At 37.4% G+C, this 281,543-nt stretch overlaps 26 protein-coding genes, 1 long non-coding RNA gene, 1 other non-coding gene and 5 pseudogenes across 54 annotated transcripts; 16 read left to right on the top strand and 17 right to left on the bottom strand.

Moving 5' to 3' along the window:
* The first annotated feature begins 5,250 nt into the window (after positions 1-5,250).
* LOC137719732 (putative F-box/FBD/LRR-repeat protein At4g03220) lies at positions 5,251-7,595 on the top strand. The gene is made up of 3 exons (XM_068458765.2): positions 5,251-6,413; positions 6,871-7,059; positions 7,211-7,595. Exons 1-3 carry the CDS (start codon positions 5,349-5,351, stop codon positions 7,559-7,561), a joined length of 1,605 nt encoding a protein of 534 aa, XP_068314866.2. The 5' UTR covers positions 5,251-5,348; the 3' UTR covers positions 7,562-7,595.
* Positions 7,596-10,638: 3,043 nt separating this feature from the next.
* On the bottom strand, positions 10,639-10,771 carry LOC137721626 (small nucleolar RNA snoR138). The gene has a single exon (XR_011066696.1). It is a non-coding gene; the product is annotated as a small nucleolar RNA snoR138 (small nucleolar RNA).
* Positions 10,772-12,307: 1,536 nt separating this feature from the next.
* On the top strand, positions 12,308-14,808 carry LOC137719731 (putative F-box/FBD/LRR-repeat protein At4g03220). The gene is made up of 3 exons (XM_068458764.2): positions 12,308-13,339; positions 14,173-14,361; positions 14,452-14,808. Exons 1-3 carry the CDS (start codon positions 12,308-12,310, stop codon positions 14,806-14,808), a joined length of 1,578 nt encoding a protein of 525 aa, XP_068314865.2.
* A 134-nt stretch (positions 14,809-14,942) lies between these two features.
* On the bottom strand, positions 14,943-17,607 carry LOC137720901 (protein RETARDED ROOT GROWTH-LIKE). Its single transcript, XM_068460023.2, has 7 exons — positions 17,096-17,607; positions 16,796-16,907; positions 16,433-16,592; positions 15,937-16,085; positions 15,697-15,848; positions 15,350-15,464; positions 14,943-15,247 (listed from the first exon to the last, which is right to left on the bottom strand). The coding sequence occupies exons 1-7, from the start codon at positions 17,479-17,481 to the stop codon at positions 15,107-15,109; spliced, it is 1,215 nt and encodes a 404-aa protein (XP_068316124.1). The 5' UTR covers positions 17,482-17,607; the 3' UTR covers positions 14,943-15,106.
* A 5,121-nt stretch (positions 17,608-22,728) lies between these two features.
* Positions 22,729-27,127, bottom strand: LOC137721278 (ethylene-responsive transcription factor RAP2-7). The gene is made up of 9 exons (XM_068460383.2): positions 26,255-27,127; positions 26,122-26,147; positions 25,985-26,015; positions 25,782-25,869; positions 25,498-25,655; positions 25,290-25,396; positions 24,924-25,033; positions 24,602-24,709; positions 22,729-23,261 (listed from the first exon to the last, which is right to left on the bottom strand). Exons 1-9 carry the CDS (start codon positions 26,773-26,775, stop codon positions 23,004-23,006), a joined length of 1,407 nt encoding a protein of 468 aa, XP_068316484.2. The 5' UTR covers positions 26,776-27,127; the 3' UTR covers positions 22,729-23,003.
* Positions 27,128-48,138: 21,011 nt separating this feature from the next.
* On the bottom strand, positions 48,139-59,647 carry LOC137720221 (regulator of nonsense transcripts UPF2). 4 transcript variants are annotated; one of them, XM_068459261.2, is made up of 18 exons: positions 59,490-59,647; positions 58,648-58,738; positions 58,036-58,123; positions 56,941-57,143; positions 55,739-56,083; positions 55,448-55,552; positions 55,216-55,343; positions 54,220-54,396; positions 53,982-54,063; positions 53,406-53,684; positions 53,032-53,229; positions 52,815-52,916; positions 51,915-52,166; positions 51,600-51,818; positions 50,738-50,908; positions 50,121-50,306; positions 49,438-49,893; positions 48,139-49,187 (listed from the first exon to the last, which is right to left on the bottom strand). In XM_068459261.2, the coding sequence occupies exons 2-18, from the start codon at positions 58,708-58,710 to the stop codon at positions 48,681-48,683; spliced, it is 3,561 nt and encodes a 1,186-aa protein (XP_068315362.2). In that variant the 5' UTR covers positions 58,711-58,738; positions 59,490-59,647; the 3' UTR covers positions 48,139-48,680. The 4 variants fall into 4 exon arrangements, with proteins under 4 accessions (XP_068315362.2, XP_068315363.2, XP_068315364.2 ...); XM_068459262.2 differs by having other exon boundaries at positions 59,364-59,628; XM_068459263.2 differs by having other exon boundaries at positions 59,312-59,627.
* A 30,223-nt stretch (positions 59,648-89,870) lies between these two features.
* LOC148699065 (uncharacterized) lies at positions 89,871-90,904 on the bottom strand (annotated as a pseudogene). The gene is made up of 4 exons (XR_015963298.1): positions 90,700-90,904; positions 90,418-90,558; positions 90,201-90,285; positions 89,871-90,111 (listed from the first exon to the last, which is right to left on the bottom strand). The product of XR_015963298.1 is annotated as an uncharacterized LOC148699065 (transcript).
* A 16,614-nt stretch (positions 90,905-107,518) lies between these two features.
* LOC137720364 (zinc finger CCCH domain-containing protein 21) lies at positions 107,519-112,269 on the bottom strand. Of its 2 annotated transcripts, none has more exons than XM_068459424.2 (8): positions 111,842-112,269; positions 111,610-111,694; positions 111,338-111,481; positions 111,170-111,258; positions 110,156-110,344; positions 109,850-109,980; positions 109,666-109,765; positions 107,519-108,016 (listed from the first exon to the last, which is right to left on the bottom strand). In XM_068459424.2, the coding sequence occupies exons 1-8, from the start codon at positions 112,001-112,003 to the stop codon at positions 107,816-107,818; spliced, it is 1,101 nt and encodes a 366-aa protein (XP_068315525.2). In that variant the 5' UTR covers positions 112,004-112,269; the 3' UTR covers positions 107,519-107,815. The 2 variants fall into 2 exon arrangements, with proteins under 2 accessions (XP_068315525.2, XP_088551401.1); XM_088695275.1 differs by having other exon boundaries at positions 111,597-111,694; positions 111,842-112,165.
* Positions 112,270-114,387: 2,118 nt separating this feature from the next.
* On the top strand, positions 114,388-116,546 carry LOC137719527 (putative disease resistance protein At1g50180; annotated as a pseudogene).
* A 1,278-nt stretch (positions 116,547-117,824) lies between these two features.
* Positions 117,825-119,850, top strand: LOC137720340 (serine/threonine-protein kinase ATG1t). 2 transcript variants are annotated; one of them, XM_068459396.2, is made up of 8 exons: positions 117,825-118,118; positions 118,247-118,364; positions 118,463-118,521; positions 118,735-118,799; positions 118,933-119,026; positions 119,104-119,184; positions 119,262-119,373; positions 119,481-119,850. In XM_068459396.2, exons 1-8 carry the CDS (start codon positions 117,870-117,872, stop codon positions 119,579-119,581), a joined length of 879 nt encoding a protein of 292 aa, XP_068315497.2. In that variant the 5' UTR covers positions 117,825-117,869; the 3' UTR covers positions 119,582-119,850. The 2 variants fall into 2 exon arrangements, 1 of the variants encoding a protein (XP_068315497.2); XR_015963293.1 differs by having other exon boundaries at positions 117,839-118,118; positions 119,104-119,167; positions 119,481-119,497.
* Positions 119,851-119,972: 122 nt separating this feature from the next.
* LOC137720339 (leucine aminopeptidase) lies at positions 119,973-122,696 on the bottom strand. Of its 2 annotated transcripts, XR_015963286.1 has the most exons (5): positions 121,569-122,696; positions 120,932-121,165; positions 120,520-120,846; positions 120,077-120,433; positions 119,973-120,031 (listed from the first exon to the last, which is right to left on the bottom strand). XR_015963286.1 is itself a non-coding variant. In XM_088695245.1 (4 exons), the coding sequence occupies exons 1-4, from the start codon at positions 122,676-122,678 to the stop codon at positions 120,137-120,139; spliced, it is 1,968 nt and encodes a 655-aa protein (XP_088551371.1). In that variant the 5' UTR covers positions 122,679-122,695; the 3' UTR covers positions 119,973-120,136. The 2 variants fall into 2 exon arrangements, 1 of the variants encoding a protein (XP_088551371.1); XM_088695245.1 differs by having other exon boundaries at positions 119,973-120,433; positions 121,569-122,695.
* Positions 122,697-123,814: 1,118 nt separating this feature from the next.
* Positions 123,815-126,662, bottom strand: LOC148699064 (leucine aminopeptidase-like; annotated as a pseudogene). Its single transcript, XR_015963288.1, has 4 exons — positions 125,493-126,662; positions 124,708-124,941; positions 124,296-124,622; positions 123,815-124,209 (listed from the first exon to the last, which is right to left on the bottom strand). The product of XR_015963288.1 is annotated as a leucine aminopeptidase-like (transcript).
* Positions 126,663-126,692: 30 nt separating this feature from the next.
* On the top strand, positions 126,693-135,413 carry LOC137719729 (putative disease resistance protein At1g50180; annotated as a pseudogene). Its single transcript, XR_015960193.1, has 3 exons — positions 126,693-128,085; positions 128,337-129,073; positions 134,263-135,413. The product of XR_015960193.1 is annotated as a putative disease resistance protein At1g50180 (transcript).
* A 1,293-nt stretch (positions 135,414-136,706) lies between these two features.
* On the top strand, positions 136,707-138,657 carry LOC137720664 (serine/threonine-protein kinase ATG1t). Its single transcript, XM_068459755.2, has 8 exons — positions 136,707-136,985; positions 137,114-137,231; positions 137,330-137,388; positions 137,601-137,665; positions 137,799-137,892; positions 137,970-138,050; positions 138,128-138,239; positions 138,347-138,657. The coding sequence occupies exons 1-8, from the start codon at positions 136,737-136,739 to the stop codon at positions 138,445-138,447; spliced, it is 879 nt and encodes a 292-aa protein (XP_068315856.2). The 5' UTR covers positions 136,707-136,736; the 3' UTR covers positions 138,448-138,657.
* Positions 138,658-138,830: 173 nt separating this feature from the next.
* On the bottom strand, positions 138,831-141,651 carry LOC137720663 (leucine aminopeptidase). Its single transcript, XM_068459754.2, has 4 exons — positions 140,427-141,651; positions 139,790-140,023; positions 139,378-139,704; positions 138,831-139,291 (listed from the first exon to the last, which is right to left on the bottom strand). Exons 1-4 carry the CDS (start codon positions 141,534-141,536, stop codon positions 138,995-138,997), a joined length of 1,968 nt encoding a protein of 655 aa, XP_068315855.2. The 5' UTR covers positions 141,537-141,651; the 3' UTR covers positions 138,831-138,994.
* Positions 141,652-142,372: 721 nt separating this feature from the next.
* On the top strand, positions 142,373-145,232 carry LOC137720648 (protein TONNEAU 1a). Its single transcript, XM_068459737.2, has 8 exons — positions 142,373-142,647; positions 142,987-143,119; positions 143,212-143,300; positions 143,414-143,536; positions 144,028-144,161; positions 144,269-144,294; positions 144,379-144,535; positions 144,942-145,232. The coding sequence occupies exons 1-8, from the start codon at positions 142,561-142,563 to the stop codon at positions 144,991-144,993; spliced, it is 801 nt and encodes a 266-aa protein (XP_068315838.2). The 5' UTR covers positions 142,373-142,560; the 3' UTR covers positions 144,994-145,232.
* A 677-nt stretch (positions 145,233-145,909) lies between these two features.
* Positions 145,910-148,534, top strand: LOC137721185 (putative adenylate kinase 6, chloroplastic). The gene is made up of 4 exons (XM_068460291.2): positions 145,910-146,418; positions 146,505-146,645; positions 147,515-147,787; positions 148,029-148,534. Exons 1-4 carry the CDS (start codon positions 146,110-146,112, stop codon positions 148,170-148,172), a joined length of 867 nt encoding a protein of 288 aa, XP_068316392.2. The 5' UTR covers positions 145,910-146,109; the 3' UTR covers positions 148,173-148,534.
* A 1,098-nt stretch (positions 148,535-149,632) lies between these two features.
* On the top strand, positions 149,633-154,716 carry LOC137720948 (two-component response regulator-like PRR37). Of its 2 annotated transcripts, none has more exons than XM_068460074.2 (9): positions 149,633-150,073; positions 150,498-150,903; positions 151,517-151,678; positions 151,788-151,921; positions 152,087-152,257; positions 152,683-152,779; positions 152,859-153,312; positions 153,404-154,187; positions 154,287-154,716. In XM_068460074.2, the coding sequence occupies exons 2-9, from the start codon at positions 150,612-150,614 to the stop codon at positions 154,392-154,394; spliced, it is 2,202 nt and encodes a 733-aa protein (XP_068316175.2). In that variant the 5' UTR covers positions 149,633-150,073; positions 150,498-150,611; the 3' UTR covers positions 154,395-154,716. The 2 variants fall into 2 exon arrangements, with proteins under 2 accessions (XP_068316175.2, XP_068316177.2); XM_068460076.2 differs by having other exon boundaries at positions 149,832-150,006.
* Positions 154,717-160,549: 5,833 nt separating this feature from the next.
* Positions 160,550-162,800, bottom strand: LOC137721325 (elongator complex protein 6). The gene is made up of 5 exons (XM_068460423.2): positions 162,492-162,800; positions 162,227-162,296; positions 161,633-161,829; positions 161,391-161,537; positions 160,550-160,950 (listed from the first exon to the last, which is right to left on the bottom strand). The coding sequence occupies exons 1-5, from the start codon at positions 162,705-162,707 to the stop codon at positions 160,828-160,830; spliced, it is 753 nt and encodes a 250-aa protein (XP_068316524.2). The 5' UTR covers positions 162,708-162,800; the 3' UTR covers positions 160,550-160,827.
* A 1,537-nt stretch (positions 162,801-164,337) lies between these two features.
* On the top strand, positions 164,338-167,635 carry LOC137720886 (putative serine/threonine-protein kinase PBL7). Its single transcript, XM_068460007.2, has 5 exons — positions 164,338-164,678; positions 165,340-165,530; positions 166,000-166,189; positions 166,412-166,803; positions 167,030-167,635. Exons 1-5 carry the CDS (start codon positions 164,579-164,581, stop codon positions 167,300-167,302), a joined length of 1,146 nt encoding a protein of 381 aa, XP_068316108.2. The 5' UTR covers positions 164,338-164,578; the 3' UTR covers positions 167,303-167,635.
* LOC148699063 (uncharacterized) lies at positions 167,530-168,283 on the bottom strand. Its single transcript, XR_015963299.1, has 2 exons — positions 168,162-168,283; positions 167,530-167,608 (listed from the first exon to the last, which is right to left on the bottom strand). It is a non-coding gene; the product is annotated as an uncharacterized LOC148699063 (long non-coding RNA).
* Positions 168,284-168,477: 194 nt separating this feature from the next.
* LOC137720706 (uncharacterized) lies at positions 168,478-176,052 on the bottom strand. The gene is made up of 18 exons (XM_068459809.2): positions 175,513-176,052; positions 174,890-174,959; positions 174,012-174,629; positions 173,739-173,924; positions 173,514-173,627; positions 172,908-172,966; positions 172,603-172,669; positions 172,462-172,513; positions 172,277-172,369; positions 172,093-172,176; positions 171,528-171,952; positions 171,281-171,342; positions 170,328-170,397; positions 169,904-169,984; positions 169,708-169,809; positions 169,380-169,501; positions 169,086-169,200; positions 168,478-168,947 (listed from the first exon to the last, which is right to left on the bottom strand). The coding sequence occupies exons 1-18, from the start codon at positions 175,566-175,568 to the stop codon at positions 168,828-168,830; spliced, it is 2,496 nt and encodes an 831-aa protein (XP_068315910.2). The 5' UTR covers positions 175,569-176,052; the 3' UTR covers positions 168,478-168,827.
* Positions 176,053-180,861: 4,809 nt separating this feature from the next.
* LOC137720739 (CDP-diacylglycerol--glycerol-3-phosphate 3-phosphatidyltransferase 2) lies at positions 180,862-184,261 on the top strand. The gene is made up of 7 exons (XM_068459855.2): positions 180,862-181,671; positions 182,047-182,144; positions 182,246-182,296; positions 182,443-182,556; positions 183,213-183,269; positions 183,392-183,477; positions 183,596-184,261. The coding sequence occupies exons 1-7, from the start codon at positions 181,116-181,118 to the stop codon at positions 183,714-183,716; spliced, it is 1,083 nt and encodes a 360-aa protein (XP_068315956.2). The 5' UTR covers positions 180,862-181,115; the 3' UTR covers positions 183,717-184,261.
* A 586-nt stretch (positions 184,262-184,847) lies between these two features.
* LOC137720557 (glutathione S-transferase L3) lies at positions 184,848-187,615 on the bottom strand. Its single transcript, XM_068459640.2, has 10 exons — positions 187,374-187,615; positions 187,124-187,195; positions 186,974-187,034; positions 186,515-186,601; positions 186,139-186,237; positions 185,959-186,061; positions 185,797-185,873; positions 185,538-185,645; positions 185,301-185,381; positions 184,848-185,219 (listed from the first exon to the last, which is right to left on the bottom strand). The coding sequence occupies exons 1-10, from the start codon at positions 187,583-187,585 to the stop codon at positions 185,208-185,210; spliced, it is 912 nt and encodes a 303-aa protein (XP_068315741.2). The 5' UTR covers positions 187,586-187,615; the 3' UTR covers positions 184,848-185,207.
* Positions 187,616-188,344: 729 nt separating this feature from the next.
* On the bottom strand, positions 188,345-192,365 carry LOC137720634 (putative protein phosphatase 2C 38). Of its 4 annotated transcripts, none has more exons than XM_068459722.2 (5): positions 191,796-192,365; positions 190,940-191,357; positions 189,949-190,331; positions 189,091-189,327; positions 188,345-188,904 (listed from the first exon to the last, which is right to left on the bottom strand). In XM_068459722.2, the coding sequence occupies exons 2-5, from the start codon at positions 191,259-191,261 to the stop codon at positions 188,677-188,679; spliced, it is 1,170 nt and encodes a 389-aa protein (XP_068315823.2). In that variant the 5' UTR covers positions 191,262-191,357; positions 191,796-192,365; the 3' UTR covers positions 188,345-188,676. The 4 variants fall into 4 exon arrangements, with proteins under 4 accessions (XP_068315823.2, XP_088551349.1, XP_068315825.2 ...); XM_088695223.1 differs by having other exon boundaries at positions 189,949-190,316; XM_068459724.2 differs by having other exon boundaries at positions 189,949-190,316; positions 190,940-191,416; positions 191,796-192,279.
* A 5,496-nt stretch (positions 192,366-197,861) lies between these two features.
* LOC148699062 (uncharacterized) lies at positions 197,862-200,313 on the bottom strand (annotated as a pseudogene).
* Positions 200,314-200,669: 356 nt separating this feature from the next.
* On the top strand, positions 200,670-204,785 carry LOC137720665 (protein MAEA homolog). 2 transcript variants are annotated; one of them, XM_068459756.2, is made up of 7 exons: positions 200,670-201,125; positions 201,467-201,661; positions 202,244-202,366; positions 202,957-203,142; positions 203,731-203,864; positions 204,353-204,539; positions 204,632-204,785. In XM_068459756.2, exons 1-7 carry the CDS (start codon positions 200,805-200,807, stop codon positions 204,731-204,733), a joined length of 1,248 nt encoding a protein of 415 aa, XP_068315857.2. In that variant the 5' UTR covers positions 200,670-200,804; the 3' UTR covers positions 204,734-204,785. The 2 variants fall into 2 exon arrangements, with proteins under 2 accessions (XP_068315857.2, XP_088551343.1); XM_088695217.1 differs by having other exon boundaries at positions 200,704-201,125; positions 204,628-204,785.
* A 3,823-nt stretch (positions 204,786-208,608) lies between these two features.
* Positions 208,609-226,764, top strand: LOC137720951 (uncharacterized). The gene is made up of 12 exons (XM_088695196.1): positions 208,609-209,476; positions 209,700-209,927; positions 210,114-210,412; positions 210,737-210,848; positions 212,318-212,596; positions 213,306-213,629; positions 214,095-214,376; positions 215,231-215,554; positions 216,000-216,281; positions 217,137-217,460; positions 217,927-218,208; positions 225,379-226,764. The coding sequence occupies exons 1-12, from the start codon at positions 209,036-209,038 to the stop codon at positions 226,663-226,665; spliced, it is 4,464 nt and encodes a 1,487-aa protein (XP_088551322.1). The 5' UTR covers positions 208,609-209,035; the 3' UTR covers positions 226,666-226,764.
* LOC148699061 (uncharacterized) lies at positions 218,962-224,429 on the top strand. Its single transcript, XM_088695212.1, has 6 exons — positions 218,962-219,360; positions 219,526-219,861; positions 220,303-220,584; positions 221,438-221,761; positions 222,227-223,686; positions 224,152-224,429. Exons 2-5 carry the CDS (start codon positions 219,532-219,534, stop codon positions 222,581-222,583), a joined length of 1,293 nt encoding a protein of 430 aa, XP_088551338.1. The 5' UTR covers positions 218,962-219,360; positions 219,526-219,531; the 3' UTR covers positions 222,584-223,686; positions 224,152-224,429.
* A 1,400-nt stretch (positions 226,765-228,164) lies between the features above and the next one.
* On the bottom strand, positions 228,165-234,305 carry LOC137721122 (SET domain-containing protein). Of its 8 annotated transcripts, none has more exons than XR_015963282.1 (16): positions 234,042-234,305; positions 233,793-233,951; positions 233,590-233,700; positions 233,453-233,512; positions 233,124-233,231; positions 232,691-232,760; positions 232,351-232,391; positions 232,160-232,240; positions 231,819-231,854; positions 231,295-231,378; positions 230,739-230,872; positions 230,425-230,513; positions 230,163-230,311; positions 229,011-229,116; positions 228,899-228,939; positions 228,165-228,399 (listed from the first exon to the last, which is right to left on the bottom strand). XR_015963282.1 is itself a non-coding variant. In XM_088695204.1 (15 exons), the coding sequence occupies exons 1-14, from the start codon at positions 234,147-234,149 to the stop codon at positions 229,054-229,056; spliced, it is 1,293 nt and encodes a 430-aa protein (XP_088551330.1). In that variant the 5' UTR covers positions 234,150-234,305; the 3' UTR covers positions 228,754-228,939; positions 229,011-229,053. The 8 variants fall into 8 exon arrangements, 5 of the variants coding, with proteins under 5 accessions (XP_088551330.1, XP_088551326.1, XP_088551328.1 ...); XR_015963283.1 differs by lacking the exon at positions 228,165-228,399 and adding exons at positions 228,614-228,809; positions 229,591-229,791 and having other exon boundaries at positions 228,936-229,116; positions 230,735-230,872; XR_015963281.1 differs by lacking the exon at positions 228,165-228,399 and adding exons at positions 228,614-228,809; positions 229,591-229,791 and having other exon boundaries at positions 228,936-229,116.
* A 10,258-nt stretch (positions 234,306-244,563) lies between these two features.
* On the top strand, positions 244,564-250,388 carry LOC137720700 (uncharacterized). 2 transcript variants are annotated; one of them, XM_068459802.2, is made up of 4 exons: positions 244,564-244,813; positions 245,760-246,002; positions 246,101-248,643; positions 248,746-250,388. In XM_068459802.2, the coding sequence occupies exons 2-4, from the start codon at positions 245,979-245,981 to the stop codon at positions 250,061-250,063; spliced, it is 3,885 nt and encodes a 1,294-aa protein (XP_068315903.2). In that variant the 5' UTR covers positions 244,564-244,813; positions 245,760-245,978; the 3' UTR covers positions 250,064-250,388. The 2 variants fall into 2 exon arrangements, with proteins under 2 accessions (XP_068315903.2, XP_088551318.1); XM_088695192.1 differs by having other exon boundaries at positions 244,614-244,912.
* A 4,720-nt stretch (positions 250,389-255,108) lies between these two features.
* LOC137720699 (SAC3 family protein A) lies at positions 255,109-264,229 on the top strand. Of its 5 annotated transcripts, none has more exons than XM_068459798.2 (14): positions 255,109-255,559; positions 255,699-255,770; positions 256,237-257,079; positions 257,525-258,148; positions 259,250-259,351; positions 260,134-260,249; positions 260,646-260,823; positions 261,022-261,516; positions 261,638-261,778; positions 262,130-262,189; positions 262,505-262,635; positions 263,204-263,337; positions 263,431-263,666; positions 263,819-264,229. In XM_068459798.2, exons 2-14 carry the CDS (start codon positions 255,711-255,713, stop codon positions 263,915-263,917), a joined length of 3,219 nt encoding a protein of 1,072 aa, XP_068315899.2. In that variant the 5' UTR covers positions 255,109-255,559; positions 255,699-255,710; the 3' UTR covers positions 263,918-264,229. The 5 variants fall into 5 exon arrangements, with proteins under 5 accessions (XP_068315899.2, XP_068315901.2, XP_068315900.2 ...); XM_068459800.2 differs by having other exon boundaries at positions 255,130-255,559; positions 260,649-260,823; XM_068459799.2 differs by having other exon boundaries at positions 255,130-255,559; positions 255,696-255,770.
* An 11,880-nt stretch (positions 264,230-276,109) lies between these two features.
* Positions 276,110-278,908, bottom strand: LOC137720748 (ABC transporter G family member 6-like). The gene has a single exon (XM_068459863.2). It carries the CDS (start codon positions 278,628-278,630, stop codon positions 276,375-276,377), a length of 2,256 nt encoding a protein of 751 aa, XP_068315964.1. The 5' UTR covers positions 278,631-278,908; the 3' UTR covers positions 276,110-276,374.
* Between the last annotated feature and the right edge of the window lie 2,635 nt (positions 278,909-281,543).

Genomic DNA, 281,543 nt, shown 5'->3' with positions numbered 1-281,543 from the left:
AGTGACCGTAATGGCGTTTCGCACACGCAAGAGCACGTGTAAAAAGGCTAGATGCTTTTGGTTCTTTTTTAGTAACATATTCCTTGGTTCCAGAGTTAGTGCTTACTACTTCTAATCAAAAGGGGAAAAAAAAACGCATGTTGAAGGTATCTATTAAAAAGATAGGAGGAATGATGGGTGTTAGCATCTCACAAGTTCGTTGGAAAAATGAGTTAGTCATCCAAAATCCAAAACTTTGGATAAGCAAATAAGAAAACAACTAAAGCAACCTATTTTAGGGGCGCGTAGCGCCCGTAATGAAAAAATACCTCTTGCATATGCTCACGCACTTGCGGAGAGGCTAGTGACTTTATATATGTGAGCAAACTACATATCTTCTTTTAGTGACTAGGTAATGCCCTAAGTGATCATGTTTCTCTCGTACTGCTTATTTTTATGCAAAAGTAAAGAACACGGTGATAATAAAAATCTATAAACTAAACGCATATTATTTATAGGGAGACTTTGGATGCGGTCCTTAGCTATGAATATTCTTTAACTGAAACCTTGTTGGTTTTCAATTTTTGATCCAAGTCCCTGAAATTAATGTGATAATTTATTTCTATGTACGTTACTATATTTTTTAAATTAAAAATTGAAATTAATAGTTGTTTATATTAATGAGATTTTAAATAAAAAAATCATAATTTGTGGGATTAAAAATATAAATATACTATTGTGTGTGTGTGTGTGTGTGTGTGTGTATAAACATGGGTACATTAATCAAAATTAACCAAAAAATTATTGTATCAAAACATGGGTACATTCTTCAAAATAAATAAAAAATAAAAAAATAAAAAAAGATATTAGGCTTAATAAAATTAGTAAATTTCTTCGATTAAACTTAACATGGATACATTCTCAAATCAAAGAAAAAAGAATGTACCCATATAAGTTTAAAAATGGATTAGGAAAAAAATTGAATAAATTTTATATAAAAAAAGGGGTACATTTTACATATAACAAATTGGAATATTTAAGAATGAGTACATTTTAAGATTAAAAATTAAAAAAAAAAAATTACATGAATGGTACATATAATTAGCATGGGTACATTTAGCAAAATTAAAAATGGGTACAAATACAAATAAAACTTTATAAAATATGGGCACAAAAAGTAAAACTAAAAAGAATATGGGTACAAATTAAAACTAAAAAGAAAATTGGTACAAATTAAAAAAGGGTTGCAAATTAAAAATGGGTACAAACTAAAAATAAAAATATATGATAAAAACTTTAGCCATAAATATAAATATACTAATTGTAACAGTTTTAACATTAAATGAATATATTTAGAAATAAAAAATATTTTATTATAGAAATAATTAATGATGTTATTAATACCAAGGACCTTGATCAAAAATTGAAAAGGAATAAGGTTTGAATCAATGGAGTAGCAAAAGGAAGGATGAGAACCTAATTTCTCCTTATTTATATATATGGGTATAAGTATTTTGTCATTTTTTTAACAACGATATTATCTACACTAAGGGGGATGAAGAGTGGGTAAAGCTACTTGGATGATTGGAGTTTTATAATTTTATTATAGGCCAACAGAACCATGCGCATTTTTAAGGGTGTTTTTCTCCACATTTGAAGTCATGGTTTCGATCTTGTATCTTTGAAAATCGCTTCCGGAGCTGGGGTTGAGGTTTAGCTGTGGTATCAAACCATTGAAAGTGCGTTCAAACCATTGAAAGTGCTTTCAAACTATTGAAGGTGCGCACATTACCCGCAAGAGTTGGGAGCACTTTATTCTGTCACCAACAATGCCCAACTCTTCCCACTCTTTAATCGAACAACGGAATTCGAACAATGTGTCGTTTCAAACTTTCAACAGCTGTCCCGAAACCCTTTTTATTATCTTTTGATATAATTAAGAATACTCTTTCAGTTGTCCCTTTTATACTATTTGGCTTCATTGTTATATGGTTGTCAACTTTAGATTTTGCAATTTAATTGATGTGGAACCATGCTTCAAGGTTATATACATATGAAGAAGCGTTCATGTGTGGAACGTTTTGGTTTAATTAATTTAATGAGCCCACCCAATCCGATTTTATTGGAGAAACTTTTGGTCAGGAAAATTATTTCACTCTTTTCACAACGACAATATACATTTCTTCTTATTACATAATTTGCGTACGTACAAAAATGGTGCGTACGTGAATTTTTTTCTTCTGAAACCTAATGAGAGAAGGGTAATTTGGATATTAAGAACTCTTCACCCTTTTGCCTTCTCGGTAGTGAATAATGAAAGAGAAGAAGTATTTATACTTCTCATTACATTGCTTGGAATTGAAGCTACCCTTCTAACATGTAACTAACTGCTGATGTGGCACTGCTGACGTGACAGTCCTATACATGAAATATCCAAGGATGGGATTTGGATCTCATCCGGATCCAAATTGTGAAGATTTTAGGGATTCTCACATCTTAGCCGTTCATCGTATATCATGCGATCAGAAATTATTTGACTTTTTATTTATTTAAAATTAAACACAAATAATACCTGATAAAAACCGATCGTACGATGTACGATGAACGGTTAGGATGTGGAGATCCTAGATCCGGAGAGGATCCTCTTCCCCAAGGATGTACCAAGTTCACCATGGGCTGATGCACCAACTAAAGTTTAATTGGTTTCAGCTTCAAAAAAGTTCCGTTTTAGAATAATATGTATTCTTTCTTCGTCCTAGGAGGCCGTCAGAAATATTTTTATCCTTCTTTAGGTCTGGTGCGCGAAGGAAAAACTAATATGAAGTGAAGTTTACGGAGAGTTTGTACCGACAATTATTCTTAATTAATGAATAAAGATTTGTACCCCTCAATTATTAGAATTTTGAGATATTTTCCATTTTAATTTTTGAGTTCAACGTTTTGGTTTTGATACTTAAAAAACTGGGCACAAATCAGAAAGTACACAAAATTCACCACTACAATCACTGTCAACATAAAAAATACATTATCCAGCCGCCCTCGATGTATATCGTTAAGTAACCACCCCTATTACTTTTCAGTGATTCCCGTAATGGCGATTCCAATCAGCAACGAAACCATAGCTGTTGAAGTACTTTCCAGTGATTCCGGAGCTGGGGTTGAGGTTGAGCTGTGGATTCAAACTACTGCGCACACATCACATGCAAGATTCTGGAGCACTTCATTCTCTCACCAACAGTGCCAAACTCTTCCCAATCTTTAATCAAACAAAGCAGTTCGAACAATGTATCGTTTCAACTGTCCCAAAACCATCATTACCGATTCCGGACCATCTGGACCATCAACCCCCTCCTCTTTTACGGAGGATTCGTTTTTCCCTTTTTCTTTTTACATAATTAATAAAACTCTTTCAATTGTCCCTTTTCAAAGGTGCGGTGCAACTTTTACAATCTTTGGCTTGTTATATGGCTGTCAACATTTGATTTCTCAGTTTGGCTGATGTGGATTGAGTCATATCTTGAAAGAAACATGATGGTTGATGGTTAGGTGAAGCTCAGTTTTATGTGGACGTTGAGTGTATTGTGTTCTATGAACCTACTCTGTTCATTATCAATTACTTCTGGATAATCCTGTTAGAGTCGCGGTGTAAACCGTTAAGGTTGATGTTTTTCTTTGTTTAACTTTTTTCCTACCCTCTAAGCTCCCCTTGTAACAAAAAAATTAAAAGAATTTCCACTCCTTTTTTTCACTACTCTATTTTTGTAGTCTTTGAATTGAATAAAGGAAAAATTAGTATCTGGTCCCTAGTTACTAATGTTCATTGACTGATACCTTATTAGTTTTCAAATTTTGATTGAAGTTCCTAGCATTAATGTGATAATGAATTTACATGTTTATTACATTTTTTTTTTAAATAAAAATTAATAATTGATTTAGGATTTTAATACTCACACTTCTATTAACTCCTAATTAATTTTCAATTCAAACATTTAAAAAAATAATAATAAATTAGAATAAGTTTGTACCCATTGGTTTTTTTATAAAAAGATTCTAAATTTTTGAATCTTAAATGTACCCATTCATATAATTTTCAATTTTTTTAATCTTAAATGTACCCATTCTTAAATATACCAATTTGTTATATGTAAAATGTACCATTTTTAAAATATAAAATGTACAAAATTTTTATATAAAATTTACCCAATTTTTTAATATAAAATCCATTCAAAATATTTTCCATTTTTTAACTTATATGGGTACATTCTCTTTTCGATGATTTGAGAATGTATCTATGTCAAGTTTAATCGAAGAAATTTACTAATGTTATTAAGCCTAATATCTTCATCTTCTTTTTTTTTCCCTTTTTGTGTGTGTTTTGAAGAATGTATCCATGTTTTGGTACAATAATTTTTTTTTTTTGTTAACTTTGATGAATGTACCCAAATACACACACACACACACAATTAATAGAGAGTATCATTTATATTTTATTATTTTTAATCCCACAAATTTTGGGTTATATTTAAAATCTTATTAATATAAACAAATACAAATTTTAATTTTTAATTTTTAATTTAAAAAATATAGTAACTTATATTATTACATTAATGTCAGGGACTTCGATAAAAAACTAAAAACAAACAAGGTTTCAGTCAAAGAATATTGATAGTCAGGGACCGCATCCAAAGTGTCTCTTGAATAAATAACAAAAAAGAAAAGATATGAGAACATTGACACAAGGAAACAAAAGAGAAACGGAGTCCAACATATATAGTTTGCCACATTATTGCAATGAGAATATTGACCAACTTGACACAAGGAAAAATACCAATCTTATGTCCACGCTCATCAGATTATGAGAAGCTCAAATCATAATTACATAAAGTGAAACTGTATGAGAAGTGTAACTGTGTTTCCTCTGAAGGCAAATAAGGATATTGCAAGTCTGAACACAACAAGAGACAAATTGACAGGGGCAGTCCGGTAGCGTCCGAAATAACAATAATCTTCGAAACTATCGTCTAAGAAACCGTCCAGGGCAACTTCTTCATATGAATGGATGTCGAACGTAACGCTTGGTCTGGGTGGATATCGACCGTCTAGTAATTAATTAGGGCATGTCAAGCCGGACATATGACATATGGGACCGAACTCACCAATTTGCGGCACGCGAGTCTTTTAGACTTCTGGGCCTTTGACTTGTATTTTTTAATATTGGCCTAATAAAAGAGAAGAAAACGTGAAGGAAGTTGATGTACAACGCGAGGCAAAGTCTCAAACCCTAATCTAACCCTTCTCGTTTCCTTCTCAAAGAATTTTATTCCTCTGTTGGTTAATCTTCAAAGAAGACAATTTGGTTATCCAAAACCATGGAAACAAGAGCTCAAGGAAGGAAAAGGCTTACCAAGGAAGGAGAGTTACACACTGAGGGAAGCAGTAGCGACCGAATCAGTAATCTTCCGGAAGATGTATTGCATCACATGATCTCTTTTCTACCCATCCAATCCATCGCACAAACAAGTATTTTATCAAAAAGGTGGAGTCATCTATGGGCATCCCTTCCTATCCTAGACTTCTCAGATTTAAAACAACGAGAAGTGGAATTCGTAAACACAGTACTGAGGCACCGTGATGAAAACTCCAATATAAAGGTTTTTAGGGTTAAAGGTGATCTGAGTTCTTCTTGTTTGTATAATTGTATTGATCAGGCGGTGAAGTATAGAGTTGAAAAACTTAAACTTGATGTCTCTTTAACTGACAAGTATTTTTTCGGTGACAAATGTGGTTTGCTAAGTTTGTTTAACTGTGATTCATTGAGGAGTCTCAAATTGGCAGCCAGATATAGTTCATATGCTTGGCAAAAACCACTTTCAAGCCAACAGTTCCCGATTTCATTATCTTATTATGTTGTGGCTACCAGTGGTGTGCACACACTTCGCACATTGTGTCTAACTAGTATGAAGTTTCTGGACAGTACTTCGGAGCTGGATTTATTCTCTGCTTCTTCTTTCCCTTCTCTTGAGAAATTACGTTTAGAAAATTGTATTGGCATCACTCATCTCAAAATTACTTGTCCAAAGATCAAAGATGTACACATTGTCAGAATGTTTCTCAACTGCCTGGACATTTCGGGAATGAGACTAGAGAGTTTGGAAATCACACATGCTTTCGAAGGATACCTTCAAGGAAGTCGGGTCAACATTTTAGCCCCAAATCTGCAAAGTTTCTATTGGGGGTCAATCTCTAGTACTGAGGAAAGCTCAATCACCAGCTTTCCCACCCTAAAAACATGTCACCTAGTTTGTTCGCAGGCAATAATGGATATGAGCATGGCACAGACAGCAATCGTTATGAGCATGGCGAAAACAATAGTCAATCTTCTTTGCAGTTCTTCGCAGGTCCAAAACCTTTGCATTGTTGATGGCTATCTCCGGGTTAGTTTTCCTTCATGTTTCTTCTTTACTAGTTTGGAGAGACCTGTGCATTGTTAAAAAAGAAAAACCTTTACTTTACTAACAATGGTATAGATGTCAGTTCATTATTTGAGAGTCTCATATACTATGTAATTATTGTTTAGAAATGTCATATTGTTGCACATTATCTACATTCTGTAAGCAAGCAACCAGTGTTTTGCGTTTTCAAGGTTTGCTACCTACCCATTGAGGCTAGGGTATGCCATACTAACCCATGGGCTTAGGGCGTGCTTAATTTGACCTCAATAAGTGGTGATAATGATCTCTTATCCACTCGACTTATCTACCATACAACCAATGATTTTAATCCCCTGCTTAGTTATAAACCTACTTTACCAAGCTTGGCAGCAAGCAACTAGTCATATATGTGGCAATGTTTTTAGGTTGTGTATTAATGCGGGTTATTTTATTTTTACAGATTTTATCCAGAATTTATTTTGAAGGCGGTTTACCATACTCATTTATGGAACTCAAGACGTTGCAAATTTTCGTTGATTGTTTGAACAAAGCAGTCATCCCAGGTTTAGCATGCCTATTCAAGACTTCTCGTATACTTCATACTCTCAGTATTTACATATGGCACAGAGTTCTGGTAAATGATTCAACTGTAAGTTTTGGCAACACTTCTCTTTCAACGCTCGTTCTCTTCTTTTTATCCTTTGGTTCTCCTTTGCTTATTCACTTTTAAAGGGAACGTTAAAAATCAATCCTGTTACAGTTTATATATCACTAACATGCCCTTTAAAATTAAATTTCAGAACTGGCAAAAAATTTTGTTGGACGATGCGGATTGCACCGAAGAGCGATACTGGGAAAATGAAGCTCAGAATATGAGTCACTTCCTACGTCACTTAAAGGTGGTGAACATTCATCATTACCCCTATGTGATCGATGAAAATGTGATTACGTTTGCAAAGTTTTTGCTTCAACATGGAGAGGGCTTGCAAGAAATGCTTTTTAATGTACGAGACTCGAAAGTTTGGGAGGATAAAATCAGTTTGCTGAAGGAGTTGCCCTGGGCAAATGGTGATGTCAAAATCTCATTTTCTGTAAGTGGTGCTAATTTTCCAGATACTTATGACAGAGTAAGGGTCAATTACTACGAGTAAGGTTCAATTAGTTTTGCTTTTCCATGACTTAAGGTTCGGATTGAATGTAAAATTATTCAGTATCAACTTTTTAGTTTTGAGTTGGACTATATTTCAATCCACATTGTGAAACTTCTTTGGTTAATTTATGGATACCATTATTTACAAACTTGACGCTAGGAAAATACCAATATTAGGTTCACATCTCCAATGCACAGAAAAAATCGGGGTTAAAAGATATATTTAACTCCAGTTTAATTGTTAAATTGTACATAACATCTACACCAAGATCTGTGGAGAAAGTAGGAGAACTAAGAGAAGTTGATGAGTGAAAAATGAAGAGAGAACCTGTGATAGTCCTGCCTCCTTGTTTAGGATGATCCTCATCATTACACGTTTTAACTTCTTTTTCTTCTTCGACAAAGCTTCCCTTCAAACTATGGAAAAGCGTCTGTAAAATCGGTTGTATATATTTTATCATCACTCATACATCAGTCTGTCATCATTTGTGCACCACAAGTGCTCGCTGTACGCTATGTCATGGAGTTGTAGAGGAGAAATTCTTATTTTCACCAGATTGGGAGGTTATTGGGTACCACATAGGTCAGCTCTCTCACAGTGGGGCGCGCGTATGCATTCGGATTCACCTCACAGCGATAGCGTGAGGGAGCTGTTATGTACATGGCAGTTCTAGCCAAGAATTTTTCGATCGTGATCACCAGGCATGGATAGGGTTGCCACATACGTCTTCTCTCACAGTGGAGTGCAGCCTGCATTAGGGTTCCCCCACAGTGTGAGGGAGCTGTCCGACATTGCAACCTCTGCCCAAGATTTCTCTCGTGTTGTGTGAAGTAATCAAGGTGACACATGGCACCAACAGAAAAGGAAAAATACTCTAAACAGGAATTGAACTGTGGACTTATACCCAATTGAAAGTTCGCACAGCCACAGGTCTCCTTAATTACCGTACTATCCGGTGCTTGTACTGCAGTAGTTGGAAGCACTTTATATTGTCACTGACGATGTGTCGTTTTCAAAGCATTACTGAATGCACAAAACGGTTTATTTTCTTACATAATTCAAAAAAAATTTCTCGTAACTATTGATATAGGAATTACACATATCAGATTATAAGATAACTCTAATCATATAAAACAATATTGGTATGAGAAGAGTAAGAAGCAACAAATTAAATTGGAAAAGAAGAAGAAATTTGTGGGGGGGGGGGGGGGGGGAGGGGGGGGTGGTTTGGTTTGGTCAGTAAAAACATACAAAGTGTTTGGGTTAATATTTAACTTTGGGCTTAAAGGGAATGAAGCCCAAAAGAGCTCAATAGAGAAGATTTTACTCGAGGCCCAGAGTCAAGCCCATATACCTTTCATCCCTCTTTCAGTACCTAACCCTTTAGAATTACAACAAAGAAATTGCAAGACATTCAACCTTGCCCGACAAGGTGAAATCTTGCCCGCATCTCTTTGTTTTGTCTTTCAATCAATAGATCTATTGGTATAATGTATTCCCCAATACATATTCAAGTCATTTCTAGTGTTTTGGTAATCCAAAGTTCCATCAGTTCCCAGATCTGGTTCATGTAGTGGTTCTATGGTCATAAGAAGATTAAAAGTGATTAAAACTAATGACTTGATCTTGATCTCCGCCCTTTAAGCATACATGATAAAGAACTAAAAGTCATTGATCTCGAGGCACATAAAAGAACTTAATGTAGACTTAACCCATCTACGACAATTCTTTGATAACAAGAAGTCAAAATAACTTGTGGCGCAAGTAATTGGCTTAAATACACTTGTTCTACATCTGCCATACAGAGATGGCAGTGGCACGCCTTAGCACGTAGTTAGTTTTGATTGCGAGCCTCAAAGCCTACACCTAAGGCCCCACAAAGGCACTTTTCAGAACTAACTTTGTCCTTCTCTTGCAGCATCTTAGCAAGCCGGAGCCCGACAATCAACCAAAGTGCCAACTCCTCGGGAAGCTGTGTGCTCGAGCCAATGACCCCTCTCCGCAAGATTTCCTGCCCAAACACAAAGGTTATGACGTTTCATGACGGCAAAGCCTTTCTAGACTTCATGCGACACAATTTTGAGGAGGAGGAGTGGGGTATGGTTTGGTCAATAAAAATATACAAAGGTTACGACGTTTCATGACGGCAAAGCCTTTCCAGACTTCATGCAGCACAGTTTTTTGTTTTGTTTTGTTAAACAGAGGCTAATAGCCCGAAAGAAGGGGAATTACAAAATAATGTCACGAGGTCGAGATGCCCAAGTGGTATAAGCCAAAAGAATTTGTTTACAAGAAAGAGCTTGCTCAAAATAGACCGGAAGTAAAAGAGAGATGGGTTGGCCAATTCACCAACGACAAAATTCATCCGAAGATAGATATATCGAATACTACAATATTCCTAGTCACGTTTTAACATCTCACTTAATTTGAAATAATCTTTGACATTGTGAGCTAAGAAACCTCGATTGTTACTATCATCAGGATGGTTATCGTTGATTCCTAGTGTTTGGTATGGGTGGATGTCGAGTTACGACTTGTCAAGCTCAATATATGTGATATCCTTGTTCCAGTAGTTTGAGGAAAGTGCTGGAAAGTAATTTGTAGTTGCGCAAATTAGGTGGTCATGTTTTATTTTCACGGTTATATTTTTAGAGACATGCTCGACCCACTCCGTTGTCTTATTTCCCCACCCACGTTATATATACACCCACTATTAAAAGTAAAAAAAAATTAAAATGTTATTTTCCCACCCACTATTATTCCTAAAATAACCCTATATATAATTAGAGATAAATTTATCTTAAAAAAAGAATATAAATGAATAATATTACTCTCTTCTAAAAGCCAGGAAAAAAATAAAAACCGTTTCCTTTCCAAATTCCAACTTGAGTGGGAATGAAGAATTTTGGGTTTTCATTCGTTGCTTTTCCCCTTTTGTTTTCTTTTTCATATGCATTTCCCCTTTCTAAATTCTAAGGGCTCATCCAAGGAAAAGTTCAGAAATGAAGATACAGGAATATATATATTTGTTTTCAAAGTTCACTTCGGTTTCAAAATTAAAATAATTAACTGAAACCAAATGTTCAAAAACGAACCAAGGATGAAGCAATGGAGTTCATCACCATCAAAAGGCTTTGAAACAATGTGTGCCCAGTATGAAGCAAATGGTGTGAGATTTGTGTTTCACCTTCTGGTTATTCGATGGGTAATTAATTATATTCAACAATACTGTAGAAAGGAAAAGAGGGAAACGATTATTCAAGAAAAACTCATTAAAAAATAAATCTACCCTTGCCTAATGAAACAAATTGCACCCTAACCTAATGCAAATTCGAATAAAAAGTCACGCGATGCTTCAATTGTACGATGCCGACAAATCATGATGACCCACATAAAATTATCTTTTACCTTTTCGACGGAAACATAATCATCTACTTCTTCCATAGAAACATCATCTTCTAAATTCATTCTTTTTGCTCTCTCCGAATGATTTTGCTTTCTTTGAATGAAAGGAGATGGGAATGATGAGTTAGGGTTTAAGGGAGACAAATTTTCTAAACATAGTGTGAGAGTTATCATGCCCAAACTTTTCTTTTTTCTTTTCTCTAAAAAAAAGTAATGCAAAAGAGGGTAACGAAGGGAGTATTTATCAAATATAGCCAAAAATTAACCCTTAATTTCAAAAATGTCACTTTTTATAAAAACTTTCAAATATATCCAAAATTCCACCTAAAGACAAAAACACCCTCAAATTTAACAATAAAATAAATTAAAGGCTTTTAGCCAAAATGGTTCGTGACATTGACATAACTCCTTAATTGGTCCTTAACAATTAATGATAAATCAATAGTAGTGTTCTTGAATTTGTCTATCGTAAATCATTTTAGTCTTTCTTTGAATTTGTCCATCGTGATCGTTTTAGTTTTTTTCATGAAAAATCTGTCAATTACTCTGTTAGTGTGTTGATATGACGCCACGTGGGTCTCACAAATACAATTATATAACGACATGTGGATTAACTTTAAAAACTATTTTTATATTTAAAACTAAAAATGATATTAGTAAGAAAAAAGGCATTGAAGGCATGATTGAAATTATGCTTCTCCCACTTGTAGTAACCACGACAACGCTTAATGTCGGTGATGAGGGGGTCGAAGGGTATAGGGTTATGGTGGTGGAGTGTAGAAGCGAAGATGAGTTGGATCGAAGCTTGAGGCGATGATAGTTAAAAAGCCTTTAATTTATTTAATTTTTAAATTTGAGGGTATTTTTGTCTATTTAAGTGAAATTTTGGATATATTTGAATTTTTTTTATAAAAAGTAACATTTTTGAAATTAAGGATTAATTTCCTTATTAGTCATTTTACAAATGAACAAATTTGTAATTAAAAAATTCATAAAAAAGTGGATGGGAAGATAAGACATTGGGGTGGGAATAACACCTCTCTATTTTTATTATAGTCTTTCGGAGGAACATAGTGGTAAAGATATAGGTTTTCTTATCCTTCGTTATTTTTTATTTTAGGGCAAATATCCTTGTGAATTTGGATTGGGAGCTTTCGTTGTTCAACTAGGATTGACTTGTTTACTGTTATTCAAATATTAATAACATAAATAAGAAAACGTGGAGAGTAAACGGCAAAGTAGGTCTAAAACCCTAACCTAACGTTCTTCGTTTCCTCCTCAAAGAAAAATTTTTCCCCAATCGGTTAATCTTCAAAGAAGACAATTTCGTTATCCAAAACCATGGAAGCAAGAGCTAAAGGGGGAAGGCTTCCCGAGGAAGAAGAGTTACACACTGAAGGAAGCAGTAGCAACCGAATCAGTAGTCTTCCGGATGATATATTGCATCACATACTCTCCCTTCTACCCGTCGGATCCACTGCACAAACCAGTGTTTTGTCTAGACAATGGAATCATTTATGGGCTTCCCTTCCTATCCTAGACTTCTCCGATGTTAAAGGTGGAGCAGTGGAATTCATAAGCAAAGTACTGAGACACCGCCACGAAAACTCCAATTTAAAGGTTTTTAGGGCTAAAGGATATCTGAGTTCTTCTTGTTTGTATTCTTGTATTGATCGGGTGGTGAAGTATAGGGTTGAAGAACTTGCACTCGACGTCTCCTTAACTGACAAGTATTTTTCCGGTGACGCATTCGGTTTGCCTAGTTTGTTCAAGTGTGATTCGTTGAGGAGCCTCACATTAGCCACCTATAAAAATCCATATTATTCGCCATCAATTCCAAAACCATACTTTGGTCTTTTATTATCTTCTAATGCTGTGGCTAAAAGTGGTCTGCACCAACTTCACACATTGTCTCTAACTCGTGTGGAGTTTTTGGATAGTGCTTTGGAGCTGGATTTATTTTCTGCTTCTTCATTACCTTCTCTTGAGAAATTAAGTATTACAAATTGTGAAGGCATCGCTCATCTCAAAATTACTTGTCCAAACATCAAAGATGTACACATTGTCAAGATGTTTCTTAGCAGCCTGCACATCTCCGGAATGAGACTAGAGAATTTGGAAATCAAACACTCTTTTGAAGTAATGGTTAATGGAAATCGGGTCAAAATTTTTGCCCCGAATCTGAAAACTTTCTGGTGGCAACATGACTACGGTACGGAGGAAAGTTTTGCTCCGAGCTTTCCCATCCTGAGAGCATGTCACCTGGCTTGTTTCGGTAAAGTAGTCGATGTGACCATGGCGAAGCCAACAGTCAATCTTCTTTGTGGATCTTCGCAGGTTCAGAAGCTTTGCATTTATGATAGCTATCTCCGGGTTAGTTTTCCAAAATTTATGCATGTTTTCTTGTTTACTTAGAGGTGCTGTGCAGTTCATCTACAAGTAGTGAACTGATCTCATGACATCAAACATGCATTGTTTTGTTTGTTTTCAGAAAACAAAATGCATTACTACTCGGTAGATTTCCTCCTCCAATCCATAAACGTTTTGAGAGAGACTTGCAATATATTGTTTGGAAATTTCAGAGATTATAGCGTTCGGAATTCTTACTATCCTATAAGATATTTGGAAAATTTTGAAGTAACTTTTCTAATTATACACTATTACACTTACTCGTATTTAGAGAGAAGCAAATATGGGGGACCGCGTTCATTAAGTCGGACACCCATAATTATATATGAAAGCTAAATAATTTAACACACATTTTCTCACCTCGTACACACACTTTAGTTTTGTACCCGTTTAGATTAAACAGTTAAAGGAAAATCAACACAGTCAAAACTAAAAGGGTGTGCTTAAAGTAAAAAATGGTGTGTTGAATTGAAATCACTGCCTATATGAAACATCCATGTATGGTTAAACAACTTTTCATCTGTTTTTATCTTATGTCTACATTTGACTTCTATGGATTCAGGATCTGTCTCTTTGTAATGCTTTTTAACTCAAAACCTACATTCAAAATGGAAAATTTATAGTCTCTTTGCAAAGTAAGAGTAAGATTGCTTACGATAAACGCTCTCCCGTCTTCGACCATCGCAAAGCGGAGAGCCTTATTGGTTTGAGGTCGCTCACGATGATGTATTATATAAGTTATTTAGTGTTTTTGTTTTGGTCATTAAGTACAGTCGATCAATTGTTCATTTATGCAGATTCTATCGGATATTTATTTTGAAGGCGGTCTACCGTACTCATTCATGAACCTTAAGACATTGCAAATTTTTATTAGGGTTTTCAACAAAGATGTCATCCCAGGTATAACATGCCTCTTCAAGAGCTCTCCCAAACTACATACTCTGAGTATTTACACAATGAACACATATCTCGAAACTTATTTACCGGTAAGTTTCCGCACTCTGGTTTTGTTCGTCGATCGATTTATAGTTCAGTTTATATCTTTACTATCAATTTCGCTCAAATTTTGAATTCAGACATGGCACAACATTTTGCTGGACGATGCCGGTTGCACTGAAGAGCAATTCTGGGAAAGTCAAGCTCAAATTTTGAGTCACTTCCTAGGTCACTTGAAGGTAGTGAATATTCATGATTACTCACATAGAATCAATGAGAATGTGATTAAGTTTGCAAGGTTTTTGCTTGAACACGGAAGGAGCTTGCAAGAAATCATTCTTCATTCCCGACACCCGAGCAGGAAGGAGAAAATCGGTTCAGTGCTCGAGGGGTTCCCTCGAGCATCTGCTGGTGTCAAAATCTCGGTTGCTTTGGCTACTCTTGCTAAATTTTCCGATGCGTGCGACAGAGCGAAATCGAATTTTTTTCCTTTTTGATAAATAGTGAAACGACGATACGCTTTGCAGTTTTGAATTATTTTGTTTTCCCATGACTTAAGGTTTCGATAAATTCATCATTGTATAGAACTTTCTTGGATTGTGGATGCCAACTGACATGAGGAAAACAGCAATACAAAATCTATGATTTATTTATCAGATCATAAGATCAATTCAAGTCGTAATTACACAATTCAACTAAGCAGAAAACAACAAATTTGAGGGGGGCTGTAAGATATACAGTGACCAGGACATTGTATAGGGGCACATTCGACTTCGTGCATCATCGATCCTGGGGCTAAAGCGAAGCAAGTGCCGACCTGTGGACAATGTCGTAAAGGGAGAGAAGAATTTCAGCACCTATTAACGCAATGATGAGCCATTCCAAGAAATCTGACTTCCTGTTTTGAAGAATTTCCTGAAGAAAACGAATATTGTGCTGCAACGAAGAAAACAAGATGTCAGCACAACATCCACAGCAGTTGAAAAGTAGTTCACCAGATTTAGTAAACCAGTATTGAGAATAATTTGTTTCGTGTACCTCCACAAACTTCAACTTAAAATCAAGACTTGCAAATCTCTGAGTCAACTCAAATTCATCCCTGAGATATTCCCATATCTGTGCATATTTGGCATCCTTCCAGGCAATATCCGATCTGTAAAGTCAATCAATTTTTCATTAGTTGGATTAAACATGTCAAGAAACTAAAACCTTCTAAGATGGGTGAAAAAGAATAGCAGAAAGGGTTTTTTGTCTTCTGATTCATTACTTTTCCTGTCAATCATAACCATACATGCAGATAACATTATGCCCGTCTTACGGAGGATCACTGTTATCCAAAACCAAATTTCAGATTGGTAACTGCAGTATGGATTTAAAATTATTACCTCTCAAAAAGTCCGAGCTTAAGAATCACATCAGCAAGATTAGAATTTGCCTTTCCCACTAACTGAAACAGTTTCTTCCTCTTCATTTTAAACTTCCCAGTAGTTTCCATTTCACGATTAATGTCCGTAAACTCGGCAACCATTCCATCAACCTAAAAGAAGAAACAGAGTTCTGAGATAAATCATCAAGTTACGTTTTCACAAAGTTGAAGTTCCCAAGATTATGCACAGCAGATATACCTGGCGCACATAGTAATCAAGCGCAATACTTTGACCTAGAACACTACCAATAGTACGGATTCCATCAACATTCAAGTACTGCAACATTATGTAATCTAATCCACCTTCCATCCATGTGTGCAGAGTGGGGTTCTCTCTCACCTCATACTCTGATTTCATAACAAAATAAAAGTTCAGATGTGAAAACTATCCCAAAAATTGTAATCCACAACCACTGGAGCAGCAATAATGAAGCAGAAAACAGAAAATTTTACTTTGCAACGTTAAAAATTAATGAAGGTCGCAGTCCAACAATATTGATTGACCGAGAAATAAAAAATAAAAAAAAAAACAATTGAGCCCAGCATGAATACTCAGTCAATAAAACACTTTCTTAGCTATAACACAACATGGAATGTCTGTGCACAGAACAGAAAGATTAACGAAATGAATCAGATAGTGCAGAATTCATAAACTTCTTATCTGAAAGGATATAATTTTGTTTATACAGTCTCACCATCCTTTCTCATTTCAGGCAGCGATCCTGATGCGTGTTTTTCCACGATTTTCAAATACCCATCAATATCTTTTTCACGGACATTGAACAAGACAATGGAGCCATACTGAAAGACTACCATGTAGCAACAGTCACTCCCACTTAAACTAAGGCCCAAACCCTGAAACATAGAAACTGCATTCAACTTATAGCATCATTTTTTTGGGGCAAATACAGAAAGTGTAGGTAAAATGCAGGAAGCGGTAAAAGGTACAAGATTATCCCATCTGTAGAAAGGGTCTTATTATCCCTTTCTTTGTTAAGAAAAGAAACCAAATCAGAGCCGAAATCACTGGAAATCAAAGAAAAATGCAGCAAACTTACATCGTTAGAATCGGAAAGCTCCCCGAACTTAAAAACAACATAATTAGTCATTCGCGATGTAGGTGGGATGAAATTCAGCCTGTTCTGCTCTACCAAGCTTCTTAAATCGACACTACATTTGACAAAGATACTTGCAAATTATAAAAACCAAGTAGAATCACAGAATTCACACTCTGATCCTAAACAATATGAACACTAAACTAGTGAAATCCTCTGCCTTTTCATTCCCAAACATTTCTGGGACAATTTCGAAACAAAAAGTTACTAAATTCAAAAAAATGAAAGATCCGAAAACAGAACCTGGTGGAGAAGAAGTATGCTCGGACAGGAATCGAGGGCTTGGAGTCTTCGTCCACAGGGGCTTTGTGGCCATCGCCGACCTCCGAGCACGAAACCGGCTCGTTCCACTCCAATGTATCGGCATGCGGGACCGACGAAACGCAGCGCACGACGGCGAGGCCAAAATTGGAGGCGACGCCGTGGTTTCTGAGAATCGAAGAGCATGAGGAAATTGTTATCGAGTGGAGGTTCAGCGTTTTGGAAATGGAAGGAGCGTGGGGATGAGCTAGGGTTAGGATTGCACTGACGGTGACGCGAGGCGTAGACGGTGAGTAGGAAGAAGAGAAGTATGATAAGGAGGGAAAGAGACGCGCCGCCTTGAGGTGGGCGTCTATGGCGCGCCGCATTTTGGTTTCGGGGTTTTGGGGGTTTTGGAGAAGAAGACTGAGTTGCGAGTTGCTCCTGAGTTACTGCTGGCTACTCGTGGGGTTTATCCATGGACAATTTTTAAGTACGATTTTCCCACATGGGAAAAACGATATGTTTATAATTTATCTATTATAATTAATACATATATTCATATAATTTATACTAATTATTTGAGACGGTGATTGTACTAATTGTAAATATAAGAGCTAAACCTCTAATATATAACGTTTTTGGTTTACTCACATAATTTGTATACTATTGAGATGATGGTTGTAATAAATAATTGTAAATATAAAAGCTAAATCTCTAATATATAACGTTTTTGGTTTACTCACATAATTTGTATACTATTGAGACGATGGTTGTAATAAATAATTGTAAATATAAAAGCTAAATCTCTAATATATAACGTTTTTGGTTTACAAAAAAAATTATAAAAAAAAAAGAGGATAAAATATTACTAAAGCAAATTAGGGTTATAATCAGCTTGAAACAGTTCGAAATCACATTGAAAGAAAAAGAGTTGAACTTGGAACCTATATTGCAAAATGTGAATGCTCTGAACTAACTAAATTACAAGTCTTTTACTAATAAGTTTATGTTCAATTTATTTATTATTCCATGTTTTATTTTTCTGACCAATTAAGAAATTTTATTAAGATTTTATTGGTATATTCTAAAATGTTTTTTGTTATATTTATTTAATGAAAAACGCTAAAGACACTCTCTTAAAGTGGAACTTTTTATAGACTATTTACCATCTCACAGTTTATGTGACATCCCACATCGCCTAGGGGGAGTGATCCTTAAATATATATTCTCATCTCTACCTAGCACGAGGCCTTTTGGGAGCTCACTGGCTTCGGGTTCCGTAGGAACTCCGAAGTTAAGCGAGAAGGGGGCTTAAGCAATCCCATGATGGGTGACCCAATGGGAAGTTGCTCGTGAGTTCCCAAAAACAAAACCGTGAGGGAATGGTAAACCCAAAGCGGACAATATCGTGCTACGGTGGTGGAACAGGCCCGGGAAGTGATTCGCCCCGGGCCGGGATGTGACAATTTGGTATCAGAGCCTAACCCTGGTCGCGAATGTGCCGACGAGGACGTTGGGCCCCTAAGGGGGGTGGATTGTGACATCTCACATCGCCCAGGGGAGTGATCCTTAAATATATATTCTCATCCCTACCTAGCACGAGGCCTTTTGAGAGCTCACTGGCTTCGGGTTCCGTAGGAACTCCTAAGTTAAGCGAGAAGGGGGCTTGAGCAATCCCATGATGGGTGACCCACTGGGAAGTTGCTCGTGAGTTTCCAAAAACAAAACCGTGAGGGAATGGTAAACCCAAAGCAGACAATATCGTGCTACGGTGGTGGAGCGGGCCCGGGAAGTGATCCGCCCTGGGCCGGGATGTGACAGTTTAACATTAATTTTCATGTCAACATTGTGCAAAAAATATAATAGAAAGTTCATGAAGAATTCCACTTTTAAAAAAGTATGTTTAGTATTTCTTTTTATATACTACAAGTTATTTATTAACATTAAAATACGTGACAAGCTGTGTTAATTTCTTACAACACAAATAAATTCGATACAACTTGAGTTTAGTATCATGCTTGGAATTATTTAACTTGTACAAAAAGCAGCCCGAGCTCAAAAAGAAATTACACAAGTTAAGTTTGAGCATGATATTCAATTTGGTCTATTTATGACCGTAGATCAAATAGTCGTCTGTGACATCCCATCTTTATATGTATATTTCCATCCCTACCTAGCATGAGGCCTTTTGGGAGCTCACTGATTTCGGGTTCCATTGGAACTCTGAAGTTAAGCGAATAGCGCGCGAGAGCATTCCCAGGATTGGTGACCCATCGGGAAGTTCTCATGTGAGTTCCCAGAAACAAAATCGTGAGGTGTGTTAGGGGCCCAAGGCGGATAATATCGTGCTACGGTTTTGGAGCGGCCCGGGAAGTGATCCGCCCCGGGTCAAGATGTGACAATTTGGTATCAAAGCCTGACCCTGGTCGTGGTGTGCCGACGAGGACGTCGGGCCCCTAAGAGGGGTGGATTATGACATCCCACATCGCCCATGGATGTGATCCTTATATGTATATTCTCATCCCTACCTAGCACGAGGCATTTTGGGAGCTCACTGGCTTCGAGTTCCATCGGAACTCCGAAGTTAAGCAAGTAGCGCGCAAAAGCATTCCCAGGATGAGTGACCCATCGGGAAGTTCTTATGTGAGTTCCCAGAAACAAAACCGTGAGGATGTGCTTGTTGGAACTTGAGTTTTATGTGGGACTCCAAGTCCCACATCGCCCAAACAGCTTTATAACTTCTTCTTTATAAGTGAGTTCACTCACTTATAGTTTGAAATAAATTGGGCCAAAGCCATGGACCTTGGGCCTCTTGGGCTCGGATGGACGAAAAACCCAAGTATCATTTTTACGTTTTTGATTTTTGCATTCAGTTTTTTCTGAAAGGATAAAACTGATTACATGAACGGTTTCAACTGCTCATTTACGCCATTATATATATGGTTGTCGAATCAGAAACAAGAAGAACAATTTTTTCCATCAAATCCTTCACACTTCACAGAGAAACACCACAACCAATTTGCCAAGAATCCGAGTTCGAGTGCAAGAACTTGGATTAGATAGTTGTATCTTGCAAGATAGACGTCCATTGAACTGCTGCACTGGTGTAGGGACGAATTTCTGTCTTAGGAGATTGCTTTTGCAAGCCTCTATCTTCAAGGAACAAGTTAGTGATTTGTGATTTTATATATAATTTCATTAAGTGTTTATGTTTTAATATATTGTATTTGTCGTTGAGTTTTTCCATTTGAAATAAAACTGTGCAAATTGTTATATATTATATACTTGACATTTGATTGGTTCTAACAATGCTGGGGGCCCAAAGCGGACAATATCGTACTACGATGGTGGAGCGAGCCCGAGAAGTGATCCGTCTCGGACCTGGATGTGACACATCTCTCATTTATCGACCAAATTGCATTTATTTCGTTTATCGTATATAGGAATGTGACTTGGGTTTTAATCGATTTCAAGAACAAATATGAATTTTAAAATATATATGTTGGAAATTTTTTTCAGTGGAGGGCTTGGTTGGACTACGATTAGGCCTAACCATATCGTGGTGTATCGTACTCAATGTCTCGTGATATAACTAGAACACATTGTTCGATTTAGTTAGTTTTCCCTTGTAATGAAAAACTGAAATGCCAAGTATAATACATTTCGTCAGTGCTGTTTAATGACCTCTTTCTAGCCATTATGTTTCTGCGTTAATAAACACGCCCTAAGTGGTTATATTCTTATGTTGTGAAACATAATACGCTTCAACAAGCCAAAATATACAACTTCTTTTAAGCAAGCTGAGTTAAAAATTAGTGTATACATTACCTAATTAAGGTTTGAATTAAGGATATTAATGCTTGTGTCTCATAGGGGACTTACTTGTCCTCTTATTTGTGATTAATGAACGTTTACCGTCCAAACATTATAATCGGAACCATTCATTTTCTTTATCATCATTGAAAGATCATACACGCAAACGATAACGTTAGTAAGTTAAATAGTTAGTAGTTAGGATGGAGGGAAATCGGTAGAGATGAACCAACACCATGGTGCATAAGCATGATTACTATCTGTCATTGCAGTAAAACTGCCATCTACCTAAAGTAAGTAAACACTAAATTACGGGGAGGGAGATTCGAACACAAGACATCAGATTTAAAAGCGAAGATTTTTAACCAATTGAGTTACAAGCCATTTATATTTACTAATTACCATATTAGAGCTATATTCATAGGTGCTTAAAGATTTAAATAAATGTTACGTTGATTCTAGTTCAGGGTTCAAGGTCAAGGTTGATGAGCATCAGGATCCACACTACCACCCTTCTTTCTAGCATGCAACTTGGATGCCTTGATACTTATTGAAGCTGACCCAACGCACAGAACATAACTAACAAATTGAATTCAAGCTTCTTGCATGTCAGAAGGTTGGCTGAGACTTTAAATACGCGTTATAATATGAATAAAAGACATAATTGATATGTCAAATATAGTATTAAAGAGTCTTTGAAAAATTGGCTAAGCAGCAACCTAACTATCCGCCTTAATTAAGCCCAAGACACTAGCGTTGTATAATATATTTTATTAAATATATAAAAAAAAACCGCCCAGGCTTCCGCCTAAGTATCAAGGCACTACGCCCCTTTCCATCGCCCGCTTACTATGTAATGATTTTTAAAATTGTGGTATTAACAAATAATTATGTGTTAATATGAGCCAATTGATGTATACTTTCTCATGCCGATGTGACAATCATACATGAGAAACTTCTGGTAACATACAAGTTTCTTTTCCTCATGCATTCCACCTTCGCAACTGGAAAGATATAACCGTTTACTTAAAACTGAAGCTCATATACAACAGTAGGGTGGTCTGGAGATTTTTGAGGTCCGGAGCGACGCTAAAAAATGTGCCCTCACTTTATATAAGAAAATTATTTGTTTTCACATGTAAGACATCGATAAAATTATACTTATAAAAGCACTTCAAACTTAACAACCTAGAAATACAGAAAAAACTAATTTATTTTGTATTGTGAGAAGGAAACAAAAAAACTCCGGGTTTACAAGTAGTTAAATATGAGTTTTGTTTTCCATCTGAACTTTTAAAGTGTTTTTGTATAAATCGTGAGGTGTTTTTTCTTATTTACTAACCATGTCAATATGAGACTAAAAAAATAATGATGTTTTTTAGTATTGTCAATATGTCTAAGTAATAAATGGGTATTATATTAAATTTTTTGATGACACATCATATGATTTGGAAATTTGATCTAAAAATTTAGTCAACACATTACTCTTTGTTGAAGATTAGACTTGAATTGGAACAAATGTTTAAAAATAAGAATCCGCATAGCTATTAGCTACTAATTAAATATAAATTAACAATCAAACAAAAATTCGTAAAAATTGAAAAGAATAAATATGCACTTAGCATTTCGAATTAAGAACCTCTCGTTAATTTTAAACAACAAAAACCATTGATTCTAATTAAATTTCTTGATCATTTAGTCAAATTTTATATATTTATACTCTTATGAAAAGAAATTTGTAAAAATTAAATAGTGAATAAGCACACATGATGTTTTGAACCCAAGACCTCCTCATTAATTTCAAACAAGAAGGCCATCAGTTCTAGTTAAATTTATTTGTCATTGAACCATAATTTTATAAATTTATGCTCTTATGAAAACATATATTAATTTTTTGATGCCCCAAACTATTTTGAGCTCCGAACGACCACCCTGCCAGGGCCTGGGCCGGCCCAACAATTACAAGGACAATGTTAGGTGATATTACAAACCACTCTGTTTGATAATGTGAAACACATTCGAAACGAAAAATTAACATCTCTGCACATTACAAACTAATACATTTGCTCACGACCTAGCCAGCCTTTCAAAAGCACTAGTACATGCTGGATGCGGCTGGGAAAGGAAGGCGGCGGACGTTGTAGGCGGAAGCACTACCGTCTTGGAGGTTCGGAGGAAGGTAAGTTGCTGATGGAGGTGTAGTAGCTGTGGAAGATGGGAATCCTGATGATGCTGCAATGGAATACACTTGCATTGGGCTGACATTGTTGCTGTTTCCATGCACTTGCCAAGCCCAGTTTGTGTATCTCGGCGAAGAAATTGGTTGCAATCTGTTATGACCTGAAGCCATTTCCTGCAAGAAAAGGTTTAGGTTAATTAGCATAGACTAATTTGAAACGTATTTTGCGAATAAAATGTCTGATCTGGATCGTTTCACCTGCATAGCAATCTTTACGAATTGATGCAAAGGAAATGACATAATTATCTATTATTTTTCTTCACTCACCTTCAATCTGGTGAGGGGGCTCAAAAAGGACCTGGATTGTCTACCTTCCCCATCCCATCCCATACCCTTCCCATCCCCTTCTATTTCTGTGGTCACGGTTAAACCACGTTAACATTTTATATTCCCACTGCCTTTTGTCTTATTATTTCTATAAAAAAAAAATCAATATAAAATGTTGACGTGACTTAACCGTGATCACAGAAATAGGAAGGAATAGGAAGGGTATGAGATGGAGAGGACAAACAATCCAGGTCTGGCTCAAAAAACATGCGAGTCAAAAAAGGGACCAGGGTCCTCTTCCATGTTTGGTGGTCTTAATAAAAAAGGGGGCCATACACATTAAATTTGATAATAATCTCACATGTTAAATATGTTAGGAGTCTCATCTCTACGAGGACTTACATGGCATGGCCGCACAAGTACACCGTCGTAGTGGTAATTCATGTCAAAGAAATAAAGACATATATAAGTTTTTTGTCTAAATGTCTTGTTCTCCATGACAATGTACCCGTGCCATGTAAATTATTTTTCATCTCTAGAATGAGATTCTATAGGACGAGACAGGAGACATGATGCGATTCCAATCTTGCCCTACCCACTAATCAATTAGATGATGCCTAAGTAGGAGACAAACTTAGGTGTGAGGATCAAGATGGAGCAAGAAGTGATTAACGCTATTCATACCATATTTTTGTACCATATTTTCATATCATCTTAGGTGGCATTTGATGTGGATAGCCATATCATTTGAATTAATCAAATTTTTAAATTTGGTTCATTATTTAATAAGCTAATAATTAAAAAAAAAACTAGTTAATTAAATGATGACTGTGGTATACGAGGAGTCTTTCTCCTTTCTTTCCTTGGATTTTGCAAATTTTTCAAATGATGTGGCTGTCCACATTAGATGCCACCTAAGATAGTATAGAAACGTGATACAAAAACATAGTATGAATAACATTATTCTTTACTCATCACATAAGATGTATGCATTTTAAGTAGCTCAAACCCATCAGTTAATTTTTTTTTTTTTAATCATTCAACGCACATCTAATCATTATATTCAGCAATTTCATTCATTACTCTATAATTTTATGCATTCGTATATATAAACTTCTAAAAACTAGAATAAAAAGTCCATCTATCCTCAAAATAAATCAATATATGATAGAGATGAGAAGTATTACCTCATGTTTTTGTACGAAACCTGGATATAGGGCAGGATGCTTGGCTACCATTGTTAAAACATGAGGGGGTTGTCCCACTCCCACAGCTGCAGAACAAAACCCATTAACCTGCACAAGTTGGCACTTATCATCATCAAACAGCCACCAACAAAGGGACTCACTGACGAATGCCACATGCATTCAGAAAATATCTCAAAAAATACAATAAAAATGAAAACAACATAAATATAAGAAGAAGAAGAAAAAAGAGGACAAAAACATGAAAATTACTAAAATTAGGTTTTTTTTTTTTTTTTTTTTTTTAAGGAAATTAAGGACATACCATTGGCTTCTCTTTAGGAAATTGAAAATCCCCAAATTTTCCTTTCCCCATTTTACCAGTAGAACGAGGTTGAGAAATCCCTAGGCTCAGATCAAGGTTGTGACCACTGCCTGCATTTACATCAATACCAAATTCATTGTATCAATTCATGAGTAGCCATGGATTTTTTTGTTTATGTTGTCATTTAGTACTAAAGACAACCAAAATCGAAAAAATTGACGTTAGTTTAACGAGAGAAAAAGATTCACACACACACGCGCGCGAGTGAATTTTGGTCGGCCCTGTTAGTAGGTCAGGACTCATAATCAATTCACACGCTGGTTTGTGCACCACTAATACCAACATTTTTTTAGTTTCGCCGCATACCTTCAATGCTAGCTTGTAAAACTATCTCCCCTTCGTAGACATTAGGGTCAAAGTTTGCAACTGCTTCTCTTCCGGTCCTGCATTTGCCGGCCTTCTTTTCAAAGACACTGAAATCCAGCAACACAAAATACACATTAGATTAGATATATGTTTATGTGTGTGTGTGTGTATATATATAAGCTTCAGTTAAAGGGAGGATCGTTCTCACTTATTCCCAGGAACTTGTCCCATTAGATCTTCCCATCTGGCACCACATTTAGGCAGAGCAGCTGCTGCTACGCCTCTGTATTTTGAGTTCCCACGTGAGGCTCCTGTGCTATGGCGACGAAGCGCGTGCACAAAATCTTCTTTATTCAGATCCCCCAACTACAAAAATTAATCGATCATAACTATAATTAGAAAGATTCGACCAAAAAAAGTTGGGCAATTAGTAAGTAAATCTGAAGTCAATCCAAACTCTTTAATCATTAAAAACTGAGTCGCATTCTGTACCAGTTTCATATCTTCCTCATAATCTCCTAGGTTAAAATTGATATCGGCATCAACTCCGCGAAACTTGATTGCAGCTCGATCATATGCTCTAAAATCATTAAACCCGAGTGAGCTGAGTTTAGATTAGTTTAAAATATAATATCGCTAAATATTAGAAAACTGTAAACAAATTATGTTCGTTACAAAAATGGAAAACCGACTACCTAGCTGCAGAATGAGCAGTGTCAAATCCACCTACCAAAAAAGAAAAACAAAACAAAACCCAATGCAATTTAGATCCAATCCTGCAAAACCCATGAATCCAATCTTCTTAAAAATAATTATATGATCATCTGCTCACCTAAATAAACCTGCTTCCCACAATCCCTGCAAACCAAAAAAGAAAATAAATAAATTAAAATGATTAGATAAGATAATTAACTGCTTAATGAAACAGCTTAATGATGATTAATGATGATGATGATGATGATCACCATATATGCGACTCCCACCGCCCTGTCCTGCGGTAAAACGTGACGCCGCGGTACTCAGAGCTCCGGGATCTTGGCCCACGGCGGCTCTTCCTGGGCGGCTGTTTTTTCTGCTGTACAACTCTCAGTTCGACCTGAGTCTGCTCTCCCGACTCGGCAACCGACAATTTCAGACCCTGAGGCCTTGCCGTTGGCGAGGACGATGACGACAATCCCAACCCATACCCCTCCCCCTCCTTGCCTCCTCCACCGTCTCCGGTCACCGGAAAAAGCGACCTCGTCACGAACTGCATAGATTGCGCTTGGTCTCCAGCCCCATAATTGCGGAGACCACCTTTCTCTCTCTTCAGGATATCAAACATGAAAGAGGAAGTGGTGTTGTTGGTGGAGTCTTCGTCTCCGGCATTGCTCGGAGTCAGAACTTCTTCGGCATTGACGACGGAGGAGTTGGAGGTCCCGGAATCTTCAACCTCCACAGAATTTGTCTCAGTTATGGTGATGAAATTAACGTTAAGATCCAACATGTTTGTGTGTAATTTTTTTCTGTGTTTAAATCTTTGAAACAAAAAAACCCAATTACAGAAATCAAATTTGGAACAAGAAAATCAAACCACCATGAAAGTTATGTAAAAATATATAGAGAGAGAAGTTTCAGATGGGAGAGAAGGCAAGGAGAGGAAGAAAGATAAACTGGTTGTGAGGTTTTGAGGGAGGTCTCAAAGACTAAAAAGAAAGAAATGGGAACGCGTTGGCTGTAAAAGAAAGTGAGTTACACTCGGAAATTTGGAATGGGGTGTTGAATTTTTTTGTGTATTTGTTTGGTTTTATTTTTTTTAGAGAGCTTCTTGTTTTTTTTCTGTTGTTTTTTTTGGAAAGAGCCAAGGAGAGATTTTAAGGAAGTTAAAAGCAAACTTACCAAATTGATTTCCACTTAATATGAATCTGAATTGAAGGAAGTACAAAACAGGTAATTTGATTGGAACTAAACAGTGAAGTGACTTGACCCAACCTAAAAAGCATCACAAGAGGAAAAGCATAAAGGAGCTGGATTTATGGGTTACTATATTTTACATCATCTATGTTAGTTACTAGTGATTTTTTAAAAGATATTATGAAATTTCAATTTTCTCATGTTGTATTTTAAAGTTTTAAAATTGTATAAATATATATTTATGGGTTGGTTTTTTTGATAAATTAATCACATGATTCTTGTCGAACATGTTTATGGGTTGACGTGCGTAAGGCACACTAGCACCATATGGACAAAAACGAACTTATTATGAAGCTTTATATTCTCCTAAATCGATGATCAGTTGCAAAGTTTTAGTTAAAATTGTAAAATTGTGGCTTATATACCAACTTATAATGAGTCCCTCATATGGCATGTTACCACTTTGAGAAGGATTCAATGTTCAAACAGACGAAAGATATAAATTGATACAATGTGAAAATCCCATGGTCTAATGTAAAAATAATGAAGATCATGATCCATTTTGAAAACAACCTCTTAACTCTAAAAGGTGTAAAATGTAGTATATGTATATGTGTGAATATGATAACCATTTTTTTCCTTGAGTTGTGTGGCAGTATTATAAGATGTTTATATTACTATACTACAAGTCTGAATTATCGATCAAGCTGATTTTCTCATGAATGTACAATTTAAATTCACAATTTGACAATATAAACATCTATCTAACTTTACAAATTTTGCAAGACAACAATTCGCTATATAATCCCAAAATTCACATTGTGCATATGAGAACATGAGATATATTTTTTATTATTATTTAAAAAGAAATAAATGGACTGACGAAAATCCCAAATGAGGTCTAATACAGTCAAATTGTACTATGTACATGATAATGCAAAACGGTTTCACATCAGAAAAATTTACAAAAATTAATTACTACATATAAGAAATGATTTTACTAATTTTACAAGATATTTTGTAACAAAATCGTACATCTCCTTTACTATGTATTTGTTAATACATATAAGTAAAATAAAAAGCCGATAAGATTAGCAGTGAGCCGCCTCTCTAAAATCTTGAGAGAGACAAAACATACAATTATTGAGGCAAAGTAGTAAACGCAATGGACAATATCATTGAAGAAAACTATTGAGAGTGAAAATGTGACAGAGAATAAAAGCGTGTTGCCGCACGATTCATGTGCAAGACAGCCAACCGGGGGTTACAAGGATTGTTGTTGTTTCTTCTTTCCCAAACGGGGCATTTCACAAGAAAATCCCAATCTTATTACTGCTTAAAATGGACCCCCCTTAGAAATCCATCCATCTCACTGGCTCGTATAAAATTTGGATATGACATCCTCTTTGGATCTCATAGTCCGAAGCCACTAATTAATCCATGGCGTTCAAGAAATAGATATATTTAGGTGTTGGAGGTAAAATTGTAGGTGAACTGAACCAGTAAGATAGGCTAATAGAGACTGCAAAATTTAACTTAAACAATCTATATTGTTCAATTCGCATGTTTTCGAATGTGAAATCTAAAGAGGACCTCAACCCAAAATTTGGAACCACATTAATTTTTCGTATTGCAAATGGTCATGTCATGTCGCTCTCACTCACCACCTTCATCGTCACGCACCAAAAAGTTTGTTGCCATTATGGGATTTTTGTGTCCGATAAAAACAGAGTATAAGATGAAATAACAGATGTCTAGTATTAACCTTAATTTATTTTAATTAAACTATAATATTTTATTCCAAAACAAACGAAAAACATAATTTTTTCGTCGTATGTAGCGCACTTTGCCCAATCCACTACAATTATTATTTAAGAAAATTAAAGAAACGTTTGAACTTAGAACATTGTGTAATTAAGCAGTTAAACAAAACATAATTCTATATTAGCAGGCTAAAAAAATCTATGATGTGCAAAATACCGAAAGCCGTCCGAGATTAGAAAGAATTTCAACGTGAATATTTTTGTACTTACTGTTTGGATTACGTTGTAAGAAAGGAGGAAAAGTCGTAGGTTTGGCATTCAACAATTTTGGACGGTCAGGAAGTCGGCTGGCAAATGTGAATTCTTACACAAAGATATAAATACCTTATTCTAAAAAACACTGGGACGGAGCTGTTGCACCAATATTTTTACACAAATTTTGACACGTATTTTTGTCGGTATCATTTCGTAATGTATTTTAATGATTCGAATCATTAAAATATACTACAGAGTAGACTCTATAAAAATTATGTGTAAAAAATCGTGTAAAAAAAGTGGTGCAATGGAACCTCTCCAAAATAATAATTAGCCTCAGTTTTATATCTGAATGGGACCATGAAATACGTGGGATTATCTGGTTCGTCGAATACCCCAAAGATGGACGGAGGTATCGGAGTTTGATGCCAAAAATAATGAAATATCAACGGTCTACGGGTGTATCCTTTATTTGATGGACCACCTTCTTATATTATTTCGTTTTTAGTTTTATTTGTATCTCTGGTCAATCGATAGCCTCTCAATATGTGGTGTATATGATGGTTTCGTATAAGGTTCAATAAATCCAACGGTTGGGCTTGGTAATCACCAACAAAACGTGCCAAAAACTATAACTTGAATCATATATAGCAAATGTTTTTGGCCTTTGTTATATATCTTAAAACAATGTTGGTTTATGTCTCTAGTCATGTTTTATATACAGCATAATTCAGGGACAAATACGCATTTTGTATTTGCGGCAAATGGATCGTAAATATCATATTTTTTACCGACGCATGAATGTCGGCTATAGATATCCTTGTCACTTTCAATAAGGTTTGTCAAGAAAGGTTCACGATATCTTTAAGGTTATGGTTTACTAAAATAAGTTTATGGTTTTGAATTTTTCAAGTTTAACAACAAAAAAATAAAGAAGGTTCACACATCATGACGCAGACATAACTTGTTAAGACTTTTTAAGGTAGTGGGGGCAAAAAAAGTCTGTTGAATAAGTCGGTCAAGAAACGAAATAGAAGTAAAATGATTTTCATAAAAGAAAAAAAAAAGAATTTCAATTGCAGTAGTAGCAGGTGCATGATTATGATATGTCTATATATATTTATTTATATGTTTTTTTTTTTTTTGAAATGTAAGTACGATATTCATTCATAACAAGAACAACGTACAATCAAAGATAAGGATTATAACAGTAGGCCTCGATAAAAACCTTCTCGAGAAGTAACACAAATGAAGGGAAAAGGAGTGTCCCACACCAAACAAAATAACAATTAAGACTAACCTCCCAAATAATCAAAACATTAACAATGAAAACCATCCTCCAACAGAAGGTTAGAAATTAAATCAGGGGGTTCCTCGAACAAAGAAACTGGGTGCTTTAGACTAAGGTATGGTTTGGGATTGAGGTGATTTTAAAAAAAGCTGGTATCAAAAAAAGATGGGGGTCATTTTTGTGTTTGGTAAACTTCCAGCTTCATCTTTTTCTTTATTTTTCACAGTTTTGGGTGAAAAAAACCAAAAAACAGAAGTAGCAAAATGCAGCTTTGAAAAGATGGCTTTTCAGCTTCTGCGCAAACCTCTAAAACACGGGTGAATAGTGACCCTTTAATAAAGGTTTCTGGCAATCCTACCCTGAGCTCTCTTTTTTGCCTCCACACTCCTCCGTCAAACCCACCACTCTCCCACACCTCTCTGCACCCTATCCGCCTCTCCTGCTCCTTCAAACCCATAAAACCCCCTAAACCACCTTTTTTATCCACCTCAACACCACCACCTGCCAGAGACAGAGTCATTGACTTTGGAAAATACAAGGGCAAGATGCTGGGCACCCTCCCTTCAGCCTACCTCAAGTGGGTCTCCAAAAATCTCCGCGCTTGCGACTTCGAGGACTAGGCAAAGCTCGGCGACTAGGTCCTTGACGATGCCGTTTACCGAGACCGGATCGAGTGGGAGCTGACGGAGAACGTCCTGAACGAAAATCGAAGGAAAACAGAACCAGCCTCTGACGTCGTTTCGTCCAACGAGCTATGACGGCTCCAAACCCATCAAGAACTCTAATTTCCCAAAACCCATTTCTCCATTTCACCGATACATTCACTCAGCTCAAGCTCAGACGGTTGATTCCGAGGATTCCAAGCAGGAGGAAGAGAGACTGCAGAGAGAGAGAGAGAGAGCTGAGGTGAGATGGTCTAAGATTGAAGGTTTGTGTATGGGGTTGTCTCGGGGGAGGAGAGAGTGCAAAGAGAGAGCTGAGAGTTTCAAGAGAGTTCAAGAGTGTATAGGGAAAAGAAGACACAAGGAAAAAGGAAATGGGGTGTGGGCCCCACGGCCACACAAAATCCTCACATAAAAATAATAATATTAAATAAAATATCATAATAATAATTTAGTATTATACATTTTTTGATCATTTCACACAGTTACAGCTGTTTTACATAAAAGTTTACCAAACACTATCATACTGCTTTTTTTTCCAAAAGCACTTTTACAAAAAAATTTACAAAACACTCTGCTGCTTTATTACACAGCTGTTTATTCTCACAGCATAGTAAAAGCAGTTTTTTTTCAAAGCACAGCAATACCAAACGGCCCTGAATCTGGCTAGCCGATGAGCCACTAAATTAGCATCTCTTCGCACAAAGCTTGCTTTCCACTTTTTGAATGATTGCAAGATCCTTCGAGTATCCTCCAATAAAAGCCCAAATGGCCCGTGATTAACCACCGCATTATTTTGAATTGCGGCAATGACCAACAACGCATCACCCTCCAATATGATCTGCTCAGTCCTCCATTGTAGCGCAAAGACGGCTGCTTCACGGGCAGCTGCGATCTCAGCCTGCATAGGAGATGCAATACCAGTCATCTTCATAGCCAAAGCTGCTATAAAATCACCAGCTGCATTCTTGATGATGATGCCAACACCACCCACTGCCGCATGTTCATCCCATGCACCATCAAAATTACACTTGAACCAACCTTCATCCGGCCTCCTCCATGTTTGCGCATCATTCGGTTTGACAGGCTTTTGTACCACACTCCACTTTTTTAAACTCCAATAGCCGTGTATGAGCTTGTAATTGGATTTCTTGTGGTTGTAAAACCGATCCCTGCCAAAGCATGGCATTACGAGTATTCCATATCTTCCAAATCAACACCAGTGCCAAATCAAAGCTCTCCCTAAAGAGAGAGTGAGCCAACCGAGCCAGCCATTCTTGAAACCTAACCTCTCTGTGCCGCAACGTTTGCAACCCCAAGGGACTAGAGAACCATATCGTTGATGCACAGGAGCAATGCAATATACCATGTTCAATTGTTTTTGGCACGTTGGCACAAAAAGGACAACAATCATCTACAATGACCCTCCTCTTCTTCAAATTGACTCTGGTTGGCAGAGCGTTCAAACAACTCCTCCAGATACATATTTTAAATTTACCTGGTACCTTAGCCCGCCATAAAGCCTTCCAGAGAGTCATCGCCGAACCATTTAGTATATCTACACAAATTTCACTACATGATCGAGCAACGAAGTATGTACTCTTAGTCGTAAAATTTCCTTTGGGTTCTTTAATCCAAATCAACTCATCAGGTGGACTAAACAAACGCAAAGGAATACTCATAATAAGATAGGCTTCCTCTTCAAAGAACATCTTAAGAATCAAGTGCGTATTCCATTGAACACGATCAGAATCCACCAAGAGAGATCTCATGGTAAGGTTTGGGTGAACTCCTACTGGTATAGGACTGAGCACTTTAACATAATTGTCTCTCGGGACCTAACTATCACCCCATATTTTTATATTCAATCAATCACCCATGCTGAATCAACACTCTAGCTGCCGCCACACTTTTCCAACAATAAGACGAATTTGTCTTCACCGTAGCTTGAAGAAAATCCGTATCAGGGAAATAACGAGCTTTAAATATTTGAGCAACAAGAGAATGTGGGTGGTGGATAATGCGCCAACCTTGCTTTGCCAGCAAGGCAAGGGTAAAAGCATACAAATCTTTAAAGCCCAACCCTCCTTCACTTTTAGGCCTACACATCCTCTGCCAACTTACCCAATGTATGCTCCTCTTTCCCGCTTCTTTCCCCCACCAAAACTGAGCCACCATATATTATGAGAATACACAAATTTTATTGATTAAATGCAATAATATGTCAAACATGTGTATAAAATTGTAGAAAAATAAAAGTAGTATGCAAAGATAAAACTAACACGATTAAAAGTCATACTAACAAATTAAAAGTCTAACAAAAACTAACCTGTGATTCTTAATCATTTCAAAAGTTATACGTGACTTTTGTTCTTTAATTATTATGTTTGTTGAATAGTAATTGAAGGGAGCTAATTATTTCAATCTTTTTTCAGCATCTTGCACTACTCTTAGTATTTCAAGACATCTAATTGAATAGGTTAAATAAAAATATTAAATATAATAAAATAAGAGTGTGTAAAAGAACAATAGTGTGAGTATTATTTCCCTAATTTTAAGAAGAATTACGATATTCATTTATTTGGAATAAATCATACAGAATAGAGGATACGGTGCTAACAATGGACCTCAATAAAAATCTTGCCAGGGTTTTCAAACTGATCGAATGAAAAAAGAGTGTCCCGCACCATATTAAGTATTAATACTATCTTCAAGAAGAATATCAGAAATTACATTAAGTGGTTCTTCAAACAAAGAAAGTTGACTACTCAAAGTTAAGCCCAATTGTGCCAATCTGTGTGCTGCCTTGTTCGTCTGTCGTCGACCAAGCGTAACTTTCCATTGTGAAAATGAAGCCAACATATGTTTAGCATCCTGAATGACATGCCCAAATTCACCATTCAAATTTGTTATCTTGGCTTGTAATGCATTAATCACTACTGCTGCATCACCTTGTAGCTTGAAGAAAATCCGTATCAGGGAAATGAGTTTCGTTCCTTCCAGATGCTCCAAATCAACACCAAAGCAAGATCAAAACTGTGCTTCGAAAGTTCACCTGCCATTTGAATCATCCAACTTTGGAATCCTCCACTTTCCATGCCTCCCGTTCTCAAGCTCAACGGACTCGAAAACCAAATAGAGACCGACCTTGGGCAGTCAAGTTCACTCGAGTCGGTAAAGCATTTATACAACACCACCAAACACAAATCTTTATTAATAACCCATTGACCGTAGTGGTAGGCGCAACACCCGTCGGAATTGGGCTTAAAACTTTAAAGAATTGTGCATGGGGTAACCAGCTGTCCCCCTATATTCTAACCTTCTCTCGGTCGCCGACTCTCCATCTCGAACCTCGGCAAATAATGGCCCTGGCTACCGCAATACCACGCCAACAATAAGATGCATTCGTTTTCACAGGTGCTTGCATGAACTCAGATGAGGGAAAATAGCGGGCCTTGAACACCTTTGCCACAAGGGAATCTTTGAAGGTTAGTTTTCTACTAATTAATTAGCCTTGAGAGATATATATATATATATATATATATTTTTTTTTTTTTGAACAAATGATATTGTTTACATTAAGGGAGAGATGATAGACTTAGTCTCACAATGAGTTAGCAATAATGTGGTTCAAACTCGTATTTGACAAGAATCAAATATAAGATATTTCACTTACAAATAAAAAAGAATTCTACTCGAGATAATTTTTAAAAACTACGTACGGACCATGGAGACGTGGTCTTTCTTTTCTCGTGTTGAAGACTTTTTTATGGCTTTAATGGGTGGAGAAAATCTTTAAAAGGACAATTGCCTTCGTTGCTCCTCTAGCTGGTTGTTTGCCTCATTGTAGGCTCTCTTGTTTCCTTTTGGCCTCTGTGCCCTGGAGTGCTATTCCTTGTTCTCATAAAAATAAAAAAATAAAAAATCTTAAAAAGGAAAAAGAAACGGACGATGAATGGGCTTCGATAAGGATTTGTCCTTTTCTTAAATGCATAACTGACGGTTTGCAAAAGAAATGTTTATCTTTTCTTCTCTTCTTTCAACAAAAACCAAAGGATTTTTTTTCTGTGTACTTCCACTCATACTGGCGTGCGCAGTGCCAATTCTTCCATTGGTTTAGTGGCTGAGGATATTCGAACTGATTTAGGGACTTTGCTCCTTCTCGAATTTGCCATATTCGCCATTTTACGAAGATGCCGCACATTGAATCACTAAGTTAGCTTAGTTTATATCTTGTTGATTTGAGAAGTCTTCAAATTTAATCGAAAATGTTCTCTTAACGTTTCAAATAAAATATTACCATTTCCAAAAAAGTCATCGTATATAGGTATGAGTTCCTCTTATATATATAGTTAGAGAAAAATTACAAACTGTAATGACTACTCACTCAATTTGACTGAGATTTGAGACTAAAACAAGAGACAAGGAATCGTGAACTAGAAGTTGAGACCAGCAAAACAAAAGAAGAAATAGATGAAAGAAGAGAGTTTTAATTAGTAGAAATGTTGTCAAATGAACTAATACGTATATCCATATTTAAAAAAAAAAAAAAAAAATTTGACAGAAGGAATCGTGTCTCCGCTGCTGTCATCACAAAGCAAAAGCATGGAGGTAAATGAAACAAACGAAACTCAGATCTAACATAGAGTTATTTCCATTGGAATAGCAGTGGGAATTTTATCTCTAGAGGGTACGTGAGAAATAAATGTGTGCATGTAAAATTTAAAAACATGACGATATAAGAAACGACGTCACTAAATTTTACGATTTAACAGTATCTTTCTTCATTTGTAAGTGAAAAATCTTAAGTTCGTAAATAACAAGTTTGGCAACAATTTATTTCACCCACACACTTTAATGTAAATATATCGTTGTATTATAAACAATGATGATAACTTTATTTACATATATAATTTACTGCATGATAATAAGTGTATAAAGAGAACTTGCATTTCAGCTATTAGATAAATATATAAAGGAACAAGATGTATAAATCTGTAATGAGATATGAATCAACTTTTCACATTTCAACTCTTTCAAAAACTTTTCATATTTCATATATATATATATATATATCTTTTTTAATTTATAAAAGGAAAGAATTTGAAACTATTACAACAAATTAGGAGTGTCACATTCCGGCCCGGGTGGGACCACTTCCCAGGCCCGACTCCACCGTAGCACGATATTGTCCGATTTGGGCCCCCAGCACACCCTCACGGTTTTGTTTCTGGGAAGTTGCTCGTGAGTTCCCAAAAACAAAACCGTCAGGGAATGGTAAGCCCAAAACGGACAATATCGTGCTACAGTGGTGGAGCGGGCTCGGAAGTGATTAGCCCCGAGCCGGGAAGTGACAAGGAGAATTAGGGGGATGGAAGTTTCGAATTCGGGACACATACGTATATAGTAATAACCTTCATATTGTAATAATTTATAATTTTTCTAGGACTCGTATTAGGAAACTTGTCACCATACATAGTAATAATATAAGTTTTTCAAGATGAACTTTTACCAATCTTCCTAACCATTTTTTTGGTTGAAAACAGGCTAAAAGCAAGAGCCCAAACAAACCTACTCAATAATAAATTTAGACTGGGACATCCCAAGTCAATCCTCACGAATAAAACTAACCGAACAAGAAAAAAGAGTATCAAAATAAAAATGATCTAAATCTAAATCAATCTTCCTAACCTTTATTTACATGCACTAGCTTTCTAAAACCAGGCATCTATTTTTGCAATGTTTACATCATAAAAATTGACACACTCGACTGTTAATGCACTATATTGTATCCATACAACGGTCACTAAAGATAACTAAATAAATAAATAAAATAATTAGAGTACCTTTATTCAATAATAACCTCATTATATAATAAAGTTGAGTTGGTCCGAGCATTATTACTAAAGAGAAGTTTTATTATACATGATTTCACGAAAGGCCTCACAAATAGCTCAAATAGTGCAACAGGTTGCTTGTGAAATGGGATAATGACCCACAATGGAAACGATATCATAAAGAATCAAGAATAATCTTCCCCTTTTAACTAACCGCAGAAGAATTTGCAAATTGATAAGAGCACGCAGGGGCGGATCCACTAAGGTAGGGGTCAGTTGACCCTCCCAACTTTGGCAAACCTCCATGGAAGACCTATGTGCTGCCCCCTAGATGTTTAGAGTAGTCCTTGAGATATGCCCTCCAGCTGCTCGATGAAATGCCTCAATGAATAGGCAAGGCTGGGAAGGGCAGGCATTGTGTACGGTATGGGTGAAGGCTGCATCGTGCCCTTGGCTCCAGTGATACTACTACTACAACAGAGTTTGGTGTTGCAGCCTCTATTTTTCCACCTCTGGATTTCTTGAACTTGCCTCAACCCGCCAAGGAATTTCCTGAAGAGAAGTGGAAACAAAGAGATACACGTTTGATGCCTCGAGCTGGAATATTGCTGCTCTGAAGTCCAAAGCTGCCACTTCCTACCAAACCCTATTCGCTTTGATGCAGTGCTGTACCTCATTTGGAAGTGTGCTTTTGAAGCAAAACCAAGTAATTTTATATATTTTTTAGAAATAAGATCTAGCCATTTAAAAAAACTTAAGCTTCTAATTAATCTAGACATATATAAACCCAAATCTGTAAAATCTTAATTTCTATCTATTCACAACCCAAATCACGATTTATAAAATTATAATATTCATTGCATTAAAAATGAAACTATTGTAAGAATTTTGAATCTCTTTCCCTTCCATTAATAGTAGTAAAGTTAAATAATAATAATAATTATGAAAATAATAATGTGGAGCAAAAAATAATCAAGAAAGTTATGGAGGTCACGTGGACTTTTGGGTGAAAATGACAAAATTACCCTCGAGGCATATCAGGATTCCCATGCGCATACAAGTTTGCAATGGACAATAACAGCTCAATCAAGAAAGAGTCAAATGTCATCAAAATGATATTTTTGCAAATCCCTCTCATCACTCCTCATCAAATTCTTATTCAAAATGTAACTCCCAAATTTCCTATTTAATTCAAGATTAATTGCCAAGTTAATTGCAAGTTATTATTTCACATAATATCTTGCAATTATTCACCCAATTACACCATTATGGCCGGCCACTATTCTCCAAATAGGGCCGGCCACTATTCTCCAAATAGGGCCGGCTACTCCCCTACAAATAGCCCAATTATTCTACTAAAAAGCTAAGTCATTTGCTACACACAAACTCCTAAACACATTATTTTCAGAATTCTAACTTTGGCATCGGAGATTATTAGGCCAAAGCCCCCCAATTTATTGTGGGCACGCGAGGTTTTTGGCCATAATCTTAAGTGTTATAATTTTACAAGTGCATTTTCATCAAAGGAAAAGATAACGGAAATTTGCATCCATAAATATGATATTTTCAAAATATGAAACCCGTGTTATAAACAATTGTTGCTTATAATGAACATGGACCACGCAAGTGGATTTTCAATCTCCAAGACTTCTAAAGCAACAAAATTTTAGAGAAACTCCTCTTTTTTTTTCTCTCTTATTGATAAGATTTATAATGTAAATGAATTGACAATGCTATATGTCACATCTCGGCCCGGGCCTCATCATATTCCGGGCTCGACTCCATCGTAGCACGATATTATCCTCTTTAGACCCCAACCACACCCTCACAGTTTTGTTTCTAGGAACTCATACGAGAACTTCTCAGTGGGTCACCCATCATGAGATTGCTCTTGAGCGCTACTCGCTTAACTTCGGAGTTCTGATGGAACCCGAAGCCACTAAGTTCCCAAAAGACCTTGTGCTAGGTAGAGATAGGAATATACATATAAGGCTTACAGGATCCACTCTCCTTGACGATGTGGGATGTTACACCATAAGATTTTAGAATAGTCCTAAGAAACACCTACTTGTGAAAGAAGAAGAAAACAATAAACTATAAAAACTTCGGGATAATGTATATTTCACCCACCATACATTTTATACATACTAGCCTTCATGCACATGCAAATGGCCTTTTTTGAATCATAGCGTGCCATGTGAGACTTACATGCTTTAAATGTACTTATATATGTAAATTGACAAAAGGAAAATTAAATATTTGAAGTAAATGAATAATTTTTTATCATACTAGAACAAACCCCTCATAAACCAATTAAAGTCGCTGAATTAACATAATAAAATCGGTTTGTATAAAATTTGCATTAGGAATAGAGAAAATGATATTTAATAAACAATTGATCGAATTACATTATTGTTAACTCATTGTGAGGCTAAGCGCACTCCCTCCCCCTTAGTATAGATAATATTATTTGTTAAAAAAATCATTTGACAATTAATTTAATTACATTATTATCCGCGTGCGAAAGACTTTTTTTATAAAGAAAAAAAATGATCATTTGACAACTAATTAAATCACATTATTATATGCGTGCAAAAAACATTTTTTATAACTGACACTATGCACCTCTTAATTAAAAATTGAGAAATAATATTTAATAAACAATCGCGTGTAAAATGTATTTTTTGAATCACAGCGCGCTACCCGTGATTTATACATTTTAAATGTTTTTGTCATTTGTTTATTCTTTTATTTCTTCCCTTTCATTTTTTTATTCTTTTATCTCTTCCCACTTATATTTATATTATATTTTATGATAGCCAAATTACCAAATTACCCTGACTGCATTCAATTTTGCTGTTGTATTTTTTGTGGCTGAGGGGCATTTTGGTCCAACCATGCGTGACCCCAAAATTTTGGCTGCATGTGCACTGTTGATCCCAGTTATGACTAAATTATTTAAAAGTAAATTCACCAAACTACCCTTGGATTATTTTATGCATTCATATTTCATGCTTTGAAATTTTTTTGGCCGAGGGGTATTTTCGTCCAATAATTTTGTCGGTGACACCAAAGTTTTGTCCGCATGCTGAGACCCAAAACCACTGTTTTGCACTGTTTACTTTTCCTCCGGCTTTCAATATATATATATAAGATATGTGGTATGATCCTAACTTGACATCCAAATCATTAAGTTAGTTGTGCATGTTGGTCAACTGCAATTTACAATATAAAACATGTGACGCACAATTTTATAATGGGAGGTACTTGCTGCACTTTTATACAGTAATCTTATCTAGATAATTAAATAATAATAATAAAAATAAAGGAGCCAACTGTTCCCTGCTTTTTTTGCAGCGAAACCAGCCACAGACGTACACTGATAATCTTTCCACGAAGAAGGAGATAGCAATGCACGAGAGGGGCTCCTCCTATCAGTTGCCAGTTGTTCATTCGTCAGTGTCTTTTTATGTAAATTAATAAACCCAACCGCCAATCAACTCCACCTAGAAAAGCAAAAAAAAAAAATATATATATATATATATATATAATAGTTGTAATATGGTAATACCATATACGTGTATTGGACGATGATTGACAGACGACCAAATCTGGCCGTACGTTTCTCGATATGGGAACAAAATGGTTGACAGCGGGAAGCACGAGGGACTCAATCGTTCATACCCGCGACGCCACGCGTAGGAACATTTCTGCTTATAGTAACCCTAGCAAGCTTCCTTCTACTTTAAATCTTATAAATTAACTTTCTTTTCTTTTGTCTATGTATGTATTTTGACCTAAAACTGACATGCTGGACTACTACTTCTGGTAAATATCTTAACATAGTATCTTCCAGCTCACTTCTGGTAAATATCTTACATAGTATCTACTCTTTTCAAATTTCGTCCCCACCAATCTTCTCCTTTTTCATTTTTGTCTTTTCTTTACCTTTCTGTAAAGAAGTTAACACTTTATATTTAATTGTGATTATTCAAATAAAAAGAACCGAAGAAAAAAGAAGGAAATTTTGAGAGAAGAAAAACCTACTCTCAAATTTAGAGGGAAGATGATCATTTTCTCTATGTAATGTATACAAGATACCATTCATCGAATAACGTTTGCCTCCACCAATTCATTACATTTCCTTCTTATTTTGTTGGCTTTTGGCTTTTGCTTTTCCCTTCTCTTTTTTTTGGGTTTTCCATTTCTTGGCCATATATGATTCATCGTGATGAAGATGTAGAGCAACTTTCAAGTTTTCCACGACGAGTGTTCGTTTACTCTCTTAAGCATATGGCACAAGAACAACTTCGTATCTACATTTTCTTTTCTTTTAATTTACGTAATTGATTACGCAATAAGAGAAATGATTAGAGAGGTATATCAAGTCAGTTCTTCGCTCTAGCATTCTTAAGTAACGTTCTCATAGATGTGTGCGCAACTCCTTGAGAAGATATATGTATTAGGGTTTTATCGAAGAAACGGATTTTGCAAATCATTTTACTTTGTTAATTTAGTACGAGTCCAAACCAGTATATTCTACCAAAAATCATATTATTTATGTATTTGACAATAACTTAATGTGTTTTTTATTCATGTCGATCAGTCAATTACAAGTTGGTAGTCCTTGCTAAGGAGCTATATTTCACAGCTTTTGTGTTGAGAATTTCTAATTATATATGTTCATTATAAAAATCGTCAATCTGAAAATTAGTACAAGTTTGTGTGGTCAAGAGCGCATGAACCTTAATCAACTGTTGAAGTACGTCATTGCTTATATCATTGAGGATTATTAAAATATTATCTTCTGTAAACTAATAAAATTAAAAAATTGATCCCTAAAAAAAAGGGGGTCAGATATTCTAAACTTCTTTGGACAACCAAAGAAGAAATATTCTTGAGTTGTCTCACCTGAAATACAAGGTCAATGTAATAATTATCGCCTAATTTCTAATTAGGGCTCCCCAAAGTTTCCCTAATTGAAAACAATAATTTCCAAATTTCCTAACCAATAACACTAAACATTCGTGTTTTTTTAATTAAAAAAATCAAGTTGTAGTTTTATCATGACAATTCATCTTTCAGAAAATTATGAGAAAACTAACAAAAACAAATATTCATGTTTATTGGAGGGGCTATAAAAGTGGATGATATCATTTTTAATAATTAATTTATTTCGAATGAAGGACCAACACGTGTCGGATTAAATAATGCTGAACAAGATAAAGCTCTTTTGTGTGAATTAAATATTCAATATAATTTTTTTTTTTTCTGTCAAATTAAATCTAAGTTGTTGGTGTGGCAAGTTGAGACGATATGTGCTTTAAATCTCCTTTTTGGAAAGGAACTATTTTCGAATCTCTTTCATTAAATCCATCTAACAAAGTAATTTAGATTTTTAAAATTTGATTTAATGACTACAAATAGAGACAATTTAAAAGTTATAATAACTTTAGCAATTAGATTAAATTTCAAGAGTCCGAATCCCTTAATTTGGTGGATTTGGAGAAAGGGATCCAGATCCGTTCTTTTTTTATTATTTCTGTTGGAATATGATTATTTTAAATGAAAGATAACCAATTGGTTGGAAGAGATAAGAAATAATTGCTTCTGCTGTATTTGTCGGCAAGTTTACGAGGTTTCTAAGGTTCTGACTGACGTGGCTGCTTCCCCTCCTTCCGTACTAAAGTTTTCAATCTTACAGCTTTACTCAGAGATTTGCATCTATTTACAGTTTTACCATTTATTTTCTCGCGCGTGTTATTAAACGTGGACTCGAACTTAAGCATTTTTTTGGGAGGTGATTGATCGGATTGGATCGGAAATATGCATTGTTTCGGAACTAAATATTAGTTCGAAGTTTAAAATTATGAATTATCAAAGGAGGCAGATTGTCTGCCCTCCTGTTTGGTGCTCTTCCTATCTTCTTCTATTTTATGCAGTCACGGTTAAATCACGTCAACATTTTATATTGATTTTTTTATAAAGATAATAAAACAAAAAGCAATATGAATATAAACGGTTAACGTGACTTAACCGCAACCGCACAAATAGGAGGAGATGAGAAGGGTATTCAAATAGGAGGGCAGACAATCTGCCTCCATTATCAAAAACTTAGAAATCAATTTATTTTGAAATTTTAGGAATATGAATTTGAAAATTTCAAACTTTTACGTATTCACTATTTAGATCATCTCCAATGGAAGGCTGGCCAAATGGCTCATTTTAGACATCTGATCCTCCAAGAAATTAATATTTTAATAAACAATGCAGTGCTATATTTCTTACCATCTCCAACCGAGAGCCAAAGAGCTATAGTATGAAATGTAAAGAATTGAAATAAAATGAGGTAAGATAGTATGAAATTGTGAAAAATATGGCGTAGGAAAAAAATTAGAAATTAAGTTTAAAAAAATAAAATGTCCAAAAAAAGAAAAGAAAAGTTGGCTGGGCATAAAAAATAAATGTTGGGACAAAAAAAAAAAAAAAAAAAACCTAAGCCCTAAACCCTAAAGTGAGCTGGGCAAATGGAAAAGAACCAAAAAAATTTAAAAAAAATTAAAAAAAAAAACCAAATATGAAATTGGGCTAGCCAGCGGACTGGTTGAAGATGGCCAGCCGGTTGATCCTTTGGCCTTTTTATCCAATGGGGCTCACGAGCTCTTTAACCTGGCCTTCAGTTGGAGATGGTTTTGGGACTATTTTTGGCCATCTTTACCCTTCAATTGGAGATGGCCTTAGTATTTTTTTTTTCTTTTGAATTTTTGTAGTGTTTGTATGTAACATCCCACATCGCCCAGGGGTGTGATCTTTAAATGTATATTCTCATCCCTATCTAGCACGAGGCCTTTTGGGAGCTCACTGGCTTCAGGTTCCGTAGGAACTCCGAAGTTAAGCGAGAAGGGGGCTAGAGCAATCCCATGATGGATGACCCACTGGGAAGTTGTTCGTGAGTTCCCAAAAACAAAACCGTGAGGGAATGGTAAGCCCAAAGCGGACAATATCGTGCTACGGTGGTGGAGCGGGCCCGGGAAGTGGTCCGCCCAGGGCCGGGATGTGACAATTGGTATCAGAGCTTAACCCTGGCCGCGTGTGTGCCGACGAGGACGTCGGGCCCCTAAGGGGGGTGAATTGTAACATCCCACATTGCTCAGGGGAGTGATCCTTAAATGTATATTCTCATCCCTACCTAGCACGAGGCCTTTTGGGAGCTCACTGGCTTCGGGTTCAATAGGAACTCCGAAGTTAAGCGAGAAGGGGGCTAGAGCAATCCCATGATGGGTGACCCACCGGGAAGTTGCTCGTGAGTTCCCAAAAACAAAACCGTGAGGGAATGGTAAGCCCAAAACCGATAATATCGTGCTACGGTGGTGGAGCGGGCCTGGGAAGTGATCCGCCCAGGGCCGGAATGTGACATCGTAGCCAGTACGTGTGTATGAGATAAAATTATATTAAACAAGACAAAATAGTACGTATTATTCTACTTTTTAGTATTAATATATAATAATATGATTAAAGAAACAAAATTTCAAATAAAACATATCTATATACACCATAAATAAACATGACAAAATATGTTTGAGAAATTTTGAATTAAAATTTCAGAATTTTGACTCGGATATGTAAATTCCAATTACCACCCAAATCTTCAGAAATTTCGAAATAAAAAATGTTCGGATTCAAGACGGAACTTTTCGGTTGAATTGGAATTTCCAATCGAACTTTTACCTCGATGGAGGTCCAATAATTCCAAACATGAAATAATGCGAGTACTGTTTGAGTGTTTGGTCGGCCATTTTCCATATTATTTTAATACATTGTGACAATGTAGCATCTTACTTATATATAAGTAGGGGAATTATTTTTCCAAACAAACTTCACTATTAGTTTAGTTGGTGATTTAGTAACCCAATTAAAATTTATCACAAATGACACAAGTTTTATCATTTTTTATCTTTTTGGGGAAATAATTATAAGCTCTCAATGTGTCTTCATTGTTTTTAGAAAGATTATTTTATATCTTAACTTTGTGCAAGTGATACAAATAATTCTTATATGAACATTGGGTTTTTGGTTCATGATCATTGTTATAAAAGCTTCAATTTTTTTTTTTTTTTTTTAACTATTTGCATTTCCCATTTTATGTGATAATGTGTATGGATGGTCACTCCTTTATGAACGTTTCTCATCCATTCTCATTCAATATGATAATTTCAAACATAACTTGTTAACTTGACATGAAGCGACATGAAAATAACAGGTTTTGTTTCCTACTCTTATTACAATGAAAACCTCATAATTCGTCTCGTGTCCTACAAAATCGTAAAGAGTAATTCTTTGCGTAAGTTCAAATCTTACCCAAATAATCTTGATTATATACTAGTATATAGTATGATATATGAATTCAAAAAAAAAAAAAAAAAAAAATTATATTTCAAACTAAATCTTTGACTTGAATCCTTTTACTTGATTTCATACAATTAGAAGAACATTATAGAAGACAGTAAAATCGGAATTTCTTCTTTCTATGGCCAATGAACAAGAACAAGCAAGCACCCTTGCAATAATCGTGGATCGCATGAAGCAAAATAATATATGTGTATACATACATACATACATACATACATACATATATTAATCCTTCTAGTTAGATAAGTGGGTTCTTAGGGTTGATATGCCACATTTTGCAGCAAAAGGTGAAAGTGGGGAAATGTGGGAACCACATGTTCCATTTATAATAATGTGCTTCTATAGCTTTGTTTAGATTAGTCTTTGGAAATAAGATAGGGCATAAAACTTTTGGGAACCAAAAATTCCTTTTTGTGTAAGAATGTACGTAGTTAGCTATTAGAGTTACAAACCAAAAAACAGATTAAGTTACATGTGACTTTTTTTTAATACAAATATATGTTTACACTAAAGAATGTGAGAATAAATTAGTATTGAACTCGACATTTTATCTCTAACTTACAAGTATTTTACATTTGTTAAAGCTTTGTACGAATGCATAAATTGTAGAAAGGTTGTACAACCTACCAACCTCTAGAAACCCATCGAAAAAGGCTAATCATAGTGTTTTGATATAATATAATGCACACCTTTTAAATTTGGTTCAACAATCTTTGTCATTAGGAGTCAAATTCCACTTATTAAGGCAAAGAAGTACAAGGCTTTTTCACTCATATTTGGGGCCGAGGTTTCCTTTTGTTTTTGACATGCTTCCTTGCAGGGTTCTTCCAAAGCCAACTTAATAAGAAATTATAATTAAAGGGTTCGGGGAATTGCAAAGTAAAGAGTTAAGCTCCAGCAGAAGAAGCAAAGAATAAATTATTAATAATCATAAAAGTATTGGAGTGGACCATCAGCATAATGATGAGATGCGACTAAAGCTAATGTGAGGAATCAACTTTGCCTCACTTAGATGATGAGTTTTATATTTATTATTATAGATGATTTACTGTATAACTTTGCACAAATCTCTAACCACTTCTTCTTTTCCTTGCTGAAACTTGGATTAGGATCTTCTTCGGATTCTCTTTGTAGGGATCCAGCGAATCAATCAATCATATTCGTTCATCGTATATAGTGCAGTTAGAAATCATTTTAAATTTTAAATTGAATTTAAATAGTACCTAACGAAAATTGACAACACGATATACATGAACGGACATTATTGATTGATCCCCCGGATCCCCACAAAGAGGATCTGGAGAGGATCCTTGTCCCTGAAACTTGAGGTATGTCATGTTGAAATACCTCATATCAATCGTATCTCTGAGAAAAGAAGAGTTTAAATATCAAAACCTCACTCCAACTAATATTGAGGCCTTTTGTGATAAAACTCCACACCTGATGGATTGTGTAGGTTGTAATTTCTACATCTCGCACCCTGAAAGGTAGGACTAATACCCTGTAAGGTCCAAAAAGTCAAAGACATTTCAGCCTACAGTCAAATAACACACGTCCTCTAAAAACTTTCAACCAAAAAATCATTAGATTTTTTACTAACTTTGTGTCTCGAACCAAATTAAAGATCAAACTTGACTTAAAATTTTACCACATTTTTGCTGAACCACTTGCCGTGGTTAATCTCTCAGCACTTCTTAGAGTAGCATATCATTGTGAAAAATGAAACTAAAAAAGAACTAATCTGCAACCAATTTTAACAGTGAATTGGAGTGGACCATTAGAACAATGACAAAGAGTGCAAACACATGCAATCAATTTGTTAAACCATATCTGATTATGCAGGTGGAAAGTGTCCAAATTGACATGGCAGAAAGTGATCAAGCTAAATTGTGATGATCTCTTACCGTTCATCGTATATTGTACGATTAAAAATTATTTAAAATTAAATATAATACCTAATGAAAGCTGACTATATAATATACGATAAACGATTAGTATGTGAGAATCTCAAAAATTCCCACAAAGAGAATCCTAAGAAAATCTTCATCCAACATGACATATGGCTCAAACGCTTGGGACTAGATTCCCCGCATATCCGCACGACCCTTCAGGCAAACATGTGGCCACTTTGCTCATATTTTACTTTACCTCTTTAAAAGAAAATGTTTTTCGGTTGGGCACAGCGCTAAGAATTACTTAATTAAGAGCGGGTACGGTACGGTTTTTATTTTAAAATTATGGGCCGAGCTGAAAACATATACTTTGTTTGGATCGGTTTCAAAACCGATGATTTTGAGTGGAAACCAAAACATTACAATTTGGGACGGTTTCAGTTCGATTTTGGTTGGGCTGTTCAGTTTTGGGATGCATGGTGGTGACGTCAGGGTTTAGATCTTTGGAAAATCAAAAGAACAACATAGACTTGTAAGTAGGATATCTGATGATAGCATGCAACTTTATTGTTAGTGATAACACATTATTATTTTTATACAACGATATTCTACAAGAACGGAGGATTTGACTAAATTTTACGCGATATCAAATAATCTAACATCAAACTCGTCATCTAAATAAGCCGCACTTAAAACTCAATTGCAAGTGAAGAGAGACCAGATTTATAGTGCTAGTGAAATATGAGCATAAGACCAATTTTAATCACCATTAACGTATCAATGATGGTAGTACTAGAAGTTTAAAGTAGTTTAAAATAGAACATCGTTCGAATATTAAAAATAAAAATTAAAATGACATATCCGGGTAAAATTCCATTTAATCATTTCTGTCTAGGCAGTTCTTAATCCACATGGGCACATATAAGGTACACAAAAAAGCGTAAGCAAGTTTGCATCAGATCTTTTACTTCATATCGACAAATTTACACGCAGGGAGACCCATACTTCAGGTTCTAAACTAAATGTAAGATCGATCTAACTAACGACGGAACAACCCGTGTTCGCAGAACAGTGACACAGTACCACACGAACACCTTTCTTGTGCACTGCTGTCTCGGTTCCTGGTTAGCTATCCCGATTTCCTTCTATTGGTTATTTCTTCACACCTGCAACTATCTTCTAACAAGACCACAAAACATATAACCCTTGCAGTAAGGAGGAATGGTCCGAGTTGAGTGTCCCAAAAAGGCATGGCTTCTCTGTCAGATAGGAACGTCAGTTGCGATTATTGTTGGAAAAGCACGAGTTTGCGCAGAATGAACCGCATCTGCAAAATGAGGGAAATCCGAAGAGAGTTTCTGGCGTTCCATCGTTGCAAAATCACACTTTTTACTTTTTCCTGCTGTAGTGAACTCCGCTACCGGAATAACTACTGTGATATCTATGACGTGCTCCACCACCTCTACTGCTAGTTCCTTCCCAAGTGCTGCCACGACTGGCAAGTCTATTACCGCCACTCTGCATATAGTTCAGAGTTTGGTTCCCCAATCCATTAAGCTCCTCTTCTTCTCTGTCATTGTATTCCAAAACCAACCTCTTGATGTCTTGTTTCTCTTCAAACTCTGCCGCTTCTTTTTGTTTCGTGCTCTGGATAAGTGAGCAATCCCGAGGGATGTACATCTGCTTTGTTTGTTGCTTGTTACCACGCTTGACAAGAACTTTCACCTGGACCTCCTTGCTTCCTCCAGACTCTTCATCCAACGCCTCATCTCCACTTTCCCCTCCAACCCCTCTTCCATGATGGTCCTTGGTGGACCCCTCAAACACATTCATCGGTATCGTCATGTTTAATGTTGGTCGGCTTCTCAGCTCTAGCCTACGTTGCTCCATGCTTTCCTGCATTCAGAAATTGTTTAATGGGTTAAAAACTGCACTCGAATAATATAACACCCTTCAGCATCAATACATCATGTACAAAATCATTTCCAGACCACGGACATTAGGACCGCACGATTTTCAATTTTTTAGTGACCGTGATTGCATTCGTTCAGAATGTGCTAACAAATACATGCGATACCATAATAAATGAATCTGTTGTGCAAATCATGCAACAGCAAGAGCACATACAACAGTAATATGATCTTACCTGCATAACAGCTTTGAGATCCAGCTCAAACTTTTCTGCTTCTTGAGGGTCCACTTCTGCAACCTTCTGTCTGACATGGACTTCATCGTCCTCATCGGATACCGGTCCACCACCACCATCATCATCATCATCCTCATTACTGTCAGATCCACCATCATGATTCTCTTCACCCAATCCTTCTTCATCATGTCTATCTCGATTAATGGTGCCACTTCCTGAATCACTGTCACTATCACCAAGGTCTCCATGATCAACACCATTTTCCTCGGTTCCATTCACTGACATTTTGTTGGAGGTGTTCCTCCTTGAAGGTTTTTCAGTGTCGGAGTGCTTCTCATTATTGTTCTTGTCAATGGAGACAGTACGATCACGCTCCTCAAGTTCTACAAGAGCTGCATTAACTTCTTCAATGGAAGAGTATCGAGTCATGTTGGGGCGTAGATCGGCAAACAAGTCCTGCAAGTGCTTTACTACATAAGCTTTCCCATGTAGAATTATAGATAAGATAGATTATTGGAATAGCGTATTTCACATAAAGGTACAGTAGTAGTTAAGAGAAGAAAAATAGATAAAGGTCAGTTTACTTCAGAATTTATATATGATTCTAGTTTTTCATTAGCAAGAAAAACAGAAAAATATGTAGGGTGGGGTACAGAATACAATATATGAGCAGCATGACTGACCTGTAAGTCAAATTCAACATCAAGCGGTAGTACACCCTTACTTAGTATATATCTCTGAAAGTGCATCAAGAATCGATCAAGTTTCCTCTTGGAAGAGCCTCGATCAAAGTAGTGACCACAGGTTTCAAGAAGAGTAATGACCATCCTCATGCGGAAACAATCTTCTGGTGGATCCAGTACATCTTGCTGGTGAGACAGAAAAGAAAGTATGGCCAATGTAAGAAGATCATCATGTACACAATTTAAGTAACTTATGATTCATAATTAAAAAAAATGGAAATGATTAAATCATCCATATCTTTTTGCTTTCTTATAAAAATAAGAGACACTAAGTCTTTAAAAAAAAAACATAAACACTAGAATCGTGAGTAAACTTGGGTGACAATCAATTGTGGAATATACATTCTTGGAGATTTCAATTTTACTCCCCAAAGTTTCCTAAACATAAAAAATATTAAGATTGGAAAGATGTCCAATAGTACTATATATTCTAAATATGCATTTAAGACACCTAATTTAGTATATTGTTACCGAGATAAGTGTGACTAGCACTGACTATGGCAATAGTCCTCAAGTACTATATGGTGATGTATGGAAATGCACGGAAAATTACATACCTCTGGTGTGCCGTGGCCAAAGGCAAGAGTCAAATACAGAGTCTCAAAAATAACAGAAGAATCTACATGCTCATAGTTGTATAGCTCTCCTAAGAATCGCATATGGGCAATCCGTCTTTGCTGCATCCCATACTCATTTAATTCTAGGCCAACCCGTATCTCCTCTAGAACCTGAAAGTGAAGATATAACTTTGAGAAATCTCCAGTGGGTCAGACAGAATCAGAAATGTCCGAACTTGCACACATATGCACACTTCACATCTCAGAGATGTCAATGTATATTTAATTTCTCCCCTTTCCCCTACTGGTTCCAAATATATTTTTTAAGTTGAAAAACAATTATGACCATAAAATGGAGGCAAACTGTTAAGACTGCTAAAAATGACCTGTCCCCTCCCTCATCTTTCCTTTATCCTTTCCCTAGAATGATTATTGTACTAGCACCAAGACTACTGTTTGACTAAAGTATGAGACAGGCAAATCATAAGAAAGTATATTGAGCCTCAAGGCGCTAGTGACTTCAGAATTACAACCTACCAAGTCTGTTGCAGCATATAATTTATTGCTACATTAAATTTGTCACAGCGGGCAGCTTACCTCTCAATAAATACAGAAAATAAGCAAACGAGTAAGTTAAAATGTCCTCGATGTTAAATGAATGAACAATTAGTACACGTTTTTCTTCTGTATTCTAGTTCATAGCAAGAGACGATAGCCTTCCCCTTCCCCTAAATTACCCCACACTTTGTGCATCTGGAGTTAGACAAATCTAAAAGAGATACTACTGCACAGCAAAGGGCCAGTCATATTTAACATGGAAACTAAACTGCTACAAAAAGTTTTTTGGAATGAAAGAGATCACCTCGTCAACAACAGATACAGCAAATTCATCATGATAGCGGCTCAAACCAGCGGTGAGAGAAGCAATCAAGTGGATCTGACCATACTTCCCCTTGTGAACCTTCAGAAAGCATTTTAAAAGATACGGCTCACATTCACCCCATGGTAGTTTACGCAGTTGCCTGAGCACATGCTCTATGGTAGACTTGTCAAGATCTGAGAAGAGCAACTTTCTTATATACTGCAAAAGAAATAAATGAATGAAAGGTTAATTCAGACTTTGGATATTACCAAAATAAATTATGAAGAAGAGTTGAACCAATAAAATGATTTACACCTGATGCAATGGAGGACGGACTTTAGTGACCCGTGCGGATCTCTCAGGTGGTTTGCATAGGTAGTAGGCATTTTCAACAAGGGTGCTGTGCCGAGGGTCTAAATTTTTTACATTCTTCAAGCGCATTAATATTTCCAACATGTTCGCCATCCGCACAGTAGTTTCAGGAGATCGATACAGAAAGCGCCCACAAGTCTCAAGAAGATTGCAAGCAACATCAATGTTATGATGACTGAAATCATCCAAACAAGCCTGGCAACAAAGTAACATCAACTGCTAAGTAAACAGCTCACAAACTAAATGCCACTATGATATCAAACTTAAATCTCACTGATAGCACTGACTGTGCTTCAAGTCTTCAACCCATCTTCTAAATTATGATTTACCACACAGATGTTGCAGTTAATAGACAAGTAAAATAAAATGAGAGCGAAAAAGGTTGACTGCAAAGACGTGCATTTCATGGATTCTCCTGCAACCAAAAGGGGCAAAAAAATTTGATACAAGTTTACAAAACACACATTGAAATCTGTAGGCAAAAAATCTAATAATATTTTCAGCAACTCCTACAAAGAAGTATGATAGAGGTAAAAGAAAGGAAAAGGTAAGAAGAACCCTTCTCCAAGCATGAGTGCACTCAAAGACCTTTCTGAGAGATATATTATGGCTGATATACAAGGTACTGAAGATATTATCAATCGGGCGATGCTAGATAAACCATATTTTGAAAACTACAAGTAAACTCTCTCTCTAATAGAGGAAGGGCCCACCAATACAAGTAGGTCCCAACTCTATTAGAGGTGGTACACATACAAAATGTGGTCTCCCTAGCATTATCCTTATCAATAATGCACAACTGTACCAGAAACCTATGCATCAATTCTGTTATGTGCGTATTACCTTCAAACAACTAAAGACAAGACCAGCTGGTGCAATCTTAAACTTGCAGAGTTCTCCAATAAATCTAATGTTCCTAATCTTTGTTTCAATGTTCATTTGATCCTGCATAAAATTAAAATTATATATGAAAATCATGAACTTCTCAAATGAAAGCGACACAAGTGAACTTTGTTAAAGAACTCCTATTCGACAAAATAAATGACATGTAAAACCCAACCTTTTTATTAATTAAGAAGTTGAACTCTTCTTCCAACATCGCTAGGAGCATGGATGAGACGTCCTTCATACAAGTTGAGAGTGTGGCAACCAAACGTGAATAGTAAGCTAGTAGCTCCAATGAGGTTCTAGGGACATTAAATACTGCCCTCACAAGCTTTTTCCGATTTGCTTTTGAATTTAAATAACAAAACTCTACCTGAATATATATAATAAATTTCAACGTCAATCATAAGGTTAGATAGCCAAATGTGTGTGTATTGTGTGTGTGAGAGAGAGAAAGGAGTGGGAGTGGGGATGGGGATGGGGATGGGGGTGGGGGTGGGGGTGGGGGTGGGAAAGCACAGTACTAAAGCTCAGACGGAGGTAAATTACAGTCAACTGATCAATAAGATCACGGCTCACGCAACCAGGAAGCCTCTGCAGTAAAGCATCCAAATTTGTCCCTTCAATACTTTTGAGCTTCTCTTTCTCATGCTCTCCTTTTCTATCACCTTTCTCTTTGTCTGGATCTTTGATCTTGTCTTTTTCTTTTTCTTCCTTGTCCTTTCCTTTCTCTGTGGTTTTGCCCTCTTGTAAAGCACCAACATCTGCAGAAGACTCTCCAGTATCTTCTGTAGTTTGTTGACTTTGGTCTGATTCAAGCGTGGGTTCCTTAATAAAGAAAATTAAAAAAATGTTCATCTGAGTATATAACTACAAGTATAAACTTTTGCTAGAGTAATCGGGAACCTTATTCTTCCAAAGAAGGCAAAGTATTTATTTAGTCCGCAAATTAAGCCACACAATGTTATGAAACCCAAGTGAAAACAGAAGATAAATGAGGAGAAAGATCACAGAAAAATGATCTAGCTCCGGAAGACTGAGATTAGTGAATACAGAACCAATTGGATTACAGAATAGCAATAACTGATGATAAATGATGATAAATGCTGAGATTTTATTCCTTACAGTTGATTGTTCCTGGGTCTTTGCAGATTGATCACTGCTTTTAGACTCTGCTTCTCCCAATAATACTGCCGGAACAAATGCTCTGGAAATAACAAAAAGATACATTTCAGGTCAATCTCTGCTGTATAAGAAACACCATCTAAGAGAATTATAAAGACTGACACAAATGAAATATATAAGACTTATTCTTTTCCCCATTTGACAAGTGACAGAAAAATATCATTGGACTGAAACAAACCTAAGATCTGGTAAGCATTCATAGAAAGCCCTTGTATCTTCATCATCCCATATGGCTTCAAGTGCTGAAGAATCCTTTCCAGCAGCAGCAGATGAAGCATCCTCCCCACTAGTAACCCTTGTTGTGTGACCATCATCTGGCATTACTGGGGGCTGCATATCAAGTGCTTCTGCTAAACTGTGAGAAAAACAGTTTCTAACATAAGTTATCCAGAAACTAATAAAGAAAAATAATCAAAAAAGAGTTTTAGTAAACTAATGGCTAGTGTGACTTCAAATTAAAGAAAGCAGGAGCATCTGGCACCACAGTAGAGATGTTGAAATGAGGTGCTTTCATTTGCATCTATGGGTATAGTCCCCATGCTGCTGTTAAATTTCCAAGGCATTCTCTCAGGTCACAGTTTGCTCCTACTACTTCTCTGATTTTTTTCTTTTCTTTTCTTTTGTTACATATAAGGGATTATCAAGTATTATGCACCTAGCCAATGCTTACTTTAGAGTGGTTTAACAAATTTAATTACTTATCCAATAGGTGAAAGTAAAGTTACATCATCTTCCTCATACTTGCAATCTCCAGCTAGAATCTTCAGGCCATGCTAAGATTTCATGACATATACCACTATCTAAAATTCAGGAGGGATTATAAAATTCCCATGTCAGAACCACAAGACTAGTATGCCAAGCTAGTTCATTAAGAATTGGGTAACATCTGGTTCATTTCATCCTATGTTATTGTATTATTTATGTTGGAGAACTATGCAGGGTTTTTGCTAAATGACAATCCATGAAAATTGGGGATGACAATGATCATTACATGTTCAATAGAGTAATTGGAACAATTAAGGTGTGCAAGGTTTGAAAGAAGGATCCTGGATCCAATGTCACATAGAAGACTAGAAAGTGAAAGAAGACTCAGACCACAACATTGCCAGACCAGGTCACTAGCATGATAACAGATACAGACAAATAATTGCAGTGAAATAGTACAGCAACTTACGATGAGATATTGCGGTACAAATGTTCATATGATTTCCGCAGCTTCTCATATGATGAGACACTTTCATCACTGAGCTCTCCTTTAGCATTAAGGATTTTAGCATTTTCATGCTCCATTTGGCGAAGTGACTGAAAGTATCAAGAAAATTCATTATTTACAAGTTGCAACCAGTATTCCACTATGTGAGAGAGAGAGAGAGAGAGATATCTTAGATCAGGCAGAAAACTCTCACAGTATGCTCGGATTGCAACAGTTCTGCAGCAGCAACATAATATGTTTGAAATGCCTTCCTGAAAAATTTCTTTTGATCTGTCGTGATATTAAGGCCCTTAAAAAACTGTACCAAAAATTCAGGATAAATATAAGTGACATACATGGTAATTACGTAATTACAGAGAGTCACTTCTTGTGCCTATATGATACTATAAAATAACTTCAATGGAAAGTCAGATAAGGCAAATAGAACAACACTGAAATACGAGGAATGGACTAAATAACGAACAAAGCCACAGAGAGTTCATACCTCTTCATGAATTTCCGGCCCAGAGAGTGGAAGGCCAAGAAACATTCTTCCCTGACGAGCAAAACTAGCAAGAAGAGTCAAATTTGTCTGAGTAGTATCCCGATCCTTTAAGTGTTCTCCGCTGGTAAGATCCTTAATGATATTCACGAAAACACCACCGTCTTCTATAACTCCAACAAAGAAAAGTTCCACAAGGAGTTTCAAAGTGCTTCGCTTCTTCATGGCCCTCAAGTTCTTGTCTGCTTCTAAGTCATCCCCAGACTTTCCCGGAAAAAATACTTTCAAAAGACCTTGAAGCAGAGTTGGGGAGAAGTCTTTGTACCTTTGATGAAGCAGAGAGCAGATCTTTGAAAAATAGAGGCGTGTTAGAAGTATTGCATTCAAAAATGTATTTTATGCTATACAAAATGAACAGGTAAATCTTGCAGGTGTGCATGCCCACTCAACATACTGCCCGTTTAAAAGTAACTTCCTTTTTCTCTATGAAAATTCAATTACTGCCAAACCTATCAACCTTACATACTAGCTGAAAAGTGTTACCGACTTTTTTCCCTGTAAAGACCTATGTGATACACCCTGCTAGTTTTCTCTTTTAGGCTAAAAACATCCAACTAGCTAGCACAGCAATATTCAGAATTTTTTCCCAAATTCAAATAGGGAAAACACCAAATACCCAAAGACGTCTAACTGGATGCATGTGAAACAACAGAATGAGAAGTAAGAACCTTGAAAACCGATACAAATAACGAGTGGTGAGGCAACTTATCACTTATCCAAAGACTCAAAAGCTAGACAACATCAGCATCAATTTCAGCAGGAAAAGTACTAAGCATTTGACAATTATACACCTCGTCATTCAGCAAGTGCTGTCGTCTTTTCTTAAATAAAATCAGAAAAGATCAGCATTTGGAACCTGCGGGTACAACACTACATGACTAAAAGTTCGTGTCATTCTAGAAATGTTAAGATCTGAAAATAACCGTAGTGTTTTCTTAAGCAAACGCACTATGCAAACAGCATTAGCCAAGCACTTTCTACGTCATTCGCCGGATGAAATCCAGACTAATAAAGTTGAATGTAAAATCATGGGTAGATGACCCAAAGAACTTGATTAACTAAAACTTCAAAGGAAATATAAAACGAGTAAAAAGGAAAACATATATAAATGCTTTTGAAATATTAATTAAAATAAAAAAATTAACCTGGACTGCTGCTTGTATGTCTGACGATCTAAGCTTGGCATCACAAATAGCAGTAACAGCTTCACTGACAAATTTGCTTAGGTTGACACCTCTCAAGTCATCCATCAAACCTTCCCGCTGCTCTTCATTTATCTGCTTCAGTTTTTTAATAACTGCTGTGTTGCGCTTAATGCTAGAATCCAGTGTCCTCAGAAATCCTGTGTCTGGAAGTCAGAATAAATTGGTTTATTCTCCAGTATCATGCAGCAATCATACATGTCCACCATGCTATCAATATTGTGTTTTTGGTTAGCCAGGTGATTATGTTGAAAAAAGTATAAAATAAACATGTCAACAAGAATATCTGAAAAAAAAAGAAAGACATATAACCCTGAAGTACAAAATATCTTCGCAATGAAGTTATGAACTTATTTAATATTTATATATAACAATTATATAGTAAAAACCTTCATTAAGATGTAAAACAGGAGTCATGACTCATAATACATCACAATTAAATCTAAATGTAACTGTCAAAAGTAAACCTACCCAAAACAGGGAAAAAAACTTGAAAGGGCTAAATGGTCCTCAATCCTCATCGGTTTAATGATCAGTAGCCTTTTTAACGAAAACACTGATAACCTCAAATGAAGTAAGAAGCTTCCCCAATATCCCAAAATGTAACGTGGAAGCGTCAACAAAGTGTAGGAGGGTAGAGGAAAGTTTATCAGCGTTATAATATTACACTAACACACTAGTTTTGAAAAATTACCTGTAATTCATAGATTATTAGACATCTAATTTAGGGTATGACTTCAGATTGAAAGCAGCTAAAGGTAACTTATGTGGAGGACCTCAAGTCGTTTGAAAAAAGATAATGTTGTCAGCCCAATTATTTAGGATTAAATCAAAGTATAACTAGTAGAAACAAAGAACAACCTTACAAAAATTGCCAGCCATCATCCCTTTATTAGCAATTTATGTCATTAGGAATGGCAACCGTGCAAGATTTACATGAACCTTCTTTCCACATACATTTTCACTCATTCTAAGTACTTAATAATTAGTTCATCATTCATTGGCATGATCAATACAAGAATACCACTATGGTCTTACCAGGCCGCTCAGGGTTCAGATTGCTTTGACGAAGAGCCATCTTTGCCTCAATAGATTTCTTGACTTCCTCAAGCCGAGCAGCAGCTTCCTGCAGAAAAGAACCAATAACTGCCTTACCAAAATCACTTCTGAAAGACATTCCAATTTCCAAGAATGCGCGCAAGTAACCAAACTATTAATTTAAGTTTCAAATTTTCCTCTACAATATTATTTTAAAAAAGGGACGTGATTTTTACACACCCTTTTTAGCTTACACACCCCTCTTTATTTTTTGCCATCAGATTGAATAAATCAAACGAAATCAACGCACAAGATTAAAAGAGGTGTGGGAAAGGCTTAAAAGGGTGCATGTTAATCATTTCACTTAAAAAATTGTCCAGCCTTAGCTCAACTGAGGAATAAATATAACGTAAGTAAAATGGTCCCAAACTTATATCCAAAGTCTAAGAAACTTCTTCTTTTCAAATTACTAAATAGTTCCCAGAAAGTTCCATCTGACTACATGTTCCACGACTCAGGAATAAAAGAAGGAATGTTAAAAGGAGCAATGAAAAAAGCAATACAGATAAGAAGTTATAAGGATCTCTAAAAGTGCCAGATGCAGTGACTTACCTCATCACCTTGCTTCCCATGAGGTTCACTGCCAGCACCGCCTTCCTCCTCATGGTGCTCCATCTCCGTACTTGTCTCCACTCACAGAAACCTATATAAAAAGAGTTACAAGACATTGCAGGCTTAATTAACACCCAATCCACAAAAACAAAAGACGACGTAAAACTGAAAAAAAAAAAAAAAAAAATAAATAAATAAAAAAACTAACAGAATCAAACAAAGTCACATCACAAAATTGATATATTAAACTTCCAAGCATATTAACCCCATACACGCAAAATTTCACTTGAGTTTCATCGAATAACCAAGGAATCTTCAAAAGAATCAATAACTTAACTTCTTTTCTGATTATGCAACTTGAAATTACACTATCTAGACTCATCAAATGCACCCACAACACAAGCCCCCTTTCCCTTAAAAAAAAAAAAAACCCTAAAAACAAAACAAATGGGGTGTTTCCTCTAAAGTCCTCTTAGAAACTTAGTAACAATATACCACTATTGACAAAAAAGAACCCAATTGGCATGCAAAAGAAGAATAATCATCAAATAATAACTCACTATTTGATTTAGGGCAAAACATTATCATCTAATATAAGCTCCAATTAAATTCAAACGAACTTTTAGCTTTGATTCCAATAATTCTAACCCAAATGAGCACGAACCCTATCACAACAACACGAATTTGATTCACAAACGAAGATTACTGAAGCTTACGACGTCGATTACGGCGACTGCACTCCCTGCCGAGATCTCACTCGCGAAAAAACCGCAATATGCACACACGTATATCTCTGTGTGCGCGACTCTCTGTGTGTGGGAGAGGGAGAGGAATTGGGTTACCTGATCGATTAGGCCGCGACGTGATGAGGATTGCAGGGAAAGAAAGGAACACAGCGAGTTCAGAGGAGGGAGGAAGGGGGAGGGAGGGAGAGAGAGGGAGAGCGGGCCGAGCCCAATGGTTAGAGAGCAATGGGGCTTGAGTTGCGAAGAGGCGAGACGATGATCCAAATGGAAAGAACCAACTGTTATCAGTGAGTTTCTAGGGTCGGACTCGGAGCACGGGTTTTTTGTTAGAAAGGTAGCCCACTTAAATAGCCCATCTCAAGTGCTGTCTTTGGGCCATTGGTTTCTCTTCCTTTTTCAGTCCAATAATTCTTTTTTTTTCTTTTTCCTTTCCAATTAAGGGCAAAAACATGAGTTAGGGACTCGTTCGATAACCATTTGATTTTATTTACTTTGTTTTTATTGATTGGCGGAGCAATAATGGTAGGAGATGTGTTGAAAACATGTATAAGGAAAAGGAATACATGATGAAAACTGAAAACCAAAAATTATTTTAAGTTATTTTCACTTTTAAGACTTTATTTTCATTCATTTATGTTTGTTTTTCCCCTCCCTCCCACAACTCTTCTCCATCCGACCATCCCACTCTTTCTCTCCATATACTTTTTGCACAACTTCAGCACAAAATGTAAAAAGTGAAACCATATACTTATCGAATGAGTCATAAATTATTGGTCCAATATTAATTAAAAAATAATTTTAGGAAAATCAAATTTTTAGATCGTATTTGTAAATTATGTGATGTGACATCAATTAAAAATAAGCACGTTAATCAACATTTAAGTAAAATTTAATCATCAACAACCAAGTCATATAGTTTACAAAGTTTTTTCTAAATAGTTGGTCTTCCTAACATTATCCTTAGGTTAATCTGATAATTATTAGTTATATTCTTTTAACACATGATACCATTCTAATAGAGAGGTGAGGTTACATACATGGTTAAACTAGTTAGTTAAACTAGTTAGTTAGGACAGTGTGTTCACCTTTTTTAAAAATAGGGTACTAACTAAAGGGGGTGTATTCAATTGAGATTTTGAGGGATTTTAATTCTTTTAATGAATCTAGGGGTTCAATGTGTATTCAATCCTAAAGGGGGTGTATTCAATTGAGATTTTGAGGGATTTTAATTCTTTTAATGAATCTAGGGGTTCAATGTGTATTCAATCAAGATTTTAAGATAGTTTATTAAAATCCTATCCTGATGTATTCAATTAGAATTTTAAAGAAGTTTATAACATTTCAGGTGTATTCAATTAGAATTTGAAATTAAAGAATTTGGAAAAGTTGAGGAATTAGAGGGAATTGGAGAGATTTTGTAGTGTATTTTAAGCATCCACAAATCTTATCTCTCCCCATGAGATTTCGAGGGAATTGAATCAAAATTTTACATGAAATCTCTACAAATCAATTAAACTCCATAAAAATCCATAGATTTATAAATCCATTAAAAATCTCTCAAATTCTTAATTGAATACATCCCCCTAAATTTAGAATCTAGATATATACTAGATATAGCCTCAAAACAAATTTGGTTTCATCACTAACTAGTGACCATGGAAATAAATAAATCCAACCAATTTCTAACTGTGATAGATTCTTCTAATTAACCAACTCCAGGCGTGGGCTAGAGGGCAACCCACCATTTTTAAGAACTATGTCTTCCAGCAGAAAAATAACCCCAAATTACCAAACTACTACGATTTTTACCTTCCATTTAAACCAGTTGACCGTTATTAGGACCTAATCACAAACTATATAAATTAATAACCATCCAATTGCAAGTCAAATTTAGGAGTTCAAGACAATATCCTTCTGAAAATTAAGTTAAAAAACAATTTCTTCAACATCATGAACATGTCTACCAAGGTCCTAGCAGTGCTGCTAGCGATTCTCGTCGTATGTTCACCAGCGTTGACACAGGCACGACATAAACATTTGCATGTCACCCAGCACGACAAGGTTTTCATTGTCAAATCGCCGCCTCAATACGAAGCGAGAACTTTTGCTGATTTTAAAGTTGGGGAGACACTCTACAGGGTCAAGGAAAGTGGTGATGAGGTCTTAGTGCCTGCAACCCAAGTTGCAAGCATGTACCGGATTAGAGAATGATCGCACCCTAATTAAATTATCTTAGTATGAGAGCTGTAATAGTAATACGATTAGTTTAAAAAAATACTACAATTACCACAATATAGTTAGCGGAATTGTTATTGTTCAGGATGTTGATGTGTTTATAATTTATCACTCGTATCTTATTTTATGTGTAATTTTGTGCCATAAAACATCAGATCATAGAATGAATTATGTGTGTAATATTTAATCACAAGTTGAAGAGATCAAATAAACATAAGCCTCTGTCCTCGAAAGAAGGTTAGGGTTAGGGTTAGGATTGATCTCGAAAGGAGGGGTTTGTGTGTACTAATTAAGATCTGTGTGGCTAGTGTTAGGGTTGGTTGTGACGGTGTTACAATAAATGTGCTCATTTATATTGGTGACATATTATTTAGTTTACAAATTTAGTCTATAAATTAGTTTTCCTAGCGATGCTATGCCGTTATTATTTTGTTATTGCATGAAAAGGTTTTATTGCATTGTTTGTAATTTTCAAGCCGCTTCTCCCTATAGAATCATATCATTGAAATTATTGTGCGGTGGTTTCTTTCATTTATTCTACCATACAAAAGATAAGTATTTTATCTTAATTTATTTATTTTAGGAGCTTTTAAATCCAGGTCCAAAAACATAGATGGTTTTTAGGAGTGAGTTCAATTACCTAATTATATGTTATTTTTTTAATGCTCATTTTATATTTTCTAAAAATATTAAAAATCAATTAAAATCTTCTAATATTATGAATTTTCAACCCCAAAAAATATAATTAATATCTTATAACAAAATATATATATATATATATATATATATATATATATATATAGACATAAATCTATCTGCAAATCATTCTATCCTAACTCAAGTAACAAATATATGAATGTATATCGTACCTATAAGTAAGATATGAAACTTAACTAAAAGGTAGAAAAAAACATAATATATCTACAAGCAAGACACATGAATCTTACTTGATTATAAAAAAGAATTTATCATATAGGTAGATAAATATAATTAACTTGTGATATAGGTTGATTATAAAAATAAAAAATAAAATCTATAAATGGGGTTTAAAACGGGATAAAGAACAAGAAAGAACAAAAATAAATAAATAATCAAAGAGATAATTAGGAAGAAATTTGATTTTTATAATAAATCTTATCATTTAAGAGATCATTATTGATAATAAAATAATTAGACTTAAGGAATTAGACTTATTTTAATAAATTGGACTATTCCTACTATTTGCTAAAAAAATTGGACCTATATCAAGTTTTCCCTTTATTTTATTTAATAAATTGTGGTAATAAAAATTGTCATTTACTAATATTAGTTTTATGTGATTTATTGTACGTAGGAAAAGGAACATCGACATTGCCAAATATTTCCAACGCTACCTTCACTTGTGGCATATGGTTATTCTTCTCCGGTGGGTCGACTGATCAACGCTGCAGAGGGCTGGGTGGAAGGAAGGCTATTCAAGCCTGCAGTTCTAGTTTTGTTGATTTGGGAAGGCATCGTGGCTGCCATGAGGATCATCTGTTGGAATTGTCAGGGTATGGGGGACAGTTCAGGATTTGGAGGATCAAAACAGGCTTCGTTCCCCTGAATTGGTGATTTTGCTGAAAACAAAAAACCATAGTAGAAATTACATGTATCTAAAGAGGCGACTGGGCATGCAGTTTTTACACTCGGCGGAGCCGAGGGGTATTGGTGGTGGGTTTGTGTGTATTTTGGAAGGAAATACAGCAGGTTGTTTTAGTTAATTAGATATGATAATTTCTTTATTTTAGTTGTGGTGGAGGGATGAGTCAACTAAAGAGAGGTGGAGATTATTTGTTGAATTATAAGTGTTGAGCTGAAAAGTTTAGAATAAGATTTCTTATATTGGTGTATCCACTTGTGCAAAATAATGCCAAGTGTAAAGTTCTGTTTTGTAAAAGGCCATGAGTGTCATGTGTTGGTTGATCCATGAATTTAGATTGATGAGTGACTAAGATGAAATGTAGTGTATGTGTGGTCCCAAGTTAAGGCCAACAATTATGTAAAAGGAGAGTTAGTGCTCTCTTTCGATATAGAGAAAAAATATTCCTCTGCAACTTTTGCAACAGAGAAGAAAAAACCATTCGTTTTCCAGTTTTGTTCATCTTTGTTTTCTGTCCAGCTCTCTCTAGTTCAAAACCCAGTGAATTCATTTACACTAACATGGCCTCAGAGCCTGGTTGGATTTAACAATCTGGGCGTAAATCTGTGAAGTTATCGAGCTCAATCGAAGCTCTCTTGAAGCTCCGTGAAGGTTGTCGATTCAGATCAAAAACATGTCTGAATCTGGAGGTTCGGAAGTGAGGACTCCAATTTTCTCCGGTGAGACCTACGAGTTCTGGAGGATTAAAATGGCAACAATATTCAAATCTCTTGGGTTATGGAATCTGGTAGAGAAGGGGATTACAACCTCCAATCCGAAGAAGAAGGAAGCTGGAGAAGCATTAGAGGATGATGAAGAAATGGTAGCTGTTTTGATGAAAGACGCAAAGGCTTTGGGAATCATTCAGAATGCAGTCTCGGATCAAATCTTCCCACGAATCGCCAATGTCGAGTCAGCTAAGATGGCATAAGATTTGTTGTACGGAGAATATCATGGTGGTGATCAGGTACGATCTGTGAAATTGCAGAATCTTAGAAGAGAATTTGAATATGCTAGGATGCGAGTTGATGAGTCTTTATCTAGCTATCTTACATGGTTGAATGAACTAATTAATCAGATGAGAACATTTGGTGAATCTCTGTCGAATGAGAGACTTGCGCAGAAGGTTCTGATTAGTCTTAGTACCTTATGATTCTATCTGTTTGGTTATAGAAAATACAAAGTGTCTAGAGACTGTAGAATTGCAAGAAGTAGTTGCAATCTTAAAGAGTCAAGAACAACGGTTTGATCTGCATACTGTTGATACTACTGGGAAAACATTCTCATCTTTCTCAGTGAGTCCAAATGAGCAAAATAGGGGTGAAGGTCAATCTGGTTCATCTAAGTTCCAGAAGAATTGGAATAATAAGGGCAAGAAATGGGGTTCAAAACCCAAGTTTCAGCAGAAATTTCTTGCTAATTCTGCACATAATGCACAGTCAATGAGTCAGATAGTTACAAAACCACAGTGCAGGGTATGCTCTAAGTTTCACTTTGGAGAATGTAGGTATAAAGGGAAACCTAAATGCTATAACTGTGAAAAGTTTGGACACTGGGCTAGAGAGTGCACAGTAGGCAAATCAGTGCAAAAGGCAAACAGTGCTAATCAAGTAGAGGTGATAGGGAACCTGTTTTATGCAAATAGCACAATCACTGAATCAAAAGTGAATGAAGAATGGTATGTTGACAGTGGTTGTAGCAACCATATGATAGGGGATTCAAAGTTGTTGATAGACATGAAGACAAATGTGGTTGGCAAAGTTCAAATGCCCACAGGAGAACTCATGAATGTGGCAGGTTTTGGTACACTTGTGATAGACATAAGCAAAGGCAGAAAATATGTCAAAGAAGTAATGTACTTACCTGGTTTGAAGGAAAACTTGTTGAGTGTGGGTCAGATGGATGAACACGGTTATTACCTGGTATTTGGGGGAAAGATGTGTAGTATCTTTGATGGTCCTTCATTGGATTATCTGGTACTCAAAGTTGAAATGAAAAAGAACAGGTGTTATCCTTTCACACTGATAGCAAATGATCAGGTTGTATTAAGAGCAAGTATTACTAAGTCTACTTGGATATGGCACAAGAGACTAGGCCATCTGCATTTTAGAGGTCTTCAACAGCTTAAGAACAAAGAAATGGTGCATGATCTTCCAGTTTTAGAAGAAGTGGATGAAGTTTGTGAAGGTTGCCAGTTTGGGAAACAACATAGAGAGTGGTTTCCAAAGAATCAGGCATGGAGAGCAAGCAAACCTCTAGAGTTGGTGCATGTAGATCTTTGTGGTCCTATGCAAAATGACTCTCTTGCGGGTAACAAATATTTTATGCTTCTTATAGATGACTGTACAAGAATGATGTGGGTTTATTTTCTAAAATACAAGTCAGATGCATTGATCTGTTTTAGAAAATTCAAATCCATGGTGGAGTTGCAAAGTGGTTTTAAAGTAAAATGTCTGAGAAGTGACAGAAGGGGTGAATTCACATCTTGTGAATTCAACAAAATGTGTGAAGATGCAGGGATTCAAAGACAGTTTTCTATGGCTTATACTCCACAACAGAATGGAGTGGTAGAGAGGAAAAATAGAGTTGTAGTTGAAATGGCAAAAGATATGCTTCATGACAAAGGATTACCTTACTATTTATGGGCAGAATCTGTACTCACAGCTGTCTACATACTGAATAGGTGTCCTACAAGAGCTCTTGGAGAAGTAACTCCATTTGAAGCATTCAGTGGTCGAAAACCTGGAATTGCACATCTTAGAATCTTTGGTTGTTTGTGTTATGTACACACACCAAGTGAGTTGAGACAGAAACTAGATGCAAAGAGTGTCAAGGGCATATTTGTAGGTTATGCAACCTGTGAAAAGGGGTACAGAGTGTATGACCCCTTTAGTAAAAAACTTATACTCTCAAGGGATGTAGTGTTTGATGAAAATGCAGCCTGGGAATGGAGAAAGCTTCTGAGAATTATGTAACTGTATTGAATCATAATGAGTTATCTGAGATGCCTAAATGTACTTCATCAGGGACAACTCCAGAAGGTAATGACTATGTTTTGTCACCAAGTCTGGTATGTTCTCATGAATCTGTAAGTGATGTGAACAGCAGCATGAGAAAGACTCAAGTCTTTGATCACACTCAATTGAGATGGAGGAATCTAGATGATGTTCTAGCACATTGCAATCTTTGCATTATGGAACCTGAAAAGTTTGAAGAGGCAGCTAAAGATGAATCATGGATGAAGGCTATGAAAGATGAATTGTCAATGATTAAGAAGAATGCAACATGGGATCTAGTGAACAAACCAAGTGATAAACCTATAACTGGGGTTAGGTGGGTGTTCAAGACCAAGCTTAATCTTGATGGGACAGTGCAAAAGCATAAGGCAAGGTTGGTAGCCAAGGGATATGCTCAGAAACCATGTGTTGATTACAATGAAACGTTTGCACCTGTAGCTAGACTTGATACAATTCGGACTCTAATTGCTTTGGCAGCTCAGAAAAGTTGGAAATTATACCAACTAGATGTGAAATCTGCTTTTCTGAATGGAGTACTCGAAGAAGAGGTTTATGTAGAACAACCAGATGGGTTTGTGATCAAGGGGAGTGAAGACAAGGTGTACAAGCTTCATAAAGCTTTGTATGGTCTAAAACAGGCACCAAGGGCCTGGTATAGTGAAATTGATACTTACTTTGCTCATTGTGGGTTTGTGAAAAGTCAAAGTGAAGCTACTCTTTACATCAAAGCAAGGGGAGGAGAAATTCTAATTGTTTCAATTTATGTGGATGATATAGAGTATAGTGGAAATAGCAATGAGATGTTGAAGGAGTTCAAGGAAGATATGATGATAAAATATGAGATGACAGATTTGGGACTTCTTCACCATTTTCTTGGTATGGGAGTCATTCAAACTCACACAAGCATATTTATCCATCAAAGAAAGTATGCAGCTTCCTTGTTGGATAAGTTTGGTTTGAATGAGTGTAAATCTGTGTTCACACCTTTTGTTTCATTAGAGAAGCTATGCAAAGATGATGGCAGTGGTTCAGCAAGTGAGGAACAATATCGAAGAATTGTGGGAAGTTTGTTGTATCTCATAGCTACTCGACCAGATATAATGTATGCTGCAAGTCTTCTAGCCCGATTCATGCACTGTCCTACAAACAAATACTTTGGAACAGCCAAAAGAGAGCTTAGATACATTAAGGGAACATTAGATTATGGTCTGGAGTATGTAAAAGGAAAGAATGCAATGTTAATCGGATTCTGTGATAGTGATTGGGGAGGATCTGTTGATGACAGCAAAAGTACTTCTGGTTATGCATTTTCTTTTGGCAGTGGAGTGTTCTCATGGGCCTCTGTGAAGCATAATTGTGTAGCACTCTCTACTGCAGAAGCAGAGTACATCAGTGCCTCTGAAGCAACTACTCAAGCCATTTGGCTTAGATTTGTACTTGAAGATTTTGGTGAGATGCAAACTGAAGCAACTCCAGTGCACTATGACAATACAGCTGCAATTGCAATCACTAAAAATCCAGTTTTTCATCAGAAAACCAAGCACATTGACAGAAGGTATCATTTCATCAAGAGTGCACTCCAGGAAGGGATAATTGATTTAGTGTACTGTCCAACAAATGAGCAGGTGGCAGACATATTCACTAAGGCTTTAACAAAGGATCGGTTCAACTATCTCAGGGATATGCTTGGTGTGAAATCAGCTCAAAACTTAAAGGGAAGTGTTGAATTATAAGTGTTGAGCTGAAAAGTTTAGAATAAGATTTCTTATATTGGTGTATCCACTTGTGCAAAATAATGCCAAGTGTAAAGTTCTGTTTTGTAAAAGGCCATGAGTGCCATGTGTTGGTTGATCCATGAATTTAGATAGATGAGTGACTAAGATGAAATGTAGTGTATGTGTGGTCCCAAGTTAAGGCCAACAGTTATGTAAAAGGAGAGTTAGTGCTCTTTTTCGATATAGAGAAAAAAATATTCCTCTGCAACTTTTGCAACAGAGAAGAAAAAATCATTCGGTTTCCAGTTTTGTTCATCTTTGTTTTCTGTCCAGCTCTCTCTAGTTCAAAACCCAGTGAATTCATTTACACTAACATTATTTGCTATGCATACAGATTATAAAACTAGGGAGCAACATTGGCGAACATTGCAGGGGCGTACTTAATAATCAAGTGGCGATTATTGCTTGGTGATTGGAGATTTTAATGATTTATTAGATGGATCAGAGAAGACAGGCGGCAATCCAAGAACAGTAGTGCTCGGAGTATGCGTCGTTTTGGAATTTTGTGACTGACAACAAGCTCTTGGATTTAGGGTTTATTGGCTGCCCATATACATGGCGTAATAGAAGCGAGGGCGGCTTTCAGGAGAGATTGGATAGAGCTTTGGCATCGGAGGGCTGGGTGCAATTATATCCGAAAGCTTGTTTTGAGCGTGTTAGAGGGCTCGGAGCCTCGGACCATGCCTTACTGGCGTTGAAAACGAGCCAGCTGCGGCAAAGTGGAAGAAGCAGTTTATATTTGATCCGAGATGGGGAGAGGAACAAAGATGTAAGGGTGTGGTGAGTACGAAGTGGCACTATATAATGGAGAAGGATAGAGAGCAAACCAGTTCGAAGAGGAGAATTGAGGAAAAAGAGTGTGCCAAACTCGAAGAGGAGAATTGATGATTTGAAAAGATTGTTGCTTGAAGAGTATCAAAAACCTGTGTTTAAGGAGGAAGAAGTGTATTGGAAGCTTAAAAGCAGAGTCCAATGGTTGAATGAAGGTGACAGAGTACGAAATACTTTCATGCTAAGACGATGAAACGCAGACGCCATAACCAACTAATAGGTTCGGAGGATGATGGTGGTGTGTGGATACGATGGAAAGGATTATGGTGGGATATTTTGTTAAGTTAGTTCAATCCAACAACCCAAGACGGATTGATGAAGTGGTAAGTTGTTTGGGACTCGTATTGGGGATGTGGAGAATAATTTGCTTTCTGCCATGCCTAGTAACGAAGAAATAAGTGAGGCTATTTTTCAGACGAATTTTGCCGCTGGATTGTGGACTGTGTTTCCACGGTGTCTTATAGTGTGATGCTACATGGAGAACCTAATATATTCATCCTAGTCATGGACTGCCACAAGAGGACCCAGTCCCCCCATATTTGTTCTTGCTTTGTGACGATCGAAGAAGTGACGTAAAAATAAAAAAAATTAAGCCTCTAATGATAAAGCATTTGAAAAAAAAAAAAAAAAAAAAAAAAAAAACACATCTGCAGTGTCTAGTAATGATCAACTTTGCCCAACTTTTTATTGCATTGTTTTAGGTTTTTAGTGGGGAGAGCGTAAATATGCGCATGACAATTAATAGAAATGGACAAATAAATCCCTTCAACGCCTAAGCAAACTTCCAAGCTGCCCACGTGTAGATGAGGATAGTCTGTCAAGAGAAACCTTCCATAGTCAAATATTGACCTTATGGGGGCGTTTGTTTGCCCTCACTAAGTCGGACTGGACTGGATTGGACTAGCTATTAATCCAATACCGTGTTTGTTCCATGCTGAGACTAACATTAATGAGACTAAAGGGAACTAGCATGGACAAAACCCTTCACTAAGAGGTCTTAGCGAGACCCCCCAATAACCATGGGACTAGCTAAGACTATCCTCTCTTTCTCGTCCTCGTCATGCTCAACGACCACTCCCGACAGACTCCTCGTCATCTCCGGTCACCTAGATCAATCATTAATTTTCCAACTCTCTTTCAGATCCATTTCACAACCAACTTTCATATAAAATATACAAAATTGAAGCTGGGAGTAACAAGATTACGATTCTACCTGAATCGAGGCCAAAATGTGGTCGAATGTGGCCGGAAAATGGCCTGGAAGTCTCGGCCTGTTTGGGCTTCTTCAAATCCATGATAGATTCGAGCATACAAAGCTAAGATCTCGGTCCAGGGATGGTGATGAATTTTTTGGCGGTGTAACTTCATCCAATTTAACGAGGGTTGGCCGGAAAACACATCGGGAAACCTGCAACTTGTCAGGAAAATTAGAGCCGTGAGGTTCCGTTCGAACAACGCATAGCTAGAGAGGGAGGGAGGACAGAGAAATTGAGACTGAAATTGATAAGGAGTTTGACCAGGAATGAGAAAGAGACATGAATTGAGAGGTTTGAGAGGAAAAAAAGAGGGAGAGGGTGGGACGAAGAACTGAGAGAAGAGGAAGAGATTGAGACGGAAATGGTAGGAAAAGATGGAGAAAAAGATAAAATCATAATAAAATATTAATAATTTATATATTAAATAATATAATATTAGAATTTGTTATTATCCAGCTTTTTAGTCCAATACTGCATCAAACGCTTCACTAAGTTAGTCCAGTTTAGTCTAGTCTAAGCAAGTCCAGCTTAATCCTTGAAGCTAATCCAGTCCGAGATAGTCCGGCGCAACAAACGCCCCCTACAAGTTTCAATGGAAGATAAAACTCTCAAACTTTTGTTTATGGGGAAATATAGACGTGAGTAGTACATGAGTTTGTATTTAAGAGGTTTATTTTGTAAACCGGGTGTAGATAAATTTTCTTGTTTGATTGATTTATACGAATTTTTAGAATAACGATTTTCATAGAGAGCGATTCCTTTTATATGTATTGAATGTGGAAAAATAAAAGAATGCGGGAATCACTTCTTTTTATTTATTTATTTTTTTTATTGCAACTCAAAATCCCAAAATCGATTGGCTTAAGAATAAAGGCCTATAAATCTCATTAACATAAGCGCACTAATTGTCATAGAAATTTCATTGAAGCGACGTTGTGCTTCGTACTAAACAGAGAAATGAGGGTAGGTTGGAAATTTTGAAAGAAATTAATCTGCACTGTTCATCTGCCTTTTGGAATTGAAAAAAAAAGTTTTTGAAAGCTCCATATTGCTGCTTTGGGTTTTTAGCTTTTTTCACCTAAATTGTGAAAAAAGCTGCTTGAGGATGTTAACCAAACACCAAATCTTCACGGCTTTTTCGAGTCGCTGCTTTTGAAAAAAACAAAAAATTCAGCTGTACCAAACTGTTACTAAATCCAACCCCCCTCAGAAGAGTCAAATGCAACCTCCCTCGGAAGAGTAAAATGCAACCTCCCTCAGAAGAGTCAAATGCCATCCGTTGCCAACATTTGTCTATCTGAGGACCAAATACCTTTCATACTTTTTTCACTAATCAAATAGAAAGCTTTCGTATCGTGTGGAGGAGGGGGTGTTGGTGATGGAGTGGTTGGCCTTATGACATGGCAAATAATTCAGTTTGTACTATGCATAAGGATGACTTGTAAGCATTGTTCTAAAAATCACCGTTTAGCGTTGTTTAGGCATTTGCATCGATCGTGACTCTTACTAAGATAGAAAATAAATAACTTTTATTTGCATTTTTTTTTTTAATAAATATATGAAACTTGTTGAATACTTGGACTCATGATATGCTTGTTCTCAATGTCTTAAATATGTTCTAATATTTTATAATTTATATATCCCTATACAATTATATATATATATATATATATATTTATTTATTTATTTAAGTACAATTAGATATTTGTTTATATGTTATATAATAAATTTAATTAAAATCAAAAGAACTGCCTAGGTCAAGCCTAGACACCTAAACGCTAGGCTCTTATCTGTTGCCCAACTAGTGTCTAGAACTTTTTAAAACCTTGCTTTTAAGTCTTTGATTCATCTCCTTTGGCTCTAAACACGGACAAGTAGACCTTATCTTCTACAGAGACTTGAATTAACAACCTTTTTTTATGATATTTAGTAACTTAAAAAACTTTAATTCTTCAAAAAAGGGTTATCAAGATCTTAATTAAACATTAACTCCTTTCACTGAAGAGATGGTGTGTCTTCATAATTATGGGTAGGGTGTTTTATATTTTGGTCCTTACAATTCATTATTTTTAGATAAAAACATATCTATCTTTAAAGATCCAGTTGAAGCCCAAATTTAAAATTTGCAAACATATAGGAACACTCTTGACCTATTAATGCAATTTATTTACATTCATGCCACTCATGCTTTATGGTCCCTTTTTCAAATTCCTAAATTTATGCCAAATTAAAAGTAGTAGAAAAAGTGAAATAAAATGAAAAAAGTGTTTGCATTAACCGTATCTATGTCAAACTAGAAAAGTAGTTTTTTTTTTCGTGATATATTTTGTAGCAGTTTTATCCATATTAATTGGTAGGTAAATTAGTTTGTTCCAATTATTTAAAAAAAAAAAAAAATACTACACCTATGTTATATATTTTGAATCAAATAACATTCCTCTAACTTGTAGGTAAATTATTTTCTATGTATTGTTATATATGTTAGACACGTTTTGTTGTTGTATAAACATGAGTGGAACATAATATTGTTGATTTTATACATCAAACTGCATTTCTTTTGTTATAGGTAAATTATTTTCTATGTACAAGTACTTATGTTAGGCAAGTTTTGTTGTTGGTACACCGTACATACAATATCATTGTAAAGAAAGATATTACATTACACCCATCGTATAATTGTTGTAGGTAAATTAATTTGTTCTAATTATATAAAAAAAATTACACTGCACCTAGTTATATTTAATTTTTCCAATTATTAAAAAAATTTATACTACACCCAACCAAATAACATTTCTCTAACTTGTAGGTAAATTATTTTCCATGTATTGTTAGATATGTTAGGCACGTTTTATTGTTGTATAAACATGGGTGTAACATAGTATTTTTAATACTATGCATCGAACTACATTTCTTCTTAATATAGGTAAATTATTTTCCATGTAATTAGTTCATATGTTAGGCATGTTTTGTTGTTGGTATAAAAATTATTTTGCATCATTGTAAAAAAGAGATATTATATTACACCCATGGTATAATTGTTGTAGGTAAATTAATGTGCATGTAGATAATGAAATACAATGTTCTAATATATTAATAAAAAAGGATAAATTCAAAAGTATTCAAGAGTAGGGGGAAAAAACTGAATCGAATAGTTTTATGAAAATTCAAAACCTTTCTAAAAAATTAATATGCAATAAATTTTTAACATTAATGTCTTTTTTTTTTCTTGTTGCAAAATCATTTACTATTTCCTTACAATTAATTGTCTACATCAAGTATGTAATAGGGTATTTTAGGCATGTGAAAAATGTAAAATGTGTGAATTAATATGAAGTTAATGAATTTGCTTATGTGGATCTTAGTCATTGGGTTTTCTTTGAGTAAAAAAGTTATGTAGGGTTTTATATGAAGAAAATTGAGTTTAAAGGACTAAAGTCATATTTTCACTTATGGGTATGATATATAAATGAAGTTTGGATGAGTTCCATTTTATTGTAGGTAAATTACAATTTGATAGATGTACAAAAATTATATCAAAAATAATTTATATAGAGTGAAAAATAATCTCAAAAATTCAGAAGACGACACGTAAACCTTTTTCCAAAGAAAACAAGATTCAAGTCACACAAATATTCTCACGCGCAACTAATCAACATCTTTGTAGGCCTAGCAGCTACCTGCTTGTGGCATGGAAAAGTAAAGACATAAAAAATAGGATCAATCACCAAATCCTATCTTTAATACATTCCTGATTGAAGATCAACTCAAATAAGTAAGGGATCCTCATCATCATCAATCAAGCATACTTACCTCATCATTTTAAGATATCATCTTGTAATTAATATTTCAGTATAATTCTTTATTTATTCATCCTACATATAACATACCCTGACCAATTCATTGTAACATCCCGTCCCAAATTTCATTTTAACGTACTTGGAGAATTACGATTATACCCCTAGTTCGTTTTTATCCCATTAGTGTGTTGTGTGGTGTGGTAGGACCACACACACTCATACACTCTCTTTTCTCCCGGGATTCCCTCCCTCATTCCCTCACTTTCTGTCACTTTGTCTCTCTCTCTCTCTCTCTCTCCCCGAGTCCATTTCCTATCTTCTTCTTCTTCCTTCTGCAAACACACAGACACACATACAAACCAACTCAAACCTTCACCAATCGAGAAACCAAGACCACCATCGTGTTCGTGGAGTTGAGAGGAGTTCAGAGGTGCCATTTTCAGGTAAGGATATAGTTGTTTTCACGTTGATATCACCATGGCCGAATTTGAACACTGTTCATGCAAACCTAATCTAGCTTGTTTTAGGAGATTCTAAGCTTGTAGTTGTGTTTGTGAGGTTCCCAGGAGCTTGGGAGTGTTTCGTTGGACGAGTTTGGACGTCGGGAAGGCTAGGTTCGAAGTTGACCGAACTTGGATTGTTGTTGCAGGTGAGATTCCTTGGTTTTTAGGCCTTAAAACTAGTCTAACGTTGTTCTACTAGTCCTAAGCTTCATTTTGGTATAAAGATTGTGAAAAATGGTTGAAAAACGAAGGAGAAAACAAAGTTTGAAAAATTCCCAGTTTTCCGGCGACGGCGCCGGCGACGGCGACTGGCCGGAGAAGAAAGGAGAATATTCCGTTAAGTTTAACGGAATATTCCTAACGGCAGTGACGGCGTCAGTTAACGGCGTCAGTTAAGGTTAACGGAATATTCCTGACGGCGTCTGTTGACACCGTCAGTGTGCAGTGCACGTGGCTGCGCGTGGGGGCGCGTGAGTCCGTGCCTGTTCAGGCGCGTGGGGGCGCGTGCGTGGTCCAAAAATTATTTTAAAAATATGGGTGTGATCATGAGGTTGTGTAGATCACATTGGTATATTCAATTGTCCATTTTGAGCAATGTATGAGAAGTTATTACGAGAAGTTGCTTAGGTGCTTTTAAATTAACGTTTTCGTAACTTTGTCGCGTATAGGTGATTCGTTTTCCGAAGACGAGCGTTCATACTCGAGGCAGGGGGGCTACGACCCTTCTAATTATCAGTGAGTGGGCTTTTGTTTTCCGTATATACCTATATACATTTAAATTCCCAGAAATAGATTAAAAAGAGTAATTGATTTATGCCATGCACTTTATTATTATTACTTATGCATCATCACATGCATTAGTAGCGGCATACATATATATAAATGTGTATTTGGTGCTGTGGACGCACAGGTAAGTGCCAGGTAAGCGGTATTCATGTTGTTATGCAATAGTAATTTGAGATGTTTAGAGAGCTCATAATCTGCACCCCCGGTGTTAGTGCTCCCGTCCAGAGAGGGGCAGAGTCCTTCACGTGATGTTCACCCGCACCACACGCTCGCCTTGGATCCAAGTTAGGTGCAAGCCTTGTCGGACAGACTACATTAGGTGGTTCCGACTCGTAGGTGACCCGCGATTATTCGCACAGTCTTCACGTGATCGTAGCACTAGAGCGTATATATTACACCCAGTCCTGTCGTATAGACCACGTTAGGTGGTTCCGACTCGTGTGCAGATTCAGATGTTGAGTTGAGATTGGAGCTCTATATGCAGCGGTACATGTCACGTTAGGTGACTCCCGGCTGCCAGATTATATGTTATTGTTGTGATTACGCTTGAGCATTTACATTTATTATGAGATTCTGTTGTGACATATTCTCAAGCATGAATGGCATATTGTGAGCATGAATGGCATATCATGGAGCATGATTGACATATCTATACATACGTATATATGTTCATTTTCTGGGAAGTATACAGGTTTTACGGCGAGGGGTTAGAATGTATTTTGTTAAAGAGTTTTCAAAGAGCTTTGTTTTTGCCCACTCACGCTTTTGTTTTTGCGCCCCTTCAGGTTCTAGTGGTCTAGCAAGTTCGGTGGTTTATCCCAGAGGGCGTCTCGGCATTTCTGACAGACACTCACCATTGTAGGGTCACCTTCGGGTGTATTTATGTCGTATCTTTTCCTTTTGAACTGTTATAGATTTGCTCTGAATTGTGTCTCACATACACTAGTACTTTGTATGCTTTTAGGTTTTTAATTATTCGTACTTTTATATTACTATATCTTAATAGCTTCCGCACGCGCACATGGCTACGTCACCTTCGCGTGACGGCCAGCATGCCCTGATCTCGGTCGGGGTGTGTCATTCATGGCTTAGACACTGCGTGAAGAACATTAAAACAGTTGGAATTGCATTATTAGTCTGGGGTGCTCGGCCGAGTATTGGGGTGTAAGCAAGTTCTTCTCTTCCATAGGGGGGATTAGATTTAGCCAGCCACATTTCAAGTTTGGAATAATTTTGAATTTTTGTAGTTTTTGATTGGTTTTTCTCCCCTCATGTATACAAATAGAGAGTTGTAACTAAAAAGACCAATAGGGTCACGCCAGTAGGGAGCATATGGCATTTAGTTGAAGTGGGAAGTTGGGTAGTTTAGGGAATTACTGTATTTATGTACCAGTTTCAGGTTATTTGGAAATTTGAGCTATGAATTTCTGGGTTTGTGTTTTTTTCTTTTCATGTTTTGTTTTTTGGGGCTTGAGGAGAACATAGTTTATCTATTATGCAATTTTAGCAGGAAAATAAATAAAAAACTAAATAAATGAAAAGCAGCGGCAGCATAATCAGTTATCAAGTAAGATATGTGGTAGCAAGAATCTGCCCGCCATCTTCAGCCTTGACGAATTTATAAAGAGGTGGCCAGCCTTGGGATAGGGTTTTGCCCTACACATGGCGGCTTCCCAAACCCTACACCTAGGTCGGCTTCCCATTGGCCAAGGTTGTGTCATCCTTAGGAAATAATATTCCCAAGATGATGGAAGCATCATTGATTGAATGTGATAACGATTCCTTACTTTTTGAGTTGATCTTTAATTGATAATGTATTAAAGATAGGAGAGATGCTGAATGCGACTACTCAGCATCTCTCGAGGTCGAAGCAACTGAATGCGACTGCTCAAAGCTTAACTGAATGTGATAACGATTCCTTATTTTGAGCAGTCGCATTCAGTTGCTTCGACCTCGAGAGATGCTGAGTTGTTGGTATGAATATTTGTGTGCCCTGACCATTTAATGAGATAATCTCGTTTTCTTCAGGAAAAAAATTACATGTCGTTTCCAAGATTTTTAAAATTTTGTTTTTGGCTCCAATGATCAATGATTAAAATACTTGTGTGTAGAAGAACTTGGTTCTCTTCCAAACTCAGAACTCTATTTTTTTAGGGCATGCATGTCACATCCCAATCTTGATTCTGCCGTAGCACGATATTGTCCGCTTTGGGCTTACCATTCCCTCACGGTTTTGTTTCTGAGAACTCACACAAGAACTTCCCAGTGAGTCACCCATCCTAGAATTGCTCTCGCCTGAACTCGCTTAACTTTGGAGTTCTGATGGAACCCGAAGCCAATGAATTCACAAAAGACATCATGCTATGTGGAGGTGGGCATGTACATTTAAGGCACATCACCCCCTCTCTGTTGGTCGATGTGGGATGTTACAATGCATGTCTGCATGTACTAATTTAAAAGGGAGAGGATAATGCTCCCAACACATATGATTAAGTAAATGGGTAATGCTAGGAAGACTAAATTTGTAGATAAAATTTTGAAAACTGAAAACATGAAAGTTGATGATTGGTTTATCACTTAAATATTGATAAACATGTTTATTTCTATTGATGACACATTATTTAATTTGTAAATTTAGTCTCTCTATTATTATCCTAAGTAAATACATGCTCTCTTTGTTTTATAGAGGTATTAGCATAGTCCTAGGTATGCATGGGACTTTATATGTATATTTTATTTCATTATACATATAAATGTCAGACGGTTGCCTTCAGGTGTCTGGTTTGGTTAAAACCTTAAAACAGCCTGTCAACAGTGGAAATCCATCCACTTGTATAATTTAATGATTTTTCTCTTTGGTTGAACAGTTGAACTTGAAACCTGAGTTCAGTGTTCACACGACGTGGAATTCATGTGTTTGGGAGTAATGTTATTTATACCACGTTTTTGTACCGCATTTTCATGCCACCTTAGATGGCATTTGATATGGACAATCACATCATTTGAATTAATCAAAAATTTAGTTCATTATTTAATAAACTACTAATTAAGAAAAACTAGTTAATTAAATGATGATTGTGGTATACGAGAAGTTTTTCTCCTCTATTTCCTTAGGTTTTGTAAATTTTTTAAATGATTTGGTTGTTCATATCAGATGACATCTAAGGTGATATAGAAATATGATATAAAAACATGATATGAATAGAATTACTCATAAGTTTAGTGTTCACACTTCGTCAAAATATGGATTTGGATTCGGTACTGACCTTAGTGTCAGAGCATAGAGATTCTTATTTCTAAGCCACACAGATTAAGTTTGACGATTTAAATTAACCCATTCTGCTGATTTAGTGTAAAAATATGATTTTTCGTTAAAGTGAACAATACTGTGGATTTTTCGTTAAAACTATTTTTTTTTTTTTTTTCATACAAATATATGGCCCAAATTTATAGATCTTTAAACTCTAGACACTAAGGTCTATAATGGATCTAGTTCCTCAAAATATTTCGCGCTCACACAATCGGCTTAATTAATATAGAAACAATTTCCACACATAAATTTTTTTTCTCTTTTTTTTACGAAAATATTTTTCTTTTACCGCTTTCATTTTCTTTTGTTTAATCTTTAAAAAGTAAAAATAAATAAGAGCGCAGAAAAAAAAAAATTTAATGGAAATCTCCCCTTAATATGTAGCTGCCTTTCTTTGATCTATAAAAATCCACCAACTATTCTTCTTCTTCTTCTCTTCCTCCTCCTCCTCCTCCTTCTTCTTCATCTCGTCAATTCTTCTCCTTCTCATTCTCGTCAATTCTTCTTCTTCTTGTAAATTCTTTTTCTACACCCTTCAATCTCATATCCATACCCCTACAAACTCAAAGATGGATGACAAAATTACTAATAAGTCATCAGTTCATAAAGTAGCAGCCACCCTTCCACCCAAGAGAGGTAAAATCAAATCCAAAATCTTTGAGGACATAAAAGAGACTGTCATCAATCTGATAGGAATGGGAAATGCAAGCTCCAGCAAATCAGCAGCCAAATGAAAAGAAAAAGGCTTGAAGAGCAGATTCTTTCTGTTGGTGAATCTTTCAAGTTTTTTACTGTGACAAGTTTCCTGTTTTAACTTTATGCACATTGTTATGTTGTAATTTTTACAATCGATTTGTTCTTGCTTGAAGTCAAATTATTCCCCTTTTACTAACTAATTCACATGTTTGAGAAATTTGAAAATGTCCCATTTTATGAAGATTAGGAAATGAAGGTGTTAAATTGCTATAAATAATAAACAGAAATTAAATATTATGAATATGCACGCAATAGAATGGAATTAGAAAAATCTCAATTGAGTTTAGGCAAGCTTTCGACGCTTTGACCTTAAGACGATTGCCGCCCCATATTTGTTCTTGTGGTTTACTATGGTGTTCGTCTCACATACGACGACTCCCTCCTTGTGAAAGACGTACTGCAATTCGAACTCGAATATGCAGGAACTTTCTTGAACATGGGTGTAGAAGTAGTGAGTGAAATTGAATGAATAATTTGCAGGAGCTTTCTTGAACGAATTATTCTATAATTCGAATATGCAGGAACTTTCTTGAACGAATTATTCTATAATACATGCCTAAATGGTCTCTAGTATGTAGAAGTAGTGAGTGAAATTGAATGAATAATTTGCAGGAGTATTCCTATATTTATAGAGAGTCGCTTTGTGTAATTTAACATGGGAAAGGTTTCTATATGAGTTTAATTTATGGGAAGGTGGCGGCTAAGGATTCGAAGAACTTAGGAGATGGAATAAGTCTCCCTTTTAGTGTGCAAGAGTTGCCTGATGATAAACACGAGTCCCCCAATGATGAACTAGAGAGTCATTGTTGTGAAGAAGAAATCAACTTTATCCGGAGCCTGGAGTTGTATGAGGTTCTTAACTTTGATCCCTGTTGTATAAATTTCAGCCAGCTATCTTTTTTACAATATATGATCTAACTTACACGTTATAATTCTGATATTAGGATCGCCTCTGGAATGCCTGTTCAGGTGAGCAGTTGGTACTTTAGGTTAATAGTTTTAATTCGTGGATAGCCACAAGTAAGTGTGCTGTGACTCCGTATGAGGACCTCCTTCCCTTCTGCCCACTCTCCGTTCTCTATGGAGTGGAAGAGGGAGATTCATTGCATGAAATAAAGCCACAACTGAGAAGCTCTAGCCATCTCATTGACTAGCAGTCCCGCAACTTGTTCACACATTTCATGTTAAACAAGGTGGAACCAGTTGTGAGCTATATTGCTTCATCATAAGCCCTGACTGAACGCAAAAATTGCTTGACGGAGAAGATACCAAATTTTTTAGACGTTCTTGTATTATGAATCTATGCTTCAAAAAATGTGATACGTTTTGTGTAATATTCTGATTTCACATTTTTATAAATACATTGAAGAAATTAAAAGATAAACAGTTTGATTAATATATATGTGTAGATCAGAATTACGCATGTTTTAGAATTTCAATCATTGCATGGTCTCGTCTATTTCCACAACAGTCTGAATGCTATGTAAGGATTATCTCCGTTCCTTGAACAATCTCCGTGTGTTGTTTGTTTATCTATATCCTTCCCCTTTTCTGGATAAGAAGTTTGTGTTTCTTAGGTACATAGAACTTGAGTCTTGACAGAGATAGTAGTGCTATCCTGGTGATGGGAAGGACACAACCAAGTGCGACGTTCTGCATTCCATCTTCCGTAAGAAAACTGCTTGAGCATCAAATGATGTGAGTGACTGCCAATTCTTTAATTCTATGTTGGTGCTTGTTTATGGAATGACCCGTGCTTGTTCATGTCATGTTGCGAGGCTGTTAGTTTTTACATATTTCATTTATGCTTAATTGTACATACGCACTTGCCTAACTTGCTTATATGGATTGGAATTTCTATTGAGCATATTAGAGACACTAGTAGTTGATCTTGGATATTGGATGTTTGCTTTGAAGAGAGCTAAGAACTATCATAGTTCTATCTAGCGTTGTAGTACTTATGTAAAGTTGTACATAGGCAAATCAGACATTATTGCACTTGTAAATGCTTTTTACATTCGTGTAGAACAATTGATACATTGTTTTTATCATTCAATAAAATGCATATTTCTGAATGTTGCTTGGTTTAATATACTGTTAATTACTCTAAAGCATTAGAAAAATGTAGACGAATTTACAAACATCTTGACCATTGCAATAGCACAAAAAGAGATATTCGTACTTTTCAAATGCTAAAAAATTTTTATAATATCACTTTAGAAGCCCCTATAATTCTCATCTATAATAGAATTTCTGAAACTCTATCAAAACCATATTTTGTGTTCTAAGATGTTATGTGGTGGAGATTGTGTTCAGAGTTGAAAATTAATAATAATTTATTTACAGGTGCGGAGATTGTGTTAAGGTGTATTACATAGAATGATTCTAGATCATGCTGGCAGCATGTGTGCCGTCGCTATGTAGAGAAAGAAGATAGTGCAATGTTGTTGCAGATTGTGTAAGTGTACAACAAGTTTGCATTTAACAGGGCAATGTCACAACCCTGGGGAAGTAGTGCAGCTACGGCTACACCATGTGAATGAATTTAGCGCTGAAAAGAACACGAGCAAGTTGCAAAGTCCTTCAACTACTCGTAGTATGCAGATGGGTGTTGTCTGAGGTGCCTTCGTGCAAACGGCCTGCGGTGGGGTATGTTAAAATAAATTGTGATGGGTCATGGTGCTCGCAGACAGGTTTTGGTGGATACGGGTGGGTTGTGCGGTCGTCGGCTGGTATATTTAAAGAGGCTGGTGGCTTTCTGTGCAGCTCTAGTGCGACAGTGGAGCCATATATCATTAGAGCAGGACTAACCGCTTGTCCAGAATGGGGTTTTAGGTAAGCTGAGTTGGAATCAGACGCAAAAAGAGATATTAGATATGGTGACAACAGGGAAGACTACGGAAGGGATCATCCACGACATTCACATCCTAGCTTCTCAGTTCGAGTCAGCTATGTTGAAATTTTCCGCTCTATCTTTTGTGGCTGCCTATGCTGTTAAGGAAAATGGTGTTGTTGAGTGGGATGGTTTTGAGCTGTCATCTCCAAACGAGATGTCAAATACGCCAAAGAGAACTAAAAAATATTGAGGTGTTCTCCAATTTTTTTTTCTTTTTAAAAGGGGAGCAACTGGTGGCAAGTCACGGTTATCCACCTCTTTTGGGAGTCGAGAAGACTCACAATGACATTTCAGCCTCCCCCTGGCCACAAGTCTGACTTCCACACCAGCAGCGGGTTTCAAACCCAAGACTTCAAGTTTTTAATTTGAATGAAGCCTCGCAGTTCATCCTTTAGCTCGTGGTTAAGGTGTACTCCAATTGACATATATGATGTGGTCTTCTAGCTTGTCTTTTTTATTACAACAAAGCAAAGAAGAAGTCAAATATATTTAACATAATTTTTTTAATGCATAGGTCCTATTGACAAATAGATCGTAAAAGCTAAAATCGATTTTAATTAATTTTTATTAGTTAATCTAACTATGGAACTCAATATAATAAAAAAATAAATACATATCCATTAGGAAAAAAAAAAAAAAATTTAACATTTATATTCAAATGGTCACATCAGCTAGCAAATAACATTTGGACATATTATATTTGTCATTATTTCCTTTGAAGGTCTAATATCCTGGCTGTTGATATTCATGTTTCTATCCGTATATGATTACTAATGAAATCTAACAATTGTTTGTGGAAAAAAAAAGGTTGAAATAAACATAAGCCTAGAATAATGAAGCATTTAAAAGTTTTTTGCGTCCGAAAAGCATTTAAAAGTTCACCAATGCAAATTGATTATTTTCAGTTATCTGCAATGTCTAGTAATGATCAATTTTACCCAACTTTTGATTGCATGGTTTTTAGTGGGGAGACTGTAATAGGAAATGGACAAATAAATCCCTTCAACAACTAAGCAACAACTAAGCAAACTTCCGAACTGCCTACGTTTAGATCAGGTTAGTCCTTGTCAAGAGAAACCTTCCATAGTCACATATTGACCTTTTTCAATGGAAGATAGCTTTCAAACTTTTGGTTCTGGGAAATGAAAACATGAGTACTTCATGAATGTATATGTGAGATTTATTTTATAAGCCGGTTGTAGATAGTTCTCATTGATTGATACACTTTTTCAGAGCGACTTTCGAATTATAATTTCTTTTATATGTATTGTGTGCAAAAAAAAAAAAACAGGAGAGTGTGAAAATCAGTTTCATTTTTTTTTTTTTTTTTGCAAACTCAAAATCCCAAAATTGATTAGCTTAAAAATAAAGGCCTTGAAATCTCATCAACATTGGTAAATTCAATCAAAGTTTGACCTGAGACTTATAGCTTCCTTTGTTATTAATCTCCCCTCATCACTATCACTTGATCAGAAGACTCAAATGCCATCTCATGCCACCTGTTGCCTCTCTGAGGACCAAATACCTTTCATAGTCTTTTCACCAATTAAATAGAAAGCTTTCACAACTTGTGGGGTTGGAGATGGAGTCGTTGACCGTAGATATGAATAATTCAGCTTGTACTACGCATAAAGGATGGCTTTTAATTCTTTGATTCATCTCCTTTGGCTCTTAAACATGAACAAGAAGACCTTATCTTCTACATAGACTTAATACTGACGTCCCTTTTTATAATCTTTAGTAACTTTGAAGAACATTAATTCTTCTAGATAAGGGTTATCAAGATGTTAACTAAACATTAACTATAATTACCCTTCAACTGCTGACATAGTGTGTCTTCATAATTATGGTTACGATGTGTAAACAATGTTAGGTAAGTTTCATTTCATTGTGGTTAAATTACAGTTTGATGCATGTGCATAAAATTTTATTTTACTTTTTTTTTGAAAAATTATATCACATATTCAAAAGGATTTTCACACATTATTTTCTCTTTCTGCGCACCCTTATTTATTCAATCCAAATACCACAAATAAACGTGTATGAGAGAAAAAAAACAAAGAATATATAACTTCATAAATATGAAGAACGCAGTGTTGCTTCTCCAAGTCAAGTGAATTCTTGGAGACTTTTTGATTGGCCTTTGTTTGCTTGTTAGAAGATTCTACTACGTTCAAAGTTCAAACCATCATCCCACGCATGTTAACATCTAATACCACATAGACTTTACATTAAAAATTAAAATAAAAACCAGCTGTCTCTCCTTGGACACACACACTCAAACCCCACATCACATATTTTCCACTCTTTTTTGTTTTTGTTTTTTTTTGCATTTCCTTTTCACACTATTGTGAACCCTTCTATGATTCCCCCCACCCAAAAATTCCCAATGTGTATAAATATATGTATCCCACCAAGTTTTATTCTCCCACAAAATCTTCCCTCTTCTGAAAACTTGAAATTTCTTATCCTCCTCCGTCTTTTTGCTCTGTATTTTTTTATGGCTTCGGTTACTCCAGTAAAATTCAAGTCCATGGAAACTGAGCTCCGCTCAAAGAGGCCACTGATAAGGCTGCCTCCACCAAGAGGTCAGATTAAAGCCAAGATTTTCAGAATGTTGGGGTCAAAAGTAAGAACTGCAGCATCATCAGTGATGAAAAAACTGGGAACAAAGAAAGGAGGATGCTGTGGAAGCTGAGCCTCCACTTTCATAGGAAGAGAGGCTTCCATGCACGCCCTGTACGCCGCTATGTCATTCCAGGCCAATAGTACAATGACGTCACGTGGGGAACATTGAAACAGTTGGAATTGCTGGGATGCTCGGCGGCGTATTGGGGGTGTAAGCAAGTTCTTCTCTTCCATAGGGGGATTAGAGTTAGCCACATTTCAAGTTTGAAATAGTTTTGAACTGTTGTCGTTTTTATGGGTTTTTTTTCTGCCTATACCTACGCAGATAGAGAGTTGTAATATAAAAAGACCAATAGGGTCATGCCAGTAGGGATCTATGGCATTTAGTTGAAGTGGGGAGTTGGGTGATTTAGGGAATAACTGTATTAATGTTCAAGTTTCAGGTTATTTGGAAACTTGAGCTACGAATTTTGTAAGTTCTGTTTCTGGATTTGCGTTTTTTTGTTGTCATGTTTTGTTTTTGGGACTTCAGAGGAGAAAATAGTTTATCTATTCTGCAATTTTTAACAGAAAAATAAATAAATAAATGAAAAAACAGCAGCAGCAGCAGCAGCACTACCAGTTATCAAGTAAGATCGATCAATGATTAAAATACTGATGTGCGGAAGAACTTGGTTCTCTTCCAAACTCAAAACTCTATTTTTTAAGGCATGCATGTCAGGCATGTCCTAATTTAAAAAGAGAGGTTTACCAACTCTCTCTGTCTGATGGAGGTATTAGCATAGTCTATAGGTGTGTATGGGACTTTCTTGCATCACGAGGCTCAAAAAATATGTATACTGTCTTTCATTGCATGATCACGTAATGAGAGAAGGAAGTTTCAACTAGGCTATCCAGGCTAGGCCTGAGTGCCGACCCCGTCCACAAGCAACGACGGCAACGGCTAGGACTAGTATTGACATCGGCCACAAAAAATATTTCAAAGTACAAATAAATAAAAAGTAAGCGACATTCGCATAAGTGACAATTAATATGATGGCATAGATGAAAAAGTAAGAACTACATGATTTGTGTTTGATTTTAATTTTTCTTCTATAATTTTAGACTATTAAGTAATTCAAAAAATTGAATAGTGAAAATTGTTCCTTAAAAAAAATTGAATAGTAAAAATTGTTTGAAAAGCAAGACTACCAAGTAAGTTGAACGATGAAAGACAAACGTGTTTGATTTATTTGAAGCCCTACTGTTCTTTTTTCCGTTTTTTTGTTTTCATCAAGAGAGGGAATAATCATATTAAGATTTGGTAATAAGAAAAAACACAATCTGATGTGATCCATATATTATTTGTCAGATGCCAAATGGTGTCTGGTTTGGTTAAAAAATCAAAAGCAGCCTCATTGGCAAAAAGCAACAGCAGAAAGACATCCCCTGATTTTTCTCTTTGGTTGAACTTGAACTTGTCTACTTGTCTCTTGACTCTCTTAAGGAATTCCTCACGTGTTCAATGTTCACATTGTATTAAATTATGTCACGCTCGCACAACTGGCTTAACTAATATAGAAAAATAATTCTCCCTCATAAATTTTTTCTTTTTGAGGACGTCATTGAATTTCGCTTTATTTTTTTAAGAAAACTAATAAAAAAAATATAAAAATTTTGAGTTTTAATGATAAGAAAAAATTAAAGAATAAAGTGAATAGTACTATGATTGATTTTTTTAGTGTAACAATGTGGGTTTTCATTAAAGTGAACAGTACTAGGAGCTTTTCGTTAAAGTTCTTTTTTTTATTTTTTTATATAGGTTTTTTTAGTTAAAATGGTTTATGAGATTTACATAACTCCTTATTTTGGTCTCTGAGATTTGAAATCAATATAAGTGATTCATCAGAGACTAACATAAGAAGTTATGCAAATCTCAAAAACCATTTTAATTAAAAAGCTTTTTTGTATTAACAGTTTGCATGAAGCAAAAAAGAGATTAATGGAGATCTCCTCTTAATCTATAGCTGTCTTTCCACTGTCCATGATCTTATAAAAATCCACCAACTATTCTTCTGGTAGTCAATTCTTTTTCTACACCCTTCTGTCTCATATCCATACGGACCATACCCCTACAAACTCAAAGATGGATGATAAAATTACTATAAGCCATCAGTTCATAAAGAAGCAGATACCCTTCCACCCAAGAAAGCTAAAATCAAAGCCAAAATCTTTGAGGACAAAAAAGAGATTGTAATCAATCTGATGGGAATGGGAAAGATCCTAGTGACAGCTCATTAGCACCTTCAGCAAATCAGCAGCCAGATGAAAAGAAGAATGCTTGAAAAGCAGATTCTTTCACGTTTTTAACTGTTGACAAATTTCCCGTTTTTACTGTCTGCCCATTTTTATTTTGGGGTTCGGGAATAGAATCATCTCCTCATCCTCTTTGTAAAGATTTAGAAGATCAATTAATCGTGTTCGTTTATCGTATATCATACAATTAAAAATTATTTTAAAATTTAATATAAATAGTACCTAACAAAAATTGAATGCACGATATACGATGAACATACATGATTGATTAATCTTCGAATCCCCATAAAGAGAATCCAAAAAGGATCCTTGTCCGTTATATCATTGTTCTTTTTCAGTCGATTTGTTCTTGCTTGAAGTCAATTTATGTCCTTTTTACTAATTAATTCACATGTTAGAGAAATTTGAAAATGTCCCGTTTTGTAAAAGATTATGTAGGAAACAAAGGTGATGAATTGCTATAAATAATGAACAGAAGTTAAATATATAAATACGATAATAGAACGGATTAAAAAATCTTCGGTTGAGTCGAGGCAAGCGTTGGACGTTCTAATTTTAAAATGATTTCCACCACACTGGTGCTTATAGTTTGCTATGGCTTCCGTCTCACAGCAACGACTCCCTCCTTGTGATAAAGAACATTGCAATTCACAAGGCTCCTTTAGACCCAAATATGCAAGAACTCTCAAAAACGAAATATTATATAATAAAGTAATACTAATAAATCAACTTTTTAAATTAAATTTATTAATTATATGATGCATCACCCTAACATTTCCCTTCTATAGTACATGCCTAAAATGATCTCTAGTATGTAGAATGCAGTGAGTTTGCACTGGTTCTGGATTTTCCTGTACTATTAAAAAGAGAGAGGAATTTCGCCGGATTCTCTTTATGAGGATTATAAGGATCTTCCAATTACATCTATTCATTATATATTGTGCTGCTAGTTTTTGTCAAGTACTGTTTATATTCAACTTTAAATAAAAAAATTAAAATAATTTCTAATCACACGATGTACGATGAACATATGTGATTTGAAGATTTCCGGAATCCTCACAAAAAGAATCCAGTGAAAATCCTCAATCCTATTAAAATAGCCTTATAAGATTAATTCCATACAAGATCAAATCGGCCTTATCTCATTACCCAATGGACTGTTAAGAAATTTAATATTAAATTAGGCCCCTGTTAAATTAATATCAAATTTCCATCAGATTCATATTTCATCCTTATTTCTGGTTGGTAATGTGACAGCCCGTCCCAAAAACGTTTTAACGCACGTGTGAAAAGACTATTTTGCCCCTAGTTCGCTTCTTTTACGTCTATTGGTTGTTTTGTGTTGTGTTGGCATGTGTTGGGCCACACACTCACACTCACACTCTCACTCTCACTCTCCCTAACCCTCTGTCCCTTTCCCTGTGATTGTCCCGAGCCCCATTCCTTCCCTTTTCCTTCGAAAACGTACGGACACACACACACAAGCACACTAAATCTCCACAGATCGAAGGAACTGAGTACACATTCGAGCTCGTGAGGCTCATGGGAGTCCAGTCGTACCATTTTCAGGTGAGAACTCCATCGTTTTCACGTCGATTCGACGATGTCCGATTTGGGTACTATTCATGCAAACGTGATTTCTCACGTTTTAAGGAAAATGAAGCTTGTAGGTAGCTTGGTGGAGTCCCAAGGAGACTCGGAGTAGTTCGTTTGAAGGAATTGGACGTCGGGATCGTTGGGTTCAAAGTTGGCCGGAGTTGGATCGATTTTTGCAGGTGAGATTCCATGGTTTTTAACCCTTAAAAGTTGTATGGTTGTATTCCCCTAGTCCTAGGCTTCATTTTGGTGCCAAAATTATGGAATTTGGTTGAAAAACGGGCGAGATATCGAAGTTTAAAGTTTTCGCGATTTTCCGGCGCCGGCGACGGTGCCGGAGGCTCGCCGGAGAAGGAGACGGAATATTCCGTCAAGTCTGACGGAATATTCCTGACGCCGTTGACGGAATCTGTCAAAACTGACGGAATATTCCCTACGGCGTCAGTTGACGCCGTCAGCGTGCCAGGCACGTGCCTGCGAGTGACCGGCGCGTGTGGCCGTGCCTTGGCTGGCGCGTGCGGCGGTGAAAAATTTTTCTAAAAATTTGGGTGTGTTCCTGAGGTTGTGTAGAGCACGTTGGTATATTCATTTGTCCAATTTGAGCAATGTATGAGAAGTTATTACGAGAAGTTGGTTATGTGCTTTAAAATTAACGTTTTTATAGTTGTTTCGCATATAGGTGATACGTATCCCGAGGACGAGCGTGGTCACTCGAGGCAGGGGGGCTACGACCCTTCCACTTACCAGTGAGTGGGCTTTTGGTTTTCCGTATATACCTATATACTTATATTTTCCCAGAAATTGATTTGAATCATTATTTGCCATATGCCATGCATTATATTATCGTTGATTGTGCATCGTTAGTTACATTATTAGTTGCATACATATACATATTAGGGGTGGTTCGGTATGGGATCCCATACCGAAACCATTGTCCCGATTCCCAAACCGAAATTTTTGGGAATCCCAAATTCAATCCCAATCCCAAACCAAATTTTCGGGAATCCCAATTTTCGGGAATCCCGAAATAATTTCGGGATTTCGGGACAAATCGGGAATCCCGAAATATTTATGTGTTATCCAGATAAAAAACCTACTTCAACTGTTTAGAGTGTCAAACTGCCTATGGCATATATTGCCTTGCACAAGAATTTGAATTCATTAGGTTCATCCTCGAAAGCCAAATATTCATCAAACCTGTCTTACTACTCAGTCCATTCTACATAGCAAGAGAATTTGCTGCACGAAGAGTAACTCCAAACACGACCAACTTTATCAAACATTTCACTGAAAACAATAATAAGCATGCAATAGAAAACCTTGACTTACAGTTTTTCCATCATGGGGAGTAAGATTGTCCCACAGCGATCGGTTAGCCTGTCATTCACAAACCTACCATCAACACACTACGACACAAAATACGTGCGCAACAACTATATCCTATCAAGCATTCATGACATCATTACCCTCTCCAATTTAAACAGGCGGCCCTTCCTGGAAATCACCCTAGCTGCATTATCAAAAGCTTTCCATGACCGGAATTGCACTACCCTAACAACCAAAATGCATACCCAAATCATCAACCAAACATTTTTGGAGCACCTAAACAAATTTATCTATTGCATGGCTTAACAAATTATCAATCTACTGGCAAATAAACAAAATAGATAATACGCAATTTACATTCCCATCGGCGTGAAGGCCCGATTGTAATCAACTTTGACATCCTCCAGGCTCAAATTGCAGCCCTCCAGTCCAGCATATTCACGACATCCGTCTTCAGCGTATACCTCGAGATTCCAAGCAGCTTCCCATACACCAAACCTTAAAAATATCATATGCAACACATTGCCATTGACACATTTCATCATTGAAATTAAATCCCCAAAACCCTGAACCCTAAATTGAAAATGGAAATGAAATCACAGCCATGCCCACGGCAGCCGATAGGTCAGTTTATAATACCTGTGGTTGGGGTTTGGAGAAATGGTTCGATCGGTGAAGCATCCTGCGGCTGATCAGACGGCGGGGAGTTCTGAGGCGGGTTTTCGGCTTCCGTCGAGAACCGTCTCGCCGGTTCGCCGAGGAGCATAGGGAGGCCGCGGTTCTGCCGCACGGTGGTGATTCTGGTGAAGGAAGGCTGGTGGCACAGCACTGGCAGTGGCACAGCGGCTGCGCTCTTGATGGAATCATGGAAGTATGGAAACGGAAGTGAAAACTGAAATGGGGGAAGGGGATCTAACCTAAAAACAAATAATATATATATATAAAATATTTATTTCGATTCGGTATGGGAATACCGAAAAAATGGAGATGCAATACCGAATCCCATACCGAAAATTTCGGTTTGGTTCGGGATGAAGTACCGAAAATTTTGGGAATTTTGGTTTGGGATTTTTTTGGTTTGGGATCGGGATTTTTTCGGTTTGGTTTGGGATTTTTGGGATTTTTTTCCAGCCCTAATACATATGCATATTGGGTGCTGTGGACACACAGGTAAGTGCCAGGTAAGTGTTATTCATGTTTATATTCAGTAGTGGTTTGAGATGCTTAGAGAGCTCATAACCTGCACCCCCGGTGTTAGTGCTCCCGCCCAGAGTAGGGCACAGTCCTTCACGTGATGTTCACCTCCCGCACCACACGCTCAGCTTGGATCCAAGTTAGGTGCACAGTCCTGTTGTACAGACCACTTTAGGTGGTTCCGACTCGTAGGTGACCCGCGATTATTCGCCCAGCCTTCACGTGATCGTAGCACTAGAGCGTATATATGTATTACACCCAGGCCTGTCGTACAGACCACTTTAGGTGGTTCCGACTCGTGTGCAGGTTCAGCTAGTGAGATTGAGATTTGAGCTCTAGATGCAGCCGTACAGGTCACGTTAGGTGACTCCGGCTGCCAGATTATATATTATTGATATGAGTTACACCTGAGCACTTGCATTTCATTATGAGACTTTGGCATGGCATATTCTTGAGCATGATTGGCATATATACTATACGTATATCTATTTTCTGGGAAGTATACAGGTTTTACGGCGAGGGGTTAGAAAGTATTTATAAATGGTTTTCGAAAGCTTTGTTTTTGCCCACTCACGCTTTTGTTTTGCGCCCCTCCAGGTTCTAGTTGAGTAGCAGGTTCGGTGGTTTCCCAGAGGGCTTCCCGACATTTCTGACAGACCCTCACCAGCGTAGGGCCACCTTCGGGTGTACTGTTGCCGTATTATTTCCATTTGGACTGCTTTAGGCTTGCTCTGAACTAGGTGTCGCACTTATTATTATTACTTACTGTAAAACCAGATTTTATTTATTCGTATTACTATTTTCTCTATTATTTCATTAGCTTCTGCACTGTGCACATGGCTACGTCACTTCCACGTGACGGCCAGCACGTCCTGGTCTCGACCGGGGTGTGTCAGGTAAGGTCTATAACCAGTTCTCCAACATCAATCACAATCTGATCCTACCACACCAGACTCTGGTTCTTCAGATTAGAATTATATCTTTTGCCATGTACTTAATTGAGCCTTGATCTATCTCACATAGTGTCATTTAGGACTATGATATTCCATTTCATTTATACTTAAAATGTTTTAAGTTCGAATTTTGTAATGACGAGTTTGTAACTAATTTATTAGTTGTATATAAAAAAAGGAATAGTGTCAATTTAGTCTTTAAATTATTACTCGAGTGAAAATTAAGTTCCAAACTATTTTTTTAGAAAAATCGGTCATTAAACTATTTAAAATCTACCAATACAATGCTAATATTATATTTAAAGCTATTCTATTTAGTTTTCCGTTAATTTAAATCACATGACTTGCATGTGATAAACTTTGAAGGGTAGATTAGTAATTTTCATGAGTTTAAGGACTTATTCTTTTCGAAAAAATAGTATATGAAGTTAACTTTAGAAGGTAAGTTAGAAGTTAAAGTAGCCACCTATATGCAACGTTGAGGGCTTATAGGTAAGAAAATGACGATATTACCCTCTAAAATGTGTCACGTGCAAGTAACATGACTTAATTTGACAAACATTTGATATAATAACTTTAAATATTATAGAAAGATGAAATTAGCAGTTTTTAATGAATTTAGAAACATATTATACAAAAAACTAGAATAATTTAGGAACATACTTTTCACTTGGGTAATAATTCAAGAACTAAATCCACAGTTAACCCTTAAAAAAATAAGTAAAGTGTATAATTCATTGACCATTCAGCTTTGTTTTTTATTTTTTGGGGATTTTCCTAACCAACATGCAACATGTAAGCGATATTCTTAGCTGTTGTCGTTTCTAATTTCTTTTGTGTCCATCTATATTATTAAGAAATATAAACACAGAGTACTATATAACTAGTTATAATTTTGATTCTATCCGATGCATCCACGTGCGTTTCTTGTTTTCCTCGATAATATATCCATCCATGCATGCATTGTTGTGTACCAAACATGACTTTTTTACACTAAAATTGCGAGGAGGATGGAATCTATGTATGGGGGATCCCAAACACCCCCCAATAGTTTATACAGTGTTCACACAGCATGCCATGAGTGATATGATACCACTTCTCAGTCTTTTTGACAAAGTTACCCTCATTAATAATAATGGCCTCCCCCACCGCCAAGACATATAAAGCCCTACGCTTTCACTTCCGCTCACTTCACCACGACTCTCCTGCAGCTTCCTCCTTCTTCCTTAATTTCTCTCCTTTTGCTCACAAAACAGCTGAGAAATGGAAAGCAAAAGCAATAAGCCAGTGAAGAGTGGGAAAGGATCAAAAGCCGCGACCAATACTATCCCACCAAAAAGAGGTCAAATCAAAGCTAGAATCTTTGAGGAAATAGTGGAGACTGTGACCAACATAGCAGCTGCAGGAGCGGTTGGAGGAAGGTGTGGTGGCAGTTCTGTGGAAAAACCAGGCTCATCATCAACTGTTTACTCATACACTTCCGAATGAGAAATACACTAGCACTATTTGGGGAAAAAAGGGCAGAGAGAGAGAGAGGAAAGGTATTTTCTTTCTTTTTCAAATTTCTACTTTTAAATGTCTGAGGGTTTGAAGTAAGCATACAAGTTGTTTAAGTGTGCACTAGGAGTTAGGATTAGTACAGATCAAGTGTTCGATCGATTTCATTGACTGTAACAAAAAAGTAATGTCGTCCATGTTGTTTTTGCTATGAATTAATTCTTCATCTTTCTTAACAATATGGATTATCTTTTAGATGACAGTTTATGTGCACAAATAACTACAACTTCTATTTGGGTTGCACTAGTTGAACCTTAGCAAGAGCTTTTGTAATGTTTTTAAACCAATTCTTAGTAAAAATGCAAGTGAATCCTTAACAAAAAAAAAAAAAACACTTGAAGTGCTTTTGGAACTCAAAAATATTTTCTCTAAAAACACTTTTAGTTATTTTAAAAACACTTCTAAACGAGCTCTACATTTATCCTATTTGGTTTGCATGCAAGAATCTCCGAAAGATAGTGAGAGAGAGGTTTGCTAATTATATAGAACAACACTTTCTAATGTGGTCCAAATTAGGCCCGTTCTTTGTTTGTTTCTAGGAATAAATTGAGTCTTTGTTTGGTTTGTAAGTATGTGTTTGTTTTAATAAAAGTTTCTTGTTGGCGATCCTTTTGGATCCCACTCACCAAAAAAAAATATTATAGTATTTCTAATTGGTTGAACTTGTCCAAAACTTTGCTCAAACAAGCAAACACCACCCCCCCCCCCCAACCACCCCCAAAAAAAAAAAAAAATCCTCTACATTAGTATTTCTAATTGGTTGAGAGTTTTCAATCTAATAGGATGGGAAATCTATAAATATATATAGAGCTATGCTAGTTATGAATAAATTAAACAATATTAAATCCATCAGTTTAAATTTTGACATTTTTGTCGCATTAAAATCTGATTTTTGAGCCACTTAACATCACGAATGATCACATAAGCCTGATCTCGAATGTAAAATCAACCCAAATTATTAACTATTTGAGCTATAAGTATCATTTGTTTATATTTTTTGTTTAAAAGTAATTGTCTGAAAAAAAAAGGAAAAAAAAAAGAAAAAAAGAAAAGAGGTTGTTTAGAGTTAGCAAAATAAAAATGGGACAAATGTAATCACGTGGCTCAGCCAAGTCTGTTTGTGAGGGAGGGCCGGCCCTCCTAAATCTCTGATTGACAACTTACGTTATCTGGTATGAGAATAACATCAAGCTGTTCTGATATGAGATCAACATCTCGTAATAATTTACTAGCCGATGAGCACACATTCTGTGTGTGTGTGAACAATTTCATTTTATCTTTTGTTTTTTTTTATCAAAGAGTGTGATTAGTTTTTAAAATTTTAAAAAGGGTATGAAAAAATGTTGGTGAGACAATTTTTCTTAATAAGTGCATATTTTATCTTAATATTACATAATTACTGTTTCATCCTCTTTATGTAAATATTGTGTATCAAAAGTGAGAGTAAAATAAAAAAAAAATAGGGATATGATTGTCATTTTATCAAAAGATACAAAATTACTATTTTGCCCTCATTGTCAAAATAGTAAGAGAACCCTCCTTGTCTCTTAGTAATAGGAAATATATAGATATGATTGTCATATTATCTTAATAATCTATACTATTATTACTATTATTAAGAGAACCCTCCTTGTCAACTTTTTGCCACTTTTTTTTTCCTATTTTGCCCTCACTTTTTATACACAACGTTTACATAAGATAAAAAAATATGCACTTATTAAGAGAAATTGTCTCACCATCATTTTTTTTCATACAGGTAAGTGAAATCATGATGTTTTTTTTTATAGTTTGAATGAAATGAAGCGGTTACACTTGATGAGAATGTGGGCGGAGGTGGGCGGTTGAAGCCTTTTGACAAAATAAACCAATCATATCCCTATTTTTCCTATTTTACACTCATTTTTTGAGAAAATAACAATCATATACCTATTTTTCCTATGACAAAATAGTACTTATGTAATATTAAGAAAAAATATGCACTTATTAAGAGAAATTGTCTCATCATCATTATTCCATACTGTTTTTAAAATTTTAAAAACTAATCACACTCCTTAATCAATAATAAAAACTAAAATGAAATTGTGCATACACATAGAATGTGTGCTGATCTGCTAGATAGTATATATTATGTGTTAATGTTGGAAAAAAAAAATATATACTATGTGTTAACGAACGCATAATATACAATTAAAAAAAAATATATATATATAATTTGATTTCTGTCATTCTTCATAAATAAAGATACCAAGTATATAACACATCACTTGACAGTTGACGCTAAGCCAATCATGGACCCAAAAGATCTCTCCATTTACTACAGTTGAGACATCTTCTGAATCTCACTTCAATACATCATCTGGCCTGCAACTTCCCTCTTCTCAGTTTCTTTTCTTCCGCCCCAAAAGTAACTGACTGAGCCCAAAAAAATGGAAAACAAAGGCGGCAGCAGCAACCCAGTGACGAGGAAAGGAAAGGGAAGAGACTTGACCAATTGCCCACCAAAAAGAGGTCTTATCAAAGCCAAAATCTTTGGATTTGGTGGCAGATCAAATCAAGAATATTCATCAGCAGAAGGAGGAGGAGCAGCAGCAGCAGCAACCTGTGACACCAATTCTGGAGCAAGCCCTGGTTCTGCAAATGGCCACTCTTCCAATGAGTAAAAGTAAACCGAGCAGCTGCTGGGAAAGGGGAAGAGAAGAGAGGCTATAATATATATGTGTGTGTATGCAAAGGAGACTATATGACGAGAGGAATTAAGGGTAGTTTTTCATTTTTTGTGTTTGCATATTTAACTTTCAAGTTTGAGGGTTTCAAGCAAGCGTGTTAATTATGTTATCCAAGTTGTTTCGCAAGACGTATATAACCCTTCCTCTTTCTTGGCAGTAATAAGAAATAAATCAGTGATTAAGTTCCATTTTCCCTACTTCTCTAGTTTTCTGGATCTTCCTTTCTGCAATGTAATTACAATCTTGAATTTTACGGCAGATTTTGTATCGGTGAACATCTGTTTTGAAAGAGCTCCATGTTGAATTTTAGAGTTGTATATTTCATAAATGAAACCTTTACAGGAACTAAACATATAAAGGAGAGAGGAGAGAAAAGAGTGAAGAAACAGACTTCAATCAATCCCCTTAATCACTCTTTGAAACACTCCTAATCTATTTACAATAACAAGAAAAGCAAAGTCCCTTAATTGAAGGGAAACTACAACGTGAATAAGTATCTAGGATAAAACCCTTAACCCTTGCCGAGAGCTATACACTGGATAAACAACCAACCCTAATTGACAATGATTACTGCAATGAGACTTCCAATAACTTCCAACTTCCAACACTCTCCCTCAACTTGGATCAAGGGGATTCCTTGAGCCAAGCTTGCACAAAATTCGCGAAAACTGAGCAGTGGGAAGGGACTTGGTAAAAATATCAGCCAATTGATTATGATTGTGTGTATAGTGAGTGTCGATGACCTTGGATTGCACTTGTGCCCGAACATAGTGACAGTCTACTTCAATATGCTTTGTTATCTCGTGAAAGACAAGATTAGAGGCAATATGCATGACAACTTGATTGTCCCAGAACAAGGACATTGGTTGGTTATTGGAGAACCCTAAATCAGAGAGACGGCTTTTCAGCCAAATAAGCTCACAATCAATGGAAGCCATGGCTTGATACTCAGCCTCAACACTAGATCGAGCTATGACACTTTGTTTTTTGCTTCTCCATGTGACCAAATTTCCACCCACAAAGGTACATAATCCGATAGTGGACTTGCGATCAAGGGAGTTCCTAGCCCAATCTGCATCATTGTATGCCATGACTTCAGTGTTGTCATTTTTCTTCATTAAGATACCTTGACCAACAGACCTTTTGAGATAACGAAGAGTTCTCTTAACAATTTGCATATGAATCACAGTGGGGGCATGCATAAACTGACTCACTATGCTCACAGAGTATGAAATATATAAGCTTGCCTACCAACCTTTGATACTCAGTAACATTGGTTTGAGTTTCACTATGTGCATTGAGCTGAAGCTTGCTGTTAAGAGGGGTATGTGCAGGTTTGCAATCCACCAAGTTAGCATCCTTCAAGAAATCGAGAACATATTGTCTTTGGTTGAGAAAAAGTCCCCTTTGGGATGTAGCTAGCTCAATACCAAGAACGTACTTGAGATTTCCCCAAGTCTTTAAGAGCAAATTTTGGTTGAAGGCTCTGCTTAAGGGAATGGATTTCTTCAACATTGTCACATGTCGTGGTGGATTAGGTACATGAGATGTAGGCTCAGAGGTCATAACTAGGGTATCATGCACTACCTGATTGTCTTGGCAGAGAGGAATGCTAGGCAAAGGGAACAAGTCATGTAAGAACTCCCCCTGACCTTCATCACCCACTTTTCTTGAGAAATAGGGAGTTGTTTCATCAAATTTAATATCCCTTGAGACAACAAGTTTTCTAGTGACTAGATTGTAGCATTTGTATCCTTTTTGGGTAGAGAAATAACCCATAAAAACACACTTAGTTGCTCTAGGATCAAGCTTGTCATGGTGAAGTGATTGAATGGGAACAAAACATGTGGAACCAAATACCCTCATGTGAGAAAAGTCAACCTTTCTATCCTTCAATACTTCATAGGGAGATTTGAAACTTAGCACCTTACTAGGAAGTCTATTAATAAGGTAGGTGGCTGTAAGCACTCATTCTGACCATAATTTTTTTGGTACATGCATATGAAGCATAAGAGCCCTTGTCTTCTTAAGAAGGTCTTGATTTTTTCTCCCGGCAACCTCATTTTGTTGGGGTGTGCCAACACAAGATGTTTGATGTAAGATGCCATGAGTGCTTAGGTATTGAGACATGTTATGGGACATATATTCAGTGCCATTGTCGGACCTTAATATGTAAATTTTAGATGAAAATTGAGTACCAACAAGTTTATGAAAATCTTGGAAAACATTTACAAGCTCGCTTTCGAATTTCAAAAGATACAACCAAGTGATCCTTGTAAAATCATCAACAAAGGTTACAAAATACCTATTTCCATCAAAGGACTCAAGGATTGGACTCCAAATATCTGAGTGTATGATTTCAAAAGGATTACTAGCCCTAGACATAGAGGGATCAAAAGGTAACCTAGCAAACTTAGACAAGTGACATACATCACACTGTAACTTGTCTTTACAAAGCTTTGGGAACAAAAAAGACATCACTTTCTCATAAGGATGTGCCAATCGTTGATGCCAAAGTTGTTGGTCTTGAAAAACACAGGAACTAACTTGAAAAGCCTTGGGTTTCTTGAAGTCTTTAGCTAGATAAATATAGTCCATTCAAAAAGAAACCTTCATCAATCTTCCTCATGGTGGTAATGTCTTGAAAAACAACATTATGAAGAGAGAAAATGGCTAGGCAATTTAGAGAGTTTGTGATGGTTCCAACTGATAACAACTGAAAAGGAAAAGAAGGAACATAAAGAGCTACTAACTCAATAAAGTCTTAAAACAGTTTGATTTTTTCCTTTCCTTACAACTGGAGCACTTTTTCCATTGGTTAATGACACTTGAGATGAATTAGACAATTTTTTAAAATCATGCAGGTTAGTGAGCTCGTTGGTCATGTGATCCATGGCATCTGAATCTACAATATAATAATCATGCTCACTACTAACATTAAGGACAATTAAGAATGCATTCATTGTACTTGGAACACATCTATGTGGAACACGATCACTTTTAGCTAGAAAGTTGGCAAACTTTCCAAGCAAGGCAGTGTGGTTTTTTACTTTAGACACAAGAGTTCTTCACACTCAGTGTGCAATTGCTTTTTATTAAGATAAGTAGTAGATTGATTGATCAGCTCGCAAGATTAGCTGTGAAGTTTGACATTCCCTCAGTTGCAAAGGTAGTTGCATGATTGGCCTTGTAAGAAGAGTGACTTGGACCCTTTTGGGGACCCTTATTCTTCTTTAAGAACTTAGGTTCTAGCTCAGGATGAAGGATCCAACACCTGTCTCTAGTATGCCCCGTGGTATCATAATAATTGCACTTTAAATCAAGTTTTTTTTTCCTATGTAAACCTTTGCTTCAACTCGATTATTGCTAGATATATAAGCTCTAGTTTCAGGTATACTAGTCTTAGTCTCTTGACTCATCACTTTCTTCCTCACTTCTTCATTTTGAATGATAGCACAAACTCCAATGAAGGAATGAAGCTCAAAGTTCATCAGAATATGACTTTTAAGATCTTCGAACTATGGACCCAAACTTGCTAAGAGTTGAAAGATCTTGTCTTCCTCAGCTCTCTTGATTAAAATAGTAGCATTAGTCATATGAGGACGATAAACATCGAGCTCATTCCACATGCTTGTCAGGTTACCAAGGTGTTGAACAAAGGGCTTCCTTGCTTGTTGCAAACTTGAGATGTCTTTCTTGAGCTGGAAGACATGTACAACATTATTTTGGTTGCCATACATTTCTTGAACTTGCTTTCATAGGTGCATAGATGATTTCGAATAGTTGAATATTTCAACAATTCTATGCTCCATGGAATTAAGTAACCAAGACATGACCAACTAGTCCTTACACAACCCCGACTCATATGTAGGAGAGGTGGTTTCAGGTGCCTCAGTAACACCATTGACATAACCTAGCTTGGATCTTCCTCTCAATGCGAGAAAGATAGTGACACACCCGACCCTGATATCCTCCAAATACCAAGGTAGGCATGTGCTAGCCGACACCCGAAGATGACGAAGCCATATTAGAATGCATGAGAACTAGAAAGAAATAACTAACATAAATAACTTGTAAAATTAACTACAATGAATATGCAATTATGGAACGTGTTCAGAGCATACAAATAATCTGAGACACTAAAAAGGAATAATATAAAATTGAATGAACAAAAGGATGGGTCCTACACCGAGAGAACTAGAAGATGTCGATGCGAGAGTGCCTTAACGTCGGGATTGTACGCCTCGATTCTAAGTCCTGAAGGGGCGCAAAACAAAACATGAGTGAACCAAGTTGATATATATAAGTAGTACTAACATAGTTATTCAACAACGTACTGACCCCCAAAGTTTATGAAAACTCATGTAGCATAATCAAAAATAGGTTTTTCGAAAACCCTAGCATGCCATAAAACTTCATAAAACATATATTATATATAGTGTGCTAAATAGTGGTATCAGTATCGCTTGAATTCATATAAAACTCTTCATTTGCTAGAAGGCATATAGAACACTTCATTCGCCCGAAGGCATATAGAACACTTTATTCGCCCAAAGATATATAGAACACTTTATTCGCCTGAAGGCCTTCATTCGCCCATAGGCTCCTACAACACCCGACCAAAGCCATATATAAATATCAATATCAATCGCCCGTAGGCTCCTACAGCACTCGACCGAAGCCAATATAAAAGTATTATTCGCCCGTATGCAGATCGTATAAGTAACCACTAAATAAACACATAAGAATATTAACATAATATTTCTAACACACACACACACACACACACATATATATCTCAAATCAGAGCTCAGTAACTAAAACGTCATATCGTGAAACCACGTTCATAAGTATGTATATAGTCATTAATCATATATACATCAAAGAACGTAAATCCGATAAAGCATAATATATCATAAAGTGTGAATCGAATTTACTCATAAATGTTTCATAAAACGTAACCAATAAATCATGTTTTTCATACATGCATTTTGGAAGGGGTCCGCTCATAGATATTTCGCCGTTGAAGAGCCGTGCAAACTAGAGAAAATGGAAACACCATAAACAATTACACCTAAGCACATGAAGGTACCAATTAATAAAACTAGACTATAACGATTGAATTTCAGGAAACAGACGTCGTAAATGGGGACTTAGGGTACCCCCACGCGCCACCACATGGAGGCGGCCTGGACGGCCACGCGCCGCCGCACACTCTAATTTAGGTCGTCGAAAAGTTGGCTAGAAAATTAACCGGTGCCGCCGTCACAGTATTTCTAATGGAGGTGTGTGTGCTCCATACGTAGACCCATACGCCAATTGGGTTCTGGGTTTGGGGCCAGTTCAGTTTGGGGTTTGGGTTTGGGCTCAATGGGTTTAAGTTTGGGCAATTGGGCTAGGTAATAGGGTTTAGGCTTGGTAGCTCGGCCCAAAGGTTTGGGCCGGTTTCTAGGATGGGTTTTGGATTCGGGTTAAGGATTTAGGTCGGGTCGACCCGGTTTCAGGCTAAAGGTTGGCCGGTTTCTGGGCAAGTTTTCAAACGCTCATAACTTCTTCGATACTCAACCAAATCGAGCGATTCAAAAACCAAAGTTAGTACTCAACAAGATGAAGAGAATGATACCTTGCACAATGGCTAACTTGCCGTGGTTTGGCCAGAAAACACCTCAAAAGTGGCAGTGTTTGTAGGAAAACTAGGAAAAGCTACTCTGAGCTATTTTCGATGATTAACACGTATATACAACTTAAAACAAGTTTTGATCTAACCCTAAAACATATCCCAAGGGTTTCTAGAAGCTTACCAACATTGGAAAATCACAAAACACATGGGGAAAAATGATGAATAGTGACAACGTCACTGTGGAGTTCTTCGGTATTTGATACGGGGTTTCGAGGCTTCTTCGTCCAAGTGGTGGTGGTTTAAGGTGGTTGTGGTTGCTCTGTGTGTGTGGTTCAGAGAGAAGAATGAGAGTTTGCAGAGAGAGGGCTCGGGGAGAGGGGAGAGATAGAAAGAATGAGCGAAAGTGAGCGAGAGAGATGAAAGAGTTGTGAAAGAGAGTTCGCGGGTTCAAAATGAAGAAAGGAAAAAGAACCAAGGGATAAAATCAAGGGTGGGCCCCCTTGGGCACACCAATTAAGATCAAAAGCATAATTTCAAAATAAATATCCCAAACTTAGTGAAATTACAAAAATACCCTTTTGTTCCATAAATTCCGGGACGGGTTGTCACATATAACATAAGCCCAGGCAAGGTAATTGAATTCATTCAATAAAACGAAACTAAGACGTTGGTTGGGATTAACTTCAATGTCAGATTGAGCTGAAGTAGCCAATGAGCTTTCTGCTTTAAATGAATTTTCTTCAGCCATCTTGGCATGAAGGAAAAGAAAGAAAACACAGCGAAAACAACATAGTTAGGAATTTAGGGTTCCTGCTCTAATACCATGTTGAATTTTAGAGTTGTATATTTCATAAATGAAACCTTTACAGTAACTAAACATATATAGAAGAGAGGAGAGTGAAGAAATAGACTTCAATCAATCTCATTAATCACTCCTTCAAACAGTCCTAATCTATTTACAATAACAAGAAAAGCAAAGTCCCTTAATTGAAGGGAAAGTACAACATGAATAAGTATCCATGATAAAACCCTTAACCCTTACCGAGAGTAATACACTGGATTAACAACCAACCCTAATTGACAATGATTGTTGCAATAAGACTCCCAATAGCCTCCAACTTCCAACACTCCAAGATCACAAATTTCTCACCTATGGTGGAATTTTTTATATTTGATTGTTGATTATTCTCGTATAATAGTTGATCTCAACTCTATTGTTGATTATCTTAAATATATATATATATATATATATATATATATATAATTTTAGATCCCATGAGGCTTTGCCTCACGCCTCAAGGCTTTTGCCTAGGTAGTAGGCAGGGCTATTCATAAGACGCCTTGGTTTTGTTTTCGCCTTTTAAAACATGCTGGTTGTAAGGCTTTAAAAAAAGTAAAAACTATTTTGTGTTCAATTTACCATATTACCATAACTTTTATTTTAGTTATTTTTATTTAATTTTGTTTGACACAGTTAATTTAGTCTTTTCTCATTTTGATTGATAAAGAAGGTTTTGTTAATGAGTAGTTTACATTGTTTATGTATATCTATGAATTATGAATGTAATTTCGATAAAAAATAATCAGAAAAAATTTATAAGAATTAAAGTTGCAAAAAAGTACATTCAAAGTGTGACAATTTTTTAAGCAGTTCATGAACCAAATCATATCCATCCAATATTCTTATTAATTAAATTAGCTTTTTTAATGGATTTTTTTTTTTTTGGATATTTGGGAATCTTTCTTATCCTATCATTGGAAGTGATAACTGAATACTCAATGTTTACTTGAGCAAATTGTATTCATTCTTTGACTTCAATTGTCATCTTATGTCACAAAAGCTAGTGTCATCAACATGTCACTCAATATCATCACAACTTTATAAATTAATTTAATTGTTGGGGGTTTGTTTAAATGTTTAATTAATTAGGATATCAATACGGCAAATAATATTAAATGAGACAGCTTGCTGCACGAGTTGTCCAAAAACAAATTGAATATTTGGCTAATAAAAAAAGATATTTTTCAAGTGATAAAGTCTACCTATTTTGTCTGAGAGTGAAAAGCTTATGTGCTGAACTTAAAAGTTCGCTGGTACCCACTCACCCATAGTCTCCGATTCCCTTTTTGTAAAAGTTGCAATCATTAACCCTAGCCCTGGAGAGTGGCCACCACAGCTGTACATACGAGAGAGAGAGAGAGAGAGAGAGAGAGAGAGAGGAGGAGGAGGAGGAGGAGGAGGAGGAGGAGGAGGATACTGTATCCTTCTATTCATATCCTCTTTCATCATTTCTTCTGACATTATTTTTTGTCTTATTATATCTATAATAAAAATCAATATAAGATGTTGACATAGTTTAACCGTGACCGTTTAAATAAGAGAGTATAGAATAATATAAAGATTAGGAGGATATAGAATCTTCCTATGAGGTTTAAGTGTGTTCAAACTTTGAAAGACTATTTCTTTAGGATGATGATGATGAGGACTTGAAATCAAGAAAGCAATCTTTCCGAAATATTAGATTTCACATTTCACATCAATTGCATGCATAATACTAACAAGTGGTGTCAGTTTGGAAAGAAAGGTACCTAAAAGATGGTTTGGTCTTATGTTTTACTAAGACTAGATTAAAGCATGCATCTTGTAAACTAGTCTTTGATCTTATCCTATTTGGACTGCAATGTTATTGATAGTCAATTGATCAAAGAAATTGAATGAGAATTCCTGAACAGAAACAAAGGAAAAAAAAAAAGCTAAAAGAGAAAACAAAAGTGAGACCATATCCCCCATAAACATGCATTCACAATGATGATGGTGACTTCTTACAAACATCTGTTGCTGTTTGCATTTTTTACATTTTTTTTTCCCTCTGTTTCTGTTCCTATGATCAATTTCTTTCATCAATTGACTAGCTAAAAAAACCAAGAGGACTGCAGGGAGAAAAATAGAATACTCTCCAATTTGGATTCGCCTCCTAACCCAATTTTCTTGCTTTCTTAGAGATCAACGTAAAAGTGGATGACAGCTTCGCTTGGAGCCCAAGTCACAGATGTCAGTAAGAAGTCACCATCACCGTCGTGAATGCATATGGTGCATTGGGGACATGCTCTTTGATAATTATAAAACTAATAGTGCACCAAATGGCCTGCAGCCCTAAATTAATTACCCCCAAGATTATCAATGGCTTAAATATAAAAGGATAATTAACTCGTCAAATCGTGCCTAAACGCATCATTCATTTTCCCGTCGAAAAGATTTGTCAAGGGACAACATATCTGTCATGTTCTTTATTTGACAGAAACATATACAGAGGTTCCCACATGGAAATTCAGGAAGATTATGTTTTGAAATATAAGGTAATATTAAACAAGGACATGTGAACTTTTGACTATCCTTTTGCACTTATCTCTACAAATAGAAAAGAGTTCCCACCACTCAATTCACGTTTCTTTGTAATTACGAATGTTGCCCGTCTTATTGGTTGACTGAGGCCGAACAATATTAAAATTGGATCCAAAATAGTTCTATAGAATCTTGATATTAAAAGACCAGATATTCTTCTAATTTAATTGAAATAGGTCTTTGGACCGAGCCAGCAGAGCAAGTGAATATGTTGAAGCTTTTTGACTGGAAGTTTGGATCCCAGTTGTTTGTTGCCCCTAGTGAAGTTACTTTGAAGGTTGATCAAGCAAGTCAAAAAAAGCCATCAACTTTTGGGGTTGCCAAATTGCAACTGGTTACTAGATACAGCTGTGTCAATACATAACTCTAATTTGAGTTAAATTTAGAATTAATCTGTGAACTATAACTCTAATATAGATTTCATCTGTTAATTTTGATCCTTAAATTTAACAGAAGCGATGAGACCAGTGCCATCATCACTGGTAAACGTTTATTTGGAACTTCATGTTATGATTTAGTTGTCGAAAAAAGGTTTACTGATCAACAAGAGTTACCATATGGAATTTTCTAATGTCAAGGGCAGATCAAAAATTTTCAACTTCAATCTTGAAATTTGAAAAATGATTTCAACATAAATGATCTTTTGATCCAAGCGATTTTCGACGACAAAATACAAGATGTTCAATCAAGCTCCAAGCTTCAAATAACCTGACATTTACTAATGTATTAATCGCTCTTCTGTTTATATGGATTTAAGGGAAACTGAAATTACCGAAGAAATAGATGAACAAAACACTTCGGACACTGAAGATTTTCCCATCAAATCTCTCAAGAACAAAGTGTCTGCAAACAAATCTGAAATAGTGTTTACTACCAAAACCCAGTACGTTACATCTATTTGTTATTAATACACGTAATTTCATAACTCAAATTTTATCATATTTCTTATGCAAAGAATTTAATTTCAATCTACAGCAAGAACAAGTGCAAAGATGACTGAAGTTCTATGTAACAATATATAACAAAATATCTTTTTATGAGCCCAAGGACATAGTCGTTCAAATATGCCTTTTTTGGTTGTACATAGAACTTTTAACATAGAGTTGGTAAAATACAGGTACAAAATGAATGACTAATCAATGTGGGAGACTTTTGGAAGTGTATAATTGTAACTTGGAAATTTCCCATTTGGATTGTAAATATGCTTTTGATGTAAAGTAAATAGAATGTCATATAATTGTGATAGATTTTATTGCACCACCTCCTTTTCTACTTATGCTACAAGGAATCATGACTTGATTTTGAGTCTCTCATTTTAGCCACATCACTGCCAACTACTACTGCACCTTAGATACCAATTAAGCAGCCATCACTCTCAAATTCATATGGAAAACTCATCATATGAATGGTATATTGCTGGTACTTAGAAATCTGATATTGAGGAATTATTTAGAAATAAATGTGTTAAATTGTGATTACTGATTCATAACCTGCAGCGGAGCGTGGACAATTTTACTAGTTAGTTCTATAGAGTCTAGTCATTTATAAGAGGATTTATAAGACACAATATGTTGTACTGTTTTTCATTTTAAACGTCCAGCCATAATATTTGTAAGTTCACCAAACAAAGGACAAAATATTCTTCTAATTTAATTGAAATAGGTCTTTGGACCGAGCCAGCAGAGCAAGTGAATCCGTTGAAGCTTTTTTCCCGGAAGTTTGGATCCCACTTGTTTATTGCCTCTAGTGAATTTACTTTAAAGGCTGATCAAGCAAGTCAAAAAAGCCATCAACTTTTGGGGTTGCCAAATTGCAACTGGTTACTCGATACAGCCTAATTTGAGTTAAATTTAGAATTAATCTTTGAGCTATAACTCTAACCTAGATTTCATCTGTTAATTTTGATCCGTAAATTTAACAAAACATGGAGCAATGATCCATTCCGTTAACTTCTGTGAAAAAAATGCTGAGCCCACGTGTCCGGTTTATGATGCCACGTAGATAATTATGAAAAATAAAATTGAAATAACAAAGTTGAAGTTAACAAGTCAGCACTGTTTGAAAATGCAATTATAAAAATACAGAAGACTACCAAAGTAGATGGTACGAACAGCAATCTTAATCAAAATTTGGATTTTTTTTTTCTTGCATAAAACACCAAGTCAAATCCAGAACACCAAGAATTTAGCATAAAGACAGCATCTCAGGATGAATAATACATTATTTCCTCTCTCATTTCTCGATATCTCGTCTCTTTCGGCCCCCAACAAGCAAACTGTCAACAGTACTCTCCCCCCCCTCTTCAAGATGTCTCTATACCGGGCTCCCGTATCTGAATGGATGTTTTTGACAAACTTGCTTCAAGTTCATTTAACTCATCCAAGTCCAACTCGTCGTCATCATCATCATCATCGTCTTCATTATCATTATCGACGGGGACTTCAGAACCAGCAGCACTAGTAGAGGCGCTTGGTCCTCCTCCTGCTGCTGAGTTGTCTTTGGCCTGAAATGGAACACAGTCAAACTCGGATAACAAAATAAAATGGAAATTGTCAAGGCAATATAAATTGTCCATGTAAATGGGAACCATGCGGCATTATTTGAACCAGGTAATCTAAGAGTTTAGGAAAGCACTGTATACAAAAGCACATCCATGATACAAATGCTCCTTGTTTCAGAATATTTGTTCCTCGGGTAATGAGCGAAACATAGTCCTTCAAAGTTATGATAATACTTGTCCGCCAAAACTGGAATTACCAAAGCGGAGATTTTGGTTCATGAGTTACTGATTAATAGTCTTTTTTATACGAAACAAACTTTTATTAATGAAAAAAATAGGACAACAAAGGTGAACCAAGTCGTCCACTACTAAGAAAGTATGAAATTTTCTCTCCATAGTGTTTTCACATCAACATTAAACTTCAATCTCAAAATGTCTTCATTTTCTTTGGCATAAGCGAAAAGCGTGTATTAAGGTTAAAATCATGTTTTGAAGAAAATGGTTTTTATCACCATATGTCCCGTAGATTCCCCCCATAGACTATCTATAAGTCAAAAGGGCACCACTCCTTTGAAACAGGAGGAACCTAAACTTTTGAAACAAATTAAAATGACCAGTTTTATAAGGTTTGACCTCCTTGATCACAGGAAAGACGGGGAGAACAAACAATAATTCATGGCCAAACAAATGAAGTAACAAGTAGCGAAATGAATATGATCACATAAGTGAACTACGGAAGTTCAAAGCACCAGCCAATTAATAGAATTTTTGTGGCCTAAAATAACATGGCAACAATTAACATGAAGACAGTGCACATACATGTAGGTATGTTAATGGTAAGAACACAAGTTTACGAGTCACAGATGCTCGCTTTACACGGTTCATGGTTAGAACAGAAGTCAGTCAGAGAGTATGCTTATAATGCATGGAACAAGGCAACAGACAGAACCAGAAAGGGCTACGAAAAACATAGTATAAACCCTTAAAAGGATCTTGATGCATGCATCTGTAATCAAAATTTTATGATCTCACCAGAAAAAAAACTTCACACCATGATCTACTATAAACGAAACCAACAAAGAGATACAATGTGAAAAACAAAATGAGATAAGAACAAGGATTTGAAAGGAAAGAAAAATCACATCATGACATTAGCAACAGAGAATCTTATTGCATAGCTTCAATCACATTTTGGTATTACCTTGGCGAACTTATAAGAATGTTCAAAGATCCCTTCAACCCATCTTTCACAGCGTTATTACTACAATAACTGTCAATTCTGCAAACACACCCCACCCCCCACCCCCCCCCCCCCCCCCAAAACAAAACAACAAAACCAAAATGGAATGGCCTGAACCCCAGCATTAAAATTATGTGATTGAAAAAGAGCAGATGTGGAATCTTATCTCTGTTGGTAAGCCAATGATTTTATTTGGCAGCAAAAAAGCTTTCTGACTTGAGATACGAAAACCTCTCTTAATACAAAAAGGAAGCAAATTCACAGATAGAAATAATATTCACACAAGACAGCAATGAGATGTTGGAAGTTAAATACCAAAAGAACATACTAAGGCTTCACCGACTTCAAAATGGAATGGTATGCTATCAGTCCATAAAATCAATCGCACGCATATACCAAAGGGACATATTACCTTCTCTTCAGAAGCCTCAGGATCTTGTCTTTGGTATTTTTCATATGCTTCAGCATCATCCACAAACACACTAGCATCCGAAAGAAACAACTCACGACCACTGAAATACAGGAAAACTTCAGTCAATAGCATAAAACAAAAAAAATTTACAAAAATGCAAAAAAAAAATAGAAAGGAACAGAACCTCATGCGGTCATTCTTAGCCCTCTCAGCTCGTTGTGCAGCCAAGCCAGCCTCTTTCTCTTCTGTCTTTTTATTCCTCCATTGCATGAACAACTCAGTGGTCATTGGAGTAATGGTTGTTACTTTTGCACGCTGCAGTAACCAGCAGATGATCAACAGTAAGAATTAGATATACAAAACTGAAGAAATAAAGCTAAAAGTACTTAGGGATACAATACATATAGTTGCAAATGTACAAAAGGTCTCTATCACAACACATATGGATAAAATGAAAACGTAAAGTCAACAAAATCAATATGATCATCACCTGATTTTCAATTTCATCCTCAATGGCAACTTTTTCAGCCTCTTCATCAAGAAGTGCCTTCATCTGAGATTTCAAAACATAACCAGGAGGAAGAGCATGTCTGTAGTGGCACTCTTTTCCACCATTTGGACAAGACCAAAACCAACCATACTGTTTCTTTTCCACTGCATCTAAGAAGTGTTTGCAAACCTGTACATATAGAAAGCCTGCCTTAGATTCATAACTACATTCAGAGATTTCACATTACCAAATGAATATGGCCAAAATTAGAAAAAGCATGTTACTTTCTAAGCAGTCACTATTTTTAATGCTTATATTTTCTCATCTCGAAGACAAAAAATAATTCCGCCTCTATTATTCTACAACTCAACCCAATTTAACTCACTAGCATAGCCTACAAACGAGAATCCAAACTAAATCCCAAATATTGTTTCACATTACAGATTCTTTACAAGAATGTCTTAAGTAACATTCAGCACCGCAAACAGCCAAACAGAGTAAACAAACAACTGAAAAGAGTAAAAGTAAAAGTATCCACCCGCCAAATCTATCTACAGAAGACATAAATTGATCACCTGAACTCTATATGTACTTGCATAAAGTTGTAGCATACCCTATTGTCAATGACTTCTTCTTTCAGTTATCAGATTACGACATTAATAATTTAACTCTTAACATAACCCTTAGGATCAAGGATTGCAAAACTGACCTACATTACCTAAACTAGTATTAAAAGAAGACCGATGTCCCATGCAACTAAGACTGTGCCTCCCTCGTTTTTTTTACCTCCTCATGAAACATATTATTGATGTAATGGGTAATATGCCCAGCAATGCCTCCATATTCCATCCTAAATCATCAGAAACATTTAAAGGGTGGGTATGGAGGAAGGAAGGAGGGATAGATAGATGAATATCTAAAGACAGATGGAGAGCAACGCATTCAAATGCAAATTACACTAAAAGCTTCTATGTCAGATATAAAAAACAATTTACGATAAGAAAACCAACATACAATTTCGGTGGGCTTATTCTGGTTATACTCATTCTTCTTTGACTCCACAACCTTTTCCAAAGTCGCTTGATCCCAATCCTCCATAGTGTCTGAAAAATAATCAGTCTAGAATAAGCAAAACATGTGTGATAAATTAGCATATTAAACACGATATGTCAATCCTCTCACCTTCATCATCACGCTTATCACTGTAAATATCAATCTTTTCACCCTTCCTCTGGACATTCAAGTCATGCGAAAACTTGCACTTGAATCCCTTGGTACATTGCCCAAACTTGAAAAACTCGCATAATATAGACTTGGGATCAACACCTATTCAAATTCCCAATTCGATTACAAGCATATCAAAGCCAATCCGCTATCGAACACAATATAATCGACCATCACCAAACAAAATTAGGAAAAATGTGAGAGTTGGAGTACATACTAATACTACATACCAGCTGGCACTTTCGGCTGACTAACAGCAACCTTAAACAAATCATTGAGCTCCTTCTCTTTGGCTTTCTCTTCCTCTTTCTTTTTCTGCAAAATCCATCAAAATTTGATAAAACCCAATTCCAACCCAAACACTAACTCCAATAAAAATAGTTAATTTACATTCTCAGCTAATTTTCTGCGTATCCAAACAGAACCCAATGGGGGAAAAATCAACAGAGATATAAATCGGACCTTGGCTTTGGCTGGGTCTACTTTGGGCTGGACTGCCTGCTTGAGATTCTGGACGTACTTCTGGACGTTCTTGCTCTTGTTCTTGTTCTTGAGCCCGAAGGTTTTGTCCTCCACAACCTTCTGCTTCTTCGCCAAGTCGGCCTTCGATGCCTTTGGCGGCATGGCTACGTCGATTCAACGAACAGAACAAATTAATGGAAAAAGGGGGAAATTGGAGCAATCAGTGTTTCCGAATTGAATAAAAGTTATTAACTTCCGGTGGGGATTTTGCTTAATTTTGAATCAGAGATGGCGATTAGGTTTTCGAGAGCCCTCTCTGTGCGCGAGAAGGAAAAGCGAGCGGCGGTCGAGTGAGGTGTTTTGTTTGGGTGACAAAATGTCCATTTTGCCCGAGCGTCGAGTGCGGCATCTCCCAACCAAAGGTAGAGACACAAGCGAAACAGGTGCAATTTATCATATTATTTAGTTTCATAATTCTAACATAAAAGGATTGCAAGTAAAGAGAGGAAGAGAGGGATATTGATATTATTGCTTTCATTTTTCTTCTTTTTTGTGTAAAGAGAAGAAGAGAGGGACATTGATATTATTGCTTTCATTGATATTATTGCTTTCATTTCTTTTCTTTTTTGTGTAAAGAGAGGAAGAGAGAGATTGATATTATTGCTTTCATTTCTTTTCTTTTTCGTTGTGTATTGTGATCATACACAGAGTGTTCTTTAAATAAAGTTACACCCGTGAAAACTTATAAAGGTGAAATGAGTGTTCTTTGAAAAACCTCGTACAACACCAACATGATCACTATTCTAAAGTCTTCCTCACATTTGGCTAACAACATGGGGACATTTACTCCCACAACTTTTACAACAATAAGTTTGTATTTTTTGTTTTTTTTTTTTTTTTTACGTCAAATTGCTTTTAGAGTTTTGAAGTTTGAAGATATCTAAGTTCAATGTTCAAAATCTACTCAAGGTTTTTAAGTCTAAAGAATACCAAATTTTCGAAGTTGGCGTCATCTGTAGGCTGTAGCCAATTTGGTATGTTTGCAGACTCCAAATTGGCGTTAAAGCTATGTGACAGGGAAAAAAATCAAGGGATTGACCATCAAAAGTATGGTTCCTGAATTATGTAGCAGGCTTGGGGAAGGAGGAGAGGGTTTTTACAAAATCCAACATGGGCATTCTGTTATGATTACACCTGCTGTGAGTAGATAATTTCCGTTGCGTTTTTAGGATAATATTTTGAAATGACAATAATAACTCTCTTTTCTTTTTCTTATTTTTTTCCCCTCGTTTTACAGATACGTATGGGGCTGGGCACGGCAATTTTAGGCAGATGTCAAGCAGCTTATGCGTAATCTCAACGAGTTAAGTGAGAAACTCTGTTCCTTGTTAATGAGTAAATAAATGAAGTTAGCAAACATCCATTATCTAGGTGCTATATCTAAGTAGTACTTTTTAAGCAACACTTAAATTCAACATGCTTCTACTAAAAGCACTTATAGCAAAGTATGCTTACGCACAGAAGGGTTCTATACTTCTAGTGGATGCATTTTCCATGTCTAACAAAGGGTTCTATTTGGATGATTTGCTCCATTCCTGTATTGAAGAACATCGTAGGTTATTAATTTTTTTTGTTTTCGTTGTCCTTTGTAACATCATCAACTCCCTTTTCTTTCAAATCTAAGTTTCATACTATAATTGGAATGATCCAGATCAGCCGCCTGCTTATACACAAACAGGCTGCATTTCTTCCACGCGACTTGGAACGGGCACTTTCAGAATTTCTCCAGCAAGCATCTTCCAACAGGTGAGACTGGGATTCCTGTCATGTTCAAATTGTTTAACACCCTACCTGTGTGCAGACGTGGGTGGGTGTAGCCACATTGGCTATAGCAAATTTCTCCCCCTATGCATCCGAGTTGGAAACACTCCTGGCACTGCATTTAATTTAAAGTTGAATATCGCTTGTTAAAAAGAATCTTGAACCGTACACTATCCTGTCTCACAGAATATATGATACGGGAGTGCTTATGCATATTTGAACCACTTATAATGTACACTGATATGCATATATCATTAGATTCATTACCATACTTGGTTGTGGATACTGGAGATAAGTCTCTCACCTGCAAGTCTAAAAATTGCGTAGTAACTTATAACTTGCATTTGATTGCATATTGTGTTACGAGTGAAATGAATTCTATGCGCGCTAAGAAGTTCCTTCCCTTTTGTTCTTTTTGTAGATTGTGGATAACGTAGAAGCGGCAGTGGACTACATTCTGCAGAGGAAAGGAACTTTTTAGCGCAGAGTTCATTTCACCCACCTGCAGAAAATTTACTTGTGATGATTTTATGCAGACTGGTTTTTGCTGGCAGATATAAAATTGGATTGACCACCTCTTCAAAATATAATTGGCAACTTGCATAGGAAACTTCACTATCATATATCGTTGACTTTGATAAGGTCTTTGTAAGATTATATTAAGAAATCTCGAGTGCTTTGCTTGTTGTTGAAGAATTACAAAATATTAATTTGACTTTGCAAAATATTTAATTTGAGTTTGAATCAGACAGGCAGGATTATACTGTTCTTCTTTGGTGGCATTATTTCCTGGATCTAAAAATAAGAAGAAAAAGGAAAACTGCTTAACTTAGTTGTTGATCGTCTGAAGAAGAGAGATTAATATGGCCGATGCTGTTGTTTTTATGGTGCTTGAACGGCTCACGGACTCTATCGTTCCGGAATTGAAACTCTTGGGTGGTGTAGGTGATCAGGTTGAGCTTGCACAAACCAAGCTACAATTTATGCAAGGTTATCTGAAAGATGCAGATGCAAGACATGGACATGATGATGATGGAGTACGCACTTGGGTCGCAAGCGTTAGAGATGCTGCTTATGATCTGGAGGATGTCGCTGAAGCTTTTGTCTTAAAAGTTGCTTCCAAGAGGAAAGGAAGCGTTCTGAAAAGGTTTACTTGCATCTTCTTAGAAAGGGTTCATCTTCAGAAGATTGGCTCGGCAATTGAGAAAATTACGACCTAAATTTCAAAATTAAGGTTAAGTTTGCCAAGTTATAACCTACAAGAGATGAGGGAGAGTGGAGGCGACACTTCTTTCCAGAGGCAACAAGAGCGGAGGCGATCTTTTCCTCATGCAATTGAACCTCGTGTGGTTGGGTGTGCCGATGGTATAGAGATATTGGTTGCGCATTTGATCAAAGAAAAACATCATCGAGTTGTTTCTATATGGGGAATGGGTGGCTTGGGTAAGACCACGCTTGCAAAACAAGTTTATAATCACGATGGAGTGAGGTGTCATTTCGACTGTTTTGCTTGGGTGTGTATATCTCAACAGTGCCATGGAAGAGAAGTTTTGGAAGAGCTTCTAAATCAACTCAGTTCTACCAATGAGGAAAGACAAGAAATTGCAATACTCAATGAGGATGAGATAGCAAAGAGGCTTTGTACTAAGCAACGAGAAAGGAAATGTTTGGTGGTGCTTGACGACATTTGGACATGCGATGTGTGGAATTCTTTACAAGCTGGTTTTCCGATGAACGAGGAAACTGAGAGCCGAATATTACTCACCACTCGCAACAAAGAAGTGGCCTACTGTGCAGATGAAAATGGCTTCATCTACCAACCGCTGTCATTGAATGAAGATGAAAGTTGGGAACTGTTTGAGAAGATAGCAATGTTTCAAATGGAAGATACAAGTATGTTCTCTTCTCACACAAAGCTTTTATCTCTACTTTTCTTATTATTTATCAATTGAATAGGGATTATATCGTTTCATTTGACACTAGAGTTTGTATGGAATAACGAAATATCAAATCACACCGCGGATTCAAGAATTTACTGTACCCTTGATCTAGCATAGAAATAATTTGTTATTTCTGTAGTTCCAATTTCTAGTTCCCGAGAAACAAAGGTAGTTAAATGATCTGGTTTTAATATTGTTTCTCAGACCCTGAAATTTATGCAAAGAAGAAAGATCTAGGAATGAAGATGCCTCGACATTGTGAAGATCTAGGAACGTAGTATTAAGCTGCCCTCGTATATACAAGCTGCGAGTAAAGGGACGTATCAGACAGTTACCAGAAGACCTCCTGTTGCTTCCAAACCTCACCAAGCTAACACTCTGTGGAATTCATCACGATCGTCTCAAGGACGATAACATAGAAATACTAGAGAAGCTGCCAAGCTTACGAATGCTTTTCCTGGATCATAATGCTGCCCTCGGCTATTTTCCCGGACCACTTGTTTGCTCAGCAGGAGGCTTTCCTCGTCTTGAGTTCCTTTCTCTTCACAGCTTGATAGAATTAAAGGAGTGGAGGGTGGAGAAACGAGCCATGCCTAGTCTCTCCAGGTTGCACATTGAGCGTTGCTCGCCCTCGTTTACAGTTCCAGACGGCCTTCGGTATGTTACCACCCTCAAGGAATTAACCATCAAAATGGTGACTCGTGGATTCGGTAGCAGGCTTGAGGAAGGAGGAGAGGAATTTTACAAAATCCAACATGTGAACTCTGTTTTGGTTACGGATTTTTTCGCTTCCCCTTCACTTGAATATTGGAGGACTTAAAAGTTCCCATTACTTGAACATTGGAGGACTTAAAAGTTCGACTTCTCTGAATGACGAGTTTGTTTACCATTTTATGAGAAACATTTGGTGTTGACATGCTTTTAATAAAAGCACTTTTAGCAAATTATGCTTATGAAAGAATCACGGTGAAGCTGAATGTATTTGAATACTAGTTGTAAAATTCTTGATAATTTGATGTAAAAATAGGAGATTTCTCTTATTTGAGCATGTCAGCACTCACTCCAAATTCACAATTCACACAACATAAATATCAACCCGTTTGAGATTGTTTGTGTAGTGACATAAATATCAACCCATTTGAGATTTCTCTTCTCCCATCCGCTGTTTTTTCCCTTGGTTTTCTTGGCTGATTTGCCTTCTTCTCACCCTTGTGACATCTCTCATCCATATTCATCCAATTTTCAAGCTTCAGTCACGCTTGTCGCAATTTGTTGTGGTGTTTTGAGCTGGTGAGTATAGATTTGGTGCTTCCATTGGATCGGATGTTTCTCGCACCACCACCTTCTCTTTGTTGTTTGCTTTTGTTGGCAGTGTTGCTTGTGGAATCCCACGAGCTTCTTTCAATTGGTTGTAGGTTATTTATTGTCTGTAGTTGTGCTAGGAGTGAATCTTGGGATTGAATGCTAGTATCGATGAGACGAGGCTTAATTAGGGGTAGGAATTTTTGTGGATCGACATATATGGCTACTGTTTTGCTGGTTGCGGCTGAATTAGTTGTTTTGAGTTTTCTTTTGTTTCGATCTCAACTTTTAGTTGGGGCACTTTTGTTTGTTTGTGCTTTTGTTTTTGGGCCTTTTTGTTGTAAAATTTGATCATTTGTGTTGTAAAGTTTGTTATTGGTAATGTATATTGCCTTTGATAAAAATAAAAAAAAATAAAAAAAATTCAAGTGTTTTTTGTTTGTCATCGATTAAAAAAATAAAGAAAAGAAATAAAAGTTAGTGATTGCCTAATCATTTTCAGCATAGCTCATTTGGAAATGCGTTTTTGGAAAAAATATTTCTTAATTCTAAAATTTGAAGTGTTTTTTGAAATAAGCGGTTATATGCTTCTTTAAAAAATATTTCAAATGTTTTTTCAAGATTACTTGCATTTTACAAAGAATTAGTTTTAAGAATATTTTTATAAAAAATGCCTTCATTCATTTTAAAATCACTTGCAAACAATCCAAAGGTATCGAAATGTAATCACAATATAATCACTAGAACCTTCCACCGAATAAAAATAAAGAAAAACTAATGAAAATGGCTTGAAAACTTTAAGTTTTAATGATAACGATAACATAAAGGATAGAGTGAATAGTATCAAAATTAACATTTTAGTGTAAAAATACGATTTTTCGTTAAAATAAACGAGAGTGTAAATTTTCCATAGAACTCCCTAAAAATAAATAGAACCGCTTGTTACTTGTTAGCTCAAAGATTCTATGGAAGCTGAAAGCAAGGGAGTTGTCTCCGCACTCAAAGGGGACTATATCGTGATATCAGAGGTGGGACGAGGCTCTTTCTCCACCGTTTGGAAAGCCGTGCACCGGCAAAGCGGCAAGGTGGTGGCTCTCAAGCAGGTCCACCTCTCCCGCCTCAACCGCCACCTCAAGAACTGCTTGGATTGCGAGCTCAATTTCTTATCCTCCGTTAACCACCCAAACATCATCCGCCTCCTCAATGCTTTCCAGGTTCTCAATCACCCTCCTCGCCTCCTCAATGCTTTCCACCCAAACATCATCCGCCTCCTCAAGGTGGAGGACTGTTTCTTACATGCTCAATTTGTTTTCGTGAAGTCAAGCTCATATGTTCGTTGCAGGATGAAAGCTGCATATTCATGGTGTTGGAGTTTTGTGATGGGGGAAATCTGGCTGCTTATATCCGGCAGCACGGGCGAGTTGAAGAACAGATTGCCAAGAGATTTATGCAGCAGCTTGGTAGCTTCATAACTTTTTTGCATCTTTACTTGTACTAGGGCTTCAGGCCGCTTTGATTGTCCGGTCTGAATATAATCAAATTCTTGTTTTGGTTGCAGGAGCCGCGTTGAAATTACTACATTCGCACCACATCATTCATCGAGACTTGAAACCGGAGGTAAAAACAAGAGTTTATGGAAAGATGGTAACAAAATGCAATTAGAGATCTTGAAATCTATGCTAAACAATTGGATTTGTGATACAAATTGAATGTATATTGATTGATTTCGATCCTTTCGGATTGCATTGCACCCTTAAATGTGGAATTGAATCGTAAATCTCTTATCAGAATTCTGTAAATCGGCTGAATTGTTGTATTTTGTATTACTAGAACATTCTACTCTCTGGCACTCAAGATGATGTGGTGCTAAAGGTAGCTGATTTCGGTCTCTCAAGGTAAACCCTAGCAGAGAGATCCATATGCGGAAATTCATCCGCTAACCCGGTTTAGGATGTATTTAGTATGATTTAAAGCAACCAACTGTGGTGGTTTCGTTCCTTATTAGCTTATCTTTGCTACCGTGTACAGAAGTTTACATCCAGGTGATTATGCGGAGACAGTTTGTGGATCCCCGTTGTACATGGCACCTGAAGTTCTTCACTTTGAAAGATATGATGGGAAGGTACGGTCTTGTCTATAACTCGTGTCATTTTCCCCTTTCAATCACGATGAATCAAAATTGACGGATTCAGTTTATAGGTTGACATGTGGAGTATTGGCGTAATTCTTTTCGAGCTTCTCAATGGTCGCCCTCCTTTCCCTGGTAGGACTAATGTTCAGGTACTAACTTCCCGCTTATTGTCGGAAAAGGTCCTTTAGTCTTGCTTGGCCAAATCTTTGATAAATTTACTTTCCAGGTGCTTAAGACCATCAAGTCATCCACATACCTTCCTTTCGACCAAGTCATCCTTTCTAGATTGCATCCTGACTCGGTCGATATGTGTTCAAAACTGTTGTCTCCAAATCCAGGTTTAGCATTTTACCAGCCTCACTTTCATATTATTATTGTACTTATCGCCAAAACTCGCTATACATTATGTTTAGTAATTCTCTGACGTACTGATGCACTACTGCAGTTACGCGCCTGTCCTTCAGCGAATTCTATTCGCACAGTTTTTTTCAAGGTTTTCTAGAAGAGTTGAGATGCGAAACAATTACGGGTACACAAATGTTGTAGCACTCTGTACAGAAGATGATTTTACTGATGTGTATGATTCCCATTACGATAAACTGCACTAGAAGAGGTGTTGAACAGAAATGTCAAGATCTCCAAGCTCCATGGCTTTGCCATGGATCGGGAGAAGTGCAATTTCACTGTTTTAGACAGATTTGGTAGAAATCATAAGTGAACACCGGAAGTCCGTTGATTCCAACAACTCTTGAGTTATTTGCTTCTGTAAATGGACATGTTCATGATATAATAGAAATTGAAATCCTCCTACGAAAGCGAGACTCGATGAGTATTTTCGTTCCTGTCATGCATCGAGTAAAATTGATTTTGCAGGCATAGCTTTGATTGGTATTTTCAAATTTACACATAAAATATCATCAGGCATCAGCAAACGAGATACAAAAGTCAGCTACATTTTATTTACGAGATCATTCACATCAGCAGAAGCATCAACAAAGATGCACAGCCTACAGATCTCAGAGATTAGGACGTAGCCAACAACGAAGTCAAGGATTGGCTTCCAGATTGCGGTTCGTGTACTCTACATTCTCACACACAATTTCAGCAGTGCTTGTTTAAAATTGTCTCGATACCGCCTTGAGCTATAGGGTGGTAAGTCTCGCGAGCGGCTGCAAACACCTGCTTGGCCAGAATCTTCTCTTCTTCATTTCCATTGCCTTCCACAAGAGCGCTGTAGAGGGGGACAAGGTACTTCTTCCTCCCAACTTCCTTCAAAGTTCTCTCCACGTCGCCCAAGTAGTCTTTGCACTTGGAAGCAATGGCCAGCAGGAGAAATGTCACCTTCACGTCATAATCTTTCGATTCTGCCAGCCTGAAGCGCGAGTTCAACTCTACAATCTGCAAATCAAGTCACAGGAGCTAAGAAATTAAGTAACTACGCGTGTTGAAGGCCGCTATGGAATCAAGTCATAGAAAATAAGTACCTGTGAAGGTTCAACAGGCTTGGGGAGGTTCTCCAAGTAGAGTTCCCACTCCTGCCCTCTCCAGTCAGCAACTTCATCCTCCCCCGGCATCCTACCAAGCTTAAATTCATTTGCCATGGACACAATCTTTGCATATATGTTAGAAACCGGTTCATACGCATCAGGAGGGATACCAGTGCCCTCAGTCCACAACACTAAGTCAACCTCTTTCTCTATTCCAGGTAGGTTTGCCTTCAGAAACTCGAGAAATGTATCGGTATCAATTGACTGGAACTTGAAGGTGGCAATGTATTTCTTCAGAAACTCATCAAACGCAGGCCTTCCAACCTTTATATTCCGAAAAACAAGTGCCAATCAGATCGTCTTTACAGAACAATATCAAGAAACAAAAGAAGTTACAACTTCAACATACCTGACGTTCGATGCGCCATAGAAACTGGAAACCCTTTTCATATGGAATTCTAGAAGACACATCATCTGGATCAACTCCTTCCTGGTTGGTTTTCAGCTTTGTGACCTCCAAGCTATCCTTGAACCTCTCCATTTCCTTGTGCAAACCCCGCCAGCCGATTCCAATGTTCAATGCAGCTCTGTCCTCGCCTTGCACAGCCTCAACAATTCTCCTCTCAGCATATGTCGTGAAACCCTGCAGCAATAAGTAAATGTTAACACCCTGATATCAACTACAACCGGAAGTTCGTAAATCAGTAAGACATTCTTCACATTCTCCTAACCCAGAAATTATACAAACATCCTAGTGTGTTATGCTTCTATAAATCGGACTACATCTAAAACAACGCGGCATTACACCGTCAAGCTTTCGCACATTGCGGTTTTCACAAGACATATACTGGAAACTGACCTCAAACGCACCGTATGCAGGTAGTATTACATCAAATGAAGAACACAAGCATCTTAAAGTTATGGAATTGATCAGTTACGAACTTGGCATCAACCAAATATGCAAAACAAACAACATCTATGTGTGAATTTTTCGATAGGAAGACCGAAAAGTTGAACCAATGAATGTGTGAACGTAAATTTAGTACCTCATTCAACCAAAAATGCTCATTAGTTTTGTTGGTGATCAAGTTCCCAGTCCAGCTATGAGCCAGCTCGTGCGCCACCACCTGCGCGCCGCTGGCGTCGCCTTTGAGCACCGTCGGCGTCAAGAACGTCATTCTCGGATTCTCCATTCCACCGTACGGGAAGCTCGGGGGCAGCACCAAAAGATCGAACCTTTCCCACACGTACGGCCCAAACAAGGCCTCCCCTTGCCTGATCATGTCCTCGGTGCTCGCGAACTCCGTCGCCGCCGATTCAAGCACCGCCGGCACCGCCTCAGAGTAAACCCTAGTCCTCGGGCCCACCTCCCGGAACCCCAGCTCACCGACGGCGAACGCGAACAGGTACGGCGGGATTGGCTGCTCCATGACGAACTCCTCAACGACCCTGTTCTCAGAGCACCACAAGGCGTCGCCGGAGACCAGCGCCGACCCCTCGCCGGCGATCGGGTCGCGGCGAGAGACGTGACGCGCGGACATGACGGCGGAGAGCTGGCGGGGGACGTTGAGCTTGGCCGCGTAGCGCACACGCGCAGCGGGAGTGTCCTGGCAGGGGAACACGGAGCGAGCGTGGATGGCCTGGCATTGGGTGTAGACAAACGGCAGCGTCTTGTTAAAGGTCTGGGGAGGGGAGAGCCACTGGAGGGCAGAGGAGGAGGGGGAGGTGGAGTACAGTATTAAGATGGAGGCTGCGTTGGAGAGGGTGAAGGTGAGGTGGCAGCCTTTGATTGGGTCAGGATGGGAGATGACGTAAGAGATAGGACGGGAGGGCTTATGGGGGTCGATGACGGAGTGGACGGTGAGGGCACGGATGTCGAGGGAGAGTGGGCCGGAGTACGGGGCGGGGAGCGTGAGGAGGGCGGAGGCGTGGATGGTGGAGGAGGGGAAGTCGAAGAAGAAGGAAAGGGAAATATGGGTGGCGAGTGGGTGAGTCGAGTCAGTGAACGAGTGAGGGTCGATGGGCGCCATCGGGAAATGCTTAGGCTTTAGAGCGTGGAACCGGAAACGGACAAATAAGGAATTTAAATAGACAGAGAGCAATAAACAGTATTTCTTCAGTTTTCTGGTTATTATTTTGGCTATGCCATTCAACATTTTGGGTAAAATTTTAAGGATCCAGATTCCTTGATTTGATGGATTTGATGGAAGAAATTCAGAGATAATCCATTTCCATTATTTTGGCTTTGCCTTGCCTTTCAACATTTTGGAGGGAAAAGAAAATCATACACCGGCATATATATAAGGTAAAGTTTTTACATTATTTACTAAGAATTTGATACTTTTCTTTTTCTTTTTGAAGTCTCATATTCTTTCTTAAGCGTGAAAATTCGGCTATGGATAGAATGACATTCCTAAGTAAACAAAAGAGCATAACTTTTTTATAAAGTGGTGAAAATTCTTGTACGTTTCGAATGACGTGTATTGAATAAACAAAAGAGTATAATTTCTTTCTAAAGTAGTGAAAATTCTATCAAGTTTCAAATGACATGAACTGAATGAATAGAAAATTGTAGCTTCTTTCTAAATTGGTGAGAAAAAAAATTTCTAAGAATTTGAGTTGTCTAACGACGCCATGCTCTCTATATCATCTGATTTGTATTGTTCATATACTAGGCTTTAAAATTCGTCTTAGCGTGTTGAGAATATCAATTCCACATCAAAAAAAGAAAAGAACTTTGATGTACTTATAAGTAATTGGAACCTCATATTAACAATTAGTTTTATAATAGAACCTCAATTTTCTTCAAAAATTATATTCAGTTGCAACGAATCACCTGATGAACGAGACAAAACAAAAAGGGTATTTAGCAGGCTGATACTCAAGGGCCAGAAAAGAACTCACAGGCTTAATACAATAACGGCCCAAAACATCGTATTTCGAATTTCACAGCTGCCAGCCCAGATGAAATTATCAGGGTAATTGCAAGCCTGCAGTGGAGCCCACCTTCATCCCAGTGACCACCATCATTCCGAGAGCAACTTTCCCCTCTCTCCTCTCACTCTCTCTGAAGAATCCAAACATCGAGGAAAGCTGAGAAATTCAAAACGCAGAGAAAGCGAGCTCACTCGCTCTCTCTTTCTTCACCAATCAAAACCCTCTCCCTCTGAAAACCGAAGAACAAGATGGACGACTACACGAGGGAGATGATGGACCTCAAGACTCTCGTCACTCGCACCCTCGAGAAGAAGGGCGTACTCGCCAAGATCCGGGTACAATTTCAAATTCCCTTTTTCGCCAAGATCTCAGAGATTAGGACGTAGCCAACAACGAAGTCAAGGATTGGCTTCCAGATTGCGGTTCGTGTACTCTACATTCTCACACACAATTTCAGCAGTGCTTGTTTAAAATTGTCTCGATAACGCCTTGAGCTATAGGGTGGTAAGTCTCGCGAGCGGCTGCAAACACCTGCTTGGCCAGAATCTTCTCTTCTTCATTTCCATTGCCTTCCACAAGAGCCCTGTAGAGGAGGACAAGGTACTTCTTCCTCCCAACTGCCTTCAAAGTTCTCTCCACGTCGCCCAAGTAGTCTTTGCACTTGGAAGCAATGGCCAGCAGAAGAAATGTCACCTTCACGTCATAATCTTTCGATTCTGCCAGCCTGAAGCGCGAGTTCAACTCTACAATCTGCAAATCAAGTCACAGGAGCTAAGAAATTAAGTAACTACGCGTGTTGAAGGCCGCTATGGAATCAAGTCATAGAAAATAAGTACCTGTGAAGGTTCAATAGGCTTGGGGAGGTTCTCCAAGTAGAGTTCCCACTCCTGCCCTCTCCAGTCAGCAACTTCATCCTCCCCCGGCATCCTACCAATCTTAAATTCATTTGCCATGGACACAATCTTTGCATATATGTTAGAAACCGGTTCATACGCATCAGGAGGGATACCAGTGCCCTCAGTCCACAACACTAAGTCAACCTCTTTCTCTATTCCAGGTAGGTTTGCCTTCAGAAACTCGAGAAATGTATCGGTATCAATTGACTGGAACTTGAAGGTGGCAATGTATTTCTTCAGAAACTCATCAAACGCAGGCCTTCCAACCTTTATATTCCGAAAAACAAGTGCCAATCAGATCGTCTTTACAGAACAATATCAAGAAACAAAAGAAGTTACAACTTCAACATACCTGACGTTCGATGCGCCATAGAAACTGGAAACCCTTTTCATATGGAACTCTAGAATACACATCATCTGGATCAACTCCTTCCTGGTTGGTTTTCAGCTTTGTGACCTCCAAGCTATCCTTGAACCTCTCCATTTCCTTGTGCAAACCCCGCCAGCCGATTCCAATGTTCAATGCAGCTCTGTCCTCGCCTTGCACAGCCTCAACAATTCTCCTCTCAGCATATGTCGTGAAACCCTGCAGCAATAAGTAAATGTTAACACCCTGATATCAACTACAACCGGAAGCTCGTAAATCAGTAAGACATTCTTCACATTCTCCTAACCCAGAATTATACAAACATCCTAGTGCGTTATGCTTCTAAAAGGGAGGTTTAACGAAACACTTCCAGTATTATTCAGTTTTAACGAAAAATCACATTTTTACCTTTCCTGGTACCATTCATTACACCTTTATTTGTCTTTTTTCATTAAAACTAAAGTTTTTTTTAATTTTTCGTTAGTTTCCTTTCTAAAACTGAACTACATCTAAAACAACGCGGCATCACACCGTCAAGCTTTCGCACATTGCGGTTTTCACAAGATACATACTGGAAACTGACCTCAAACGCACTGTATGCAGGTAGTATTACATCAAATGAAGAACACAAGCAACTTGAAGTTATGGAATTGATCAGTTATGAACTTGGCATCACCCAAATATGCAGAACAAACAACATCTATGTGTGAATTTTTCGATATGAAGCCCGAAAAGTTGAACCAGTGAATGTGTGAATGTAAATTTAGTACCTCATTCAGCCAAAAATGCTCATTAGTTTTGTTGGTGATCAAGTTCCCAGTCCAGCTATGAGCCAGCTCGTGCGCCACCAACTGCGCGCCGCTGGCGTCGCCTTTGAGCACCGTCGGCGTCACGAACGTCATTCTCGGATTCTCCATTCCAGCGTACGGGAAGCTCGGGGGCAGCACCAAAAGATCGAACCTTTCCCACACGTACGGCCCAAACAAGGCCTCCCCTTGCCTGATCATGTCCTCGGTGCTCGCGAATCCGTCGCCGCCGATTCAAGCACCGCCGGCACCGCCTCAGAGTAAACCCTAGTCCTCGGGCCCACCTCCCGGAACCCCAGCTCACCGACGGCGAACGCGAACAGGTACGGCGGGATTGGCTGCTCCATGACGAACTCCTCAACGACCCTGTTCTCAGAGCACCACAAGGCGTCGCCGGAGACCAGCGCCGACCCCTCGCCGGCGATCGGGTCGCGGCGAGAGACGTGACGCGCGGACATGACGGCGGAGAGCTGGCGGGGGACGTTGAGCTTGGCCGCGTAGCGCACACGCGCAGCGGGAGTGTCCTGGCAGGGGAACACGGAGCGCGCGTGGATGGGGTGGCATTGGGTGTAGACAAACGGCAGCGTCTTGTTAAAGGTCTGGGGAGGGGAGAGCCACTGGAGGGCGGAGGAGGAGGGGGAGGTGGAGTACAGTATTAAGACGGAGGCTGCGTTGGAGAGGGTGAAGGTGAGGTGGCAGCCTTTGATTGGGTCAGGATGGGAGATGACGTAAGAGAGAGGACGGGAGGGCTTATGGGGGTCGATGACGGAGTGGACGGTGAGGGCACGGATGTCGAGGGAGAGTGGGCCGGAGTACGACGCGGGGAGCGTGAGGAGGGCGGAGGCGTGGATGGTGGAGGAGGGGAAGTCGAAGAAGAAGGAGAGGGAAATATGGGTGGCGAGTGGGTGAGTCGAGTCAGTAAACGAGTGAGGGTCGATGGGCGCCATCGGGAAATGCTTAGGCTTTAGATTTTGCAGGCAGATATAAAATTGGATTGACCGCATCTTCAAAATATAATTGGCAACTTGCATAGGAAACTTCACTATCATATAATTGGCAACTTGCTACGAAGTTCCTTCCCTTTTGTTCTTTTTGTAGATTGTGGATAACGTAGAAGCGGCAGTGGACTACATTCTGCAGAGGAAAGGAACTTTTTAGCGCAGAGTTCATTTCACCCACCTGCAGAAAATTTACTTGTGATGATTTTATGCAGACTGGTTTTTGCTGGCAGATATAAAATTGGATTGACCACCTCTTCAAAATATAATTGGCAACTTGCATAGGAAACTTCACTATCATATATCGTTGACTTTGATAAGGTCTTTGTAAGATTACATTCAGAAATCTCGAGTGCTTTGCTTGTTGTTGAAGAATTACAGAATATTAATTTGACTTTGCAAAATATTTAATTTGAGTTTGAATCAGACAGGCAGGATTATACTGTTCTTCTTTGGTGGCATTATTTCCTGGATCTAAAAATAAGAAGAAAAAGGAAAACTGCTTAACTTAGTTGTTGATCGTCTGAAGAAGAGAGATTAATATGGCCGATGCTGTTGTTTTTATGGTGCTTGAACGGCTCACGGACTCTATCGTTCCGGAATTGAAACTCTTGGGTGGTGTAGGTGATCAGGTTGAGCTTGCACAAACCAAGCTACAATTTATGCAAGGTTATCTGAAAGATGCAGATGCAAGACATGGACATGATGATGATGGAGTACGCACTTGGGTCGCAAACGTTAGAGATGCTGCTTATGATCTGGAGGATGTCGCTGAAGCTTTTGTCTTAAAAGTTGCTTCCAAGAGGAAAGGAAGCGTTCTGAAAAGGTTTACTTGCATCTTCTTAGAAAGAGTTCATCTTCAGAAGATTAGCTCGGCAATTGAGAAAATTACGACCAAAATTTCAAAATTAAGGTTAAGTTTGCCAAGTTATAACCTACAAGAGATGAGGGAGAGTGGAGGCGACACTTCTTTCCAGAGGCAACAAGAGCGGAGGCGATCTTTTCCTCATGCAATTGAACCTCGTGTGGTTGGGTGTGCCGATGGTATAGAGATATTGGTTGCGCATTTGATCAAAGAAAAACATCATCGAGTTGTTTCTATATGGGGAATGGGTGGCTTGGGTAAGATCACGCTTGCAAAACAAGTTTATAATCACGATGGAGTGAGGTGTCATTTCGACTGTTTTGCTTGGGTGTGTATATCTCAACAGTGCCATGGAAGAGAAGTTTTTGAAGAGCTTCTAAATCAACTCAGTTCTACCAATGAGGAAAGACAAGAAATTGTAATACTCAATGAGGACGAGATAGCAAGGAGGCTTTGTACTAAGCAACGAGAAAGGAAGTGTTTGGTGGTGCTTGACGACATTTGGACATGCAATGTGTGGAATTCTTTACAAGCTGGTTTTCCGATGAATGAGGAAACTGAGAGCCGAATATTACTCACCACTCGCAACAAAGAAGTGGCCTACTGTGCAGATGAAAATGGCTTCATCTACCAACCGCTGTCATTGAATGAAGATGAAAGTTGGGAACACAAAGCTTTTATTTGGAAGATACAAGTATGTTCTCTTCTCACACAAAGCTTTTATTTCTACTTTTCTTATTATTTATCAATTGAATAGGGATTATATCGTTTCATTTGACACTAGAGTTTGTATGGAATAACGAAATGTCAAATCACACCGCGGATTCAAGAATTTACTGTACCCTTGATCTAGCATAGAAATAATTTGTTATTTGTGTAGTTCCAATTTCTAGTTCCCGAGAAACAAAGGTAGTTAAATGATCTGGTTTTAATATTGTTTCTCAGACCCTGAAATTTATGCAAAGAAGAAAGATCTAGGAATGAAGATGCTTCGACATTGTGAAGGTTTGCCACTCGCCATCACTGTGCTTGGAGGACTTCTATCTAGAAAAGACTCTGTTGATGAGTGGGATATGGTGCATATGAATTTCTATTCATACATAAGGAGAGGCACAGACCTTGGACCTGAATACGAAGGAGAAGAATACGGTGTTGTATTATGGTTATTGGCTTTGAGTTACGATAACTTACCATATCAGTTGAAACTATGCTTTCTCTATTTAGCCCATTTTCCCAAAGATTATGAAATACCGGTGAATAGATTGACTCAACTATGGATGGCTGAAGGTTTTGTATCATCAACATCCATGGAAAAAATGGAAGATGTATCTTACAGGTGCTGAAGTGAGTTGGTAGAGAGGTCTATGGTTCAAGTTGGACAACATGGTTTAACAAGGAAGATTAAGACTTGTTGTCTCCATGGTCTTATGCGAGATTTGTGTATGGTCAAGGCAAAAGAGGGGAACATTCTTCGTATTATCAATTACTCTGCAGCCACGGTAACCAAGGAAACACCGAGCGGTAGAGTTCAAAGACTTGCCATCAATTTGGAAAAGGAGCTTGATTTTTATTATCTAAACAGAGATGAACGAGATGGACATCTTAGGTCTATGCTTTTCTTTGTCCCAAAACAGTTTATTTTGAACCTAAATTTAATAGAACTTTTACGGGAATATTTAATTGTATTGCTTCTTTAGAAATATATATATATATATATATATATATATATATATATATATATATATATATATACAATCAGTGTTCAACTAGGAAACTAAATAAAGCTTATAAACAACCTACTTAATAAAAGACTCCTACTATTTACATTCCCTTTTTTCCTAATATTGACTCATGACTAACACTCCCCCTCAAGTTGGTGCATAGATATCACACATGCCCAACTTGACAAGTGAGTCATCAAACTTTCGACTACATACTGCATGAGTTAGAACATCTGCAAGTTGCTCCTCCTAATTCACAAAAGGTATTGACACAATCTTCCTTTCAAGTTTCTCTTTAATAAAATGTCGATCAACTTCCACATGTTTTGTCCTATCATGTTGTACCGGATTATCAGCTATATCTCTCGCTGACTTATTCTCACAGTATAGTCTCATGGTCTCCTTTGGCTTGAACCCAAGCCCCTCAAGGAGTTTTCGAAGCCAGAGAATCTCACAAATGTCGTGAGCCATCCCTCGATACTCAGCCTCAGCTGAGGACCTTGATACTACCTTCTGTTTTTTACTTCTCCATGTAACCAAATTTCCTCCTACGAAAGTAAAATATCCCGAAGTAGACCGTCGGTCACCCACACTTCCTGCCCAATCAGCATCTGTGAACCCTTCAACCCTCAAATGTCCATGCTTCCGATATAAAACTCCTTTCCCAGGTGCAAACTTCAAATATGCTAAGATGCGCATAACAGCAGCCATATGATCTACACTCGGTGAATGCATAAATTGACTTACTACACTCACTGCATAAGCAATATCAGGACGTGTATGAGCCAAATAAATTAGTCTCCCTACAAGTCTCTGATATCTTCCCTTATCAACAGATTTCTGATTCGGATCTAAACATAGATGGTGTTTTTCAACAATAGGAGTATCTACTGGCTTACATCCCAGCATACCAGTTTCTTTTAACAAATCCAAAACATACTTACGTTGTGACAAGAAAATACCTTTCGAAGATCGAGCAACTTCGACTCCAAGAAAATACTTCAAATCCCCTAGGTTCTTCATTTCAAACTCAGCCGCAAGATTTTTCTCCAACCTTGAAATCTCATCAAAATCATCTCCAGTAATAATCATGTCATCTACATAGATGATTAAAGCTGTCACTTTCTCATGCCTCTGTTTAACAAACAATGTATGATCAGAATGACTCTGATAATACCCAAACTTTTTCATAGCTCGAGTAAACCTATCAAACCATGCACGAGGCGATTGCTTAAGCCCATAAAGAGACTTACGCAACCGACATACTCCGGTATTTCTGCCAGCACTGTATCCAGGAGGAAAATCCATATATACTTCTTCCTCCAAGTTCCCATGGAGGAAAGCATTTTTCACATCAAACTGTTTTAATGGCCAGTCCATATTAGCAGCTAAAGATATCATAACACGTACCGTATTCATCTTGGCAACTGGAGAGAACGTTTCTTGATAATCTACACCATATGTTTGGGTGTATCCCTTAGCTACCAACCTTGCTTTGTACCTGTCTAATGATCCATCGGCTTTGTATTTGACAGTAAACACCCACCGACATCCAACTGTTTTTTTCCTTTCTGGTAAGGACATCACCTCCCAGGTATTATTCTTCTGTAATGCCAACATTTGTTCATCTATTGCTTTTGCCCACTTTGGATCCTTTAGAGCCTCCTCCACACGGGTTGGTACTCGAATAGCCTCCATATTGTCCACCAAGGTCTTGCGTTCTGGTGCAAGACCATTGCAGGAGACATAGTTGGCTATTGGATACTTCACTTTGCCTTCCGGAGAAAACCTGTCAGGTGGCACACCCCGATTTTGTCTCGGTGGCAGCTTATATGCATTTACATCATTACTCGCGTTAGTTACATAATCATCCACAATACTTACCCCAGGTATATCCAGAGAAGATTCATTGGGCAGCACTGTGGAGCTAGAGAGAGGGGGTTACGTCCGCAGACTTGTCAACAATCTGCCCTGACTGCAGATCACTCTTGGCTGCAATCACTCCTGACTGCATGCCGCTCTCGGCAACAATCTGCCATGGCATTCCAGCCCCATTATCACGCACGGCATCTATGATCACTGCCTCATTATGCACGGCATCAGCTACAGTGTTCCTTCCCAAGTCCAACCATTCCAGATCACCACTACAGCTCTCCCCTTGGTGATCTGAAGATGAAGATACGGGAGCATAAAAATACTCTGATTCAGAAAAGGTCACATCCATGGTAACATACATATGCCGAGTCTCAGGGTGATAACATTTATATCCTTTTTGGTGAGATGAGAAACCAACAAACACACATCAGAGGGCACATGGATCCAACTTAATGCGATGAATTTTCTGAATATGCACATAAGCCACACACCCAAATACCCGGGGGGTGAGAGTATGAGTAGACACCACTGGAACATGGTGAGTGAGGGCTTGAAGAGGAGTGCGAAAATCAACCACCCGAGAGGGCATACGATTAATCACGTAGACGGCATAAGTAACTGCTTCAGGCCAAAAACTCTTAGGAACCGATGTGCCCAGAAGGAGAGCACGTGCCGTTTCTAAGATATGGCGATTTTTCCGTTCAGCCACCCCATTTTGCTGTGGAGTATAAGGACAGGTTGTTTCATGGAGAATGCCTTGATCACACAGAAACTCTGACAACTCACAATTAATATACTCACTCCCATTATCAGAACGGAGAACTTTAATCACAGACAAGTATTGTGTCCGAATCATTTGAAAAAAAAAATCGAAATACCATACCAACATCACTTTTATTTTTTAACACATACAGCCACGTCATACGAGTGCAGTCATCCACAAACGTAACAAACCACTTAATCCCAGAAGAAGTAACAACAGGGGAGGGTCCCCAAACATCCGAGTGCACAAGTTCAAATGGTAAAGCTCTTTTATTCATACTAGGAGGAAACGAAGCACGATGACTTTTAGCAAGAATACATACTTCACAATGTAAGTCTGATTCATTTATTCCACTAAATAGACTAGGTAACATATGCCGTAAATACCCAAAAGATGCATGCCCTAATCGACGATGCAACAACCACACTTCTTGTAAATTACTAGACCGGGACGCTTGAACTGCATTAGCTCTGCCAGAAACAACGTCGTCCACATAGTACAACCCCTCTCTCTTAGTGCCACGCCCAATTATCTCCTTGGTCTGAATATCCTGAAGTAGACAAAAGGACGGATACATTAGAACAACACAATCCAATTGTTCAGTAACCTGTGGTATGGACAACAAGTGATGGGATAAAGAAGGAACAAGCAAGCAATGATGTAAGGGAAGTGACGGGGTGAGATGCACAGTGCCGACACCACACACGGGTGCCAAAGTACCATTGGCAGTTGAGATATTTTTCCTGTGAGATGTAGTCATGTATTGAAACATATTTTTATCATATGTCATATGATCAGTTGCCCCAGAGTCCAGAATCCAACTTGTATGGTGCTGAATTTCGGAGGCTAAGAGAACACGTCCCACGGTACCTGTGTCGGAAGACGAGTCACCTCGAGTACGAGTCAACAAATTGTGACTAGAGTCACTTGGGCTAGGCACGGCTTCCTGGACTGTTGGTGTAGCCATAGTAAGAGAGGCACGGCCTCCACTGGACCCGGCTGCTCCACGCTCCTTGGCACGCAATTTTTTCTTTAATTCTGAAAACCAATCAGGCACCCCATGCTTAGTAAAGCATGTATCTTCAGTATGACGGGTTTGTCCACAAAAAGTACACTTCAAATCATCTTTATTTTCTCGGTTAAAAGGACGAGAATTTAAAGATTAAGTAGAAGAATTACTAGGACGAGAAGCACCAACTGGCCAAGAGATCATGGTCATGGACGGCAACCCTCCGTGATTATTATTTCCACCCATCATAGTAGCATGTCGTTGAGCTTCACGCCGAACAACAGAAAACACCTCATCAACAGATGGTAGGGGTTGAGTACGTAAAATATCACTACGCACTTTATCAAACACATCATCCAAACCCGCCAAAAAAGCATACACACGATCAATCTGACGTTCTTCTCGAAGTGTCTTGAGATCCACAGCACATTCCATCTTGATTGGTCTCCGTTGATCTAACTCCTGCCAAACGGACTTGAGATCAGCATAATACACGCCAACTGGCCGACCCTCTTGACGAAGTCTGAACGATTTAAACTTCAATTCATAAATCTGAGAAATATCTGAGCCATCATAATAAGTCCGAGCCACCTTTTCCCAAATTTCTTTAGCGGTACGCAGGTGAATAAAAAATCTCATGATAACAGGTTCCATGGAATTGATCAACCACCATTTTACTATTGCATTCCCTGTCTCCCACGTCTCATACTCAGCACTATTCTTAGCAGGCTCCTTGGTGCTCCCAGTCACAAAGCCCTTCCTACCGCGTCCAGCAATGTGCATCTCCAAAACTTTGGACCAAAGAGGATAATTTGATCCATTTAATTTCACGGTATTTGGTACAGCAGACGCATCACTCTGAATAACAACCAGATTCAATATTGGATTATTGGTTGAGTTACTGCCCTCTAACTTCAACATGCCACTGCCTCCTTCTGATGCCATTCGACTTTACTCACAAAAAAAAATAAAGCAAGACTGATACTGAGATTCACCACACTGCCACACATACACGGCAACACTGCAGAAAACCACACTGCAGAAAAACACAGCACACCCACGCAGCACTACCACACATACACGGCAACACTGCAGAAAATACTGCAGAAAACACACTGCAGAAATCGCAGCAATACCACACACACACAGCAACACTGTTTGTTGCAGAAAAATTGCAGAAAAACCGCACCACCCACACTGCTACACACGCAGCAAGATTACACACACACACGGTACCCCTGTTTTCTGCAGAAAATTTGCAGAAAAAAAACAGTCAACCAAGCACAGCGGAAAAACTAGGGTTTCGGCGCTCTTGATACCAAATAGAACTTTTACGGGAATATTTAATTGTATTGCTTCTTTAGAAATATATATATATATATATATATATACAATCAGTGTTCAACTAGGAAACTAAATAAAACTTATAAACAACCTACTTAATAAAGGACTCCTACTATTTACATTCCCTTTTTTCCTAATATTGACTCATGACTAACAAATTTCGGCCAAAGAGTACTACGGTCAGTGTTAAATAGCTACAAACTTCTCAGAGTTTTGAAGTTTGAAGATATTTTCATGAGAAGAAGCTTCAAGTTACCAGGTGAAATTGGGAATCTAGTCCACTTACGATTTTTAAGTCTAAGGAATACTAAGATGCAAGAGCTTCCATCGTCTGTAGGTAATTTGGTATGTCTGCAAACTCTAGATTTACGCGGCACTAACGCTCATGCAGGGTTGCTGCTGAAAGTTCCGTGTTTTGGAAGATGGAGAAACTGAGACATGTGTATTTACCCTCGATAATAAGAGGAGAGAGACTGTCATTTGCCACTCATGCAAGTAATTTGTAGACGGTGGTCAATGTTTCAGTTTCGGCATCTGATTTGTATGATTTTGTTAACTTGACCAACCTTCGAAGATTGGAGGTAACGCTATTTGGCAACGAAACCATCGAGAAAGGGAGCCTTACATTTGACAATCTGCAGTCTCTATCAACAGCATCTTTTCATGATGGAGCATGGAACGTAGTATTAAGCTGCCCTCGTATATACAAGCTGCGAGTAAAGGGACGTATCAGACAGTTACCAGAAGACCTCCTGTTGCTTCCAAACCTCACAAAGCTAACACTCTGTGGAATTCATCACGATCGTCTCAAGGACGATAACATAGAAATACTAGAGAAGCTGCCAAGCTTACGAATGCTTTTCCTGGAGAATAATGCTGCCCTCGGCTATTTTCCCGGACCACTTCTTTGCTCAGCAGGAGGCTTTCCTCATCTTGAGTTCCTTTATCTTCACAGCTTGATAGAATTAAAGGAGTGGAGGGTGGAGAAACGAGCCATGCCTAGTCTCTCCAGGTTGCACATTGAGCGTTGCTCGCCCTCGTTTACAGTTCCAGACGGCCTTCGTTATGTTACTACCCTCAAGGAATTAACCATCAAAATGGTGACTCGTGAATTCGGTAGCAGGCTTGAGGAAGGAGGAGAGGAATTTTACAAAATCCAACATGTGAACTCTGTTTTGGTTACGGATTTTTTCGCTTCCCCTTCACTTGAATATTGGGGGACTTAAAAGTTCCCTTTACTTGAATATTGGAGGACTTAAAAGTTCGACTTCTCTGAATGACGAGTTTGTTTACCATTTTATGAGAAACATTTGGTGTTGAGATGCTTTTAATAAAAGCACTTTTAGCAAATTATGCTTATGAAAGAATCACGGTGAAGCTGAATGTATTTGAATACTAGTTGTAAAATTCTTGATAATTTGAAGTAAAAATAGGAGATTTCTCTTATTTGAGCATGTCAGCACTCACTCCAAATTCACAATTCACACAACATAAATATCAACCCGTTTGAGATTTCTCTTCTCCCATCCGCTGTTTTTTCCCTTGGTTTTCTTGGCTGATTTGCCTTCTTCTCACCCTTGTGACATCTCTCATCCATATTCATCCAATTTCCGAGCTTCAGTCACGCTTTGTCGCAATTTGTTGTGGTGTTTTGAGCTGGTGAGTATAGATCTGGTGCTTCCATTGGATCAGATGTTCCTTGCACCACCACCTTCTCTTTGTTGTTTGCTTTTGTTGGCAGTGTTGCTTGTGGAATCCCACGAGCTTCTTTCAATTGGTTGTAGGTTATTTATTGTCTGTAGTTGTGCCAGGAGTGAATCTTGGGATTGAATGCTAGCATTGATGAGACGAGGCTTAATTAGGGGCAGGAATTTGTGTGGATCGACATATATGGCTACTGTTTTGGTGGTTGCAGCAGAATCAGCTGTTTTGAGTTTTCTTTTGTTTCGATCTCAACTTTTGGTTGGGCCACTGTTGTTTGTTTGTGCTTTTGTTTTTGGGCCTTTTTGTTGTAAAATTTGATCATTTGTGTTGTAAAGTTTGTTGTTGGTAATGCATATTGCCTTTGATAAAAAAAAAAAAAAAAAAAAATTCAAGTGTTTTTTGTCTGTCATCGATTAAAAAATAAAGAAAATAAGTAAAAGTTAGTGATTGCCTAATCATTTTCAGCATAGCTCATTTGGAAATGCATTTTTGGAAAAAATATTTCTTAATTCTAAAATTTGAAGTGTTTTTTGAAATAAGCGGTTATATGCTTCTTTAAGAAATATTTCAAATGTTTTTTCAAGATTACTTGCATTTTACAAAGAATTAGTTTTAAGAACATTTTTATAAAAAATGCCTTCATTCATTTTAAAATCACTTGCAAAAGAATCCAAAAGTACTGAAATGTAATCACAATATAATCACCGGAACCTTCCACCGAATAAAAATAAAAGAAAACTAATGAAAAAGGCTTGAAAACTTTAAGTTTTAATGATAACGATAAAATAAAGGATAGAGTGAATAGTACCAAAATTAACATTTTAATGTAAAAATATGATTTTTCGTTAAAATGAACGACACTGTCAATTTTCCATAGAACTCCCTAAAAATAAATAGAACCGCTTGTTACTTGTTAGCTCAAAGATTCTATGGAAGCTGAAAGCAAGGGAGTTGTCTCCGCACTCAAAGGGGACTATATCGTGATATCAGAGGTGGGACGAGGCTCTTTCTCCACCGTTTGGAAAGCCGTGCACCGGCAAAGCGGCAAGGTGGTGGCTCTCAAGCAGGTCCACCTTTCCCGCCTCAACCGCCACCTCAAGAACTGCTTGGCTTGCGAGCTCAATTTCTTATCCTCCGTTAACCACCCAAACATCATCCGCCTCCTCAATGCTTTCCAGGTTCTCAATCACCCTCCTCGCCTCCTCAATGCTTTCCACCCAAACATCATCCGCCTCCTCAAGGTGGAGGACTGTTTCTTACATGCTCGATTTGTTTTCGTGAAGTCAAGCTCATATGTTCGTTGCAGGATGAAAGCTGCATATTCATGGTGTTGGAGTTTTGTGATGGGGGAAATCTGGCTGCTTATATCCGGCAGCACGGGCGAGTTGAAGAACAGATTGCCAAGAGATTTATGCAGCAGCTTGGTAGCTTCATAACTTTTTTGCATCTTTACTTGTACTAGGGCTTCAGGCCGCTTTGATTCTCCGGTCTGAATATAATCAAATTCTTGTTTTGGTTGCAGGAGCCGCGTTGAAATTACTACATTCGCACCACATCATTCATCGAGACTTGAAACCGGAGGTAAAAACAAGAGTTTATGGAAATATGGTAACAAAATGCAATTAGAGATCTTGAAATCTATGCTAAACAATTGGATTTGTTATACAAATTGAATGTATATTGATTGATTTCGATCCTTTCGGATTGCATTGCACCCTTAAATGTGGAATTGAATCGTAAATCTCTATCGGAATTCTGTAAATCGGCTGAATTGTTGTATTTTGTATTACTAGAACATTCTACTCTCTGGCACTCAAGATGATGTGGTGCTAAAGGTAGCTGATTTCGGTCTCTCAAGGTAAACTCTAGCAGAGAGATCCATATGCGGAAATTCATCCGCTAACCCGGTTTAGGATGTATTTAGTATGATTTAAAGCAACCAACTGTGGTGGTTTCGTTCCTTGTTAGCTTATCTTTGCTACCGTGTACAGAAGTTTACATCCAGGTGATTATGCGGAGACAGTTTGTGGATCCCCGTTGTACATGGCACCTGAAGTTCTTCAGTTTGAAAGATATGATGGGAAGGTACGGTCTTGTCTATAACTTGTGTCATTTTCCCCTTTCAATCACGATGAATCAAAATTGACGGATTCAGTTTATAGGTTGACATGTGGAGTATTGGCGTAATTCTTTTCGAGCTTCTCAATGGTCGCCCTCCTTTCCCTGGTAGGACAAATGTTCAGGTACTAACTTCCCACTTTTTGTCGGAAGGGGTCCTTTAGTCATGCTTGGCCAAATCTTTGATAAATTTACTTTCCAGGTGCTTAAGACCATGAAGTCATCCACATACCTTCCTTTCGACCAAGTCATCCTTTCTAGATTGCATCCTGACTCGGTCGATATGTGTTCAAAACTGTTGTCTCCAAATCCAGGTTTAGCATTTTACCAGCCTCACTTTCATATTATTATTGTACTTATCGCCAAAACTCGCTATACATTATGTTTAGTAATTCTCTGACGTACTGATGCACGACTGCAGTTAAGCGCCTGTCCTTCAGCGAATTCTATTCGCACAGTTTTTTGCAAGGTTTTCTAGAAGAGTTGAGATGCGAAACAATTACGGGTACACAAATGTTCTAGCACTCTGTACAGAAGATGATTTTACTGATGTGTTTGATTCCCATTACGATAAACTCCACTAGAAGAGGTGTTGAACAGAAATGTCAAGATCTCCAAGCTCCACAGCTTTGCCATGGATCGGGAGAAGTGCAATTTCACTGTTTTAGACAGATTTGGTGGTAACTGTGTAGAAATCATAAGTGAATACCGGAAGTCCGTTGATTCCAACAACTCTTGAGTAAGACTCGATGATATAATAGAAATTGAAATCCTCCTACGAAAGCAAGACTTGATGAGTATTTTCGTTCCTGTCATGCATCGAGTAAAATTGATTTTGCAGGCATAGCTTTGATTGGTATTTTCGAATTTACACATAAAATATCATCAGGCATCAGCAAACGAGATACAAAAGTCAGCTACATTTTATTTACGAGATCATTCACATCAGCAGAAGCATCAACAAAGATGCACAGCCTACAGATCTCAGAGATTAGGACGTAGCCAACAACGAAGTCAAGGATTGGCTTCCAGATTGCGGTTCGTGTACTCTACATTCTCACACACAATTTCAGCAGTGCTTGTTTAAAATTGTCTCGATACTGCCTTGAGCTATAGGGTGGTAAGTCTCGCGAGCGGCTGCAAACACCTGCTTGGCCAGAATCTTCTCTTCTTCATTTCCATTGCCTTCCACAAGAGCCCTGTAGAGGGGGACAAGGTACTTCTTCCTCCCAACTTCCTTCAAAGTTCTCTCCACCTCGCCCAAGTAGTCTTTGCACTTGGAAGCAATGGCCAGCAGGAGAAATGTCACCTTCACGTCATAATCTTTTGATTCTGCCAGCCTGAAGCGCGAGTTCAACTCTACAATCTGCAAATCAAGTCACAGGAGCTAAGAAATTAAGTAACTACGCGTGTTGAAGGCCGCTATGGAATCAAGTCATAGAAAATAAGTACCTGTGAGGGTTCAACAGGCTTGGGGAGGTTCTCCAAGTAGAGTTCCCACTCCTGCCCTCTCCAGTCAGCAACTTCATCCTCCCCCGGCATCCTACCAAGCTTAAATTCATTTGCCATGGACACAATCTTTGCATATATGTTAGAAACGGGTTCATACGCATCAGGAGGGATACCAGTGCCCTCAGTCCACAACACTAAGTCAACATCTTTCTCTATTCCAGGTAGGTTTGCCTTCAGAAACTCGAGAAATATATCGGTATCAATTGACTGGAACTTGAAGGTGGCAATGTATTTCTTCAGAAACTCATCAAACGCAGGCCTTCCAACCTTTATATTCCGAAAAACAAGTGCCAATCAGATCGTCTTTACAGAACAATATCAAGAAACAAAAGAAGTTACAACTTCAACATACCTGACGTTCGATGCGCCATAGAAACTGGAAACCCTTTTCATATGGAATTTCAGAAGACACATCATCTGGATCAACTCCTTCCTGGTTGGTTTTCAGCTTTGTGACCTCCAAGCTATCCTTGAACCTCTCCATTTCCTTGTGCAAACCCCGCCAGCCGATTCCAATGTTCAATGCAGCTCTGTCCTCGCCTTGCACAGCCTCAACAATTCTCCTCTCAGCATATGTCGTGAAACCCTGCAGCAATAAGTAAATGTTAACACCCTGATATCAACTACAACCGGAAGTTCGTAAATCAGTAAGACATTCTTCACATTCTCCTAACCCAGAAATTATACAAACATCCTAGTGTGTTATGCTTCTATAAATCGGACTACATCTAAAACAACGCGGCATTACACCGTCAAGCTTTCGCACATTGCGGTTTTCACAAGACATATACTGGAAACTGACCTCAAACGCACTGTATGCAGGTAGTATTACATCAAATGAAGAACACAAGCATCTTAAAGTTATGGAATTGATCAGTTACGAACTTGGCATCAACCAAATATGCAAAACAAACAACATCTATGTGTGAATTTTTCGATAGGAAGACCGAAAAGTTGAACCAATGAATGTGTGAATGTAAATTTAGTACCTCATTCAACCAAATATGCTCATTAGTTTTGTTGGTGATCAAGTTCCCAGTCCAGCTATGAGCCAGCTCGTGCGCCACCAACTGCGCGCCGCTGGCGTCGCCTTTGAGCACCGTCGGCGTCAAGAACGTCATTCTCGGATTCTCCATTCCACCGTACGGGAAGCTCGGGGGCAGCACCAAAAGATCGAACCTTTCCCACACGTACGGCCCAAACAAGGCCTCCCCTTGCCTGATCATGTCCTCGGTGCTCGCGAACTCCGTCGCCGCCGATTCAAGCACCGCCGGCACCGCCTCAGAGTAAACCCTAGTCCTCGGGCCCACCTCCCGGAACCCCAGCTCACCGACGGCGAACGCGAACAGGTACGGCGGGATTGGCTGCTCCATGACGAACTCCTCAACGACCCTGTTCTCAGAGCACCACAAGGCGTCGCCGGAGACCAGCGCCGACCCCTCGCCGGCGATCGGGTCGCGGCGAGAGACGTGACGCGCGGACATGACGGCGGAGAGCTGGCGGGGGACGTTGAGCTTGGCCGCGTAGCGCACACGCGCAGCGGGAGTGTCCTGGCAGGGGAACACGGAGCGCGCGTGGATGGCCTGGCATTGGGTGTAGACAAACGGCAGCGTCTTGTTAAAGGTTTGGGGAGGGGAGAGCCACTGGAGGGCAGAGGAGGAGGGGGAGGTGGAGTACAGTATTAAGACGGAGGCTGCGTTGGAGAGGGTGAAGGTGAGGTGGCAGCCTTTGATTGGGTCAGGATGGGAGATGACGTAAGAGAGAGGACGGGAGGGCTTATGGGGGTCGATGACGGAGTGGACGGTGAGGGCACGGATGTCGAGGGAGAGTGGGCCGGAGTACGGGGCGGGGAGCGTGAGGAGGGCGGAGGCGTGGATGGTGGAGGAGGGGAAGTCGAAGAAGAAGGAAAGGGAAATATGGGTGGCGAGTGGGTGAGTCGAGTCAGTGAACGAGTGAGGGTCGATGGGCGCCATCGGGAAATGCTTAGGCTTTAGAGCGTGGAACCGGAAACGGACAAATAAGGAATTTAAATAGACAGAGAGCAATAAACAGTATTTCTTCAGTTTTCTGGTTATTATTTTGGCTATGCCTTTCAACATTTTGGGTAAAATTTTAAGGATCCAGATTCTTTGATTTGATGGATTTGATGGAAGAGATTCAGAGATAATCCATTTCCATTATTTTGGCTTTGCCTTTCAACATTTTGGAGGGAAAAGAAAATCATACACCGGCATATATATAAGGTAAAGTTTTTACATTATTTACTAAGAATTTGATACTTTTCTTTTTCTTTTTGAAGTCTCATATTCTTTCTTAAGCGTGAAAATTCGGCTATGGATAGAATGACATTCCTAAGTAAACAAAAGAGCATAACTTTTTTATAAAGTGGTGAAAATTCTTGTACGTTTCGAATGACGTGTATTGAATAAACAAAAGAGTATAATTTCTTTCTAAAGTAGTGAAAATTCTATCAAGTTTCAAATGACATGAACTGAATGAATAGAAAATTGTAGCTTCTTTCTAAACTGGTGAAAAAAAAAATTTCTAAGAATTTGAGTTGTCTAACGACGCCATGCTCTCTATATCATCTGATTTGTATTGTTCATATACTAGGCTTTAAAATTCGTTTTAGCGTGTTGAGAATATCAATTCCACATCAAAAAAAGAAAAGAACTTTGATGTACTTATAAGTAATTGGAACCTCATATTAACAATTAGTTTTACAATAGAACCTCAATTTTCTTCAAAAATTATATTCAGTTGCAACGAATCACGTGATGAACGAGACAAAACAAAAAGGGTATTTAGCAGGCTGATACTCAAGGGCCAGAAAAGAACTCACAGGCTTAATACAATAACGGCCCAAAACATCGTATTTCGAATTTCACAGCTGCCAGCCCAGATGAAATTACCAGGGTAACTGCAAGCCTGCAGTGGAGCCCACCTTCATCCCAGTGACCACCATCATTCCGAGAGCAACTTTCCCCTCTCTCCTCTCACTCTCTCTGAAGAATCCAAACATCGAGGAAAGCTGAGAAATTCAAAACGCAGAGAAAGCGAGCTCACTCGCTCTCTCTTTCGTCACCAATCAAAACCCTCTCCCTCTGAAAACTGAAGAACAAGATGGACGACTACACGAGGGAGATGATGGACCTCAAGACTCTCGTCACTCGCACCCTCGAGAAGAAGGGCGTACTCGCCAAGATCCGGGTACAATTTCAAATTCCCTTTTTCGCCCATTTCCCCCTTTTTCTTAATGTTCGACATCTCGATCTCCTTTCTGTGATTCCGCAGCTGATTTTACCCCAAAAAACGCGGTTTTTTTCTCGGGTTAATTGAGTATATGTCCCCCAGCCTTGTTGACTTCGGCTAGGGTTTTGCAATTTCAAAGCTCCTTGCTTTTTATTTGCGTAACTAATTTGAAGCTTCGGATTTTGAGATATGTGATCCCTTTTTTTGCATAATTAGGCTGTGATTTGTGAATAATCGAACTTATTATTCGGGTTTTCGGGTTGTTTTCTGATTAATTCAACTGTTTTGTTTTGGTAGGCTGAGTTGAGAGCAAGCGTGTTTGAGGCAATTGAGGAGGAGGACAAGGTCATTGAGAAAGACGAAGGCTTGCCTCCGGCATTGCTTGGTAGCTGCAACGATCGCGCTAAACAGCTCCACGCTTCCCCTTCGGGTTCTTCTACTTATCCCACGCTTAAAGAAAGTTAATTTCCTTTTGGTTTTTATGCTTATCGGCTGAATTTCACTTTGGCATGCTTGTTATAGGAAGGTTGCTGACGGCACTGATATGCGAATACCTAGACTGGGCGCAACTAAACCATACGCTAAAAGTTTACCAGCCCGAGTGTAATTTGGTAATCATGTATAATTTTGAGCGCAGAAAGTGTCGGCTTTTTGCAAAAAGTATGAAGTAATATGTTGCTTTCTTATGCTAATGATTGCTGATTTTGTTTTTGCTGAATCGCAGCAAAAGGATTCTTGGAAAGCTGAGTTGAAGGACTTTAGTAGCAAGAATGGGTATGATCTGAACCGAAATGGAGATAGCTGTCCTTTGCTTTTGGACGTGCTTGAAGGGTTCTTGAAATTTGAGGTTTGATTGTCTGAGTTAAAACACAAAATTTTCAATTTCATTTCAGTATTTGCATTAGGACTGTTGTCTTTCGTGGCGATGTTTTCTTTGCTTCAAGGTACATTTAACTGATTTTTATGTTTTTATCACGTAACCAAGTCATGGCTTCAATAAATGTGTGTTAGTTCGACAAAAATAAAATAAAATAAATGTGTGTTAGTTCTCTGGACATAGTACAAATTGGTTAAGAATCAGATTGCATGATGTGTTCTCTGTTATATGTGCCCGTACGTTTTCCCTTTTCTTTAAACCTATTGGTCAGTTATAGGATGGGATTAATATACAATTCAGAGGTTCAACTGACCATGGGAAAAATTTTCCCAGCCAAAAGAGAAAGGGGATGATATCACCCTGGATTGCTAATGAAGCAAAAATACAAATTCCTTTAGCCTATTGTTTGCATGTTTTTGTTCCTTTAGCAGATTGCTTACCATTAGATCGTTTTACTGCAGAATTTATCTCAAGCAAGGGGTACTGGAAGGAGGCTAACTACTTCGGAAACGGAGTCCTTATCCAATTTAGATTCTCGGAACATGCGAAGACCTTCTTCGTCATCTGTTGCGGGAGGGCTACCTCCACTTGGAAGGTGTTGAACCTACATCACTATCCAATATTTTGTGTTTGCTTTTGTCTCATTTTCCTTTTTCCTTCAACTCTTAATTGATATGAGTTTGTTTGTGTGTTTATACTTAGGCCTGGTGCATCTTCCCAGTCAACTGGTGAGTGACAAAGCTATTTCTTGTGTCTTCCCCTTACGTGCTTCCTTTTGTTTCTCTTTATCTGATGCATTCTAGCATATTCAGATCGAAGAGGTGGGTCCTCCATGTCTGGCTACAGGAAAGATGACTACAACTATAGGTATGACAGTGATGAAAGTCCTGAGGATGTCATTCGAGCTTCAAGTGCAATGGAAAATCTCCAATTGGATAGAAAAGCTCGCAATCTAACAACATCTTGGCGGTATGATCTCAACCTTTTCTTTTTGTTCTATCCACTTTAAACTAAGACTAGGATAAGCTTTTCTTTCCAAAGAAAACTGAATGAGTGATGAGAAATGGTGGAGAGATGGATTTTCGATGATATTGAAAATCAAAGTAGGGCTATTTGCCTTGTGTTTCATTTTGTAGGTGGTTACATTGTCCATGAGATCATATTGTGTTGACCGGTCAGTAAATGCTTAGAATTTACTAGTAATGACATGCCGATCCCACCTTTGTCATGTATAAACGAAGGATGTGAAATTTTGAAACCCTGTGATTAAGGTTCATCTTAAGTCATCATCTAGTAGCAATTGCATTCAAAAGAGTTGGGAACCGTACTTCTTGTGCATTGTTCTCTTAGCTTTGTTTGCTTGATCTCGCCACAGGCACGCAGGCGATGGAATTAGTGAGGATGACGGCAGGGCTGACCACATGTAGCTGAGCGATGACAACCTTTGTATAACTGCACGTGTATTTGATTTTGTATTTTGTACTTTTCACCCTCAAATGATAGGCATGTATTGTAAGATCGTACCATATTCCGATTTGATTTAGTGCTTTGTTCGAGTGGTTTTTGATTGATGTAATTTCATTTTCACCCTTTCGTGAAATTTAAATTAGTAACTGCTGCATGCTTGCAATTTTCATTATAATGAAGGCTATGGAGTTTCATGTAATTCATAAGATTGAGATATTGAGGGGCTTTTTCTGAGATCAGCTGGAGCCACACTCAATGAAGCAGTATTGCTAAGGCAGTTATTTGTCTCTTTGGAATGTATAGTTGTAATTTTGGGTCCACATGGCAGTTTTTCGTTGGATACGTGTACTCTTTGAACACATGGTAAGCAATGATACGTCGGGTAATGGCACTGAGACTATGAAATGGTTTCAAAAAAGAGAAACTCTCTAGGGGTGAGGAATTTGGGTAAGCTGCACAAGTTTGCCTCCATGAAATTCGAACTTAGACATTCTTATGTACAATAGAGAGTGAACACCGCGTGAGATGTATTGTAGCCGATCCCATGTGTAATTGATTTAAAGATTTTTAGTTGAAAGTAAAACCCAAAGAACATTAAGGACTCGTTTACTTATCAGTTGGTAATGAAAAGAAAGAAATTTTGTTCCCTTCATGACTTTCCTTTGTTTTCTTGCATGTAATTTGTAACCGAATTATCTAAAATCGTAATGGAAAAACCTAATTTCAGGAATTTTGCTAAGAGACTAAATTTTTAAACTAAATTTACAAATTAAATAATATGTAATCAATAAAAAATAAACACGTTAATTAACTTTTAAATAATATTTTAATTACCAACTTCTACGTTATTAATGAAAAAGGAAGACAAATTCCAACAGAATACAGAACACAAGTGCACTTTTTGACATTCGTTATCGTGGACTGGAGAGCGCTCTAGATTTTATTGCACGTGCCGTGGCGCGCCTAAAACCCACCACCACCCCTCTGCCCTCCCGGAACACATTAAACTCCCTCTCTCTGTCTCTCTCTCTCTCTCTCTGTGCAATCCAAAAGGACTTGACTTTTTAGTCCCTCCCATGGCGGTTTTGGATCGCGTTCTGAAATTACGACGACCGGGAAGCTACTTCTCACTCCGGAGCTTCCGCTTCTCGCCTTTTCTAAATTCCGAAACTGACATCAAAGCGTCTGCCTTCGTCATCCCAAAGCCTCTCCCCCTGCATCGCGACGTCGAGGGCAGGAATGTCCAGTGGGTCTTCCTCGGCTGCCCCGGCGTCGGCAAAGGCACCTACGCCTCCCGCCTCTGCCACCTCCTCGGCGTCCCCCACATCGCCACCGGCGATCTCGTCCGCGACGAGTTGTCGTCCTCCGGCCCCTTCGCTCTTCAGGTCCCTCCCCTTTGGCCCTTAGGGTTTCTATAACTTCTGTAAATTTAAGTTGTTCAAAACCTAAAAGAATATATGTAAAATTGCAGCTTGCGGAGGTTGTGAATCAGGGGAAATTGGTTTCGGATGAGATTATAATAAACTTGTTGTCCAAGCGTCTTGAGGCTAGTGCAGCTAAGGGTGAAACTGGCTTCATCCTTGACGGCTTCCCTCGGACGATTCGACAGGCGGTAATACCATCTTTTCCATCAAATTTTTAAAAAATGGGAGCTTGAATTTGCTTGAAATGTGCACAAAATGATCATGCAGGTGTAGATAACAAAATGTAGTAGTCAGATATGAAGATTTAGTTCAGATTAGTGGAGTTGAAATGTGAAAGTAGATTTGTGGTGTTTGAAAAGTGACTGCTTGTTGATTGTGTGATCGCGCAATTGCGTTACAACAATTTATGCTGGCACCCGAATTCCTGCACAGCGGTATTTCCGTTGTGCTTCTTTTCATTTCAAAAGTTGTTGCATTTTTTGAATTTAATGTTTGGATCCAGAAAATCTGAATTCAGATGGTTCAAGTTTTAATAAGGTTTCCTTTTGTGTTATATTTGCTTATGGGGATCAACTTCAGTACTTCACTTGGTTTGAAGTTCTATCATCTTGCATATCTACATAAGGAATTTGCACCCCATCACGAATTTTAGTCATTGAGTTTCAATATGATTACTACACCGGGGGCATCTACCATTTATCGAACGAAGATAATTACTTTGTGTGCTGTTTTACGAGAGTACTTATTTATTGGGAATTTCCGGGTTTCTATGACCTCTGGAGGGCACTAAGTTTTGAAACTAATATGTAAGGATACTTATTGAGGAAGTAGTGCGAATTTTCTTTCTTTTATAATGTCTCGAGTGGCTACAGAGAAAAGAGTAGGCATTGACTTAGTGCCATTCAATTGGCAACAGAGCTTATTGTATGGTGCAATCGTATATTTCCATGTCGCATTGACTCAGCTTCTGTGCCTTTCCCTCCTTCCTTCCTCTCAAACATAACGCTCTGGCCTCTCTTGTTTATAACTTGCCTTATAATTTTTTATGATTTTACAGGAAATTTTGGAGGGAGTAACAGACATTGATTTGGTGATCAACCTAAAGCTTCGTGAAGAGGCTTTGCTTGCGAAGTGCCTTGGAAGAAGGATTTGTAGTGAGTGTGGAGGAAATTATAATGTTGCCTCCGTTGACATTAAGGCTGAGGACGGAAACCCTGGCATGTACATGGCTCCACTTCTTCCCCCTCCAAATTGTGCATCTAAGCTTATCACACGATCCGATGACACTGAAGAAGTTGTTAAGGAACGCCTCCGTATTTACAATGATATGGTATTGTTTCAGTATCTTGGGAATGCTCTTTTATATTCTTTTCAAGTATTCAAGCATCTAACTTATCCGTGTTTAAGATTAAAAATATATTAACGTGACTGAAACACTGCCACCCATAGTTTATAAGGCATTCCACCTTCGTACAGATCTACCTCAGAGACTATTTTACAGGCTGAGTGAACGGTATTCGGTTTTGGTTCAGTTAGTAATCTGTGCATCACATTCCATCATCTTCTTGCAGAGTCAACCCGTGGAGGAGTTCTACCGAAGTCGAGGAAAATTGTTAGAGTTTGATCTTCCTGGAGGGATTCCCGAATCGTGGCCAAAGCTACTTCAAGCTTTGAAGCTGGAAGACAATGAAGACAAATGGTCTGCAGCAGCATGATTCGAAAATTCTGTACTACATACACCAGACAAGTTAGTTTTCATTAGGTAAGCTATATCATTCTTTGCATTGTCATCGAAGCAGATGCATATAATTTGAAATTGAAGGGGAAAAACTTCAGTGTGCGATAAAAAGCAGGTATGGTATTATTCGTTTGCCAAGTTGGGCATTTGTAATATTCAGTCGTGTTCTTTGTGTGGCAGATGCTTAGATCGTTGTGGTGGGAAGTAAAATTTTCATTGCACCACAAGTTTGCCGTGTTTTAATGAAATTGTATCGATTAACGAATTGTAAACATGGAATTCTGTACACAAACCATAGGAGGAGAAAAACATGAAAACTTACCATTTGTTTTCTTGTCATCTTTTTCCTTTGCATTCATCTGCTCTCGGGTTCCTGTTGAGAACATTCTCTAAAACTGTCAAAAACTGGGGTTACTGATATCGCATATTGCCCTCGTTGCAATTTGCTTGGGTCATAGTGATGCCTCGCTTTCCAGTGTCAGAAGAGGTTTCAAGTTTTGAGTTTCCCTCGCCCCTCAAAATGAGGGGCGAGGGGAAATGGACATGTTGCATTATGCGGGACAAAGGGAAATGGACACGTTGCATTGTGCGGGATGTAATCGGGCTAAATAAACTAGGAAAAATTTCACAATATTGCTTTGAACTTCACACTTTTGTGCAGACACCCATCTTAACTAAAATTTGTACAAGCAACTACCCAAATTCGAAAAAAAACAAAACTACCCAAATTTCGGGTTGTGCGACAATTTGGCACCTCCATTCACTTTCATCTCGATTCTCTCCAAATAATGGCACTTGGCAATTAGGTGTCACTTTTAAATCATTTCGGCTCGAGGTTGTGGGTAAGTTTTGGTGTTGGTAATAAAAGTTAACAAACTTTATTTGATAAAAAAATATATATATATATTTTCTAATATTTATTAATACATGGAACAAAAGTCATTATTAAAATACTATGATGATATTTCAAAAATCTATATAAAATCTTAATCCTAAGTTGAAAACCTATTGAAATTATGTGAAAATGGATGAAGGTGTCAAATTAGCAATTTATATATAAGAAAATTAGAGCATAAAGGCAAGATATATAAATTAATAACGTTTTAAACATAGAAGTATGATTGGACTCATTTATTAATAGATCAAGTGGTATATATACTATCAAAATTTTATGAGTAGTGAGATTAATTGATAAGATCACGTGACAACATATTTTAGATTTAAAATGACATAAATAGATATTGATACAAACTAAATTACCTAAACATTTAAAACGAAAAACCGAAACGAAGACTTTTCTTTTGGTCGTGGGCTTTCCAAGCAGATATTTTTATGATGACGTGGACCAATCTGTGAAATCGGGAGGGCATTTTGGTCCTCTCACAAGCCGTCTCTTCCGCCGTTGGTGTGCGAACCCGCCAAAATTCGTCTCCAGTTACGTCGACGAATCCAAGCACCCTCAAACCATTTACTCGTCTCAAAACGCGCCACGTGTCACGGCGAGTTCCCCGCTTGGCCTACTCCCCCAGTTATCCCTCGTGGCAGGCACATGACGTGGCAGAGTTCCCGACCTCCACTCCGTCCACGTCAGCAAATGGCCTGCATATAATATCTTTATCTCAATTTCAAGACATCCGCCTTTCCCCTGCCTCTTCTGAGCCGCCGTTCCGCGACCGCTGAAGCCCATTTTTTTTTCTCCGATGCGTATTTTTCTCTTTTTTCTTTTGTTTTTCAGAAGAGAAAAGCCCTAACGCGCTCTCACTCAGCTCGGAAGCTTGCGACTTTCCAACTCAAAAAATCTGCATTCGGAGGTCTGGATCGAGCTCAAATAATGCAAAATTTTTTAGTATTTTTTGGCTATTTTCTCTGGATTTAGAGGTAAATTCGACTGCTCTGAAATCGAAATAATAAAATTATTCTTCCAGTTTATTCAATTTTTTCATTTTTATGACAGTTTATTCTGTTAGGTTTAGTTGATGTGAGTGCATTCTGTTGTTAATTTCACTTCAATTTCCTACTCTTTTTGTTTTTATTTTTTATTTTTTTTGTATATCTGTTGAAGCTTAAGGGAGCAAATTTGTTAAATCTTTGGTATGCTTTGTTGCTGAAATGGAAATTGTGTGAGAAAAATAATTTAGTGAATCAATTTTCATGCTAAAGAGAAATAATGGGAAGATTGTTTGAACTTCAAGTAATCTTTGCTCTGGTTAGATATATCAGTGGCGATGGAATGTGCATCGATTTCGTAGACCATGTAATTTACAGTTCTTTTGAATCTGATTGTTTCTTGTTTGGAGAGGAGGCTCGTGGAGCTTCACTCCATTTCAGGTCTTGTTAATGCTTGCATCCTGAAGACACTGGGATGTGCAACGTGATCCCGTTGTCTCTTTGAATCTGGTTGATCGGGAAAGTTGGGATGAATAGCAATAGTCGTGTAACCAAAGAGCGTGCGGAATTAAATTGCCACATTCGAGATGAGAGCAAGGAAATTAAGGATGGCGCCATGGGAGATGGCCGACAGCTCTCAAAGGAGGAAGATTTTCGGGTTAATGAGGACTTGCAAGGCGTAAATGGTGGGCGGCCAGAACAACAGCTTCAAGGATGGGAGGAGTTCTTATCAGTCAGGTCTCTGAAGGTTCTGCTAGTGGAAAATGATGATGGAACTCGCAATATTCTCCGTGCTTTACTGCAAAATTGTGGCTACGAAGGTTAGTATAATGCAAAATATAAGATCCTATGTGTAGGACTAGGATCAGTTGAAGTGTACTGGTGTAAATATTTGTATGAGCTGATATTTCAAGTGCAGATATTAATGATATGAGATATTTCCCTCATACACAATAAAATGATAGAACGTTCTTACGACAGATTTTCTTTTTAAGCATGTTCTATCATATTTTTAGCAGGTTGATATTGTTAACAAAGGATTAAAAAAAGTCATAGTTTCATCCTTGTGGCTGCCTACGCCTATTTTACAGAACTTCTGCAGACTCCAATGCTTAATCTACTAAGGTTGTCAGTAGCTGTGGCATCTACAATCTTAGACAATAAACAATTATGCAGTCTTCAAGCCAAAAGCTTTTCTTATGATGTTAAAGCTGTGACTAAAACATTGTTTAAGATTGTAAACATGGGTTTTGTGACTCTAATTTTCATATGCTTTACAGTTGATAGTTCTTTGAGAAAGCTCACTTTGCGAGAGTGATAGACTGATAGTTTACTTCCAATTTATCTTGAATAATTTAGGAAAATGAGGATTAATTCCTGTTCCTTTAATTGCTTGTATTTTGGTAAAATTAACAGTGGATCCAACCTTTGCAGTAATAGAGGCAGATAATGGTATACGAGCTTGGGAAATCTTAGAAGATCTTACAACTCATGTTGATCTTATTTTGAGTGAGGTTGTCATGCCCAATTTGTCAGGCATGGATCTCCTGACCAACATAATGGACCACAAAACTCGAAAGAATATTCCTGTAATTAGTAAGTACATTTTTCACATTTTTACTCAGGCAAACGTAATTCTGATTTACCTATAGTATTTTTTAGCAGGTTGATGCTTTAGCTACTGAACCTTGTGTGTCTTGTGCAGTGATGTCGAGTCAAGATTCTATGAGTACAGTTATTAAGTGTTTATCAAAGGGCGCTGTTGACTTTTTATTGAAGCCTATACGAAAGAATGAGCTTAAAAACCTATGGCGGCATGTTTGGAGGAAATGCCAAAGGGTGAGTCGCTCTACTTATTTCATGTTTTTTTTTTTGTATCATACTATGTCGTGGAACTATTATTTTCAGTTTGGTTTTCATTTCTACATTCAAGCATCAGTGCATCACCAAGGCATGTGCAGAATCTTGATCCTCTGTTTTTGTGTTCATTACTCATCCTTTCAGCAATCTAGTGGTAGTGGAAGTGCAAGTGATATCGGGACTCAAAAATCTACAAAGTCGTCAGGTTTTGAGGAGTCAGACAAGAACACTGGTAGTAATTGTGAGGATAACGTTGCCCTCGGAAACATTAGTCTGACTGACAAGGATGAAGGTGACAATGGAAGTGGCACTGAGGTATAAATTCATCCTGTCTAGTATCTTTCTTGTTCTACGTTTTTAATCGTATATCCTTACTTGGATGCTTTATTCTATCTCCTTTCTCATGTATGTTAGATGTTGATTGGCAAGTATCAGTCAGCTTACTAATTGCCTTCACTTTACTAGTATCATATAAAAGAGTAAACTAGTGTTTGAATTCTTTTGTATTGCACTCGATTTGCATATATGTATGCCTAATGTTTAATCTTGAACATGAGTAAAATTAAACATAATTTAATCGAAAGGCAAAAAGATCATTTTCAGGAAAAAGTACCTTTGCGTGATGAGGTTGTTTAGCTGCAATTTTCCATGCCACCCAGAACGAAAATTTATCTCCCAAAAGATCTTTCTGGAGAGGTACTGATCAATTTCCAAGCATTAGCTTGGATTTATTCTTTCAGACCAGTCAGGTTGATCCTTCAAGGGATGACACTTTTGGCAATGACGGGGTGCCTGCATTTAAAACTAGTGAGGCTGAAGGGCAAAATGAAGAGCTTGGTAGGCATCTTATTCTAAACATCTTTTGTTTCCTTGTCTCTCTTTTTTCGGGGTAAATTTTTCTGTTTTTCTCCTTCAGGTGATGTTGTCATGGGCAAAGACTCAGCTATAGGACTTCCTAGAACTTCAGTTTTGCAGCTTGATGAACCAAAAGAAGAAGGGTTAACCAACACGACCGGCACTAATAAAGACAGACTTCCAGAAATGGACTCAAAGAACGATGATGAACAAACAGACAAAGGGCAACCAGAGCTCAACAATGAAAAACCAAATCGGGAATTGAGAAACCAGGCTGTTGATCTAATGGGTGGCATCGGTAACAGTACCACCTTTCCTCAGATGCAATGTATTATGTTTGACGTTCCAAATGGTGTCTTCAAGCTTCCAGAGATAAAAGCTAAGGCCATCCATGACAGTAAAGAAATTCCTTCCCTCGAGCTCAGTTTAATGACGCAGAGAGATGTTCAAGATGCCAGGTGCAGTGGTCATGATCAAAATGTTCTGAGACATTCAAACAATTCAGCCTTCTCAAGGTATGCAGATACTCAGAAATTGAATTAAACTCATCTCTACCGACGTTTACGTCAACTTTTTTAATCTGAAAATATTTTCGGTACTGTTCAGGTACAAGTTTTCTACAAATTCGAAGCAGACCCCATCTGGGAGTATTGGTAGCTATTCTCCTCTCGGTAATAGCTCAGGGGGAGCAAATGCAAAATCATTTCAAAATTGTCAATCTAAATCATATGGCACTCCTCTCTACCAGCGTTCCAATGGCTGTAGCAAAAACGATGACATAGGGTCCACTACTAACAAGTTCTTTGCCAACGAAGAGATATCGGAGGACAATGCAGACCCCAGATCAATCCACACTTCCTGTGTCTTCCAACCCGACCACAACAGGATTATGTCTTATAACCAGCCTATAAAACAAGGTCAGGCTGATGCTGCAGTCCATAACACAACTTTATCACAAGAATGGGGAATGAATCAGCACGTGCAAGTGCTGCAGCAGCACCACCATATGCATAACGTGCGTCTGGACCAGCACCAGCAGATACTGAATCACGATGGTTTGTCTCTGAAAAATCTGGCGGCAGCAGCTCCACAGTGTGGGTCATCCAATGTGCAGGGTGCACCAATGGAACCAAATGTTGGCAGTAACAGTTTGCATGGGTGTGCCTTAGAAAGAAACAACAGTATCAACGGGCAGAGTGGGGGTAGCTCTGCCATAAATTCTAGGGGAACTTACATGGAATCTGATAAGCACATAGCTGGAGAAGGAGGAACTATCAGTGCAACTGAAGGTGGTAGCAAAAGTGAAATTGATCAAAACCGTCTTGCACAAAGAGAGGCTGCTTTGCATAAATTCCGCCAGAAGAGGAAAGATAGATGCTTCGAGAAGAAGGTAACTCTAGTTGTGTTTTGAGTTTTATCGTGTGTAATGCGTTACTTCTATGGTTAATTTTGATTGAGTATTTAACAAAATGATTCTTCACCTCTTCAGGTTAGATACCAGAGCAGGAAAAAACTGGCGGAAGAAAGGCCCCGTGTTCGTGGACAGTTTATTCGAAATGTGGTAAATGAAACCAAAGGCAACGATACAGATAGCTAAGCTTACTCAACTCATTGCTAGTGGTTTTGTCCATGAGAACAGGACTAGCCATGTATACCCGATGAAGCATCTGTTTCGATGATGCAGGATAGGGGCATACAGCATTTGGCATTCAAAATCTACATATCTAGTATGGTTAAGACTAGATTTACTACAGGGGGACAACAAAAGGCACATGGATTTATGTTTATTGATTTTTGACTTGAACAATTTCTTTTGCGATTTTACTGCGGAAGGCAGTAATTCTTGATGGGGTAGCCTAGCCTTCTCCAATACAAACATATGTCTAGAGCGTTGTTAGTCAAAACTTGAATTTACACCATTAGACGATGCTTCGTATTCATGCATTCATACAGAACAGAAGATGCTATATGTATATAGGGGCCGACGAGGGTCAGAAGAAGGAAAAACTGCAGAGATTGCACTTGCATGTTGGAGAATGAGATTTCACCCCTTTTGCATAGGAACAAACACAAAAAAAGTCACTTACCGGTTACAAAATTTACAATATAATATTTTGTAGTGTGTGACTGAGGAAGGGAGAGACTAACCGCAGATCATTGCCGGCGCACTGAATTCAATCGTTCAGCGGCTAGATAAAGCTATGTAGCTGCTGGACAATGCGAACGCACTTGAACGAAGGAGAAAAAATGAATTTCAGAGAAGCAAAAGCAAATGGGGTGGCCTAACTTCCTCTTAATTCGGGATTCAAACCTTCTGTAGTACCGAAATGCAAGTATCCCAATTGGACCAATCTCCGCCCCCGGCCACCCTCACACGCATCCCTAGCCGCGTCACTGTCTGGTGGCTCAACTCGCTTACAGAAATGGTTCGGCGGCGAACTTCCCTTCCATCAAACAAAAGACTGATTAAAACTTTATCAGCTGCGTAATATACAGTTGGGCAAAAGTCAGCATGAAAAGCACGTTCCTTTTTACTACGGAATTGGATCATATCCGGTCCACTTTGTGGGATCTAGGGATTCCCACATTTTAGTCCTCATCGTATATCATGCGATCATAAATTATTTGATTTTTTTATTTAAAATTAGACATAATAGTATCTGACAAAAACTAATTGCACGATGTACGATAAATGATTAAAATATAAAGATACCTAGGATTTCATAAAGTAAATCCGAATAAAATCCTCTTTCTTTTACTACGCCTTATAATTAGGCAGATTTTTCACGTGTCAAATTTAGGGTTTAGGCCAAAAAGCCAAATGAAGAAAATATATGTTTCGTCCTGACGGATCACGTCATCTAAACTACCTACTCACAAAAAATACCCCGTTGTAGCCTTGCCTTGCATATTGTAGTCTCATCCACTCCTCTAGTGGTTCCTATACCCCTATCTTGGTTGCGGGCGACAATTCCATGAACCTTTTGCTTGGAAGGACTTCTATGAAATAGAGACACAATTAATGATTTCGGAGCTCATCCTACAATTAAAACTTGTTTTGTTGCTTTATAATTGGTCATTTACTAGGGCTCGCACGATAAACTATTTATAAAAGAAAAAAGAAATCGTCATTATATGCTGTCAAAATTGGCAGCAATATTTTTTATATCAATCCACGTAGGAATTAACACTTTAGTTAGGATCTTCTTTCATGCTTTCGAAATGTGTTACATGGTATTCCACCTTGGATTTGAGGAACTGTGTACTGTGAAATGGAAGTTATTCTTTGTAAGTGTGGACATGGTGGAAGAAGCATGTCAAGAAAAAAGAAATACAACAATTGCAACCCTATTTTCAAAAACACATCTAAAATTCATAAATCCCATTTTTATTTATGCAATGGAAAATAAATACAACAATTAATATCAATGCATGGCAAACTCTAATTCATTAAAAATTCAAAATCGAGATCAGGCTAATTGTGACATCCCGTCCCGGGATTATTAGAACGTACGTGTGAAATTACAATTCTACCCCTAGTTGGTTTTCGTGATGTTTTGGTAGTTTTGTGTGGTGTTGGCAAGTGTAGGGCCACACACACACTGACTCACTCTCCCTCTCCCTCTGTCTCTGTCCCGTGTCTCTCTCTCTCTCCCTTCTTTCTTCTTCTTCCTTCTGTAAGTGTACGGACACACACCAAGAACCCTCAAACCTTTGCAGATCGAGGAAACCAAGGACACATTTGAGCTCGTGAGGTCGAGGCAAGCTCAGCCATACCCTTTTCAGGTGAGAAATCCTTCGTTTTCACGTCGTTTCGACGATGGCCGATTCGAGTACTGTTCATGCAAAAGTTATACATTGAGTTTTTGGGATTTCTGAGCTTGTAGTTGTCTTTGTGAGGTTCCCAGGAGCTTGGGAGTAGCTCGTTGGGTGAATTTGGACGTCAGGATCGTTGGATGTGGAGTTGGCCGAGTTTTGGAGATTTGGACAGGTATAATCTCTTAATTTTAGGCCTTAAAACTTGTTGGGACATGTTCTACTAGCTCTAGGGTTGATTTTGGTGCAAGAAACGTGGAAAAAGGTGGAAAAACGAGCGAGAAATCGTGATTTGCAGGTTTTCCGGCGACGGCGACGGCGCCGGCGTCGGGGACTGATCGGAGAAGAAGCAGTTTAACGGAATATTCCTAACGGCAGGGGTTAAGTTTAACGGAATATTCCTGACGGCGTCAGTTGACACCGTCAGTTTGCATGGCACGTGGCCGCGCGTGGGGGCACGTGGGTCCGTGCCTATTCTGGCGCGTGGGGGCGCGTGAGAGGTCCAAAAATTATTTTAAAAATATGGTTGTGATCCTGAGGTTGTGTAGAGCACGTTGGTATATTCATTTGTCCATTTTGAGCAATGTATGAGAAGTTATTACGAGAAGTTGGTTATGTGCTTTAAAGTTAACGTTTTTATAGTTATTTCGCATATAGGTGACACGTACCCCGAGGACGAGCGTGGTCACTCGAGGCAGGGGGGCTACGACCCTTCCACGTACCAGTGAGTGGGCTTTTGTTTTCCGTACATACCTATATACATTTATATTCCCATAAATTGATTTAAAAAGGGTTATTTGCCTTATGCCATGCATGTTATTATTATCGTTTATGCATCATTGCACACATTAGTAGTGGCATACATATATATGCATATTGGGTGCTGTGGACGCACAGGTAAGTGCCAGGTAAGTGGTATTCATAATTACATTCAGCAGTAGTTTGAGTTGCTTAGAGAGCTCATAACCTGCACCCCCGGTGTTAGTGCTCCCGCCCTGAGCAGGGCCCAGTCCTTCACGTGATGTTCACCTCCCGCACCCCATGCTCAGCTTGGATCCAAGCTAGGTGCACAGGCCTATCGTACATACCACATTAGGTGGTTCCGACTCGTAGGTGACCCGCGATTATTCGCACAGCTTTCACGTGATCGTAGCACTTATTTACACCCAGGCCTGTCGTACATACCATTTTAGGTGGTTCCGACTCGTGGGCAGGTTCAGATATTGAGATTTAGATTTGAGCTCTATATGCAGCCGTACAGGTCACGTTAGGTGACTCCGGCTGCCAGATTACATGATATTGATATGTTTATACCTGGGCACTTGCATATCGTTATGAGACTTCGGCATGGCATATTTTTAGAGCATATGGCATACCCTTGAACATGTTTGGCATGTTATACATACGTTTATATATTTATTTTCTGGGAAGTATACAGGTTTTACGGCGAGGGGTTAGAATGTATTTTGTTAAATGGTTTTCAAAGAGCTTGTTTTTGCCCACTCACGCTTTTGTTTTGCGCCCCTCCAGGTTCTAGTTGCTTAGCCGTTGCGGTGGTTTCCCTTGAGGGCTTTCCGGCGTTCTGACAGACACTCCTCATTGTAGGGTCGCCTTCGGGCGTACTACTGTTGTCGTTTTTGTTTGGGCTGCTATAGACCTGCTCTGAAATTGTATCTCACTTACTAGCACTTATTTTAGTACTTTGTATGCTAGTTTCTAATTATTCGTACTTTTATATTGCTACTTTATTAGCTTCCGCACGTGCACATGGCTACGTCACCTTCGTGTGACGGCCAGCACGCTCCGATCTCGGTCGGGGTGTGTCACTAATGGTTTGAGTCCAAAACACACTTCTCATGTTTTTTTTTTGGTAAGAAAGTAAAACACATGAATATAGCAGCTTCATGCATTTTTCATGGTTTTACTGCAAGGGAACGAAAATTATATATAAACTTGATAATTTTTAGTATAATTGGAGTAAGGATCGCTGAGAATATGAATTACTTATCAAAATATTACCGATTATCTAATCGTCTTGTGGGATATCGGGGATGTACTGTGAGATATCGGAGTGAACTAAAATTGTCCATTTAAGGCGTGTTTCTATATAGGGAATGTACATGGCGGAATGGGAGTCGTTCCTCATTCTTGATGATTCATTCGTTTACTAACACTTGGGAATGAAAAAAGTGTGTGGGACCCACTTACTAAAGGGAATCACACTCCCCAAGCTCCCGGAATTAAATTCTCGATATTGAGGTGGTAATTGAATTCCCCGAAATGAAGCCTATCAAGAATCCAGCTTTTGTACCAATATTACCCCCATAGTTTTTTTCTAATTCCAAAATACTCCTTGTGGTTTTACCTTCCAACTCCTCTGCAACCCCAGACCACTCGCTCAATCTTCTGTCTTTCCCAAATCTACCACCATGAACGGACACAGACACAATAACAACCGTACCGACTCATCAGCTTTCACAAGCACGTTGGATTGAACGGCGTTGCGAACCATGACGGGAGTAACCAAGAAAGCGGAGAGGGAGGGCATAGAGGAGAGAGATGGAGGGTTTCAGAAATGGGGGCTAGGGGCGGTGGCTATAGGGGTAAATGGGATGGAGGGCAAGGAAAGGCGGGGATGGGGGAGGGCTATTGCAGTTGGGAAATAAAGTCTTCATGATGAAGGGGTTGGTGTGGGGAAGACAGACACAGGGTTTTGGGTTGGGGGGGGGGGGGGGCAAATGGAAATAACCATCTTCTAACAAAAAGAAACCTCTTTAATTATTTTTTATATAGATAAATTTTGGTATATAAAATTAGTTTGATTATTATTTTATTTTATTTGAACAATAAATTCGTTTGATTAATTAGTATAAAAATAATTTATTTATATAAGGGTAATTTAGTAATCAAGCTAGTTTTAATTCTGATTCCAGTGAATTAGTAAACAACTTATATAGAACCAACATCATTCCTCTTCGATTTTAGACAGTTTTAGTAAACAACTTCAACAGAAATCTTACTCTACTCCCACTCCATTTCAATTCCTCCTTAATCCAATTCCTCTCAATCTGATTACGGATTAGTAAACACGTATTAGAGTCTATTTAGAGGATTCATTTTAATAATTTGGCAAAATTTAACAATAAAGAGGCACTATTACCTTTTCATTACGTCTCCTTTCAATAAACGTTGAGGGAAACAGTCAATTTGGATGTAAATATAGAAAGGGACAAAAAAGGCTCACCACTAATTCGATGACCAGACCAAAACACCACCAAAACTCTACCTGCCAATTTCGCTAAAAAAACCATGCAATCACAATTCTGCAAAGGAGGTGGATATATTCCAAATTCAACGTCCTTTTAACGTATCTTTAAAATTAAAAGGTAAATCCAAATCACATAACAATTACATTTGTTTATAAAAAAATATTTTCCACCTGATTATTGTGCCGGTATACGATATAGACCCATAGAAAAGAAAAAATAAATTAGTTTGATTAATTAGTATAAAAATAATTTTTTATATAAGGGCAATTTAGTAATCAAGCTAGTTTTAATTCTGATTCCAGTGAATTAGTAAATAACTTATATAGAACCAACATCATTCCTCTTCGATTTCAGACAGTTTTGGAAAATGACTTCAACAGAAAATTTATTTACTTCCATCTAATTCTAATTCCTCCTCAATCCAATTCCACTCAATCTGATCACGGATTAGTAAACACGTCCTTAGAGTCCATTTAGAGGATTCATTTCAATGCCGGTATACGATATAGACCCCATAGAAAAGAAAAAATAAAACGAAATTGTTTCCTATTGTTATCATCGTGATGCAAAGATGATGGGAATGAAACAAATTCATTTGATCCTTGGGATTATTGTGCCTAACTTAACCCTATGACCTAACTATGTCAGTCAAATGACAACAACAATGTGATGCAAAACATACGCTCTAATTGTTTACCAAAAGAAAATATGTGCTAATAATCCTCAAATGCTCATTGAGCATGTGCTAATTAACGATGATAAGAGTCGCATTCACAACCCATTTTATTTCGGTTTCAGGGCAGGTCGGGATGAGAATAACAACATTCATGTCGCCACATTAGTACAACCCGTAACGCAGATATACTTTCCACCATCCCAAGGGAGCCTCAATCGCTATATTCACCCACAATTTGAAATTCCTTAACAACGCCGCGTATATGGTCCTCAAGTCTTGCTTCCGGGATAGAAATACTCGACACCATTTTCCTTTACTTTGAATTGGAAATTCGACACCTTGTTTCTCGATCCCTCATGCCCATCATAAATCCCCCTGTTTTTAACTGTCAACTGCAACCAAGTACAACAATCAGGATCATAGCTCATGCATCCGTGCAGCAATGTAGGTATTATCTATAACTATTAGGGTGAACCTTTTGTGAAGTAATAGAGACTACAGTCGTAACTGGCAAGTCACAAGCAGCACGGTAGCAAGCAATACAAACGGACATAGTTCTCACAATTTTTCAATTTTTAACACCAATTTGTGAAGAGCAAAGAACAAGGATATCAAGAAAAAGGACCATGACACAAAAGCCCCAATCATACATATGAGCATAATATGGTTAACAAAACTAATTAGATTATCTGTTTTCATAACAACCAAAGACCCATAAAGTAAGCTATTAATCACAAATGAGAAGAGGGGACCATACAAGAATGATGTGACAGGATATAATTCCTAGCACTCTCCCTATGAAGAGAGACATAACATTTGTTTTCGCAAATACCTGCCCGTGCACATCTGAGGCTAACCCAGTGGCCAATGGTTCTGCCCTTATCAGAATGTCTGCTAGATGCTCCATCTGTAAAATAAGGGTAGGCTTCGCTGTGCCTGAATAGATATCCTCGTGATTGAGCATGATCAAAGAACAGCCCTGAGACAAGAAAAGGACACAAAATAAATAACAGAACAAAAGGAGTGGAAGCATGAAAGGCAGAGAAATTGAGACAGTTGCAAGCAATGCCTTACAGATTCTGATATTAAAGTGCAACAGTAATGCAGAAAGTCCAGCACAAGATTTGTAGATCCCTTAGCAGCCACCTCCATGAGGGAAATATCATCAATCATAACGGTGACAGAGTTGTTCTCTTGAGCTAAGGCACTTATAGTCTTTTGGATTTTCCCATACAAAGCAATTAGTCCACAATCACTGTTTTTCCCTTTGTCTGCATCACAATCGAATGAGATGATTTCTTGTCATGAATTTAATGATACAAAGAAACCCGATAATCCAACAATTTCTGAAAACCAATACTAACAACTCTTACACTTTTCTCTTAATGAACAAAGATTTATAAACCGAAATGGAACTACGGTTAACATCAGTCCTGCAGTAAATCCTACATCGCTTCAAATTACAGTGATTACAGCAACCTAAAGAAGATTTATTTATCTGCAGGTCTCTTATATGAGGGATCATTAACTAACTTTGAGCTACTCAGTACATGTAAATCGATAAGGACATGTCGGGGATTTGCATTGGGTGGAAAATTAATTAGTAAATAAGAGTAAGCCGGGGTGAGCCGGTATACTGAAGGACCATTTTATACCTGATTTTCTCACCTGGGCAGTCCATAAGCATGTCAAGAAAAAAGAATCTATTATTGTCCCTCTGTGCAGCCAAATTGCAACCCTGTTTCAGAAAACACATTCAAATTTTAGAAACCCCATTTTTATTAATGTAATGGAAAATAAATACAACAATTACTAATAAATGCTTAAACAAAGTAAATTAACACAAAAATTAGCAGCTAAACATGAAACTATGAACAATCAATCGAAAGTAAAAGTAACAGTTTAATTCTTTGTAAAGAGAGAGAGCGATTACGAGTCTTCGGAGGATGCGATCGTAGTGAGAGAAGGGGTGGGCGAAGGCAACAAAGACGACGGCGTTGGAGGTGGAGTGGGGAGACTGAGAGAGAGAGCGCTTGAGAATGTGGTGGAGGACGAAAGCGGCGCTAGTGGCGACGCAGTCTTCGAGGAGCACCACGCGGCGGCTGAGATGCCCTAGCGCTTCGTCCAATAAGCCTCCTCCCGTCTCCATCTTCGTCTTCTTCCTCGCAGTCAGCTTTTAGGGTTTAGGGTTTCTGAATTTCTGATTTCAACGGTTTGTTATGCAAAACTTGATTTCAACGGTTTTGGGCCTGCTACCCACTTCACCCGCGCCTTTTTTTTTTTTTTTTTTTACTATTTTATTATTATTATTATTTTTTTTTTTTTTGTTGGGGAAAAAGAATTAGAATTGTGATTTTCAACCCACTTTTTTTACTTTGTGTACACCTCTGTTAATATTATTCTAATTGCTCAATCTAATGACGACGAAATTAGAGGGGTGCGTATGAGGTGAGAAATGGTAGATGAAAATTATTTTTCAAAATTAATTATTTATGAAATGAATAGTAAGAAAATTAAAAAGAATTATCCAACAAATAGAACTTTCGAACTCAGGCACATAATAATTAAAGATTTGATTATTGAAAAACACCCATCGAATAGCTTGCTTTATGAGTTCAAGGAAAGTTATATAAGACTCACTTTAAAGTGCAAATAGAGAAAAATTGTATGTCAGACTCATAATTACTTTTTAACTTATCTCAATCTCTTTTTACTTACGTTACTACATCAATTGTATCTATTACCCATTCGTTGCTTTACACTAATTCAGTAAGGAATGTGTTATTGATACTCTAAAAATCTTATTCTACATTCTTCACAAGTGTATTTTTCTTAAAGTGTAGAACGAGAATTTTGGAATAGCAATAACAATTCCCTTCAATAAAAACTACTCAAATTTGCGTTATAGAAATTCAAATTCAAATCCAAATTCACCTTTTACTAATTCTTAAAGAAATCACCCAGAGGTAAATTTAACCCAAGTACTATTCATTTCAAATTACGACATGTTTAAACATAAATTCCTTGAAACGCGGTCAAAGTCACGTTGAAAATGATGTTTTTGAAATTGACATTATTATGCTTTTTTAAAATTTTTGTTCCAAGAAACTGGCCTTATTTTTTATTATTTTTTTAACAAAAAAACTGGCCTTATTTTTAATTTAATAGTATATTACCTTTCATATCCAGCTGTCCATTCTGCTTCTAGGTTTTTTTCCCCCACAAGTGAAAGCCAAATATTGTATTTAAAAAAGCAAAAAAGTGAAACCCAATTATTTGGTTTTGTATTTAATCATGAGATGTTAACTGTTTAGCTCGTGGATGAAATTTAAAATGCAACGTAAGGTCTGCCATTTAGTATTAAGATTTAGTAATATGTTTTTTTTTAAGTGAAAAATCTTAAATTTAAATTTTGTAAATAACAAGTTTCTAAGAAAAATTACTTTTGCATCGAATGACACGTTTGAAATTTTTTTATCATTTTTTTTAAATGTCATTATTGCTTTATTTGTTTACAAATATACCCTTGAAATAATTAGATGCGGATTTCATTTAGTTTGTAAACCTTTTTATTTGAAGGGTGTTTTTGTTCAAAACTTTTTGGTGAAGCTCGTGATCCCAAAATAGGATTCTAACTTTCTAATAGTACATATATATTGTTGTATATATATAAAAAAAAATTGTTACAACGTGAGCATAACTACATTAATTAACGAACGTATTTTCCCGGTGCATCACATCAGAATTACAATTGTTATCTTCATTAGTTGCCAATTGTCATCATGTTTTGGAGTAAAGTGGTCACTTGAGGCTGAGCTGAGTCAAAGCAAAACAATGGAAATACTGAGATTCTGTGGGATGAAATACAAATTCAGGAAAACTACAAGGGCACCCTTGCAAAAAAGGGTTTTCAAGAATTAAAAGTATATAATGGGAATGAACAGGTCTGTGAGAATTTAACCAACTCTGCCTCTCAAGCAACACAAAGGTTAAAAATCGGTAAGAGGTGGAAGAAAAGCCATGAGTTGGTTCCTGTGTTCTGGCAAATTAAGCAGAAAAGCTGCAAAGAAGAAGAAGCTCAAGAATAACAAGCCACAAGATCAGATCTCATCAATTTCAGGTAACATTTCTGGAAATATTCTAAAGACCATTTTTTCAGAATTTTTTACTGTTTGGAAGATGCTTGAAGATTTGAGCTTTGTGAGCCAATGTGTGCTTTTTTTTACCGCGTTGAGTTACTGTTGATGAATGCAGGAATCCCATTTTTGTAATTGCTTGAATCTAAGTGTATGCGATCCCTTTTGAATATTGGCATTGTCGGGAATAATGTGGGTTTGTTTGTTGTCATGTGGCATTTGGCACTCTGGGTTGGATTTACTTTGGTGTTTAGCATTCACAGTTATTGGGAAAGAGTTACTTTCGATTTTTAACCATAAAGTTGTGTTCTTTACTGCACTGGGTTTTCTACTGTTGCTAACCATTTTTGTTTAATCAAACCAAAATCATTAGTTTCTGTGTGTTTTTTAGTCAGAGAGATGGCTTAAATGTTTACTTTTGATCAGGAAGAAAAAACGTGGAGAGAGATAGAGGGAGAGAGAGTGTGAATTTATGATGAGTTCACTCGATTACTCGTTCATTTTTTCAAAACTCTGAATGATGGTAATTAGTACTAGAAACTTTTTGGATCATTATGCAATCGAAGTTTGGTTTGAATTTTATTACACAGTGAACTGTTTTTGCATTGTTGTTTATTTACCTTTCGCATTTGTTCTTTTACTTAGAACAACTGAAGGCAAATTTGGGACCATCTGTAAAGGAGGCTCCTAAGGATGGAGGCCCCGGTCACATTGCAGCACATACATTTACATTTCGAGAATTGGCAGCAGCAACAAAGAACTTTCGAGCAGATTGTATTTTAGGTGAAGGAGGTTTTGGTCAAGTATATAAAGGGCGCTTGGAGAGCACTAATCAGGTTCTTTTCAAAGCTTTGACGATCAACGACATGAAAAATTATATTACCTGTCTTTCCTTTTTACAATTCTTTACGCCTTTCATTTCCCATTCTCAACCTCACCTTAACTGTAAGATTTATTTCTTGCATCGTAAATTTTGATTTCTAAAATTAAACTTTATTTCATATGATGTACTTACATATTATGATTTTTATATGCTTTGATAAAGTAGAGTGTTACAAAGGATGACCGAAGTAATATTGTTTGGTGAAAGACCGGAAAGGTTTTGAGTGTGGCACTAAGCCTAATTCTGGGTGGTCTCCAATTTGATAAGATCCAATTCACTTATCGCTGCAGATAATAGGGATGTACTCATGTCTACTGTCGTTGATATTTTTCCGTCTGTCCTAGAAGTTCGTTTGTTGTTGTATCTTTGACTTCACATGCTTTGCTTGTGGTAGGAGCTGAACCTTGTTCCTTTTGGTGTAGGTAGTGGCCATAAAGCAACTTGATTCCAATGGGCTTCAAGGGAACAGGGAATTCCTTGTCGAAGTATTAATGTTGAGCCTACTTCACCATCCCAATCTTGTGAACTTAGTAGGCTATTGTGCTGACGGGGATCAGAGGCTTTTGGTATACGAGTACATGCCATTGGGATCTTTGGAAGACCATCTGCACGGTATATACAGCAGTAACAGCACTTGAAGCCATTATTTCTTTGCTCGAAGTTCATAATTTGATGTTGCAATAGAATGCAAGCTAACACGTTATTACCATGTCATGGCATGTTCAATGTGTCCGTGGTCATATGGTGCTTAAGCACCAATTTTATTTTTCCGTCTAACTTCTATTTGGTATCTTTTAACGTTGTTAATGACTTTTATTTATCGCCATATGCCAGATCTACCGCCAGACGGAAAACATCTTGACTGGAACACGAGAATGAAAATAGCTGCTGGTGCTGCAAAGGGCTTGGAGTATTTGCACGACAAAGCTAGCCCCCCTGTTATTTATCGTGATCTTAAATGCTCAAACATTTTACTTGGTGAAGGATACCATCCTAAGCTATCGGATTTTGGCTTGGCAAAGTTGGGTCCTGTGGGAGATAATACTCATGTTTCCACTAGGGTGATGGGAACCTATGGATATTGTGCCCCTGAATATGCAATGACTGGTCAGCTCACATTGAAATCAGATGTATACAGCTTCGGGGTTGTTCTTCTGGAAATCATTACCGGAAGAAAGGCAATTGACATTTCCAGGGCTGCCGGTGAACAGAATTTGGTCACATGGGTAAGAGAGTTGTGTCTTCTTCTTTGCTTTTGTACATTTTATTTTCTCTGCTAATATGAAAACATATGAAGATTGCTTGGAACACTCAAATGAGTTTCGTATGAGGTTGCAATTAACAACTGCAATATTTTATGAGTGAAATCAACAATAGGAAGGACAAGCTATTTCTTGCTAAATGGCAGTCTCGACTCTTGTGAACTTTCTGCTCATAAACTCTTTGTCGCAGGCCCGTCCCTTGTTTAGAGATCGGAGGAAATTTTGGCAAATTGCTGATCCAATGCTCCAAGGTCAGTATCCGGTGAGGGGAATGTATCAAGCTCTTGCCGTGGCTGCAATGTGTGTCCAGGATCACCCTAATATGCGACCTGCCATAGCGGATGCAGTGACAGCCCTTAATTACCTTGCTTCCCAAAAATATGATCCTGAAGCACGGCAATCACACAGCTCTCACACAGCATCGTCCACTCCTAGGTCTAGGAGGGAACTTTTAAATTCATAAGATAAGTCTTAGTCGACACAGTTCCATCTTCGGAAGCTTGTGATGAGAGCAAGGTTGTTGTCACCAATATAGCCGTCGTGTTTCCCTTCCGTAGTGGGGTTTTAGTTGTGATTCAGAAGTCATTTTGTTTGGAGCTGAGTGGTATTTTTGTTGGCTGTAAATGCAATGTTGCCTGTTTATCGGAATTTCGCTCACTCCGGTAGCTGGTGCGGTGGTCGCTCCCCCGCTTTTCCTGTTTTTCTTTGCTTCCTCCTCCGCCCGTTTCTTTCACTCGCCTTATACAAGATTCTTTGATTTGATGTACAACTGAGCAATAAGAATTTTTTGTCGAAATTGGCCTCCCAATAGAACCATAGAAATGTATATTTGATAATTGTAGCAATGGTCCCCCAACTGGAACTCAATTGGAGGAATGGTCTCTCAACTAAAAATCTTTCACCATTGGTCCTTAACTCATCAAAACGTGCAACTATGGTAATTTTCGTCAACTTTGTTAGAACTTCGTCAAAATGAGCTAGAATTATATTAAAGTTGAGAGACCATTACTCCAATTGGGTTTAAGTCGAGGGACCATTTTTCCAATTGGGTTAAAGTTGAGCGATTATTGATATAATTTTCTCATTTGGTTTTTAATATTTACCTTGATTAAGCCTTGCATGTGTGACATGTGATTCATTTTGACCGAAGTTCTGATAGAGTTGACAAAAAGGAACTGCATGTTTTGATGAGTTAAGGAATCAATGATCATGAATTTCTAATTGAAGAACTATTATTCCAATTAAATCAACGTTAATGCACCATTACTACAATCTCCTCAAATCATTTATAGGAATTTTACAGATTTTGGTGAATGCATTACCTCATCCTGTGCAACTGCATGGTTATTGATTATCACTTCCATTGTCTCCTACACTCGCTTGGTTTCTGTCCCCTTTTTTTTTATTCAACCCAAGAGCTAAAAAAAAGTGCACGAGAAGAAAAGAAAAAGAAAATGCGGAAATCACTCTGCCAACATTTTCAGACAAATTTGCCCCTGCTCAAAATTAGTAAATGAACCATTATTAGTCTCATATTACATATTGAACAGTAAGTAGCAAAGAGATGGACTTCGTGTGGTGCTACTTTCACCCAAAAACGTTAATTTTGAGAGAGAGAGAGAGAGAGAGAGAGAGAGAGAGAGCAACATTACTACATTTATCTGCTCAAAAGAGAAAAGAAGAGGAACTGTACATTTCGAAAAGTCATACAAATACAAGAAGGATAACGAACTCGACGAAAATTATACACCTATGTAAACCATATATCATCCATATTTTCTACATTTTCTTCTTCCTCCCCTACATTATTATTACCACTACTTAATGAAAAATCAAACAATGAATGGATAAAAAATTACATGCGAAACTATATCTCCCTGGACCGACGGACACAGAAAAGCATACTACCAAAGCTTTGCACATTTGAGTAATAGACCATCGGGCACCGAATATCTGTAGGGATATATCAATAGATACTTTGCTCTGCTCTATTCTTTATCTTCCGCTTTAACGACATTCGTCTCTTTTACTTCTGCTTCCGCAGTGGGGCTCTGTCCTTCACTGGCAGACTTGCCATCATTTGGCTCCTCACTGTTAGCAGGTTTTCCCTGGTGCATTCAATAGGTGATATTAACCGCAAATAATATGGAAAGATACCGGTGATCTTAGTCAAACGACCTATTAATCGTATTCTCCTACTGTTTGTCACACAAATGTTAGATGTCAAGGGTGCAAGAAGGGCTAACCTTGTTCCGGTCGCGCCAGCCAAGGCCAAATGGTCGACCAAGCAAACTAATCTTTCTAGCAGGAATTTCTTGTGTCAGCTGCTCTTGATTGCTTTGTACTGGTGAAGATACAGATCTGCAAAACAACCTTTTACTTCAATTTCCACCTACCGAAAGCTGAACAACCTTTCATATATCTACGCCACAACTAAAGGAAGGACTAAATCAAGGTAGATACGAACAAAACCAAGAGTGAAATAAAGGTGATCGAGTAACTTTCAACAATGAATAAAATAAGACTGCAGAGATTGTTACCGTGGAGATTGTGCTTTCACTTGACCAGATTGGTATTGCAAAGTAGCCTCCAACATTGATTCTGCCATAACAGCTCTCTTCTCCATTTCCGCAAGCGCAGCAGTGGCCTCTTCATACTTCTCCTGCAAGAATGTGTTTACAATTTATAAAATAAGAATAAAAAGTATTGACCTGAAATTTTTTCACTCTGCAGTTGGAGAATAGTTTGGTAAAACTACATGCGTTGAATTAGTAAACTAATCTTATACATGTGGTTCTAAAATCTAACATAATAGTTTTTCATTATTACATAGAAGAACGAGTCAGATATATGGTTTATCTAGGCAACCTGAAGCACTTGAGCAGCATATCTCTGTGCTTCTGCATCTTGCTCAGAAAATCTGCGAGCATCTTCTGTTAGTTTCTGCTCTTGCTCTACTCGCATTAAGACCTGTAAGATAGGAAGCAATCTTTCACTGCTCACAAACCCAGAACCAGTATGGAAAAGACAGAACTCCCAATGACAAAGGACGAGGAGACAAAACCTGGAGCATGACGCTCTCCTGTTCCTGCTTATCAGAAAGGGCTCGGCGAAGCTCAGCAACCTCTTGCTCTAATTGCTCAACCTGATGAAGCGAGAAACTCCGTGTGAAATATCTTTACTAGTAACTTTCCAAGTACAAGGACAAATAAATGAGAATTCCACAATAGAAACAAAGATGTGTAGTTGATGCAATAAGCCAGTGAAAGATCTGATCTCAGAGCATATGAGCTACTCATTTAATCATCATAACTAAAATGCTTTGTTGCCCTAATATTAGATGTAGCAAGTAATAAACAAGTTTTGCAGTAACATATCTAAAATTATTCACCAATGAAATGAGGCAGATTCACAAAAGAAATAAATATATAGAAAACCATCTCTTTCATTAACAAATTAAGCTATGCATAAAAGTTTCTTGGATGTACCCTGGCACTCAGTTGCCGACGATTATCTTGCTTGACCATCTCCATCAATGCTGTCTCCAGCTCCTCAGCTCTGAAAATTTGGGAAAGACCCAGAATATCAGCATTACTTTGGAACAATAATCTGGCTCAATAACAATCACATTTGTTACTAGATTTAATAGTTTTTACTGAAGCATAGTGTGAAAGATTAGAAATGGTCCTAGAAACATTAGTAATGGTCGTCAAACTGTTTAGATATTTGTACTCTTGTGAATGTAGGTGTCAATTGATGCGTAATTAACATAAAGATTTGGCATAAATCTAAGGAAAATAAAATATTTCAACTTAAGGATTTTATCACTAGTTTAGAAAGCTAGTTTCCTATGTGATATTTCAGGATTCCATGGAATCACACAAAGCTGCTTCATTTAACGGTGGTCGGGATAATGTTGAGAATGATCTGTTAATGGAAGTAAAATTAGCAGGAGGTTCATAGAAGAAAAGTTAAATGTCTAAGCAATCAAGTATGTTCCCAACAAGTTTCTAGCACTTCCAACTAAGGACATTTTCACACAAAAACAACTCCATAGGCTCCTGTTGTTCATAATGAGGGCTTCAATGAATGGTTATAATAGTGTTTGCAGAAACCATCATACGATGGTTGGACTTGAAGACTGCAATGAATGGTCGTAAAGTGTTTGACCCCAAAATCCTAGATGCCCTTGAATGGTCAAGATTAAAACCAACTATGAAGTAAATATAAACTATTTTTCTTTTTGAAATTTCTTGGCTTACATTTTTCCTTCCAACCTATCAAAATGAGCTATTTTTTATAAGTATTTAACCAATGCATTGGGGAAATTGAGAGTCACATTGGCATCCAACATATCAAAAAGGAGTATTCTGTTAAGTGAATATAGATTTTACAAGGATAAAACAAACAAACAAAAACCGCTTAACACCATAATATGAACCTGAGTTCAGCAGATCTTTTATCCTCCAGCAGCTTGCATAATTCAACCTTCAACCATACCACCTGCACGAAGAACGTAATTTAAATCTCAAAGTTTGATTATGAGGAAAATATTTCAACAACCAGCCAAAAAAAAGTTAATGCAGATTAAGTGGCAACCCATGGACAGAACAAAATGCACTCCACTACTTTGGCAAACAAAAGAAGATTATAATGAGGGTGTGGTTGCGTTGAAAAGAAATAGCAACCTGTTCATGAAGATCTGGAACGGAATCTAATTCCCCATTTCCAGTCAGGCTAATAAGAATTTCATCTGCATTAGAGGACCCAGACTCTGAACGAGATAAATCACCATTTGTCTGTGAATTGACCAACCGTTCTGCTTTCTTTGCCTCTATTGTCAATGATTTAGGACCTTGCTTAAAATTATAAAGCTTAGATGCTAGACCCTGAGAATCTTTCAAAGCCTGAAGTCCCTTTGATCTTTCATCAATAGCGACAATTACAGCTGGCCGATGTTTATTTCTCAGCTCTTGTAATCTAGTTTCATTTACATTTTGGTAACCCATGCAAGCTGTCAATACCAGTTGACTGCTATCGAATGTAGAGCCAGCCAGTGATTGCAGAAGAGTGACTGCATCTCCAGCATCCTTAGTAGTAACCAGTGCAGGGCCTACACGCAACTGAGCCAAATTAAGTTTCATAAACCAGAGAAGCCTACAGGCCACATGGTACTATATTCATATTGAATATCCATATTATATGCAATTTTTTCTTTGAAAAAAGGGAAAATAAATCTGTTTTATCCAGTACCATATAACTCCATCAAGGCAAGTGCTGTTCTGAACAGCATCACGCGGTTCCCCTCAAAAAGAAGAACGTCCCAGACCCGAAGAACTGAAGTCAATAGGAAGCAATCATATTAGAGGGTAGGCTATAAGATGTACCTATAAAAGAAAAGTTAGTTTTAATTACAAAGACACATATAAAACCTGACCACTTTCCCATGGAAGCATATTCATGAAAATGGTAAGGAACCATGGCCCGGTAACCCATGCCACCTGCACTCCCAGGTAACCTAGATGGTTGACTGCAATGTGATTAAGGGTGACATTAAGTGATCACTCAACAAATATATAATACAAAGAGAAGCATCTACTGTGTACATAATAATATACAAACCCAATTTAGGAAATCTCTCATGCACCAACTCCTCAAAAACAAGTTGATCCACCTGGTAAAATACAGATCATCAGTATATGTCTAAATGTCAACCATCTGCAGTTATACAGTAACATGGTTTTCACAATTTCGTTAATGTACCTGAGATTCTATCATTTCCTCGGAGTAATAGCCATCAAAATAATCATCTAAGAGCCCCATTAAAGCCCTGAAAGTTTTGCCAATTTTGTCATTACACAAATCCAAACAAGTGTAAACAGTTCAAATGTAACCATATGCAACAAAAACTTCTAAATTTAAAGGACAATTGTTATTCCTTTCAAAAGAAAACTCTGCTCTCTAATTTCTTCAAGCTAAGCCTCCAAAATTAAGTCAAGTAATGACAAACAAAGGTGATTATCCTTTTGGGGAAGTTAATAAACAGCAAATCAAGTTTCAGATCTTACCAAAAGGCATTTTCTTCAGGCATGAGAAGTAGTAATAAGCCAGCAAAAAAATTCATGGCCTGCATGTAGAAGCCCAACAAGCATTAAAGTCAGTTAGAAGTGAAACAAAGAAAATAATTGATAACACTGGTTAAATTTAAACACAAATATTGACGCATTACAATCACTCAAATATTGAAGGGGGTTCAGTTACAGCTCCATCTAAGTCATATCCATAACCCTCGGTAAGATGCAGACTTAATGTAACAAATAACGTTGAAATTTAGAAGTTAATATAAGGCTAAGATTCTCTGTGGATCACAAATTAATCCTATAGCCTTTAAGGCCTAAATTGGCCAGATCCTGTATTCATTAAAACTACTCCATTCACAATAAACTTATAAACTTATAGAAACCCATAACCTATTTGTAAGATGTTGTTCATAAATACATAAATCAAACTCATGAGCATTACAGTCTCGGTATAATTGTACAAATCCCAAAAGTGTCATTTCACGGAAAAACAAAGTACTATTTTGATCCTCGAATTTCATGGCCAATTACAGTAATGGCAACTTTACAACTTAGCAGTTACCTGAGCATAGAACATGTTCCAGAACCAATTACCTGACAGTACCCAACAGTGGGATTGTGTCGCGCATATGCAGTAAGCAAACGCCTCAAAGCATTTCTACCATCTTCATCAAGAGCAGGGTGACCTGGAAATGTTCGAGGTAGATCCTGGAAATCAGATCATTGCCAATAAGTTAATAACTTTAGTTGATAGTTCTTTTCAAATAAAGGAGCAGCCATACTGAAGACAAAAGTTTTTTATATAAAGTAGTGGACAACCTTCTCAATCTGCCCTTTCCATTTTTCAGGTACAGATACAGGATCTGTTGTTGACAATTTGCTATCACTGTCTGATTCCGAGCTATGTTTTTCCACATCACTACCAGCATTAGTTTCAGAAGCTAGCAGATCCTGGTAATAGTTATCCGCGCGCCGTGCCTTCACACCCACAAAGGCTTGCCAAAGCTGAAAGTTGGAAGTAAGCAATAATCATGTTTACTCATTATAATGAAATTCGCGAAATAAAAAGAGATAAAATAATTAAATATGCACCTCTCCCCTGAGAGCCATTGGCACTCCCCCACGAACAAGAACCTCCAATTCCTCTTTCCAAGGAAATAAAGATTCTGAACCAACTGTGTAAGAAGCAGCACCGGTTGCAGATGTACTCAGACTGTCACTCGAAGGGACATCTTGAACTGGGTCTGACCTCTCCACATCATAGAACTCATCCTCGGAATCCTCCTCAGATGCTCCTTTTGGGGATCTAGCCTCTTGAATAGAAGTAAGTGGCTTCCCAGTTCCTGTGTCCTGCTCATGCTTTGATAAATTGTTCTTCTTCTTCTTTATACGAATACTCATCAGATTCTCAATGGCATGAAGGGATGGTCTAATCTCATTCCATATTTGGATGCCATGAGCTTTTTTGTCATTAGCTGCCAGTTCCTCCTTGTCATTGTCGCTTTTGGTTGGAGAATCAGAACCTGTCTTCTGGTCACTTAAATCATCACCATCAACACCCTTTTCTGAATTGGAGTCTAGTTCTTTTGCTGAGGCTTCGACAAGCGAGTTATCTTGTCCCTTAGATGATCCATCTACTGGCAATTCAGCAGACTCTGCTTGTAGTTCCAGGAAAGACTTCCACCTTTCTGATCTTTCCTCCTCCTCTTCCTGAAAACATATGTATATTAGAGCACAACATAGCTGGAATTTCTGATAAATAATTCACTCATCTAGCCTTCACTGTAAAAAGTGAAAACACTGGCCGAAGGAAGCCAAACACATTCTTTGTTTAGCTTCTCAGAATGTAAGAAACTAAACGAACATAGTTGTAAATTTAATGTTTGTTCTCTTTTCCATGATCATCAATTTTTATCATAAACCAAAACGAAACATGTCAAGATAGAAGAAAACAAAAAAAAGAACAAAACCTTGTAGATACTGGCATATTCTCGGTATCGTTGTACATGCTGAGGCCTCACAGCAAATCCATAAGCATCCCTGTCCAAACACCAATGCCTGTTCATTTGAAATCGCTACCGAAATAGAAATCTTCTTTCACAAACAACAAACATATCTAACCTTAAACATTACTACACCTCCATACTAATCAATCCACAATCATATCCCAAGCCAAACAGCCCAATTATGAATAACATCAAATCCAGAGCACGAAAACCAAAATTCCAAGCACGAATCGTGCTCGGGATACCTGTAACCGGCCTCGAGTCTCGATCGCAGACTCGGGCTCGACAATTCTAGTTCCCATAGCACTCGGCATTGCCTCAGATCAGTCTCAATCTAATTATATTACAAATCACACCGCATTTCACACTAAACAATCGAAAATCAACTCCCTCAATGCACTTACACAATCAAATAAACACACAAATCCTACCAAATTACACACTAATCAATCCAACGGTCAGGATCTTAATCCCCGAATCAACATATTTCTGCGAATCCAGCGAAGGAAGCAAAATGATGAGGATTACAGAAAACCTAGGAGGACGCGTGGCGGGAGAGAAGAGTAGCACAGAAGAAGAAGCGTTACCTTTTGTGCTCGTAGGCGCCGAGCGGGTTGAGCGAGACTTTGGCGGCGGATTTCATTTGTATCGGGTCCGGGTGAGCGCAGAGATCGGGTTTCGTTGCGCCGCGGCTGGGCCTTGATTTTCTGCAACTGAATTTTCAACTCAGCGTCTGTGCGTGGGAGGGAGGCGGTCAGAGAGAAGACTGGGTAGAAGTAGAGTGTGAGTTGGTTGATTGAGCAAGGAAGTTGGAGAGAGAGAGAGAGAGAGAGAGAGAGAGAGGGAGGGAGGGAGGGAGAGGGAGGGAGGAGAGAGGGGGGGCACATGCAATGAGGTGCGAAATTGCCGTGGCATTATTACATGTGCGCCATGTCTCTTACACGGAATCCGAGATGAGGGAGACGGGCTTATTTTCTGCAGAAGCAAGAGTAAATAGAAAGTTCAGTTTTTATTTTACTAAAATGGTTGATTTTGGTAAGCCACCTGTTCAATATGAATAGACGACATGATTCATAATGTTATGAACATAATATTAATAAACAACTAATGAAATACATCTTTGAAAGGCGCGTAAACTCGTGCAAAAAGACTAATATAATATAAATAGAACAATAACACTGTTTGTTTTAGTGCCAAACGTATCAAGAAATTAATATAAAAAAAATATAAATCGAAATCATGACGTAAATGTGAGAGTAAATACTTCCTCATCATGGTTAGAAACTTCTATTAAAAGAGGGAGAATTTTATTAAGGATTTTGGATAATTGGATTCACTTCACATAATTGTTTAAAAAGAGTTTTGAAAAATGGTGTTGAACTGTTTACCTAATTTCCTTGCTTTTCATAAAAGTTAATGCTAGAAATTAATTGTTTAAAAACAGTTTTGAAAATGGTGTTGAACTGTTTAACCTAATTTCCTTGCTTTTCTTAAAAGGTTAATGGTAGAAATTAAGTATGATGTTATGCTAGGAAATTGTATAAAGAAATTTGATTGTTTGCCTTATTTTTCCACGTGTTTTCCTTGTTTCCAAAAATTTGTTTTAGGAAATGGAAATTTTATTAGGATTTTTCGTAAAATATTTAATTATAATGTTATCTTTTATTACCGTCGAATTAGTTGACTTATAGCTCATACCCCATTTGGAGTTGTGTTTTTTTTCATAGAAAAGCTGATTTACTTTATAAAGTTTTTAATATTTTTTCAATTCCCGTTATAACTTTATTTATTTTTAGAAATAACATCATCTACTATTTTCTTATAATTTTTTTCGGTGACAAAAAGTTTAGAGGGAGGGGACTCAGGGGAGGCTACTCATCTCAAAACTATGGCATACCACAAATGAGGACTTACAGAGGGAGTTTTAACCTTTTTTTTCACACATACGCTATCTGTTAAATTTGAACTCATCACCTCTCCTTTTTCCAACTCACCTCCATCACCTTCTATCGATATCCACTTTCATCGCCTCCACAGCCGCCACCACCATCACGTAGAGTTATGAGTGGTGGCAAATTCATAATTTATTTTCTAACAAGTAAAATAACCTTGAAAGGATTTATCCGCAATTGGTGCGCTCCAAATGAGTAAGCAAAAGCAACCAAGGCGCCAAACATGGAGGCCCACCGTCATCATTCACACTTTATCCGTATGCAATGAGAGTATGCACTTCATTCGTATGCAATGTGGTGGCTTCGAAAATTACACTTGTAATTCAGTTAATCACGACAGTGCGTTCGTTATTTTCATTTGAGGTTAATTTATCTTACGAATAAATTAAAATAATTTTTTTCTATACAAGTAAAATTGATGAAAGGAAAATTAAATCAAACACCTCGAGTAAAGCGGATAAATACTCTTAATTAGTAACATACAAATTAGAACAGTTTAGACTCTAGAATGACAATGCAATGTTAAAAACTAAAACTAATGTGTTTTCACACACACCCTCTATCATGGTGGTGGAGATGAGTGGTTTACTTGCACCACGGTGTAGGTCCAAACCCTGTTGGTTCTCTAATCTAACATCTAGTCTGATAAATCTATTGTTTGACCAAAAAATCTATAAGTCACGACCACAAATATTTCAAAGAAAATTTTATATAAGTTAGTTACAAATAAGTATAAGAATGGCTTCACCTTGGAAGCCATCAAATTTTTGTCTAAAAATACTTGAATTTAAACAACAACATTAGATTAGTGGAAATTTAACAAAGGCGAGTGTCATTAATGGATTTTGTAATTTTTTTACTCGAAAAATGTTAGAGAGAGACAGTACTTTTATATTATATGTTGTAAAATATATTATATGTTGTAAAATAAGGAGATTGATGATTGAATTTAATGATTTAAAAAAATAAATTAAATTATCACTTAGCACATTATATAGTATATAATATACAAAATATCATGTAAATAGATGATTTATCTAATATTATTCTTTTTTATTTAGTTAATTTGTCATTTAGTACTACAATCTAGTGATATTTCTCTTTATTTGTAAGTAAGAGATCTTAGGTTTAATTTCCGTTAAAAATTAATTTAAAATCACATTATTACTAGCCTAACTTCACCCAATAATTTAGATAACATCGTTTGTAAAAAACTTGGTAAGACTGTGAGCTTCTCCTGTCGGCGAGAGGTTTTCCTTAAAGGACCTTTTTCTCGCAAATGCCAAATGTCCCTTATTTTTTATCCGATCCCACTCAAAGATTTCGTGTCGGTAGAAGACAACAAATTTGAGTACCCTTTATGCATGAACCTATGAAATTTGAGACATCATTTTTTTCTTATGAAGATATTTCTTGTTATGATTTCTTTGCAACTATTCCAAGCAACAACTATACATTATCGACACAAATTTGACAATTAAAATCCGATCAAAACCTTTTCTGTCACTGAATTAGCACTAATTAAATATTACGGTTAAATATTATTTGATACTGCATATGAGCATCTTCATAATTCTCAATTTTGTTCGAATAATTTTATTCGTGAGAACCTACTTGAGTCTTTGACATGTCGAGACTCGTTTGTTAAAAAGAAAAAAAAAAAAAGAAAAAAAAAAAAAGAAGACTGAAAAACTGTGTATTTATTTCCAATAAAGCCTAAAAACGAAATTAAAAATGTATTATGCTTTCAAATGAAGCTAAATTATTCATATTTACTTTTAATGCAAAATTATTATTTTTTTAATTTCGAGAAGGTTGCTTTTTCCTCCTTTGAAGTTACATGGACCTTTTACGAAAAGATTAACAGTGTTTAAGGCTTAAGATAAGCAACCGTGTCTACGTTATTGGGAGAAATATAATGGCACCAAGTGGCGGGTCATGCTGCTGCATATGGGGCTTTGGAATTTCCTCAGTTGATGATTGAGTAAAACTAAACGTGGGAGTTGTAATGATTAGCTAAATGCAGATGTAAATAATCACAACCTACCAATACCTATTTTTCCTTTGCACTTTCCTATTTGTAGTTTCATTTCGTTACAATTGTTAGTCCAATCCGTCGCACGGTACGAAATTCGGGATGTTTTGAAATTAGAGGATGTGCACAAAAATGCAACTACCGGGGAAGAGGAATAAAAAATATACCATATTTTACACACTACATTTATACCGTTTTTTATTAATTAAAAATTTAATATCAGGATGTCTCTTATTCTTCATTATCAATGCTATGAATCACGGTTGTTTGTCACAATCTCGTATTACTAATAACACTAACTCGTGAGCTAGGAATTGCAACACATTCCCACAAGCCAAAAGCAGCCTTGGAATTGTTATTCTCACTGAATAATATCAGATTTTCTTGTGTTTTGATTTAAAACGACAACGGATAAATAACTATACTTTAAGAGAATTAAATTAACCATTTAAATTGTTTTCTTTTAGAAAAGTAACATCACTGGCCTTTAAAAATAAAAGTGAGTGGGATTTTGCTGGCCCAATGGGACTGCTAAGATGGAGCCCAACATACGTGTTTAGTGATCCTTTGCCTCGGTTGAAATATATTTTGGAATGCACACCATTTTAAAAAAGGAAAACTAACGAAATATTAAAAAAAAAAAAATTTAATGAAAAATCTTTTTAAAGGTATAGTGAATAGTATAAGGGAAATGTATAAATGTGATTTTTTTGTTAAAAGTGAACAGTATCAAGAGTGTTTTTGTGACATCCCACATCGCCCAGGGGAGTGATCCTTAAATGTATATTCTCATCCTTACCTAGCACGAGGCCTTTTGAGAGCTCACTGGCTTCGGGTTCCGTAGAAACTCCGAAGTTAAGTTAGTAGGAGGTTAGAGCAATCCCATGATGGGTGACTCACTGGGCAATGTGGGATGTCACAGTTTTGTTAAAACTCCATTTTAAAAAACGAAAACAACTACAAAAACATTAAAAGAGGATCAAATTTTAATTAAGGAACACTTTTTTTAATTACAAATCTAAACTAAGAGGATGAGGATGATTTAAACCCAAAAGCAATGGTTTGAAGAGTAAGACGTTAATCATTATGACAATTCACCACTTTGTAATTAAAGAGTATTTACATCTAAAAAATCATGGTGAAGCAAAAAGCCTATGCCTTTCATTTTTGGAAAATTGGTTTAGTATCCCTTTACAAACCCACCAACCAAGAATAGCCCTGATCTCCAAATGTATCTCTTCTATCCCTCTCTAACGAAAATGCCTTCAAGTTCATATATTATCGACATGATATTAATACATTACTAAAAAAATATTGATAAATAATCGACACAATATTAATATTTTTTGTCAAGGGGCCAGTAGAGATTGTATTTTAAAAGCATAGTTAATTTTGATTGGTATTTTATAAACGTGCTAGTAAGCCCAATCTCCCCTTTTTTTAATGATGTTATCTTTTATCTTTTCACCAAAATAAGGAGAAAATTATAGGCTTTGTGCTTCACGACAGAGGCAACTTCACACAACAACCAAGCTTTCGAGGGATCAAGCTTTTAAGGTTCTACCAAAGATTTTGGACCAAGAAAACAGCAAGAAGAAACACCTTGAGGTTATAGGGAACAGACAAGGGCCAAATAAGTTACATGAATAAGGTTGTGCGACGGAAGAAGAAGACGACTATACCTAAGTATTACATTTTTCTTCAAAATCTCGGTTAGGGAATAATCAACGTACCAGCTAGATTCGTCCTTGCAAATCTAATCATATCATTTATCCCAAATATAAAATGTGGCGAATTTGTGGACATTTACAAGTTACGCACTTTATTACATATATTGTAGCCAATCCAAAAAATAAAAGTGCAAATAAAATAAGTGAGAACCCTTTTTCTTTCTAACTTTGACAAAAAATAAAAAATAAAAAAGGCAAACAAACAGAGAACTAACAAGTGGAATGGAACCATGGAATAAACTTAGCTCTAGAATTCTCCAACCAAAATCAAAGCAACCCAACTTCCTTCTTCCCAAACGCAACAGATAATCAACAGCAGAAGAAGAAAGAGAGCTGCTAAAATAAGCAAACGCAGACCTCTCCAGCTTCTAGTTGTGTTAGTTTTTATAACCGTTTCACCTGAAAGTGAAGAGAGAGAGTCCTGCCGAAACTAAAAAAGCACTTTTTGTAGAAGTTGTTTTGGTTGGCCAGCCATGTCAGCCCTGGTGCTCAAAATGACCACAGCAGCCTCCTCTATATACCCCAAAAAGCCCTACCAAATCCTCTTCAATTCCATCTCCTCTCCCTCCCCTCCCCCAAATCGTAAAATCCTCGTTGCAGCATTATCGCAAACACATAAATACTCCGGCTGCAGGATAACCCCCTGCGCACCATTCCTCCCTTTTCCCCAAAACCCGTCCCCCAGATTCCCTGAATGCTTCTCCGCCTCCTCTTCCTCCCGCAACCGCAGTGACGCTAGTGGGGTTTCCTCCGAAGATCGCGGAGAGTCCTCTGGTGGGTCCGGCTCTGAGTCCGGCCCCGGTGGTGGTGGTGGTGGTGCTCTTATGGCCGATATGGGTTCGGCGAATCATAAAGGCGCCGATTGGTACGACAGCCCATTGTACCCGAACCAAGACGAATTGCTTTCTCCTCTGCAACATCAACAACAAAAACAACAGCAGCTGCAATCCCAATCCTCCTCCAAATTCCTCACCTTGCCCACCATTCTAACACTCGGCCGCGTCGCCTCCGTGCCGGTTCTCGTTAGCAGTATGATTTCGATTGAATTTTTTATTTCGTTGCAAATTGCATTGACTGCAATTGTGTATCTGGCTGATTTTTGAATCGCCGGTGTGGGTTTTGTTTGTTCTTTGACTTTTGTGTCTCTGTTGGGAGATCCAATGCAATTCGAGTAATCATATTTTGGCAATGATGTTGATTTGTATGATGTATTTTGCTAACTTTTGAATTGCCCTTGTGGTTTTCGTTTGTTTTTTGATATTGATGTCTCTGTTGGGAGCGTCAATACAATTGACATCTGGGTTTTGTATGCATTCTCGGTTTCTGCAGATTTGGTTTTGGAAGCATAATGTCCTTGCACTTGATTAGGCTAACCTTGGTTTTTTCTTTCTTTCAATGTCCTAGCTTTCTATGTCGATAGTTGGTGGGGAACAACTGCCACAACTAGTATTTTCATTGCTGCAGCAATTACTGATTGGCTCGATGGGTATATTGCTCGGAAGGTTAATTAATTTTCTTTTCAATTGATTTTGGGAATTTCAATTCTTGAGGTTGTTCATCGGGGTCAAATTATTGACTTTGTAAGAGTTTATTTGCGTTTCAGATGAGATCAGGATCTGCATTTGGCGCATTTTTGGATCCGGTAGCTGATAAGGTATTGTTTTCCCCACCAAAGTTAAAATGAAACACTTCCATTGTCAGTTTCAGCTTATTGAAATAAAAGTACTGCTGTTGTTATTATAATTCTTCTCTAAAACTGTTCTAGGGTTCTAAATTGATTGTCATTCCTGCTGAATGCAGCTCATGGTTGCAGCGACACTGGTTTTGTTGTGTTCTAGGCCTTTGGATGTTGCTATGTTTGGGCAAGTTCCATGGCTCTTTGTTGTTCCTTCAATTGCTATAATTGGTAGAGAGGTATTATATTGTTCTATTTGTCTCCTTTATTTTCTTAGTTATTAATTAATCGATTCAGGGCTTGCTTTCTTGTATGTCTTGTATTGGTGGACCAATAAAATATTTCACTGGTGTATTAGTAAGTCAAAATTAAATTTGATTGTATTTTTTGCCAGGAAGTTATGGTTAGTAGAAAAATGAAGTGTGCCTGTATTTAACATGAAAATATTTGGGCATGATCTTGAATGTAGAAAAAGTATAAAGGCATCTTCATTAAGATGTTGGGTGTGCGTTGGGCTGGGGAGGCGGGGGGGGGGGGGGGGGGGGGGGGGGGGGTTGTTTGTTCAGGATATCATGTACTTGGACAGTATGTTGAATTGCGGTTTGAAAATACATTGGCATATCATTTCATCCATGTTAGGTATAATGTGGGCTTTTACTCTTTTTTGTGCATGCGTGTGCATATTCTGCATGTGAGTTTCCAAGTTCTACTGTTTCAGGTTCATAAAACAAATCTTTTTAACCTATATTCTGCTCCAACGAGTAATTATCTTATCGGCTATTCTCTCTTCCCCCACCCAACTTTTTCATTGATCAATTATTTGCATCCTGTAGTTTTATGGATTCCTCATGTTAATAACACTGTCTCACTAATTGCTTCTGCGTCTTACTTTTAGATAACCATGTCTGCAGTTAGAGAATGGGCTGCTTCTCAGAACGCTAAACTTTTAGAGGTTTGTTTTCCTTCCCCATGCGACCTCTGAACAACTGCCTTCTCATTTCAGAACTCATAGAAGATAGTAGCTGTAACTCAGATCGTAAATTAAGTTTTCATTCAAATGATAAATATTCCCAGGCTGTAGCTGTAAATAACTTGGGAAAGTGGAAAACAGCCACACAGATGATAGCACTAACTATCCTCTTGGCAACCCGCGACAACAGGTACATCGTCTGGTTTTCTTGAATTTTGGGCTATTCTTTTTAGGTCAATACAGATGAAATAGTTTATTAGTTTAGTTTCTGACGCCATTTTCATCCATCTGTCATCCAACTTGTGCAGCCTTGGAAGACCAGAGGTTCTAGTAGCTTCTGGTGTTGTTTTGCTTTATGTTTCAGCAGGCCTTGCTGTATGGTCTTTGGTTGTGTATATGAGCAAGATATGGAAGGTACTGCTGAGGTAGTGTGTGCGCGACTCCTCTATGTTCACTGATACACATACTTCTCGATCGAGTAACCATTTCAAATGCGAAGAGGTACTTGTGAGTGCTCTCTGTACATGAACCCAGTAATGATCAATCTTGCACAGCGTTCCGCTGATAGTCAATGGAGGGGACAACACATTATTGCTAGAGATCCTGAAGCATTTAAGTAAATTTTGCTTTAATATTTTGGGGTGGGTAGTATCCTTTTGTTTAATCGCTGCCCTCGACGACTTTATATTCTCACAGATGTCATGTCAGGTTGATCTAATTTTTTGGAGTAATACCTGGATAGAGATGTTGAAACAAAATTTCTTCATTGCGTATCATATTTAAGGCGGTTATTCAATATTTTTATCTGTTCACTGATTCAGGAAGATTCTGGTTCTTTGAAGCGAGGTTAGGATGGATCATGTTGCGTTAATAAGTTGCTTCTGCAGTTTGGTGTTGGAGATGATTTATGTGCTTGTTGATTTCAGAAAGTGTAAACAAAAAGTATCTACGGTTAAATAAAGCAGCTTTCTAAATTCCCTTGGCTATTCCAACTGCTTATGGCTTTTACTTTCAAGCAGAACATTTTTTAGATTTCTGCAGGATCTTATAAGATTGATTAGTTTTCCTTGTAAGGTTGTACCAGGAAAAAGGACTGTTTGTACGTTATGTGTAGGAGTCGTTCCTTATGGCAAAATTATAGCTTGAAACGAGTGCATTAACTTTTCTGTGAGGAATGGCTTCTTACGTGTAGTTATGGTTATTTTCGTCAACTTTGTCAGAATTTTATCAAAATGAGTTATGTTGAAAGGATCATTGCTACAATTGGGTTAGAGTTGAGGGATCATTGCTCCAATTGGATTAAAGTTAGGGATTATTTCTCCAGTTGGATTAAAGTTGAGGGATCATTTATACAATTTTTCTTATTTGATATTCCATATTTGCCCCTTGATTCAACTTCTTTTACATGGGCACGTGATTCATTTTGACGGAAGTTCTAATAGAGTTGACGAAAAAAACCATAGTTGCACGTTTTAAGGAGTTGAGGGACCATTGATAATGAATTTTTAGTTGAGGGATCATTGCTCCAATTGGGTTAAAGTTGAGGGACCATGGCAACAATTTACTCAAAATCTAAGCACTTCATGTAAAATCGCTTAAAAGTGCTTCATGAAAAAATATTTGAAAAGTGCTTCTCCAAAAAGCACTTTTATGACTGACAGAAAGACTGAGAAAGTCAAGAAAACCAAGTCCCTAACAATTTGGTTATCACATAAAATTATTCTTAAAAGGAAAGCTGCAAGTACCAATTCAGCTAACTTATTACACAAGAAATGAAGATTCGCTTGAATAACTACACCCCCAGTTTTTGGGACTTATGATTTGGTTCTCCAGGTTTTCCGAACCACCATCAGTACTTTGCAACGCATACGAGCGAAACTTGGAACATCTGCATCGATTCCTAACTTTGCTATGCTGATTTCATTTCTGAGACTGCAAAACCAATGAACTAAGAAATTAGCATTTGAAAACGACGAGAATTGCCTTCCTAACATGCTGCAACAAGAAAATTACCAAAAACCGTCTCTTGTAACTTTCGACAAGCTCTTTGGGATCACGCCGCGTCTGTTTGTAAGCTACATTTTTGTCCATCTCCTACAAGAGCGATATATATATATATATATATATATATATATATATATATATATATATTCATACGAGTAACCTTTTCGATCAAATTTGGAATCCAACTTTATAATCTGAATTATGCAATACATAAACTCGTGTTTTAAACTTGGAATCTTTGTGTACCTCGATCCATGCTGCCAGTTTAGGTCTACCTGCAGTGATGTCATACTTCTTCACGTCCAATAAGAGAGGCTGAAATCTTTCAAGGAATGGAGCATAAGCTATATCCACCTGAAAGCAAGAACAAACTTAAAAAAACTTCAACTGTTGCCGAAAACTTCATATGAATTTTGTACGCGAGGATGGAGACTGTCCTGTAACGCTTAAGGAAAATGAAACTTAAACGCTAATTGACAGAAAACAGATATAGCTGCGATATTACCAGACTGAACTTGCCAAGAAAGAAGGGTCCATCTTCGAATTTGGAAAGAGCAGTTTCGATATAGTCAAATGAAGCACCTGCTTCAACACACGACTATGGTTAATAGGAGCCCAGTTTCAACTTAAATCAAATAACATCGAAAGAAGCAAGTGGTCGTCTCACCAGCTGCCTCGATTTCATCTTCTTTAATTGACGAAAACACAGATTTATTGAAGGTGTCTGTGTAGGACAGCAACTCTTCTGCAAACTCTTTCTTTGCTTGATCCTATATTTGCAGAGTATAAGGTTTTGTATAACATAGAGCAGTCAATATTCAGTAACCAAGTATTCTTGAAATCTTACGTCAGGGAACAGTGAAGGCCCTTCAAAGTGACTGTCAATGTATCTAATCAAATCAAGACTCTCTCCTTTCACTTCGTTATTGTGTTCAAGTGAAGGCACCTGCGTTCAAATTTCACATCAGACACGCCTTGTAGAGAAAATGCAATGGGAAATTAAGCACACGAATGACACAGAAATTTTGTGCAGACATAATGGCCGGAAACATCCCATTGGCTCCTTTTTCCATATAATTAACCAGTGCAGTTTCTGTGAACTCCACAACAGGGCAGTATTTTAGATGCCTTATGATACGGGAGCATTTCGTTGTAATGCAGCACAAAACAAATGAAAACAGCCTTGTAAGCTTTTAGCATATGCTCTAGTTTCAAAATTTCACCTTGTTAGCAGGGTAGACTTTCTCCTTGTACCAAGCAGGCCTGTCTTGCAGATCAATAGGAACCAACTGTATCTTTTCCTCCAATCCCTGTTCATAAGAATCATCAAAAACAGCTGAAGTACCAGCGTACTCAACACAGTAGCAAACGTCCACAAACCAGCAAGCATTAAGAGTTGCCCACAGAATCAATATCCAATTTGGTAGCTCCGAAAAAAGTATGCCAAGGAAACAGATTAAGTTTTCCCTTTTGTTTCTACTGGAACTTCAGATACAAGAATCCGATTCAGAAGTCCCAGCCCTTCTACTCTAAAAGCTTCACTTGAGAAGTTCTATTCACTTTTTGCAAAGCTAAACGACACGGATGAAATACTCTCAAAGTTCTTTTGTTCTCCTTAAGTATTTTTGCAGCCATTCTAATCAACTCAATAAAACCAAACAATGAAATGTTCTTGAAACAACCTTACAATTCCGGGCAATCCACGCACGCTGCGCATACGGGCACTGGTAAGATATATACAACCTTCAACAATCCAAAAACCCAACATTTTCCAACGGTCAGATTCAAACTGAATGCAATTAAGTACTGAAAACCTAGTAATCTACACCAACCTTGTATTTCCATCGAAGATTGGAGGTGGGTCCGATGTAGAAGTAAGAGCTGGTGGAAGAACCTCTTGCCCGCTTCCCACATAAGAACAAGAAAACCAAAAAACAAATACGCAAAACAAGATTGCTCACTAATTTATGAAGTAAAAGATGAAGACTTTTACAATTCTAGCAACTGGGTTCTTAAAAACAGAGAAGAAAGGTAAGAAATTTAGTTTGTACTGCACGAAATTTCCCATCTACTGTAACATACCCAGTCGCCATAGTTGCAGAGACTGAAGCTCTGGTTTTCTTTCCAGGGGAAGCTCGAAGACGAAGCTTGGGAGGAGACAATACGGCGGCGTTTGGAAATCTGGCTGTCACTGATATCTTGGAGAGAGAATCTGAGATGCGCGGCCAAGATTTCGGAGATGGTGATGGTGAAAAAGCAGCAGTGCTTCTCAATCTCACTTTCAAAGTCGCCATTTTGCGGTTTGAGTTGGTTTTGATTGGTTGTTACGTAGTTATGTTCTTAACGGATTTTACAGAAATTTTCCGGGAAAAAATAAATAAAAATTAGGATATTCACCCACTTCATTTTACTTCTCACACACTTTTTTAATTTTCGGCTGTCGGATCGGATGAATTGAAAAAAATCAACACATATAAATTATCAATGATGTGTGAGAAGTAAAATAGGATGTGTGGATAGCACATCCGAAAAATTATTATTTGAGAAAACTAAAGGCCAAAAGGAGAAAGAGTCTGCATTTTAGATTAAGATAAAAAATATCCAATGATTTTTGGATTTGAGCCATTGGTTAAAACAAAAGCCTAAAAAGTTATACAAACGATATGCTATTTTAAATTAATCTTTTAATATTCCAAAAATATAGCTACGTGTTATTTCTATTGGGCTTTTTAATTGTTAAATATAAATGACTAGAATTTACTGAGATACAATGGTTGAAATGAAAGAAACAAAATCTGAAAGCTGAAAACAAAATTGTGAAAATGAGTCAAAATTTAAGAAGCGAATATAAGAAATTCATGCTTCAAGCCGAAAAAAGCCTTATGTTTTCACGTCATGTAATTTAAAATACATTACTTGACATAGAGTCCGGGTGCAAGTTGAATTGGAGATTTCGATGGACATAATGCTTCCAATTTTATATTTTCAAGGCAAACATATAATATTCATGCAAATTGTAGCTCTCAAAAGAAAAAAAATTAACAATAATCATGTCATGTTCCAATGGCTAGGAACTTTCTGCAGAAATTTTCTGAGACTCTCAAGTTCTCTAGCTACTCTCTTTCCATTTATACTGAAACTTCATGTGGCATTAAATGTAAAAATTTAAAATTTAAAAAAATTTTAAAAATCCATAAAGCACAGCTATACTAAACATCAGAAGAAGAGAGAAGAAAAAGGGGAAAAAATGGAAAAAAAAGACCCAAAAATCTGCCTTGAACTCCCTTCTTTGCATAGAAAACAAAAGCTTTTGTTCGTTTCTTAGTACAAGTGAAGAAAACCAGGGGGTTTTTGAGTGAGATAGATCCATTTGAACCTCCTAAATCTAGGTGCCGGTGGCAGGGACACCACCACCTGCCTTAACGGAAAGCAGAGGCCCGTGCCCGTAGCTATGACTGACCAGATGCGAATCTAGGAACAGAACTACCACTGTGATGTCGTCGTGAAAATGTCTCCTCACGCCTCGGTCTATCTTTTTTAAGTCCGAATATCTCATTTCTCTCTTCTTTGCTGCTTCACGAAGCGCTGCTTTCACAAGTTTCCTTGCAATACCCTGCACAAATACGGGAAAACATTATAGCAGGTGGAATAGCAGCTTCAATAAAAGACAATTTCGATCTGAGATACTGAGATACTGAGCTTATGATATTGTATGGGCAAAATAAGACTGAGCGCCCGAGAGCCAGAAGATAGTTGAGTAAATACTAAAGAAAGCCAAAACTTGACAGAGGAACCGTACATTACGCGGATAGCTCTGGACAATGTCAACTGCGTCCTGATTGCTTAACTGCTCCCATAGGCCGTCTGATGCAAATATGAGAAACTGATCCTCAGGGTAGAGTTTTTGGACTAGGATAGTTGGCTCAGCTTTAAGGATCGGCTTGTTGAAGGGTTGTGATAATCTGAACTTTGCCAATAGAGGTTCTTTGTTAAATTCTTGCCTCTTCAGGTAGGCATCGCCGATGGATCTTGAAACCTGCAAGACAAGCAAACATCTCTAACATGAGTGCTGCTCTACTGTGCACGCCATGCCATCTTTGTGAAGAGGACAGGCAAATTTGGTCACGAGCGTAGAAGATTTCAATGAATGAGAATTACCAAAACTTCAAAGCAAAAATTATGCCAACCTAACCAGAGGTTTCATAGTTTATCTTAAACAAACTCTGTTCTAATTTAATTTATCCGTTATGATAGGGGAAGACAGGCCTGACCCAAGGGCTTCATAACATATACTTTCACCAAAAGACTAATAAATATTAATGTCCAAAAGATCTCAAATCATTTGTTAAAATGCACCAGAGCATTCCTCCAGCAAATTTGCAAAATTGTTCGAAGCTCCGGGTTCAAAAATAAAAGTCAATACACATAAACCTCAATTGTTTAGTTCCAAATCCATTCCAATAATGGCACCACGCCTTATTCAGGAAATATAATAAATGAAAACATTGCGAAAACTAAAGGACTTACAGACGAAAATACTCAGCCACACACAAGTCAAAGGGGAAAACGATCACTATATATGTATGCGTACCCTGGTAACAGAAAATGAATTGGAAAACATTACACGAAATTAAGAACAGATAAGAAAGTTAATCACCTGTATCAAACCCTTCACGCGCCACACCTTGTGCTTTAACATCACAATCTGTGGATCATCGGGATGCAACGAGTGCAACTCCTCTCTCACAGATTCATGACTTGCATTGTGCTCAATCGATAACTGAACTGCTTTTACCTGCTTAACGGTCTTTTCCAGTCTTCCTAGCACCACACGAGAATCCCCCGCATTTGCTATGTATAGCAGCCCACTACATACTATGCCTACTAAACAACATGCACCAACAGAAGCAAGCAGTGGCTTGATTGCCCACTGCTTCTTTACTAGAGAGAGGAACTCCTCTTCGGTCGCCAAAAATGCTTTGGCGATAACATCAGCTGACATTCCCTGATTCTCTGATGTGAACTCTGCACCACGGAAAGCTGTCAAGTCAGTAAATATATGCATTAGCTATCTAAGTAGTGGAAGTGAAACCTGCATAAATAAGATATCTGTTATACCATAAAAATTGATAACAATAGGGATTATCACGTGACCAGAACCTCAGTAGTTCGTAAATTTTCATAATTAGTATTATGACATATAATTCATGATCGAGGAGGTTGTTAATGAAAGAAAATTCAAGAAATCCAGTCCAAACCACGTGTTTTACATCTCACTCTGGAACCTCACAATTGCCATAATAATAACGAAATTCTTATCCCCACTGATCCCGATTCTGACTCAAACATCATCAGTCGAGCATTGCAAAATGAATAAACTGTCACTACAAAGATAATCCCAGACAATAAGGCTCCCACTCGAGCATTGAAATAGCTCTTGATGATCGCATGTGTAGCAAGTATGCAAGACAGATCGCACCAAAACGACTATACCTTGTTTAATACTACTTTCCTACGGTGCAAGACATAAGAAAATACTACTTTCTCAGGTTTTTTTTTTAACAATAGGAGCATTAGTTCAGTTATCACAATTACCAAACTCCTCAATCGGTCTAAAAAAGATGAATTTAGGAGGAAGAATAACGCACTCTTGATATTGTTGAACAGGTGTTCATTTAAAAACCGGGCTGTTTCTGGACCTCCGTGTCCATCATAAATTCCAACAAATGTTCCATGAGGACCTGATTCGAGGGAGCTCAATGGCCCCGATTCCAGTTGGCTATGGTCTTCCAACAAATTGTTTGCTTGAATTACTGCCATCGAGAAATCTCCATTAACATGATGCCCTGAATCTTTATGCCACAACAAACCATCAATTCGACCACTCACGTCCCCCCTATTAGAATTTTCACCCTCGAAAGATGGTTTCCAGCAAGGTGACACAAGTTTCAGAAAAGTAGTTGATACCATCCCTCACATATTCTCAACCAAATGACCCCGGAATTAAATTATTCAACGAGTCATCGTTGTGAACATGAGCTAATACTCGCGCCGCCTCTAGCTTCCCTACAATTACAAAATCCAAGAGGTGTAAATCGTCGAACTATGATCGGTATGTGAATAACCTGCATATAAATTTACGAGTAAACATTAAATTGCAAACAGAACCAAAGTCAAATTGAAAGGTGTGCAAAACAAGATAATATGAGTTTAGGAAGATAATTAACTTCCAGGTAATTATTGAAAAGGGGCACAAATAAATAAAATGGGCATGTCCAGAAACAGCACAATATTCCCAGATAATTAAAATGCAAAATAAAAACTAATAGGTATTTCAGAAAAGACACGAACTTTGTCATGAAAAAACATAAAAACCATAAATTCAATTGTCCAACATATACTTAAGACCAAACAAACATCTGGGGTACGAAAACACAACATTGAATCATAACTCAAACAACAAAAGTTCATGTCTTTAAGAATTCAAAAACAAAATCTCCATACCTTGTATTCGATATGTTGGAGCCTTGGAGGGGGATTCTTCTGGCCTTTGTCTATGACGATTCAACTACCATCCGAGAGCTCAGAAGAACATTTTTATTCGGATTAGACTGAGAACCAATGAAGCAGATTTGGAATGTTCTGACAGAAAAAAAGGTTGTCAGAAACGTGGAAAGGGTTAGATCGAAGGAATGAAGAGAGAGAAATAGAGGTAGACAGAGAAAGCAGAGAGGGGGGAGAGAGAGAGAGAGAGAGAGGGAGCAGTAAATTGGTTCTCTTTATTATTTAACAACAAAAAAAAGGGTTATAATCTTTGTTTCTTGCAGGGAAAGAGAAGATTAAGCATGGAGAAAGAAGAATACAAAGTTACAAACCCCTCGCCCTCGGTTTGAAAAAACCATGATAAGGGAGAGAGCTGAGGCCTTTCGGGTTGGATTTTCAGTTTTAGTATTCTAATTTATGGGCTGGGGTTTTGACTTTGACCTCCAACAAACCACCATTTTAGGCAGCTTTTGCTCATCTTCCCTTGCCCAACCTTTATTTAGTAACAACTCCCTTCTAATAAGTTGTTCTAAAGAATAATCATTCCCACTTTGTCAATTATATTGTGTTGTCTTTGGGAATTTCTTGGGAATATAGTTGTCAACTTGTTGCCACTATCTATTACCAAATAATTAGTATCATGTTGCATAAATCATAATAAAAAAACATATTTTATTATTTGAATTTAAATTTCATCGTGTTTGTTACAACAGTGTTATATGCATCAAAACCCAGGTTCTAATTCTCCTTCCAATAGTTCAGATGAATTTAATGTAATTATATTATCATTTGGCAAAACAAGAAGAACACATTTGGATGCATTTTTTCTCGTTGCTTTTAAGTAGTGGTGGTACATCACCCCCGTGTTAACATCTTGAAAATTTTTTTTGGGTACCGGTAACATAATAAGAGTGGGCTATATGATTGATATATACTAATCTTGGGATATGATAATAAAAAAAATCCACGTGCTATAAATTCAATGAAGTAGTAACATCACGTAGCGGTGTTTCAAGTCTACCGAAAATGTGCTCTAATGAATGTGTATGATCTAATCAATCTTGCTCTCCTAAGATCCTTATGCATATTAACCACAAAGATTATATTAGTTTAGATTCAAATACTTAAAATATTTGACAACTTAATTAAGCACAACTAGCTTAAAATGAAGGAGACCATCGTGATTGTGAGACTGGAGAGGAAGAAATGAGTTCCTTAATGGTTATGAATTAAAGCTTTTGGATCTAAATTAGTATAATTTTATGACTAATATGAATTTGATCCTCAAGATAAAAACCTTAAAAGAGCAAAACTCCTACTATATAAATTTCAAAATTTGAGCTCATTTAATATGGCAATGATCATTCCTTCAATACTCCTTTTATTTTATTTTATGTTGCTTGGTGAAAATTGAACCTTTTTTGTGGGTTAAATTTTGGTTCATGTGTTTTTTATGACATTAGACACATAGTTTTTATCGGTATGCACCAATTTGATTAAACCATATGGATTCGACATTTCGGCAGTCACTGTAACGGCAACAACTTCCTTCCAAGAATATGGGACTTTTCTCTTCTGCTTGGAGAAAATCGAAGCTTGACTTTATTTTAGCAACATAAGATTTGATGGCTTTGAATAAGTTTATTGTTCATCTCTATGCGTTTTCTTCTTGGTCTGAAGTGAAGAACTTTCGTATCAATTTTCTACACATAAGTTATAGAGGAATGTTGAAGCGCTGATTAGTTAGTAACTTAATATAACATTAACTACTTGTTCAGATGCTCTAACACGATGAATTGTTTGGATAATGAGATTATGTTATGAAGCATGTCCAAATAAATGATTAGCTGTATTAAATTACTAAGAGCGCATTTGAAAATACTCTTAAAATGGCTAAAAGAAGTTAAATCTTGAAAAAACATTTAAAGTAATACCTGGAAGAAGCACTTAACTGGTGCTTTTTAAGTACTTTTGAAATCCAAAAATATTTTCTCTAAAAGCGCTTTTAATTATTTTAAAAGCACTTCCAAACGAATCCTAACTAGTCAACACTCGTGTATTCTTGTAATTTATAACAATTTTTTATTAATTTTATTTTGCCAATATATTCATCAGCCTATATGTGAGTTTGTTTCAATTCTTAATTTGTTCACATAACCCTTTTATCAAAATTTTAACTATTTATCAATTTTAGTTGTGAATGTAGCATTTGGTTGATGTACATGTCCCTAAAATATGATATTATACACTGCCCATGATAGAATTAATGATAATTGTGACAATTCATTGTAGAGGGGGACAATGGCACTAAAAGTGTAGGGTTCTTATAATTTTTCAAAGATTTTTTAGTCAAAATGGTTTCCGAGATTAACATAACTCCTTATTGTAGTAACTAAGATTTAAAATCGATAGAAATGGTGACACACCCCAACCCAGAATGTCCACTAAGGCTCCAAATCGAGCTGTGCTGGCCGACACCTAGAAGGTGACGAAGCCATAAAGTGTAGTGATGTGGAAAGTGGGAATAAATTTAAACCTAAGAGTGCTTAAATACCAGAGTGTGCTGGTGAGCGGGAATGAACCCCTTCACACGTGACGTCAGAGCATAAGTAAAGTACAATATAGTAGGTAAGGGTTATACCCTCAGAGGTAGCCACCTATACTGAGACTCGCCAAGAATCCTCGTCAATACGAACTTTCAGCAACTAAAACCTGGAGAGGCGCAAAACAGAAAATGTGAGTGGGCAAAAAACAAAGTTTTTTAAAACACATTTCTCTTTTTAAACATTATAACCCCTAACCGTAAAACTAGTATAGTTTCCCAAAAAATAATACTACATACATATTAGAAACCATTCTCGAAAGTAATGGAAATCGAGTATATGCCATGTCAAGTACCTCGACTGTAAACATGTAAGTCAGGTGATATAATTTAATGCAGAATGATATGTTAGCCAAAGTCACCTAATGTGACATGTATGGCTAAACCTATTGCTCATCAATCCAGCTGGAGTCACCTAATATGACCTGTACGGCACTAAACATGCACACGAGTCGGAACCACCTAATGTGGTTTGTACGACAAGCTGGGTGTAAATAAGTATGCTCAAGTGTTACGATCACGTGAAGGCTGTGCAACGAATCGCAGGTCACCTACGAGTCGGAACCACCTAATCTGGTCTGTACGACAGGCTAGCACCTGACTTGGATCCAAGTTGAGCGTGCAGTGCGGGAGGTGAACGATCACGTGAAGGTTAGGCCCTGGCCACTGGCGGAGCAATAACACGGGGGTGCAGGATAACGAGCACTAAATGCATCTAAACATAACCATACTCACCGTAATCACTATCATCGTGATATACTCACCTGAAACTTACCTGGGCCTCCGCAGCATCAACAAATATTATGCATATGTATATCAATGCATATACTAACATGTAATGTAATTGACATGGCATTTAAAAACGTAAATCCATTTAACACAGTTATGGAAAAATGTAAAGCATATATACTTGTGTGTATATATATAAATATATAAAACCAAAAGCCCACTCACCTGAGGTCTGCGCTACACTCCTTAACACGAATATTGAAATGTCTCGAACGATCGTCGCCTAGAACAAATATCAAACCACGTCTCAGAATCCTTACTGATAGAACACGTAATTTAGATAAAACACATCCCCAAGGATGTTCTAGAATGATTTGAGACCCATTGACCAAAAGTCAACCGTCGGTCAAAGATCGACGGTAGGGTCCACAACCCTACGTAACTTGATCCGGAAGATCCACATCTCAGATTTCCGATCCATAACTTCCAAAGATCCACATTATGCTTCTAGAACAACATGCTAAAGTTTCATTACGATCCAACGGCTGGAGCTCCGCCAATTGCAAATTCAAGTGGCAGTTAACGTTTTATTTTATAAACTTACAATATCCAATTAGGGAAGATCTCGTAAGTCAGATTCCCAATCCGTAAGTTTCTATGGTCCTCAAATATTACGTACTATAAAGCACTAAAGTTTAGTGACGATCCAACGGTCGGATCTTTAATTGCTATAATATTCAAGTGGCTGACCTTAACGAAATTTCGCTGGATTCTGTAGATTTTGCAAATTTTTTGGGCAATATTTCGAACTCCATATCTCACTTGTTTGTCAACCAAATTCGACCCATAATATACCCAAACGAAGCTAGAGAAGTGTAGTACCTGATTGGAGTCCAAATGGTCGCCGAAGATGGCCAGAAAATGGCTTGAAAGACGGCTGTCCATGTGAAAACAGGGAAATTCGCTAGAATTTCTGGGAATCCTTTCAACGTCCATAACTTTGTCAATACTAAACGAAATCAAGTGATTCGAAAACAGAAATCATAGTTCTCGACGAGAAGAAGAGATTGGTACCTTACATGATGGCCATCTCGCCGTGATTTGACTGTAAAACACCTCGAAAGTGGCGGAGGTTGCCGGAAACTGGGTAAACTTTAAATCGTTTTAACTTTCTCATTTCTCCACCAAATCACACGACCCAAACATGAAAATTCATCTACACAACATGAGGAATTGATTTATACCTGTTTTGAGTTCAAAAGATGGCTGTCAGTCATGCCTAGAAGTCTCGGCCCAAAACCTTGTTTTTCGAACTCGAGGTTAGGATTCGTTTTCAATGAAACAAAACTCAAAACTGGGTTTATGGTGGTGAAGGCATGTAGAAAATGGTGGTTTTGATGTTCAACAAGCCGAAATTTTTGGTGATGATGGTGGTTTGTTTCACAGGAGAAAGGGAGAGCCAAGAGAGAGTTAGAGAGTTAGAGAGAAGAGCTACGGAAAAAGAAGAAAAAGAAAAAGAAAGAGGGATAGTGTTCCAGAAAAGTGGGGGTGGCCCCACGTGGCACTCATCCAATGGTCAGACAAAATACCACCTGTGTTCCAAATGGCAAATTACCAAAATGCCGTTGACGTTTAAAGGTTCTTAGAATCTTCGTTATAACTCCAAATTACATTCCGCTTGCGCCCACGCGTCCGTAACAACGAGTACTATGAGGGTACATCAAGAAAACAAGTCTTACGTGACACGACACAGCAGTCAACAAAAGTCAACGTATTTGCCTCGAAGGGCATTTTTGTAATTTCACTTATTAAAATTACAAAAAAATCGTAAAATTGGGAATGGGTCATTACAAATGGTTCCTGAGATTTTCCACTATCAATCATTTTGGTCATTTCATGAAAAAGCTCTATTAAATTAAGGGTATTTTTGTCAAATCAACCTCTCATCTTAAACTAGTGGTTTATTTAAAACAACAAAGACTTTTTACAAAAGAACAAAAATGATTGGTGGTGGATAATGTCAATGATCACTTTTTATCGATTTTAAATTTCAAAAATAAAAATGAAAAATTATGATAATCTCAATAACAACTTTGGCTAAAATGTCTTTTTCTAACCCCAATTGAAAGTACAGATAGTAAAGTGAAACAATGTTCATAGTTTAAAAAAAATTGTTGATACTTTAAAAAAATTGTATGCATTCCAAAATTTATAAAAACAGAAGACAAATTTGTATAAAAAAAAGTAGACGACCATATTTTTAAAGTGTCAATAAGAGAAAGAAACCAAAAAAAGTGCATAAGCTGGAAATACAGCAAGGTCAAGGGGCTCCATGCCAAACAAATAAAACAGCTGTCCGACGTGGCATTGCCTAAACATTTCCCGCGGACCGTTCGATGGCAGGCCAACCATGTAGTTTTATCTCTCCCTACCTAATTATCGCATCAGTCCACTCCTTCGAGACGGCGCTACGATTCGTTCCCAGCCACACGCGTCACCATCGCCAGAGACTCAAACATGGCCGCCAGCTCAATCTGAGTGGCCGCCGCCCAAATGACCTCCATAGACGAGCTCGCCGCCAATTTCGCCACCTGCTTCCTCCTCATCAAAGTACCCATCTTTTTCACCTCTTTTTTTCTTTTTTTGCCCTTTTCAATGTAATTATGATAATACATTCTGTTTAATTAATTAAATAATTATGTGAAGGATGCAGCTGCCGGCGGAGCAAAATTGATTTGCTTTCCAGAAAGCTTTTCGTTTATTGGTGCCAACTGACAAAGATGGTGACGGTCTGAAAGTGGCAGAACCTCTGGAGGGTCCAAAGGCTTGTTCCTTCCTATGGTATCTTTCAGAATTGTGTGCTGACCTTCCTTTAGAAGTATGTCCTTGTCAAGGGTTTCGGTCTTCTTCTTCAACGTGTTAACCTCCGAGTTCAACAACATGTTCTTCTCGTTGTATTTCTTCACCTCCTCCCACATCATATTTCTCTCCTCTGAAGTTTTAGGCAGTATCCCCCGAGTAACTGTTAATTCTTTCGTCGATGCCTGGAGGTCACTTTGAAGCTGGTTTATGTTCTCATCCTTCTTAAGCATCTATTAGCAAGGAACACGTCATATAACATACGAAGCACGAGATTCAAACATATTAATATCTCTACCGTTGAAATTTATACGTGATACTACGTACAGGTTACCTGCATTTCAAGGTCCTTCGACTAGTGGGTGAGACGGGAAAGGTTGTCCATTGCATTTTGCAGTTCACATCGGAGAATGTCATTTCCTCTTACAGCTGCTGCAACTTCAGCTTGCAACTGCTCAACTTCCAGCTCTTTCGGATACAACTTTTCTCTCAGTAGACTTGCTAGTAAAGTTTCTGCTTTAAGCTCATCTCATATCGTCCTACGTAAGTAAGATTGACAGCATCAGTAACAGTTTGTGTAGAATGCAAACAAAATAACTTATCCTTCCTCTAACTATGCCGAAGAACGTACTCGACAGCAACTAACCTCGGGCGTTTGATCATTTGGATATGCTGATCCATCAGCATTTTTGCACTTAGATGCTAAGTTTGAAGTGGACAGACTAGATTTTTCATGCAGCAAACCAGACATTGTCTACAAACTTCTTGCGAAGCTTTCACTTCCCCGTTTTATGCCCTGAACTTTCATTTCAGATTCAACAAAAAATTGCCCGTCGAACCGTTGCTTAGCGTCGGGAAGTTGGCCTGCTTTCCCTTCAACAAATTCGAGTAAATTTGAACATAACTGCGAGCTATTGTTTAGAATCGATAGCCCTTAACTCTGCAAGCAGGAGACTCGTGTCCGCATCTCCTTATCTACCTTGAAAGTTAACGCACCATTTTCTTTCCCACTTCCTCTCAACTGGTCTAACAAGTTTATATTCTCATGCCTAAGAGAATCAGCTTCAACCCAGAAACCCGAATGATATGGGGAACGGATGTTTAAACGGGCGAGAGGGGTAGAGGAGGAGGTAGAGTATTACTGCTTAAACGGCGTTAGAGGCCGGCATTTCGACCGTTAAGCTCCAAACGGCGAGGTTTGGCTGCGCGGTTGCTCTTGTGATGATGACTGGTGATACATGGCAGGGTAAATTCCAACAGGTTAGTCTCTAGATTCTTTTGATGTGGATTCTAGGGATTCGTAAATTGTGTTCGTTTATCATACATCTTGCGGTCAGTTTTTGTCAGGTATTATTTGTATTTAATTTTAAATAAAAATATTTAAAATAAATATTGTCAGGTTTTTGTAAGGTTTTGTCAGGTTTTTGTCATATACAATGAATGTATATGATTCATGAATCTTCAGGATCTTCACAAAGAAGATTTGGCGAGAATCCGGATTCGGGTAAATTAGTCCTAAAGTGAAAATTTTGAAAGTTTTGTCGTCTGCTGAAATTGGGGGGAGTAGCGGGTGTCCGATAGGTATCGTTTGGTATGCAGACGGGACGGAACGGAATGGAATGGGACGGGACGGTACAGGACGGAACGGAAGGGAGCGGGAGCAAAGATGCCCTCGGATGGAAACAAGGAGGAAGAAGAAGGAGACGGAGAGGTTATAATTTTGTGTTCCACGAATGTGGAACGAGTCGTTCCAGGGGGTGAGGTGGAACGAAAATTCACCCAAACTTCATCCCGTGGAACAGCTCGTTCCATCCGTTTTAGGCGCACCAAACGTGGGATGGAACGCCTTATCCCACTCTGTTCCATCCTGTCCCACGTACCAAATGGTACCATAGAGCGGGAATCGGGTGGGAATAGGTACAAGTTTGCTTGAACACACGTGGTCAAGAGGTTTGCTTAGCTAAAATTTCTTTTTCTTCTAAATTAAAAAAATTAGTAATGATAACGAGAGATATTACTATCGTAAGCTAGATTATAACGAGAGAAAGAGTTTGAATCAAATACACAGCTGGTTAATAAAGAAGGTTTTATCTACTATGACAACCCACTACTTGCTGGGGTTTTGGCTGGTTGCAAAAAATTTCACGTAAATCAAGTGCTAAAATGTATTAGATTGTTTGACAACATACTATTATCACATTTTATTTTGCAGTACATCGCATTGCTGGTACTGAAAAAGGATCCTGCGAGGATCCTTTTCTTGAAGATCTCGTGATCGTGATCATTCATCGTATATGTTCGGTAAAAAATATTTCAAAATTTAAAATTGAAAATTAAATATAAATAGTACTTAATGAAAACTGATCTCACGATATATGATAAACGTTCACGATCATGAAATCATCAGAAAAATGATCGGCGAGTTCCTTTTCCGTCGGGACTGACCCAAAATAATTAAACCTTTTTATTTTTTTTATTTTTTTATTTCCTGGACTCTAGATTTGGGATTTTTGTTTGGACTGGTGGAGGTGTTCTCATGGGCCAGACCTCACTACATCTTTTGCTTTTTATTGGGCCTTACCCTAATGAAGCATTTTTATGACCCCACAAAATAAAAGGGAAGAAACAGTTAGAACCGTTGTAGAAAAACCACCAAAACAATACGTCGTCGTTTAAAGTCCTCTCTTCCTCCTCCATCTGCCGTTGTCCCTACTCTTTCTGTCATTCCACGCTCGAATCTCCCCAATCATTCTCTCTATCCTTCTCTTTCTCCTTCTTCAATGGAAATCGATTCCCTCCCCAACGGTACCGCCGCGTCGCCGGGACCGACCCTAGGACCCGTCCCCACCGCCGCAACCCCTCCTCCTTCCTCGAAACTGAGCCACCTCGCCGACTCCCTGAAGCTGGAGCACCAGTTCCTCAGAGTCCCCTTCGAGCACTACAAGAAGACGATCCGCGCCAACCACCGCGTCGTGGAGAAGGAGATTTCCTCCGTTATTAACGGCGTCTCCGAAGCCGCTGACCGGGACAACATGTCGTCGGACGACGCCGTGAATCATCTCAGCTCCCTCGTTTCCAGGCTGCAGGGGCTTAAACGAAAGGTACTGCTTTTGTAAACCTTAGCTTGGATTGTTTTATCCTGTTTGGATGACGGAGGAGTGAGAGGAAATAGAAAAGAACAGAGGTTAATCCGATGGATTCGAGGCAACCAGAGGTTAATTCGAGATTTATTAGCTCGGGCAGCTTTGATATGATTTACATTACTGTTAAACTGTTGAAAGTCATCGATCTAAATTGACATTGAACTAATCCGGATTGGATTTTTGTGGTTTAATAATTGAACTAGATTATTTTTGTTTATATTTGTGCTTTGAGTGATTGAATTTGGCTATTTGTGATTGGAATTTTCATGCTGATTGATGTGGGGTTTTTTGTGATTAAGTTGGAAGAGGGGAGTAAGACGGAGCACTTGCAGGCGCAGAGGTGCCGGGCTCGGCTTGATCATTTAGAATCGGCAGATGTGGAGAGTCTGTCTGAATGGAATGACACACGTGTGAACCGGATACTTGTGGACTACATGTTGCGGATGTCTTATTATGATACGGCAGTGAAGCTGGCAGAAAGCAGAAATATTCAGGTAGTTTTGGTTTACATTACATATTTGTGGTTCTTTATACCGAGTGCTCTGTCATCAGTTTTTTTCTTTCCAGTGTTCATAAATTCATGGAAGGTTTGAATATCATGAGTTATTGTAGTTTGAATGTATTAATTGGATTGAAGAACTTGGAAACGATGGCAATATTATTATATATCTGGCAATCAAACGGTTTTATTATTATAGTCATGCTCATTATCCAATTGCTTACTCTACTTTACAATTGGAAGAGGGATTCATCTTCACATTTGCTAACGATGGAAGGAAATTATATTTTTGACATTAATGAAGGAATTATGAACTAAATTTTAGCTCACAAAGTCTATATAATGAAAGAAAGCAGCTTATTGCTTTCATAATTGATAGGTTGGAACTTTTATGGTCTAGTATAGGAGTTAGGAAGTGAAGGTAAGTAGAATAAATAGGGGATACTAGCTTTTATTGCTGCAGGTTCATTGGCTTGTTAGAATCCCTTCTTTCTTATTGCTAGTGGTGCAGATTGAAGAATTTTTCCATATTTCTGTTTGTACGTGGTGGCAACTTGATTAGTTTCTTATGTGTCAGGATTTTGTTGATATTGATGTATTCCAAGAAGCAAAAAAGGTTATTGAAGCCCTTCAGAATAAGGAGGTAGGCCCTGCCCTAGCCTGGTGTGCCGAGAACAAGTCACGGTTAAAGAAATCCAAGGTATGTGCTCCCTTTCATTTTGGGGGAGGTAGGGTTGAGAAGCATGCTATTTGGTGGATTGGAAGAGTTTGCTAATACTACTCTTTTGTCAGTAAAGTTATCTGTTCTGTTGCTTGTTTTTGAAAGAAATTAGCAAACAAATACTCTGTACATAAGTTTAGGAGGATGGTGATTCTTTCAATGTGTCCTGCTGTTCTTTTATGTGAAATTTGATTTATTTGTTCGAGTTTGGCTTTCTACTGTATGCTTCTATCATACTTGGACTGCATACTAGGAGATGGAAGTAAAAAGAAAATGACATTTTTCTTTCATAGATTCTAATTCATTTTGCTGCTATATTGTTGTGAAAGATTCCCTGTAGTTGAGCTGCAGTGCTTCCGTAAGTATGTTGGTTCTACTAAATTTCTAACAACTGCTTGTGAATTTCTGATAAAATGGTTCTTGAAATTCATTTGTTTGAGTTGGTACTGCAAACTGTTTCCTTCCTCAAATTAGATAACTAGACAAAGGTTTTTGTTGACAGTTATACCATTTGAATTGTAGTTCGATTGTTTTATATTATCTAATGCTGAATTCTATATTGATGGCAGAGTAAATTCGAGTTTCAGCTGAGACTTCAAGAGTTTATAGAGTTGGTACGAGCTGAAAATAACTTGCGAGCGATCACATATGCTCAAAAGTACCTAGCACCATGGGGAACTACTCATATGAAAGAATTCCAGCGGGTCTTTGTGACAGTAGCTTATAAGAGTACTACAGAATGTGCTCCGTACAAGGTGATCCATTTTTCTCTAGATTGGGAAATTCTTTTACGGAGTACTTTGAATCTTTGGCAGCATTATAGGTTTTTACTTATCTGAAATTAACTGTGCCACAGTTTTTGTTGGAATAGACATACTGATATTTAAGGGACTAAAGTAAAACAGTTAACGAAAATGATTTTGAGACTATGGTCTCTGTTTTCCTCAAATCTTGTGGGCATGAGCTGAATAGGACAGTGTACTAAATGGTACCCATGTTTAATTGAACTTATTACTATGTAGGAAAGATATTTTGTTGAACACAAACTAGTACATATTTGCCTGCACCATCTCTTTGTGGTGGTAGTTCCTCACAGATTAATTTTCGTCTCTGTTAGTCATGGAGCCTTCAATATTCCCGGTATGGAATCCTTTGATATACAGGACTAGGTTTTCAAGAATAGACTCATTTTCTGTGCCATCTCCTTGGGAAATAATATATTTTGAACTACACATTTTAGGGAGATGTATTGGTTTGGTGGTTATATTTATCTTTGGAGCTGCATAGTGTAGGTCAATCTCTGATTGTAATTTTTTTATTTTTTTGTTAATTATGTTTTCCAGGTTTTATTTGAGCCAAAGCAATGGGATTACCTGGTTGACCAATTCAAACAGGAATTCTGCAAGTTATATGGCATGACGCTTGAGCCTTTGCTGAATATTTATCTGCAAGCAGGCCTGTCTGCTCTTAAAACCCCGTATCCTATAGCAGTTGTTTATCGATCTGTAGTTTACTGTTTTCCACTTATCTATTAATCAGGAGTGTTCTAGGCTTGGTACAATCGAGTTCACGTTATATGGAGTTGACTCCCAAAGCTTCTTTGGCTTTGAGCTGCATCGTTGCCTATGTGACCTGCAGAACAAAACTCTAGAGCGGGAGGGTGAAACAGCCATAGCATATGTACATACTTATGTGATTGAAATAGTGAACCAAAATTTTTGTATATGGAATGATGTTTTGACAATGCGTACTGTGTATTTCTTTCGTTGTGGAAATTTAGTATTTTCGTCCATTTCTTGCTAACTTTTAAGGGTTTTCTGTCATAATATCCAGAGTCAATAGGTGGTCGTGGTTTAGCTCCCTGATTGGTGTTTTGACACTTCACATTCACCTTGAGCACATGACCGCTTGCATTGCAGCTGTTAATTGCATTTATAGATTTCGTTTTGCCTTGACCTGATTCAGATACTGTTATGATGATGATTGCACCAAGGAGGATCCGCTATCACAGGAGGGTTTCCGGAAACTAGCCTTGCCCTTACCTTATTCTAAGCAGCATCATTCGAAGCTTGTTTGCTACATAACTAAGGAACTAATGGACACAGAGAACCCACCGCAAGTCTTACCCAACGGCTATGTCTACAGCACTAAGGTTCGATTGCATTTTATGTAGTAAAAAGTAAAAACAAGATCTTTGTTAATTCAGTCTTGAAATATTCTTCTTGATTTATGTTTTGGAGGCAGGCTCTTGAAGAAATGGCGAGGAAGAATGATGGTAAGATTACTTGTCCAAGGACAGGATTGGTATGCAATTTCACAGATCTGGTGAAGGCATATATATCATGAATATACATATTATTGCCCTTTTAAATTATTCAAGTTCGTTTTTAATCTGTAATTCTGGGAATTCTAACTGTCAAAACATCCTCCTCTCTGTCTATGTACATAAACAGGAATGCTCTCCCAAGGTCCTCATTTTGAGGACCTGTGAGGTCCTATTTCATTTCAACCCTTAAAATTAATTTGACTGTGAAATAATCCAAAATATGACATTATCCCTGTTACAACATAACAAAATAATAATTTTGATAAAAAAAAAAAAAAAGAGTTTCAGGCGTGAATGTCATATATCTGGTATGTTGTAAAAGGGATAATATTATCCCTGTTACAACATTATTATTTTGTTATGTTGTGACAGGGATAATATTATATTTTGGATTATTTCACAGTCAGATTAATCTTATGGGTTGAAATGAAATAGGACCTCACAGGTCCTCAAAATGAGGACCTTAGGAGAGCATTTCTGCCTACATAAAATCCTTTCCTGCCGGACGTCCGGCTCATTCCTCAACTTGGAAGTTGGTATTACTGTTGGGGGATTGAAGCATGTAAATATATGCAGAATTACTTTCCAGAATTTATTTTCAAGTTGCTGAACAGAAGACATTCCACACTTGTTAATATTTCAATTAATTTACTCTACTGCTTTGAGCTGTAAAAACCAAGTCATGGGAATCCAAGTTGACGGGCTTTAAACCCAACTTGCTGGGTGAAGTAGCTACAGTTTTTAATACAAGCGATATTTAAACTCGGACATCCTATGAAATTAGTGTGCAACTAACGGATATGCCAATAAAATTCGAATTTGATCCACCCCTTAAAATTTATCTCAAGAAGAAGAAAAATAGTGTGAAAATAATTTCTCCTGTTTAAACAGAAATTTTTATAAACTAAGTATTACTAAAATGGATTTTCGTTTTTTCTTGAATCACACAAGGTAGGGCAAACAAAAACGTGAATGAATGATAGCATGTTGGTTATGATGATGAGCAGGTGGCTTGTAGATCGCATGTCAATGTTGCTATGCCAAGTACAAATCGTGTTGTCCACCTGAGTAACCTAGTTATCTTTTCGCTAAAGTTTACCACTGTTCTAAAAATCCCTGCTTAACAAGTACAAATCATGTTGTCCACCAGAGTAACCTAGTTATCTTTTCACCAAAGCTTACCACTGTTCTAAACAGCGCTAGGCGGCTAGCCACTACTCTAATTAATGCCTAGGTGTTTGATAATTAAGAAATGGCGCCTAGACCTGCTGAGGTGTCCGCCCATGCCCGCCTAGACACTTGCCTAAGTTGCAACTCACTCAGATAGAAAATAGATAACTTTCATTTTGCATTTTATTGTTTCTAATAAATTGTAAGAGATTTATTGAACACTTAAATAAACACACATTATATGTTTGTTTCTCATATTTTCATTATTTTCCAATACTTTATAATATATATGTCATTCTATTTTCTAGCTTATGATGAAATTATATATATTTTAAGTATAAACAGACACTTATTTACATGAAATACAATAAATTTACTTAAATCTGCTTAGACGCTAAGTTCCAATTCGATGTCCACTTAGCGTTTAACGTTTATTACAAACTTGAAACACACAAGAAAAAGCACAAAAGAAAAAGGCCCATTAAATATGGAGTGCCGGAGGAGGAAAGGATAGTGGCAGACATGCGGAAGGCAAGTATCTGAATGATAAAGTACAACTACAAGTTAATTGAGAACAATTTTTTGTTTTTTGAGCCAAAAATAAGCATAACCTTTCTCCTTCATTTCCTCTATCATTTTAATCCCTTTTTCTTCTCATATATACCTAAAGGGGCGGATCTGTAAAAGCCCCATTAAATATGGAGTGTCGGAGGAGGAAAGGATAGTGGGAGACATGCGGAAGGAATGTATATGAATGATAAAGTACAACTACAAGTTAATTGAGAACAATTTTCTGTATTTTGAGCAAAAAATAAGCATAATTTTTCTCCTTCATTTCCTCTATCATTTTAATCCCTTTTTCTTCTCATATATACCTAAAGGGACGGATCTGTGATACCATTTTTTTTACAAATTTTTTTGTGAAGTTCTCTCTGTAATGTATTTTAACGTTCCGAACCGTCAATCTCTTCGAATTATACCAACAAAATAACACCATTACAAATCAACTCAAACGAAAAAAAATTGACTCCATTCAATTATATGTCATTGTAACCCATTTTCTATATCTTTGGGCATCATTGTCAGAAAGTTTTCAGTTCGACAATCACACCGTTACATTGTGTTATTAATTTAGATGTTACAACTTATAATACTAGTGAATAACACAATTTTTTTCTGCAAAATCAATCAACAATAGTTAAGTTGTCACCGATATATCATATTGATAATAATGAAACTCATATGATATAACGTGAAGAATTGATAATATTACATCACAGTTACAATGAAAAACGTTAAATTAGTAAGATGAGATTCACTTCTATAGTGACATTGACACTACTATCTGAAAGATGATGCTAGAGAGGTCATATTTTTAAATCATATTTGAAGATGACAAAATAATGTGGTGGTTGATGGTTAAATTATTTCTTATTTTGAACAAACGGTATTATCTCCGCTAAGGGGGAGGGGTGAGTTTAACCTTACAAGGGACTAGCAATAATGTGATTCAAATTCGTATTTAACAAGAAGCAAACTTAAGACCTCTCACTTACAAGTGAAGAGGAATACCACTAGAATTCTTTCTTTAAATCATTTAAAATAAAATTCAACCACCACATCATTTAGTTTAAAAAAATATGGTCCAAAAAGATGAAGCATTTCCTTATATAAATTGATTATGGTAAAAAATCAAACCATTAAAAACAATAATGTTTTTGTTCTAATATTCTTGGCGTGCTTGGATCATATTACTCGGATAATATAACAATATTCCAAACCAAAGTCACAATTCAGAATACCTTTTTATTGTTCCATCAACCGTCATAGTGCAATAGAAGCAACACCAAAAGAATCCCAGGACAAAAGTTTGGAACAAAACTATAATTTTGCTATGCCAAGGATAAATGGTGTTGTCTGCCTGAGTTGCCAAGTTGTCATTTCACCGAAGTTTTCAAGAAAAAGAACAAAAGAAATGCACATTGCTGTTTTTAGTTTGGAAAATATTAAGTAGATCAAATTTGTAAAGCATGTGATGTATCATTAATAAAAAATAATTACGCTAACTAATACTTAAGTAATAATTTAATCATCAACAATTGCGTCATGTTTCTTACAAAAGTTAATTTAGTTAAATAGTTCCCCTAGGATTACACTTCTTAGATTTTAATTTAGTATTTTAATTATGGAGAATATTGAATTTGTGACTCATTTTGTGTGGAGATTTACAGTGTCAAAGCCACTCAACCTTGTAAAAGTCTTCATGACTTGTTTCAAACAAAATTGAAAGCAGCAATCTAGCAGGGACTAGGATTATCTTCTCTCATTTTTCCATCTCCTTCCATTCCCTTCTTTTACATCTATAAAAAATTAATATAAGATATTGACGTGATTTAACCGTGACCGTTCAAATAAGATAAAAAGAAAAAAAAGGAAAAAAAAAAAGAAAGAACATAATCATACTTTGTCTAGCTGACACTGTCATTTGGAAAAGAAGAAAAAGTTGTCGGCAATTATTCCACTTTATAAAGTAGTTGTCTTGTAGAAAGAGAGAGAGAGAGAGAGAGAGAGAGAGAGAGAGAGAGAGAGAAATAGAGAGCAAAACGACTCAATTTTGATGCAACAATATGACAATCAGGACCGTTGGATTCTAAAACATTGCCAAACTCAACAGAATTTATTTGAAGTCACTTCTATAAAACGTGGACTGCTGCATCCATATACCGACCCTACTTAAACTTGAACATTTCAAGTATAGAAATTTGAAATCTCAAATTTGGTTTCGAAGTGGATTTTCTACTTTATCTGCAGAATTCCAGAGTTCTAGCTCCAAGATTAAGTTCTATTTTCTGCCAAAAAAAAATAAAAAAGAAAAATAAGTTTGAGTAATTTTTTGTTTTTTTGTTTTTCCATCAAAATGTTGTGTCAACCATTTTATGATTCTTTTTTTCCAGTGCAACCAGAGTGACAGAGCACTTATGATTATCAGATTTGATGAAAAAAAATACAAATTTCAATCACTTGATCAAATCCAACGGTTATAAGCAGTTTGACACTATGTCTTGAGAAATTTTGGTTTTTTTTACTACAACTACAAATTATATTTGTTGTGTTTTGTCTAGTAATTTTGAAATTCAAATCCAAGGGCTTGAATGGAAAACTCTGCTATGCAACCTGAAGATGAATTAAGTTGCATATGGAAGACGATGAAAACTCCAAAACATGACGAGTCTTTCGATAAGAAATATTGGGAGAAAATATTTATATCATCATGTTTGTGTGCTGTCCTATTGGATCCATTGTTCCTCTACATTCCCATTCTGAAGGATGATATCAAGTGCCTTATGTTAGATCCAAAGTTGAAGATAGTCGTTCTTCTTTTAAGATCACTCACAGATTTTTTCTATTTAATGGACATCATTATTCGAATATATAGATCTGAGAACTATTCGAGTCTCGATGAACTTAACCACAGACAACACCAGCTGAATTATAATTTTGTGCTAAAATCTTGTGTGCCAAGAATAGCCAAGACAATATGGGTGTCATATGATATCTTAATTGACATTGTAGCTCTTCTTCCCCTTCCACAGGTAAGAACTTAAATCCCTTTCTTGGAGTAATTGTTTTCCCTATTTGCTTTGCATGCAGCCAAAACGGATTTTTTCGTGTTAAATGCACAAAACTAACATACAATGTAATATATGTTTGGGTCTCACATACACTTTGTTAGAGAGTATTAATTTTGTGTTCTAGACAACGTTGTTATTCATCCATCAAATTTTACTGTTGGCACTACTAATGAATGGTATCCAGGTGGCAATCCTCATTTTCTTCTCAAAAATGAGTGACCTGAGATCGTTGACTACAACAAGGATGGTTCTTATGAACGTTTTCGCTCTGTTGCAATATGTGCCACGAGTTATTCGCATCTACCTCTCATTTAAAGAACTCAAAAAAAAGCCTCTTAATGACGAGATTAGAGAGACTCCGATATGGATTAAAGGTCTACTCAATTTCTCTATGTACATCATTGCTAGTCATGTAAGTTTCAATATATTATCTTTTTTTTTTTTTTTTTTTCTTTTTTTTTCTGTCGAATCAATTCTTATTGTCCTGGTCTCACTTTTGTTTATTAGAAAGAGCGTGAAATGACTATTTTGAAGTAACCATAGCATCTAAAATATTAATAATTTCCGCAGGCTTTTTATTTGTTTGTTTAATTTTCAGGTAGCCGGAGCCCTGTGGTATTTTTTTGCTATTCAACGAATGATGATTTGTTGGCATTCTGCATGTCGAAAAAATGATGGATGTGATAACAGAATGTTTGGTTGTCATGATCACCACTTCTTTAGAAATACCACAATTCTAAATGATTTATGCCCTGTTAGTGTTGGTGACAATTCATCAGACACAATGTTCTTTGATTTTGGTATATTTGCTACTGTGCTTAAATATGGTATTGTGGGATCAACCAGTTATTTCAAAAAGTTCTTGAACTGTTTCTGGTGGGGTTTGCGAAATTTAAGGTTTGTACATTTTTATCTTTCTTTGTTGGGAAATTTAGACTTTTTAAGATCCTTTAATTTGTTCACAATTTATATCAATTTTTTTTGTTGAGGGTATAAATCACATCGAGAACCTAAGGTATTGCTTCTATGAAATAGAGTCGAGTAGAAGGCCTCGTAGAGATTAAAAATCAAGTTGAGAGACAAAAATGTTATCTTGGATAAATTTTAGGAATAAGGCACCATAGAACCAAATAAACCCTTGGAAAAATGGTTGTAAATTTGTAAGTTTATAACTTGAAATTTGATATCTTATATAACGATCCATTAATTTCATTTTTGCAGTTCCTTAGGTTCAAATCTAGAGCCAAGTGCTGATGGATGGGAGAATCTTTATACGGTTTTTATTTCTATAAGTGGCTTGCTTCTGTTTTTATATCTCATCGGAAATTTGCAGGTTTGCTTAAAAAACTTTTCGTATGTCTATCATAAAGTGCTATTAATCACTCCAACTACGTAAACTTGATATGTGAAGATTTTGATATCCATCAAATTCACTCTAATCTAATATATGTTAAGTATTCATAAACTACACATATATTAAGTATGAATTTTTTTCTTTCACTAAATCTAAATGTCATGTATAAGAAAATTCTACTTGTAACAGGAATACTTACCATGTAATATATTATTCTAAATGTTATCATATAAGTAGATGACATAGATGATATTCTCGGTTTTAGGATATATTAATAAAATCCAAATCTGTGTGTAATTTGAATTAGTAACACCGTATGATCGTGTTGTAGTTTTATCTCTCGTTATGTATGTTAGATTTTAATTGTGGTCCTTTGGTTAGGTGCATATTATTATGAATTTCATTGTATAGCTACAGTAAGATACCTACATATGTTCATGATATTGTATTCCATCACAAGATTAGAACCAAAAGTATATTAGGGTGGGTTGTTTGAGTTGGACTTTAACTCGTTGGCCATTCAAAATAAATAAACCAACCCATCCGAATTATTCTTAGGTTGGTTAGGTTGGGCATGTTTCGCGTTCTGAGCTTAATTAGTTTCTATCTTGTTCATTTGAATTTGGTGTTGTAAATGACAAGCATATCACCAATCACGTCACAATTGTTTGGTCATTAAAATTCAATCCCATAAGTCCCTCTTCTTGTAACCGTTATATTTGTTGTAATTGTAATTTATTGTCATTAGTTGCTTGTCTTATTTGGCTTTAAAACTCAAAACTAGTCACTTAGTACTACGGTCTAATGGTATTCCACTTCACTTATAAGTGAGAGGTCTTAGGTTCGATTTTCGCCGAAGGCGAATTTGAATCACATTATTGCTAGCTCATGTTATATATAATTTAAAAAAAAAAAAAAAAAAAAAAAACTCGACACTGGTAATTTGTATATAAAAAAAGCCGTAGTAAATGCAAATCAATCAAGCCAATTTTCTATTCACCATTCTTTTTCTAATGGACGTCTCTAATCCTCATACGGTATTTTTCTCCCAAGGCATGTATTATCATTCGGATGGATCCAGTTCAATCAGATTATTAGTATTTCAACCTAACTTAACTCGCTTATAGAATAGATGGTCGAGTTTTTACCCAAAAATAACTTTTTAACGTTTAGAACCCAACCTATATCAGTTGGGTTGGTCAGGTTGGTCGGTAGACCACTAACATGCCCACCCCTACTAGTTATTAAGGTAGTAGTATTTCATTGTTTTTCTTTTTTCCTTTTTTTTTTTTTTTTTTTGTATTGAAATAGTAGTATTTCTTTTTTGTAATGTAGAAAAAAAGATTAAACTAGAAATCTAATATACTGATGACATTCAACTTCAAAGAAAAATAGTTGTTATCCAATATGACAGTCTAATTCTTATCAATCTCTTACTTGTTGAATAGATGTATATGCAATTTGAAACTACAAGAAGAGAAGATCACAAACGCAAGATGCTACTCAAACAGAAGATGGAAGAAAAAGGTCGAGATATAGAATTATGGTTATTTAAAAGAGGCGTTCCCACCAGGTTGAATAAGGATATGAAGTTGCGGATAATAGAAAGGGTACAACAAGCACTTGAAGACGGTATGGATATTAATTTGGATAATATTCTCCCTCTTCTTCCCTTGGATGTTCAAAGCAGTATAGAAGATTATATGCCTTTGACAAGGTTGAAACAAGTAAGTTCCTTATATTTAAATTTACCCTTTAATTAATTACTCACTTTGATAATCACATAAAACGAGTATAGTATCTCTTTATATTTTGGATAAGGCCTATTTGTCAAAATCTCCCCTAAACTTGTAACCTACTGTCAATTTACCCCTTGAACTTAAATTTTAACCAATTACTTACGGCTTTGAACATCCATTTAATTGAAACCATACGATTTATTTTTATAAAAAAGAGGGGCTCTTCTTTGATGTTCTTCTTCGCCCACTGATTGTTACCACTATGGAGATCCATATTAATTTGTGCCACAAAAAGTGGCTTCAAGATCACCAGGTTGAGATCAAATGATAAGACCCACTCTCTGGATTGATGACGACGGGTTGCAGTCATCGCCGTCGTCCATAACGGAGGACGACGATAACAGTGGGTGGCAGAAAAGAGGGATTGGGGTCATCGGAGAAGAGAGCGAATTCAGTGTTCGATCAGAGTTTGGTTGTGTGTTTAGAGACTTGAAAATGAACAGTTGTCTTTATTGTATTGGACTATTAGGAGGTCAGTAAATTTTGAGTACTGAACAGGCAGTACCATGTATTATCTTCATCATTTTATTAAGAATTTAATTAACTGTTCATGATTGTATCTTTATTCTTTTAATGAGAATTTCTTCCTATGGGTTTTCTTGCTTTCTCTCTGATAGTTTAACAACATGAATTCCAGGTGCCAATGCTTCGAGGGATAGATGAACATGTGTTGAAAATAATCTGGCAGAAATTCGAGCCTGTGAGGTGTACTGAGAGTGAGAACAGCTTGATTATTCAAAAGGATGAACCACTTGACAAGATGGTCTACATTGTAGACGGATTTGTATACATTAAAGAGGGATCTTCTTCGAGACCAGGTGCAGGAGAATTATGTGGAGAAGAACTTCTACGTTGGCCATTCTCCTCTTTCTTCCATCTTAGAAAACCGTTGGCAACTGAATCTGTCATGGCAACTGGTGTTGTTGAAGCCCTTGCTCTCAAAGCATCGGACTTGCAAAGTGTAAGCTCTTAATCAAATGCACATTTCCCTTATTACAATTGAGCATCGATAGGAAAATTAATTGGGATAAAAGAGAGATCCAATAATTACCTGTATTTAAAATATTAGACAAGACTTTTATGCTTTTAACGCAACCCTTCACCTGCGGGGCCATTTAAGCCTAATGTGTGTAGTAAACAACACATATTGAGTGATGCAGAGCACGTAGATAGTCTCACCTAATACCATATTAAAATTGAGCATCCATCTTAATTAAAACCATTGGCAATGGATGGGAGAGGGTCCAAAATTATTTAAATTATTACGCAAAATTTTATCTCCCTGATATGAAGTTCATATAGTTTGACAAATTCAATAAGCCTTCAAGAAACTCTAACAACCTCAATTTGATTGTAATTTGGCTACATATTCTTTTTACTTGAACTAACGAACTCTAAAAAGCTTTTTGTTGTTATGGATTAATAGATATACATGCAATCATACATTTTAAAAAAAGAGAAGCCTAGACACAGAAGAATGCTGAAACAGGAGATTGAGCGAAATATAGATGGATTGATACGTAGAAATGGGATTCCTGAAAGGTTGAATCAGGATGTAAAGTCGCGGATCATGAAAAATGTGGAAGAAATTTTTCAACAAGATGATCTTTATTGGGATTTGCTCGATTGGGATCAACTCGTTTCTAATCTTACCAGGGATTTACGAGATGAGATCAAAAGTTACATGCCAGTGACTAAGTTGAAGCAGGTAAAGTTTCTTCAAATCTATGAATCCATGACTTTAATTTTGAACATAGAATTTAAGGCATTTATTTATTTATAGCTCTCATCCCAATATCCCATGCATGCACATGTGATATTATAGCTCCCAGGCATTTAAATACAGCATAACTAACGTATACTATACCAACCCCAACCTAGGACCTAGGCTACATAACAATCTAGCCCTTGCCCATGATAAGGTGGAGCGTAAGTACATGAGACAGAAAAAAAAACAAACAAAAGAAAAAATAAGCTGCCAAATAGAAGAATTTGCCGGCCAATAAAGACCATTCAATTGGAACTTTCTAAGCCCTATCCTTTCACACCAATAAATTTTAAAAGGAAAACCATCCACCTCGATACTTTTTTATATCACTTGAGGCATGTGAACATTTGTAGTTATAATCATCCAAATAACCCAAAAATGGTAATTAACTAAAACCAGGGAAAAAATTTAAAAATATGCTATAAAAAAGTGAGTGGTAGAAACAAGGAAAGTGTGATACTAATTGGATAGAAAAATAAAAAAGAAGTCATGCTTATGGCATTAGTCAGGTTTTTTATTGTTACGATTCATTTAAGAAAAATACTAAGATGATCATTAAAAAAAATAATCATCAACCGTTGTATTAGTTACGTTTTTTACTCTCCCTCTTCATCCTTCGGATGTTCAAAGGTGCAAAAAAAAAGAGCCTTTTGCCAAGTTGAGGCAAGTAATTACTCACCTTGGTGATCATATAAAATGTGGATTGCTTCTCTTTATCTTTTTAATAAGAATTTAATTAATTCTTCCTATGGCTTTTCTTGCTTTCTCTCTGATTTTAACAATATGAATTCCAGGTGCCAATGCTTCGAGGGATAGATGAAGATGTGTTGAAACTAATCTGTCAGAAACTCAAGCTTGTGAGGTATATTGAGAACAGCTTTATTATTCAAAAGGGTGAACAACTGGACAAGATGGTCTACATTGTGGACGGATTTGTATCCATTGAAGAGAGATCTTCTGATGATTCGAGACGAGGTGCAGGAGAATTATGTGGAGAAGAACTTCTACGTTGGCCATTCTACCTTTACTTTCCTCACAAAAAACTATTGGCAACTGAATCTGTCAAGGCAATTGGTTTTGTTGAAGCCCTTGCTCTCAACGCATCGGACTTGCAAAGTGTAAGCTCTTAATCAAATGCACATTTCCCTTATTACAACTGAGCATCAATAGGAAAATTAATTGGGATAAAAGAGAGATCCAAGAATTACCTGTATTTAAAATATTAGACAAGACTTTTATGCTTTCAACGCAACCTTTCACCTGCAGGGCCATTTAAGCCTAATGTACATATTGAGTGATGTAGAGCACGTAGATAGTCTCACCTAATACCATATTAAAATTAAGCATCCATCTTAATTAAAACCATTGGCAATGGATGGGAGAGGGTCCAAAATTATTTAAATTATTACGCAAAATTTTATCTCCTTGATATGAAGTTCATATAGTTTGACAAATTCAATAAGCCTTTAAGAAACTCTAACAACCTGATTGTAATTTGGCTACATATTCTTTTTACTTGAACTAACGAACTCTAACAACCTTTTTGTTGTTGTGGATTAACAGATATACATGCAATCAAACATTTTAGAAAAAGAGAAGCCTAGACACAGAAGAATGCTGAAACAGGAGATTGATCGAAATATAGATGGATTGATACGTAGAAATGGGATTCCTGAAAGATTGAATCAAGATGTAAAGTCGCGGATCATGAAAAATGTAGAAGAAATTTTTCAACAAGATGATCTTTATTGGGATTTGCTCGATTGGGATCATCTCGTTCATCGTCTTACTGGGGATTTACGAGATGAGATCAAAAGTTACATGCCAGTGACTAAGTTGAAGCAGGTAAAGTTTCTTCAAATCCATGAATCCATGACTTTAATTTTGAACATAGAATTTAAGGCATTTATTTATTTATAGCTCTCATCCCAATATCTCATGCATGCGCATGTGATATTATAGCTCCCAGGCATTTAAATACAGCATAACTAACGTATACTATACCAACCCCAACCTAGGACCTAGGCTACGTAACAATCTAGCCCTTGCCCATGATAAGGTGGAGCGTAAGTACATGAGACAGAAAAAAAAACAAACAAAAGAAAAAATAAGCTGCCAAATAGAAGAATTTGCCGGCCAATAAAGACCATTCACTTGGAACTTTCTAAGCCCTATCCTTCCACACCAATAAATTTTAAAAGGAAAACCATCCACTTCGATACTTTTTTATATTACTTGAGGCATGTGAACATTTGTAGTTATATTCATCCAAATAACCCAAAAATGGTAATTAACTAAAACCAGGGAAAAAATTTAAAAATATGCTATAAAAAAGTGAGTGGTAGAAACAAGGAAAGTGTGATACTAATTGGATAGAAAAATAAAAAAGAAGTCATGCTTATGGCATTAGTCAGGTTTTTTATTGTCATGATTCATTTAAGAAAAATATTAAGGAGATCATTAAAAACAACAATCATCAACCGTTGTATTAGTTACGTTTTTTACTCTCCCTCTTCTTCCTTTGGATGTTCAAAGGTGCAAAAAAAAAAGAGCCTTTTGCCAAGTTGAAGCAAGTAATTACTCACCTTGATGATCATATAAAATGAGGATTGCATCTCTTTATCTTTTTAATAAGAATTTAATTAAGTCTTCCTATGGCTTTTCTTGCTTTCTCTCTGATTTTAACAATATGAATTCCAGGTGCCAATGCTTCGAGGGATAGATGAAGATGTGTTGAAAATAATCTGTCAGAAACTCGAGCCCGTGATGTATACTGAGAACAGCTTTATTATTCAAAAGGGTGAACAACTGGACAAGATGGTCTACATTGTGGACGGATTTGTATCCATTGAAGAGAGATCTTCTGATGATTTGAGACGAGGTGCAGGAGAATTATGTGGAGAAGAACTTCTACGTTGGCCATTCTGCCTTTACTTTCCTCGCAAAAAACTGTTGGCAACTGAATCTGTCAAGGCAATTGGTTTTGTTGAAGCCCTTGCTCTTAACGCATCGGACTTGCGAAGTGTAAGCTCTTAATCAAATGCACATTTCCCTTATTACAATTTGAGCATCAATAGGAAAATTAATTGGGATAAAAGAGAGATCCAAGAATTACCCGTATTTAAAATATCAGACAAGACTTTTATGCTTTCAACGCAACCCTTCACCTGCGGGGCCATTTAAGCCTAATGTGTGTAGTAAGCAACACATATTGAGTGATGCAGAGCACGTAGATAGTCTCACCTAATACCATATTAAAATTGAGCATCCATCTTAATTAAAACCATTGGCAATAGATGGGAGAGGGTCCAAAATTATTTAAATTATTACGCAAAATTTTATCTCCCTGATATGAAGTTCATATAGTTTGACAAATTCAATAAGCCTTTAAGAAACTCTAACAACCTCAATTTGATTGTAATTTGGCTACATATTCTTTTTACTTGAACTAACGAACTCTAACAACCTTTTTGTTGTTGTGGATTAACAGATATACATGCAATCAGACATTTTAGAAAAAGAGAAGCCTAGACACAGAAGAATGGTGAAAGAGGAGATTGAGCGAAATATAGATGGATTGATACGTAGAAATGGGATTCCTGAAAGGTTGAATCAGGATGTAAAGTCGCGGATCATGAAAAATGTAGAAGAAATTTTTCAACAAGATGATCTTTATTGGGATTTGCTCGATTGGGATCATCTCGTTGATTGTCTTACCAGGGATTTACATGATGAGATCAAAAGTTACATGCCAGTGACTAGGTTGAACAAGGTAAAGTTTCTTCAAATCCATGAATCAATGACTTTAATTTTGAACATAGAATTTAAGGCATTTATTTATTTATAGCTCTCATCCTAATATCTCATGCATGCGCATGTGATATTATAGCTCCCAGGCATTTAAATACAGCATAACTAACGTATACTATACCAACCCCAACCTAGGACCTAGGCTACATAACAATCTAGCCCTTGCCCATGATAAGGTGGAGCGCAAGTACATGAGACAGAAAAAAAACAAGCAAAAGACAAAAATAAGCTGTCAAATAGAAGAATTTGCCGGCCGATGAAGACCATCCACTTGGAAATATCTAACCCCTATCCTTTCACATCAATAAATTTTATAAGGAAAACCATCCACTTGGATACTTTTTTATATTACTTGAAGCATGTGAACATTTGTAGTTATAATCATCCAAATAACCCAAAAAATGGAAATTAACTAAAACCAGGAAAAAAAAAATATGCTATAAAAAAGTGGGTGGTACAAACAGGAAAAACGTGATACTTAGGGTTGCAATAATATCGTGGATAAAATGTGAGAAATTTAAACAGCAAAAGGGAATTTGGTAATAAATAAAAGCTTAGAGAGGAAATTGATTGAAAATAAAGTTGATGGGTAAATTGGCATTAGGTTACAAGTTTAGGTGGGGTTTCAACGGACACCTGTCCTGTCCATTTTCAAGTCTCCATTCACACAACCAAACACCCTCCTTCAACCTTTCTTTGCCCACAGTCCGCTCCAGAACTGCGGAAACATTACAGATTCTTTCACAAAAGCTATTACCCATTTAATTGAAACCATACGATTTATTTTTATAAAAAAGAGGGGCTCTTCTTTGATGTTCTTCTTCGCCCACTGATTGTTACCACTATGGAGATCCGTATTAATTTGTGCCACAAAAAGTGGCTTCAAGATCACCAGGTTGAGATCAAATGATAAGACCCACTCTCTGGATTGATGACGACGGGTTGCAATCATCGCCGTCGTCCATAACGGAGGACGACGATCACAGTGGGTGGCAGAAAAGAGGGATGGGGGTCATCGGAGAAGAGAGCGAATTCAGTGTTCGATCAGAGTTTGGTTGTGTGTTAAGAGACTTGAAAATGAACAGTTGTCTTTATTGTATTGGACTATTAGGAGGTCGGTAAATTTTGAGTACTGAACAGGCAGTACCAAGTATTATCTTCATCATTTTATTAAGAATTTAATTAACAGTTGATGATTGCATCTTTATCCTTTTAATGAGAATTTCTTCCTATGGGTTTTCTTGCTTTCTCTCTGATAGTTTAACAACATGAATTCCAGGTGCCAATGCTTCGAGGGATAGATGAACATGTGTTGAAAACAATCTGGCAGAAATTCGAGCCTGTGAGGTATACTGAGAGTGAGAACAGCTTTATTATTCAAAAGGATGAACCACTTGACAAGATGGTCTACATTGTAGACGGATTTGTATACATTAAAGAGGGATCTTCTTCGAGACCAGGTACAATTGCAGGTGCAGGAGAATTATGTGGAGAAGAACTTCTACGTTGGCCATTCTCCTCTTTCTTCCATCTTAGAAAACCGTTGGCAACTGAATCTGTCATGGCAACTGGTGTTGTTGAAGCCCTTGCTCTCAAAGCATCGGACTTGCAAAGTGTAAGCTCTTAATCAAATGCACATTTCCCTTATTAAAATTGAGCATCGATAGGAAAATTAATTGGGATAAAAGAGAGATCCAAGAATTACCGTATTTGAAATATCAGACAAGACTTTCATGCTTTCAACGCAACCCTTCATATGTGGGGCAACTTAAGCCTAATGTGTGGAGTATACAAGACATATTGAGTGATGCATTAGTCTCATCTAATACCATATTAAAATTGAGCCTCCATCTTAGTTAAAACCGTTGGGAATAGGAGGGAGAGGGTCCAAAATTATTTTAAATTATTAGGCAAAATTTTATTTCCTCTGACAACTTCAATAAGCCTATACGCTATAAGAAACTCTAATTACCTCAATTTGATTGTAATTTGGCTAGATTTTCTTTTACTTGAACTATCGAACTCTAACCACCTTTTTCTTGTTGTGGATTAATAGATATACCACCGACCATACATTTTAGAAAAAGAGGAGCGTAGACACAGAAAAATAATGAAGGAGGAGTTTAAGCTAAATATAGATGGATTGATACAGGAGAATGATATTTTTCAAAGGTTGAATGAGGATGTAAAGTCGCGGATCATGGAAAGTGTAGAACTAAAAATTCATCAAGATGGTCTTTATTGGGATTTGCTCAATTGGGATCAACTTGTTTCTTATCTTCCCAAGGATTTTCAAGATCAGATCGAAAGGTACTTGCCAGTGACGAAGTTGGCGAAGGTAAAGTTTCTTCAAATCCATGAATCCATATCTTTAATTTTGAACATAGAATTTGAGGCATTTATTTATTTATAACTCTCATCCCAACATCCCATTCATGCGCATGTGATATTATAGCTCCCAGGCATTTAAATACAGCATAACTAACGTATACTATACCAACCCCAACCTAGGGCCTAGGCTACATAACAATCTAGCCCTTGCCCATGATAAGGTGGAGCGTAAGTACATGAGACAGAAAAAAAACAAACAAAAGAAAAAATAAGCTGCCAAATAGAAGAATTTGCCGGCCAATAAAGACCATTCACTTGGAACTTTCTAAGCCTTATCCTTTCACACCAATAAATTTTAAAAGGAAAACCATCCGCTTCGATACTTTTTTATATTACTTGAGGCATGTGAACATTTGTAGTTATAATCATCCAAATGACCCAAAAATGGTAATTAACTAAAACCAGGGAAAAAATTTAAAAATATGCTATAAAAAAGTGAGTGGTAGAAACAGGGAAAGTGTGATACTAATTGGATAGAAAAATAAAAAAGAAGTCATGCTTATGGCATTAGTCAGGTTTTTTATTTTCACGATTCATTTAAGAAAAATACCAAGGAGACTATTAAAAGAAACAATCATCAACCATTGTATTAGTTACGTTTTTTACTCTCCCTCTTCTTCCTTCGGATGTTCAAAGGTGCAAAAAAAAAGAGCCTTTTGCCAAGTTGAAGCAAGTAATTACTCACCTTGATGATCATATAAAATGAGGATTGCATCTCTTTATCTTTTTAATAAGAATTTAATTAATTCTTCCTATGGCTTTTCTTGCTTTCTCTCTGATTTTAACAATATGAATTCCAGGTGCCAATGCTTCAAGGGATAGATGAAGATGTGTTGAAAATAATCTGTCAGAAACTCAAGCTTGTGAGGTATATTGAGAACAGCTTTATTATTCAAAAAGGTGAACAACTGGACAAGATGGTCTACATTGTGGACGGATTTGTATCCATTGAAGAGAGATCTTCTGATGATTCGAGACGAGGTGCAGGAGAATTATGTGGAGAAGAACTTCTACGTTGGCCATTCTGCCTTTACTTTCCTCACAAAAAACCGTTGGCAACTGAATCTGTCACGGCAATTGATTTTGTTGAAGCCCTTGCTCTCAACGCATCGGACTTGCAAAGTGTAAGCTCTTAATCAAATGCACATTTCTCTTACTACAACTGAGCATCGATAGGAAAATTAATTGGGATAAAAGAGAGATCCAAGAATTACCTGTATTTAAAATATTAGACAAGACTTTTATGTTTTCAACACAACCCTTCACCTGCGGGGCCATTTAAGCCTAATGTGTGTAGTAAACAACACATATTGAATGATGCAGAGCACGTAGATAGTCTCGCCTAATACCATATTAAAATTGAGCATCCATCTTAGTTAAAACCATTGGCAATAGATGGGAGAGGGTCCAAAATTATTTAAATTATTACGCAAAATTTTATCTCCCTGATATGAAATTCATACAGTTTGACAAATTCAATAAGCCTTTAAGAAACTCTAACAACCTCAATTTGATTGTAATTTGGCTACATATTCTTTTTACTTGAACTAATGAACTCTAACAACCTTTTTGTTGTTGTGGATTAATAGATATACATGCAATCAGATATTTTAGAAAAAGAGAAGCCTAGACACAGAAGAATGCTGAAAGAGGAGATTGAGCGAAATATAGATGAATTGATACGTAGAAATGGGATTCCTGAAAGGTTGAATCAGGATGTAAGGTCGCGGATCATGAAAAATGTAGAAGAAATTTTTCAACAAGATGATCTTTATTGGGATTTGCTCGATTGGGATCATCTCGTTGATTGTCTTACCAGGGATTTACAAGATGAGATCAAAAGTTACATGCCAGTGACTAGGTTGAACAAGGTAAAGTTTCTTCAAATCCATGAATCCATGACTTTAATTTTGAACATAGAATTTAAGGCATTTATTTATTTATAGCTCTCATCCCAATATCCCATGCATGCGCATGTGATATTATAGCTCCCAGGCATTTAAATACAGCATAACTAACGTATACTATACCAACCCCAACCTAGGACCTAGGCTACATAACAATCTAGCCCTTGCCCATGATAAGGTGGAGCGTAAGTACATGAGACAGACAAAAAACAAACAAAAGAAAAAATAAGCTGCCAAATAGAAGAATTTGCCGGCCAATAAAGACCATTCACTTGGAACTTTCTAAGCCCTATCCTTTCACACCAATAAATTTTAAAAGGAAAACCATCCACTTCGATACTTTTTTATATTACTTCAGGCATGTGAACATTTGTAGTTATAATCATCCAAATAACGCAAAAATGGTAATTAACCAAAAACCAGGGAAAAAATTTAAAAATATGCTATAAAAAAGTGAGTGGTAGAAACAGGGAAAGTGTGATACTAATTGGATAGAAAAATAAAAAAGAAGTCATGCTTATGGCATTAGTCAGGTTTTTTATTGTCACGATTCATTTAAGAAAAATACTAAGGAGACTATTAAAAGAAACAATCATCAACCGTTGTATTAGTTACGTTTTTTACTCTCCCTCTTCATACTTCGGAAGTTCAAAGGTGCAAAAAAAAAGAGCCTTTTGCCAAGTTGAAGCAAGTAATTACTTACCTTGATGATCATATAAAATGTGGATTGCTTCTCTTTATCTTTTTAATAAGAATTTAATTAATTCTTCCTATGGCTTTTCTTGCTTTCTCTCTGATTTTAACAATATGAATTCCAGGTGCCAATGCTTCAAGGGATAGATGAAGATGTGTGGAAAATAATCTGTCAGAAACTCAAGCTTGTGAGGTATATTGAGAACAACTTTATTATTCAAAAGGGTGACCAACTGGACAAGATGGTCTACATTGTGGACGGATTTGTATACATTGAAGAGAGATCTTCTGATGATTCGAGACGAGGTGCAGGAGAATTATGTGGAGAAGAACTTCTACGTTGGCCATTCTGCCTTTACTTTCCTCACCAAAAACCGTTGGCAACTGAATCTGTCAAGGCAATTGGTTTTGTTAAAGCCCTTGCTCTCAACGCATCGGACTTGCAAAGTGTAAGCTCTTAATCAAATGCACATTTCCCTTATTACAACTGAGCATCAATAGGAAAATTAATTGGGATAAAAGAGAGATCCAAGAATTACCTGTATTTAAAATATTAGACAAGACTTTAATGCTTTCAACGCAACCCTTCACCTGCGGGGTCATTTAAGCCTAATGTGTGTAGTAAACAACACATATTGAGTGATGCAGAGCACGTAGATGGTCTCACCTAATACCATATTAAAATTGAGCATCCATCTTAGTTAAAACCATTGGCAATAGATGGGAGAGGATCCAACATTATTTAAATTATTACGCAAAACTTTATCTCCCTGATATGAAATTCATATAGTTTGACAAATTCAATAAGCCTTTAAGAAACTCTAACAACCTCAATTTGATTGTAATTTGGCTACATATTCTTTTTACTTGAACTAACGAACTCTAAAAACCTTTTTGTTGTTGTGGATTAATAGATATACATGCAACCAGACATTTTAAAAAAAGAGAAGCCTAGACACGGAAGAATGATGAAAGAGGAGATTGAGCGAAATATAGATGGATTGATACGTCGAAATGGGATTCCTGAAAGGTTGAATCAGCATGTAAAGTCGCGGATCATGAAAAATGTAGAAGAAATTTTTCAAGATGATGATCTTTATTGGGATCTGCTCGATTGGTATAATCTCGTTCATCGTCTTACCAGGGATTTACGAGTTGAGATCAAAAGTTACATGCCAGTGACTAAGTTGAACAAGGTAAAGTTTCTTCAAATCCATGAATCCATGACTTTAATTTTGAACATAGAATTTAAGGCATTTATTTATTTATAGCTCTCATCCCAATATCCCATGCATGCGCATGTGATATTATAGCTCCCAGGCATTTAAATACAGCATAACTAACATATACTATACCAACCCCAACCTAGGGCCTAGGCTACATAACAATCTAGCCCTTGCCCATGATAAGGTGGAGCGCAAGTACATGAGACAGAAAAAAAAACAAACAAAAGACAAAAATAAGCTGTCAAATAGAAGAATTTGCCGGCCGATGAAGACATCCAGTTGGAAATATCTAACCCCTATCCTTTCACATCAATAAATTTTATAAGGAAAACCATCCACTTGGATACTTTTTTATATTACTTGAAGCATGTGAACATTTGTAGTTATAATCATCCAAATAACCCAAAAAATGGAAATTAACTAAAACCAGGAAAAAAAAATATGCTATAAAAAAGTGGGTGGTACAAACAGGAAAAACGTGATACTTAGGGTTGCAATAATGTCACTGATAGCAAAAAAAAAAGAAAAGAAAAAAAGTAATTAGTTACGTTTTTATTGTCACGATTCATTTAAGAAAAGTACTATGTGATGATGATTAAAAAAAAAAAAAACAATCATTAACTACCATATTTTGTGGTTTACAAAATATAATTTAGATAGATCTAAAGCCACAATGCATCATTGCAACCGAGCAAAAATCACACCTTTCACATTTACATGGCCACCTTTTCTCGTAGTTAGCAAACACTAGAACGGTCCGAAGGCTGCAGATTTTAATAAAAACGTTGGAGATTAATGATGGATGAAAAGTTTTTAAAATTCATGAGTTAGTATTAGAACGGTCCGAAGGCTGCAGATTTATGTATTAGATTTTTAATTCTGTCAATTTATTTATTTAAATGTTATGAAATGTAGATTTCAGAATTCCAATACATGGACGAATCGGTGTTGAAAGAAATTTGCAACCACCTTCGGCCCAAGAAGTATAATCGTACTGACAATATTATTGAAAAGGATGACCCAATTCAAACGTTGTTGATTGTGGAAGGAAGAATAGGCCAAGAAGGTTGGGTAAAAGGCGCAGGAGAAATCTATGGAGAAGAACTTCTGGCTTGGCCATTCTCGACCTCTTTTCCTGATAAAGTACCTGCGGCAGCTGAGTCTCCTTTTGTAATTACGGATGCTGTTGAAGCCCTTGTTTTGACGCATAGTGACATGGAGAGTGTAGCCACTGAATTCCGGAAGCATTTCATAAAAAATTACGGCAAATTCGTACGGATAGCGGAATTCGACCCTTTTACGGTCTATTTTTCTGAAGGGGACATTAAGGAGGCCACAAGAAACTACACTTGTTTGAACAATCCAAATGAAGGAGGCTACGGAACAGTTTACCACACAAAATTAGATGGAAGAGATGTCGCCATAAAAACGTGCAACAGTGCTACTGGTGACCCATTCGTCCAGAGTCAACGCCTTGTTCATGAGGCATTTGTTCTTTTGCAAATCAGTCACACAAATGTGGAGAGCTTGTTAGGTTGTTGTTTAGAGACAAGATGGCCTATAATGGTTTATGACCGCACCAATGCTTTGACTCTTGTTGAGCACTTTCACAGAAACAAATCAAAACTCTCATTGGAATCACGAACGAAGATAGCAGCGGAAACTGCAAGAGCTCTAGCACATGTGCACTCCAGGTTAGTCATACACCGAGATGTGAAGACAACAAATATATTAATAAATCGTACAACGCACATCGTAAAAGTTACCGGTTTTGGAGCTTCACAATTGCTTGATGAAGATGAAGGTGAAATGGAAGATGAAGTATCAACTTTGCTAGGGCCATCCAGCTACTTGGACCCTAAGTATCTTAAATCGCACGACGTCTATAGCTTTGGAGTTGTCCTAGTGGAGCTACTAACACGTCAAGAGGCAATTTCTTCTGACGCGTCTGAGACATCCCTAGCAAACGACTTTGTTTGTTCAGTGCAAAAGCATCGCTTGGGCCAAATTCTCGATGGTGAAATAAACACAGACAAGTATAGTTTTGAGATGGCCGAAAAAGTGAGCGAGCTTGCCGTGACATGTTTGAGGTCAAGGTGGGAAGAAAGGCCTTCCATGGAAGAAGTAGCTAAGGAGCTTCGGGGTGTGGAGGACGATAATAACTTTCGGCTTCTAGAACTTTCGAGTGACGAATTGCTGTGAACCCGTGCGGCTGGTTTCAATTTGAGTGTGTGCCTGTGAAATAATTAGGTATCAAATATTGTAACTTTTATATTTTTGCCCATTTCATTTATTTTTGCACTTCTCTTGGTTCAAACCTCTAGAATTATCCGTTGGCCCTAGGGTTGGGTTCGGTTCTAATCGGTTCGGTTTTTTCTCAAAACCGAAACCGAACCGAAATTTCGGTTCGGTTCAATTTTTTTCGGTTCGGTTTTTTTTCGGTTCGGTTTTTCTCGGTTCGGTTTCGGTTTTTTTCGGTTTTTTTTTTTTTTTTTTTTTTTCTCTCCCTCCAAAATTATTAAAAAAAAAAAAAGGAAATATGAAAGTTCACATTCATATTAAGAGGCCAGGCAGAATGAAAAATAAGGAGAATGAGGGTTAGGGTTACAGTTAAGGGTTTTGTTAAAAAGATTAAAAGATTAAAAATAATCTCACAAATCCTGGAGGCATGAGGGTTCGAACCCATGCCTCCATGCTTGTAAAGTTTCACTGAAACCAACTTGGCAACAGGTTCTGTTTTGTTATGATTGTATGACTAAACTATTTATAAATATTCAAAAAAATTATATATATATATATATCGGTTCGGTTTCCGAGCCTCAAAAACCGAAACCGAACTGGTCAGATTCGGTTCGGTTCGATTTTTTTTCGGCCTCGGTCCGGTTCGGTTTTCGGTTTTTTGAACCCACCCCTAGTTGGCCCCCACAGAAATCCATACTGTCTTAAAAGAGATGACCAAAATCCAGTAGAAAATGTGTTTGCACGTTGTTGCAGGATTGAAAATGAATAAATAATTATGTTGCTTTTTTCTTTTCATAAGCAATGTTTGAATTCATAATGCCAAAGAAAGCTGATGACCCTAGGTTTGTTTTTTTTTTTTTTTTTTTTTTAATTTTATTTTTTAATTTTTTAATTTTTAATTTTTAATTTTTTATTTACAAATTTACAGTGTCAAACAACAAACTGGCAGCTGGAAAGGTGAAAATCACCAAGAAAACTGAAACTTGGTTCAAAAATATTAGAGGAAGTACAGGCCATTGTGTGTGACATGCAAAAGTGCTACTAATTCAAATTTCCAACATGCTCAGCAAATCTCTAACTTTTCAAAAGTAATTAAATTGAAATTAATAGATTTTTCTTCTGCACACTGATTATTGAAGATTCGCTACGAAGAATGAATCCGTAACTTACTGAGGTTTCAAAATGGACTACACCATCCATTAATCTAAACAGAACCGTCTCAGCAAAGCAAACAATTTAATCTCCTTCCTCCAGAAATGGCATGTTTTATTACTTCACAGAGCTAATTTCTTCCCAAATATTCAAGGCAAGTGGTTTTTAACATTAAAATACCACAACATGATTAACACATTAAACAAACAGTTTTATTAATATAAATTATTTTCTTGCACAGAATTAGCGTTTTCAATGTATCAATTATCAAAGCAAGTGGTAATTATTAAAATGAATATGTTAACATACTCTTATAAGCATAATCCAATAACCTAAATATAGTGTTTTAATCGATATCAACAATAAAAAACAATGCAATTGTAAGCATAAATTTAGGTGATTCAATGGTTAAAAACCATGTAAACCGCCTAGACATGAAAATATATGAAAATTAAGGACTAACTTGAGCTCGGAGTTCACATAAAACTTTTAAGAGTAGCAAATGCTCTGTCGTATAGGGTTCCTTGTAATGAGATATAACCTCTGCACAAACAACACAATGGCAAAAATGGTAGTCTATTTAAAAAATGAAAACAGATTAAAAACAGTGAACGATGCTAAGATGAATAAAACTGAAACCCCAAACAACGAATTAATAGCTGGGAAGAAAGGGAAAAAACACACGCATAAATAAAATTTCTAATTTTCGACCACCCCTAATTTATCATTAAGCTAAGCAAATACACAACAATAAGAATTTTCAAATAGTTAAATAAATATCAACTACCCTACACAGGAACTTCAAGCTCTTACATATCACAAAGAGAAGCACATCCATCTAAAGAATTGAATATTATTATCACTACTATGCATTCAGTTTCATTTCAAGCTACTATCTAATAAAACCTTTCAGTCAAGGTTTCTGTAAATTAATTTCAATTTGAATAACAAAACTATTTTTAGTAAATTTCTTTACATCTTATTACAAATTATTACATCTGCTCGGATTTTAATACACTGAAGATAAAGTTAAAGTCCTTACATCGCAATCTGAATTGAGATCTAGCTCATTGAATCACTATTCAATGCAGGGAGAGGTCACACCGCTCCTGTGGTCTCCTCCCTTCAGGGGATTGATCGTGCCTCCTCCCATTGAATACTGGAGGTGAAGCCCTACAACGCTTAGGGCTTCGGCTGTCATGAGGACTCCTTGATGTTCTTTCCAAACTCCTTTCTCTCCTCACAGGTGATCGGGGACGACTGCACATTAGAAAAAAATAATCGAGTTTCAGCAAAATACCCAGACAAATGATATGCATACATAGAAATTCGACCTGAAGAACAAAGTGCTGGCTGTCGACTTTCTAACGCTCTCCCCCCCTCCTTTTTCTGGCCTTGGGACCGGCAGCATAAGATGAACTTACACAGGCGGATTTATAAAAATGTGGACTATATTATAGAAATTTACTACTATAGCCTCATTCACTTGAGAAAGCATTCACACAGAAATCCAAATTCACCCAGCAAAAATGTGTCTTCTATTTTTAGTTGTACCCTGATATCCCACATTACCGCTCCAAATGCGTACGAGCCAGTTTGGTGGGTTTTCCTTCATGTTAGCCTAATATTGTGGGCTCCTAGTTTCCCAGAATCCCGGTTTCTCATGTACAGTTTCATATAAATCCATAACTTGTACCTGTGTCTGATTGCATAAATAATCTCCGATGATATTACCTCTCTCGAGTCTTTGGTGGTATTGCAAAACCAATATCATCATCTATGGCAGTTTGTTGTAGTCAAAGTGTCGCAGTAGTTTCTTAGCCACGCAGAAGCAGTTTTGAGGATATGAAGTTCACCATTGAGGAGATCCTGAGCCATTTGCCTCCGGATAGAAAGTCTTTCGCATGTAACTGGAGAACTTACGGGTCCCAAAGACTATGCACATACTCAAGAAGCACTAAAGGAGTTACTACATTTGTAGTCAGATACAACATTATGTAAACCATAGAAATGATTATATTAAAATTCCACTCTCTTCATATGTTTAGTACAGCTTCCCAAACGCCTAAGAACTCTCCAGTTATAAAATTCCTCAACTTCATTAATATCTCAACCAAAATGAGTATGTTACTGCAACACGTCACCGATTCAATATTCGTACGCTTAAGAATTCCTTCATTCAAAAGAACCCTAATTGGTGTATGCTTTCGTGAATTAATGCATTATCATAGAAGATAATGAACTCTTGTTTAACTTAGCATAGACAAGTTCTGTAAACGAAGGGAGTAAAAAGTTAGCATCATTACCTTGATAGATGCATCACAATCCTCCGCTAATTGGGTTAATTTTGATAACAACATCTGATGTGCTTCAATCTCTCTGATGCTGTTTGTTAAAGGACGTCGAGCCAATCGACCATCATGTTCTGCAGCTTCTTTGGCCAGGTCACTAAGTTCTGAATATTAAGAAACAATCAATAAACTATTTCCAGATGAGTCATAAGGTTAAATGAGCTCAGAAGCATATTAAGCAATGCATGCGAGTAAGTTAACATGAAGAGAAATGCACCTTGAGGAGAGGCGCAACATAGAACACGAGCAAAAGCACGAAGTGACTGAGGAATTCCTTTCCCTTTTCCACTACCAGACCTAACTTCCCTATGTCATCGTACGATTATTGTAATCAGTAAAAGATTTTCATCACAAGATATCACGTCATCACGCGGATAAACGCAAACAAGACTGGAAATGGAACAAAAGAAACAGAATATTTGACTTCACAGAGAACCACTAGATACGGGGGATAAAGGCCATGATGTAGGCAAAGGAACAAAAATAGGGGAAAAAAAGGAAATAAAAGAGATATAGTGCATCACTACCAACTTGATAGTGAAAGAATTCATTGAAGAGTCGAAACCATTGACATCATTACTGATTGGTCTGTGATGTCTCTTCAAAAGTTCCCACTTCATTTCACGAAGGACGTCATGGTGAGGTATATTGACCTGGATCTCGACCTGAAAATAGACCAAAGGCATCCATAACATTTACAGATTACATATAACAAAGCCATCATCTGGAAAGAAATGATGTAGAACGTGTATTCAGTATCTTACTAATTAACACTGGATGACAGATAATTAAGTGGCTTGAGTCTTCAAGCAAACTTACTGAACATAGAGATTATAAATACTCAACTAATTGCAATCACTATGCTCCCATGAAAGACATCCAACTTATCAAAGAGGTTTTTAAGCAAGTGCTAGATCAAAAGTAGTCTTGGTCATGGAGTCAAAGGGAGAATAGTTTTGTTACCAAAAACAAACTTCTAGTCGAAGTGTTAAATCAAAGTAAGAAGTGTGAATTAAGCAACAGAAACATTTTCCCAACATAACAAAGCAATCCTTGTGACTATAGTGAACTGAAATCCAAGACTGACCTGGTCATGGACGTTGTATGAAAGTGTAAACCCAAAGTCAAGAAGCAGGGTAGCATTTGAAAATTTTCCGTATCTTATCAGTACCTATACAAATATACAAATTGAAGTCCAGAGTTACAACTTTAAACAACCACTTCTGCAACATAACCATACGCACGAACTGCTCCAGAGGATGTTTCCATGTACCAATTCATACTAATAATAGGAAACCCCAAACTTCCAGTAATTTCTAAATATTAATTCCACAGCATATATCAAGCAATCTTGTGCTTTTTACTCTAACATAGACCCTGTGTTCATGTATTGTGATCCGTTATCTGTTAACACACAATGACCACTGAGGAATAAAACGTTTTACAAATTCTTTGTCATTAAAATTTCAAACCCAACGAGAGACATCTAAAACGAAAATGAGTGAAAATGTTAATGAGTAGTCTACAAAAACAAAAATTGATCAAAATTCCAAAGGGTGCCTGTAATTTTAAATAGGGGAAATAAACCATCTTAATTAAGTAGCATCTAACCTGTTCACCAGGAGCATAATTGCGGTCAGCAATGACCTGCCCAGATAAATATCAGGCATGAAAAATCAAGAACATTGTTCACACATATCCCTGATATGCATAAATTTTAAAGGGAGCTAGTAATTGCAAATATAAGTAGCATATGAGAAATGAATTTGTTTTGCATCCCATTAACTGAACTAATATAAAGCAATAAAAACATAAAAAAGACTCAATTTCCATAAGAGTGCAGAATGAAAATGAGAATATAAAATTCTTGCACTCCTATAACCAAATCAAGATGTGAGATAGAGAATCAAAACGCAGAGAGAGAGAGAGAGAGAGAGAGAGAGAGAGAGTACCTCTGAGATATGTTTGTCGTTGTCACTCAACACTATTGATTCTGAAGTGCCGTCATGATTCAAAAAATCAGCAAATGGGATCTATAAAATAAATTGAAAATCCAAAAATTCATATGTAAAGGGGAAATAATTGAACTTCCATCATAAAGTTCATAACACTATTTACAACGGAATCTTTATAAATGTGTTACCAGGGAATAACCCTTCATGCTTCCCCATGCTCGAGAAGTAACTGCGAAATCCACCGTGAACCAGTGAGAATAAGTTGTATAGATCTTTAAGGGATGCAACTGCTGCAACTAATAATATCTAGAATAGTTTGTATCCAGCAATCATATAAAATCGGAATGAATAGGTATATAGGTAAATGGAGATATAACTAACTAAAGTATATGAAATTGGATGCCATTGAACATCTACACCGCTGCTGGCATTCATTCATTTTATTCAAAAAATTGGAATTAAGTACAATTGAAGCAATTTATTCAGACAGTCTAGGACATGAAAATGCTTTAAAATGGAGAAGCTTACCTAAAGCATATACGTGCATGAAATCCATAAAGGTGATACTTTTGGACATTTCAGGAAAGTTCTTGAGAGCCTGAAAATATGTTGTAGCAATAATCAGAATCTAAAAGTTAATAACAGAGAAGTGATTGACAATCATCTCATATCTCAGGTAAGTATTGACTTGTTTAAGTTTCAAAAGTTATTAAGTTGACGGGATTCCAACTATTCCAAATTCTGAAGAATGTGTGCCACCAACAGTTGATGGGTTACTCTGGTTGATTAATTTTGCCAGAACATTCAAGATAATGGGACATTGAATTACATGCCACCAACAGTTTAAATCCTGAATAGAGATGATGATATTAAACTTTAAGTTTAAGCATATACATGGCAGAGGTTCACTCATGAATGTCTCAAAACCATTAACCAGTGTATAAAACAATCAAGTACTTACCGTCCTAATTGCCAAAAATTCCTTTTTGATTTGAGATCTTTGATTAATTGTTTCCTGATATACAGAGCTTTGGCGAATCAGCTCCAGCTCATCGTCACTCCAAAATATCTAAGAATATACAAACAACATCCAAGTCAATAACAGCAAATTCTTGCCATTCAAGAAATGTGTACAACCAAACAAATCAACTACATGTAAGGACCATTGCTCAGTTAAATTCTGTTCCATTCATGTTCAACACATGCTGTCTGAATTGACCGTCTAACAACATAACCTACCAAATTATCTATAGGAATGCAAATGATAACTTAATATCATATAACACTCACCGTGCAATGCATCTCCTCCGGGCGAGGAAGCCAGCGAATGTAAGGGGCCCACCCGGAATCCTGCATTAACAAAACCCTCAAACTCCACAGAAAAAATCTTTCCACAACATAGTAATTAAACTAGAATAGCAATCTACATTGCCCATTTTTTGCTCAAACAAAACGACAGTGGCAAGCTTTGCAGCATCGCCAACTCCATCACTCAACAAATCTTTCAGTTCCGGAACGAGATTATCCGGAGCTAGTTGCTGCAATTATAAACCAAAACAAAGCCTCTTAAATCATAAATTAACAATTTAAACTGTGATTAAAGTCTTAAACAATTTGGGTTAGGATTTACCACGCTGTACGGAACCTTCAAAACGCAATCTCCAGCTGTTATGCTCTTTGAAGCAAACAGAGACGTTCCGTACGCCGATTTCCCAATTGAAAGTGCCGATGAAATCTCGGCGCCGGCCTTCCGCTCCAGCCACGGCAAGAAGTCGTCGGATTCGTCGACCTGGTAGAGAACGATGAATTGTTAGCAAGAATTTGAAATGTTTCGGTTGTTTCCGGGATTGTGAAATTCTATGTTTGGCTTTTGGGATACCATGGGCTGGGACAAGGAGTGGAAGTTGAGCTTGATACTTGGAGTGTAGGAGAGGCTGAGATGTTGACGGCGGAGACGCCATCGGATTTTTCGCGCTCCCAGTAGCATTGCGGTGCGGGATTGGGACGTCACCGTTTTGAGGAGAGTGTTGGCTTGGCGCTCAACTGTCGTATCCACGCGGGGAAGGTGTGGGGAATTGGTCCGCGGCTGGAATAATTTTGACCTCTGGTTTAAAAGGGACCGGAATATGGTATTACGGTGTTTGCGTGGGGTATAAACTGAATGGCTGTTATAAACTTATAATGCTCCTCAACGTTTGGATAATCTTTAATATTCAATTATTGTTATGAAGTTATTGATGTACAAAATCGGATTAATTTTAAAACAACGTGAAATGTCAAGGTGTGATTTTTGTTCACAAGTTGGATTACGTTCACGAAAGTAAAAGAGTTCTCATTAATAATGTAGAGTTTACATGATACAAAGGTTAAGCATAATGATTATTAGTGAGTTCTAATAATGGTTCAGAGAATCTAAGACCATAAGAAGCTTAATTGTGGGAGACTTGTGGAGACTTGCAAAATCCAAATAATTTAGTAATCACGAGACTTTTGAGTACCGAACTAAAGTAGCATATACGGAGTCTTCCCTAATATGAATTGGCGTGATTCAGTAAGAAGAGATGAATCGTCAATAACATTTTTCAACCGCATTGCATGTTCCTCGACCATCTTGTTCCACTGCTTCGACAAGACCATTAACAATGAATGATAAAGTTACCATATGATCAAATGCAATACAAAGATCAAATACGAAATGACCTTCAAAACATTATCTACTCAAACAAGGAAATGAAACAACATCTGATGTGCCTTAATCTCTCTGCTGCTGTTTGTTAAAGGACGTCAAGCCAATCGACCATCATGTTCTGCAGCTTCCTTGGCCAAGTCCTAAGCCCTGAATATTAGGAAATAAAATAGATACAGTGCATCGCTACCAATTTAATGGTGAAAGAATCCATTGAAGAGTCGAAACCATTGACATCACACTGATTGGTCTGTGATATCTCTTCAAAAGTTCCCACTTCATTTCACGAAGGGCATCATGATGAGGTATACTGCCCTGGATCTGGACCTGAAAAATGACCATACGCATCCCCAAACATTTACAGATTACATATATCAAAACCATCATCTTTCACACGTATACCTGATAATATGTACAAATTTTAAAGGGAGCTCGTGACTGCAGAAATAAGTAGCATAAGAGAAATGAATTTGTTGTGCACCCCAATAACCGAACGAATGTAAAGCAATAAAAACATCAAAAAGAATCAATTTCCATAGCCAAATCAAGATGTGAGATAGAGAATCAAAACGAAGAGAGAGAGAGTACGTCTGAGAAATGTTTGTCGTCATCACTCAACACAATTGAATCTGAAGTCCTGTCATGATTCAGAAAATCAGCAACCAACATAACCCACCTCATTATCTCTAAGAATATCACAACACTCACCGTGAAATTATCAACCAAAAGAAACGCTCTTAAATCATAAATTAACAATTTAAACTGTGATTAAAATCTTAAATAATTTGGGATTAAAACTTACCACGCTGTGCGGAACCTTCAAAACGCAGTCTCCAGCTGTTATGGTCTTTGAAGCAAACAGAGACGTTCCGTTCGCCGATTTCCCAATTGAAAGCTCGGCGCCGGCTTTCCGCTCCAGCCAGGGCAAGAAGTCGTCTGATTCGTCGACCTGGTAGAGAATGAAGAATTGTTAGCAAGAATTTGAAATGTTTCGGTTTTTTCCGGATTGTGAAATTCTCGGTTTGGCTTTTGGGATACCTTGGAGTGTAGGAGAGGCTGAACTGTTGACGGCAGAGACGCCAGCGGATATTTCGCTCTCCCAGTAGCATCGCGGTGCTGGATGGAGGAGAGTGTTGGCTTGGCGCTCGACTGGCCTGTCCACGCGGGTACGGGTGGGCCGGAAACCCAAAAACCGAAAAAAATCGAACGGTTCACCGATATGTGACAGAAAAGGACAAAAGTAAAAAACCGAACTGAGATTGAAAAAAGGAACCGAAACCGAAGGTTGGAGAACCAAACCGAGTCAAATATAAATTATTTTTTTATTTATAAACTCATGGTGTGTTTGTTGGACCGGATTAGACTAGTTTCAGGGACTTAGCTGGACTGACTTAGACTAGATTAAGATGGAGTAACTTAGTGAAGCGTTTGATGCAGTATCAGACTAAGAAACATGATAATTAACAAAACTCAAAAATTATATTATTTTAAAGCATATCTAGAATATTTATATTAATTCTTCCTCTTCTTTTTTTTTTTTTTTTTTTTTTTTTTTTTTTTTTTTTTCCTAGAAACCCTTTTTTTAGAATGCTATGTCTTCCCTGCCTCACCACTTCCCCTTTTTTCTCCATCCGTCATAATCCTCTCTGTCTCTTGATTGTTTCCTTCAGCAAGCTTGGCTTGAAGATTTGTTGCTTTCATGGAATCCCGTTTGCAAAAAATCAACCAACGAAACACCTTTCAAAATCTCATTTCCTTTCATGCAATTCCCCAGTTCTTACTAATTGCCATTCCATTTTCTTTTGTTTTCTCTTTCAATTTTGTCACCAACCAAACACCTTTCAAAATCCCCAATTCCAAATAATTGCTTACCTTGTCTGGCGTACTAGATTCAAATCATGGTCCGCTGAAAATGAGAGTCAAAAATTGAATTCTCAAGATAGAACACAACTGGTGGGGGAAGAATCAACGGAAGCGGGGTGGTTGGTAAGTGAAAATTAAGGGTGTTTCTGAGAGAGAGCGATGTATGTATGTGTGCGATCTGAGATACCAAAAGACCCAGATGGTGGAAAACCCCAAATCGCCAAACCCAGATGAAAAAAATCCTTATTTTCAAGGATTGAGATCTTGTACGTTGGAACGAGGCACAAGGTTTGGACGAGTCATACGAAGCAATGTGGGGGTCTTAGTAGTCCTGGGATATCTGGGGGGTTTGGCTAAGAACTTTAAGTGAGAGAGTCAGTCGGAGTGAGTCAGACTTAATCCCATTAAACCTAATCATTCAGCCTAACAAACATGGGACTACAATAATAGCTAGTCCAGTCCAGTCCAAAGAGAGTTAGTGAGCCCAAACAAACACACCCTTAATGTTTTAATGTGGGCAGTAGCCCAAGAAGGTATTTTGTAAACTCATGTTTTTATGGTTTATGTTAATGCATGTAGCTTATACAGTGGCGAAGCTATCTACAAGGTTAAGGTGGACTATATAGTCCAAGAAGGTATTTTGTAAACTCTTGTTTTAATTGCTTATGTTAATGTTGTATCCTATATAATTACTCAATTTCAATCAAGTTTTTAGTGCACTAGTAATAAATAATCTTTTTTAAGTAATGCTAGAGAGATCAAATTTGTAAACTAATTGATATGGATGTTGATGAATGAATTATTACTTTAATGTTGATTAACATGCTTATTTCATATTGTTGACACATTATTTGGTTTAAAATTTGAATCTCCCTATCATTATACCTATTATTTACGCTTAGAATAATAAATGAGTTCTCTCCTCCTCATCCTTTTATCATATTCATTATAAAATGGAGAACTTTTGCTCACCACCATAATTAAGGTGTATGCTCACCATACACCTAATCATCTATAACATGTCATTTCACCTAACTCTAGTTAATTTTCACATTAAATGTTACTTTTTAAATTTTTGAAAAAAAAAAAAAAAAAAACTAAGGTTAAGTGAAATGTGGTAGATGATTAGGTATATAGTGAGTATACACCATATGTAATACCTTGAAAATTTAAATATATGAATATGTGGAGAGGATCAAAAAAATAAATCGATTTATGGTTATGAAAATAGAAATTGGGAAAATTTTAAAGTTTTAATTCCGGAAATTATTATAATGTACGAAGTTTGAAGTTTGAAAATTTATTATTTAAAATCCATGAACCATTCAAGGTCACAATTTATATTTTTGATAGAGTTCATCTCACGAACGCGTGGGCGCAAGCCATACATGAAACAGAGTGATAACGAAAAAGTTATTAACGTTTAAAGTTGGAGATAAATTGGTAATTTTAAACTTCTTTGGAAGGCTCCAGAAAATCTGGAGCCATGTTATATGCCACGTGTGTGGCTGGGATGAAAGGAAAAGAAAAGGGAAGAAAGAAATGGACGGCTAGGATGAGAAGGAGAGAAGAGAGAGGAGAGAAAAGGAGGGAAGAACCGGCCAATGAGGAAGGAAAGAAAGGAGGGGAAATGAGGGAGAAAAGAAAGGGAGAATCGGACCCTCCCTTGCCCCGTTGACCTGACCCAGTCAAAATTTCCGTTTCTAGCCACCGTTGATGACGGCAATGGTGCCAAAATGACCCTCACTCCAAGACCGATCGATCATTCTTCCATTTTTACACTTAAACTGACGAGGGAGAGTTCAATTTTGAGAAAAATACCCACGGTGGGTGCGTAGACCTTAGGTGTAGATCCACCAAATTTGAAATGTTTTTGCTCAATCACCACCACCTTTAGTACCCTCTTGAGCTCAGGAACAAAGCCCAAACAATTTTGGGGGCATCAGAGTTCGTTTGAGGTTGAATCGAACACACACAAATTCAAGGGTTTCTGGCGGTTCATCAAGGCAGTTTTCAGGTGTTTCCCAGCCAAATTGAACTTGTCCATAGGTATGAAAATTGTTTCCCTCACTGAGATCTATTTACCTGTAAAATTTGGTAATTTTTAGAAATAGTTGATATTTTCCGACGACACGAGACGACCAACGGCCACAAGTGGCGGCGCGTGGCAAGTGAGCCGACGCCGTATTTTAAAGCTAATTTTGATGTTCTGAAACCAAATTTGATAAGAATTTGTTGTGGTTCAATTGTTTCAAACTAGACGGTGATTGTTCGTCTCTTGTAGAAAATTCGAAATTTTAATTGAAATTGAATTGGTGAACTACGAATGGCTTGATTCCTGTTTAGGATACGTATGCAGTCTAACGAGACTTTAAATGCAACCATAAAATAAGTGAGATTAAATAATTCGAGACAATATCTTTAGTTGGGAAATTGAGCTAAGTAAGGAATGTTGAAAAATAAGAGATTACCCTTATGTTTTGGTGAGTAAATTTTTGGGCATAAATAAGCGTGTGGAATCATAAAACTTAAGTAGAGAATTGTAATTGTAGATAGTTAACAAAATAAAATTTTAATTTGGGCCTATCAATAAAATTAATCCCCAAAAATAAATATTTTAGGGCCGGGGCGTTACACCATAGTTTATGGTGGTGAGCAAAAATACTCACGTTAGAAAATAACCATTTACCCTATGCAATCTAGTGTTTGTGCTTCTTACTCAAAAGTCAAGTTCTCGATGAGCTCAGACAAGTGCTTGATGTCTACTCATTGCTTTGTAATTATTGATGTTTTATTGTAGAACTTTTAGATCTAGTTTGCAAGGACCATTTTGGGACCAAGTTCTTCATATATGTATAATACCTTTTTATCAATGGCTGAAATATTGTAATTTTCTTCATAAAAAAAAAAAAAAAATTCACCATTAACTCCATATCTCCGCAATTTTCTTACTTACTCAAAAGTTAAGTTCTCGATGAGCTCAGACGAGTGCTTGATGTTTACTCATTGCCTTGTGATTAACGATGCTTTATTGTAAAATTTTTAGATCTAGTTTGCAAGGACCATTTTGGGACCAAGTTCTTCATATATGTATTTGTAATACCCTTTTATCAATGACTGAAATATTGCAATCTTCATCATCAAAAAAAAAAAAAAAAAAAAAAATCACCATTAACTTCATATCTCTGCAATTTACTTACTTACTCAAAAGTCAAGTTCTCAATGAGCTCAGACGAGTGCTTGATGTCTACTCATTGCTGTGTGATTAATGATGTTTTATTGTAAAAATTTTAGATCTAGTTTGCAAGGACCATTTTGGGACCAAGTTCTTCATATATGTATTTGTAATACCCTTTTATCAATGATTGAAATATTGTGATCTTCTTCATCAATAAAAAAAAAAAACACCATTAACTCCATATCTCCGCAATTTTCTTACTTTCCGTTGAGATTTCCATGAATATCACCTTTGGTATGTCCTTAATCTCTTTATGGTACAAATTTCAATTAGTCCACTCAAGAAAAGAAAAACCAATTTTAAGTAGACATAAGCCTTTATAAGCCCAAACTTCTCTTTATATCATATGTTCTTTTTTTTATCATTTGATTTTATGGTTTTAATATCAGTTAGTCCACTAAGCCACTTGATTTACGAGGAGACACGTGGCGTGCTTAAGATCTTCTTAGAGAACGTGATCAGAAACATGACTTACATTGAGCACACTCGCCGCAAGATTGTGACCACCATGGATGTGGTCTATGCGCTCTAAAGGCAGGGCAGGACCCTCTATGGGTTCGGTGGCTAGGGTTTGTTCGGGTTCTTCATGTCTTGCAATCAAGAAATGGTTGATGGGTTGGGTTTAGTGCTTAATTACGTATTAATTAGGTGGTTTAACTTTGTTTCGAATGTTAAACACATGTTAGTGTTCTTGTAAGTCGCAATGGAAAGTGGTCATGGACTAAGTTTCCTATGTGTGTTAGGCATTGGAATGGAGTTGAATGAAATGGTGGTGTTTGGTAAAAAATTGTTATGTTTATATTTATATTTTTTTTTTACTAAATCACACTCCCTCACATGTGTTTGAATTGCAATAATTTGTATGCAAGCAAGATTATGTTTATTATATATATATATATATATATTTACATATGCAAGATTTAATTGAGCAATTTTTATATCTTCCTTCAGTAGAAAGAGAATGTTCGTTTGATCTTAATTCTTGTGGAACAAAAAAGGAAGTGCATTGGATATGCACAAACCTCTTTGTATGATTATTGCACTGATATGTAGATGTACGTTGAAGATTGAGCTTGAAATATTAAAAACTTAGTAGTGTATCTATATATTTTATATTGATAATGTTATTCTTATATAATTGATTTCGAGGGAAAGGGAAATTGAAATCGAGATTTCGAGTACGATAGTATGTGCAATACTTTCAACCAACTCAATTACAAATCTCTTGCTTGTGTGATAATATTAATATTGTACATTATGAAATTATGAGTTTCGCGTGAATGTGTGACGGTTACAAGAGACAAGTTGAGTGAATAGTGTGAATTGTGCTTTAGTGTCATTGCAAAAGGGAGCCAGCCGCATTCCTAACGACCACTCCCAGACCCATACATTTATTCACCTTAGACCATGACCCATCACAATTAATCTTCAAAACATTGGGAGGGGGAGGAGACCAGATCATAGAGTCGGCATCAGGAGTAGTAGGAACGTGCGGTGACAACACCCCGTGCCCAAGAGAAGTCCCCAAGAGTTCAGTAGCAGCTTGGTTGGCGCGCGATAGGCAGTCTCCCCTGGAGAGGGGAGCAAACCGTTGAAGCTGCAGTGGCACCGCGTTTTCCATAAGGACACCGGAGAGAGGACCCAAGAGTAGAGATCTTTGTCATTCCCCACCTCCTCCTTGATAGTCAAGAACCATTGATCAAAAGTAGTAATATATTGTGGGTTAATACGGTAGTTTGAGGCACAGGAGAACCAAACTCCACTTGTCCAAGGGCAAAGGAAGAGGAGATGTTCAACAGTTTCCGGATGCTGCTTACAAAACGGGCACGTGGGATTGGTGCGGATCCTTCGTTTGAACAGAGCAGACAGTTGGAAGACAGTTATTTCCAATGCGCCATATGAAGAACCTGATCTTTGGGAGGGTATTGATCTTCCAGATATGCTTCCAAAAGTCAGCAGGGATTTGATGAGACTGTTAGGCAACCGTCCGGGAGGAAAGCTCGATCATGGTCCTTGTGATATGAGGTACCGTTGACGGAACAGAGTGGGACAAGGCATTCCGTCCCACGTTTGGTGCGCCTAAAACAGGTGAAACGAGTTGTTCCACGAAACGAGTTTTTGGTGAATTTTCGTTCCACCTCACCCCCCTGGAACGACTCGTTCCACATCCGTGGAACACAAAATTATAACCTCTCCGTCTCCATCTTCTTCCTCCTTGTTTCCATCCGAGGACATCTTTGCTCCCGTTCCGTTCTGTTCCGTCCTGTCCCGTCTCATTCCGTTCCGTCCCGTCTCGTCCCGTCTGCATACCAAACGATACCTGACAGAAAGCATAACCCGACTGAACAGAGTAAGCGCCGTTTTTCGTCCATGGCCATATAAGACGATCCCGACAGTCGAGACCCCCAATAACTAAAGATTCAATTGCAGCTACTTCTTCCAGACGTAAGAAACCTCGAAGAGTACCTAAATCCCAACTCCTAGTGGTGACATCAATGAAATCACATGCAAGCGATGGAGTATCGGCAGGATTGGAGGATTCCGTCCGCCGAGGAATGTAGCCACTTATCCTGCCAAACGTTAACTGAACAGCCATCGCCTACCTACCAACGGGCGCCCTCCACAATAAGAGCTTGGCCCTCCAAAATGTTACTCCAGGCCCAGGAGGAGGCACGAGATCCCTTCTTAGCAGATAAGGCGTCACCCGTCGGAAAATAGATACCTTTTAGAATTTGGGCCCAAAACGCCAAGCAATATTGAAGAAGAGGAAGAAGCCCAAATTCTATAAAGGCACAACTCCCATTTCCTCTCCAATGCATCCTACGCTCGTTGTCATTTTGGCCCCACCAAAAGTTAGCTGTCATGGCATCGATTTCCTTGCAAAAGGTCATGACAAAAAGAAAGCAATTCATCGGTTAAGTCGGAATAGCCATGACGACAGCCTTGACAAGAACCGGCTTCTCTCCTCTTCCATTTCTTATATATTTTTATCTCCTTCTATTTGTGCTGTTACGATTAAATTACGTTAACAGTTTATATCATTATTTTTTTTATCTTATTATCTTTATAAAAAAATTAATATAAAATATTGATTTGGTTTAACCATGATCATGCAAAAAAGATGAAAATAATGTATAAGAACTAGAAGAACAGAAAAGCCGGGTCGTTGGGGATAGGTACCGTGCGTCCAGCTTTGAATTGTCTGTTCGATGAATAATTGAGGTAATGGTAAGCTGGAAAGTGACTCGTGACTTGTTCGATGAATAATTGAGGTAATGGGTCCCAATTTTGAGAAACAATTAGTGCAAGTTGCAAGTGTTCAACATGATTTAATCTTTGTTTAAAACGGAGCTTCTCCTTCTTAATTTGACTTTTCCAAATATTGATTTGAGTACTTAAACTAACCTTCTCTAATATTTCTTACCGTTTAGCTTTTATAAAAATATAAAAATTATCAAGCTATTCTACCTGTGCTACCAGTAATTTGCGGAATTGAAAGAAAAAAAAAATCATTGTCACATTGTATATGTGTATTAAAAATATTGTTTACTATCTATATTTTTTTATTAGTATGATAAATATTATTTATAACTTTGTACTACATGATGTTTATATCGATTGAAAATTTTGGAAACAATGACATTGTACCAAACTTGGAAGAAAATGCCACCTAAAACAACCAGAACCAATCGAGTCATAGTCAACTTTTTTTTTTTTTTTTTTTTTCTCTTAAAAAGGAAGATAACTGGTGGCAAGTCACAGTTATTCACCTTTTGCGGAGATACTATGGGGAGTTTTAGTCTACTCGTGGCTACAGTCAAACAAATTCACTAGCTATAAGCATCAAACTTAAGACCTTTCACATTTTTTTGTTCATTGTTATTGTCAAACGATAGAACTTCTATATTTTTTTGTTTAATGTTGTCATAATCACCTTTGGTTACACCGTATTAATTTTAAAAACCAAATTAAAGCATCTAATTAAATTAATTGTAAACACAAACAAAAGGTCAATGCTTTATTATTTTATTTGGCGTGTAAAAAGAGCTAAAGCAAACAAAAAATGAAAAAGGCAAAGTATTCGGTAAAAAGTTGGAAATTCATAACAAAGCTTGCAGGAAAGGGCAACCGAAAGATGACAACAAGGGCGGCAAGTTGCGGAGCATCTCACTGCAAGGTTCGATCCAAACAATGTGATGGCGAGTGTTTAGTTTTTTCTTTTCACATTTTAAACAACTTTAATTTACAAGTGTTACATTGAATTCCGAATGTAGCACACTTCTTCAGTTAAGTATGTCTGTAAAAAAGCATCGAGGAAATATGGTTAGATCAATTAGTTTAATTGCAATAAAACAAAGAAATTGTTATAACTAGACCCGACTTGTATCCACATGCAACTCAAATTTATGAGTTTTGGATTGAATTCGTTGCAGTTCAACATTGTACTGTCTTCTTTGAAGAATTTGCGTGTAAAAAGAGTAGACGAAAGAGTGATATTAGACCAAACAATTCGAGATAGAATTCGACACACCGTTTAAACCAGCTGATCGAACAGTGACGTGTGACCAAATAGTGTACGCATAAATTGAATGAATTTACATACAGTAAGACCGCAATTATAGAAAGAAAGCACAAACCCTAGGCGGCTGACGATTTAATGGAACGTAGTGGGAAGCCACCACCTTGGATTTGATTAGATTCTCTCCTTCCTCTCTTTTTCCCTCTCTCTCTCACTTTTTCTCCCCCCTTTCCCTCTCTCCCTCCCTTGCTTTTCTCTCTCAATCTTCAACCACCTCTTCCTCAATTTCCTGCAACTTTCACACCTTTGAGCAAGCCAGAGCTCCTTCAAACTCTCTCCCAGCAGGTAATTCCTCCTCAATTTCCTGCAACTTTCGCACCTTCGATCGGATTTCGTTACTTTCGTCAACGCGTTTGCGATTTGAATTCAGAACTTCGATTTCGGGTATTTTGCTGGAAGCTTCTGGACTGATTTCAATTTCGCTTATTTTGATTTCGTTTCCGTCGAATTTAGTAGATCTGGTTGACCCCACCCACCACCCCCACCCCCACCGCCCCCCCCCCCCCCCCCACATCGGTTTCATTGGCTGTTTTTGGCTTTTGGAAAATGTTTGATTGGGGGGTTTCATTGGCTGTTTTTGGCTTTTGGAAAATGTTTGATTGTTTTTTCGATCAGAGTGAAAGTGCTTATTTATTAAGCCGTAAACTTTCTCTTTTTATATGGATCGTCCGGACTTGTTTCGTTTGAATCGTAACGCTTTGAATTGAAACACTACTAGAAATTCGTTTTTTGGGTTATTTATTACAGCATAAACAGCACGGATAAAGGGTCTCTGTTTCTGCTTATGCTTTTGGGAAAAGTGCTTCTGTTTTGTTGGATCTATTAGGGTTTTAATTTGGTGTTTAGATTGTTGCTTGGTTACTTAATTATTCTAGAAAATGATCTTAGAGTTGGCAAATTGGTTTGAGTATAGTTTTCATATTATATCTATATATATTTGTTAGTATTATTTTGCAAGTCATATTGCATAATTGCATCTGTTCACACAATATGTAAATTTTTTTTTTTTTTCCCCACTTTTCGTTTTTCAACTTGCCGATCAGCCATGATGCGTTCTTTACTTGTCTACAGATATGTGTGAATTGTTACTTTGAAGTCGGTATATCGTACTTTCCCGATTAGTCCATTTCGTTGACTTAGAGTTTGCTGTTTTATCTTCGAGTTCGTTTACATGTGCTATTGGGTTCGCTTGCTAATGTATAGCTTTGATTTTTGTTTTGTTTGTGTGCAGGATATTGAAATTGGTAGTGTGATAGCTAGAAGAAGTGGAGAAATTGCACGGTCGTATTAGCTAACTAAATTTGGTTTTTAGAAAAATAGTGTAGCTGCATAATTATCATAGTGGTGGTCTTGAAAGTGACTTCAGAACGAATTCAGGGTCCTGCTAATTGCTATTGACTTTGATTTATAGACGAGAAGGGGTAATATAAGATTGCAAAATCTTGGAATCATGCCGGTTTCGGGAAATGAAGAGGTGTTTATTTCCTTTCTGAAAACTGCTAACTGAGATCAGAGTCTCCTTTAAATTTATTGTTTTTCTGAATATTGATCAATTAAATCTTTTGTTGGCAGACTGGGGTTAAACCCGTCACCCGGAAATCTAGTGATTATAGTGCAGGTGTTCCTATCAAGAAAAGGAGGTTTTTCATGAGGCCTCCTTCACCTCCTCCTGAAGAACCAATTTTGTTTCCGAAAGAAGAACTATCTTCTTTTCCAGCAAAAATTGATTCAGTACAGGAGGAATCTCGGGGGTCGACTCCTTCATATGTTAGTATCACCAGTTCTGGACTTTCTGATGCAAACAAGATTCCTGAATCTGATTATGGAAAAGGAAACTCTGACGTTGCAAATGTTAGTGTGGCCCGAGGAAATGATAATATCTTTAGAGTCAAACTTGAAGAACCTAGCCTCAGGATTCACTCGAGTTCTTTGGATGACATGCAGAGGAAAGGGAAGCTTGTCTTGTCTGATAATCCTACACCTGAGTTGACTTTAAGGAAAAGTGAATTGACTTTAGCATCAAATGAAGCTCTTGCATCTAATGTAGGTAAGGAGATTTTGCAGAGCCGAAGTAAAGTAGAAGTGAAGTGCAAAGAAGAAGTGCCTGCTGTTGCTGAGAGTACTGAATTATCATTAGGTTTAAGGGAACATCTTGCTCCAGCGTTGACAGGACGGGTTATTGGTGATGACAGGAGTTACCGGAATCAGGGTAACTTGGAGCCTATGTCACTGGATTTGTCTTTAAGTAAAGAAAAAACCAGCAGCCAATGCGAAAGTAGTGCTAAAGGTTTGAATTCCCTTGGTGCTGATATGAGTGCATGTCGAGCAAACTGGGATTTGAATACACCAATGGATGCATGGACAGATACTGTTAGCGATTCTTCCGTATCCTTTTATGGGAGTAATGCAACTGGTGGGGTGAATTGCACAACTGGGTTAGTTGGAGCTGGTGTTAACAAAGAACTGTCCATTGTTCAGACTCAGAACAGAGGTAATGAGCCCGTCTCATCCACACTTGCTAACCAGTACAAGTCCAATGACTCCCTTCTTTTGCGCCTTAGTTCATCTTGCTTGCAGTTAAACCAGTGCCAAAACCCTTCTAGTTCGTCCAGTAAACTGGATTTACATAGGGTGATATCTGCTACAAACGTACCTAGATTGTTTGGGCCAATTAGAAATTTGAACTTGGGTAATCATAAAACTGTGAAATCAGAACCATTTGATGAGGGTGTCAAACTGGATGTTAACGTATCTAAACCCAGTAACACAGGATTAGTAGATAGTAGTAGAGCAGTGAAGTGTGGAGTCGTTGAGCAGGGGAATCTTGGAGGTGTTAAGTCTTCAAATACGAGCACCCAACATTCAGTCGATGCTAGACCCATAAAATCTGAACCAACTCATGTGGATACTCAAGAAACCATCAAGTCAATTGAAGGCACCTCAGTTCAACTGGATAAACATTTGATACAAGGTCTGGATAATCGTTCTTGTGACATGGCATTGCCTATGGCTTCAGAGGTGTCTTGCCGTGTTGGAAATCCTTGTTCAACGGAGTTGACTATGAGCAGGGATGTGATAAAGCATTCTGGAAACGTTATTGCATATGCGCCTATGGAAGCTTGTCAAAGCAAAGATCAGGTTGCTGTATCTCAGGGTCCTGATACTAAGGGAAACAATACGCGAACAGAAGATGGTAATGTTGACAGCGAGAGTTGTAAATTGAAGTTTATGAATGATCAGTCACTTGATTCACGGGGAAGTGGTGAGGGTTCTGCCAGTGATGAGGAAAAGATTAATATATCTGCAGATATGCTGGAAGATTCTTATGGTTCTGATTGTGAATCAGATGGTGCTCATGCTTTAGATACAACCATGGATACTGAACAAGATGGTAAACGTGATGATTATGAAGATGGTGAAGTCCAAGAGTCAGTTGAGCTTACTGCGGTAGAGGAACCTATTTGTAAGGCAAGAGAAGTGGAACATGACGATAATGATGATTTTGATAATAAAAGGACAGAGCTTGTGGCACCTATTAACAATGTTCAGCCTACATCATTCTATAACGAGGCAAAAGACAACAAAGACAATCTTGCTGAAACAAGTAACAATAATTATAAAGAATCTTTCCAGGTAGTTCGTAATGATAAATCTGATACGGGCTCTGATGAAGATATGAGTTTGCATGAAGAACCATTAGCTGTTGAAAATCTAACAAGCGGAGCTGGTGTGGAAGGGTCAACAGAACCTGATGATCAAGCAGTGAAGATGGATGCCCAGAAATGTCAGGATGCAGAGTTCTCCGAGCAAGTCATTAATGGAAGTCAAGGAACCGAAGTGGAAAGTGGTCAGGGTATAGAGCTGAATGTAAATAACACTGACCTGGCACCAATGGGTGACTCAAATTTGCCCAAAACATCCAGTAGTGGTGATAATGCTGCCAAGGATACCAGTTATGGAGGACAACGGAGCAGGATAATAACTTTGCCTCGATCTTCAACTGTTTCTCCGAGTAAATCAATATCTATTTCGGGACAGCCTTTGCCGTCAAGGGTTGGAAGAGAAATATTAACTGATGTAGAAATGGAGGAAGATAATATACATTCTCGAGGGAGGTGATTATTTTCCCTTGTTTTGTATTTTGACTTTTATTTGATTTTGAGGGTTAATAGTTGTATTCTAATCTAAAACTTCTTCCTTTTTGCCATTTTTTCCAGAGGTGAACCGTATGTTCACAGAAACCTGGGATTTTCAAGGGAGCGATACCAAGATCAATCACTGAGATATCCTAGATTAGGTTCTGGACGTGGTAGAGGGAGGATGCATAGTCGTGGCGATTGGGGTTCTGATCGTAACTATGCGTCGGAGCTTTATAATAATCAAACAAACTATCGTGTCCCCAGACATAAATATGCACCTGATGTTTCTGATGCTGACCTTGAATATAACACTTACAATATGCCTCCGGATAGTGCATTTTATGGTGCAGGTCGTGGAGGAAGGAAGCTTTCAAATGATGGACCACTTAACTACCGTATACCCTCAAGGAGGCGGTCTCCTGTTGGAGCGCACACCATTTACATGCCTCGCCGAAATCCAAGAAATGTTAGCCCAACCAGATTCAACGGTGAAGATGCTCCAAATTTGGTTGGAATGAGGCATAATGAGAAGTTTATGAGGGGTTTCCCTGATGATAGTGCAGACCCCATGTTCACTCGTAGCCAACCTTCATATGAGGGAGTGCATGGTCAATTTGGACGAGGCAATCGGAACTTTTCTTTTGCACAGAGGAGAGGGATTCCCAGAGTTCGCTCAAAATCGCCAATAAGGTCCAGGACTCGCTCTCCTGGGCCATGGTCTTCTCCTAGAAGAAGATCCCCAGATGGATTTGGTGGGCCTAGAGAACTGACTCATCGAAGGTCTCCACCAGTTTACAGGATGGAGAGGTTTAGATCCCCTGATGACCCATGTTTTCCCGGAGAGATGGTGGTTAGAAGGAATCCGTCAAATGATTTGAGGAATATGGATCCTGGAAGAGACCACGGCCCTCCAAGGTCTGTTATTCCCAATGGGAGTCCTTCGAGCCGGAGTTTAGTCAGAAACAGGAGATATGATGTCATGGATCCTCGAGAGAGGCCAAATAATGGCGATTACTTTGGGGGCCCCATGCATTCTAGCCGTTTGCATGAGTTTGGTGGTGATGGAAGTGGTGATGATAGAAGAAGATTTGCTGAGAGACGTGGACCCGTCCGTTCATTTAGACCTTATAATGGTGTTGGTGGTGAGACATTTCATCTTAACGGAGAGGATGGCCCTAGGCCTTTGAGGTTCTGCCCAGATGATAATACCGAGTTTCAAGAAAGAGGCAATTTGAGGGAAAGGGACTTTGATAGAAGGATTAAGAATCGGCCAGGAAATGCTCCTAGAAGAATGAGAGGGATGGAAGACCAAGAAGCTAATTGCAGACATGGTGAACAGCCTTGGCATGATGATGTGTTTGATGATACGTCACAAGTGAAGAGAAAAAGATTTTGAGTTTGCTTCTGCCATGACCTTCAATTCGAGATTGGTTGTTCATGTCTGGCACACAGAATAGTCACTTTTCAGGGACATTCTATTGACTCAAAGCATCAAAACAAGGTGCCAATCTGTTTGCATATGATGTTCTGTGGTTTCAGGACTGGATGCAAATACAGCCTTGCTTAATTGTCTCCCATGTAAATAGTTTGCATCTGGTACTATGGTGGTTACTGGTTAGTTCTTCTCGATGCTCATATTACAGTAATTATGGGTTTTACATGTAGTGCCTAAATTTCATTAGCAATATTTATACTTGCCATGGGTCTCGGTTGCACATCAAGGTCATTATCGTTGAGTTAGCCATTTAAACGCTTATGTGAAGATTCTCCTTAGTTTCTGAGTTATGTTTCTGCGTTGGTTTTGATGCTTGGTGAGCGAGGGCAGGTATCCTACTAGGAGCTGTCATCACTCTTAACTAGTATTTAGGCCACAAAAGCTCCAATTATAACTGCGTCTCATCACTTTCTTCACGTCCATCTTCCTGTCGCACCTTGTGTGACCTCAGATGAGAAGCCCATCGGTACAGTTTGATCTTAGGTTCGAAAATTTTCTTCGTTCCTGGTTATGCGACCTGCAGCAATCGGCAGAGAAGCAGATCTTGTACACGCTTTCAGTATAGAACATCTTATTGGTTGGAGGTTGTAATGAATAATGATATGCAGAAATGTTGGAAACTGATGTGAAGGAGAAGTTTGCTCCATTTCTTCTAATGTATGAATAATGGAACGGGGCTTTGTCGGCAAGTTCTGGATCGGCTGCTAAGCTTACTAGTACTGAAGTCCACAGGTGAATAATGCTGTGTAGGAGGTTGTTTATATCTGTTGATCTGTTCCTTGTTTTCTTGAATGGTGGGTAGCTGACATGCTATTAGGGAACTTAGAAACATATTTGTCTGAACTTCCTGGAGTTGTCATGCAACGCTTTGTGCGCTTCTTATGCGCAGTTAAATCCCAACTGGAATCAGCCACAAAACGGGGAAATGTTGGGTGTATAATCGGTTACGTTGTGGAGACAGTTATCCCCTGGAAATTTAGTACATTGAGATTTCTCAAAACTGGAAAAAGTAAGTTGGTTTTTGAGTGTCTGGGCAATGGAGGTGTCGGGAAGTCTTAGAACTAGTCTTAGAACTAGTGGAGGTATTGAGGTAGAATTGCTGCTTATGTGTTTCTTGTGCTACTTTCCTTCCTCATTAGATCAGCAGCAAGGTTGAGAAGTTGGATCCGGTTGCCGGCCAAACTGGCCGTAAGATCCGGTTGCCGGCCAAACTTGTCGTAAGACTCGGGACTGCCCTCTGCATCTAAATAAAACCTAAAAATCTATTAATAAGTGGAGGTTGCAGACGAGTAGGGGGGGTGAAGTGAATTTACAATTTTGACTGCGCATTTCACTTGTGGCATGGAATGGAATTACTTTTATGAGTGGGGGCATTTATGGAATTTTACTGAGTTGATTTCCAATTTTCTGTTGGTATTTACATCGTTGAATGCCAGAAAATGACAACCTTGTTTGCATATGGATGTGATGTGATCAAGATTAAACATTTTGAATGTGACATGATCAAGATTAAGTTTTGGATTAATGCAAGCTTATTTTTTATTGAAATTGTAAAAAACTAGCATTGTTTGACAAGATCAATGATTCAAGTGCAATACAAAGTGGGCACTCTAACTTGACTTACCGTAAAGGATAAATTTTAGGAAAACTAATGAAAAGGAGTTGAAAACTCTGAGTTTTAACAAAAATAACAAAAAAGTGTTGTAAATGAATAGTACTATGATTGGCTTTTTAAAGTAAAAATGTGGTTTTTCGTTAAAGTGAACAGTAGCGGGAGTTTTTCGTTAAAACTTCCTAAATTTTTGCTCATTTGGTACGCGCCTTGTCAAATTCTCATAATCACTTTTGCGGAGAAATACATAAGATGTGTGTTTTTTGTAAAATCACCTTGAGAAGCACATTAGAGGTGTATTTGTATAAAATCAAGTCATTTTCAAGTGATTTTATAGAGAAGCACTTCTCATGTGCTTCTTCCCTTTCCAAACAGGAATTATATGAAAATCGTCAATATTATTACAAAAATAAAATTAGTTAAATTAAAGACTACCAAAATTAAAAATCTAAGCAAAAACACGGAAATGTTCCTTTTATTGGAAAATTCCATGGGGTTCATTTGGTCCTATAGCCAATGTGAGAGACTGTAATCAAACTTCAACCATATCTTCCTTCTTAGTCTTTTTTTTTTGTTAATCCAAAAATTTATTTATTTTGCCCTCCAAAAAAGGAAAAAAACTTGAAAAATAAAATTATTATTTTCATCCAGAAAAATAAAAAATCGTTTACGCATTTCTTTTTATTACTAAAGAGGAGTGTACGGTCATTTTATAATAGTGCTAATAGCAATTCTCTTTATTGAGGTCACACTTGTATCTGAACTATTAGATATCTTTGGGCTAGTACTTTCACTAACACAGCTCATTGAACTGTCCCATTCTAATTTTCAAATCCCTACAATCCAAGTTTCGACTGGAAGAGAAAAAAACAAGTACGATCTAATTCATCATTGATTTTGAACACGAGACACGATAAGTTGAAGAAGAAGACCATATCTATCATAGCTATTCACTGCTTGCCAAAAACACTAACTTTTCAAAATTTATCAGTAACACGCTTACAATGACACTTGGACTATGTTTGAGTAAAGAATTTCAAATCTTAATTATTGATGTCAAGATGTTAAGGAATGGTTTTTTAGCTGAGATTTACATACACATCACTTTGGTTCTTGAGATTGAAAATCAATAGAAATGGTCACTGAGATTGTCCACCATCCATTATTTTGGTCATTCCATTAAAAACTTCATTAAGTGTCCTAGAGCTCTTGGCCGGAAGTTTGGACAATTTTCAAAGCTTCGTAACTCAATCGTTTCTTAACCAAATTCGACCCATAATATATCAAAATGAAGATAGGAAGGTGTAGAACAAGATTATATTTATTTGGAAGCCCAATGGTTGTCAAAGATGGCCGGAAAATAGCCTGAAAGGTGACTGGTCCATGGGAAAATTGGAAAACTTGCCGGAAACTGGGTAAACTTTAAACGTTCATAACTTATTCAATACTCAACGAAATTGAGTCATGAACGTTTAAAGTTTACCCAGTTTCCGGTGAGTTTTCGAGTTTCCTGCGGAACAGTCACCTTTCAGGCTATTTTTTGGCCATCTTCGGCAACATTGGGCTTCTAAATAGGTATGATCTTGTTCTACACTATCCTATCTTAATTTTGATATATTATGGGTCGAATTTGATTAAGAAACGATTGAGTTACAAAGCTTTGAAAATTGCCCAAACTTCCGGCTAAGAGCTTCGGGACACTTTACCGAGTTTTTAATGGAATGACCAAAATAATGGATGGTGGACAATCTCAGGACCATTTCTATTGATTTTTAATCTCAAGGACCAAAGTGATGTGTTAAGCAAATCTTATGGACCATTTTGGCTAAAAAGCCTTAAGGAATGGATCAAAAAAGTCAATGCACCATATAAGCATTACAAAGACATGTAGAAGAAATTTGTAAACCTTTCTCACATATCTTTGTTATGCTTATGTGGACTATTTTAAATCCTTTTACTGTATTTTATGATCCATGTTTACTTAACGAAACAAAGTTAATAACGATTATTAACGAGGGCAATCCTATCCCTATTGTAATTAAAAAAATTCTTTGGGTACTATTATTCCCACACGCCTACTAGTGAAAAAATGTTCATGACAAATGGATATAAGTCGAGTGAAAATATGAAAAATTCTCACTCTCCTCCTCATAAAGCCTTGAGGAAAAACGGAATACTAGCATGATCAATCTTAATTATGCATGTTCAAGAGAAGTTATAATTTCTCCTTCAGAATAAAACTGTTCAGTTATATCATACATATTCTTTCAATATAGACTTCTTCGTATTAGTACACCAATGTTACGATGTAGTTTCAATCCTTCACACATACATGATTACACTCATTGTGAAAAAAAACCATGTCATTATAAATCATATTCCAACAAGCACACCCTCTCCCTCCACCACTAGCGACCTAGTAATGAAATCTCCTTTTTCCCTAACACCAACAGGCGAGACCAGTAAGATCACTTACCTCTCTTGTTGCCAACAAAAATGTGGGGGAGAATCGGAGAGCCGCAAGAGATCAGGGGAGGAGGCGTCAACAAATTTTTTTCATATTATATTTTGAATTGAGTAAGACACGTGCATAATTAAATTGGCGTCACATTGACGTTTGAATTTGCTTTCTTTTTCTTTTGATACTTCCAAATGTTCTTCATCATAATTTGAATTTGACTTACCTTAAAATATTGCTTAAATAAAAGAAATAATTGTTGGCAGATGGTGCTTTATCACAATAGTGAAAAATAATCATGTTTATATACCAAGATACGGGTTTGATCTTCACTAATTTCTTTTTCCCCAGGTAACTAACTATTTAACCTACTAACGTTATGATTTGTAAAAAAAAAGAAAAATTGTTGAGCTTAAGAGGGTAAACCTGACATCAAATTTGTAAATAAAATTTGGGATCCAACTTCAATAGTACGTAACATTGAGTCATACAAATTTTCAGAAAGATTAATTATTACAAATTTCATTAGATCCATGTATGTAAGATCTAATCGTTACTCAAGTGCGAATAGAAAACCCTAATTTATTTATTTGTCACAATGGTGGAAAACTAGACTTGGCAAACGGTTGTGTTCATTTCGTGTTCGTGTCATATCCGTTATTTTAATATATAAAAATGTTATCGTAATAAATTATTAACAAGTGACTCTGTAGCTACTCGACTAGTTAACGAGTCATATCGTTTCGTATCAGGTTAATGAGTCATGCATGAAATTGTTATGCTTAATATCTAAATGACAAATTAGTCGTTTTCGTATCGTTTATGTGTATACTCGTTATCTTAACAAGTTCCTAACGTGTGACTTGATAAAAATCTGAATCATGCAACCCAAAATCTATTATTTGTATGTTGTCTGGGTCAACCGCGAAACACCAAGTCCTCCTAAACCCGCAAACACGACCCAGGACCCAACCTAGACCCCCGGTCGTTGAACCTCAAGCCCTCCCTCCCTCCCTCCTCCTTTCTCGCTGCATCTTTCTTCCGCATATCTATATCGCTGTTCTCGCCAATCTGCCCCTAATAATTTTTATTAATTTTTCTTGCTTTTTATAAATTTCATTCGTGCTATTGGGTATTGATAATTAGGTTTTTTCAGTCCAAATTTTTTTTTTTTTTTTTTCTTCTCTTTTTCGCTTCTTCTTGCTTGTTCTTGTTGTTGATCTCAATCTGTTTTCTGGGTTTTTTTCTCCGCCCATCGATTCCATTTATCAGCTTTCTCGTAAGTCAAACTGCGTTTCGAGGTTGATGCCCTGCGTTTTGTTTGAAGGTACCGATTTTAATTGGCAATCAATTAGGGTTTTGGATTCTTGTTATCGAAGATTTTTGGGATTTTTACTGTGGATTTTGTAGTATGTTTGACTATTTTGTTTGTTTGGTTAATTTATGTTTTGATTTCATTGTAGCAGGATGCTAAAGATATGATGAAGCAAGGAGGTAATACCGAGACGATAGCTCCACTGGACCCGAATTCGCTTGAGGTGATTACTACTAAGCCCGCTTCTCTGTTACGATTTTTGTATTAAATTCTGATTGACAGTAGGAGATTTCGATTTCAAACAGATTTGTTGCCATATAGAATGTGATTTAAATTTATTTTCATATGTACTCTCTAAGCATAGCCTCGCCCGCATTTGGTAGATTAGCTGTAAAAAACTTAGTTTTTTTAGTATAGCTCAAAGGATTATCTGGGTGTTGTTCTCTTAGGCAAAAAATTATCTTACCAAATGGCCTGTACTGCTCGTCTATAGTGGATGCTAAGCTTCTTGTCTCTGATTTTCCATTTGTTATATTCCGTTCAGTTTACTTGACATGTCTACCAATTTTATGATAGCCATTTTTTAGTTGGCTCTGTATAATTTTTCATATATATATTAATACTAATTGATTATTGCTTTTTGAATGGCAATACTGATTAATACAATTTTGCATTTATTTGTGTTTTAGAATCGGTATATTATTAATGCAAACCAAGGACAGACGCCTTCATATCCTCCTCTTTCAACAACTGGTTCAGAAGCCTCGTCCTGGAACGTTCATAGGACGGACAATAGCTTGACAGATAATGGGGTTCATTCCCATTCAACCTATCAATACGATCAGCAACCACAGCCGCCTGGGAGTAGTACATTGAGTTTGGGAACAGTAAATGCACCACAAGATTACAATAGTTATGCTTCATACCAACATTCTTCAGATACATATGGTTATGGAAGCGCAGGGTACCCAGGTTACTATAACAACTATCAGCAGCAATCCAACACTTCCTACTCACAGCCTGTAGGAGCATATCAAAATACAGGTGCTCCTTATCAGCCTCTTTCCTCATTTCAGAATACAGGGTCTTATGCTGGGTCTGCAAGTTATTCAAGCACTTACTACAATCCTGCTGATTATCAGACAGCTGGAGGTTACCCAAGTAGCAGCTACAATAATCAGACTACCTCTTGGAGTGACGGAAATTATGCAAATTATATGCCTCATCAATATTCACAGTACACCCCGGATACCACTGCTGCATACAGTTCTAGTACTGCGACTTCAACTTCACAAAATTATGAGCAGCACTACAAGCAATGGGCAGATTATTACAGTCAAACAGAAGTCAGCTGTGCTCCCGGTACCGAGAACATTTCTGTTACAAGTACACCCAATGTGGGATGTCCGGTTCCAGGTGCTACCACCGGGTATCAAACCTCGGACAGCCAGCTACCACCACCACCACCACTACCTTCATATGCTCCTTCTTGGAGGCCAGAACCCAGTCCATCTGAATTGCCATCAGTGCAGGTTTGAATTTCCTTCCGCGGAGGGTTTTTGAAAAAGTTCCGTGCCCTCATATGCCAGCTCTTCTTGATATGGTGCATTGTTGAATTCTATTAATGATCCTATTCATGATCCAAGTCTTAGTATTCATATGATTGAAACTGTCATTAATGAGTGATATTGTCATCAAAGATTATTGCTAGTGTACATGGTAGCTATACTTCAGATTTGTGCATCATCACATATATAGCCTTTATTTTTGTTTTATGTTTTGTTTTAGCTTACTGTTAATCTTTACATTTTAAACCAACCATTAGATAGAGTTCCATGATATTTCTGACAACTGCAGTTGATGGTTTATCTAATGATATTGATCTGATGTTAAATTCGAATATCTCTATAGTCATTACTATGCTGTTGAAATATGTTTGGTTAGTAAAATTCTTGTCGTTATTTTTTGGCTTCTCAGTCTGGTGCTGTAGTTATTGGTGCTCATGATGGTTACTGGAATCATGGGGCTCCAACTTCTCAATCTCAAGTTCACCACAATAGTTCTATGCAACCACACTTCCAAAAACCTTTGGATGAAAAGGCTTCTTATGATAGCTTTCAGGATCACCGGAAAACTGCATTTTCTCAAGCACCCAACGTGCAGTATCCTGCTTCTCAGCAGGTGCCCCATGCCTCTCATACTTACCAATCACCCTTGCAACCTGTTCCATCCCATGCGTCTCATACTTACCAATCACCCTCACAACCTGTTCCATCCCATGCGTCTCATACTTATCAATCACTGTCCCAACCTGTTCCATCCCATGTGTCTCATACTTATCAGTCACCCTTACAACCTGTTCCATCTCATACTTACCAATCACCCTCCAAACCCGCTCCACCTATAGGTACACAAAGAGATGATAAACTGCAGATTCCAACAAACCCTAGAATCAATTCAAATCCAATCTTTGGGTTACCAAAAACTGACAAGGATAGCTGTACAACCACTGCAGCAGAAAAACCTGCTTATATCAGTGTTTCACTGCCAAAGCCGGTTGACAAGGTGACATCCAGTGCCACTGCTGATTCTCTACTTAAGGTATGCCTTCTGCTTTGATGACTGTTGCTTTTTTAAGTATCAATTCCCAGTTATTTCTTTCCAGACTGACTACTAAAATACTAAAGATGTGATGGTCGTTGCTTCTCATCTTTTCTTCCAGAAATATGTTAGGAGTGGAAGTTTGTTACCTCTTAAGATACTCTTCTTAGGTTGCGAGCTTGCTATTCTGCTATGTTAACTATACATGGTTCTTAAATTGTAACATAACATAAATTGCCTTTCCTTTTACCAACCCTTTTTAAATGCAAGCATGTACTGACATTCTGCTACTTTTAAGAAAACAAAATGTTGATAGCGATGGGGCAGCATACAGTCCTACAATGAATAAGCAATTAATTAAGCAGTTGGCTTTGGAATGAGCGTGCTCTTTTAAAGGGAAAAGTGAGGCAATTGGCCTTAAAATTTAGAATAAAAAAGGAAGATTTTGTCACTTCAACATTTATTTGTATGCTTGTTTTTCTAGTAGGATATCTGGAATAATAAGTGGAGAATAATGGGGGAATTCTTTCCTGCAACTTCGTAGAAAAAAGGAACTCTCTTTTCTGAGTTTTCTCTGAAACTTTTCAATTGAAGAGTTCATTCCAAACTTAGAAATAACATGAGATGAACCTACACCTCTAAGATGAAGGATGATTAACTCTAGAGCCATTTGAAATTTCCCAGGGCTTGCCTTATGATATGGTTTTGATACAAATTGATAGTAATGAAATAAAATGTCATTCCTCTCTTAAAGTCCAAGAACTGATGCAAAATCTAGCGAACAGTTATAATTAAGCTATAGGTACTCAACTCTGATTGTGGTTGATAGGTGCACCGCATGTTCTTAGCACCTTAATTCGTTTTGAATACTTAATTGTTTAAATTGATCAATCAATGTGTGTTCGGAGATTTCTGCAGCATCCTGCCAACATGGTTTCCTATAATGTGTTTTTATTGTTTTGGGTGTTATGCATGTCTTTATCCTCTCCTCGTATGTCATAACATTACGCACAGAATGGTAATGTAGTTCATGACTCAGTAAACTATGCTGTAGCTAATGAATATGAATTTATTTATTTATGCATCTTTTTTCATTTTCAGCCTGGTATGTTTCCCAAGTCGCTGCGTGGTTATGTCGAAAGGGCTTTGGCTCGCTGTAAAGATGATAGGCAAATGGCTGCATGTCAGTCTGTCATGAAGGAGGTAAGCCAAATTGGTTAGAAGTTTTTCTTTGCCAACTTTGAAATCATACATGTTGATGGACTCTTGCAAACTCCCCTTTTTGGCATGACTTTTGGATTTTTTTATCAATTGTAGTCGCCCTTAGTAACTATTATCTAATATGTTGTGATGATAATAAAACCACTATATACGTTATTGTGAAGAGTTGAGTCTTGAGGTTTTTGCAAAATGAAATGATTTTCCATGACCCAAAACCTCCTGCATGTTCTATGACTTACCTGCCACGTAATATATTTATCTGAAGTACTATTACCTATCTATGAACATCAGTTTACCATTAAATGTCATATTGCATCTTCCACAAATGTTCATCTGATGGTTCAAATGAGTGCAATGTTTATGATTCATGGAAGCATTTTGCTTTCAAGTGTTTGTATGTCAAGAAACTTTTGTTTGCAAATTGAGGCAGATGCACTTCTGGCTTGCTGCTCAATTCTATGTCAGTTTCATGGACATGAAGCACTCAATAATGTATTTTTTCTCCTTATTAACTCCATACTTCTCAGTTCTCAGTGCAATGTTTCAAGAAACATTTCCTTTTTTGGAGTATCTGTATATCTTGGAACTTTTGTTTGCAAATTGAGGCAGATGCACGTTCTGGGTTGCTGCTAAGCTGCTTAACTTTTTGTTAGTTTCATGGACATGAAGCATGCAATATTTTTTTCCCCCTCTATGCTGCTTGTGTGTGTGATTTTTTAGATGGGATGTATATGGTGTGTAAAAGTACTTAATTTTCGTTTCAGATTATCACCAAGGCAACAGCTGATGGTACGCTTTACACACAGGACTGGGATACTGAACCTCTTTTCCCTCTGCCAAATGAAGATGCTATTAATAAAGAGCCTCCCTCCGTGGGCTTGTATGTTTACATTGCATTTATGCACCTTGAACTCATTTATTCATGAATATTTTGGTAACCATTGTATGAAAAGTGATCATCCATTAGTCAGTTTTGGTTTGTTATTTTGTCACATTTCCTAACCTACTCTATGTGGGTTGATTAGTTTAAGGAGAACGCTAGGGAGACCATCTTTTTAGACCACATTTTATAGATTATATGATGTGGTGGTTGATGGTTTGATTCTATCTTTAAATCAGTAAATAAGGGACTCCACCCATCAAGCTCCAGCTCACGTGGTCTACAAAATATGGTTTAAGTAAATGGTCTCTCTGGAATCACCCTTAGTAACATTCGTTGCAAGGTTTTAGATTCCAATGTATAGACCATTGACCTTTAAGTGCTCTGGTTGTGCAGCAGTTTACAGTCTTCAAATCTTGTTTCGTCATTGCCAAAGTACAAAAGAAGTCCGAATAAACGATCCAAGAGTAGATGGGAACCTCTACCGGAGGAGAAGCCAGTTGAGAAACCGGCATCTGTCAACAATGACAGTTTAAAATTTTCTTGGATGAATGTCAATGATAAGCAAAGAAAGGTAATTATTTTGTCAACCAGTCTTTTTATTTATTCTTGGGAAGGAAACCCAATTGTCTTAATCTTAAATACATATTTTTTTATGTAGAGATGCATATTTCATTTTTACTTGCATTATCTGGAATATACATGATTCAAGCATAAAAGCTGTCAAACATTTCTAGCTTACCCTTATATAATGTGGTGTTCACACATGCAGCCATGGATGGGGAGTGCTGGATTCAAAGATGGTAATACAAGTAATGGAAAGTTTACTCCACAGGAGCAGAAAAATGGAAGTAAGATAACCCAGAAACCATTTAAGAAGCAGCGCCTTTCTTATGTTTTAAGTACTGCTGAGAACGATGATGCATCTAGTGATAGTGACGAGGAACAAAGTTTAACCTCATATTACACTGGAGCAATGGGCCTTGAGGATTCACCAGAGGAAAGAAAGAGACGTGAAAATCGCTCTAGGCGTTTTGAAAGAGTGCAAGGACATTGGGCACAAAATAATCACTTCAAACCAAAAAAAGCTGGTGGTGGAAACTTGTATGCCAGAAGGGCTACTGCCTTGGTGCTTAGCAAAAATTTTGAAGATGGTGGCAGCAGGGCAGTTGAGGACATTGACTGGGATTCTCTTACTGTTAAGGGGACCTGCCAGGAGATTGAGAAACGTTATTTGCGCCTCACTTCCGCTCCTGATCCTGCTACTGTAATAATCTCTATCTCATATCTTTCTTTTCTATGAACATTCTAGTTAAATAAATCAAATGAACTGGTGAAGATGATGTGTGATGTAACTAATCTGCTACAGAATCTGTTCTACCTGACAGGTAAGGCCAGAGGATGTTCTTGAAAAAGCTCTGCTTATGGTACAAAATTCCCAAAAGAATTACCTATATAAATGTGATCAGTTGAAGTCCATTCGTCAGGATTTGACAGTGCAACGAATTCGCAATCACCTAACAGTAAAGGTATATTTGATATCATATGGTCTTTATTAATCCTTTATCATATGGACTCTAGTTTATTTACCCTTTTTCTGCTGCCTGACTACCATATCTTTCAAAACTGACTGTTGACTACTTAAATCAACTTAACCAGGTCTTTTCGGCTAATTAGAGTCACTTTGATCACCCATAATTTTTAGCATTTACTTCTTTACATCCTAATACAACATTTAAACTTATGCTGAAGTTTTTTTTTTTTTTTTTCAAATTATGTTATCTGTAATATTATCTTTCATTTTCAACTACCGACCCCAATCTTTGTATGAGTTATGTTCACATCAGTTTGTCATTCATTCTGCCTAATTTCCTGACCAGGTGTACGAAACCCATGCTCGCTTAGCAGTGGAAGTGGGGGACCTGCCCGAGTATAATCAGGTTGGTGATCTTAGTGTGGTTGAAAACAATTTTGTAAATACTTTACGGCATGACACAAATAAGATGACAATAGAAGAACTTTACCTTGCCAAGGGAGGTTGTGGTAATTATCAGTGGGAATCAATAAATTTGATTAGTTTGGCTTCAAAACTGATAATTCTTTATAACTTTGAATTTATCCGATGCAGTTAAAAGTTTATGCACCTTTTTTCAGAAAGAAAAAGAAACAAATATTGTTGCGCAATTTTAATATTTGAAGGTATTTATTCCTCATAAGTTCAGGTGTCGAATAACAGTCTTTCATGTTGTTTTCAGTGTGCGTCACAGTTGAAATCTCTCTATGCTGAAGGTATTGAGGGATGCCATATGGAGTTCTCTGCATACAACTTACTTTGTGTTATCCTTCACTCAAATAATAACAGAGATCTAGTATCATCAATGGCAAGGTCAGTAACTCTCAAGTTAAGATGACTTTTCTCGTATGGATATTGTGGCTTCTTACTAGTAATATATTCAGGTCTCTTCTTTTTTGTTGATTAAAGTTCCATAAAAACTCAGAGTCATGAACGAGTCCATAGGTAGTGAACTTTAGTTTATAGAAAATTAGAAATACACATTTGGCAGATATTGGGACACTAAAAAGTTACAAAGATATGTTTTATTGTCTTCTACTTGACTATCAACAATGTTATTCTATATTTCAAATACGGAGTAGAAATAAATTTGTGCATGTCCTATATTGCCTGGTTGTGTGAGATAACAAGTTTGGTGCAGAATCGAAATTTAAAAAATTAATGATTGGTCACCTGATTTTTGATGGTATTGACTACTCTTTCGCCAAAAAAGAGATCATATTTGATGAAATATGAATCAAACCATTATTGCAATTTTGGCTCTTTGTTGCACTGTAGTGTACGATTATTGCATGCAGAGCAAAAGTGATATTTCCCCCTTCCAGTTTATCAAACCATGTAAGATGACCCTGAATATATTGTTCAACGTTGTTGAATGTAGCTTGTCAGTTGAAGCGAAAAGAGATGAAGCTGTTAAGCATGCTCTTGCGGTTCGTTCAGCTGTGACTTCGGGAAATTATGTTATGTTCTTCAGGCTCTACAAGACAGCTCCGAACTTGAGCACCTGCCTTATGGGTGAGCATCTCTTTCAAATGAAATTATCTTTTACATTTTGGATTATAAAAAATATAAAAATGGATTATTGTATAATAACTCTTCCTTCTGCAGATCTCTATGTTGAAAAGATGCGGTATAAGGCAGTGAGCTGCATCTGTAGATCATATCGGCCTACGATACCTGTTCCTTACGTTGCTCAAATTCTGGGATTTACCACCATTACACCCACAAACGAGGAAAGCGAGGAGAAGGATTCAGAGGGATTGGACGAATGCATTGAATGGTTGAAAGTACATGGTGCATGCCTCACTGTTGATAACAACGGAGAAATGCAGCTTGATACAAAGGTAGGTTTTAATTACACAAATTTTGCACACACGGATATACACATTCCATGCTAAATTTATTTTCGATTGAATGGCGCATTAGCTGTTTGATGTCTACTTGGTGGCAATTGCTATGTATACAGTGGCTTGAAATGGTTATGTTTGATGTGCAGCCTACGTCCTCAAGTCTTTACATGCCGGAGACTGATGCGGTGTCCCACGGCGATGCCACTCTCGCCGTTAACGATTTTTTGACAAGGACACCTTTATAGCGAATTTGTTAGTACCCGATTTTATTTTGAGTCTCAGAGAGCGGTGGAAGAAGATGCTGCCTTAAGAATCTAATGCAGAAGAAACGAGCGGGCAACTTCTCAGAGTGGTAGGGCATTCGGGGTTCCCTGTAACATTAGAGAAAGGAAAAAGAAAAGATAGGTTAGTGTTGTGTAATTGGAATATTTGATGAAAAAGAATCCGAATTAGGTAACATGTAATATCCATTCTTTCTTTTTTGGGCGATAGAATATGGTAAATACAAAAAGAGAAGAAAGAATAAGAAATTTTTAAAAATTATTTTCTGAGATTAATCTGTACTTTTGAGTATATTATTTTGGTATTTTAGCCATTAATTATTAGGAAAATTAATGAAAATGGCTTGAAAACTTTGAGTTTGAATGATAAGGATAAAATAAAGGGTAGAGTGAATAATACTAGGATTGATTTTTTAGTGTAAAAATGTAGTTTTTCGTTGAAGTGAATAATATCGTGGGTTTTTCGTTAAAACTTTCTTAATTATTTTGGTCTTTTTGGGAAAACTCTCTTAAATAAGTACTCAAAAAATATCAAAAATGCTTGCAATAAACAATGGTCAAAATGATTTGACAAAAATTAAGAATATTTTTGTCATTTTTTCATATTTAACGATTTTTTTTTTTAACAAAAATACTAAAGTGATTGATGATGAACAAACTCAGAGATCCGTGTTATTGATTTTATTTTATATTGATGACAAATTATGTGATTTGTTAATTTAGTTTAAAATTTTGATTTTTCTAGCATTACTCTTTTCATTATAAAAAAATGCTTACATGACTCGATAAATGGTGAATTTTTTTTTTTTTTCCGTATTCCTTGAGTTGTACATAAAAAAATCTTGAGAAAACTCAGCGACGTTTATATGGTTGAAATGTGTGCTATAATTAACGGAAAAAAATGATTACCCCGCCGAGCATTTTCCTCTCATTTGAGTAACTCAAAAGTATAATCTTATAATCAAAGGTTGAATTTGCATTACAAAAACAAATCAAAATTTACTAGAATTTAATACTAGAATAATCACATATATAATTTAATTTATGTTCACTCCTTGGGCGGAGCAGGCTGTCACTGAGGCCACACTCACCTTCTCCTTCTCATACTGAAGTTCTCGTACTTAAGAGCAACTATAGCATATCAAAGGTCTTCAGGGCAACTTCTTATTCAATCCCCTCTAGAGTGAATCGTAACTACTTTTAATGAACAATAATTGCTTTTTGCATCTTCATCCCTAACTGAATATCCATAGCAATAAACAATAAAATATTAGTATTTTTTATTTTATAAAATAATACAAAATAATTTTATTTGTAATTTCGGATAAGATTTTTAATCGTTCTCATTACGCCACGTGTCATTATCCGAAAAGACAATTTTTTATGATAGATTTCAATAAGATTTTTATCTAATGCTGTCGTGCCACGTGTCGTTACCTTTTCAGAATCGTTGAGGATAGATTTCCGATAAGATTTTTAACCAACCACGTTGCGCCACTTGTCACAATATGTTTGCCATCTTTGAAGATAGATTTTGATCAAATTTTTAACGAATGACAGCATGCCACATGGTGTTATCTACAATCTAATCCTTTCTTTTTCCTCCTTATAACCCACCATCCATCTTAATAAATCACACACCAAAATCAAAATCTCTATCATTATTTATAGTTTCTACTTATTTCTTACAATGTCTTCTTCGTTGTGGGAAATCGATGAGCAAGAGAAATAATTGTTTAAGCAAGCAGAAGAAACGTTCAATCTCCATGAGGGCAAAAATAAGATGGAAGAGGAAGAGGAGCGTAGAATGAGAGATGACGAAGCAAGAAGCCAAAGAGCCTTACATTCTCGTCGAGTCATCCAAGTTGTGGCTCAGATGTCCAGGTCCAGCCGTTCTGCAAACATTGATAGAAGCAAGCATTGACGAGGTACGGATCTGAACCAGCATAAAGTAAACCTGAACCAGCACAACTGACTACCCATGATACTTCAACACGTTCTTCCCTGTCTGCCAACTCCACCAGCAACAGTGCCGTTAGACCCAGAACTGTGATTTGCTCGTTTAACCTCTCGCTGTACGGGCTAAACCTGAAATCCACCTTCAACCCGCTAGACACCGGCTCCTTGAGCGGCACCGGTGGAAGGTACAAGTTGGATGCGGACGAGGATCCAGAACCACTTTTGGACTTCCGGGTTTTCCATACTCCCGTTTTCTTTCCGGTGCCGCTGCGGTATCAGAGTCGGACTTGGCTCAGCTTGCTGTCGAAGTCATCCGGGCCTGAACCAGATTCGGGCGATGGCTCGGGGGCGGCGTTTCCGGGTCGGTGGCTCAGGTTGCGAAGGAGAAGAAGGGTTTGCGCGAGTGGGGTTTGGTCAATGAGGACACAAGTGGGAATAGGTTGGGGAAGTCATCCGGGCCTGAACCAGATTCGAGCGATGGCTCGGGGGCGGCGTTTCCCGGTCGGTGGCTCGGGTTGTGAAGGAGAATAAGGGTTTGCACGAGTGGGGTTTGGTTGATGAGGACACGAGTGGGAATGGGTTAGGGAGTTGCAGGGAAGTGGCATTGTCGCCATTATCTTGCTGCTGAAAAGGTTCAGCTCGTGGAGCCGTCTGTTTTCTGTTTTGGATGAGGAATGCTCTCTGGAATTTTTTCTTTTAATTTTAATTAAATAATAAAATAAATACTTTTTATTAAATTTTATTACTTTGTTTTGGGTATTTTGAGTATGGAGAATGATTATCTCTCCTTGTAATTTCCTCCCCCTTCACTCCGTTCACATTTTCTTTCTTATCATTTTTTTTCCTTATAAAAGTTTTAAAACAAGATATTGACGTGATTTAATCGCAACCATATAAATAGAAATAGAGGGAAGAAAGGGAGGGGAGAGAAATCTTGGTCCGTTTGGTATGGAGGCCATCGGGTGGCGGGAACCACCTGGGCTACTAGGTTTTGGATTAGGTGAACGTGTTGATGGAATTTTAATTTTAATGCGGTGAATGCTTTTAATCAAATAAGGTAAAAGTATTAGCCACTAGGGCTAGCCTAGTGGTGTTGGTGTGGGTAAGGGGTGGGCGTAGTCTAGGAGGTCTTGGGTTCAAGGCTGGGGTGGGTAAGGGATAAATTATGCTATTAAATGGTAACAAAGTCAAAGTGAGTTAATGTTATTTTATTATAAGGTTTTTATCACAAATGATCTCTGAAATTGACCCACCCAATCAAGATGGTCATTGAAATTGAAAATCGATCAATGTAGTCCCTGAAATTAGGTATCGCAAATCAATGTATTCCTTCTGTCACAATTCCGTTAAAAATTCTGTTATGTGCTGATGTGGTATATAATTGGGTTTCACTGTCACATCCCGGCCCGGGGCAGATCATTTCCCGAGCCTGCTTCACCACCGTAGCACGATATTGTCCGTTTTGGGCTTACCATTCCCTCACGGTTTTGTTTTTGGGAACTCATGAGCAACTTCCCAGTGGGTCACCCATCATGGGATTGCTCTAGCCCCCTTCTCGCTTAACTTCGGAGTTCCTACGGAACTCGAAGCCAGTGAGCTCCCAAAAGGCCTCGTGCTAGGTAGAGATGGGAATATACATTTAAGGATCACTCCCCTGGGCGATGCGGGATGTCACAATCCACCCCCCCTTAGGGGCCCGACGTCCTCGTCGGCACACACGCGACCAGGGTTAGGCTCTGATACCAAATTGTCACATCAATCGACAATCACTATGCATCATCAAAATCTCCACCGAGAAGTGTCATCTAGCCTTCGAAATAAGGTGATGACTGTTGACTTTAGGTCAATGAATAAGATGGTTTGTTTCAAACGGTTCTAATCGTGAAAAATAAAAACAATACTCCGTCATGTTGCCATACCAATATAACAATGTGGTGGTATCCGCGGTAAGATTTTTGGGATATGACGTCAGAAGTATACGTCCTCGAATTTACAGTACTACTAACCAACTCTACGACACGAACTAAAAGGTCTTCACAGTTTCCTCGACACTCATAACAATCTAACAGTGAGATATCATCCCGCATTTCGATTCTAATGTCTACCTATGGAAGTGATCGAGAGGTGGTTAGTCAAAGGGTTTTCGTTTACCTAGATAAGTGATAGGGTAAAAACAACAATCATGAGTTTACCGTCCTATTGCAAAGCTTATTCCTAAGCTTCCATGATCCTAATTTATTCGGCTCAAGCGAAGTAGTTCATTGATCCTAGGAGGATTTGATGATTGCTTTTTGGATTTCTACAACTCCCAGGATATGACAACTTACATTCGCAAGCCTATTCTCACCCATTTAATAAGTACAACTACGAAAGCAAAAATCTGGGAATAGCGTTGATTGAAAAATCCCAATGCTAGAAAAAGACCTTGCTTAATATCTACTTTCAAAAAGACTTCATCAACAGTCGATCTTCCTCCTAAAGATTCAACATGAACACAAGTATGCTTGAAGATATTAGTGCTAATAGGGACCAAAAAAAATAATTATCCCTCAGATGATCTTCCGCGAAATGTTACTAAGAAATCAAGACTAACTAAGATTTCCAATCTCTAAAGGATCAATACTAACGGCGGTAGGACAATGATAGAATTATTTGGTAATATCTCTGGCGATACATGATTATCAAAACATTTACTTAGGCCATCAACTTGCCTCACTTTTATACCTTTCCTCCACAAGGAAAATCTTCGTTTTAATTCTAAGGACAACCGCCAAAATGATTTTATAAAATGTCGTCAAGACCACAAAATTGTCCAAAACTGAAGAAAAGTTAACATATTTTTCCATATTCGACGAGGTGGCATCATTCGAACGTCAAACACAAAAACCAAGAGTGCTCACATCACGCGTGTGATGAACACAATATTGCCCAACATATGCTCTGATACTAAACTGTCACATCCCGGCCTGGGGCAGACCACTTCCCGAGCCCGCTTCACCACCGTAGCACGATATTGTCTGCTTTGGGCTTACCATTCCCTCACGATTTTGTTTTTGGGAACTCACGAGCAACTTCCCAGTGGGTCACCCATCATGGGATTGCTCTAGCCCCCTTCTCGCTTAACTTCGGAGTTCCTATGGAACTCGAAGCCAGTGAGCTCCCAAAAGACCTCGTGCTAGGTAGAGATGAGAATATACATTTAAGGATCACTCCCCTGGGCGATGTGGGATGTCACATTCACAATATAATAAAATATTGCCATGTGGATTAAAAATATTTAAAGAATAATTAAAAAATTATTTTATATAATTAAAAAAAAAAAAAAAAAAAAAAAAAAAGAAGATGACTGTTCATCATCTTCTTCCCCTCCTACCCAGCGACCCACCATTCTCCTCCCCTTGAAATGGCACCGTCGCACCCTGTTCCCGCAGTCCTCGTGTTCGCCGGCGATAGTAATTCGAAATAAAACCTCCCCGATGTTGCTCGACCCGGAGGTGCAGTCCATAGGGAGTGGGGCTGAGAATTCGTGAAAAGATGATGGCCATAGATACAATATAATATTTGATTTGGGTTGGTTTGGTTTGGTATATATGCAAAATGCAAAAAGCAGTTATAATCAGTGTTCTAAAAAACACCCTAGGCGGCGCCTTGGAATCGAGGCGATTTTGGGCAAAACGGCTGGAAAAATCGGGGTGGCTCTAGGCGGCCCTAGGCGGGCTAGGCGGTGCTAGGCGGTTGGGTGGTTTTTTTTTTAATTTTTTTTTTTTATATTTTTTGTGAAATTTGTTTAAAGTCTAAGTTCTAATTATACCTTGAAATTTTGTTAATTTTATAGAATAGGTGTGTTGTGTATCAACTTAAATTCTAGGATGCTAAAAATAAGTATCTTACATTACTAAATTTCCTTATTTTCCTCCTATTTTCCATTTTATGTTGTTTTAAATTGTGAACTTGTTGTACATGTGTCATCCTACAATACTCCTCACTATGGTTATATGACATATATGCTTAATGTGTTTTTAAATTTTGGACTTGTTGGATACTCTTTTTGCATTTTATCATTCTTTTATTATCTTATCCATGGATTTCATACAAGTATAATTTTTTGTAAGTGTTAATATGCATTTATTTACAAGATATACAAGAAATTTACCTAAATCCGCCTAGGCTGCCTAGGCGCTAGGCGCTAGCCCGCTGCCCGACTAGCGCCTAGCGTTTTTTAGAACCTTGATTATAATTAGTACGTGACTTATTGGTGCTTAGCTTGGGAGCAAAGCAGGTGCCACTGGCGAACACGAGGACTGCGGGAACGGGGTGCGACGACGCCGTTTCAAGGGGAGGAGAATGGGGAGGAGAATGGTGGGTCGCTCGCTGGGTAGAAGGGGAACAATCATCTTCACCTTCTTTTTCTCTTTTTTATTTTTTTTGTTTTTAATTATTATTTAAATACTTTTAATCCACATGACAATATTTTATTATATTGTGGAACCTAATTACGTATCACATCAGCACATAATAGAATTTTTAACAGAGTTGTGACGGAAGAACTACATTGATTTTCGACATCCAATTTCAGGGACTACATCGATCAATTTTCAATTTCAGGAACCATCTTGATTGAGTGAGTCAATTTCAGGAATCATTTGTGATAAAAATTCTTTATTATATTTATTTTTGTAAAAATAATAATTATATCGTTAGATCGTGAAATCTGTACCACATAATCAATTCACATTTAAACAACAATATCAATCATTCATATTTACAATTTGATGACAAAATGCGATGTCAAATAGTCTCAATGGTCTTAGCCTTGAGATTTTTTTAGTTGGGTTGAGACCATAGAGTTCTTTCAAGCCAAGTCCTAGCTAGCTAAGTAACATTGTTCGTCACCATCTCACTCTCTTTATTATTATTATTTTTTTTTTTGAACAAATGATATTATTAACCCTAAAAGAGTGGAAAAGTGGGCTAAGTTTCACAATAAGCTAGCAATAATGTAGTTCAAATTCGCGTTTGACGAAAATCAAATTTAAAACCTCTCTCACTTACATGTACTACTAAATCGCCCCTCTCTTTCTTGTTTGAATGGTAATTGTGCGGAACCTAACCGAACAAGTTGGACTAATGCCCATGCCCTTGACTAAGGGGCACATATTCCTCATCACGCAATGGGTAGGCAATTCTTTCATGCACATGACCACGTGATAATTAACGTGCAAAGTGGAAACAAATGCATGGATATTGAACTCAAAGCAAACACATGAATTCCAATATGTACCTGACAATCTAAGGCTTATATCGTAAAAATTGTATGATGCATCAGTGTATCGAACTGCTAAATTTGTAAAAATTAATTACGAAATTTTGACAATTTCAATTTAATTGTTCAAAAATAGGTGCATGGTGAAACAGAAAACCCCTAAAAGTGTAAGTGAGCAAATTTCATCTTCCCTTAACAAGTAAGCATCTTGGGTTGAAAACAAACAAGTATTAAGTTCACATAATTGTCGTAACGATTATTATTGGTGTGTATATATACATTTCATCACTTGAGCTCAATCATTTTGTGTATATAACACTTATTCCATGATATTTTGAAGACGATATATCTATATTGATAAGACATATCTTCTCTCGTGTTATATATGTAGTGGACATGTGAAGCCTCTGTGTGCGTTTGTAAATGGACTAAGAGTAAAAACATATTCATATTAGAATTGTAATAATGAACAAAATACATCTTCAACTTGTAATACTTTCTACCCATACATCTCTTGTTTGAAATTTCGACATCTCTTAAATCATTGTAACAGTTTCGAAATTTTTTCTTAAAAAAAAACTTGTATAAAATAGAATAGAAAAGAGTAATTTATTATTATTTTGTCGCAAGGAAGAAACTGACTACAGATTTTGACAGGACAACATCAACACGTGCTTAGCTTTTTTGAATAAATTAATTTAGTCGGATGTCATTAATTCTCTTCTCTGAGCAGTCCTAATCATAAAGTTTTCAATATTTCACACAGCTTGATGTCCCGTAAGAGAATAATGTTAAGAAAATTAAATTGGTAGATAAAATTTGTGAACTAAATAATGTGTTATTAATAAAAATGAGCATGTTTATTAATGCTTAAGTAATCATTCAATCATCAACTTCCATATCATTTAGTTACAAAATTCTATCTACAAATTTAATCTTTGTAGCATTACTTCTCGTATAATCCATGTATAGTTATCATCCATAAGGGAATGGAGAGGGACAGAGAAACAAAAACTTAAGTACGTTATTAATGAAAGGCTTTTTAGCTAAAATGGTCCCTATGATTTGTATAACTTCTCATTTTGGTCTCTGAGAGTGTCCACCATCCAGCCTTTTGGTCATTCTGTTAAAAACTCCGTTAAGTGTCTCAGAGATCTTGGCTGGAAGTTTGGGCAATTTTCAAAGCTTCATAACTCAATCGTTTCTTAACCAAATTCGACCCATAATATATCAAAATGAAGATAGGAAAGTGTAGAATAAGATTATACATATTTGGAAGCCCAATGGTTGCCAAAGATGGTCGGAAAATAGCCTCAAAGTTGATTGGTCTGAGGGAAAACTAGAAAACTCGCCGAAAACTGGGCAAAATTTTAAACGTTCATAACTTCTTCAATACTTAACAAAATCAAGTGATTCAAAAACAAAAATCATACTTCTCGATGAGATGAAGAGAATGATACCTTTTTTTCAGCGGCTAACTCGCTGTGGTTTGGCCGGGAAACAGCTCGAAAGTGGCTGTCTTGATCTCGAGTTAGCCCCTTTTGAGCCGTTTTCCGGCCAAACCATAGCGAGTTAGCAGCTGAAAAAGGCACCATTCTCTTCGTCTCGTCAAGAAATATGATTTTCATTTTTGAATCACTTGATTTCGTTGAGTATTGAAGAAGTTATGAATGTTTAAAGTTTGCCCAGTTTCCGGCTAGTTTTCCAGTTTTTCCTCGGACCAGTCAACTTTGAGGCTATTTTCCGACCATTTCCAGCAACCATTGGGCTTCCAAATGGTATAATCTTATTCTACACTTTCTATCTTCATTTTGATATATTATGGGTCGAATTTGGTTAAGAAACGATTGAGTTACGAAGCTTTGAAAATTGCCCAAACTTCCGGCCAAGAGCTCTGGGACACTTAATGGAGTTTTTAACAGAAGGACCAAAATTGGTGGACAATCTTAGGGACCACTTCTATTGATTTGAAATCTTAGGGACCAAAGTAAGGAGTTATGCAAATCTCATGGACCATTTTGGCTAAAAAGCCTTAATGAAACTTAACATGCACGCCACTAGTATTATAATCTTAAGTTCGACTTCATAAATAACAAGTTCAATGATCAAGAGGTCTTAACTTTGATTTTCATAAATAGCAACTTCAACAGAGTTAAGATTAAAAATGGGTGGACACGCATTGCATATTTAGAGGAGCCACATAGGGGTCACAAGGGTATTTGCATGCAGAAAATTTGGATTCCTCAAGCTCATCATGTCGCTTACTCCAATGATAAGGTAATTTATATTAAACTATAAAAGCGTGATTAGAATATGGAACATCAAGTGCAAGAACAAATACTTTTAACCAACTGAGTTACAAGCCACTTCCGAAGACTATCTTGTTGAATGGAATTTGCCGTTTTTGTTGAACAGCAATGGTGCTAATACCAAACTAAACCCGACAATTAAAGAGATGAACATGACAGTACTAGCACTACCGCCCATGCCGAAGGCACCGAAGGCAAGTGCACTATATAGCTATCAGCCCAGCTGGTATCACTCTCATGAAGGTCATGTGTCAAACTAGCTAGCACAATTAATTAAGGTACCGGCCGGCAGCGAGCAACCCAAATTTAATGAATTTACTAGACAATCTAGCAAACAATTGCCAGTCGCAACTTAAATGATTCGGACTCGTTTAGTATAGAGGGTCGGATTAGAATTGATAAGCCATTATTTTGAAGATACGTTGAAGGAAGAAGTATTATTTTGAGTTAGATGTACGTAGAAGATGATTACCCATTAAGAAAACTTATCAATATTTCACTCCCTAAATTAGTATGATTAATGAAAGGGATAAGTTTCCTTCATGTCTAATTCCCGTCCAATAACCTCAAAATAAAAATCGTCAACTTCTATCTTCAATATACCTTGAATTCATAGAATTAGTTATTTCAATCCAATAATAGAGACCAAACGAGGCCTTGGTTACACACTCAGGAATCTGTCATTGTTGAATTGATTTTGGTCACATGACCATGAGAGAGACAGGTGATCAGATTATGCATGGATCACAAGCGACTCGTTACCCGGTAGAATCTCTCCTTTTCCATGGCCGACCTCAGCTCCAAATATCTTGAAAAGAATTTTACACAAATTAATCTCGCCAACAATCAAATATCGGTCATTGAACGGAGTAGTCTTCCAATTTATACATGCAATTAATTATTTTGCAGTGAAATTAATCAGCCATAGGCCCATACCCATACGAAGAAAGATTTTTCAGTATGTTTAGTACGCCACATGTTTTTATACATTTAGAGGGATGCTTGAAGAAAAAAAATATTTCTCTGCAATTATATAATAACAGGAGATATACCGCCCCGTGCCACACTGAAAAATATCTCCCACATGGAACAACCACGGTTATTTTCTTCATGTGTGCACATGCATATTTATCATCCCCTCACTAGCCACATACAACTTGGAAAAAATAATAATAATAATTAGAGTTTATATTAATTTACGTTACCTCCTACAACTTTAACTCCTATACATATATATGGAGTCAAATCTTATAAATAAAATAAAATTAAAGTTAATTTAGAGCCAAAATATTATACCTTAAACAAATTAATTAGGGTGAAGCTAGCGTGTGAATATATAGCTTTAAACTGTAAAGGGAGAATATATAATGTGGTCGATGGAGTGTGGGTGAACCGATTAACCCGTAAATTATACATCCTATTTGATTTTGGTCCCCTCCAAAAATTATTTGGCAATCTTGTCCTCGGGGATTAAGTTTAGATGTAGGATTGGTGAACAAAGTCGGGCAAAGTTGCTTTATTTTTTTGTGGTTTGTAGTTTTGTTCTTGTTTTTGGTCAATGTGGGTTTGTTCTTACATATGCATGCATATTTGATGTTTTAGACTTTGAATCCTTAAACATGCATGAATGAAGCATATATGCCCCTTTTTCACTCCAAAACAAAATCAATTATCCAAAACCATTATTATATACAAAATTTTGTGATATTAAAATGGATTCACGTGGCATAATATGAATAGACGACGCGTTTATTCTTTAGATTATAACATTAACAACCAACAAGACCAAATCTCAGATTCTGGGGTTTGTGTTGAAGTTTAAACCGAGGCACTCAAAATCTCATTTTACTCCCAGCTTTTCTAAGTCTTGTTTGAAAAATAAAATTTATAGATTGTGACACAGAACAACAGTTGACTGGGAGCTAGTCATAAGGTAATTAATGGTCAACTTGATTTTGTACAAATGGATCCTGGTTAGACTTATGTTGGTAACCGACCAAAAAAAAAAAGAAACTTATGTTGGTAACTTTTTATGTCAGTTTTTGTAAACATTATGGAAGGGAGATTAAATTTGACGCCGTATTTACATATTCTTTTTATGTTAATTTTTGTAAACATCAAAAAAGAGATTGAATTTGATGCCCTTCAGGGTGCGTTTGTTGCAAAAGACTATTTCAGACTGGATTAACTTTAAAAATTAAGCTGAAGTCGCGTCCGAACCCTTTGTTGTCGAAAATTGAGATCGATGAGCCCAAGGTAGCAAAGCAGACGAAGGCGAGAGAGGATGAAGCGCAGGTCTTAGTCAGTCCCATATAGTTTTTGGAGGATCTTGCTAAGACAGTCTAACGAGGCCTTCATTGATGCGAGTAAACCCTAATCACATTAAAGCTATAGTTTTGCATGGTGACAAACATGAGACTACATTAATACTTAGTAACGAGGCCAACAAATGCTCCCTCATACCCTTAGAGCTGGCCTGATAATTAACAGGACATGCTGAAACTATAACATGCTAAATTGCTTATAGTTCAGTACATGTGACATGCATTTTGCCTTGGATTGACATTCAACAAATTACACTTCAGAAACTTTTCGCATACATAATTGAAAAACTGGTAGAAGAGGTTGATCTGAATGAAAGATTATTATACTTCTCGCGATTAGTATATGACCTATATTGTAACAGTGTACAATTTGCATGCAACACCAACAAAATCGACCCGGCCAACGTAATTCAGATTTCCGAAATAATATTGGAAACCCTAAATAAAAAAGGTAAAAAAACAATTAAAATTTGACACAGGAATTTCACAGTTTCACACAGACCAATCGACCTCGCTCCCGCCAAATAACCAGCCGGAGCTTATTTTAGCTTTTTTGTTTTTTTTCTTCACCGCCTCTTGTTCTTGCTCCCAAGCAACAAGGCGAAGTAAAACAGAATCCTAAACAGAAACCCCCAGGCCACCGTGATCCAGAGGCAGTTCCACTTGCTCAAATCCGTCACCCCCTGCTGCTCCAAAATATCAGCCCCCGTCGTCAGACACGTGGAAGTCGTGATGCGCATCCCCAGCGTCTGGCTCATGCTCTTCAGCAGCTTCAGCTTCATCGCCGCCGGCACCGTCCCCAGCGGGGTGTTGTCGAAGATCTGGACCCCGCGAACGAAACACTTTGTGGGGTCCTGGAACTCGTTCTGCATCACCCCCTCGTAGGGATACTTCACTAAAGACAAGTAGTGGAACCAAATCCAGTAGGCCGGGATTCTATCGCGCGTGATGAAGAAGCCGCTGAAGAGGAGGAAGTAGGCCAGTATTGCGACTACGATCGTGTACCCGAGCATCACGTGCGGGACCACCCCGGAGAGAAACGTGACGAAGGAGCTTCCCGCCCAAAACGACGCGAATATTATCAGAAAGTAGAATAAGAAGCCTGACAGTCCGCCGTCGAGCCCCACCGCCCAAAACGTCGTCGCTGAGAACGCCGTCGAGAGAAAAATCAACGATGGAAGCGCCACCAGAGAATGCGAGAGGACGTAGGAGGATCGGCGGTAGGCGTTGTAGGCGGTTTCGCGCATGAAGATGTAGCGTTCCTGGAGGAAGACGGGGAGAGCGTCGGCGCAGGTGTAGAAGGTGGTGGACATGGCAAATGCGATGAATCCGAGGCGCTCCTGGACGCCTTTGGGGGTGTTATCGAGCTTCCAGAACATGGTGGCAAGGATGAATCCGGTGACCATGACGGCGCCGAGGCGGATGCCGAAGAGCTCTGGCATTCTTCTAGCGTTTTTCATCGAGCGGTTGGCGAGCACCGCCATCTCTACCCAGATTGGGTTCGCGAATGTGGGGACCATCGAGTTCGGGCTCGGGTTGTTGTTGGTGGCTCCGGATACCAATTTCCCGCGAGAAATGCTCGCGCTTATCGCCTCCTGGAGGGGAACGACGTGTCGTGCGTCGGATGCTCCTCTGTACGACGCGTCGTTGGGGTTCGAGTGTTTCTTGTTCTGCCAGGTTCTGTTGAACTCCACCAAGCTTTTGGTCCCGCCGGGCGAGCCTTCAAGTTCTCGGATTATGTCGAGCGCAAACTCGGTCCGGTTCTCGGACTCGGGTATGGGGTGCCCAAACTCAGCGAAGTAGGAAGGTAAGTTGGTGGGGGACCCGCTGTAAACGGTTTGGCCCCGGGTCAGGAAGAGCAACCGGTCCAGGAGGCCGAGGATCCGATAACTAGGCTGGTGCACTGACATCACCACAATGCTCCCGCTCTGAGCGATTCGCTGGAGGACTTTCACCACCATGAATGCGCTCGTGGAGTCGAGGCCGGAGGTCGGCTCGTCGAGGAAGAGGATGATCGGGTCGTGGATGATGTCGATTCCGATCGAAACGCGGCGGCGCTCTCCGCCGGAGACTCCGCGGTGGCCTTCGTCTCCGATGATCGTCTTCGCCGCGTTGCGGAGGCCGAGCTGGTCGATCAACGCCTGGACGCGGGACTTCTTCTTGGATTTCGAGAGCGCGCGCGGGAGGCGGAACTCGGCGGCGAACATGAGCGTCTCTTCGACTGTGAGCATCGGGAAGAGGAGGTCGTCCTGCATGACGTAAGCGGATATCACCTTCAGGAGCCGCGATTCAAGAACCTCGCCGTTTAAGCTGACGGTGCCTTTCAAGCTTCCTTTCGCGATCCGATTCGCTAAGGCGTCGATCAAAGTGGATTTACCCGACCCGCTCGCGCCGAGAACCGCGAGAATCTCTCCCTCGCGCGCTTCTCCCGTGATGTCGTTGAGCAGCGTCTTCGTCCTCGTGAAAAGATTATCTCCGCCGCATACGGGATCGGAAGCCGTGGCTGCGCTGAGGCGGCTATTGCAGCCGGATAACATCCCCGACAAGCTGAACTTGCGGCGGATCTTGACACTGTAAGTGAGGTTGTTGAATGAGAGAACGAACGGCAAGGAGCGAGGCTCAAGGCTGGCGTCGGAGATGTCGAGTTCATGGTGCGCTGGAGTCTCGCCGCCGTCACCTGTGACCTCCTTGCGTACATCACCAACTTGCTTCAGTAGCTGGCCGAGCGAGGGCGACGCGCCGTGGGCGGGGCGTGGGAAGTCGTTTAGCTCCATGGAAGTGAAAAACGGCGATATCTGGTTGTCCGCCACGCGAGCCAACATTCGTATTGGTTCCTTACTCTCCAAGTCTCCTTATATTTATAGTCGTGGAGTATGTGATCTGCAAGTGAGGAGAGAGCGGTTAACGGCGTGTTTGGAATGGGATTAATTTCTCAGAAAAATGCGTCAAATCAGAGCGGTGTCGTTTTCCTTCTTCAACTCCACAGTAGTTTCTGTTTCTCTCTCTAAAACTGCACCTCTCTCTGTTCTTCTCTCTCTCTAGAAGTGAGAGTTAAGCTTCTGCTCTATGGAGTTACGGAGAAGTGCTTTTCTATATATAGAAAGACAACAAACGTAAAACTGGGTGAGGTTTTGATGGTGTGGGTGTAGGGTTTACTTACTTTTCTCTGTTATTTTATTTATTTATGTTTTAATTTCTAATTTAATTTTAATTTAATTTTCTGCAGGTTTGAAGGGGGAGGTGAGAGAGAGGTGACCTACAACGCCTAATCTCATCTCCATACGTCTTCCCTTTCTCTCTAATTCTGCTTCTTGAGCAGGATATGGGAGGACACGTGGGTGATATGGGCTGGTGACACGTGGAATTATGGCAGGGTTAACAAGTTTTGGGGATCCATGTTGAAATTAGGTTGGGTGTTGATCAAATTATGCGTAAGCAGTAATGTAATTGTATGTATTTGGTCCATAATCTATATTTCGTGGATGGCTCAAGGGTCACTGATTTAGGTGCCCATTTTATGGTTTACCGGGTTAAGCTATCGAGTCGTACAACTTTGACAAGTTTGTCTATGTATACAGTACACGACGATATAATTGATACGCTTTATTTTTCTGATTTAATAATACAGCGTAGCAGTGTTCTGGATACACCGAAATATTTATCGCAAACTTGATCATTAAGCGATGGGGTTCCAATTTATGAGGTGTACATGGTTGGCAGGAAGCGGAATGTTACTGTTTACAGGCAGCTTTCTTGTGTAGTGTTACAATTCAATTTCCAGTTTTCATATCTTCCCTGTTGTTTAGTCGTTTTACACTTTCTGGTACAAGTTTAATGATTTGGGTCATTGATTCGGATGTGGGTTATGTAGTTATAACTTCCAAGTTTAGATTTCTTTTCCACATGGAGCATCTGCTTTGGGACTCACAAGTCCTTTGTTTTGGTGTCAAAACCTTTTTAGGGAGTTTCTTAAGTCCGAAGAGATTCACAATTTGGAAGGGCAAATTACGGTGAGACGTAAACACAACCGATTCATAAAGTGTGTTTTTTTATTGGGTGTGTTTTTTATGAGTTGTTTTGACTTTCTTATTAAACTATGATTGTGGTAGCAAAAACTCGTTGTCTTTTTAGTCTTACAAAACAAATTAAACACCTTTGATTAAGGCTAAGAACCACAATCCCTGAGGGGGGAGGTTGATTGATCAATGAACTTTCGATGCCTAAGTCAGGTTTTTCTAGAGTGAGATTCAGGGTTGAGTTATGCATAATAATTTATAGCATGGCCGGCTAGATGTGTAGGGTTTTTCATGGCATGTGTCTACCTCCAGTTGGTCAGGTTGTGTCATCTGATGGATAGAGTTTGTATTTGTACCATAATACACTAATAATCCTTATAGATATTATTAAATTAACTAATAATATACTAAGGATTTTCTTTGATAATCCTTGATTAGAGATAGCTAGGAATTAGTTATTGATTTTGATTTTAATTCATTTGCCTTACACCTAGCTTTGAGAAGTCATACTCAGGAGCTCAAGTCTTATTGATGGTTGAACTGCACATGGAACGGATGCGGGCCTCACTAATTTAATGAGAACATTCTCGTTTCTTGCCGATGAAATTCCACGTATCAGCTCCACAAATTTCTAAATTATTTTTAGCTAAACAGTAATTTTTACAAAAAGAGCACTCAAGTGTCTCCTCTTATTATTCATTAATATTAGTAAGTAATCCTCAACTCTGTCATTTATTCCTATTTCGATTTATCCTCTATGTTCAAGGGTTTCACATTTCAATTTGAAACCCACATAATATATACGATTGGAGTTGCTTGCCTCCTACTCCTAGGAGTCCGCTATGCCCAAGACGAGTCACCGAAGAGAAATGCTAAGGAGACATTATTAAAAGTAAGACTATTTATAAATTCTCTGTTATTTCATGTTTTTTACACAATATTCTATAATTTTAACAAAAGAATTAACATTAAACTTTGAAATGTCAAAATTCCTCCCTAGCATAAGCACTAAGCAAAACAAGTTACCTTATTAGTACTAATTTTCTTGTTCATCAATCGCATATAGAGACAAACTAGGCAGTACGATAGGACGTGAAAACGCTGAATTCTATTTCGACGTTAATACGTGGAATCGTCTTGTTGGAGAGACATGATCCAAACCCAGTATGACATAAGAACAGGAAAATAGGTCTTTGATATATATATATATATATATTATTTTTTTTTTATAATTTCAGTAGCAAATGCAAACCTTATAATAATTCGGGTGATACTTGTACAACACCCCAATTTATATTATGGTTATACAGTGACAACTGCATGATACACATAAGTCCAAAACAATATCTAAGTGCAATAAATTATGCAATAGTATACAACACACTTTAGCAGATTTTCTAACGTACCTCACCTAAGATCGTTAAGTTGGGAACGAATAATAGTGAAATAAACCATTCAAAGCAATTTTGTCACACATCATCGTTTCTAGAAAAAAAAATGAAAAATCATATTTGGTAGCTAAATGACGAGAAATTTCTCAAGAGTGTCGGGAATACAGTCAAGTACATCAAGTGCCATAATACAATTGGTTGGAAATTTCTTTTTCAAATTTCCAACGAATTGTATTATAACACTTGGTGTCACGGAATATATTCCTGGCACGTTGAAAATTTTCTCCTAAATGACAAGGAGAATGATTCTTACAACGAGAGTACATCG

This window comes from Pyrus communis, chromosome 1, assembly GCF_041283825.1.
Source record: "Pyrus communis isolate YQ-2024b chromosome 1, ASM4128382v1, whole genome shotgun sequence".
Lineage (NCBI taxonomy): Eukaryota > Viridiplantae > Streptophyta > Magnoliopsida > Rosales > Rosaceae > Pyrus > Pyrus communis.
This window is presented reverse-complemented; position numbering and strand designations above follow the sequence as displayed.

Bases quoted from the DNA above. Each gene is read 5' to 3' on its own strand.
- LOC137719732 (XM_068458765.2), top strand. From the start codon at position 5,349: ATGGAAACAAGAGCTCAAGGAAGGAAAAGGCTTACCAAGGAAGGAGAG. The intron at 6,414-6,870 runs GTTAGTTTTCCT...TTATTTTTACAG, and splicing joins TTGTTGATGGCTATCTCCGG to ATTTTATCCAGAATTTATTT. The intron at 7,060-7,210 runs GTAAGTTTTGGC...ATTAAATTTCAG, and splicing joins TTCTGGTAAATGATTCAACT to AACTGGCAAAAAATTTTGTT.
- LOC137719731 (XM_068458764.2), top strand. From the start codon at position 12,308: ATGGAAGCAAGAGCTAAAGGGGGAAGGCTTCCCGAGGAAGAAGAGTTA. The intron at 13,340-14,172 runs GTTAGTTTTCCA...TCATTTATGCAG, and splicing joins TTTATGATAGCTATCTCCGG to ATTCTATCGGATATTTATTT. The intron at 14,362-14,451 runs GTAAGTTTCCGC...TTTTGAATTCAG, and splicing joins ATCTCGAAACTTATTTACCG to ACATGGCACAACATTTTGCT.
- LOC137720901 (XM_068460023.2), bottom strand. From the start codon at position 17,481: ATGCGGCGCGCCATAGACGCCCACCTCAAGGCGGCGCGTCTCTTTCCC. The intron at 16,086-16,432 runs GTGAGACTGTAT...TTATGAAATCAG, and splicing joins GCCTGAAATGAGAAAGGATG to AGTATGAGGTGAGAGAGAAC. The intron at 15,465-15,696 runs GTAATAATTTTA...TTGACTTTACAG, and splicing joins AAGCTCGGACTTTTTGAGAG to ATCGGATATTGCCTGGAAGG.
- LOC137721278 (XM_068460383.2), bottom strand. From the start codon at position 26,775: ATGTTGGATCTTAACGTTAATTTCATCACCATAACTGAGACAAATTCT. The intron at 26,148-26,254 runs GTGATCATCATC...TTTGGTTTGCAG, and splicing joins CGGTGGGAGTCGCATATATG to GGATTGTGGGAAGCAGGTTT. The intron at 23,262-24,601 runs GTAATACTTCTC...CTTTTCTTGCAG, and splicing joins GTTTCGTACAAAAACATGAG to GAAATGGCTTCAGGTCATAA.
- LOC137720221 (XM_068459261.2), bottom strand. From the start codon at position 58,710: ATGGAGCACCATGAGGAGGAAGGCGGTGCTGGCAGTGAACCTCATGGG. The intron at 54,397-55,215 runs GTAAGTTGCTGT...TTTTTCTCACAG, and splicing joins TTGTACCGCAATATCTCATC to TTTAGCAGAAGCACTTGATA. The intron at 52,917-53,031 runs GTTGGGTTTTAC...AATTTTATGCAG, and splicing joins ACTTCTTAATTAATAAAAAG to GATCAAATGAACATTGAAAC.
- LOC137720364 (XM_068459424.2), bottom strand. From the start codon at position 112,003: ATGCCGCCAAAGGCATCGAAGGCCGACTTGGCGAAGAAGCAGAAGGTT. The intron at 111,695-111,841 runs GTCCGATTTATA...TGGATTTTGCAG, and splicing joins TAGACCCAGCCAAAGCCAAG to AAAAAGAAAGAGGAAGAGAA. The intron at 108,017-109,665 runs GTAATATGTCCC...GTTCCATTTCAG, and splicing joins CTGAGGCTTCTGAAGAGAAG to GCCAAAGACAACTCAGCAGC.
- LOC137720340 (XM_068459396.2), top strand. From the start codon at position 117,870: ATGGAAGCTGAAAGCAAGGGAGTTGTCTCCGCACTCAAAGGGGACTAT. The intron at 118,119-118,246 runs GTTCTCAATCAC...TGTTCGTTGCAG, and splicing joins GCCTCCTCAATGCTTTCCAG to GATGAAAGCTGCATATTCAT. The intron at 119,374-119,480 runs GTTTAGCATTTT...GCACTACTGCAG, and splicing joins ACTGTTGTCTCCAAATCCAG to TTACGCGCCTGTCCTTCAGC.
- LOC137720339 (XM_088695245.1), bottom strand. From the start codon at position 122,678: ATGTTGAATGGCATAGCCAAAATAATAACCAGAAAACTGAAGAAATAC. The intron at 121,166-121,568 runs GTACTAAATTTA...TTATTGCTGCAG, and splicing joins AGCATTTTTGGTTGAATGAG to GGTTTCACGACATATGCTGA. The intron at 120,434-120,519 runs GTACTTATTTTC...CTTGATTTGCAG, and splicing joins AGCCTGTTGAACCTTCACAG to ATTGTAGAGTTGAACTCGCG.
- LOC137720664 (XM_068459755.2), top strand. From the start codon at position 136,737: ATGGAAGCTGAAAGCAAGGGAGTTGTCTCCGCACTCAAAGGGGACTAT. The intron at 137,389-137,600 runs GTAAAAACAAGA...TTGTATTACTAG, and splicing joins ATCGAGACTTGAAACCGGAG to AACATTCTACTCTCTGGCAC. The intron at 138,051-138,127 runs GTACTAACTTCC...TTTACTTTCCAG, and splicing joins CTGGTAGGACAAATGTTCAG to GTGCTTAAGACCATGAAGTC.
- LOC137720663 (XM_068459754.2), bottom strand. From the start codon at position 141,536: ATGTTGAAAGGCATAGCCAAAATAATAACCAGAAAACTGAAGAAATAC. The intron at 139,705-139,789 runs GTATGTTGAAGT...CGGAATATAAAG, and splicing joins TATGGCGCATCGAACGTCAG to GTTGGAAGGCCTGCGTTTGA. The intron at 139,292-139,377 runs GTACTTATTTTC...CTTGATTTGCAG, and splicing joins AGCCTGTTGAACCCTCACAG to ATTGTAGAGTTGAACTCGCG.
- LOC137720648 (XM_068459737.2), top strand. From the start codon at position 142,561: ATGGACGACTACACGAGGGAGATGATGGACCTCAAGACTCTCGTCACT. The intron at 144,295-144,378 runs GTGAGTGACAAA...TAGCATATTCAG, and splicing joins TGCATCTTCCCAGTCAACTG to ATCGAAGAGGTGGGTCCTCC. The intron at 144,536-144,941 runs GTATGATCTCAA...ATCTCGCCACAG, and splicing joins AATCTAACAACATCTTGGCG to GCACGCAGGCGATGGAATTA.
- LOC137721185 (XM_068460291.2), top strand. From the start codon at position 146,110: ATGGCGGTTTTGGATCGCGTTCTGAAATTACGACGACCGGGAAGCTAC. The intron at 146,646-147,514 runs GTAATACCATCT...ATGATTTTACAG, and splicing joins CTCGGACGATTCGACAGGCG to GAAATTTTGGAGGGAGTAAC. The intron at 147,788-148,028 runs GTATTGTTTCAG...ATCTTCTTGCAG, and splicing joins TCCGTATTTACAATGATATG to AGTCAACCCGTGGAGGAGTT.
- LOC137720948 (XM_068460074.2), top strand. From the start codon at position 150,612: ATGAATAGCAATAGTCGTGTAACCAAAGAGCGTGCGGAATTAAATTGC. The intron at 151,922-152,086 runs GTGAGTCGCTCT...TCATCCTTTCAG, and splicing joins TTTGGAGGAAATGCCAAAGG to CAATCTAGTGGTAGTGGAAG. The intron at 152,780-152,858 runs GTAGGCATCTTA...TTTCTCCTTCAG, and splicing joins AGGGCAAAATGAAGAGCTTG to GTGATGTTGTCATGGGCAAA.
- LOC137721325 (XM_068460423.2), bottom strand. From the start codon at position 162,707: ATGGAGACGGGAGGAGGCTTATTGGACGAAGCGCTAGGGCATCTCAGC. The intron at 161,830-162,226 runs GTGAGAAAATCA...ATTGTGATGCAG, and splicing joins CATGCTTATGGACTGCCCAG to ACAAAGGGAAAAACAGTGAT. The intron at 161,538-161,632 runs GTAAGGCATTGC...TTCTTGTCTCAG, and splicing joins GCACTTTAATATCAGAATCT to GGCTGTTCTTTGATCATGCT.
- LOC137720886 (XM_068460007.2), top strand. From the start codon at position 164,579: ATGAGTTGGTTCCTGTGTTCTGGCAAATTAAGCAGAAAAGCTGCAAAG. The intron at 166,190-166,411 runs GTATATACAGCA...GCCATATGCCAG, and splicing joins TTTGGAAGACCATCTGCACG to ATCTACCGCCAGACGGAAAA. The intron at 166,804-167,029 runs GTAAGAGAGTTG...TCTTTGTCGCAG, and splicing joins AACAGAATTTGGTCACATGG to GCCCGTCCCTTGTTTAGAGA.
- LOC137720706 (XM_068459809.2), bottom strand. From the start codon at position 175,568: ATGAAATCCGCCGCCAAAGTCTCGCTCAACCCGCTCGGCGCCTACGAG. The intron at 172,514-172,602 runs GTACATTAACGA...GTATTTTACCAG, and splicing joins AGGAAATGATAGAATCTCAG to GTGGATCAACTTGTTTTTGA. The intron at 169,810-169,903 runs GTTTTGTCTCCT...CCTATCTTACAG, and splicing joins AGGAGAGCGTCATGCTCCAG to GTCTTAATGCGAGTAGAGCA.
- LOC137720739 (XM_068459855.2), top strand. From the start codon at position 181,116: ATGTCAGCCCTGGTGCTCAAAATGACCACAGCAGCCTCCTCTATATAC. The intron at 181,672-182,046 runs GTATGATTTCGA...TCAATGTCCTAG, and splicing joins CGTGCCGGTTCTCGTTAGCA to CTTTCTATGTCGATAGTTGG. The intron at 183,270-183,391 runs GTTTGTTTTCCT...AAATATTCCCAG, and splicing joins AGAACGCTAAACTTTTAGAG to GCTGTAGCTGTAAATAACTT.
- LOC137720557 (XM_068459640.2), bottom strand. From the start codon at position 187,585: ATGGCGACTTTGAAAGTGAGATTGAGAAGCACTGCTGCTTTTTCACCA. The intron at 187,035-187,123 runs GTTGGTGTAGAT...GGATTGTTGAAG, and splicing joins ATCTTCGATGGAAATACAAG to GTTGTATATATCTTACCAGT. The intron at 185,874-185,958 runs GTGAGACGACCA...GTGTTGAAGCAG, and splicing joins AGATGAAATCGAGGCAGCTG to GTGCTTCATTTGACTATATC.
- LOC137720634 (XM_068459722.2), bottom strand. From the start codon at position 191,261: ATGGTATCAACTACTTTTCTGAAACTTGTGTCACCTTGCTGGAAACCA. The intron at 190,332-190,939 runs GTGCGTTATTCT...CTGACTTGACAG, and splicing joins CCTGTTCAACAATATCAAGA to CTTTCCGTGGTGCAGAGTTC. The intron at 189,328-189,948 runs GTGATTAACTTT...CTTGTCTTGCAG, and splicing joins GCGTGAAGGGTTTGATACAG to GTTTCAAGATCCATCGGCGA.
- LOC137720665 (XM_068459756.2), top strand. From the start codon at position 200,805: ATGGAAATCGATTCCCTCCCCAACGGTACCGCCGCGTCGCCGGGACCG. The intron at 201,662-202,243 runs GTAGTTTTGGTT...CTTATGTGTCAG, and splicing joins CAGAAAGCAGAAATATTCAG to GATTTTGTTGATATTGATGT. The intron at 203,143-203,730 runs GTGATCCATTTT...TATGTTTTCCAG, and splicing joins CAGAATGTGCTCCGTACAAG to GTTTTATTTGAGCCAAAGCA.
- LOC137720951 (XM_088695196.1), top strand. From the start codon at position 209,036: ATGGAAAACTCTGCTATGCAACCTGAAGATGAATTAAGTTGCATATGG. The intron at 214,377-215,230 runs GTAAAGTTTCTT...TATGAATTCCAG, and splicing joins CAGTGACTAAGTTGAAGCAG to GTGCCAATGCTTCGAGGGAT. The intron at 218,209-225,378 runs GTAAAGTTTCTT...TATGAAATGTAG, and splicing joins CAGTGACTAGGTTGAACAAG to ATTTCAGAATTCCAATACAT.
- LOC148699061 (XM_088695212.1), top strand. From the start codon at position 219,532: ATGCTTCGAGGGATAGATGAACATGTGTTGAAAACAATCTGGCAGAAA. The intron at 219,862-220,302 runs GTAAGCTCTTAA...GTGGATTAATAG, and splicing joins AAGCATCGGACTTGCAAAGT to ATATACCACCGACCATACAT. The intron at 220,585-221,437 runs GTAAAGTTTCTT...TATGAATTCCAG, and splicing joins CAGTGACGAAGTTGGCGAAG to GTGCCAATGCTTCAAGGGAT.
- LOC137721122 (XM_088695200.1), bottom strand. From the start codon at position 234,149: ATGCTACTGGGAGCGCGAAAAATCCGATGGCGTCTCCGCCGTCAACAT. The intron at 233,513-233,589 runs GTAGATTGCTAT...TTGTTAATGCAG, and splicing joins TTGAGCAAAAAATGGGCAAT to GATTCCGGGTGGGCCCCTTA. The intron at 230,312-230,424 runs GTGCATTTCTCT...CTTAATATTCAG, and splicing joins ATGTTGCGCCTCTCCTCAAG to AACTTAGTGACCTGGCCAAA.
- LOC137720700 (XM_068459802.2), top strand. From the start codon at position 245,979: ATGCCGGTTTCGGGAAATGAAGAG. The intron at 246,003-246,100 runs GTGTTTATTTCC...TTTTGTTGGCAG, and splicing joins CGGTTTCGGGAAATGAAGAG to ACTGGGGTTAAACCCGTCAC. The intron at 248,644-248,745 runs GTGATTATTTTC...CATTTTTTCCAG, and splicing joins AATATACATTCTCGAGGGAG to AGGTGAACCGTATGTTCACA.
- LOC137720699 (XM_068459798.2), top strand. From the start codon at position 255,711: ATGATGAAGCAAGGAGGTAATACCGAGACGATAGCTCCACTGGACCCG. The intron at 255,771-256,236 runs GTGATTACTACT...TTTGTGTTTTAG, and splicing joins TGGACCCGAATTCGCTTGAG to AATCGGTATATTATTAATGC. The intron at 258,149-259,249 runs GTATGCCTTCTG...TTTCATTTTCAG, and splicing joins CTGCTGATTCTCTACTTAAG to CCTGGTATGTTTCCCAAGTC.
- LOC137720748 (XM_068459863.2), bottom strand. From the start codon at position 278,630: ATGTTGGCTCGCGTGGCGGACAACCAGATATCGCCGTTTTTCACTTCC.